The sequence below is a fragment of the Pipistrellus hanaki genome, assembly GCF_964339955.1.
Source record: "Pipistrellus hanaki genome assembly, chromosome: 4".
In the NCBI taxonomy this organism is placed as follows: Eukaryota; Metazoa; Chordata; class Mammalia; order Chiroptera; family Vespertilionidae; genus Pipistrellus; species Pipistrellus hanaki.
This window is the reverse complement of record NC_140506.1, coordinates 39,206,701-39,465,677: the sequence shown is the minus strand read 5'-3', so window position 1 is coordinate 39,465,677 and position 258,977 is coordinate 39,206,701. Positions and strand designations below refer to the sequence as shown.

Here is a 258,977-nt window from a genome sequence, read left to right as displayed (position 1 = left end):
AAAAAAAAAAAAAAAAAAAAATATATATATATATATATATATATATATATATATATATATATATATATGTTTGTGTATATATATAGCCTCACAGGAACACACACCAGTGGGAATGGGTTTTGTTATAAGGTGTCATTTACTTTACATGCCATCAGAATCTTCTAAGGGTGGTTGGGGATTAGGTTGTGAAAAGAGCATAACCACGTGCTCAATGAGAAGAGGGAGCAGGCAGGGTAGGCAGGGGACTCAGGCACAGGCATTTCACCACTCCCAATTTTGTTGTGCCCATGCAGTTTGAGTACGGTAATTTTTTTTTTAATATGCATATGTTGGAGTTAGTTTCCTGGGGGATTCATCAGTTAAGGTATCTTAGACCTTTGGCTATAGGCCATAAAATGCACTTGACCTGAGTATGATAAAAATACCTCCCACTCCACTGATGTATTGACTTGTTTTCATTTAGCTTCTCTATGTGCCACGCACATCCATATCCCAGCCTGAGTTCCCGGAGAGTAAGGACTGGCTTAGAGAAATTTTTTGAACAACAGAAGTGCCCAAAGAACAAAAGACTTCATATTTATCCCAGACCTAAAATGTAACATTAAGGCATTTAAATATTAAGCTTATCTGATCTTCAGCACACTTAACAAATAAGGAAATCTGAGCCTCAGCTAGGTTATAATGTAGTGTGGAATGTTATTTTATTTTTTATTATTATTTTTTTTTATTTAAAAAAATATATTTTAGCCGAGACCGGTTTGGCTCAATGGATAGAGCATCGGCTTGGGGACTGAAGGGACCCGGGTTTGATTCCGGTCAGGGGCATGTACCTTGGTTGCGGGCATATCCCCAGTAGGGGGTGTGCAAGAGGCAGCTGATCGATGACTCTCTCTCATCAATGTTTCTAGCTTTCTATCTCTCTCCCTTCCTCTCTGTACAAAGTCAATAAAATATATTTAAAAAAATAAAAAAAAATATATATATATATATATATATATATATATATATATATATATTATTGATTTTTTACAGAGAGGGAGAGAGAGGGATAGAGAACTAGGAACATTGATGAGAGAGAATCATAGATCAGCTGCCTCTTTGCACACCTCCTACTGCGGATGTGCCTGCAACCAAGGCACATGCCCTTGACCAAATTGAACCTGTGACCTTTTAGTCTGCAGGCCGATGCTCTATCCACTGAGCCAAACCGGTTTCAGCTATTTTTAATTATTATTGTTTTTTAAATCCTCACCTGAGGATATTTTCCCATTGACTTTTAGAGTGGAAGAGAGAGGGAAAGAGAGAGAAACATGGATATGAGAGAAGCACATTGATTGGTTGCTTCCTGCACGTGCCCTGACCAGGGCCTGGGCCAGGGAGGAGCTTGCAACCAAACCTGGGACCTTTTAGTCTGCAGGTCAATGTGCTACCCACTGAGCAAAACTAGCTAGAGCTGGAGTTTTGTTTTAAAATATATTTCCTATTGATTTCCCCATCTTGGTAAATTGGTGGTTTACTGTTGGATGGTTGGTCTCTTTGAAGTTCTAATATCATTAAGACCAAGCACTGAGACTGAGGCTGACTAGATGAAGGAAGGGAAGAGAAACATGAGTAGTCAGAGAAAGATAAATATCACATGATCTCACTATATGTGGGATATAATGATCAACATAATTTGATGAATAAGAATAGATCCATCTAGAGACAAATGGTAGGGGGGAGGGGATTAGAGAACAACCAAAGGACTTGTATGCATGCAAATTAGTATAACCAATGGACACAGACACTGGGGCAGTAGGGTTCGCCCAGGGTGGGTGTGTGTGGGGGGAGTCAATTGGGGAAAAAGGAGACATATGTAAAACTTTAGACAATAAAAAAAAAAGAGAGAGAAGAAGGAAGTAAAAGGGGAGGGGGAGAATGGTCATAAAAACTCCCAAAATAGATATTTTGAAACTGAAAGATGCTGAGTAGTGTTGAATGTACAACTTGAACCATTTTTTTTTCTACTTCTGAGTGGAAATGGAAGCTAGAAACTAACTTACCAGTATTTTTTCAAATTTCTTTGATTACTACCCACAATAAACAATGTATTTGACCTTGTGACCAGTAAACACCTGTGTGTGTGTGTGTGTGTATGCGCGCGCACATATTTCAGAAACTATTCAATACTTTCATGGAACATACTGAACCCTTACCAAAGAACTCTACTATTTTCTATTCTATTTTATTTCTTTTTAATTAATGATAGTCCAGACTATAAATTGATTTCATGATCCATGAATGATCACCAATCTTGGAAAAACACCGAGTTATAGAAAAGTTATTTCTTGCTTGATGGTGGCTCTGGGATTTTCCCCACATTTCTTGTGCTGAATGTGTATGAGTTTCAGGAGAAGTTCTACCTGCCGGTCAGAGGCACCCTAGATACAAGTCCATCTTACAAACTTCCCCAGTTCACAGGGGATACACACGTCCTCCTCCCATCTGCTTTCAGCTACAAAACGTTTCTTCCTGGACAAGTTATGGAACTACAGAGCTGCAGACAAAATCTGAAGAGCTTTAATCAGAGAGAATACAAGAAAATATTCTTCCCACTGTACGGGGAACTTCTATGTAGATGTACCTTCATTCAGGAAAGAAATATAACATACACCAAGTTCAAGGAAGATAGGATATAAAAAACAAAACAAAAACAAGAACAAAAACAACTGTCTTCCCTCTGGGCTACCTGCTCCCACACCCATCCAGTTCCCTCTCCATTAGGGTGAGGATGATGGGGAGCCAGGGGCAAAAAAGGAGGATAATCCTCTCTACTGATTTGCTTCTCTACTTCCCCACGCTCTGGACACTCATGGCAACATTTCCCCCTCCGTGTTTATCTTTCACATTGTTCTCTTGGTAGGTTTTGTGTTGGGGTGGTCTATAATGTTGAAGAAACACAAAAAACTAAAACCCTCCTCTTTGAATGAGGCAGGTGAATGATATTTTTCCTAGAGACAAAGACTGGCTGCCCAGGCATGTTCTTTGAGAAAGTTGAAGTCTTTGTCTTCAATGTCCAAACCCCTTTCCCTGTGGATTGTTTCTAGGCTGTGGTGATTCCTCCAGGAAGGCCTAGAGTAAATCCGGTCTGAAATCCTCATATTTCCGGTTGCTTGTCTATTCTGTTACCTCTCTCTGATCCCTGTTATTACTCCTGCTGCAACAGGGAAAAGGGTTGGCTGGATGAAGCTGTCAATTCCTGACCTCCCAGGCCCTCTGTTATTTTCTCACTCAGGTTTTGAGTACCAATCCCTCTGGTCTTGCAGTTTTTGGAACAAAACAACCTCTTTCCTGTATCAGAGCCTTTGCTATTCCTCTTCCTGTAAAACTCTTCCTTTGGTTCTTCACAGAGTTAGTTCCTTCTTTTCCTTTGGGGCACAGCTTAAATATCACATCCTCAGGGAAATTTTCCTCAATCATATCCTCTAAATAGGTCTCTTTTGTTCTTCCCTATCTTGGCCTTTGGTTTCTTTCATGATACCAATCACAACTTGTTAATAGTTTACTTAATTGTCTTTATGTCTGCCTCCTCCAATATAATGAAAAGGCGAAATCAATCCTTTGAAGTAGACACTGTTACCCTCTCCCACACATTAATAAAGCTCATTTGCCTTGTGATTAGGATACTGTGGGCAACCTTTAACAAAGTGAGCTCTTTGCCAGGCTCTTCTTTCTCCCCGACTAAAATTATTCATTCAGTCATTTATTCATCCACTCATCCAGTCAACAGACATTTATTGAGCACCTACTTAGTTATTTTGTTCCAGACACTGTGCTACAATGATGAACAAGGTAGTTCTTATTCATTTCATTTCACGTTGCAGTTAGCCAGAATGACGGTTCTTAAATGCATTTCTCAGCTAAAAATCTTAATCAGTTTCCAAATGCCTCTGGATGAAATCTGAGCTCTTCAGTGTGGAGAGCAAGGCAGGCCCTCTGTGACCCAGCCCCTCCTGCCTCACCAGCCACATCTTTAGGACTCCCCTCCTGCCCCAGGCTCTGCTGGGTAACTACTGAAGAAGATCCTCTGGAAGGGAGGCAGAGAGCAACAGCAAAGGTCCTTTGGGCTCTCTGGCGTTTTTTCTCTGGCTCTCTTTCTCTATCTCTTTCCCCCCTCCCCCTCTCTCTTTATCTCTCTCTCTCTCTCTCTCTCTCTCTCTCTCTCTCTCTCTCTCTCAGACACACACACACACACACACACACGTATATACACTTACGACAATGGCTTCTGGGTTGCTCATAGAAAATCTCAGCAGGCATATTTTTTCTGTTGTTTGGTCAGACAGTCTTTTGATCTTACCTGCTGGGCTGTGGGCTATTTCTAATTGAGATCTCAGTCCCAGCACAGTAGGTCAAGGGTGGAGCTGGCCCTATAACTTAAGGGCAGGCCTCCATAAAGGAACACCACTTTACCAGGTGATAGTGTGGCTGGTGGTGTCAACAATGGCCTGGACTTTGCTCATTCCAAGGATGCTAAATATCTACAGAGTGCGAAAGAAGAGGACGTCAGAAGCCACAAACCTAAGAGCTCCGTATCATGAAGCTTTTCCTCTGGATGAGGCAGTACCTTGAATCTATGCCTTAGCAGAAGGACCTGAGAGAAGGGAATTTAAGCCATGGCAATTGTAAATATTTACTTACTTTCAATTCCACACCTTTTCTGGATTGCTGTGGTAGATCTTTATAAAACTTCCCCCTTTTCATTTTGTGATACATGGGTCTTGCTTTTAATTTTTCCCCTTGGGGGAATATCATGAACAAAGAACTAAAAGGGAAGGAATTTCTTCAGCTTTTCTGGAAACTTGTAGTGACTTGATTTCTAAATGCTTTATGCTTCAGTTTCTTCATCTATAAAATGGAGAATTAGCAGAATTAATGAACCTTTGTCTTTCATAAAATGTCTTATAGGGTAGGTGCTGTGCAAGTAATATGCTACAGAATGATAGCACTTTGTTAGTGTTTATAAACATAATTTGAATTTTCCATTAATTGGAATTAATCCTGTTTATAAGGAAAGACCTTCCCAATTAAATCACTGGTGTGTGAATTTGGGTGGCTGAAGCCTTCATTTTGTTTTACTTCTTAAAATGGGTTCCTACTTTTTTTAGGTAAAGTCATAATTTGCATCTTCCTCTGACCAGTTTCAGTAAGAAGTTTCACCTCTTATGTAGTCTTCCTCTCTTTATTTGTTTTAGAACATTTTCTTTGATATTATACCTTTCCTCATTGTTGAAAATCATTTTACAGTGGAAGGTTAATAGCAATGTTTATTCAAGGTAATACTACTGTGTGCTTTAAAATTTTTAAATAAAAACAGTAATCTTTCATTAAAACACTATTTTAGTAATAATATTTTACTTTTATCCTAGATTCATCATGTTCTTTCTTTAAAAAAAAAAAAGGTTTTTTTTATGATGTTCCCTCTTTTTAATAATTAAAATTATTTTGAACATTACTGGCCCCAAATGGCAGTGAACTACAAAGCTATTCATACTTTCAGTTTTGTCATTGAAAATGTCCAACTGCTTCTAACGTTAACCTGTGTTTTTATGCTATTCCCTCCACTTACAAACCTTTTAACCTTTGTATAATCTTTTCTTTTCTTAAAAAGTAAAAGATTTTTCAGCATTTCTAGATCTAGATCTCAGTTGCTTTCAGTTAGTCATTGAAGGCAAAAGGTGTTTAGCTTTATTTCCCCTTGGGAGAGCAGGAGAGTTCTAGCACCCACATCTCCCATGCCTCAAGGGATCTCAATATCCCAGCTCCACTGGCTGCCACCCCGCTACGCTGACTAGCCATGGGAGGACAATCAGTACCAATTCTGAAACTGCAAAGTCTGGAGTGGTAACGATCAAAGCTCCTGGAAAAAAAAAAAGTATTAAGGATAAGTTGAAAAGTGGGGGATTTTTCACAACAATTCTCAGCATTCTAAGGAGAAAAGGGACTGGTAGAATAAATACTGTTATGATTGCCCCCTTACAAAGCTTTCTGTATAATACTTAGAGTCACCCTCAAGTCACTTACAGGCATTGGTGGTGTGAGATAGAATCCACTCAAACAAAAACATTAGCCAGTCGTGTAACGTTTACTGAAGTTCTTGAAAGGAAGATAAGGAAGGTTTTACGTTGCACCCTGGTCTCTCTGCCCGTCTCTGGGGCAGGCCACTGGGCCCACCATAGCAGGCCTCCTCTTCTTTTGTGCCTCTCTCCCTGCATTGTAATGGAATGCTCAGCCCGCTAAGCCTACCTTTACTCCCCCAATCTCCTCCTACTACTGTTTGATACATAAGCCACTTCACCAAACTTCTTCAGTTTCTCCAAACTTGTAGGTGCTCAACGCAAAATAACACTTCAGAGTAACCATAAGTTAATGGTTGTGTGACAGGCTGTGATGGGCTCATATCCTCTAGATCAGTGGTCGGCAAACTCATTAGTCAACAGAGCCAAATATCAACAGTACAACGATTGAAATTTCTTTTGAGAGCCAAATGTTTAAAACTTAAACTTCTTCTAATGCCATTTCTTCAAAATAGACTCGCCCAGGCCATGGTATTTTGTGGAAGAGCCACACTCAAGGGGCCAAAGAGCCATGTGTGGCTTGCGAGCCACGGTTTGCCGACCACTGCTCTAGAAAGAACCAAATGAGCCAGGTAATCCTGGCTGAATCCTGCCTCCAAGAAAGGAGGGTGGAGCCATGTGATCTATAGATGACTTCAGGTTATTGGTACTTGCACAATATAGGCTCCGTAGAGGTCTAAATTGTTAGGAAGTCCATAGAGAGATTCTCACCCAGCGAGCGTGGCTCAGTGGTTGAGTGTTTAACCTATGAACTAGGAGGTCACAGTTTCATGACCAATCAAAACACAGGCCCGGGCTCTGTCCCCAGTGTGGGTCATGCTGGAGGCAACCAATCAATAATTCTCTGTCATCATCGACGTTTCTATCTCTTTCTCCCTCTCCCTTCCTCTCGGAAACAAATAAAAATATATGTTTAGAATAATAATACATATAGAGAAACTCAGGAAGATGTATATCTTTAAAAAATATGTGTAATAACCACATGTTGATATCCCCCTTGTGTTCTTCAATCTTCACAAATCACAAAACTTTTTATACAGAAGCAATATCCAAGTCAACCTATTGGAGATTTTTAATAGGATGGATGGAGGAAACATTTCTATCACACGCCACAGAAAAACAATTTAATAAAGCCCTATTATACATTCCCCCCCAAAGGCCCTTTCTAGGCGAGCTATGAGAAGAATCTTCTTTTCTTTGACCCCTTCGTCCAGGAAGACCTTGGCCTTGCACCTGCCCATTCTCTCCTCTATGAGGCGGAATCTTTTTCACCTGCACAAAGCCGGGACCCCAGCAGGAGCTTCTATCCCACTGCAGGCTTATCAGAGTATTTATAGCAAAGCGAGCCTCTTCCTACAATTCTCAACACCAGCTGGCAAAAAGAGAGTGCTTTCTCCAATTGTTATTCATCCTTTATTGTTCGATATTTGCTGAATTTAATTACGTATACTGATCCAGCTTCATCTTTTCAACAGATAATTACTGAGGGTCTTTTATCTGCCAGGCCATGGGCTTGAAGCTGGGGCTACACGGTGAGCAAGACCCAGTACCTGCCCTCAATGAGCTTACTATTTAATAGGGAAGGACTAGAAGACACTCAGATCAACTCAGAGTGGTAAGTGTATATTGGGGGAATATATCTGCTGTGATGAGAACAGTTTCAATTGCCAAAGAAAGTGCCAATGGCAGCAGCCAGGCAGACAAACAGTGTTGGGGGAAGGGAAGGGTGGAGGCAGCATTCCAGTAAGGAAACAGGTCCTAGACCCTGAGGGCAGAAGGAACATAGCTGCACCAGGCTGCGAATACAAAGGGAGGAGGAGAGGTGGGGGGGGGGGGGGGGGATATGAAAGAGGGCAAAAAGATGAGCATAGAGAAGAAAGCATCAGAAATGGCCTGCAATGCCACGTTGAAGAGTTTGGGTTGTTTTTTTATGTAGTTGTTTTTTGTTGTTTTTTTTTGTTTATTTGTCTGAAGTTAATGGGAGAGATTTTGAGCAAATTCATTGGATGAAATAAAAGCCAACCCAAACCAAAACAAGGTATATGTGTGAAAACTTCTAGTTTTGAATAGTTTGCAAAGTGCTGCGAGAGGCTGGGTGATTCCTGAAGCTGAGATGGGCTTAGACAGGTCTTCTAGAGCAGGTGATCTGGGCAGTAAAGGGGCACTTAGGCAGAGAAAATGCCCTGGTTTTATTCTGATGCATATCCTTTAATTCCTGAGAACTTTATATACTCAAGCATCTTCTAAAGACACAGTCCCATTTGTAATTTATATGAAGCTCCTGGGGGCTTTCTTTCTTGTCATGGATATTTTGGAGCTCTGATGATAACTTCTTTGAATAAAAATATTTTAAAATTTTCAACTTTGAAGAAAACCATCAACTACAAATAATAATAGGAGCATTAATCTAATGTTGGTGTTATTTCCTGAATAATCTACAAAGTCCAAAAATTTTACAAAAATGTCAAAGAATGAGATTTGCATGATCATTAAATTTTTTTCAAGAGATAATAGCTTCTCTGATGAGAGCAATACAATAAAAATGAATCTATGTCAAATTTTAATTTGTAAATAAAGAACTATTAAAGTAGTAATTAAATAATGTTGAACACTTACTGTATAACTCCATTGTTGATTTAATAATTTGATTTTCACTTTAACCTCCATAGACTTCCTTTTGGTCAGACCACCATCATCTTTACTGAAGGCTGCAGGGTATGGCCTTAAATTTTTTATTTCTCCTAGATTTTTTTTAATTCTCACCAAATTGTGAGCCGTGATTAATTAAAAAGACTGACTACCTCTCCCAACATGGTTTTCAGTTGTTGGGAAGAGAGTTTTCTCTACAGCAGACAGAATAGTGTAATAGTGAAGAGCATCTCTGGCTTTAAGTTCTAGCTCTATCATTTCCTAGCTGGGTGTGCTTAGAGAAACAAAACTTTCCACAGTGTCAGTTTCTTCATCTGTAGATTTGATTAGTTGACATCTGCAGGGTAATACCTATCAAGCATTTGATAAGGAGTAGCTTTATTTATAGTGAAATCTGTTTTCTCTAATGCTACCACAGATTAGACTGTTGCAATAGATTTCTCAGAACTGGCATTGGTTTGTTCACAAATACTTCCTCTTCCTTACATGGCGCCATATGTACACCCTTTCTGAATAGGCGTTTGACTAAAAGGTTGGCAAGTGATTCTAGTGGTGATGGTTAGGGGGTAGGGTTCCTGGCTCAAACTGCCATCTATAAAAAATATAGATGCCCAGTTGGCTCTGTTTCATGCTCAGTACACTTTGTACTCAGTACTGAGCATGAAATGTTTTTCTAGTAAGGTGTCACTTGTTAGAATCCTGGAGTCCTTGGTCTGCTCACTCTCCTGTTTTGAGGGCTGACTGTTGGCTTAACCCTGTGCCATAGACTCAAAGGTTATATTTGCCTTCACACAACAGGAAACAGGTTGTTTCTCTGGCGCTATGCCAAGGATCTGAATGTAATATACATCTGAACTCAGAGAAATGACATATTTTGTTTGTTGGTTTATCGATTGGTTAATTTTTAGAACCTAAGACTTCTATCAGGATCAGCCAGGCCTCCTTCCCTGGAAATCTTTTTATAATAGTGAGGTTTTCATTATTATGGTATTTATTATAAGGGGATCTAAACTGTAATATAATGCAATTACAATCATAAATATAATTATGACTGTGTAAGTGCTGAGGGAATACAGTCGAGGAGATTAATTAGAGTCAGGTGGTTCTAGTACTCTTCCAAGGGTTTCTGATTGATTCAGGGGGAGATCTTAGTTTTCTTTAGACTTCTCTATGTTCCCAAGGGACTCTCTTCCAGAGAGCATAGGATGGAGAAGGTAAGGATCTTTGCATCTGCATCCAAATCAAAAGGCTCCAGCTTTTAAGTCTCACTTTATTTTTTTTATATAATTAGTATTACTAGAAGATATTTTATTATCCATTAAAGAACTAATCTTTGAGACCTCTGGTGATGGAAATTTTCCCCAATTTTGAAAAATAGCCTTTTAAAATGAAATGATATGCAAAAACCTAGGGTTATCCTTCTCCCAATTCTTTTGAGGAGAGGCATGTGTAATAATGGGCCCCATAAGTTGTGAAACATGAATGGATCCTGACATAGCCCTCATGGGGCACCAGGGTCACTCTCATCTGATTGGTCATGCATGAGGTCTTACTTTAGAGAAGGGATGTAACCACTCCACATCCATTTGTCTTCCCATACACCTACTTATTGCACAGCCTTGCATATTTGGCAAGAGACTCCTCCTAACACTGAGGAATAAGTGAACTGCTAGGTAGGAGGTTTATTTTGCACGAAGTTATTTGGGAAGGATGTAAACCTTTTGACCATCACTGACACTGAAGCTAATTTAACAATGAACTCGGGAACTACAGCTAGCCCTAGGCTTTTCTAGGTTCTCTCAGCCCTCTAAGCTTCAGGATGCTTATGCACATCAAGCAGCAATTATAACTTCCTGCATAAACTTACCTAGACTGTCCTTAGTCTTAAGGTTATTTTGATGTATAAATATGTTTTTAATCACCATCGGTAAGAAGCTGAAACAAAACTAGTCAAAGCCCAAGTGAAACCAGAAAGAAGAATACAATCAAGTGAACCATGCTGACCATCAGCTGTCTGGAATACTGAGTCCTAACTTCAACTTGGTGATGACTTACTCTACAACCCCATATATTCCACTTAAAACCTCTGCTCCTCAGTTTCCCCATGTGTACACAAAGACCTTACAGAAGACTTTTTTTAAATGACCTATTTTCAAGCATTTTAGTGGGAAATCACTGTACAGGAACAAAGACAATAAATTGTTTAAAAAAGAAAAAACAAAAAAAAAGCAAACTTTTGGCCTGGGTTGATCTTTACATCAGTACCACATTACTGGTCTGTTGCCTTATATGGTTAGAAATCAGCAGTCAGGCAAAAGTGAAGTTCCAAGAATCTGCATTATTAAAGTGCCAGCAAGTAAAAGGTAGCTTGTCATGTTTCTAAACCACTGGTAAGATGGGAACAGGCTGAAGCCGGCAGCTAAGCAGCTAAGAAAACCGTAGGCAGGATGTAACAGAGCCCCAGGGTTAAAAAAGAGAAGGTAAGGGTGAAGTGGGACCTATGGCTTCACAAAGTAATTAATTGTTATCACATGATTCAAATATGTTTATTCCTTAAACATTCACTCTAGTCTGAGGTGGACAAGCAGTCTCTTTTTAGCTACAACTGACTATTAGCAATACACAGGTAAAAGAAAGAAAAAGGATGAATGAAGGGGGGGGGGGGAAAGGACTGTGATTATTTACATTATCAAAAGTGATCAACAATAGATTCTTTAAAGCACATGTGTCAAACACAAGGCCCGCGGGCCAAATCCAGCCCGCCAGGCCTTGCAATGTGGCCCGCACCGCGCTGTCATCACTGCACTCCGCTGTCAGTTTATGACATTGTCAGTTTATGACTGTTCAGTAAACCATTCGGCCCGCGATTTAGGCTGGATTTTAGATTTTGGCCCCTTCTCTGACTGAGTTCGACACCCCTACTTTAAAGGCTGTGAGTGCAACATTTCACGATTGTTTTCCAGCCACAGCTAGCAACAGAAACTCCCTATGGAAGGCTAATAGCTACACAGACAACAGAAACTCCCTATGGAAGGCTAATAGCTACACAGACAACAGAAAAGGAAGCTGCTTGCTGCAGTTGGCACATTCAGGGGGACAGACAGCCCACAGGGCGTTTCACCCTGAAGGTGTGTGTATGTGTGATTAAACAAAACCTTCACTTGGCCATTTTTTAAGGTGTTTTTTTTAATAATGCTGATGCAAAACAAGAGTAAAATTACAGGTGCCCGTTCCCAGTGTAGAATGCTGATAAACAACTTACCACTTTGCAGTGGCTGGTCACATCTGGAGCCTTTTGGGATGCAAAAGTACTGGAAGGATTATTGCAAAACTTAAAGGCACTTTTGCTGCCATTATTTTGTTTTTAACCTAAATTAGTAAGGATTTTTTTTTTTTAGGGGCTGGAGAGAGAGCCCTTTTTTTAGAGAGACATAATGCTTATATCATAAATTTATTTAGTTAACACTAATCAAACAGCAAAATGGAAAAGAGGGTTAAGTTTAGAGCAGTTGCTTGAAAACTTTTCTAAATTGACCTCAAATAGAGAGAGGCTAGTATAAAACTATGGATCAGTGGATTATGGCCTATTAATTTTGGTATGCTATCAAATTTCCCAATTTAAGTAACCTGCTTAAACTTGACTTGTCATTGTTGATACCTTTCCTTAAAATGTTGAATTAGCATGTAGTGTGCACAGAATAAGAATACTAACATAAATAGAACTGCATTGTCCTTATTCTTTATGGAGTTATATTTTTCCATAACCACAAAAGAACAGTAACATAAGGATACAATATAGGAGAGTGTGATTGATATTTTGCTCATTTTTAATAAAGCTCATCTTTTAAAATATAAATATTTCTCTATATTTTATATCTACTTTAAAGTTATTGGCACTAGGGCTAGATATAGGTGGATGAAGAGAGTCTGGGTCTTAGCCTTTACAAAAGTATTTCTTGATTCTTACACATTTTCCATCAGGTTGCTTGAGGAATAATTATTTGTGTATATAGCTAGTAGTACATGATCCTCCTGCTCCCTTTCTTATTATATCCCTATGCTGAAAACATGCAACCCAAATCTTAGGCTTCAAACTGGTCATATCCACTGAAGTCTGGCTTTCATGAAATTATTTTCTAGATCAGTCACCAAGGAAATCAGACATTTTAATGAGCACACATGCTTTCCTATAGCGTTCCATGGACTGACAGGACTGGAGATGATTTGGTTAGACTCGCCACGGTCCTCCAAAAATTATTTCCTGTGATATCATGTTATATAATAAAGAGAGAATATGGAAATTGACCGCCACACCATAACGGTCAAGATGGCTGTACCCACAGCAGAGGCAGGGATTCTGTAACACAAGATGACTGCACCACAGTGGAGGCTGAGTTCCTGTAACAAGCCTTAACAAGCAATCAGCAGGGATCTGAGGCTGTACCCTCTGCCCAGCAGGGCTTGACAGGGGACCTCAGGCTGTACCCTCTGCCCCAGTGACGGACTGGGGGACCTCAGGCTGTGCTTCCCACCTCAGCACCAGGCCAGGTGACCTAAGGCCATGCCCAGCAGGGCTTGATGGGGGACCTCAGACTGAGGCCCCACCCCCCCCTGCCCAAGTGCTGGGCTGGGGGTCCTCAGGCCATGCCCCACCCTGGCACCAGGGCGTGCTCCAGACTCTGACAGGAGGAAGATTTTCATATACATTTTACTAATTTTCTTTCATCTCTGACACTTCTATTATAGAGAAAGGGCAAATAGCAATATTAAATTATTTCCTGTAATCAATCCCCTTTTAATGTGCAGGAATTTCGTGCACTGGGTCACTAGTATAGTATATTTGTCATAGGACTTCCGTGTCAAAGATAGTCCTCTTTTAAGCTAAATAACAAGTTATGAAGCTTAATAGATTTTATTACTGAACATTGAAGCAGTGAACCTGTTTACTATGTGAACCATTCTAGCTTTATTCATGTAAATGAGCAGATATACTTAACAGGTCAATTTTGAATTTATGGGATAAAAACAAACAACTGTACCCTATCTGTACATGTAGGCACAAGCACACACTGGCTTGGATATGTATTAGCATCAGATGTTACTGCACTAAAAAAATAATCTGTTGACCAAAATATGTGTATGTAAATGAAACGGGGCCTGTGTAGTGCTCTCTTCAATTTCAGTCCCTTCTGCCTAAAGGCTTATTTTAAGTCCTATATATTTCCTCTTTTTGTCAACAATATAAGAAGCTTTTTAGCTGACTAAGTCAAGAAGTCAGAAACAGAAACAGGTGTTTTTTCCCCCCTAGTTTCTGCTTATTAATTTGGAGTGATACTATGTGGTTTGTTATTATAAAGGAAGAAAATAGGATTCACATGGTGAGTAAGGGGAAGGAGGTGATGAACGTTTGCTGAGTACCTGATACATGCCAAGCTCTTTCCATAAATTATCTCATTTATCCTTCACAACAATCTAAAAGGAAAATATTATCCTCAATGTATAGATGAGGAAACTGAGGCTAAGAGAGGTTAAATAATTTGACCAAATCCACAGAGCTCATATTTAGAGGAGCCAGAATTTCCATCTGGGTCTACCTCTAGAATTTATGTTATTTCCATTTTACTGTGATGCTTTTTATGGATTCTGAAGCTTCGTATAGAGATGACCAGAGTGAGAGAATTCATTTGGAGGGTCACATCTCATATTGTTTGAAGTGGATTTTCAACTTAGTTAGTAAATCTATTTGTGACAAATTGGGTTTCTTGAATCTTCTGTGGTCCAGTCTGTATGCATGCATCTTATAATTGGAAAAGCATACCTGGAAGAGGTTCATCTTGGTAGCTACAAAAAAAAAAAAAAAAGATTAAAATCTTTGCTTTGGGTACAATAAAATCTACAGTGTACTTGGTAGTGACCTTTTCAATTGTGGTATTAATGTTTTAGCCAAAGCTCTATTCATTGCCAGAAAGAGGAAGCCACTCAAGGGGAGTTTATTGTGCTGTTAAAAGGGGCCAGCTTCTGGACATCCTAGGAAAAAAAATATAAATGTACACAGTGGACTGGATTAAGAACTAGACCTGGAACCAGGGTACTTCCTCTCCTCCCCTGTCACTTCATGATTTACTGTGTTTGCTTCTCTCTGCACACTTACTCCATTCTCCAGCATTCTTACTCTACTTAGCAGCATGCTCACATGGATCCCAAGTTCTCATAATCACCAGATTGCAACCTGAGGATGCTATCAAATCTCTTTAATTTCAAGAGAAGTTCTGATTCCTCATTGCCATTGGTTGTTCTTTGTCAGGTGTCCACCAGTGTCACCAGGGAGGGAGGCACAAACATAATTACTCTGTCTATATGTTTAGTAAGGGTTTACAAGTACCAACAGTTCTTACAGAAAGGGGCTCTAAGTGAAGCAGGCACTCCAAATACACCTCCGACAATAAACAAAAAAGTGTGTGAATGTGACTTTACAGTTTGTGGAGTGTTTTCATATAGTTTCCTTCGCTCTGGAAATATGTGTCCCCATTTTACATGTAAGAAAACTATGACCTATGACCGACTGGATGAATGATTTGCTGAAGGTCATTTGGAAAAGTAATGGAGCACTCAGTATTAGAGATCAAAAACTAGGTTTTCCTGCCCTATTAGACTGCCTCTTTGTCTTGGAAATGGACACAAATTATGGAAGAAAGTTGTGATAGTGATCTTAAATATACAGTTTAATTCACAATTAGCATTCATGAATGAATTTGCTAATTTCAAACAGTAGTGGGTTTTAGCTTCCCTTTATGATACCTAAAGATTAGTTCTGCACTCCATGGGAAGCTTGTCAATGCATTCTCTTATGTTGGTATAGCACAAATTTGTAGAAATTATAGATACCATGAAAAGAATAAGGTGAATAGATTGTTTGGGGCTGTAAAGTAATTGTAGTTCAATTTTGTACAGGTAATAAAATATGCCTTTAAAATGTTATGTGACAGTTTTGGGGAGCTGGAACATTTTCTTGAAGCACAGGCCCTATGAAGGTGAAGATGTCTTGAAGGAATGTTTTAAAAATGCATGGGGAATGAATCCTTAGTCAGGTCTACAACCAGGCACACTTGTGTCAGTTTTTTTTTTTAATGACTCCTCATCCTTAAACTAAAATTGAAAAAATAAGTGAATGAAAATTCAATTGAAGTTATCTTCTTTGTCCAGAGATAATGCAATTTCCCTGTGCTAAATTCTGTTAATTTTTCCAAAATGTAAAGAAATGATAACATTTTAAGGATGAGAGGAATTTATTTCTGCCCTCAAGAAAAGAACAGTGTAGTATAATGGACAAATTGAAATGCATCAAAATATAAAACATTGCTTTATTTCATTCCTAATGGACACATCTACTGGCAATGACCACCATGGCAAGAAATGGATGGTAATTTTTTATGCAAGAGCATTACAAATAAATTCCTGTAGTGCTTTAAATGCCTGGAAAAGTCTCTATAAATGGACCTTAAATGGTTACACAGCTAACATTCAGATATCAAAGAATTCAGCAAAATAGAAACTGTTTAAATATTAAACATCAAATTTTCCTTCTTTCAAAGGACTAATAACTTAGCAATAAAAATTGTCTTTGAATCTTGCCATCACAAGATCTGTTGGGCAGTGGATTTTAAGTTTAAAAAATTGCAAGCAGTTCCTATTTAAGCAAAATTAACAGCTGAGCAAAGGAGAGGGGATTAGTAGCCTGCCTCAAACTCACCTTGGCCGGACAACAGTCTGCCTCCTTTGCACCACAAGCTCCTCCTCTCTGGAGCTGCCTGCATAGCCAAAGTGCCCGGGATCGATGCTGTCAGGGAAATGCGTCCACACAGAGCAAGGCCCTCATCAGGTCTCTGCAGCTGCTGACCTTGCCCTCCACATTGAAAGATGAAACGTGCAGCCACGAAAGAGAAGCAGATGGTGGACAAGGAATTGGAGAAAAGGAAAGCAATAAAGGAGGACTCCCTAGGCTTGAAAACAATGGGGCACCCCCCAAAATAAAGATCTCTTAGCCCATATTGATGAGGAAATATTTCATTAAGAGGTTCTCAGAGACTCACCTGCGTGGAAAAAGAAGTGAAGAGTGATAGATAGAGCTGCACCCGAGGAAGAACCAGAGCCAGAGTATCAGTTCCCCAATAGTGGTCCAGTTATTGAACAAAAGATGGGAGGTAGGAACCAGTCACAAGTAGCAGAGGAATCATAACTCGGGAGGAGTGGAGAGTTGGGGAACATCAACGTATTTTTTTCTATACTTGAGACCCTCTGAGAAATACTGATTCTCTTTGGTTCTCAAGAGAACACCCATAGAGAAAAAATTAAAATATCATTGAATCTTAAATCTGACAATAACCTAAACCGTTCTAGTTCAACCATCCTATAGATCCAAAAAAAAAAAAAAAAAAAAAAAAGGAGATTCAAGAAGACCCAAGAGCTCCTTAAAGCCATATACACATCAGCGCAGAGAACTAGAGAAAACCGAAGTCAAGTTCTCTGAGATCTCAGAGCAGTGCTTTGGAGGTTCCAGTAAATTGTCTACACTTCTGAAACCCTTTTAGCTATGGGCTCCTGGCAGAACCCTTCATTTCAATAAGTAGGTTAAAAATGAAACATTATGGGATAGTTAATAGTAAAACTTTTTAAAATCAATAATTATTTCTATAGGAAATATGCCTCCTATCAATAAACCAACAAAGTACACTTTGGTTTTGCAAATGTTGGGGCAGTTGTGTCCCTGTTGGATGTCAGAGATCCTTTTCCAAATATTGTCACCAAGTGGGTTACAGCATAGATTGGCCTTTGAACTAGTACATTTCTACAGTGAAAACAAGAATTCCAAAGAATCTGAGTAGCAATGTAAGCAGTACCATTGCTTCCAAAGTACTCACTTTATTTCCCTTATTTATGGAATTAATGTATATAAAAACTGTAAGAGCCGAAACCATTTGGCTTAGTGGATAGAGCGTCAGCCTGAAGACTGAGGGCCCCGGGTTTGATTCTGGTCAAGAGCATGTACCTTGGTTGTAGGCACATCCCCAGTGGGGGGTGTGCAAGAGGCAGCTGATCAATGACTCTCTCTCATCGATGTTTCTAACTCTGTGTCTCTCTCCCTTCCTCTCTGTAAAAATTCAATTTTATATATATATATATATATATATATATATATATATATATATATATATATTTTAAAAACTGTAAGAGTTGTAAGGAATCAGGAAAGCAGTGATTTAGTTGGAGTATTTGGAGTATTTTATATACTGAAAACCTCTGCTCCTGAGGTCTTTAAACACATGCTTCAGGTTTTCATCACTAAAAGAATGAGTGGATTGTTGTCGAAGCAACCACCTCTTTTTTTTTTTTTTGACACATCAAAGATCACATTTAATTATTAATTAATTAATAAGGAAACTACTAAGATGAATTCAAAGGAGAATGTACAATATCACACATAGGTGGTCAAATAAGGTATATTAAAATGAATTTTCAAATAGGTGCAAAAACAGGAAAATTGTGCTAATATCCACAGGCAAATAATTGATTGCATTCCAACACAATTTGGGCTTTTATCCTCAAGAACTACATTTTTATCAATTTTTTTTTTTTTACAAGTAACAGAATCGTGAAGTAGCTCAAAGACAATGAAGTTCCCATAGAATCAGAAAACCTAGGATATACTGGCCATAAATTACTTGTTTTTATTGAAGACAACCTTTCGGTGCATTAAAATTCACGATTTTTCCTACAATTCACATTTTATAGCATAAAGAAACTCAGTATAGAAAAGTAATAGCTCAACCTGGATCCCTTGGTAATAGGGTGTGAATGGGAACCAAAACTTGTCTGGTTCCAGTGCACTGCATAGCTCCCAACTAGGAGTAACTGTGTGTCTCAGGAGACCTGCTGGCGATGCCTGGGACATTTTTGGTAAGTCACAGTTTGGGGCTGATCCTGGCTGCTAAGGAGTAAAAGCGAGGGATGCTGCTGAACATTATACAATGCACCGGAAATCCCTTCACAACAACAAAAAGCAACTCTTTTTGAAAAGTATCTGCTTTAAAATGTGATATTTCCTTTGGACTTATGTAGGTTATAAATTAAACAATTAGGAACCTATATGCCAAGGCCACCATGAAAAGCAAAAGGCATACTTTTGAGAGGATCATCTGCTTAAGATTCTTCTATTAGCATGTAAATCATTAAAGAATTGAAAGGGCTAAGAGCAACTGGTAAGAGTCAATTAGACTTGTGGTAATTCACGCACAGTACAAACATTGACTAATAGGATCACAGTAGTATTTACTCAACTTTCCCACAGGCATCGCTGAGGGGGTAGAGGGTCATGCCAGGGAAAGTATGTTATTGGCAACATTATTATGAAACTTACATGAATCTGGAAGTAACAGTAAATGAGAAATATATAGATGGTATCCAAAAAATGGATCCACACACTTTAAATGATTATAAAGGCAATGTTTATTAAAATACATTTCATTTTCAAAATTGAGCTAGCAGCTGTTAATATGTGTATACATTTTTTGGACACCCTGTATTTATCTCAATATTAGATGCAAAGTAAGCTAGTCTGGCAGATACTTAAATATTATTTTAATATCTGTACACTAGATGTAATGCTAGGTGCAAGGGACATATAAAGATAGAAGTTGATGAGCTAGTGGGGAAGATGAACATGCACATAAAAGATTATCATGAAGCATGATCATTCCAGGATTCTATGGGAAAGCAAGCTTAACATTGTAAAAAGGAGCAAGGAAGGCAACTTGGAGAACTCAGGCAGATCCTGGAAGAATGGACTAGAAGAATAGGAGTAGAGGGATAGAGAATTCTGGGCAGGTGGAATTACACTGTTCAGAGGCATGAGCATGAGAGAAATTCATGAACTAGGGTATAAGTAAAAAAGTGGGAAAGGTAAGGAGAATCATGCAAGATGACAATGGACAGAGAGCTAGGGGTCTGACCAGAAAGAGCCTCCTATCTGGGTTGTTTCCAGATTATTATTTTTTTTTTTGGGGGGGGGGAAGGGGTTATAATAAATAAAATAACTACTGAATATAGCACAAGTGTTTTGTGAACATATGCGTTTTAATTTCTTGTGGATAACATGGAATGGCTTTGCTGGATCAAAGAGTAGATATGTATATTTAACTTTAAAATTTTTCAGAGTGGTTGTACCATTCTATACTCTCATCAGCAATTATGAGAATTCTTGCTACTCCACATCCTTGCTAATATTGAATATTGTCGATGTTTTAAAGTTCAAGTCATTTTAGTGGATTTGTAGTAATATATCAGTGATTTTAGTTGACATTTCCCTGATGATTAATGATGAGGAGATATTTTAATGTACTTATTGGCTACTTAGAAGTCTTCCTTTGTGATGTTTCCAAGTCTCTTGTTCATTTTAAAAAGCGTATTATCATTTTATTGTTAAATTATCAATGTGCTTTGAATTTGTCTTTTGTCAAATATATATTGTGAATATTTTCTCCTTGTCTATAGATTGCCTAGTTATTTTCTTAACAATATCTTTTGATGAGTAGAGATTTTTGACTTTGATAAAGTCCAATTTATCAATATTTCCATTTTATGATTAGAGCTTTCTCTGTCCAATCTAAGAAATCTTTGCCTATGCTTCATTATAAAGATTTTCCCATGTTCTGAATGCTTTTTAGTTTTTGCTTCTGTGTTTAAGTCTATGATACATATCAAATTAATTTTATGAATATGATATGAGATAAGAATCATTTCACATTTTTGTACTTATGGGTATCTATTTATCCCAGAACCATTTACTGGACAAAACCATCTTTTCAACCTCATTGAATTTCTTTGGCATTTTGTTGTAAATCTTTTGACCCTATAAATATGCATCTATTTCTGGACTTCTCTATTGTGTTCCATTGATTTATCTATCTTTTTGTTAATACTACTTTATTTTGACTATCACAGCTTTATAATAACTCTTGAAATCAAGTAGATTAAGTCTTTCAACTCTGTTCTTTTCAAAAATTGTTTTGGCTATTCTAGGTCCTTTTCTTTTTCATATATGTTTCAGAATCAACTTATCAACTTCTACAAAAATGCCTTTGGGGATTTTGATTGGGTTTGCATTGAATTTATAAATCATTTTGGGGGAGAACTGACATCTTGACAATATTGAGTGTATCAATGAATGAACATGTTTATCTTTATTTAGGTCTCCCCCCGCCCCAATCTCTCAGCAACACTGTGTATTTTTTCTAGCATTGAAATCTTGTACTTCTTTTATTAAATTATCCCCAAATAACTAACTGGTTTGGCTCAGTGGATAGAGCATCAGCCTGCAAGACTGAAGGGTCCCAGGTTTGATTCTGGTCAAGGGCATGCACCTTGGTTGCAGGCACATCCCCAGTAGGGGGTGTGCAAGAGGCAGCTGATCGATGTTTCTCTCTCATCTATGTTTTTAACTCTCTATCCCTCTCCCTTCCTCTCTGAAAAAACTCAATAAAAAATATATTATAAATAAGTAAAAAAAATGATCCCAAATATTTACAAAGCTTTTGGATATTATTATAAATTCTATTTTTCAGTCTTACTTGTTTTTTGTTTTTTATTTTTTATTTTGAAAAGTAAAACATCTTTATTGTTTTATCAGTGTGGAAAATAAAAAATTATAGAGAACAAAGTATTAGTTATAACATTACCATCCAAAGATTATTATTAACACATTGGTACATATCCAATAGGTTTTTTTTACATGCATACCTACCTATACATATGTTTAAAATATAAATGGTAAGTCTTTCCTTTAAAAACTAAATCTAACAATACCAGAATTAGCCAAAAATCATGAAAAGGCAACCCTGGACTTACATTGGGTTACCTTTTTACTAGTAAAATCCCTATATACATTATTTTTTTGGAAATCAGGACACAATTTTCCCAAAGAAACAATAAAGCATAATATGCTAATTAGATTGGATGTCCTTCCAGAAGGCTGTGAGGGAAAACCTGGGCCCCGGCTGCCAGAGAGAAGCCCGTGTTGGCAGCCGGGGGAAGGAAGGCCTACTCTTACACAAATCCTGCGCATGGGGCCGTTAATGTTTAAATATTAGGATATTAATTCAGTTTAAAAAAAAACAAAAACCCACAAAACAAAAACCTGCTACTTAATCCATAGTGGCTTTTAGCTTTCTGACCTGAGACCATTTCTAAAACCTTCTAAAGCTTCTCTGAGCATGATCCGCATATCTTTATTCCCTATAAGTCTGAGTCTCTTAAAACCCTATAAAGAGAGAGGCACAGGATGGAGCTGGTGGGCAAGGCTGGAAAAGCCTTAGCAACAGCAGGACATTGCAGTCGCATAGGAGTCCTGTACCAACACCTACTCCGCGGTTCCTAAGTGTAACCTTCCGAAGTCAGATGGACCCCAGCAGTAGAACTAAGTGGTAGCAGCAGGTAAATGGTCAGTCATTCCCAAAGTAACTCTATTGAGGCAGAACATCGGGAGGTCCAATCTCAGGGTCATCATCATATTGTCTGAGAAACATGGCCCAGCAACTAAAAGGTAACCTCAGCGTAATGTAAATGCTTGCCTCTCTCAAACACTGTGCTGTCAACACACAGTCCACAGAACCATTTTGCTTAAACCCTTCGTCCTCCCACTGGTTTCATCCTACAGCTTTTCCAGAATTTCCTTTTCTGCATCCTGTAAACCTTTTTCCCTAGCCATGTCCATGTACCTTTTTCTTCTTCTCCCACCCCCTGTCTCCCAATTCTGCACTCCCTAAGTCCAAAGAGGCATCCTGGCAATGGCAGAGCCCTCTCCCTGTAGAAGGGGGCAAGGGAAATTCTGGAAAGGCCTCCAGGTAGCAACTTCCATGCCACCTCCCGGTGTGAGGCTCCTACGTCAGGAAGAGCTTATGTAACCAGGAAGACTTGTGCGAGGTCCTGGAGGCTAGGGAAGGGAGACGTTCATAAGAACGGATTTATATTCTTACTTATAAGGATAATGGATGCAGAGGAAGATTTTTCCAGGAACTTTTCATCCATGTCCTTTAAGCCTCCCTTATTAAACTACCCAACAAACCAGCTCAGCCCCATGCTCTCAAGGGTCGAGGTGTGGAATTTGCAGGGAGTTGCAGGTCAGCAGGGGCCCACTTGGGCGGAGCACAGCAGGGGAGCTGCCACGGGTGCTGTCCATGCTGTCTTCATCTTTTGTTCTGATACTTGTTTTTAGTTTCACTTTCTTTGCACTGTGGTCTCTCTGTATCTGACCTGAACAGCACCATCCTTCTGGTTTGTTAGTTAATTTTAATGATAACAGCATAGAACCATTAAAACGGCTTCTCGGGTCACACTATATTGCAGAGAGCAGATTGTTAATTAAATGGTAATGTTTTCTGAATATAGAAGTAATTTCTAAAGTTAATAGTTCTTAGTTACCTTGAAATGGTAAAAAAAAATAATAATAATAATAAAATAAAAATCGTCATCAGAATATAAAATCAGCACATAATTAGTAAGCTGCCCTCCACGAAGCAGGTCACATCACTCTCTGTCCAAAAGAAACAGCTTTGCTGAGGAGGCACTGACATAGTTAAGAGAAACCATGAATCACGAGGGGCCGGGAAAACGGTGCTGCCCGGCTCACATTCAGAGGCAGCATAATTTATGAAGCACTGAGGACAGCGGGAGGTAGGCTGTCAGAAATGCTAAGTTCTCTGTGGAATTATTACATTCCCTTTGAAAGATTCGGTGTCATTGAAACGAGGTAATCTGGGGAAGCTCGGAGGTTCTGTGCAATCGGGAAAAGTGCAAAGATACTTGGAAATGAAGCCAAATTTCTTCAGCCCTTTTCCCACTGGAAATCAGGCCTAAGGTCTTAGGAAAACAGACTTTCTTTTTAGGCATCAGGAGGAAATACTGCAAGGATGCCCATGTCACATGGAAACTTCCAGATCTACCAACAGCTATTATATATATATATATATATATATATATATATATATATATATAGGCTGTGCCTTTCTTTATCCCTCAGCACATTCTTTTCAATGTAGGCAATCATACATTGCCTACGGGTTCAAGGGGAAGAGAGAACGTAAAAATTAACAATACATGTTGATGACTTGAGCAAAATTATTCATAATTACCTTTATTATTCCTTTTGATAAGTAATAATTTCTAATGTTTATATTGGGTGCTTACTAAGTGCTGAAGGCAGTGTTAAGTAGTGCATTTCATGGGGTTTTTTTTTTTGTTTTTTTTTTAATACTGCCACAAATATAGGTACTACCTTCAATTTGGAGGGATAGGGAAACTGAGGCTTAGGAAGGCCAAGCAACTTTTTCAAGATCATGTAGTTTATCAAAGGTGGAGCTTTTAGTTCAGTCCTTTCTCTTTTATAAAGGCTTCAAGTTTAATCTACTAAAAAGATTAAAATGACTAAATCTACTTGACATTTTGGAATGGAATATGATTCACCTTGAAGAAGAGCACTCTGGATTTTGGCATAGCAGGCTGCCTGCTTCTTCCTGTCAAGTCATTTTTAAACAACTCCCGTCTGGCCCGTGATGACTCTGTGGCATGTACTCTCTGATTATAGATGAAATCACTGTTAATGCCTCCATGGAATATTCCCCAACAAGAGAAGAAGTTTACTCAACTTGGGAAAGTGGTATCTGCAAACTCTTTATTCCAAAACCATCTCATACATTTAGTTCCCGTCCCCCCCCCCCCCCCCCCCCCCCCCGCCTGTTCATGTACTCAGCTTGTCCATTAAGATGCGGATCATAATGAGATTTCTTTGAATGGGTTACATTCTTTTCTGTCAAGCAGCCATTTATTTCCTTATAGATCCATTGTACCCACTATCCATTTCCATGGGGGTAGTCCTATTTCTTCAGTATTTATAAGAAGTTTCACAATGGTTTCTGTGGTGACAGAGGATGACAACACTACTTGAAGGCATTTAAATGATAATTCACTAAAACAAGAGTATACAATTTTGTTTACTCCCTGGCCATTGGAAAGGTCTGGGTAACTTGGTTGGCAGTTTTAAGAAACCTTTTACTCTTCACTTCTTTGTATCAGGTAACTACCTGGACAGAAAATTGATTTCCAGAAACATGAATGGTCACAGAGCAATTTCAGCCACAGTTTTAGCTGAACCTTTGTGGTAAATGATGCCATTTCCTGGATGCAGAGTGACTGGACTTTAAAATGAACCATGGATCCCACAGCGCAAGTGGGCCTGCTTTCCAGTCTAGGAGATAAGCTCTTCTCTTCTGAATCAAATATCAGAAGTAACCCTTTCCCATTTATTATGATACCAGAACCAACAGAGGTCCCTCATAAGGGGAGCCTGTTTATTTTATTTTTTTATTTTTTATTGATTTCAGAGAAGAAGGGAAAGGAAGAGAGAGAAACATCAATGATGAGAGGGAATCATGGATTGGCTGCATGCCCCTTACTGGGGATGAGCCCACAACCTGGACATGTGCCTTGGCTGGAGTCAAACCTGGGAGCCTTCAGTCCACAGGCCTGAGCCACACCAGCTAGGGCACAAGGGAAGCCTTTTGATTCAGTTCAACAGATGGTCATGGGGAGGTAGCTTGGCATTGTGGAGAGAACAGGCTTCGGGCCCTCCTGAAGAGCTAGATTCAAATCCTAGCCTTGGTTGTGCAGCCCTGAGAGGATTATTCATGTGCTCCAAGGCTCTTTCTTCACCTAGAAATTAAACACAATAATGTCTCCATGGGCAGGTTGTCTTAAGAATTAAACATAATATGTATATAATCCAGGGCCCCCATTTTTCTATCTTGGAGAAGAAACAAAAGCTAGGAACAGTTAGAGGCAAATTATATCCTTTACTTGGGTTTCTCAGAGCACAACAAAGGAAATCCTACAACAGCACTTCTTAGACTAATGTCTCTCCATCTGTCTCCCCAAAATCCTGCCTTCATAGGGCTATCCTTTCTTTCTCTCACCCTTTCCTCCCACTTCTTTAGTTCTGTTTCTCTGGCTCCCAGTCTATCACAAATTCTGAATCTGGCAAATGTCTAATTCCCCTCAGAAGGCAGAAAAAAATAGACTCTACAGAGCAAAATCCAGAATTCTCCTTAGATCTCAGCAGTGGTGTGACAGGGCTATGAGCACACCCTCTGAAAAGGTTTGCTCTGTCATATACATATAACACTCGTCTCAGTGCCTGGAACCTAGCAGGTGCTCAATTAAAAGGCTCTAGAGATTAAGGAGCATCTACAAAGTGTCAGATACTTATCTCATGAGTGTGAAGTTACAGCACAATAATGAGTAAGATAAGATCTCTGTCAAGGAGTTCACAGTGTAGCAGTTATTCTTAAATTCAGGTGTCTGTTTTAAGCAGCTATTGTACATCATCAATAAGACAATGAACATGCACTCAGTCATTTCCATTAAGTATCCTAAGCATAATAAAACATTTACATGAGATAAACGACAAATTAATGTATAGATCATATTACAGAGCCCTAATTTCAAAATGTACAGGTACTATTTCTTAAAACAAATAAACAAACAAACAAAAACCAAAATAACCCACCAAAAGCAAGTTATTTAAGATATGCATTTACTAGTTTTATATTTAATAACAAAAGTTGTTAGTGGGTTGTACAATAATTGAAGTCAATGTATATAAATTGTGTTATTGCATTTTATCAATTATGTCACTCATTCTTAGATCACAGTGATAAACACATATATTTCATTCATTAATTTCTTGCTTCTTTCCTCTTCTGTAACTGTGACCCTATTCTAGCCCTAAATGGATGAGTTGTGGACTCTAAAAATCAGCTTACTTATTAACTATATTTTCAGTAAATTATTTAACATCTCTATGGTTCAGTTTTATCATCTGTTAAAGGGGACTAAATATAACCTCATGAGATTGTTGTAAGAATTAAATGAAATAATGTATTTCAGTGCCTAACACAGAGTCTGGCACACTATACCAATATGTAACAAATGGTCATTATTATTGCTGTTATTATTGTTATTCTTTACTAATGCTATCATACCAGTTTATTATAGGAACTGGGCTCTATGAGGTACAAATAGGAAATCACTTTATTTTTAAGTTTCGTTGCCTTCAAACATGTTATTTTATCTCCCTTTCCTGTCCCTGGATGATTCCTCAGACAGATTCTGTGTACTTTCCTGTTACTTTAGGAGACTAGACAATGGTCTTATTTTCAGGATTTAAGAAGTCTAGTCCAATCTAAGTCAAAACTTCCATTTCCCATCCAGACTGTTCTCTTTAATGATTCACTAACTTCTCTTATATAGGATGAGAGCATGACAGAATGGATGGTCAAAGATCCAGTTAGCCAATTCTGGGTGGATGAGTTTAGCAACTGTCGTTAGACTGTGGATTCCTGCTGCCTATTGTCCTCAGCCGTGGCAATTTGGCGGAAACCCCGAGACAACAGGAAAAGCCCCATCCAGCATCCTGTTACATTTTTATTATGCCTGAACTTTTACAACAGTCTCTTAATTAGTTTTCCTGCCGCCTATCACCCTCTATTTTATCCCAACCCATACCTAACTTTCTAAAAAAAACACCAAGTCTTGTCATATTTTCCCTTGTAGTCCACCACTGTAGCTTCCACAGGTTGGTGACCATTTCAACAATTCTTTCAAAAAGAAAAGAAAAAGCTGAAGGTCCCCAAACTGAATGTAATCCAAGAAGCATAAGCTGTCACAGTCGTAGAGTTTCTGGGAGTCCCAAAAGCTCCTGTGACCCTGGTTTGCTTCCAAATGCTTATTATGTCAAATAATCTCCCCAGGCTACGAGCATAAACTACACTAATTCAAGGAGGTATTTACAGTATGATCAGAGATCCCTGAGGCACTAGAAAGTATATTCAAAATGTAACCCCAACTTCAGTGTTTCATCAAACTCCTCTAAACTTTGGGAGTGACCCACTGACTGAACATTATCCAGATCACTGAGAGCTCATTTCTCCAAGAGCCACATTGACACCCAGATAGTGCAAAGACTGAATTCTGGAGAACTAGAAGTTTTGGAACTCAGAACCTCTGACTCAAATTTCCAGTTTTACAGCTTGTCAAAATGATGACTCACAGAGGTTTGTGACCTGCCCAAAGTCACCAGGTCATTTGAGGCACAACTGAATCGGTCCTCCAGGTCCTCAGATTCCTAGAGTCAGGCTGATTTCTCCATCCCAGGTGATACTGTGCCAGCTGGTTTCATTTCTCTGTAAACCGCTGTCCCATTAGTCCCTGTATCACAGAAGGTCACCCACCTGTTATGGTAAGGGGATGTTCTTTCTAAAACCTGCTCTAATAGCATGTAGGGAGAATAAAATTATTACTATTAAAAAGAATTAAAATAGATTGCAGACACAGTTTGTCTCCAAAGGTGTTGATGGGCCTTTTCAGAAATAAAAGGAAAGGCTGGGGACGTGAGCAAGATGGGAAAGACTGAACAAACCAAGTCAAACTGGTTTAAATAATAAAGTAACAGGAATGTTCCATTTCCAGTGAGGATCACGAAGAAGGTAATTTGGCAGGCCAAGGGTTTGTAGAAGAGAGAATAATGGTGAAAAAAAGGTCCCTGGGGATGGAGAGAATGGGCAAACCAGAGGGGGGAATGACTAAAAAGAAACTCCCCAGGGCTGAAAACCTTAGAAGCAGAGAAGTTTTATATTTGAATTGAAGTGCTTTTCTACACTGTGCTGTGGTCACTCTAGGTCAGTGGTTCTCAACCTTCCTAATGCCGTGACCCTTTAATACAGTTCCTCATGTTGTGGTGACCCCCAACCATAAGATTATTTTTGTTGCTACTTCATAACTGTAATTTTGCTACTGTTATGAATCGTAATGTAAATATCTGTGTTTTCCGACGGTCTTAGGCTCTATAGCAGTGGTTTTCAACCTGTGGGTCTGCCTTGAGGAATAAAGGATGAGGTCATTTGTCCATGTCTGGGGCAAAAGGGAATAGGAAAAGTGAAAAAGGCATGGATAATCCTGACCCCTAGGTTGCTGCTGCAATCAGATTAATAGCCCCCCAAAGACGTTGGAGTCCTAATTCCAGGAAAGTGTGATTGTGTTACTTACCCGGCCAAGGAGAATTAGGTTGTTAATTAATAGATAGGGAGATTCCCTTGATTTATTTCAAGTGAGAAATGGAAGGAAAAGACAGAAGAGGAGGTTAGAATGATACAGCATAAGAAGGGCTCCACCTACCATTCTGCTTTGAAGATGGAGGAGGCCATGAGCCAAGGATCTGAGTTGCCTCCAAAAGCTGAAAAGGACAAGGAAATAGACCCTCCCTTATAGCCTTTAGAGAAGAATGTAACCCTGCTGACACCTTGATTTGAGCCCTTTGAGACTTGCCTTGGACTTCCAACCTACAGAACTGATAGTAATAACTTTCTATTGTCTTATGCCACTACATTGGTGGTAATGTTTTCCAGCAGCAATAGAAAACTAATTCAGTTGTCTAATTTAGATTTGGTAAGAATCTTAGTCCTTGTACTTAACCCAAATGTTTCAGCTTTCTAGGTTCAACCATGTGAAGGTGCAGAGCTGGCCTCAACATTTCCAAAGATTTCCAAAGTGGTAAGGAACTGACATTCTTCTTGGTGGTTGTCCAGACTACTACTATACAGTCAAAATTTTTATCATTTCCTGAACTATTTATTTCTACTTGATTTATGTTGGTATTCAAATCCTTATACAAGCTTGCCCAAGCCTGAGTTTTCCACTTCATCTTCCATGATTTTTCTTCACAAACCCTATACTCTTGCCCAGTTCGACCACACTTATCCCAAACACCCTCCTCTCTACTTTTGCTGGTGCTATCTTGTCATCAGGAAAGCTCTATCTCCAGTTCTCTGCACCCCAGACTTGTCCTTCACAGCCTAGTTACCAAAATTCCAAGGCCTCTCTAGCTCTCTCCCCCTCAGAACTTCCCCAGCATGTTTTTCTTAGCTCTCTTCTTACCATCTCCAATCATATACTTGCTGCTTGGCCATTTAAGTACCTCTCCTAACCTGCTGCGTTGACTGGAGGCTCCTTGAGAGAATTAATATGTATTGCTTATCTTTACAACCTTCACAGCACCACCCAAACTGCTTTTTACACCACAGATGCTCAATACATGTTTGCTAAAGGGGGTCATGAAAACATTTTTGTCTAAACAACTTATTTAAAGTGGAATCCATTATAATTCATGTCATCTATCTATCTATCTATCTATCTATCTATCTATCTATCATCTACTTATCACCTATCTTTTCCCCCCTTTTGAATGCCAATGATCCTTAGTTACAAAAGGAACAAGCATCATTTCCAAATAACTCTTTCATAATTTTGGATATCATTTAATATTGGATAAGATCAACACATATCTTGGTGTGCCTGGAATAGTCCCTGTTTACATCTGTTGACCTCACATGATTATTAACAGTGCTCCTTTTATTCCAGAAGTGTGCCAGTATAGATGATACATTGGACGGCCACCTGGCTATTGGAGGACATAGGCTTCTATAAAGGCAGCCTCTGGCTTCCATCCTTTCCTGAGCATGACAATTGAAAAGTTGCTCCTAGCAGTGCCCTCTTTGTTTTGCTTTGATGCACCTTTCCTGTCTGTCTTTACCTTCCATGGCAGACATTAACACTTGGAACTACTGCTCCTTCTCTCAGCCTCATCCCTACTTCCTACTCATGGTTTGGTCTAGGGGAGTGTCTGTAGTAGTAGGAGTTGAGGAAGAAGAAGAAGGCAGGACAAATCTTCAAGTTAGCTGCTCCCTTGTCACTCTCACCAGTCATGTGTTCCCAGCCATGTACAATCTGCCCTCATCTCATTCCTATCTCTATTGTTCCATTCCTTATTCTTCAATATCCGACTCTACTTTAAGAGTCAATTTTAAATCCCAAGACCCAATTTTAGCCCTAGACTGATATCACAGGAACGATCACTGGTATCTGTATTACCTTCAGGGTAACCCCCAACCTCAGAACAGCAAAGATGCTCCTAACATCTCAAATTGTAACTCAATACATTTTCCTTCAGGAGCAATTTCAAAAATGTGTTCTGGGGAACTCTAGTTTTGGGTATTAATATCTGTTACTCAATAAAAGGGTTTCAAAGTCAAAGGAGGTTGATGAAAAGGGTTTCAAAGTCAAGGAGGGTTGATGAATTTCAACGGAAAAATTTAAAGCAGTTTTCTTTCCTGCAGAACTTCTTAAAGTCTTTAATATGCAAATGTACATTATGAATCTCCGAGTGGGATGTATGATATGTAGTGTTTCTCAAATTTATTTGACCTTGGGAACTTTTTTCCTTGAAATTTCCTTGAGGGAAATTCTTCTGTGAAACACATTTTGTCTTAAAGTAACATACTTAACTGTGGGTTACACATAGGTTCTGTGAACTGGCACAGGGGTATAGGCATTCTTGTTCTACAATTGCATGTTGGAACACAGCAGCTTGTGAAGTGGATAACTGCATAAATTCTAGGAAGGTGAATTATACAGGCAAACATTTTCAAGGAGGGCACTACCTTACCATATTCATATATGCATTGAGGTTTAGTGGCTACCTGGTGAAGGGGAATTTCTTTGTAGAAAACACAAATTAATGTCTAATTTAGAGACATTTAAAAAATCACCCGGTTACTTTCTCTGAGCAGAAATTGTACTTTAGATATTCCTTTTTTTTTTTTTTACTTTTATCATTTGATATGAAGAAAGTAAGATTTTATGAGTAAGCATTATTTATATAGGACTTTTTCCAAATTGTTTTACCTAAATACTACTATTTAAAAAATATATATCTATTTATTGATTTCAAAGAGAAAAAAGAAGATGGAGAGAGATAGAAACATCCATTAGCTCTCTCCTTCGTGTCCCCTACTGGGGATCAAGCCTACTAAATGGGCACATACCCTGACAGGGAATTGAACCAGTGACCTCCTGATGCATGGGATAACCAAGTGAGCTACACTGGCTGGGCAATAAATTACTATCTCTATTTGTTGTCTTTTTAGACAAAGGAACTCAAAGTATATTACACCAATTGGTTAATCTAAATACGGGGTGAACCACTTATTTGCCATTTCAGAGCTACAATTACTCTTGGTTTTATCCATAGTGAGTCATGGTTGAAAAATGCAAACAGACCCAGTACCCTTTACTTCTCTGCTTTAGATTCCACTTGGACCACTTAGCATAGGCCACCCATTTTTAGGCATTAGGTTGCATTTTTCAACAGTGAATTAATTAGCACAAATTCTTTGTGTGGTTGAGGAGGGAGAGTAAATAAAACAGAGAAACGGGATTGATAAGAATTGAGGGAAACAGGTTATTTCATCTTTCCAAGATGGAGTTCTGTGGAAGGAAAGTTCTTTGTGCTCATGAGAAACACAGGCCTCCATACATGCACGGAGGAATGGGAGCAAAAGGGATTCCAATTACTTTTTCATGAAATCTGACCCAAGGTTGAACAAAGAGAATTCTAAAGCTTTTGCATATGCCATTTTTAGGGAGGGGGGCATCAATCTCCCCCACCCCTTTCTCTGCTGTTGCTTGCAAAAAAGAACTATTGGAATTGAACTTGTTCAGGTTTTTATAAATCAAGATGTCAGCAAATATGAGCACTAGTCTAGTTACAAGAGACTGTAGTTTTCAGAATAAAATGAACCCTGTTTCTTTCTTTTTTTTTTTTTAAAGCTCTACAAAGAACACATTGTTTATGCCTGTGTAAAAACGTCATGTAAAGAAGCTCTCTGTCAGGTACTCTATTTTTATTTAGTTGTTTCATAACTCAATTATAATGTCCCCCTCTGTCTAATAATTAGCATATGCCTAGTAACAAGGCTTGAAAACTTGTCCTTTTCCCCACTGTGTGTCAGCTAAATATCTAAATTGTACTGGAGAACGTGCTGTGCCTTTTTGTATGTGACTCGTCTTTCCCTGCTGCTCTGGCAGCCAGCCCCTGTGCAGTAGCTGAGGGTCAGCTCTTGGAGAAAGGCCCAGCCAGAGGCCTGTGCTGGGACTTCCTGCAATCTGGAATAGTCTGGGGCACAAGGAAAGGTGTCAGCAAGAAGCACTCAAATGACTCCTTCTCCAGCTCTCCTGGGATGTCTAGAAATTCCCCCGGTTCCATGGCTAGAGAAATGTAAGTCTCTACCAGTAACTTGATGGACACGTTTTAAGCTTTCCATTTGGTTTGCAATTCATGCCTAGGTTTTTAAGGCCACTCACTCTCTCTTGGACATCCTTTCTGTGTTTGCGGAATTCTCCACAGTATGAACCCTGCCTCCCCAATGTACAAGCCCAAACGCACTTTCATGTTCTCTCGTAGCAACGGAGTGCCTTTGTGACCTAGGCCCAGCCAAGCCAGCCCACCTTGTTTGTAGGAGAAATGGTTTGGGAGGAGAACAATGGGAGGAAGTAGGTGCTTCACAGAATCACTTTTCTTGGAAGAGTGGCAGTGGGAATTTTGCTGACTTTGGGAAGGACAATAGTGGAGGTCCTGGCATCCCCTGTCCACGGCTAACTGTTCACTGAGGTGTAGGGGCTGGGCTACAGGGTCTTCCTGTGGCAACTGTGATAGATCAGTGTGTAAGGCCAAGATCATCTTCGCCATAAAAAAATTAAGGGCATTTAATTTGATTTGTTGGAGTTTTTTAAATGTTATTAAGATGATAACTTGTAAGTGCATTATTTCCCAGAGGTAATGAATATAACTTGTGATAAACTCCAAGACCAAAGTGTCTGAGGGGAACTGGTGGACAGAGGTCCTCTGGTATACAGCATGCCTTCAAGGCAGGAATGCAGAACCCCATTAGTTGGGTTGAGAAAAAGGGTTACAATGGAGTTTACAATAAATCTCCTAGTGTGACAGAGGAACAGCAAACTCCATCCAAATTAGTGAAAAATAATTTTTAAAAAGTAAATGCTATTGTATTATTGTCCAAATAATTTGCATAATATAAGAAAAATTATATTTGTTAAGAATAGGCCAGTTAGGCCCTAGCCAGTTTGGCTCGGATGATAGAGTGTTGTTCTCTGGACCAAAGTGTCCTGGGTCCAATTCTGGTCAAGGCCATGTACCTTGGTATCAGGCTCCTCCCCCGCCTGGGCCTTGGTCAGGGTTCATGCAGAAGGCAACCAATCGATGTGTTTCTCTCACATCAATGTTTCTCTCTTTCCCTCTCTCTTTCACTCTCCCTAAAAATCAATGGAATAATATCTTCAGGTGAGGATTAACCAAAAAGAAGAAGAAGAAGAAGAAGAAGAAGAAGAAGAAGAAGAAGGAGGAGGAGGAGGAGGAGGAGGAGGAGGAGGAGGAGGAGGAGGAGGAGGAGGAGGAGGAGGAAAAAAGAATAGGTCAGTTAGTTTAAAAAAATACGAGTCATTATTGGCCCATGGCAATGAATCATGAACATCCTTAACATTATGGAAATAATAACTGAAACCATAATCCAAAGATTGGATTATGAATATTAGAAACCCCCTTCTTTTCAGGGGAAAAGTCATTATTTTTCTCTGCCAGAATGACACTACAACTGTATTCCTGCAACATTACAAGTGTATGGGGTCTAAATCTATGAGTTTTAACCATAGAAATAAATTCTGAGGGATGAGAAGTTTATGAACTCAGTACAGGGCACGAAGTTACAGGAATCACAACTAAAGAGCTTCACTATTTTCTGCTCCTCACTCTGTCATGATGTTGAAAAAGACTGATATTCTAAATACTAACCAGCCAGTCTTTCTTTAGTCATTCTATTGGTTTTAAAAATTATCTCCTCTTCCATCCTATACCTTGTGCCATAATATTTACATGACAGCATTCCTGTTATGAGTGCTATTTAATTATTAGTTAATCAAGCAAAGAGAATTTAAGTGTCTTGGTGAAGGTCCCTCAGGTGGGGCTATAACTGAATGGATGGAGAAAAGAAACCATAGTTTTCTCCTATAGTTTAGGATTGCTCTATCACTTCTAGTTCCTTCTGGTTCTAGAAGCTATATGATTGCCTTGTATGTTTTATTAATTCTGTGATTTCCACTTTACATAAAGGAAAGTAAGAGAATAATATCCTCACATCAATGTTCTTTCTGCCTTTCTTCTTTCAGTTCCCACTGGTGTTTTATTACTAATAAATGATTTTAAACTCAATTTTGAATTCTTTTCTCAACACATCTTGATGTTTCTATAATTCTGAAAATAGTACTTCTAAAGGTAGGAGGTACAGCCACGTGGCTCAGTGATGCAGATTTTGTTCTACCTAGGCCAGGAAGATGACTTAGTTCTGTTGTTGAGCTCCGTCTAAACGGTGTGCAGGACTGGGAGACATAGAGAGCCTCTTTCAAAGGAAGGCATGCTACCCAGCCGTGGCGCGTGTTGGCATCTGCAGGGTCTGCTGCAGTGGCTAAGAACCAGTTCTCTGGAGAATAAGCTCTTCCTGAGGCAGTTCACATCCAATGAGTGAGGCTGAGGGACAAAAACTATTTTGGCCAGACATAGGACACTACGAAGATTGTCTGAAGGTTTGTCAGGTCTACAATTGGGGTTGACTTTTCCTTTTGTCCTATTCTACTTCCACCCTTATCCTTTCACCCAGTTAATCTTTAGTAAACATATTGTATTCCAAATTTATCCCAGACTCTAAGAATCTAACCTGTAATAGCAGGAAAGTTGTATAGGATCTGGAAGCTTTCCAGTTAACGTCTGAATGACCTAAGCCAGGATTTTGAATTATTCCTTTTCTTGGGGAAAAGGAATATACACACACACACACACACACGCACACACACACACACACACACACACACACATATGTACATATCTGTCTACCTACCTACATTTAAAAAATTTTTTCTTTTGTTTGGTTGTGGATTTAGTTTTTATTTTGTTTTTGTTTGATTGGAGAGTATTGTTTGTTTGTTAGAAGAAACTATGGGACGCTCTTTATACATTATGAGACTGAAGAGAGTAAAAATGCTGACTTTCCCCATCAATTTCCACTGTAATTGAAAAGATATATTCTCACTGAGAAAAATTTGGTTCTATCACATGAAATAATTTGTAGTTAAAGGACTTTTCCATGCAATATGAGTAAACTGTCTTTGCCTATGTAAAAATCTATGGGTATTTAATTAATATAAATCTTGTAAGCCGTTGCTCAAATAGGTAATTTTTGCCTACTCTTCTAAAATGGACACACGCAGTCCAGCTTTTTATTTCTCTGCATCTCCAGATCACATATGACACCTAGTTTGGGTTTCCTTCATCAGTCTTTAGTTGGATCCTTGTGATACTCTTTCAATTTCCCTGTCTCTACCTCCTCTTCTCTCTCTTCTTCACACAACTCTCAGAGTAATTTTTTTATACTCGAAGGAACCGCTGAGCTAAAGTCAGCCCAAGAGTAATTTTTTTAAATTGCAATTCTGATCAGGTCATTCCACTGCTTAAACTCCTCTAGTGGTTCCACAACTATTTAAGGATTTAAAACTGAAGATCTTTTTTCATGGTACAAATAAACCTCTCCATGAATCAGTTTTGCTTTCTTTCTAGCTACATGTTCACAACTGTCTCCCAGTCACCCTACTTAAGAAAAATTCCCTGTAGCTTCCGGAATGTGCATGGGTTTTTCCCCCCATTTGATTTTGTACATGCTGTTCTCTTTGTTGAAATGCCTTTCTCCATGTTTTTTTTTTTTTAAACAATCAAACAAACAAAAACATTTTTATTAAGTCTTATTCTTTCATCTAGGCTGTAGGTAGAAGTATTCCTCTGCACCCCCAGAGTACCCATGGTTACTAACATCATTCATAGCACTTAGAAGACTCAAACATATAAGACTGTTATACTCCCTTCTAGACTATGAGCTCCTCAAAGAAAGAAACGTTATCTGTATACTTCTGGTACTTGGGCAGTGCCCAGCTCACAATAAGTACTCAGAAAACTTTTGTATCTCCAAACTTCTTTGTGGTAGCTACTGATGCTAACAGATTTTTGCATCCCCTCCACTGCTTAGCCAAATACTGTATTACTCAATACTATGTACTGTAGGTGCTCAATGATTGTTGAGTGGACCACTATTCTGTATTGTTTTAAGTATCACCATTCTATCTCCAAAAAAAAAAAAAAAAAGAAAGAAAGAAAGAAGGAAAGAAAGAAAGAAGGAAGGAAGGAAGGAAAGAAAGAAAGAAAGAAAGAAAGAAAGAAAGAAAGAAAGAAAGAAAGAAAGAAAGAATCTCGTAAAAGATTCCAATTAGAAGGAGTTGCTTAGAAAAACATTTTAAGTGTTGATTGACCAGTAGACATCTCTGAAGAAGTTCTATTTCACTCTAGAACAGTTGCCTAAACCATGAACTACAAGCTGACAGTATTCACAGGAGAGCAACTCTGTCTGTTTGCTTAGACCGTTTGTGATATTAGCTATGCAAATAAATATTTTGATTGTTCATTTGGGAGAAGGGAATTAGTTGATGACTGTCTTGAAGTATATGTGGGCTTATTATGAGGAGGAGGATGACTAATTTTTTTCCCATCACCATTGCTGATTCAATAAGGAAAAGTACTTACACTGTGTCAATACTTAAAGATAAGGAAGAATTTCTTCACTGGAATTAAGGGGCATTGTGGAAACTTCCTGTTTGCAGATGTAATTAGATGACATAAAAACTTTTGTTTTCATCCTTGAATCTATGAAATTTGAAATAACGTCATCATAGTGACCAACTGCCATCCATAAACAGGCTGTTGAATTTGGCATTCCATTCTCCAGTTAGTGCCTTGAGATAATAATTAGAGTGTACATGCTATGAATGTAGGACCATCTTGAACTCTGCTGAAGAATCACAACATTATCCTCACAATTTTTCTCACTGGGGAGATAAGACACAGGAAAAGTTAAGTTCTTAAAAGGCAGCTTATCATTATTATTATTTAAAAATATATTTTAATTGATTTCTGAGAGGAAGGGAGAGGGAGAGATAAAAACATCAATGATGACAGAGAATCATTGGTTGGCTGCCTCCTGCATGCCCCCTACTGGGGCTAGAGGCTGCAACCTGGGTATGAGCCCTTGACTGGAATTTAACCTTGGACCCTTCAGTTCACAGGCCAACACTCTATCCACTGAACCAAACTAGCTAAGGCAAGGCAACTTATTATTATAGGTGATATCCTATATAATAAAAGCCCAATATGCTAAGTGTCTGCTCCAACTTTGGACCGCTCTAACAGTGTGATGTGCACCGACCACCAGGAGGCAGATGCTCCCAGTGGTAAGTTAGCTTGCTGCTGAGATCTGGCCTCTCAGGACTGAGCAAGATGGGCCAGACATGCCCTGGAGCCCTCCTGGCCCCAATCATGTACCGGTGGGGTCCCTTGGCCTGGCCTGTACCCTCTCACAATCTGCAACCCCTCAGGGGATGTCAGAGAGCCTCTTTCGGCCCAATCCTGCAGGCCATTCCCCGTGGAAGGGTACCAGACACAGGGCTCATGGCTGGCGAGTGCTGCTGCCGTAGCCTGAGCCTCTCCTGATCAGGACTGATTGGGCATGAGCCCACAGCAGGCACAGAGGGATCAGGATGAGTGGGAACTGCAGGTAGGAGCTGTAGGCAGCGTTGGACCGTGGGTTTTGGCCCGATTCCCATAGGCCACCCTGAGGGACCCCACCATGCACAAATTCATGCATTGGGCCTCTATGTATAAATATACAATGTACTAAAAATTATAGGTACACATGGATCAGACTGGATAAAAATCTGAGTGGAGAGAAGGCTACTCTATAAATGAGGAGGCTCCGAGGTTTTTGAAAAGGAGAATGACATGATGACTGTGTGCTACTTATGTCCTTATTGTCAGCAATAATAAGCCACTTGGAACTCCAAGCAAGTTAGATCTGTGGTGATGGAAAAGAGGAGGAGATATTTCTCTCTCATATCCTGCTCACCAGAATTTTGCTAAAGTGGTTTAGATGCTGGAATAATAAATTGAAGTAAGACAAGGCCTAAAATCTGAAAATGTGCTGATGCTTTCTGTCCAATTCCTATTGTTCCTAAGAATATAAGGAGTCGAGAGCCTGTAGGGGTAGGGTAGAGGGCTGGAAAGATGACATATTACAAACGTCTTACAGAGCAAGGATCTAAGGGTAATTCACGTATGAACAATCGGTCATTTAATGAACATTTGTTTATTGAGTGCCTGGTGCTGTTCTGGGTTTTAGGACACAGGATTTAGTATGAGAAGCACAAGACCGCTGTCCCCAGTAGGGTAACTCAGATATAAGCACTTCAGATAGTGACATATGACTATAGAGAAAACAAAACAGGGCAACGCGATGTAGAGGGACTAAAGATGGGAGGAGTAGACACTTTAAAAAGGACCCTCAGAGAAAACCTCTCTGTGGAATGACATTCCAGAAAACTTGAGTAATGAGAAAAAGCCAGCCAGGCAAAGAGCAGAGGGAAGAGCATTCCAAGCACAGGAAACAGCCAGGGCAAAAGCCCTGAGGTTGGAAGTTAGAGGAAGAGGTGGCAGGAACCTTGGGCTGTTGCCATTAGCTACACTCAGAACTCTGAAAAGTACATCTGAAATACTTCCTCTTCAAATATGATGCCAGGGAAATACTGCAACAATTAACAATCCGATGATTCTCATTATTAACTTGGTTCTTAATAACCAATTAAAATTTGCCATCTGAAAAATATGGATATTTAAAAAACAAATTTGAGTATAAATTTGAGTATAAATTTTTATCTGACAAGTGAAAAAGAAATAAAAGTCATAGATAATGAATCAAAAAATATGGGTGAAGGGTTTCATAAGCTCACCTTGCAGAGGGACGTGGGGGTGAGGGTTAGAAACGAGAGGCTGAAAATCATGTACTATTTATTAATTTAATAAATCTGTCTTGATGTCAATGTAATTGAATGTTGCCACAAAATAATGGTCTCTTGCTGCTACATAAATGTTGAGGCCAAGCTCTGATGTTTATTTTCAAGACAAGAGACATTGATCCTTCACTAATAGGATATTACAAGTTTATTCCTATTATGCTAAGTAACCAAAGTTGATTTCATTGTTTGATTTGATGGATGTTAGTGCTGTCAGAGTTCAGAATGGTCTGGGCTGGGAGGCCAAGAGAGTGAATTGTTGGTTTCCCTCCACTCCCCGCCCCACTTCCCCAAAGCCCCAATCAGGCATCCTTGGGTTGCATTCTAATATAAAATCAATACAGGAAAACTTTAGAGGTACTAGTCTATGGGATCCTTCTTCTGATGACCCAGGATTGGGACTATTTGGCACAAGATTGTTCTCCCCTGGGACCAAAAGGACTCTAGAGCCAGACAGTGAGTGAGTTGGATGGGGGCCCCACCCAATGGCAAAGGCAACAGGAAAAGTGATGAGAGGAAAAAGACAGCTACAACAATAGAAGGAAGAAGCGAAGCCAAAAAAAACCACACACACACACACACACACACACACACACACACACACACCACACCACACCAAGAGATCAAGGAAAAGTAACAAACTTCAGTAATCCACCAGAAAAGGAAAACCATACATGGAAACTGGTCCCAAACCCAGTGTATTGTAATCTGCTGATTTAGGTGCAGTGGACCAATTTTGTTGTTGTTTGGGTTTTTTGTTTTTGTCTTTTACCATTTCTAGAGGTAGGGCACTTATTTGCAGTGACCCAGTGAATGAATGGTGATGTGATCCAGGCCTCCCTTTGCCTAAGCAGAATGTGAATGAAACAAAGATCCTGCTTGGCTTTCAGGTTTCATCTGCCACCGATCACACGGCCACATAGATCTGGGAGTTGTGATGACTGAAAAAGGAATGAACAAGGTTGATGAACAATGAAAATTGAAAAGAACACAAAAAGTGACCAATTTAGTAAGAGCAAGAAAAATACTTGCCTCTTTTAATATCAAAAGAGAAATAGATCATTCCTCCTTTTAATATCTTATAGTGGGCTGAGGTATTCACTTTACAATAGTCAAAATGGGAGGACATGACGTACTTGATAAAGGACATGGTTGCACTAAAGCAGGGTGTGGCTGGCTCGGTGTTTCTGATTTTGCCTCATCATGGGGTTTTGCTGTAAGAACATAATTCTTCGCTGCTTACCATGCTGAACCCAAATCCAATAAACCCTACTGGAGTAGTCCCACTTGTATTTAATCCAACCTGAATTCACAGAGAAGCGTGCTTTTGGAGAATCATAGTATATGAAAGAGCAAAGGTTAAGGGACTGGGGTGGTTGGAAGGACCTATGTATCAGATTCCTGAGAGGACCTGAAGAGATAGACTGCCTAGGTGCAAATTACAATCCCGTTACTCACTAGTTGTACGAACCAGGAAAATTTTGCAAATAGTAACACCTACCTTAAAAGACTGTGAAAAGTATTAAGTGAGATGCTCTATGTAAAGCACCTAGACAGTGCCCAGCAGAGCACTGTTAGAACTTGATAGAGGTTAGTATTGTTACTATGTAAGAAGCCTGTGGCATGGCTTGCAAGAACTGAAATTCTTGCATGGCTGGACCATATAACATTGTCATTAGTCAACCATTTTTGACTCACAAAAATAGCAGATTCATATATTTCAATTTAATATGTTCCCACTGAATGTTCCTATCTATAATAATAAAAGTGTAATATGCTAATTAGACCGGACATCCTTCTGGACGTACTAGGGAAGCCTGGGTCCTGGGTGCCAGAGGGAAGCCGGTGCCAGCAGTAGGGGGGTGGGAGGGTGGGGAGGAGGAAGGCCTACTCTTGCACGAATTTCATGCATTGGCCTCTACTTTTTCTTATATTTTGCCATTTGTCAGTTGTTAAGGGGAATGTAAAAAAAGGGGAGGTGAAGGGCAAGACAGAGGAAGAACAGGTAAAAAAAAAAAAGTAAGGGGAAGGTGCGAGATGACATGGTAAAGCCCTTTGAAGGAACCTGCACTGACTGGAAGCTGAGGTGACGAGAGGTAATCCGTTGCTCAGCCCCCTACAACCCTTTAGAAAATTCCTGAGACATGGATGTGGCATATGTCTCCTTGTGCCACAAATGCTCCTTTAAAATAAAGAAAACACCTAAACCATAGAACAGACCTGGCATCTGCCAAGAGGACACAAAGCTGAGGCAAGAACAAAGGAAGCAGAACACAAAGCTGGGGTATAGACACCCCAGTCAGAGGGGTGGGAGAGAGTGCCCAGGCCTGGGTTCTTGCTTCACCACCCTTCTCCAAACACCACCCACATCCATCACCAGCACCAGAGTGAGCTTTTTGTCTGTCTCCCTTTCAGAAAGCAGATGAGGGCGAAAAGCTAGGGCAAATGGGTCTAGTACTCCTGTAGCCTTTAATTTCCACTTCAGCATCAAGCATATTACCAAAGAATATTCCAGATGGCAGTATCCTTGGCCAAAACCCTCCTTAACCCAGAGAGTAGCAACAACGTTAGCCCTAAGCAGTATCCACAGGGCAGTAGATGATTGAGTTTTTCCTCAAAGAATTAAAAATCCCATGAGTGTTAAAGGGAGGACAGAGTAGCAGTAGCATGTCCTACGCCAAAAATGTATCCTTTCTTTAACTTTCTTAACACTGGCCCTCCAATACCACAGACAACTTGGGTCCCAGAAGTTGAGTGAGGTTAACGGGAATTTGCTTCGTAATCGTTAATAACTTAGCACCACGTGACAGGGGGACCCTGCTAGTCTCTGCCTGAAGAATTTAAGTCTCAGGAGAAAAGACCTGATGGGTTGGGGAAGTTGATGATAAGAAGATTATACAATTTTTTATCTGATGAGGAATCTGGTTTGTGCCTTCATAATCTGATGTAGGTGGCAATTACTACCACAAGGGAATGTTCCAGAATTTACTGCAATATATAGGATGGGGCACAACGGATTTCAAATACTTAGCTTTTATTATGGATCATTTTTATTGGTATCAGTATTAGTTGTCTCCCATTTCCCCCTTTTTGCCCCCTCCACCCAGCCCCTGCCTCACCATAGGCTTTTGCCACACTCTTGTCTGTGTCCATAGGTTATGCATATATACATATATGATCTTTGATTAATCTCTTCCCAAAGGCTTTTTGAGTACTCTAAAATAAAATATTTGAAGTGCCCTCCATATCTTTGGCAAGTATACATGACCCTGTTAAGATTTTATACTTTATAGCTTACTGTTGGACATGGCTATATTCAGCACATCTTAAATTTTTAATACTGTTAAAGAGGTTAAGAACATAATACATTTTTAACCCCTTATTCATAAACTATTTTGGTAAATAAAATACAGTAGTGGGACACTTTGTCATCTTCTCTTTTTGCCACACGTGGATAAGAGGGCCCGGTTACTTTGACAAATTATGAAAAGCAAATGTAGTAGTTATTTATTTTTTTTCTTTTCTGTTTCTGTTCCTCACCGAAGGAAATGACACTGCCTGGAATGGCACACAGCTGGTCTCTTGAGACAGGAGCTTTTGTCAACTCAGAGAATGCAAAGGCATCATGTTGGCCTAACTTCGGCAGGTGAGAAACTGTGTGAAGACTTAGGAATGCACTAAAAAAACCCATAGTGATACTTTTGAATAAAGAACACTCTTTGGCACACTTCCTATTACATAACTTTCAACAATTAATGACAAAAATCCAGCCAGTGAACACTGCAACACTTGGAATTTCTTTTGCAAAATGTGCTAACATATGTGAAACTGCCATACATGGTTGCCCTGGTTTGTTTTTTTTTGTTGTTTTTTTTTCATTTTCCTTCATCTTCAGCTTATTGCCAATTCTTTGTATCAGGATTATTTTATTTTATTCCAGGACACTAAATCACAAATTCATAATAGTGCTCAAAAAGATTAGGCACTCCAGAGATGGAACTGTTGAGAACTGGTAGATCTGCACATTGTTTTTCCTAACCCGTGGGTGTTTATAAACATCCAAGTTTCGATTTTAAAAATCTAGGGCAATAGGTTAAGAAAACAGTCATTGCCTCAGATTAACTGATGTTCAACCAATAACAGTGCGTCGAATAATGTGAAATTGAGGCCCCGTTTCATTTGTTATTCTGGTATAAGAGACCACGTTGTGTAGCATTATGGTCGTAATGACTGTTCATTCAATTACTCTGGTGCATGGCATGTGAGCAGTTTGTAGATCTGAGCATGCCGGCCTGCTCTTCCTGGGAATGAAGTTTCCGATGGTAGTCTGAGTGACAAACATCTCAGAGCTTGCTCACATTCCTCTGTGGAAGAGTCACTTCTGAGAGAAAGAGGTGCGGCCTCGTGGTCTGGGAACAAAACTGTCAGCCAGGAACACGGAGTTCTCATCCTGGAACTGGTTCTGTTTTCTTTAGGGATCAGGCCATGCTGATGAATCTTTCTAGGACTCAGTTTACTCAGCTTAAAAACTGGTTAGAAAAATGTAATTAACTGGGGTATATTGAATATTAATGAGTGAGTGGATATCTGTTAAGTGATTTGCAATGAAAAGTGATATGAATGTAAGTCAGAACATTATTTTCATAAACTAAAAAGTTTTATAAACTAACTATAAAAGAACAGTTTTGTGATTTGAAAAAAATTACCCGAAAATAAGAACATTGCATTTTGCCAGGACCGGTTTGGCTCAAGTGGATAGAGCGTCGGCCTGGGGACTGAAAGGTCCTGGGTTCGATTCCGGTCAAGGGCATGTACCTTGGTTGCGGGCGCATCCCCAGTAGGGGGTGTGCAAGAGGCAGCTGATCGATGATTCTCTTCATCGATGTTTCTAACTCTCTCTCTCTCTTCCTCTCTGTGAAAAATCAATAAAATATATTTTAAAAAAAAGAACATTTCATTTTAATGTTTGAATAGTTTATTTTTTCTAAAAAAATATTTTATCCTATTTTTCTTTACGTTAACATGCTAAGTATTCTATGTGATATAAGTAATTAAGTTCATGATTAGCTTCCACTGAAACATAAAGAGTTAATCTCTTTGTTCTATATAGTAAGGGGAAATTTTTTTTCAAGTTCCATGCACTGGAAGAATATAGATATTATTAACCTTAATGTTTTAGAGGAAAAAATTAGGATCAAAGAAATATACAGTTAATCTAGAGCTTGAGTAGGGGGGGATATAATGAACTACCTGTTTTAAAATGGTAAAGACTTCCAAGAATAAGATTCAAGTTCCAGAAAGAGAAAATTGTGCATAAGTGTCTAAACTTATGGGGGTGAGGGTATAGGAGTGGGGAGACCTAATGATTATATTCTATATCTGAAAGAATAAAGTTAAAAAAAACAACAACTTCAAATGCAAAATGTCCCAGTTTGGTGTCTCAGATGGTCAGCACTCCCCTACAACAAATCCAGCCTCTCAAAATTAATCAGCTTTATGTGTGAGATTTTTAAAAAGCCCAAAACTTGTAAAAAAAATATATATATGTTGTAATTTTTTACACTAGGAAGCTTTAAATCTATCTTTCTCCCCTTTAAAAAAATATGAAAACTATAACAATAGATTTCATTTCTATGTCTGGGATCTCAAATTTGGCTCTGAATATGTGTTTGTCAAATCTCATTAATTACAGTATTGGTCCCACGAGATACAGTTGCTGATGCAAAGAACATTCTTTGTATTTAAAATAATCTGAACAAGGGCAAAGAAGCATTTTATTTACCTGTGTAAACATTAAGAAGAAAATAAAAGAGACTGTTCAGGTAGCTGCTGAGATGTTTTAATGGTAATTGATTTGATTACTATAAAGCTTTGAGGTTACCACATATAGGGATAGTCATGTTTTCACTCTGTTTATTTGCTGGATGGTAACATTCTTGTAAAGGTAATCGACATTACCTTGACAAGCTCTGAACTAAGACCTTTTAGCATTTTATTCTTTACAGACACTAAGACCAACTTGTTCTGAATTCCATAAGCCACTGTGCAGATCTACAATTTATTTTTAAAATATCAGAAAATATGCCATTACACAAAGGACTCTTCCATGTAACAAATCTGGGTGAAATACAATCAAATGAATAAATTACAGCAGCAGACAGCAAGCAGCCTGTGTTATTTTCTTTCATTTTCCTTTCCCTTTAGGAAAGAGCAAAATAAACCATGGCTATTTGTGGTCTTGTGCTATAGGAACACATGTGGTGATACATTTTCGTGCTATTAACAAATTTGTTGGCTCAATGAGTAGAAAGTAAAGTCCATTGTAAATATGGCTTAATGCCTCACATGGCATTATATGTATAGCCGCAACCTAAAAATCTTGTTTTGAGATCTGATAGAGCCCGTGGGCTGTCTTTAGGTGGATACTGAAGAGCAGAGTGAGGCAGCCCTGGTTACATACGATGTACAGATGCGTGGGCCCATCCCAGAGGTTTCTGATTTAGTTAGCCTGATTTATTCTAGTGAGGTTTCAGATCTTGTATTTATAAACAAACAAAAAATAACAACATCTTCCTAAAGCAATTCTAATGTGCCACAACTGAGAATCTTGGTTAGAGAATCCTTACATTGGTGCAATGATAATAACTAATTTGTTTTTAGATAACAGCACAAAGCCCATTGTTGTTGTTTTTTTATTGATTTTTTTTTTTTTTTTTTTTTTTTTTTTTTTTTTTTAAGAGAGAGGAAAGGAGAGGGAGAGATAGAAACATTTATGAGAGAGGAACATCATCCATTGGCTGCCTCCTGCATGCCCCCTACTGGGGAATGAGCCCAAAACCTGGGCATGTAATCTGATTGGCTGGAATCAAATGGTGACTTCTTGGTTCCTAGGTAGAAGTTCAAGCCCTGAGGCACAGGGGCTGGGCTCTTGGTTTTTAATGGAAACCTTACCAGGTGCGGGCAGGAGCATGGATCAACAGCTGCCAGGAACTCCCTCCTGGAGAGCATTCGCTGCGCATCACCTTAAGGGAATATTCTATGGGGGATGGGGCCCCGAATGATAATAATTTTCTGGGCTGAAGCCAATGGAAGCAGATAACTGAACAACAAATTACATAATGCCAACCTGAAGGCAGAGTCTGGAAACAGTGGAAGCCTTATCAACATTTGAGCATTTTAAGTGATGGTTTAAAAAGAGAGGTTTCCTGGCTCAGCATCACTCCTAGTTCTTCAGAGACTGTGAATGCCATGTCTCTACTACCAAGTCACTGTAGATCATTAGAAACAGAAAGGAGACTTTTAGTAAAAAATGGCAAATTACTTCTCTTGGAAAATTAATCAACTTAAGCTATTGGGATTTCTCCCCCCCCCTCCCCCCACCACCACTGCTTTCTTTATCTCTACTTCTATTGTCAGAATTTTTGTCCTTCAAATTTTTTTTTATTGATTTCGGAGAGGAAGGAAGTGGGGGAGAAGGAAACATGGATGAGAATCACTGAGTGATTGGTTGCCTCCTACATGCCCCACACTGGAGATGGAGCCTGCAACCTGGGCATGTACACTGACCAGGAATTGAACCATGACCTCCTGGTTCATAGGTTGACACTTCACCACAGAGCCATACCTGCTGGGATGAATTTTTGTCCTTTTAATAAAAGCATTTATATTTTTCTTTTATCTTTTTATTATAATGTTAGTCCTCTATTGTTTTGGTCATCTTCTTTTGCTATCATATTTAATAGCTTCTTCATTTAATGCTGTTTCTTTTCTTCTTTCTTATCTTTTGTGGTTTTTTTTTTTAACTGACAAAGACATCAATGTCACAAATCAGTAGCAGAGACTAAAACTCTGCAGCATACAGTTCTTCCCCACCTCCCAACTTCTTCATAGTTTTCTACTAGGGTGTGTCTTCAGATACTGAGACCTGTTAGAGCAATCAGAAATGACACTTTCTTTGGAAATTATCAAGGAAGGAAATACTTTATCTGTTCCAATTTTTTTTTTTCATTTTCCTTAATACCGTATAACAGGGTCCTTCTTCATTTCCACCACGTTTTTGATATGTTTGGTTGCCAATCCCTTTTTTGATCTCTTTTTTTTTACTAGCTGCCCTTCCTTAACCTTCTGTTGACGTTTTATTCTTATAACTTGATGTCAATGCCCACACAAGCCCATTTCTCTCCACTCCACCCATCTCATCTTCAATATGAATTTTTATGACCCTCCTACTAAAAGCTTAAGGCTGTATGTGAGGAATAGAAAGGTACATCTTTTCCCATTTGAATCTATTTTGTCTCCCCTCCCACAGCTATTTCATCTTTTTCTGATGTTTCCCTCCTGTCCCATCCCCACCTGCACCCCTCTTCCCTGTCACTCCCTGTTTGATGCCCATCTATTCTTTCTAACTCCACTTGCACTCTGATTTTACATCCAAGGAACTCCACAACATACAATTACGGAGTTCTTTGGGGAACCAGGTTGTGTTTCAGAAACTTTTGCACATTTCCTGAAGCGGGACGGGATTAGGGGCTTGGATTCAGAAATAATCCTCAGCCAGCCAGCCTTTCAGCTCCGGCACAGCTCTTGGAGCGAGACGGGGGTCCATTCTGATGGACAAGGACAGGATGGCTTTAAAGGCCCTTCCATGGCCCTTCCCACTCCAGAGATCGGGGGATGAGTAGACATCACCCATCGAGGTTGGAAAACCAGGCCAGATGGGGATGACTGGGGCCTTTTCCTGCAGCAGACCTGGCAGGGGAGCTGGTGCATGGTGCACCCCAGGGGCTCTGGGCATACAGGGGCAGGGGTACAAGAGGCCTGAGGAGCCACCTGGCCCTCTGTGGAAGCCAGGCTCACCTCTAAGGAGAGGAGGCAGGCCCGCCCGAGGCCGGGGGCTCCCTTGGGGCGTAGCAGGGCGCGGTCCCAGGAGACAGGCGACGCCACTGCAGCGGCGCCAATGACCCCGGGCGCAGTTGCTCCCCAGGAGGGTAAGCCAGCCGCTCCGGGTCGCTCCGCCAGAAGGTCGAGGGAACAGCGCGTGCATCCCTCGCCAGCTGGCCCTCGGGGAGCGGCGAGGGGGCTGCACCCCGGGGAGGAGGTGGAGGGCGGCAGAGATCAGTGCTGGGTACCGGCGCCCGGTCATCCGCGGGAGAGAGGCTGGCAAAGGGGGGGGGGGGGAGGAAGCGCCCCCAAAGGGCGGCTGGGGCCGAAGGTCTGCCGGTGTACTCGGCCGGCGCCCCGAAGTCTGGGGCCGCCGAGGCTGCAGCTCCGCCGCCGGCTCCGGCCAGAAAGTCCAGGCCGCACTTTCCCCTCCTCCCGGCGCCTTCTCTCCAGTGAGGAGCCGGGCGCGGGCGGCGCGGCGGGAGGGGCGGCGGCGGAGGGAACAGCCAGTTGTTTAAAATCCTTCTAGAGCAGTTTCTAATTCCCCGCTTGCGCCGGGGTTCGGCGGGGGGAGGGGGGGAAGGAGAGCGGGAGGAGGGAGGCGGTGGAGAGGGAAGGAGGGAGGGAGGGAGCCTGGGAGGGAGGCAGAGAGGGAGGGAGGGAGGGGAGGAGGGAGGAGACTGCCTCTCTGGCTGTAGCCGCCGCCGCGCGCCGGGGAAGGCCGGAGGGAGGAGGAGGCCTGTCAGTCTCGCGCGTTGCCCGGGCGAAGGGGGCGGGGCCCTGGCGCGGGGCGGCCAATGGCGGGGGTGGCTGCGTGGGTCGCCATGGGGACGGGGCTGTTCCCGAGGAGGCTGTGATGGGTTGACAGGTGCGTGACAGTGGGAGCTGCTCTCGGCACAAGCATGTACGGCAAAGGCAAGAGTAACAGCAGCGCCGTCCCGTCCGACAGCCAGGCCCGGGAGAAGTGAGTGTCCCCGCCGCTCGCCCACCGCCGCCGGCGCACACGCGCGCGCGCGCGCACACACCACACACACACACACACACACACACACACACACACACACGCACAGGCACACACACGCACTCTCCCGGAGACCTACCGACACCCGGACCCTCTCCGCCGCCGGGGGAGAGCCGGGGCGGGCGGGCGGCGGGAGGAGGGCGCGACCCGGGGCACGCGGCGCGGGGGGCGGCTGTCCCCCACAAGGTGCTCTCCCTCCCGGGGCGGCGGCCGCGGGGGGCTGCGGGGCGGGCTGGCGGGCGGGCGGGCGGGTGTTGTTGGGGGGCGGCGGCAGTGCCGGCGGAGAGGATGGAAACTTGTTTGGGGGATCGAGGGGGGTAAGCCGAGGGCTCCCCTCCTTCCAAAGTAACTTTAGAGCTGGGGTCCGGGGCCGCCGCCGCCGCGATCCGAAGAGCTGCCGGGGGTCGCGGGGACGGCGGGAGGGGGCGGCCGCTGGGAGCGGGGCGCGTGGCGGGGATCGCGGGGGTTCGGAGGGACGGGCTGGGGTCGGGCGGACTGAGCGAGGGGCACCGGCCGCCGCGGGGGGCGCGGGCGCCGGGGTTCGGGGCTGGGAGTGCCTGCCGGGCGGGCGGGTGAGCCGAGGGCGGCGGTGCCTGGCGGGCGGCGGGCGGAAGCCGGGCGCGGGGCGGCCGGGCAGGGCCCCGCGGGGCGCGGAGACGCTCGGGGCGCGGAGGGCGTGTGCGGTGCGGGTTGTGCGGGGGGCGTGGGGGCTCTCCCGGCCCCGGGAGGGGGCACGCCGCCGCGCCCGCAGCCGCCGCCGCACCTCCCGGAGCCGGGGCGGGGGGCCCGGGGGGCGCCGGGGGTGAAGTTTGGGAGTCGGAGGAGGACCGCGCTCCCGGGGAGGAAAAGTGTGCTGGCGAGGAGCGGGATCCGCTGGAGGAGGCTTTGCTTTGCTGCCTCTCGCAGCCCAGCCGACTCCACGGGCGGCTGCGGGCGAACTTTTTTGGGGGGAAGACTTGCAGCTTTGCAGTGATCGGGGGACCGCGGTGGCCCGGGGGGGCGCGCAGGGGGTGCCGTGTGCGCTGCTGCGGCCCCCGGCGCGCGCGGGGCTGTCCGCGGTGGGGAGGGGGCGCCGGCCCGAAAAGGGGTTTTGGGGGAGGGAGCAGAGCAGACGTGGGAAGGAGTTGTTTAGCGGGGTGGTTAGGCGGAGACACAGGTGTTAACTTCGGGGGGAGCCCGGAGGAGGCTGGCGAGAAAAGCGCCCCTTCTCTGGGGATGCCGCCGCCGGCCAGGCACACTGCAACGCGGGGCTGGCTGCCGCCGGTCCCCTGGACCGGTAACGGTGGTTTGGTTGTTGGCTACAAAATGAGAGCCAACAGTGACTGTGACCACTGAGCGAGAGAGAACCCCTGTGTGTGTGTGTGTGTGTGTGTGTGTGTGTGTGTGTGTGTGTGTGTGTGCAGCAGATCCATGGTTCCTGGTAACCGCGTCCCCTGGGAGGGTGACGCTTACCTTGTCCTGGAAGGTGCTCTCTCCCTTCCTTCCCCACGCCGGGGGGGTCCGGACCCGGGGGGAAGTCTGAGACCATCTCCCCAAAGCTACGATGTCGGTTACCTTGCGCACGGAAATAGCTGCATAAATAAAAAGCCAGCGCGCAGGTTTCCCTGTTTGCTTTAGGCAGTGAAGACAGCCTTCCTCCTGAAAGTTTTTCTCGTGCCCTAGGGATGGGAACATTTCCTAATCTCCGCGTTGGCAGCAGCACACACAATCCCCATAGGATTTAGGGGTGGCAGGCCTGGATGTAGCAAAAACAACAAAACAAAAAATTAACGCGGAGATGCTGGGTTTTTTGGTGGTGGTTGTTTGTTTTCCCCAAAGATATTTTCTGAGGAGGTACATTCAGGATCTCATGGCTGTGACAAGGAATGTGTAACCAGACAGCATCAGAGCCTGGTTTGGAAAGAAGCAGTTACTGGAATCAAAGTTTTGAAACAGCCTCATGTGTGTGCATTAATCATTGGGTTGTAATATGTCTGATACAATAAAAGCACTTTCGAGGAGGGTGTTTAAATGATCACAGAGCATATGGGATTGAAGCAATTGAACTATGTTGATGTAGAATCTTATTTATTTTGAGGGTGGTTGAATTTGAGGATAGAAGTGATTTTGAATTTTAGTTGGATTCCCGGGAATGGCTGAATTTAATCTGTATCATGATAACTTTTTAAATGGTTAGAAAAAAAATTAGTATCTGAGATACTTAATGAGGAAGTTGGACCTGGTGTGTCTGGTCCTTTGTAGTTCTCATTCTGTGATTCATTCATGAAAACAAATCTTTGCCAGTTTTGCTGTTAGAGCTACCAAACTGAATACCAACCAACATCTCTTTCTTGTAAGCAAAGTAGTGGAAGTTCTGCTAGATGGTGCTATTAGATTTAAATATATGTCTTCCATTCATTGTACAATAATTGGCATCAGGAACCTAGACTGGCTCTCCTTATGAACTAAATATAGGTGAAGAGGCCACTTTTGGAACATAGACAATGGCTGTTCTGAGTTAATTATTGCATTAATTTCTAGGTGAGTATTGTTGAATCTAAGACAACTGCCGAGGTAGATTTTATTTTACAGAATAAACTAATTTTCATTTTGGTGGGAGAGTTGATCTGATTGCTCAGTTTCCCAGTCATGTTTACTTGGGACATTAATGGCGCTATTCTGCAACAATGTACTAACTTCTGAAGATAGGAATCTTGAGTTGTCTTTGAAATGGATGCCACCAGATTTAAAACAACAACAAAAAATGTTTAAATATATTTTCTATTGATTTCAGAGAGGAAGGGAGTGGAGAGAGAGATAGAAACATCTATTGGCCCTCTCCAGCAACCTCCTACTTGGGATAGAGCCCACAACTTGGGCATGTACCCTGACTGGGACTGAACTATGACCTCCTGGTTCATAGGTCTGTGCTCAACCACTGAGCCATGCTGGCTGAGCTAGACAAACTTTCTTTAAGGTGGCAGATTTAAAAGGTACCTTAAGAGCAAAAAAAATACTCTTTTAGTAAGCAAATTAGAATCCTTCTGATCTTAAAATTCACAGAAGTAATTTGTTTTTCAGTAATAAATATGTAAATATTTATCTTGCTTTTATAAAAAACATTCTGAAAAAGGAGTCATTATGAATAGTGGTATGCACACAAACTAAATATATTAGTTTTACAATCTATTAAGAAATGTGTTTTCTAACAAGAGGTCAGATCTTGTCAGCACTTGTCGGATCTACCAAACGAAACACCAAGTAACAAGGTAGCTGACAAGTGCTTACCTGTGTTATTATGTCTTTGCTTTCTCTTTCATTAAGAAGTCACCATTAGAATATTTGAAATTAAGTTGTAGGTTTTACATATTTTTTAGTCATTTTAGTATATAGTTCTGAACATAAAAATGGCATAGGGAATATAGTCAGTAATACCATAATAACTATGTATGGTAGGTAACAGGTGATTCCTAGACTTATGGAGGGATCACTGCATAAGATATATAAATACCTAATTACTATGTTGTACACATGAAACTAATATAATATTGTAAGGCAACTATAATTAGAAAATAATCTTAAAAAATGGCCAGTCAAGTTAATTACTTATTTTATTGTTTTAAAAACCAGACAGATCAAGTCTATACAAAGGTTTGGATTAGGCTTAATTATAGAGGGAATGATTGCAAATTTTTGGAGGGAGGTGGGATGTTTGTGTAGAAATTTAAATTCTGATCTTGTTAGGTTATTTCTCCCTTTAGCAGGCTTTTTTTTTTTTTTTTTCACAGACAGAGTTATAATTAAGTAATTATATAATTGGTTTGTTTAATGTCTAGTCTCCTCTAAAATGTAAGTTTCTTGAGGGCAAATTTCTTCTCTGAGGTATCCTTGATATTTAGGGTAGTGCCTTTATACGTAATAGCACCAAATAAATAATTGAATAAATGAAGATAGTAAACTCAAAGGAATTTTTTACAATGTGGAAAAAATATTTTGACCTCCAAAATGACCTCCAAAATAAGGACTTTAAAAGTTTTAGTTTCACATTCAGTAGCTTAATTGTATTTCAAAAATAGCCAATAAAGGCAAAACAATAATTATTACTTGTTATTCTACATGACACATGTGGTCAGCATTTTATGTGTATTTTCTCCAATTCTCTCATTTAAGAAAGAAGATAGTGATTTTTTTATCCATTAAAGAAAAAGAAAAGTAACTTGCTCCTTACCTGGGTTTCTAACAAAGATTTCTTTAATTTTAGAACCTGTGGTTGAAACTGAAAGATATACTTTTTCTGTTTACCAGATTGGCTTCCTGATCTAGGGTAAGATGCTATAAATTTAGGGAACAGCATTACATAATCAGGTATAAGAGACTTTAAAGACTTGATCAGATGTGCAGACTTAACCATTCCTTAACCCTTCCTTTTGATGGGTGGCAGATGTATGTGTGGTTTGGAAAGGCACAGAATTTTTAGGAGTGAAATTGGAAGCCTAGATAGTGAAGACTTTTTGTCTATTCAGATTTTTTTCTTCTAGGATAATTTCAGAGCAAGGGAGGATATTTCCTCCAAAATGCTAAACAACTTTTATCTAACATGTCATCTTGGTTGTGAGAGTTTTTTTTTGGATTGCTCTCTTTTTTATTATTTTAGAAACATCTCCACCATCACCACCACCACCACCCTCTCCCCCCCTGGCCTCAATGAGTTTTTGAAGGAACAAACCTAAAGAAAAGAAAACGTGTAAGATGTTAAGAGTTAAATTCTAGCATTCTTTATCTGGGTACTTATATTGACTCTTAGGAAAGGGGTTAATATTGTAATCTATTTTTCATTACAAAAAAAGAAAGAAAATGAGAGGTTTATTCCCATACTTTAGCACTAGTTTGCCCTATAAAACCAATTCCGGATGAAAATAAATCATTAAATTTTAGTTGCTCTCCAGTAGTGGACCAAATGTGTCTTTTCATCTTCAGTTACTACTAGAAAATAGAATTATATTGTTTTAAAATTAAAACATACAATTTGGGGCTGGCAGTGGAATACATAGATTGCAGTTTATTAACATTTCACCCCAACAGTTTAGAGTTGAAAGTAAAATTTGGGAGAAATATACTTTGAATTTAGAATCTTCTTTCTCCCATAGAGATCATAACTGTTATGTTAATGTTGGTACATAGCATTGAGGATTAATGTACTAGATTTAAGAGAGATGATGCTGGAAATATATAATTTAAAAATATGTATTGAAGATAATTATAATTTTATTGTGGAGTACATGGATATGTTCTCTAATATTGTGCACTATTGTGTTTATTCTCTATTATTGCCTTGATAATGGGTGGAAATTATATTCGCATGATAGTTACACGTTGGTTAGTAATATGTGAGCCTTTGTAAATGTAAGCTAAAATATTACTTTTATTAGTAACTTATTGTTTCCCAAGGAAGGAGTTAAAGTAGCATTGGAGCAATGGGATAAGATATATTGGAGGATATATCTGAAGAGAATTTGGAATAAAAAAAATCAGTGGTTATATTTAGATTTTAAACTTTGCTTATCAGATTTTATATATATTTTACATATGCAACATAGATCATGTAAGATTTTGTTCACATCCTATATAATAAAAGGCTAATATGCATATCGACCAAATGGTAAACAACCAGTCGCTATGATGCGCACTGACCAGGAGGCAAACACTCAATGCAGGAGCTGCCCCCTGGTGGTCAGTGCACTCCCACAGGGGGAGCCCCCCTCAGCCTGAAGCCCTGAGCCAGGCTCATGGCTGGTGAGCACATCAGTGGTGGCGGGAGCCTCTCCAGCAGTGCTAAGGATGTCCGACTGGCGGCCACCCGGACTGCAAGAGGACGCAGCCAGGCCGAGGGACCCTCTCCCCACACGGGGAATTCCGTGCACCGGGTCTCTAGTATGTCTATAACAACATGAGTAGGACTGTGAGATTCACTTGACTATTATAGTAAAACCCATATAATCTGCAAAAAGTGATCTGAAGGGTGGTCCACTCATTTTCTAAATGTTAGAGAAATAATAGAGGCTATTATTACTTTCTTAAACTATATTCATTGTGTGAGGACATTGAAAAATGGGTGAAAAATGGTTCACTCAGGGAAGAAAAGAGTTTTTCCAGGCAACTTTTCATAGTCCTGCAGCTGCCCAAATTTACCAGTATGGTTGGTCATAATAGGAAACACAGTTTTTGTCAGAGTTGGTTAATAGTTAAAGATTTTGAAAAGTAAAGCTACCCTATTTTCCGGCGTATAAGACGACCTTTGAAACGGAAAAAAAGTCAACCGAAAATCGGGGGCAAAAGACCAAAATTGCACAAAAATTACCTGCAGATCTTGACGGCAAAGTAAGTCTTTTCTTTGAAGTGGGGGGTAGTCTTATATAGGCCTAAACCTATGTTTTAACTTTAAAATTAGGGGGTCGTCTTATACGCCGGAAAATACGGATAATAATGTTTTTGTAATATTGACAGGACAAAAATTTATCTGTATTCAGGAGACCCTGGGCAGTTCCAGTGCAATGGAGGATGTTGTTAATCCTCACCTGAGGATATTTTGTCATTGATGGAGAGAATGGAAGGAAGATGAGAGCCAGAGAGAGAAACATCCATGTGAGAGACACATTGATTAGTTCTGTTGCCTCCGCAGGCTCAGGGAGGGGCTGGAGCACATGCCCTTGACCTGAATTGAACCCAGGACCCTTCAGTCCCCAGGCTGATGCTCTAGCCATTGAGCCAAACCGGCTAGGGCCAATGGAGAATTTAATATTTGTTCCTTCTTCTTTGTCTCTCCTTTAATAATGACAGAACAATCCTTATATTGTATTTTAAGAACTTTGATTATTCTAGGTTATGTAGACCTGTAAACAGCTTTCAGACAGTAATCAACTATTATAGCATTTTAAATCACAGTTTAGCTAGAGTGAGCTTGAACCAGTGACCAGGAGGTCTCCAGTTTTGATCTTCTGTATTAATTTTTCTTCATGGACTATCAAGTAGTTTGGCATAGAAAACAATATAGAAAAAGTATGACACTTTTTTTCTGCTTTAAAATATTTTTTGTAATTGTAGGTATTAATATAGTATAGCTTTAATTACTAAAATAGTTTTCATTTTTGATTAATATAATCTAAGCCATATTTAATAGTGATGGAATATTTATGAAGGTAAGAACAGAAGGTAAGATGAAAATTTATGTATGGCTCTGTCCATGTAAGTGAAGAGAGGAGTTGATGCTAAAAACAGCATCTCCCCTGATATTCATATGGTTATTTTTTCATTAGTGATCTGATATTTGCCTTGGTTCTCTTTTTTTTTTTTTTTTTTTTTTTTTTTTTTAATCTACTTCAAATCTGAGAAAGAACCAAGAGCTACTGATAGAAGAAAGCCAGGTAAATATATATATATTTTTACATGATTTTATTTACACAGGATTAAAATGAATATTTTCTGTGAAATAACAAAATTCTCACTACTACATAAAGAGCTTGTGGAGCTTTGTCCTAGAAGGTTATTGTTTCACAGTAACAATAACAACCATGCTATCATTTGAGTATTTTGTTTATATTTGGCCTTTACTTACATTGTTTCATTTAATCCCCTTAAGAATCCACTAGCCTGTATGGTAGGTACTATTTTCTGTTAATGTTACAGAACAAACAGAGGCTTAAGAGTTTATGATGCTTTTGGCTGCTGGTATCAAATCAGGAGATAGAAAATGGCTTAATTGATCAGGTTCTAAAAATAAATCTCACATAACAGGATGCCTGGAAGAGGTAGCTTGGTAGTTGATTCAGTGAAGCAAGTACATCCCGGGTTCAGGATCAGTTTCTCTGCCGTCCTCATGGTTTCCCTCTCAACATTCCTGCAGATTCCCAGCATCGTTTTCTCATAAAGCCAAGTAGGAAGGCAGGGAGAAGGGCAAGGTTCTCCCTTCTTCATGTTTCATAATTGGCAAGGAAACCCTTTTCTTCAAGTTGCTTAGCGGATATCTTCTTATGCCTTATTGAAGAGAACTACCATTCCCTCCCCTAAACCAATTACCTGCAAAAGGTTACCATAATTGGTTTCAATCAGTCATCCTTCATCCTCTGGGCTTGGAAACATTGCTCCCTTGTCCTGAACTTCCTGAACAAAACTGGGGCTCCTTGGCAAAGAAGATGTATCTTGAGGCTATGTGGAGAGTAAAATGGGTCCCCGCTTTAATGAAACTTATTTTCAATTTTCAAGGAGAAACGTATAACGTCAAGTAAATAAATGTAGTCGGCAATTTCAGAAAGTTATAAGTACGGTAAAAGCAATGAAGTAGGGTGATGTAATTTAAGGAGTGACTGGGAGGCTAGGTAGTCAGGGGAAGGTTCTGAGAGAAGGGACCGTTTATGCAGAACCCTGAGTAATATTGAAAGAATCAGTTATGAGGAGATTTGGGACTAAAGAATTTCAGGCAGGTTTCAAGTACCACTGAGGAAACCTCTCAGCATCAGCATAATTGCTCAGGTATATATAAAATACTGTATGCATCAAGTTTGGAATGATAAGCTATATTTCCTGGGGCCTACTTTTGGTTTTTACTGAAGAATTGGGTGAGAGGTCTAGTTTACCTGGGTTTTCCTAGATAATAAGGTTGACTATCTCTTATCTCCTAACTAGGACAGTGGGACATGTGGGTTTTATAATAATGTTGGCTATAGAAATAGGTAAGATTTATTGAACACTTACAGCCTATTTGATGTACACAAAGGATGGTACAACTGCCATAAAATTTCCCAAATTGGATTAGACTCTCTTACTGTGTGCTCTCACAGCAGCCTCTACTCTTCCTTTTGTCATATCTGTCATATGTTAATGAATTATTTGTGTGATATTTTAATGTCTTATTTCCCAATTAGATTGGAAGCTCCCTGAGGACAAGAACCATAGTGTTGTTTTCTCCAGTATATTCCCACTGATTAGCATAGTGCTTGGAATTCAGATTAGGTGTCTGTGGAATAAATGAATTGAGGATTCCCTACAGGGTATCATTATATCTAGCTCATTTTATCCCCAGTATTTCTAATATTTGGTACCAGAATAAATGTATAATCTCTAAGAAGTGTTTTCTGTAATATAGGCACTTAGTCCCCTGCTGAATTTTAGGATAATAGATTACCTAGTTGTTTTACCACGAAATATGTGTATATCCTGTATAATAAAAGCCTAATATGCTAAGTGTCTGGTCGTCCATTCAATCAATCAAAGTGTAATATGCTAATGATATGCTAAGGCTGCACAATGGCTCACTATGACATGCACTAACCCGGGGAGATGCTCCAACTGTTAGGTTAGTTTGCTGCTGGGGTCTACAGTTGGGACTGAGTGAGATAAGCTGGAAATGCTTCGGAACCTTCCCATAGTCCCTCCCCAGCTGGCCAACCTTCTGCATCCTTCCCCAGCTGGTCAGTGCACCGGTGGGGTTCGTTGGCCTGGCCTGTGCCCTCTCGCAATTCAGGACCCTTTGGGAGTTGTCACAGAGCCGGTTTCAGCCTGATCCTGCAGGCCAGGTCGAGGGACTCCACTGGTGCACGAATTCATTCACTGGGCCTCTAGTTTTAATATAAATTTGTATTAGAATAATCTTTTCTTTTAACAAATTTAATAATGAAATGTTACTTTATAGTTTCAAGATTTCTTTAAATCTCACAATGATCTTGTGAGGTAGGTGAAAATTGACTACAGAGATTTATAAGTGAAATAGATTTACCCAGAGAAGGTACTAGGGATACTATGTGGCAGAGCTGAATCATATTATTTTTGGTTCTGAGGTCAGTGTTTCTTTCATTATACTACAGCTGCCTCTTTTAAAATGAGAGATTCATGCATATATATAGCTTAAGTAGGCAGAATCATGAATTCAATGGTAGTTAAAAGTTTGTACCAATACTTGGATTAAATTGAAAGTATTGCTATAGTGTGCATTAAGCACAAGTCTATACAATTACTTAACTCCAAATATGCTATATCATAAATAAAGTCTGGTTTTTGTTCGAAATCCTTGTGCTTTTGTTATATAAGTTAATTGGTTTGGGATTTGGGGTAGCTGGGATTTCAAAATTTTGATCAATGAACTATTCTCTATTTCTTACCAATTAGCTTCAATTTGGAGAGTTGGAATAAGGGTAGGGAAAGGAAAGGATTGTTTTTCCTTTTGTACCCCTTTCCAATATAGAATCTTGATATGAATTATTGATAGAGTATTCTTTTTGTTTGTTTTTGTGATGGTAAAATATATATAACATAAAATTTACTATTTAAACCATTTTTAGGTATACATTTCAGTGGCATTAAGTACATTCACATTATTGTGCAACCATCTCCATCGATCTATAGAAGTGTTTCATCTTCCCAAACTGAAACTCTTTACCTGTTAAATAATAACTCCTCCCTTTCCCTTTTCCCAAGCCCTTGGGAACCACCATTCTAGTTTCTGTCACAATAAATTTGACTATTCTAGGTACCTCGTATAAATGGAATTATACAGTTTTTGTCTTTTTGTGTTTGGCTTCTTTCCTTTCTTAATCCCTCTAGCAACTTCATATGATTCCATTGCTCCTTTAAACTATCTTGCCTCAGTGTATTTCATTGCTTATTGTGGGAGTTGTGAGGCTGGGGAGTGGGAAGGGAATGCGTGGATAGTTCCATTTTTAGTTGGGACGAGAGGCATAGAAAAGAGAGAGGTTAAAGAAAAAGGTTAAGGGAAACATTTACAGCTGCTAATAAGTTGGGCAGAATGACAGCAACCAAAAATGCTCCACAAATAGTTCCAAATTCTTCAGCTGGTATCTGAGACTTAAGAACTGGGATGTAATGTTTGTCAGATAGGAGCTCAGATGACCATTTCAGGTAGAGCTGTTTCTTCCTTCTTTCTGTACCTAGAGGCAAAGTAACTGACATACATTACTTCAGTTGGTGAATTTTAGAGTCAGAAATCAAAAGAAAAGGAATATATTGAATATAATATCTAGGGGAAAAAAACTTTCTCCTTCAATTATGAGTCTCCTATAATTATTGTCTCTTCCAACCAACATATGGCCTATTTTTTTTGTTTGTTTATTTGTTTTTTGGACTAGGGCATCTGGAAAATTCCATGTGGTCCATGAGCAATAGTATAACCATATTGAATCTATTTACATAGTCATTTCTGTAGTACTGACTATTAGAAAAAAATAGAAACAAGTCCTTAGTTTTATTTTTTTTTCATTCATTTGTTGTTTATAATTGGATTGAAATTATGTGATGATTATACTCTATCAGTGCATTTAAGCAATAGCTATTAGGAAGCTATTAAAGGTATTTCAATATGCATTTTCAAACCCTGAATTAAACAGATATTATTTTTTTATTTAGAAATATAGTAGTGGGAAAACCTGAGTGAGGTTTCTTACCATAAAATCATTATATACACATAGGTGCGCACGCACGTGCACACACACACACGCACACACACACACACACACACACATTTGTGTGTATATATTGGGAATAATTTGCAAGTAGTTTAACCTGGGAATGAGTTACTAATTCATTTTGAATTCAAATTGGTACTAGGTCAATTATGTAAGTGAGTTGGACTTAGGTATAAATTTAGGGCTAGAAAGATTAGGGTAGATACATGTTAATGTTAAAGGCTGTTGATGCTTTTCTGTGAGATGGGGATATTAACAAGATCACACTATAAGCAAGCACTGGCAACAATGCTGCGAGTTGACAAAGTGTTTCTGTGTATTAGGTCCTCAGCAAGCTAGCTTCCTTAAAAGGGGAGTTGGAGAGAGTTTAATAAAGGCATGTGCAGAATTAAAACCAACAAGGGATGGAGGAACACCGAGGAATTAGCATCAAGGGAAGAGTTACCTGCCTTAGATCTGCAGGAGAAAAGGGAGAGAGCAGTTAACCAAGATCCAGTGAGCACCGTGGTCTTTGCAGAAATGTCACCCTCCGGGGGCTGTGGCTTTATGAAGAGGACCACAGATCCTGTGAAACTCACCGTAAACAGAGGCTGGAGGCCTACCTAGCAAAGAGGGGATCTTCTCTCCTGCCTGGTCATCAGCTGAAGCCTCCTTTCTGTAGAATCCATCTGGGAGCCAGAGGGCACGGGAACCAGGATGACATACTCTGTAGCTGCAGATCAGCCTCCCAGGTCTGTGCAGGGCAAAAGTAGGGAGTAGATATGGTAGGGCCAGTGGAGAATATATAGGAAAATGTGTTTTTTTAATGTTTAAAAAAATTTAAAACCAAGTCTTCTACTTCTTTGTATTGAATGTCCTGAGAAAATAGTTTTTAAGTTGGGTTTTGTCAAAATAGCATTTAAAATTAGTTTTTAAAACCCACTTAACTATCTAGAAAAGCCAAAGTGACTGTGATGCCCAATGACCGCTGGTAGCTATGACATGCACTGACCACCAGGGGGCAGACACTCAATGCAGGAGCTGCCCCCTGGTGGTCAGTGTGCTCTTACAGCCAACCTCCCACAGTCCCTTCCCCCAGCTGATTGGGGCTGGCCAATCACCTCGGTCCCTCCCCCCTGGCCAGCAGGGCCCAATCGGCCTCCACTGGGACTGGGCAAAATGGCTCCCATCACTAGCCAGGCCAAAGGACCCCACCTGTGCATGAATTTGTGCACTGGGCCTCTGGTTTAACGATAATATAAATTTGTATGCATTTTATGAGGTGGGGAAAATATTCCTTCTGCTTTCTGCTATCTTTTCATTCCTTTATTTGTTTAAGAAATATTAACTGTCCCTCTTATGTCTGCCTCCGTTGAGCCCTCTTGAGCTGAGATATGAATAACACAGCAGTCTCTGTCCATCGGGAGCTCACCGTACAGAAGGGGCTTGCCACCAGATTATCACGCTGGCTAACAAAGCACTATAATGATATGCACCAAGTGCTACCAGAGTTGTGAAAAAGGGTGTTGAATCCAGCCTAGGGCTACGGTAGTCTCAGAAGCTATTTCTAAGAGGATATTTATTAAATAAGGAATAAGAATTAGCCAAATTAGGTGGGGGCGGGGGGGCAAGTAAAGAGTATTCTAGGAGAGAAAAATACACCAAGAGTGTATTAAGAGTACAGCATATATGGTGAACTGCAAGAAAGTTGGTACGGCTGGATGTGCTGTAAGGGATAAATCTGGCAAGTTAGATAGGAACTATTTTGAGAGTAACCTTGAGTGGCCTGGGGGACAAGTAATTTAAAGCAGATAAGAGACATCTTCTGAGGTGCAATTTAGAAAAATCATTCTGGAAATAATGTGGGGGGGGGGCGGGTAAAGGGGGAGACATATATTAGAGAGCTATTGTAATAAGTAAGCTACTGTAGTAATAATCATTTTTCTACACCACTGGCAGCCCCGTGGATGTCTCAGGATGTAGAACACATGGGACTTGGTAGCTACATGTGGACACCAGGCTTTCTAAGATGCTGTAATTGTGGGCAGAAGTTTCAGTCTTAGACTTCAATTGACTGCAGAGGAAGGACAGATAGGTGTGAGGAGGAAGATGAGTTCAGTTTGAGGTGCCACTCAGACCTAGAGATGGAGCACTCTGGGAGGAAATCGGGTATGTGGTTTTTAAGCTGGGGTGTGGAGGAAGTGTGTCTAGGCTGGAGATACAGAATTGGGAAGGAAGGGGGAAGAGAGATAATATTTGTAAGCAGAAGGTACCTGTGTGCCAGGCACCTTGTTTGTAAGTTATTTTATTCTTTTTTTTAAAATATATTTTTATTGATTTTTTTACAGAGAGGAAGGGAGAGAGGGAGAGAGATAGAGAGCTAGAAACGTCTATGAGAGAGAAACACTGACCAGCTGCCTCCTGCACACCCCCCACCGGGGATGTGCCCGCAACCAACATACATGCCCCTAACCGGAATCGAACCTGGGACCTTTCAGTCCACAGACCGACGCTCTACCACTGAGCCAAACTGGCTTTGGCACTTTATTCTTTACAGTGCTATGAAGTAGCTGTTATCATCTGCATTTTAATGATATTGGCTTCATTTTAATGATGAGAAAACAAAAGCTTTAGTAGGATAAGTAACTTGGCCAAGTAACACATGACAGACCTGGAATCTGAACTGAAGTTTAGCTCATCCTTTCTCCCTTCTAAACAAATAACTTGCCCTGGTCAGTGTGGCTCTGTTGGTTGGAGCATCGTTCATACACTGAAAGGTGGCAGGTTCTATCCCTGGTTGGAGCATGTATAGAGGCAATCAGTTGATGTTCTCTCTCATCTCTCTCTCTCTTTCTCCCTTCCTCTTTTTAAAAATCAATGAAAAACATATCTTTGAGCAAGGATTAAAAAAAAAATCAAAGAATCCTAACATAAAAAAATAACTTTATTGAAATTGAAATGTACTAGAGTATATACAAAAGTGTACATATCGTAAGTCTGTAGTCTGAATTTTCACTAACTGAACACACCAGTGTGACCAAGCACGCACATCAAGAAAAAGAACATTACCAGCACTCCAGAAGCTGCACACATGCTATGCCCTCCTGTCTTCCCAACTTTAAGCAACCTAGATCAGTTAATTTGTCTTACCCATTATGTATGGCCCACTTTTCTTTGCTTGTCTAGCATTTGAAGCCCTGAGATGGGAGTGAAGCCATCTTTATGGGAATGAATGTCAAGGGAGAAAGTATGAAGACATCAAGATGGGACTTCAAGGAATACTTAAGGGGTTGGAGGAAGAATTTGAGACTGAGACTGAAAGGGAACACTAGGGAGATATGAAGGAAACTTGTAAGGGGATTGGCATCACAGAAGTCAAGGAAGAGGATGTTTTAGACTAAGATCATTTGTGACCACAGGGAGGACAGTTTCAGTGGTTTGGACCCACGCTCACATGCAGTGCTTTCTGGAGCTGCCTATCAGGCAAGGAAGTGGAGACCTCACATGTGGACAGCCTCTACTTGGAAAAAAAGCACAGAGAGGAGACTAACTAGAAGAGGGTGTACATTTTTTACTTAGGTAATTTTGAATGAGGTGGAGCATTAGTTGGGAAACACTGGTTTTATCATTTTGTAAAGAGGTTTTATCAATTACTTTGAACCTTTTTTTTTTTTTTTTTTTTTTTTAAATTAAAGATGACAGTACTGGAATGCTCTAGGGGACATGGAAGGGAAAAAGAAGGCAGTAGGTAAAGTGGTTTTAGCTTTAGTAGATGGGCTTAGAAAGTGATTGTGAGTTTTTAAAATTATTTTTAGGGTGAGGTAAGATACTTTGGTGGGGTTACATTGCTAGCTTTTGTCAACTGTTTGTTAAAAGCTTTTATGACTCATAGGCGATTGGGATAAAGGGGACATTTGCAAATGATGATTGGGAAATGACTTTGGAATAGTTGAAAAGCTTAGTAGCTGTCTACTCTGGCTGCCAATCAGTAGCACATAACTTAAAGCAAATGTCTGGTGGGAAAGTATTTTAGAAATCTCTCCTGGTTAGCATACTGTAACTCCTTCCTATAGAGCAAACATATCAAACTCAAAGGCTAACACAGGCCAAATAAGCAAGGTTTAAGTTATGTGGGCCGCAAAAAAAACAAAAGCTTAATTTTTCATAGAAACAAAGGTTTATTTCGATAGCTGAATACAAAGGGCTAAAATAAATGAGTAATCATTAACATAAAATAACAGAACATTTTAATAAAAATTAATATTTTTCTTGAACATTAACTTACCAGACCCTGAATAACTGCACAGATTAATAAGCGTAATGCAAATCTATCTTTCTTGTTCTCCGAAAGCGAAACATTTACTGTTGTGCACACCAAACAAGTCAGTACAAGACTAACGACATGGCAATTGGCTGCTAAAATATTTATTGCTATGCTGCTAGTATTAGTGGAGAGAAATGATGCACCTGTTGGTAAGGTGCATAAGTGAAATGAATGCAACATGATTGTAGTAATCAGTCATTAGTGAACATTGTAGTTCATTATTAATAATTATGTATAATAGGATATTATAAAAAAGACATGAAATTTTTATTAAAATGTTTCTTACATACTATTATATTGGCTGGGCCACAAAAATATTCATTGTGGGCTGCATGTGGCCTGCAGGCTGAGAGTTTCACATGCTTGTTGTAGAGTATCTCTAAATTTCCTTCCTGCTTTTTAAGTTGATAGGGATAAATGAGAATGCTGAGTAAAACCCTATTAATAGTGCAGAATATTACTCTTTAAAATACTTTTTATGAAGTATATGCTGTTTGAGTCTCTTTATGTACAACTAGAGGCCCAGTGCACAAATTCATGCACATTGAAAGGAAATTAATTAGAAAAAATATTTTAGAGGCTGGGACTGCAGGAGGGCTCCAGAGTGTGTCTATCCTGTCTCACCCAGTCCCCATCAGAGCTCGGGGCCTGCCAGCCAAGGGCAACCACGGGAGGTTGGCCGGCCAGGGAGGGACTATGAGAGGTTCCAGGGCATGCATGTCTGGCCCATCTCACCCAGTTTCGATCAGCTGGATCCCAGCAGCAAGCTAACCTACAAGTTGGAGTGTCTGCCCCCTGGTGGTAGTTAGTGCGCATCATAGCCACTTGGTTGAGTGGTTGACCAAACAGTTGACCAAATAGTTGGACACTTAGCATATTAGGCTTCCATATATAAATATGGCATATATATATTCTAGAAAGTGTAAACTAATTTTTGTTAACTGAAAGCAGACCAGTGGTTGCCTCTTGGAGGCATAGTGGGAGGGGCCAGAAAGGGTTGGGAAGGAGAGATTACAAAAGCTTTGGGGGTGATGGGATTTGTTCATTATCATGATTGTGATGATTGTTTCATGGATGTATACACATTTCAAAATGTATCAAAGTACCCACTTTGCTATGTGCAATGTATGACTGCATGTAAAGCTGTTCTTAAAAATAGTTATTATTTAGGTAGTAAATATTCAAAGTAAAAAATTTAAAGTACACATAAAGTGATGAAAATAAAAATAATACAATAATATAACACTTCTGACTTTTCTATATTCATACCTGTATGTAAATTTTTTGATATTATTTACAAAGAAAAACATTAAACCACCTGACTAAAAAGGACCCTTTTAAATAAGAGGAGGGAAGGCAACAATAGATAGCATTTATGAACACTTGTCATTTTCCAAGTTCCCAGTAAACCCTTCCTTCAGACACAACTTTCAAAATAATTTGCTTATTTCACTCTGCCAGGCACTGTAGAAGCCAATGGAGATAGAGCGGTGAGCCTGACATGCCTGCTAGAGAAGTAAACGGCATGGGGAACGGTTTGTGCTTGGGAGACTCTAGAAGAGAGAGATGTCCTCCTTCCTAGAGACAGAAACTCAGAAGCGCTTTAGTTGTGTGTATGTTTGGGGAGGGATGATTTTGGAAGATGTTAGAAGCTATTTCTTTATCATTTATTAAAAAGTATATTTGAATTAAAACCTTTTAAAGTATAAGTTAGAATGAGTTCTGTGTAACATTATTAATGGCATATTTGCCCTTTACATAAATCTCATGACTGTTTTATTAGAGCTTCGAAATGTAGCCGACAGGGTCAGGGTTATTATTTACTTTTTGTCATATAGTTATAAAAGGCAATAAATTAAGTTTTGTCAGTATATATTTAATATAACTTGCAATATCCAGCATGAGGTGAATTAACTAAAGTTTGCAACTATTGCTGTTCTAAGCAAAATTTGTTAAGTACTTTCAGTTGATCATTAGTTTAATATGCTTATATTCTTTTCAAATCAACAATGAGGAGCATGTGCAGGTCAATATGATTTTTCTCTTGGGAACTTGAATAAAGTGGCATTTATTTGAAAAATCTTCCAATAAGGGCAGTGGTTTTTATTTATTTGTTTGTTCGTTTATTTTTTTACAATATACAAAATAAATCTATCACCAGACTGTAGATACAAAATAATTAGCCATTTACATGCAATAAACTTTAATATTTCAAGAAAATTTATTTTAAATGTAATAATATTACATGCAATAAACCTTGATATTTCAAGAAAGATTTTAAATATATTATTACAAAAACTGTACTAACATAGTATAATATCACAAAAGTTGTAGGAAATATTAAAAACCTGCAAGTAACAGAATTACTTCTATCTATACTAATAAAAGCCTAGGTGGTCCTCATGCCTTCACGTGACGCCCTCTCATCATCACAAGATGGCCACCACAATCTGGCCATCACAAGCTGCCACCACAAGAAGGCCACCATAAGATGGCCGGCTGGGGAGGGCAGTTGTGGGTCAAACAGGTCAGCAGGGGAGGGCAGTTGTGGGCAATCGGGCCAGCAGGAGAGAATAGTTGGGGGAAATCAGGTCTGCAAGGGAGACAGTTGGGGGTGACCAGGCTGGCAGGGGAAGGCAGTAGGGGGCAATCGGGCTGGCAGGGGAGCAGTGAGGCATCAATCAGGCCAGCAGGGGAGCGGTTAGGGGGCAATTTGGCAGGCAAGTATTGATAGAAGCGGTTAGGAGCAATCAGGCAGGCAGGCAGGCAGGCAGGCTGTTAGGAGCCAGCAGTCCCAGATTGGAGAGGGTGCAGGCTGGCCTGAGGGGGACACCACTCCCACCCCCTACCCCCACACCCCCCATGCACGAATTTCATCCACCAGGCCTCTAGTATATTATAAATCCCCCCCCCCACCCCCCGGCTCTATTTTTGGTCATCAGTTTATGTTGTTCATTGTATTCCACAAATGAGTGAGATCATGTGATATTTATTTTTCTCCAACTTGTTTATTTCGCTTAGCATAATGCTCTCTAGGTCCATCCATGCTGTTGCAAATGATAAGTTCCTTCTTTTTTACAGCAGTTTAGTATTCCATTGTGTAGATGTACCACCACTTTTTAATCTACTCATCTGCTGTGGTGGGCATTTAGGCTGTTTCCAAATCTTAGCTATTGTAAGTTGTCCTGCTATGAACACAAGGGTGCATATATCCTTTCTGATTGGTGTTTCTGATTTCTTGGGATATACTCCCGAAAGTGGGATCACTGGGTCAAATGCGAATTCCATTTTAATTTTTTGAGGAAACTCCATACTGTTTTTCACAGTGGCTGCACCAGTCTGCATTCCCTCCAGCAATGCAGCACTTGTTTGTTGATTTATTGATGATAGCTATCCTGACAGGTGTGAGATGGTACCTCATTGTTGTTTTGATTTGCATCTCTCAGATGATTAGTGACTTTGAGCAGGTTTTCATATGTCTCTTGGCCTTCTATATGTTGTCTTTAGAAAAGTGTCTATTTAGGGCCTTTGCCCATTTTTTTTTTATTGGATTGTTTATCTTCTTTTTGTTAATTTGTATGAGTTCCCTGTAAATGTTGGATATTAAACCTTTATTGGAGATAACATTGGCAAATATGTTCTCCCATGCAGTGGGCTTTCTTATTGTTTTGTTGATGGTTTCTTTTGCTATGCAGAAGCTTTTCATTTTGATGTAGTCCCCATTTGTTTATTTTTTCCTTAATTTCCATTGTCTTAATTTTTTGTTGCAATGGTAAATGGGATTTTTTTCAATTTCTTTTTTTGTGAGTTCATTATTGGGGTATAAAAAAACCATAGATTTCTGGCTGATACTGGTTTGGCTCAGTGGATAGAGCGTCGCCTGTAGACTGAAGGGTCCCAGGTTCGATTCCAGTCAAGGGCATGTACCTTGGTTGTGTGCATATTCCCAGTAAGGGGTGTGCAGGAGGCAGCTGATCGATGTTTCTCTCTGATTGATGTTTCTAACTCTCTATCCTTCTCTCTTCCTCTCTGTAAAAAATCAATAAAATATATATTTTTTATAAACCATAGATTTCAGGATGTTAATTTTGTATCCTGTTATATTGCTGACTTCATTTATTAAGTTTGGTAGTTTTTTTTAATGTAGTCTTTAGGGTTTTCTATCTACAATATCATGTCATCTGTGAATAATGACCATTTTACTTCTTCTTTTTTGATTTGGATGCCTTTTATTTCTTCTTCTTGTCTGATCTTTATGGCTGGCACTTTCAGTGCTATGTCAAACAGGAGTGGTGAAAGTAGGCATCCCTGTCTTGTTCCTGTTCTTAGGGGAAATGCTTTTAGTATTTTCCCATTGAGTATGATGTTGGCTGTAGATTTGTCACATATGGCCTTTATCATATTGAGGTATGCTTCCTCTATTCCCACTTTGCTGAGAGTTTTTTTTATCAAAAATGGGTGTTGGATTTTATCAAATGCTTTTTCTGCATCTGATCATGTGATTTTTGTCTTTCAATTTGTTTATGTGATGTATCACATTTATTGATTTGTGAATATTATACCAGCCTTACATCCCTGGAATAAATCCAACTTGATCATGGTGTATGATCTTTTTAATATATTGCTGGATGCAATTTGCTAATATTTTGTTGAGGATTTTGGCATGTATGTTCATTAGGGATATTGGCCTGTAATTCTCTTTTTTTGTAGTGTCTTTTTCTGGTTTTGGAATTAGGATATTTCTGGCTTCATAAAAAGAGTTTGGAAGTGTTCCTTCCGCTAGGATTTTCTGAAATAGTTTGAGGAATACCGGTGTTCTTTGAATGTTTGGCAAAACTCCCCTGTGAAGCCGTTTGGACCTGGGCTTTTCTTTGGTGGGAGTTTCTTGATTACTGATTCTATATCATCAGTTGTTATTGGCCTATTCAGGTTTTCTCATTCTTCCTGATCCAAATTTGGGAGTTCTTTTTTTGTCTAGGGATTTGTCTGTTTTATCCACATTGTCCAGGTTGTTGGCAATATAATTGTTCATAGTATTTTCTTACAATCCTTTGTACTTCTGTGGTGTCTGTTGTTACTTCTCCATTTTCATTTCTGATTTTATTCATTTGGGTCCTCTCTTTGTTTCTTGATGAGTCTGGCTAACAGTTTATGAATTTTGTTTATCCTTTCAAAGAACCAACTTTGGTTTTATTAATTTTTTGGTATTGTTTTTTAGTCTGCATATTATTAATTTTTGTTCTAATCTTTATTATTTCCTTCCTTCAACTTACTCTGGACTTTTCTTGTTGTTATCTTTCTACTACTTTAAGTTGTAGGGTTAAATAGTTTATTGCCCATTTTTCTTTTCTTTTCTTTTTTTTTTTTTTTTTGAGGTATGCATGTAGTGCTATGAACTTCCCTCTCGGGACTGCTTTTGCTATGTCCCAGAGATTTTGGGTTGTTGTGTTTTCATTTGCATTTGTTTCCAGGAAGTGCTTTATATCTTTCTTGATCTCATTGGTAACCCATTTATTGTTTAATGAATGCTATTTAGCCTCCATCTCTTTGAATGTTTGGGGGTGCTTTTACTATAGTTGATTTCTAATTTTATTCCACTGCTATCTGAGAAGATTTTTTATGTGATTTCAATCTTCTTGAACTTGTAGAGATTTGTTTTGTGTACTAACATATGATCTATCTTTGTCATTCTTAATAATTTTTGAATGAGGGGCTGTGTACAGGCCATGATGGGTATGTCGAGAAGGGACTGGTGAGGTTCTTACAAAGAGGAAAGTATAGGGACTATCAGAAAATGCAGCTGGAAAGGAAGGGGCCGGGTCATGACCAGGTGCAGTTCAAGTTAAGGTGAGTGGACTTCATCGTGGAGCTCATGGGCGCCAGGCAGAGTAGCAGGCTCAGAAGTGCACAAGCTGTCTTTCTGAGGCTTGTGTGCTGCTAGAGTTGCAGGTTCATCTGGAGAAGCAGTGATTGCAATGACCTAGCTTTTCCTGATTCTCTAGGCAATATCCAGCACTTAAGTTCCTTGCTTTAGGTGATCCTAAAAATATTCACTGAGAATCTACTCAGCACTGAATACTTGTCAGTGAACAAAGCAAATGTGGTCCTTGCCATCCTGAAGCCTGCAATCAGAGTAAAAAAAGACCAGCATCTCATGACCAGGCATGCCTGCACATTCTGTACACATTTTTCAAGGGCAATGGTCTTGATATCAGCTGTAAAATAACCAATTATTGATTGGAGAGGCAGTGATGGTACTGCTTAAGTATCATACCATCTTTAAATGTTTTCCATATAAATACTTCTTAAAAGCAGAAAGATCTTTCTACTTAACAAATTCATGAGGCTTAATAAGCCAGTTTTTCTTTGCTGGCCGTTGTCTTTATGGTGTGTACTGACAATTTATTTATATTATGTATATATTTCTCAATTGTTTTGCTTGTTTTCTTGGCAAGGTTAGGAGCTTTGGAATGTATATTAATTATGTATATTTTATAGTTGCCTACTGTCATTTGGCATGAAGTCAAGGGAGGGAAATATTTGTGTCAAACTGAAAACAAAAATCAGGTAAAAAATATATTATTTTAGGTTTGCAGACCTTTAAAATATTAAAGATTGCTTAGAGATTCTTTATGTTGTCTATTTTATCACATTTTTCTTAGTTATTAATATGGAAGTGATCTAACAAATTAAAGTAAACAATGACCCCTTTAAATCTATGTATTTTTAAAAATTATAAAAGGCAATGAAATAAGTATAGGTTGTTATTTCTTTTCCATATCACCCACCAACTCATTTAAGTAGCTTTAACCCAAATAAAATAAGGGTCTTAACTCTAAATTCTAATAAAAAGACATCCTTTTGTCCATTTACTTGAGGTATTGGTGATATAACATGCACATTTTCTGATGGCTCTGAAGTTATTTAATTTCCCCCCCCAAATGTCAATACTGATGATGTTTGAAAATGCTTCAGATTTCCTTTCTTTTTAGAGGGCAGAGAATAGTTTCACATCAGTTTCTTTTTATTTTTTTATTCTCGTTTAAGGATATGATATGTTTATTGGAGAGAGAGAGAAAGAGAGAGAGAGAGAGAGAGAGAGAGAGAGAGAGAGAGAGAGAGAGAGAGAGAGAGAGAGAGAGAAATATCGATGTGAGAGAGAAACAATTGGTTGTATCCTTTATGCATCGCCACCAGGGATGGAACCTGAAACCTAGATATGTGCCGTGACCAAGAATTGAACCCACAGCCTTTTGCTGACGCTCCAACCAGATGGGCCAGGGCTCTATTTAAAAAAATGTATGTTTTTTAAATTTACTGATTTGCGAGGGAGAGAAAGACATTTATTTATTGTTCCACTTATTTATGTATTCATTGGTTGATTCTTATATGTGCCCATACCAAGGATTGAAACCACAATCTTGGCATATTGGGTTGATGCTCTAACCAACTGAGCTACTTGCCAGGGCCAGTTTCAGATCTTTTATTGTTGTTGCTAATCCTCAGCCCAGGATATTTTCCCCATGGATTTTTACTGAGAGTGGAAGGGAGAAAGAGAGAGAGAAACAGATGTGGGACACATTGTCTCCAGCACGAGCCCTGGGAGACATGACCAGGGCTGGAAATTGAACCTGCAACCGAGGTATGTGCCCTTGTCTGGAGCCCTCAACCCTTCTGTGTGCGGGCCAGTGCTCTAGCCACTGAGCCATGCAGGCCAGGGCTAATTTCATATCTTTTTTAATGCATGGAAATGTAACAAGTTGAAATAAGCACTATTTAATGTTCAGGGCCCTACTTAGATAAAAATAGCCATTATGACAGGCTTATGGGAGATTTTGCAGTTTCCTAAATTACATAGCTACAGGCAAGTACTATCTAATTATGACATTTAGCCAGATCAAGGTGAGTTAATATAGGAAGAGAAAAAGGATTCAATGAAATTTAGGGTTAATAATTTCTTAGATTTCCTAACAGATATGATCTGTCAACAAGTTGGAGGACTATAATGGACAATTCTAGGGCCTGTTTGATATGAAATAATCTAATCTAGGTAGATGATAATAAATTCACATTATATGAAATACATAGTTTATCAGTGACAGTCCTTAAGTGTTAAGTCTAAAGAGTCTCTACCTGTGTGGCTATCATGAGTGTTTCTTACCCTTTTCTTCCAGCTGTTGATGTATTGATAAGGATCCCTACCACCATAAATTACTATGATATTTGAAAGTCATGCAAGCCCTCTCTCTTTCCACTATATTTGTTTATTGCTATATGACTTGTTCTTTTCTATCTGACTTTCAAATTATATTTCCATTTATTAGAATCCTGAGATTGTTGGGCCTTCCTATTTTTTTTTTTTTTCCTGTTGATGACCGACAGTATTTTAACTTGCTGATTGACATTTAAATGAGCTTAATAAGACCTGTATCTATTATTGGGAGATTCTGGGCATATTTCTTTGTTTGACAACAAAGGCTTCACTATTAACAGGTCTACTAGAGTATTTTACCAATCTAAATATTTTGAAATTATCCATGTTGGAGAGTCTTATAATTTAGAATTACTTTTCAAGACCTTCTCCCTTGCAATGATGAAAGAATTATTCAGGAGTTGAATGTGTCTTGAATGTGCTGTTTTCTAGTTCTATTAAAATGACAAGAGATCACTTATCCAGGGGGTGTCTTTTTAATGTTTTCTAGAAAGGGCATAAAATACTCCATTTTAGTATCTGCAAAAAAACTCAATTTTATTTGTGGTTAGGATTTCTCCTATAGGAACCACTCCAAAGTAACCAGGCTGTGCAGAGCTTTATGTCCCATATAAAAGCAGCATTCAGATTGCTTATTTCCCTTTTATCTATTTGCATATGTAATTTATTGTACCTATAAAAAGGGAGATTCTTATAAAAAGCAACAAAACATGGGGAAAAAAACAAATTATCATTTCTTCTGATAGATTATAATTCAGAGTTTAGTTTAAAAAATAAGTTTGATGGATCCCATTTAATCTTGCTAGAGTTTTGATGGGAAGTTGAATGTATAAAAGCAAACTATTTTATCTAAAATCTTAAAAACATTATTTACCAGATGCTAAGAATAAATTTACAGTGCTTTGGTGTTACTATTTATTGCATGTGTTGAATTCCAGGCTGCAAAATTATTACTACTTTGTTTAATAAAGTCCAGTAATTTTTAATATGTATTTATTTAAGTATTTATCCATACTGTGGGTCATGGGTTACCACTTTACTGTGAAAAATGGGACTTATAGATTTCATATTAAAAAACTTAGAAAAAAGAATTTTTAAAAAAATGGAAAAAGCAGATGATATAATATCATTTGCTATTCATTTTTGCATATTTCAGTTTATTAAATAAGTTTATATTATGATTGAGTATATTTTTCTACTTTTGATGTAGCATTTTAAGGTTTACTATTAAGATTTTCTTCCTGATAGGCGTGGCTCAGTGGTTGAAGAGTTGACCTATGACCCAGGAGCTCATGTTTTGATTCCCTGACAGGGTGGCTGGCTCAATCCCCCAGGAGGGGGCATGTAGGAGGCAGCCAATCAATGATTCTCTCTCATTATTGATGTTTCTGTCTTTCTCCCTCTCCCCTTCACTGAAATCAATAAAAACATATTTTAAAAATATTTTCTAAAAAAAAAAAAGATTTTCTAATTCACACAAGTGGATGATATCAGAGATAACCTCAATTTGACATAGACAGCAAATCAATGACTATCTTTTGAAGCCAATTGTAAGGCTTTGAAATCCGATGCTCCAATTCACTGCAGAGTTGATACAGCAACATTTTTTTTTCTCCTGACATGGTAATTGAAGATGGACCTTTTTACTTCTCCATTTAAATTAATGTTGTATTACAAGAAAATTCAATTTGAGTTTTATCTTATCACCCTCCCAAGTTACTCAGAATCAACAAGGAGAAGCAAAGTTTTGGGTACTATACCTACCAAGTTATCTACAAATAAATGGTTCATTGTTCTTAAAGGAAAGGAAAAGGATATTTTCTAACTTGGGTGATCTCTTCCATAGATGTGTTGAAACCTGGAAATTGAGAAAAAAAAAATTGAACTCTATTTTGATAAGGTAATTGACTTTCTATTTTTTAAGGTTCTTTTTTGTAATGGTTACTGGGAACACTTGAAATGGATAAGCATTTTTGCCTGAAGCTTTTTAAGGCAGCCAGGAAATCTTTCTCCTTGAGTTGGCATAAGCAAAGATACTTTTTTCCATAGGATATTGCCAAAGGTTCATTTAACTTGGTAATCACATAGACTGTTTTGTAATTACTTCTTGAGGGCAATAATTCTCCAAGAAATATTAGTCATTGCCAGTGTTCTTTAAACCTATGGTCATCTAAAAAAGATAAAGAGTTAATGTGCAATTTCTTAATAAATTGTTAACATATGTGAATGACCTAAGGAACATAGGATGTTAAATCAGTAACTTCATTCATTATCACGCAGTCCCAGTGAGGTAGATGTATTACTCTAATTTATAGACAAAGACTCAGGCAAATGCAGTTAAAAACTTAAAGTGAAATATTTCAATATTTATAGAATCCATATTTGAACCATTGAACATTTATTTTTTCATGGGTATAGGGTTTCACTTTTGCCATATAAAAAAGTTCTGGGGATTTGTTTCACAACAATGCGGACATACTTAACACTATTGAGTTGTACACTTAAAAATGGTTAAGATGCCCGGCCGGTGTGGCTCATGTCATCACGGTTCCACTCCCAGTCAGCCAGCCAATCTATGATTCTCTTTCATTATTAATGTTTCTATTTCTCCCTCTCCCTTCCTGTCTCTGAAGTCAATAAAAACATAGCATTAGAAAAATGGTTAAAATGCTAAATTTTATGTTTTTTTTGTTCCAATGAAAGGTTCTACTAGAAGTGATTTTATTTTATTTTTGTTTACTTATTAAATACATTTTAATAAAGAATAACAGGAGATAAAATCTTCATAATTGTGTAATCCAAAATGAAAATTCTGAAATTTTACCACTTAAGAAAAGCCTGAGTTTCTCCTTAGATTTGGACTGAGCTCTTTCCTTACTATGAGAAGATTGTATTTCTTTAAGAAAAATACAGTCGATGATGTAAAATCAAAGCTAAGATATAAATTATAATGATATTAACAAGGAATAAGTGGATTTCAGTTTGTCACTCTGAATGAGAATTTCACTTTTCAATAGAGTTTAAACTCAAGTAAGCCTGCAGATTTTTAGAGTTACAGATGAGTTTTTGACTATGTAATATGTCTTTTAAAAATGCAGTTATCCCCTAAAGGCTTTTCAATAATGAGTGTAAAGCATTTGTTATAAAAGTAGAGTAAAATGTGATGACTTTTCATGTACCAGGATAAAAATACAATCGTTCACTTAATTAAAAAACAACCAATCACTGGAAAAAGCGGGTGTTTTTTTCAATCTCTCTCCTATGTCTATCAAAATTTATTTTATGCAACTATGTTTTCTAAAATTATTACCATTTTATCTTTTCGATTAAGAAGTGAGATCAGGCTAATCATTTATAATTAGGTCTTTTAAATTATCTACTTCCATTCACCGTTTCTACAATCTCTTGCCCCATAGGAAATGATTTAGGTGTATTCATCTTGCTTCCTGTATATCCATCTTGCTGCATATATATATATATATATATATATATATATATATATATATATATATATTTTTTTTCTTTCTTCTAGTTCTAACTAATGCATTGAAAATTGACTCTTTTTTACTGTCTAACTGCTTCAGGTAGTATTTCTCTACATTTTAAAAAGAGAGACTCCAACCGATTTGAAAATAGGCTAGTTCAGGTGAACTATTTCAGGATAAAATAACCTAATTCAGCAATTTATAAAAAGTAAGTTTAACGTGTTGAAAGCATTAAGAAATCTAGGGGAATATATTATTTACTCTTTTAACTCATTGACTTTTTAAAAACTCAATTAGTAATTAAAAGGTAAAATTCATTTCCATTAAGCACTAAATTTAGTTATTCTTTACAGTTGGCTATTGCATTCCATAAGACCTCAAATATAGTAGGGATTCAATAAAATGTTGATTCTGTTTGATGCTACACTTACCACTTTGTAAATTGGCTTGGCCATTTGTAAATGTCAATTTATGATTGGGGGCATGAATATTTCAATATGATTTGGACGTCATTCAAGCAAACAGAATTTATTTATTACAAACCAATAAAAGATATATTTTCTAGTTTATAATGTAGTTGGTGACTATCTTCCCCCATGAATATTGTCATTTTGATTCACACTCCTATTGTGTGTGGTAAGTCTGGTATTATCTCCGTTTTAAAAGAAGAGGTTGAGAATAAAGACATTAAATGGCTTGCTCAAAGTTACTTTCCTGTGAAGTTCGAGTAAGGACTAGGACTGGAATTTTCTGATTCTTAGGCTAATGCTCTTAATCCGATACCCATATTTTCAAACTCTTCTCCAGAAAGAACTGAAGGGAGGTGACAGTATGAAATGAGAACAAACTGTAATATGAAATGAGGCTATCTTAGAGTAACTCCATTATTAATATTTTATATAATGGGTTACAAGAAATGTTTCATTTAGAAAATGCTATTCCTTTCAATAAAACTTTAAAAATCATTGCTCTTGTATCACTGTTGTTGCTGCTTTTGTTTTGAGATGAAAGCTGTAAATCAGATTAGACAAATTAACTCTAAAAAAGGAGGGGAAAAGTCTACAATTCCTGAAATACTTGGTGCACTTACATTATGTATCCTGCCATATCACCTCCTCATTACATTTAAAATAAAACTCACAATCCTTACTGTGGCCTGCAGAACACTTAACGATCTGGTCCTTGCCTAGTTCTCTATTCTAAAACACAAAGTGAAATAGCCGGGACTGGTTTGGCTCAGTGGATAGAGCATCGGCCTGCGGACTGAAAGGTCCCGGGTTCGATTTCGGGCAAGGGCATGTACCTTGGTTGCGGCACATCCCCAGTAGGAGGTGTGCAAGAGGCAGCTGATCGATGATTCTCTCTCATCGATGTTTCTAACTCTCTAATTCTCTCTTCCTCTCTGTGAAAAATCAATAAAGTATATTTTAAAAAAAATAAATAAAACACAAAGTGAAATTATTTGATGGCTAGCTGACTCTAAACTTCATGACTGCAGAGAAAGTATTTGAATTCACAATTGAATCCTTAGTTACTTTGCACATAATTGACCCTTGATATTTGCTTGTATTTAGTTTTACATGTAATGCTATCCCAATGTTAGTAATACAGTTTCCCCCCCAGTTTTATGGAGATATAATTGACACATAATGTGTTAAAGATGTATAGAAATGAATTTTGTATCTTGGTATTGTGTCTTACAAGCTTTACCGAATTGATGAATATTTATTGAATAAGTGAATGTTGAATGAGTTATCAAGAGATGATTCACTGTGTTCTGAAAATATATACTATATTTGATGAATATTTCCATAAAAATGATTTGTTTCAGTGTATAATGGTAGTTGGAATACTGTGGTAGCCATGATTTAAAGAACATTGTACCACATTCTTTGCATGTGATTTCTTTTGTACTCACAACAACTTTGTTGTAGTTAGTAGTCTGTCCTCAACGTTAGAGATGATGAAACACAGAGTTCACAACTTGTTGAAGCCACTTAGCTCATAAATGGAGGAACTGAGATTTGAGCCTAAACCTATCCATAACTAGAGTCAGCATACTGTGCTTTGCTGCTTCCTAAATTAATTTCACTCTCCGTTATTGCTTCCTAAATTAATGTTTAAGTTGTCTGGGAAATTTGTTCTGATGAACACTTTTCTTTTCTTTCCCAGTGATTAAATGAGGTGCTACTGTAACAGGTGCTAATAGAATGGCACAGTGGATAAATGAGGTGCTACTGTAACAGGTGCTAATAGAATGGCACAGTGAGTAAGTGCAAAAGAAATTAAAGAAGGAAAAAGTGTGTGCTGAAGTCATCAGGGATGCTTCTTGGAGTAGCTGTGGGACTTCAGTTAATGCTGCAGAAGTGTAGGATACTGGACCTTGCAGGATATATGGATACAAATAAGTATAGAGCAATGGTTCCCAACCTTTTTATTGGCCATGCCCTACCTAAGCATCTCTAAAATCCTGATGCCCCCTCCCCCTGTGATATATAATTCTTATTTAAAAAGTGAACTTGTGAGGAAGCCTAAAAGGCCATTAACTTGGTCTAAACAAGCCTCCAAAGAACATGGCATCCATGAAAGAGAAAAATAAAAGAATGAAAGGACAGTTTGAAGTACTGAGGAAGAAATCACTAAGAAATTATTTAAAAATAATAATGATATGAAGTGATATGAAAAAAATAGCAAATAAAGTTTCAAAACATAATAGAGAACTGAAATGCATAAATATGTCACAATATATATTTATATACTGTGTATGAGGCCCCTGGGACCATAATTAATGCAAAAAATTCACTGTTAACTCATTCTCAAATTGCCCCCTCTTAAAAATCAAATTGCCCCCCTGTGGGGAGTGTGCCCCACATTGAGAGCCACTGATATAGGGGAAGTAGAGGTATTTCAGTTTGGAAAAGGTGCTTAGAGACTTGGAGGTGTTGTAGGTACTCTGAAAGGAGGACTAGTGTGACTGGAAGAGAGAGTTTATATTGGAGAAAAGTAGGATATTTGTAGCAGAAGCAGATGAGGAATGATTGGGGGCAGTACATAATCTATACAGAATTTAATTTTTTTCTGTGGTTGCTAAGAACAGTGGCATTGTGGGATAAGGTAATATTTTAAGAAGTTCATTTTGGTGGCAGTGTGCAGGTGTTAAATTAGAAGAATGCAGCATTGGTAGCACAGTGAGTTAAGAATGGCAGTTCTGGCTCTGCATTTGAATTCTACCGTCTCTACTTGTGGGTTTATGAGCTTTGAATGTATTGCACTTACTGTCCTTTAGTGTCTCCTCTGTGAAATAGGACTTGAACAGTCATACCTTTTCCCTAGTCTCAGAGATTCTGATTCAGTGTGTCTATGGTGTGGGGCAAGGATACCCCTCCTCCCAAGTCAGACTTAGTTATCCCTGCTCTGTGAACCTAGAGCACTTTGTATGAATTCTGATTTTCCATAGGAAGCTCTCTGCATCATAGGGTATGCGTGCACAAGTATATTTGACTAACTACTTCCAGCTTACTTTCCAGTGGCTGTAACACTTTGCATTCACTGGCAGCACGTGAGAGTTCCCTTTCCTTCCATTTCCATTGACACTTGGGTATTATCTCACCTTATATTTTTGCTGGCCTGATATATGTAAAGTAGTATTTCACTACTTACACTTTTTTTTCCTCTCTAACTAGAGGCCTGGTGCATGAAATTCGTGTATGGGGGGCGGGGGGGGGGGTGTCCCCTGTCCCCTCAGCCCGGCCTGCACCCTTTTGCAATCTGGGACTGCTGGCTCCTAACTGCTCACCTGCCTGCCTGCCTGCTTGCCCCTAACCACTCTGCTGCCTGGCTGATCACCCCTAACAACCTCTGCCTCAGCCCCTGCACATGTGACACAGGCTTCCTTTCCTCTGTCTGGCCTCAGGCACCCAGGACCTGGTGTCCCTTGCTCTATCCAGCCACAGGCACCCGGGATCCCAGGTGGCTTCACCCCGGCTTTGTCGGGAAGGATGTCTGGAATGACGTCTGATCTATCTGGTCTAATTAGCATATTACCCTTTTATTGGTATAGATTATTAGTAAGGTTGGTTATCTCTTCAGTGTTATCTATTACCCTTAGCATCTCCTGTTCTTGCTGTTTCTTCTGCCTAGAAAACCCTTTTGATGTCTGCTTAAGTATCATATATTGACCATCTTATCTAAAAGAGTATTCTTCCTCACCTTCTTTGTTCTGATTTATCGTTCTTTATAGTATTCATCACATCAAAACATAATATATGAATTTTAATATTTATTTGTTTGTTTCTCCATCGAGTTTCTTGAAGGCAGAGATCTTGTCTGTGTTGTACATAATCCTAGCACTTAAAAAATCGGTACTTTAAATATTGGCTGAGTGGATAAACATGAATTTGCTATTTATATCCTTTGCCCATTTCCCCTACTATCAGGAGTTGCTTAAATATCTTGGACATTTACCCTTGTTGATATTAGACATTGTAATGTAATCTATTAATTTTGTCTGTTATTCTCCTTTGATAAGGAATTCTTAATTATCATGTGGTTAAATCATCAAATAAATCAACACATTGTAGTTTGTGTTATTGTGGTATGAAGAAATCCTTTCTATCCTGTTATCACAAATCCCCCTACATTTCCTTCTATTTGCTTTATATTATAGTTTTATATTTTACATCTGGTTCTCTAATTCCTCAGGAGTTTACCTTATGATAGGATATAAAATGTAGTGTTTTGTTTTATTTTTCTTCCTGTAAACAGATTGTACTTTTTCTGCTGATGTATAGTAACCCCTCACCATATATAAGTTCTTTCTCATATTTCATTAATCTGTTGTCTATTTCTGTCTAGTATCATGATGTTTTTATGACAGTGGCTCTTTGCGTTATGTCCTCAAGTCTGGTAGGGCAAGGCCTCCCTCTTTCTAAAAAACTAAACTTAGCAACATCCACAATAGCAACAAATACAATCAACTAATGGATCTAAAAAAGAATGCATATGACTGAATCCTAGAGGAATTTTAAAACTCTATTAAAGGGCTTAAAAGAACACATAACTAATAGGAGAGAAATTCCTGAGATGATTTAACTTTATAAGATGTCAGTTCTCCCCAAGTTGATCTATAAATATAATGCAACTGCAAATCAAAATTTTAATAAGATTTTTACAGATCTCAACACATTTATTCTAAAATTTATGTGGGAATTTTTTGCATATATGTGCCAATTATATTGTTTTTTAGTGACTAGTTTGCATTCTCATGGATGCGCAGGTGATTTGAGACAGCAGAGAAGAGGGAAGCCAGCAGGAAAGAGGAATGTTTTGATTAGCATTGCTAGAAGTTGTAGTGGAGGCAACAAGTAACACTCTCAGCAGAAAAACAGGAAAGAGAGAAGATGGAAAAAGTGAGGGATCGTTGGATAAATATATACTCCATCCTCAACTCTGGGAAATGAATGTGGTAAGAACAGAGGACAAACAGCCACCTGTAATGTTCCTCAATCCAGTGCCTTTTCTGTGCCATGCTAATGACATAAGCCATGTCTAGTTCAATAGTCTGTACAGAATACTTACCTGTCTGGGGTATAGCATTTATTGAGGCATCTCTGAGATGTAGCTCAGTAACTGAAGTTCATAAGTAATGGTGATCTTGAGGTTATGCTTAAAGTAGCAGAGAAATAAGCCTTAGAGAGTTTCAATAAAACTAGTTAAAGTAAAAATAGTAACTGCACTTGGATCAGTGCTGTTCCATTTGGAAAATAAGGGCATACAGAGCTACTCATTCCCTTAATTTTCATACAAACTCTTATTTTGTATCTGTGCACATATAATTGGGTATACTCATGGTTTGAACATAGAGTAAAACCACTCTTTTTAAAAAAATCTTTATTGTTGAGATTATTACAGATGTCCCTTTTTCCCCCCCATAGCTCCCCTCCACCCAGTTCCTACCCTGCCTCAGGCCTTGGCCACCCTATTGTCTGTCTCCATAGGTAATGCATACATGTATATAATCTTTGTCTAATCTCTTCCTACACCCCCACACCCCTTGCCTTTGAGAATCATCAGTCTGTTCCATTTCTATGCCCCTGATTGTATTCCATTCACCAGTTTATTCTGTTTATCAGTTTTTATACTTGTTTGATTTTTAGATTCAATTGTTGATAGATATGTATTTGTTGCCACTGTTGTTCATACTTTACATTTTTCTTTATCTTCTTAAAGAATACCCTTCAGCATTTCATATAATACTAGTTTGGTGGTGATGAACTCCTTTAGTTTTTTCTTGTCTGTGAAGCTCTTTACCTGACCTTCAATTCTAAATGATAGTTTTGCTGGGTATTCTGGGTTGTAGGTTCTTACTAGGCATCACTTTGAATATTTCTTGCCACTCCCTTCTTGCCTGCATAGTTTTTGTTGAGAAATCAGATGACAGTCGTATGGGCACTCCTTTGTAGGTAACTAACTGCTTTTCTCCTGCTGCTTTTAAGATTCTCTCTTTGTCTTTTGACGTTGGCATTTTAAATATGATGTGTCTTGGTGTGGTCCTCTTTGGGTTCCTCTTTTTGTTTGGGGTTCTCTGTGTTTCCTGGACTTGTAAGTCTATTTCTTTCATGAGGTAGGGGAAGTTTTCTGTCATTATTTCTTCAAATAGGTTTTCAATATCTTACTCTCTCTCTCTTCTTCTGGCAGCTCCATCATTCAGATGTTGGTATACTTGAGGTTGTCCTAGAGATTCCTTACACTATCTTCATATTTTTGGATTCTTTTTTCTTTTTGCTCTTTTGGTTGGGTGTTTTTTACTTCCTTGTTGATTTGATTCTCAGGATCCTCTAGTTTACTGTTGAATCCCTGTATATTATTCTTTATTTCAGTCTGTATATGCTTAATTTCTGACTGGTCCTTTTCCATTTTTTGGCATTCTCACTAAGATCCTTGAAAGTCTCAATAAATCCCTTGGAGGTTTCTAGAAGATTCTTGAGTAACCTTCTAACTGAGCTTTTGAATTCTGTATCCAGTAGTATGCTTTCTTCCACTTCTTTCAATTGTGACATGTTTCTTTGTCCCTGCATTTTGGCTGCTTTCCTGTGTTTGTTTCTATGTATTGGGTAGCTGCTAAGTCTCCTTGAGTTGATAGAATGGCCTTGTGTAGTAGGTGCCCTATATGGCCCAGTGGTTCAGTCTTCCCAGTCACCTGAGGTGGACACTCTAGATGTTGCTTATGGATGTGAAGAGTTGTAATCTGGTATGGTCTCACACTTACCATTGGGTACACTGGCTCTTGGATCTCCAAGGAGGTGCAAAGTCAGCCACTGCCTGGGACCACCCAGCATGAGCTACAGAGAGATCTGCAGATTCCTCCTCTTTGTATTGGGTTTGGAAGTGCCCAGAAGAGGTCCAGCTAAGAAGCAAGGCAGGCAGGTACTAGTGTGGGCCGTGGGCCTTTTATTGATAGGTTTGGAGCTCTTTGACCCAGCTGCAGCTTGTGTGACAGGTTTTTAGCCTGAGAAAAAGATAGGCCATTCACATGCAAAAGCCACTGCACCCAGCTTGGGTGGGGTTGTAAATTAGGGTCAGGGTCTTAGGGAATCACCAGGGCAGAGCAAACAGAAATGGCTTTCAGTCAGTCGGTCCTGCAACTGGGGAGGTCCCTGGCTTCACTTTGATTTTTCCCCCCACATAGTAGAGATAAAATATACAAATAATCACTGTGTTACAGAAAGATGTTGCAAAGTGTATGAAGTTTCAAAGGCGGAAGAAAGCACTTTTGCCATATACATTAGAGAAGGATTCACCTGACCTCTGTGAGCACCTTTGTCTGGAAGAAAGCTGCCCCCAAGTTCCTACTCCGATGCCAGACAGTCTGGGTCCCCCAGAGCCTCGCCTAGCACTGGAGCTCAGAGCAAGCAGGAGCTTGTAAGTTCAGTTTGTGGTGCCAGCCTTTTAAGAGGAGCAGCTGTGTCTCCAGCAGCCTGTGTGTAACTGAGCCCCAACCTGTACTGGTTTTTACAGCCCATAGTTCTCTCTGCACCTTGGGACTTCTTTTCCGAGCTTTGGGACCCTGGGCTAGGGGTCTGATGTGGGGCTGGGGACCCTTGCTCCTCTGGGTGGCCCTCTGCAGAGGTGAAAAGTGGCCCATGTGGGTGCCAGACCAGCCCTTTTGCACCTCACTCTTCCTACCAGTCTCTGTGTGCTTTCTTCTTTACTTCTCTAGTTTGTAGGACTTCCATTCAGCCAGCTTTCTGGCAGTTCTGGATGATGGTTGTTCTGTATTTTAAGTTATAATTTTGATGTGGTTGTGGGAGGCAGCAAGTATAGGCATTTTCCTACACTGCCATCTTGCTTCTCCAAAACACTCTATGTTTTAATGGTGACTGCAGGTTGAAGAACAATAGAGTTGAGGAAAATGAACCTCTATGCTCTACTACTAACAATAATCAACCACATTGATGTCATTATACCAGTATTATCTGGTTATTATGAATCTTTAATCTTTCTCTAAACCAAGAATCTTCTCAAGGGATAAATTTATATATATGCATATATTACACTGTATAACAGTTTGAGAAGGAGTTATGTGATCCCGAATAAGGAGTTAATTACTCAGTTGTAACTTGTATACAAGCTTCTATTATTTGGAGTAGCCCCTTTTTTCTAAATGGATGAGCATTAAAGCCAGATTTGTTTAAATTTATTTTTGAAAAACTTCTTTAATTAGTATTGATAGATATAAAGAAAAAAGAGTTTCTGGCTTCACTTTGATATTTTTCACATAGAAGAGATAAAATATGCATACAAATAATCAGTGTTACCAGAGAGATGTTGCAAAGTGTTATGGAGTTTCAAAGGTGGAAGAAAGCACTTTTGCCATATACATTAGAGAAGAATTCACTAGAGCTGAACATTAAAAAAAAAAAAAAGTAGAATATTGTAATTGTGCATGCACATGAGAATATGGGTGAGTCACAGTGTTTATCCATTCTATAATGTAATTTTTACGCATTCGTAAAGAAGACCTGTGTGCTTCCACCATGTAGCACACTGAGCCAGGTCCTTCATTAAAATTGGTATACTTTACACTTGTAACAGTTATATGAAATACATTTAATTAACATTATACGATGAGGAAACAGGTTTAGAGAAATACCTGCTCAGTGTGTGGTAATTAGTGCCTAGAATTGTTTTTCAGTTACTATGATCTTAGTTATCCACTTGCTAGCTGTTGTCTGAATGTTTCCAGAATAGTTAAGATGATAACTTCTTCAAGAATAATACACAGACTTGGTCTCAATACCACAACTATTATTAAGCCTCTTCTAACTTTTAATGTTTAAAAATGTTTGCCAGTAGGAAATTCCAAGGCTTCACAATCAGAAAAAATTGTGAAGCACCCCTATGTTCATAGCAGCACAGTTTACAATAGCTAAGATTTAGAAAGAGCCCAAGTGCCAGTCAGTAGATGAATGGATAAAAAAGCTATGGTATCATTTCTATTCTTGGTACATTTACATCATGGGATACTATGCAGCTGTAAAAAGAAGAATATCTTACTTGTTTGGACAGCATGGAGGGAGGGACCTGGAGACTATTATGCTAAGTGAAATAAGCCAGTCAGAGAAAGATAAATGTCACATGATCTCACTTGTTTGTGGAATCTAATGAACAAAGTAAATTGACCAACAAAATAAGACCCAAAAATGGAGGTATAGAACAGACTGACATACATCAATGTGGGATGGGGGGATGAGGAGAGAGAAAACAAAGAACTTGTATATGTATATGCATAGCCCAAGGACATGGGCAATAGGGGTGTGAAGAGGTGGGTTTCAGGGGAAGTAAGGTCTGGGTGGAGAAGAGTCAAGCGGGGGTGGGGGTGGGGAATGGGATATATCTATAACACTGTCAAGAATTTATATATATACTAGAGGACCAGTGCATGAAATTTATGCACAGGGAGCAGGGTGTCCTTTAGCCTGACCTGCACCCTCTTGCAGTCCAGGAGCCCTCAGGGGAAGTCCGACTCCCACCAATGCTGCTGCACTAGCCAACTGTGAGCCTGGCTTCTGGCTGAGTGGCACTTCCCCTGTGGGAGCACACTGACCACCAGGGGGACAGCTCCTGCATTGAGCGCCTGCCCCCTGGTGGTCAGTGCACATCATAGCAACTGGTTGTTCCGCCATTTGTCAATTTTCACATTAGCCTTTTATTATATAGGGGATATATATATATATATATATATATATATATATATATTCCATTTAATTCAAGTTGTCAAATTTGTCAGCAGGGAAATTATTCATAATCTATTATTATCTGTTTAATTTTCTAGAAAATGTTCAGTGACATCCTACTTTGTTTTTTATATAAAAATATTTGTCTTTTTTTCTTGATCAGTTTAGCTAGAGGTTTATCATTCATATAAATAATTTTAAACTAGAAGCTTATGGTTTCATTGATTTTCCTCTCTTGTTTCTTTTTCATTTCATTGATTTAAAGTTTTTATTGCTTGCTTCCTTATACTTTGGATTTAGTTTCCTTTCTTCTTAAGGTAAAAGCTAAGATAGCTGATTTTGGACATATGAAAATGTTGGAAATGTAAGTTTTTAATGCTATAAAATTCTTTCTCAGCATTGTTTTATTTGCATCTCACAAGTTTTGATATGGTGTGTTTCATTTTGAAATATTTTCTGATTACCTTTGCCATTTTTCTTTGAAAAACAGTTTATTTTGAAATGATTGTTTTTCCAGATGTTTGAGATTTTTCTGAATTTTTTTTTCTGTTTTTAATTTTAGTTTAGTTCTATTGTAATCAGAGAATCATTTGTATAATTTCTGTTCTTCGAGGTATTTTGAGTCTTGTTTGATGGCCCAGCATATGGCATATCTTAGTGGATTTTCTATATATACTTGAGAATTACCTATATTCTGTCATTGTTTGGTTACGTGTGCTATAATAAAAGTCAGTTAGATAAAGAAAAAAATAATGAAAGGGTTTGCCAACCACTGGTGCAAGCTCGTTGTCTCTGCCCCCTAGCCTCACCCTTCCTCTGCTCATTTCTCCACTGCCTCTCCTCAGTAAGGTGTGCCATCTTGTGAGAGAGTGTTGTTGTTGTCACGTAGGAAGAAGGTAGGTCTTCTCGTTCAGAAGTGAGAATTCAGTGGCAGGATTGGAATCACTTGGCCTGGATGTGGGGAGAGTGAAATCATGCCGAAGAGAGTAAGGAGATTTGACCTTTAGCTGGAAAGCCACAGTGAGCCTCTACAGTTCCCTTTGAGCTCTGGAGGGCTGTAGTGCAGTTACCTTAGCCATATTCTGACAAGCCCTTCATGCCAGGGGTATCTGCTAACGCTAGTAAGATCCTCATGATTAATAAGAATGTAAGCCAGGATATTTTATATTATTTTTTGTTCATTTCCTTTTATTTTCTATTAGCATTTGAAACTCCAGTAAATAATATTGGATTTGGCATACATTATCTGTGCAGCGAATGTTTGTTGAATGAATACTTGAATGAATAGGTCAGCAGTCCTGAGAATTGAGGGAAGGAATGGACTTTTTTTTCTTCTGTTTTCAGACCATAACTTTTAACAAGGAGTAGGATGTCCGGATGGACCAGTATAGAGGCAGAGCACAGGGACTAGATAAAAACCCTAAAGAGAAAGTGATATCCATGAGCACAGAGTCAGATTTTGTTGGACAATTGTCCATTTTTCATCAGTGAACTTAGGCAATATGTGATTTCATTTTTACTAAGGTATTTGATTTCTTACACTGATTCAGGAAACCAAAACATATCTTTATCACAATCTGTTAGAAAATGTCATTGTTTGCTATCTGAGTTGGAAGAGTTCTCCAGAAGTTGAGAGGCATTTGGGAATATTTTTAGATCCTGTGATTCTCAAGCCAATCTAAAAGATTAAGTAGCATGGGGGCTGGATCTCCATGTTCCCCTGCTGTGACTCAGCAGTGTGTAGCAGTCTTAATATATACATATTTTCCTTAATCCTCACCTGAGAATATGTTTCTAGTGATTTTGAGAGAGAGAGAGAGAGAGAGAGAGAGAGAGAGAGAGAGAGAGAGAAATACTAATGAGCCCTTTCAGTGAATGGGAAGGCACTCCAACCAGCTGAACCATGCTAGCCAGGGCTCTCACTGAATTTCAAACTTCCAGAAAATGGGAATTATTACTTCTGCTGCTTTGCAACTTCCAGATCCTAATAGTGTTAACTTATTAGTTAGGTTAGGTTAAATAGTGTTAGGTTATCCATTGAGAGATTACCTGCTTTGTGTTTTAGCCTTTGCAAATATAGCTTCAAGTTTTCATACACATAAATAAACAAGGGGAAGGGGTGATAAAGACTTTTTAAGACATTTTATTATTTGATGCTTACTTTTACACTTCTGTGTAATTTGGCTATTTGATCAAACTATTCATCATCAACCTTTAACTTAGATTTCAAATGGATCAGTTATCTCACATATTATTTTTCTTAAAAAAAGAGGCAATTTACAATAGAAGTGTTTTTCTTGTGGATTTAATTGTCTTTAAATTGACTTTTATCCCCTGCCTCTCCCAGCTATCCTCCACGTAGAGGTAAAGATTAACACAGTATACTGATCCTTCAGTATTTAAAGGACCATGCCTGCATCACTGATATTCAGCTAACTCCTTAGGACTTGGAAAATCCCTAGACACCTTTAGTTGGGGTATCCTGCCCATGCATACAAACTAGAGAAGAATGGGAATATTTTATTTTATTTTATTTTATTTTATTTTTTTTAATATATTTTATTGATTTTTATACAGAGAGAAAGGGAGAGAGATAGAGAGTTAGAAACATCGATGAGAGAGAGTCATCGATCAGCTGCCTCTTGCACACCCCCTACTGGGGATATGCCCGCAACCAAGGTACATGCCCTTGACCGGAATCGAACCTGGGACCCTTCAGTCCCCAAGCCGACGCTCTATCCATTGAGCCAAACCGGTCCTGGCAGAATGGGAATATTTTAAAAGGCTTTTCATTTAGTGTCGATACACTAATTTTTTTTGTTTTTTCTTATAAAAATAAACTAGAGGCCCAGCGTGGGTAGAGTCCCTAGGCCTAGCCTATGATCAGGGCGAGCTCACCAGTTCCACCTGTCTGATGCCCACCCTAATTCCCCATGGTTCCCTGTTTGCCATCCAGCAATGGGAGTTTGTGGGTCAGGGGGAGGGACCAAGAGGTCTGCCTTCTGCCTGTTTGCATTTCCCCAGTCCTGCCCCACCACCACCCACTCTGGTTTCCCGTGGTTCCCCATTTGCCATTCAGTGATCAGAGCCTGAGGGATGGGGGGAGGGACCGAGTGATGTTCAATGCATCTCATAGTGACTGGCCAAGTGGTCGTTCTGGTCGTTATTCTGTTATAATTTCTGGGATTTTATTATTATATAGGATATCCAGTTTGTTAGTGTAACCTATAACTCTTTTAACCTTTATAATAAAAGCCTGATGGGAAAATAAAAAATAATAATAAAAATAAAATAAAAAATAATCTAAAAGATAAGTCTGACTAGAGATGTGGAAAACATGACTTTTATTTCCATCAACTTAATGGAAGCTCCTCATCGGATCCTCACTGCTCTGTTGCCTCAGATGATATTAATTTAATGATAGTGGAAGGCATATTTGACAGAACTATACATGTGCTAGTTTTGAGAGCAATAGAGTTGTCTAATGATTAGTTTGTGGAAATACCCATATTCTTTATTTTCCTGGAATTTTCTTACGTTACCGTGCACAGTTAACTGAGAACTAAGCACTTCTCTTGGGATTCATCTCTTGAAGTAAATCTGCATGTCACGTCATGCTCCAGCTGTTCTGTGCATCTAAGTGGCCCCACTCCCCTTGAGGACTTAGGCAGATGATTGGCAAGTCTCTGAAGGAAAGTCTTGGTTAATCAGGCTATCAAGTAGCTGGTTTTTAAAAATATTATTCCATAAACCAATGGGGAGAAGACATATTAGACAGGAAGATTCAGAGGGAGACAAGGAACTCTTTGCTGTTTTTTAGATAAAATCCTGAATTACTAGAACTTGAGTAACAGACCTATTGAGTTCAATGGAATACCCCTCCATCCAAACCCCCAAACCTTGTATCATGGTTTAAAAAGAAGAAGTTTACACAAAATAAAGGCTGTTCTAGGTCAGTAGACATTTGACCAAATCACATACATATTATATGTATTATGACATGTATAATCACCGTCATCATCATCCTCAGGATGGTCTAATGATTAATATTGAAGAAAATTGTAATTCTGAGACAATGCAAAACTCTTGTTATACACAAATGTTAGTTTTTCATTTTTATTAAAACCGGAAAGTGAACAAGTATATTTTAGCATAACATCTTTCTTTTAACATGGGCTAAAGCAAAGAACACTAGATTAGATTTACACTCTTGGGTTTTCCTGTGATTCAGTTCCCAACTAATCAAATAACCTTGGGCAAGTAATTTCACCTTTCCAGGTTTCCTTTTTATCTGTAAAATGAGAGATGTGCAGATCCAGCTTTGAAACTTTATTACTCTATGACATAATTTATTTGCTTACTCCGTTGAAGGTGTAGTGCAGAATTCAAAGAAGGAAAAGAAATGTTTCTTGTCTTCAAAGGTTACAGTATATACAGAGATGGAAAGCTGTAATATGTGAAAAGTTAAGTAGTAGTATAAAGTAATAATACAATTTGTAACATAATATATGCTGTGATACAGGCTGTAATGTAAATACTGTGCATTCTGAGGTGGGGGACAAAGATATCTATCTGTTGGGTAGAATCATCTATATCAGTGTTTCCCAAACTTCTCTCATGATGAGAATCACCTGGTGGAGTTGTTAAAACACAGATTCCTGAATCCCAACTAAGAAGTGCTAAACTAGAATTTTTGGGAACATATAGGTAAAATTGCATACCTAACTTAGTGCTCTGTATATAACATCTGTCTTAGAGCACTAGTTAAGTATACAATTGCATACCTAACTTAGTGCTCTGTATATAACATCTGTCTTAGAGCACTAGTTAAGTATACAATTTTACCTATATGTTCCCAAAAGTTCTAGTTTAGCACTTCTTAGTTGGGATTCAGGAATCTGTGTTTTAACAACTCCACCAGGTGATTCTCATCATGAGAGAAGTTTGGGAAACACTGATCTATATATATAAAAGTCTAACATGCTAAGTGTCCGACTGTCCTACCATCCACTATGATATGCACTGACCACCAGGGGGCCAGGTGCTCAACACAGGAGCTGCCATGATGCACAAAGAGAAATGGCACTGTGGACCTGGCACCCACAAAGCAACACTTGACTCCCCGCAAGTAGGACACAGGCCCTGCCACCACCTTTGAGCGACAGCCCACTAAATCACAGCTGACATTGCAGAGACCCCATGGCACATAATGTGGCCCACAGCCCAGCCCAGCTGGAAACAGTTGCTGTGGGAGCCAGGTAATGAAGTCACATAGCAACACCCAGCCTCCTCTTCCTAGCAATGACTAGCCTCCTTGAAGTTTCTTCAGCCCACAAACGTGACTTGCTTTATAGCCAGGTGGAAACATTTCACACTAACCAAATGTTGTGAAGTGTTTTCCCATGCCTCATCTTATTTGATCCTCACAGAAGTCCTGGAGTAGGTTGATAGGAAACATGGTAGAATCCTATTTTCTTTTCATTAGCCAGAAAATGGAGATTTAGAAAGTTTAGAAACTTGACCTGACTAAAAAGAAGAAATGGTGGACCTTGAAAATGACTTTAGGTTTTCTCACTGCACAGAATATAGTCAAACACTGCTGCAGTTAAATATTTTATCCTTTGTTCTCCCTGTGTGATCTACAATAATAATCTGGTTCATGTTGTATTTACTGCTGAGTTGTTGATAATTACCTAAAAGGGAACTTGGGGTACTTCACTGAGCTGGAAAAGGTTTAGCTACATAAGAAAGCAGGTCTAATTAAGCAAGTTTATTCATGTCTATAAAAGGCTAAGTTGACTCGTGTATGCAAGATACATATAAAGCTCTTGCTGGCGCCAATCACACAACGTGTGTTTCAATCTGTCATTGTCGATCCTGAATTTGGTTGACTCTTCTATTATAGAGAAAGGTGGATTAATTAGAAGAAATATTAAAATATTTCTTCTAATTAATTTCCTTTCAATGTACATGAATTCGCGCACCAGGCTACTAGTCTGAAAATAACTACACAGAATGCAGCTTGAACTAATTCCAGGAAGCTGTGTTGATCAGGCATAGTTGAAGAGAAAAGAACTGGAGTATCCCAAGCAAAAGTAATTGTTCAAAACGAGTAAGTTTGTTTCTAGATTACAGTACAGACTCATTATAGTTGTATTTGCTTTCCAAAACATCCAACTTAGAATGTTTGACCATGTTTAAATTTTATGTGGTATGAGTAATTATGGTCAAATAATTTTGAGATATTTCCTATAGTTTTACAGAAAAAAAGCCAGGAATAAGATGAGGTAGCTAAAAGAAGGATTTGACTTAACAAAAACTCTGACATAAGAAGCAAAGGTTTTAAGTAATTGGTTTTGCACAATTGCTGATTAGTTTAATCTAATTAGGATAAATTTAATTGTCTTAGTGTATTTATGGTTTTTACATCCTAAAGTATAAGGTTATTTTAAGTACATTTAAACTTTTTAGACTTATGAAGATCAATTGATTATTTTTTATTTTAATTGCTTCTGGAAAATTGTGTAGAATAAATATAGTTTAAAATATATCTATGGTATTTTGTCAAGTAACTATTTCCATGGCTTACCACTTACAATTTCCTAAGGAGAGTCAGTTCTATTATGCTTTCTGTTAATAGATTCTTTAAGAATTCTAACATATTAAGTGGCTTTTAAAAAATCCAATATTTTATAGGGAGATTGATAAGAGAATGATAAAATCTGTGCTAAATATTTCCAAGTTTCTTTATCTCTCACATATATAGGCACTGTATACATGTATATGATCTTTGTTGAATGGCTAGTGGGATGGGTATGTAAATGAATGAGTGAATGAATTTATATATTCATATTTGTTTTATATACATATTTATATTTGTGTCCTAATTTATACAAATATACATATTTTAGAAAATAAAGTTATAAAATAGCATATTGTTTTGAATAGTTTGGATAAGAGTTTTCCAAGGACTGTGCTGTGAAAAACGTTTCATTAAAAGAGTCTTTGTAGTTACATATATTTGAAAATGTGACATATTATGAATTATGTTTATGTCAACAAATTCTTAATATAAATTAGCATATTAAGGGTTTTGAGTGTTTCAGGAGAAAAGAAACTAGTTCAAATTTGGCTCAGAATTTCCAAAATGGAAAAGATGGCAAACATTTAAAACATTTTAAGTCCTAAATTGTGTGTGCGTTTGTGTGTATAAAGTGTTTGTGGGTGGGTGTGTGTCTGTATGTATATACAAAATTTGGAAAATTGTGGGTTTGTATGTAATATAAGTGGTAGAACCAAACAGATGGTGGTGTGGCAGGGAAGTAGGAGGAGCTGGTGATGATCCTATATAATAAAAGGCTAATACGTACGCAAATAGACTGAACAGTGGAACAACCAAACAACCTGTCACTATGACATGTGCTGACCACCAGGGGGCATGCGCCAAGGCATTGGCATAGGCAACTATGGGATGGTGGAGCAGGTGAGCAGGGGCACCAGACTAAGGCAGGGCTCTGATTGCTGTCATCTGGGTGAGCCTCTGGTGGTTACTGAAAATTCTTTACTCCTGCATGCCGCTGTCCCACCCTGAGCTCGCACCTGCTGATAGTGCTGTGCTGTCGGCCAGATCACCCCTGAGGGCTTCTCCACTTCCCCTTACTCCTGAGGGGCTATCAGGGCAGCAGCCGCTGCTCGCACCCACTCCTCACACCAACTGCTGGTACTAGTCCCAATCTCTCCACGCCATCACGGGGTGTGAGCAGGGACAGTGCCGTCAGTGTGCGGGGGGCAGTGGCGGTGGGAGCGGGGCTGCCAGCAGACTGGACCGGGGCACAGCGGGAGGGGCTAGGCAGGGGCATGGAGGATGGGCTGAAACCTATCCTTGTGCCCATCACAGCCTTGTGGCCCAGTTTCTTTCAAGGTGCACAAACTCATGTACTGGGCCCAGTTTCTTTCAAGGTGCACAAACTCATGTACTGGGCCCCTAGTATTTCACCAGATGTGTAGGTAACTGGGAAAGCATACATAAGATTATAGTTTTTATAGGAGTTGGTGAACTAGAGATAGTGAAAGCCTGCCATACCTTTTACTATTATATTACCATGAATTGTATACCACTGTGGAAGGACTGAGAAAGGAGAACAGCAGGGCATCAGATGAGTAAGAAGGAGAATCCCCGGCCCTCCACCTCACTGCTTAGGAAGGACAAATCACAATGCTGCTCTGTGACCAGACCTCTCAACTCAGATTGCCTGGCTTTGTGCTTGGCTTGGGTTTACTCACGGCCTCCGCTCAGTTTCTGTTCACACACTGAGCAGCAGGACAGCCCATAGCCAGGCTCTGTTGGCATTTATTCATTTTAGGTAGCAAATATTTTCAGCTCTACATCAGTATATTTATTACACAGATAAATATAATAAATAAGAAAACAAAATGTAGAATTTGTCTACATTTTGGAAACAGTGTAAACAAGGAAAATCTTGGCACCAAATTCTTGATCTATGGATAAACAACAACAACAGCAAAACTAATTTAAGCCGAAAGATAATCTGAAATGAGCTGATTTTTATTAGGCTCCTTTTTCTCTTTCAATAGAAGACATTAATAAACATTAATAAATGTAGTGTTTTCTATTACTAGGAAAATAAAGACAAAGACTTAGACTTAGTACTTAACAATCAAGTGAAAGAGGAGTTAAATTTAAACAATTGAGTTTAAAAAAAATGATTCTGTCTTTTTTTCTTGGAAATGCGTATTGTGTTTTCCTCTGGGCCTCCTCAGATAGCCTGAAGTGCTTCTGCTGGCCCAGGGACTCACTTTATCAATGTCAAGTTTTTTTGTGTTCATCTGATAGGCACTGCCATTCTGGTTAGGATGCCTGCCTGAGCTTTGAGGATCCTCCTGGGTTGCTGGCACTACATGTGTATTCTGTCATTATTGGTACATATGTTTTGTCATGGCTTAATATCTGTGAAATAACTTGTGTGTCCTCAAAGCTCACTTTTAAATCTAATTTTTAAACGTCTATTCAATTATTTAAATAATTTTTTAAAAGCTCTGTAAACAATGAAGGTTTTTAGAATTTAATGGGCAAACCGATTTACTATTTAAATCCTTAATTAAATATTGGACCACTTTAATAAAGTAGCCACCACACAAAGAATACTGAATAAGATATTTGGGGATATAAAAAAAGGGGGGGGGGTTGACAAAAATCCCTCATTAAAATGACCAGCTTGTCTGTTGTAGTAAACAGCAAGACTATGTAAATAAGTGCTCTGATTCCCAGTTATTAGAGCTTGGGTATGAGGTTTAACCATAGGATGAGAAATCGAAGTTCTCTGACAAATGCCATATACTCAGCCATTAAAAAATGAATTCTTGTCATCAGCAATAATATGGATGGGCCTAGAAGTATGCTGAGTGAAATAAGTCAGACAGAAAGAAAAATGCCATATGATTTAACTTATATGTGGATATACTAAAAACAAAACAAAACAAAACAAAAAACAGTAAGCAGATCAGAAACAAACTGACAGAGAACATTTTGCCAGTTGCCAGTTGGGAAGGGGATTGAGGAGAAGGGTGAAAAAGGTGAAGGGATTAAGAAGTACAAATCAGTAGTTACAAAATAGACATGGGGAAGTAAATTAGAGCATAGGGAATAAATATGGCCAATAATATTGTGATAACTATATATAGTGTCAGATGGGTACTGGCTTTATCGGGGTGATCACTTTGTAAGTTCTATAAATGTCTAATCACTGGGTCGTACACCTGAAACTAATACAATATTGTACATCAAGTATAATTGAAAATTAAACAATTATTTTTTTTTTAAAAAAAAGCTAAAAATTTAGAGAATCTAGTTAGCTTTGCAAGTAATTCCAATAACCAGAAGAATGTTCCTTCAATCCTCTCCCCCACCCCATCCCCACCCTCGACTTCCATACTCTCTATAGGGAGTGTTCCCCTTTCCCCTCTGAGCCCTTTGGCAGTGAGAGGTTTCTTCACCTGCTGAGGAGGAGCCAATGGCCAGAGGAGGAGTATCCTCTGCGGCTATGACAGGAGGGAGTGATGGGCTTCTGGCAGTTAGGCAAATGATTGAAGTATTACCTGGACACACATGTATGGAAGATCATTCTGGAGGTGGAAAGCTTTGGCACCTAGAAAGGAAGGATGGAAGTTCAGGGGAGATGGAATAGTATTGGGATATGGTAAAGCTGGCATTAAAGAAGTGGGGTAGAGTAGGTTGGATGCGGCAGAACAAGGACCTTTAGGGAAATGTTTTACAGTAGCTGCCCAAAAAGGGAACTGGGATCTTGGCAGTCTGCCTAGTCAAGGGCTTGAATTTCTCAGATGCAGCAGATTTGCAGGATCAACATTTGCAAGTCAGGCTCTGCCTGTATAGGGTTTCCTTTTATTGACACTTCCTTTTGATTGTAATATCATTAGGAACTATTTAAATGTCCATAGATACATGGATCAGTTTTTAAAATGTTACTTTTGGCCCTGGCTAAGTTGGTTGGACACCAAAAGGTTGTGGGTTCAATTCTAGGCACATAGTTAGGTTGCTGGTTTGATTTTACAGGTGAAAGAAGAGTTGATTTTTTCAGTTTGTTCAGCTTCTTACTTGTTAGGACAGAATGAAGACATCTATATCCTTACTTGCTAGATTGGAAACCGGAACTGTGATGGTCAACTTTTTATGCTGTGAGAACTTTAATTTTAGAAACAAATCCCCTGCTGTAGCTAGAGAAAGTGGAGAATATTGAGATATTGGGGGGAAAGAGAATAGACTTGAAAGGAAGGGCATTACTAGTATACTGAGTCTAAAGTACACTTGAGAGAAAGTGGATGATTATACTTTTTACCCTACATATTAATTGCTGAGTGATCTTAAATACATTAAAACATTTTCCCAGGTCTTAATTTTTCTCATTAACTTGTTGCAAGGTTTACTCAAGTAGACTTTCCTCTTTTTTTTTTTTTCCTTTCCCTTTTCCTTTCTCTTTCCTTTTCTCCTCCTTCCTATAACATCCACCAGGTCAGAAATGCAAAGATAATTCATATTTTTTCCAAGTCTCAAATTCTAAAAGAAAAACTAGATAAAATACTCTGTCGTAATCACTTATTTACACAATTCCTACAACAGTGGTACAAAGAGAGGAGAAGGAAAATTGAGAGAAGAGGATGGAGAGAAAAGGTTTCACAATTAAGAAACATGGGGTTAGACTCTTTAGAAAAGAGAAACCATTTTCCTGGTTTAACAGAAGGGGAGAATTCTATGCAGTGGAACTATGTAAAGACTGCCAATCACAGAACTGTTCTGTTCAGTTTAGTTTCTACATGGGTATGCTACGTGGGTTTAGAGAGATGAGTTTGTAGAAAGAGGCAGTTGTCAAATCTGGGCAGGCCATATTTGCCACATTAGGATATCTGGTCTTTATCCAATAGGCCTGACCCACCAGTGAGCATAGAAACATCTTTAAAAGATTAATGTTTTTTAATGATCTTTTGACTTCACTATGGAGAGCAGTAAGGTTAGGAGAAAGGAAGAGCAGTGTTAATACTATTACAGCAATCTGGGGAAGTGATGGTGAGGACATTGCCAGAGTAGACAGAGATGAGCCATAGGTTATAGGATCTAGAATATATAGTAACTGCATATCAGGCAAGATTAAGGAACTGAGGGTGGCGATCAGGTTTTTGGTTTGGACGGCTGAATGGAGATGTGTTGTTAACTAAAAGGAGGACGGAGAGGAATGTGGTATTTAAGTTGCCTGGAGGATATTCAGCTGATTATCCTCAGTAAACAGTTGACTAAGTCAATCTGGAGCTTTTAGCAAATTCTGAGTTGGAGACTGAGGTTTGGTGGTGTAAATACGAACTATGTTCCATTGACTGGCATAGTAGGTCTGAGGAAAACATGTAGACTGAGAAGAGGACCATGAAGTAATCTTAGGGAAGGCTAACATTTTAGGGGTAGGTGGAAGAAAAAAGCTTCTCGGACAAACAAAGGAAAGATTTAAGATATGGAGGAGGATGAGTAGAGAGTGATTTGATGTTTTAAGTCTGAGGGAGTTATTACCAGAATCAAATACACTAACGAAGTAAACTTTTGACACTGCAGCAAGAGCAGTTTGCGAACAGTTACCTGGACGTCATATATGAGAATACTGTAGAATACGCCTGACTTATCAGCACCTACTAATTAGGAACTGATTAGGTTGCTCATAATTGAAAACCCTAAATAGTAATAAGATTAAATTTTATTTTTTCTTAAATGAAAGAAATCTGAAGGTTGAGGATCCCAGGCTGAAATGGCAGTTCGATGCAGTTGTCAGGGATCTATATTCCACTTTTTTTTTTCTGGTGTTTTAGTTAGCTGCGTGTGACTGCGCTAACAAAGTACCGTAGCCTAAGTGGTTTATAGAGAACAGAAATTTATTTCTCACAGGTTTGGAGGCTGGAAGTCTGAGGTCGGAGGACCCTGTTTCATCTTGTAGAGCCTCTCCCCTATATCCTCACATGGAAGAAAGAAAGCTAGTTAGCTTTCCGGCCTGTTCTTGTCAGGGCACTCATCTCATTTATGAAGATTCCACCCTCAAGACCTGCTAATCCCCCAAAGGCCCACTTCCAATGACCACTTTGGAACTAGAGTTTCAACATATGAATTTTTGGGGGTGAGGGAAGCACTGCATCTAGCTTTCCTAGAGTGGTCTCATTATCATGGCGCAAGCTGGAGGCTGGAACTGCAGCTGTCACACCCACCTTACTGACCGATAGTAGGATAAGGGAACGTGGAAGAATCTACCCCCTTTGTAAGACTTCCAACTTCAGTCTATATATCTTAATGGCCAAAGTTCAGGCAAGAAAAATACTTAGCTTCAAGAGAACTAGAAGAGTGTTATCTTTTAGTTGGGGAATATATTGATATGTCCAGCAAAAAATTTGATTTCTTACTACTCAGTTGAGAGACCTTGGAGGCAACTAACAGTCTCTGATATAGAAGAGGTTAACGTGAGTGTGGGTGTGTGTGTGTGTGTGTGTGTGTGTGTGTGTGCGCGCGCGTGTTTGGGAGAGGAGAACAGAAACTTACTAAAGCTTTTTAAATTTGACTAGTCTGTTGTTTTGAAGCTTTCATGGTATTTCTCCTGGACATTACTGTGGATAATAAAAAGAGAACTGTTAAAAGATTGAGGAATAGCCCTAGCTGGTTTGGCTCAGTGGATAGAGCGTTGGCCTGTGGACTGAAAGGTCCCATGTTTGAATCTAGTCAAGGGCACATACATGCACGGGTGGTGGGCTCAACCCCTAGTAAGGGGTGTGCAGAAGGCAGCCGATCAATGGTTCTTTCTCATCATTGATGTTTCTATCTCTATTTCCCTCTCCCTTCCTCTCTGAAATCAATAAAAATAAAAACATTAAAAAAAGATAGAAGAATAGATTGTGTACCTGACAGTGTTTTGATCTGCAAATCATTCTGCTCTCAAACACATTTAATTGTGCAAATATTTAGGGAAATCAATTAAGGAAGTCAAACCTACTAACATATTTTACTTAAATTCTATAACTTATATTTTGATATGCCAAGAAAACACTGAAATAGCATAGTAATTTGATTTAGTACTGTGAACCTATTATAACACATTTCCTATTTAGCTAGCTTTGTAGCTGTCAATATTAATGTAATTTATTTCTTTCAACTGTTTTTGAATATAAAAGTATGGTTTCTAATTATAGAGTGGGTTAGGTTAAAAGGACTAAACTAATATAGGGTATAGCAGTTCTCTGCTCTTTGAAAAGCTAGGAATTTGGAAAGAGTAAGTACATTTGGAAATTGCATATTCTTAGAGTTTTATAGTATTATATAGTGCCTCTTTCCATTTACTAATTGGAGCTCTACATGTCAGATTTTGCCCATGGAACCAACTTCCTTGGAGTCAGTTGAATAATCTTTGATTGGTAGGTCCAGATCTTCCCCAAAGGTATAGCTCCTATCTAACATTTTTGGTTTGGAAATTTTGGAACATTGGTCCACACTGGTTGCTCTGGGCCATATTTTAGTAATAATAGGGTTATTCATCTTATACTTGGGAAAGTGAAAGTGATATAGTCTAAACTTCTATTCAGTGAATAAAGCCCTTGCAGTATTCCCAGCTTCAAATTCACATTTCCCAATTGGACACTCACATTTCCCAATCCCAAAATATTTCATAACATTTTTTAATAGTTGAAATGGTTACAAAAAATATATATATTTGGCTCATGGAGTTACAATTTACCTTCTTATCACTATAACTCATTTGTCTTAGTTCCACTCTTTTTTGTCCCTCTGGAAGCTGACAACCTATTATCTGAAGCTTTTCTTTCTGCAGGATATGCATCACTGATACTTTCAACAATTGCTCATGACTTATCTTTTTTCTCCTCTCATCCTTCTATGATTATCACCTCTCCTTTTAAAGTTCTATACTGTATTAATTCATCTAAAAATAAATTAGCTCTTTCAGCAGCGCAGTCAAATACACTATTAATTTACATTAAATTTGCAGTCAACCCAAACCTGTCTTTTCAGAGGGGGCTGTTATCTATAATAATAAAAACATAATATTCTAATCAGACCAGAGTCCTTCTGGATGAAGCCAGGGCTGTGAGGGAAGCCCAGGTGCCGGAGGGAAGCTGGTGCCGGCAGCTAGGGGAAGGAAGGCACCATTGGCACCATTTTTCCAAGAGATTTTGTTCACTTCAGGTCTCTGTGTCACATTTTGGTAATTCTCACAATACTTCAAACTTTTTCATTGTTATTATATTCGTGATGGTGATTTGATGTTATTATTATAGCTGTTTAGAGTACCACGCACTTCGCCAACATATAACAGTGAATTTATTAATCAGTAAATGTGCATGTTCTGAATGTTCCACCAACTGTCCATTCCTCTGCCTTTCTTCCTTTCCTGGACCTCCCTATTCCCTGAGATACATATTGAAATTAGGGCAGTTAATAAGTGTTCATGTAAAAAGAAGACCTGCACATCTCTCCTTTTAAATCAATTCCTAGAAATGATGAAGGAGGCACATTGAAAGCCAAGACAGACCGAAAGCTGTTGTGCCAACCAGCCAGTAGTGAATACAAAAGAAATGTCCTTGAAGGAAATTAAAAGTGCTACTCCAATGAACACATGAAAGATAAAAAGTGAAACAGCCTCATTGCTAATATGGAGAAAGTTGTAGTGATCTGGATAGAAGATCAACCACGACATTCCCTTAAACCAAATGGTAATCCAGAGCAAGGCCCCACCCCTCTTCCATTCTGTGAAGGCTGCAGAGGGAAAGTTTGAAGTTAGCAGAGGTTGGTTCATGAGGGAAAGAGGCTATCTCTATAACACAGAGAATCAGTCTCCATAACATTAGAGTGCAAGGTGGAACAGCAAGTGCTGATGTAAAAGCTGAAGCAAGTTATCCAGAAGATCTAGCTAAGATAATTACGGAAGGTGGTTACTACACAACAGACTTTCAATGTAGATGAAACAGCTTTATCTATCGTAATAAAAGGGTAATATGCTAATTAGACTGGATGCCCTTCCTGGTGAAGCCTGGGCTGGCAGGAAGCAGCCCGGGACCCAGGTGCCTGCGGAAGCTAGTGCCTGCAACCCTGGGAAGGAAGGCTTACTCTTGCAAGAATTTTCGTGCTTCAGGCCTCTAGTATTGAAAGAAGAGGCCATCTAGGCCTCTAGGATTTTCATAGCTAGAGAGGAAGTCAATGCCTGGCTTCAAAGCTTCAAAAGATAGGCTGAGTCTCCTGTAAGGAGCTGGTGATGCAGCTGGTGAGTTTAAATCGAAGCCATTGCTCATTTCCATTTCCTTACATATTGTGTATTAAGGTGAGAATTTAAATCACATGACTGCTTTAATATATATTCTTTTGATTCCTAGTTATGTTTAACATTTTCCACATTTCAAAATTAGTTATGATGTTTGTTATTGTCTCTGCATATTTATCTATCAGGGCTTAGAATTTTTTTATATTAGTTATTTCTATATTTATATATACAGAATGTCTAAATGTCTCTCCCTCAACACCAAAAAAATTGAAAACCCTGACCAAAATTAAGTCCAACAACAACAAAAAAGTTTGTTGGGGAAAAGAGTTTGCAGGTAACATATCAGAGGTTTAATTCTTTTCCAGCTAAATATCTTAGATTTTTAAGTAGTGTGAGTGGCAAAGTTTAATCATTTACTGGAGACACAGAGCTACCTTTATGATTGGTAATAAGTGCTGTGATCAGAGCTGCCCCCAGGCTTCTGAAGGAGGTACACACGTTTGCCCCTTAAATTTCTTAAAGGATGCCAAAAAAGAAATGTTACTTAAAAGTATACATATTGTAGTTTAAATGTTTGTATTTGTGATATTTATCTTTAAATTTTTACTGTTCAGTAGAAATTGGATCTAAATAAAATGTTGTCTTCTCGTGTTTGGTGATCTCATGTCACTAGGTGAGGGACAATGCTATGATTTATTTACCTCATGGATGGACAAGTGTCTCCCCACTCCCTTGAAATCATTTTTGTTCAAACAGTATCTTTTATTGCAAGGCTTCCCTGCCCCCCCTGCCCCTGAACCTTCTGGAGATTCTTATTTTTGGTCCTGGTGCCTCTCTTGTTGGGAGCCAATGGGAAATATGCAGTGTCTGTATCTGAAGCTGGGCAAATACTCCTCCGCCGTTGCTGTGGCTCTCAGAGGCTCCTCAGGAGCAGGAAGTGGGAATAGAAAGGAATGACCAATGTGGGAGAGGTTGTGGCATTAGAATCCAGTCTATGATTTGGTAATATATTACTGGATGTGGGGGAATTAGCTGAAATTATAATAATAGTTGTTACTATTTATTGTGCTAGTAGTTTCAACAATACTCAAGTAATATTCTTCCCATTTTACAAATGGAGAAACAGACCCAGATTGTGTCTCATTCAAGGTGAGCACAGGTAGTGTACACAGATAAAGAAGGCAAATTTAACTATGGACACTCAATTTAAGTGAGAAATATCTTGTTAGATACTTCGAACAGTGGTTTGGAAAAGCAGGTTTGGAGCTTGGTAGAGAGAGTAGGGCTAAAGAGATTTGGAGACTCCTATGCACAGAGGCGATTGTTAAAATATTGTCAGTTTCCTGGTGATATAGTAAGGAGTCATAGTGGCAGTCGAGTTCAATTAATTGTTCACTCATGCAGACTCTCTCTTGAGCACAGGTCCTGACTGCTTGGGAAACATCAGTTTTGTTCAAGGAAGGTTGCAGAACATGGGCATATGAGGTGGCATTCTAGATGGATTTCCTCGGTCCTGTCCCACTTCTTCACCCTGTTGGTTACTATGTGCTGCTATAGATTCTAAGGGTAGGGGAACAGCTACACCCTTTGGAAGATCCTTCAGAATATCCAGTTATATAGTTTGAAACCCCCTTTTCCCAGTGATTCTGTGTCCTACCAATACATTTTTAAAATTTTTTAAAAAATTTTATTATTATTTTAAATATTTTTATTGATTTTTTACAGAGAGGAAGAGAGTAGGACAGAGAGTTAGAAACATTGATGAGAGAGAATCATTGATCAGCTGCCTCCTGCACACCCCCTACTGGGGATGTGCCCACAACCAATGTACATGCCCTTGACCGGAATTGAACCTGGGACCTTTCAGTCCACAGGCCGACGCTCTATCCACTGAGCCAAACCGGTTTCAGCCCAATACATTTTTTAGAATCACTGTCCTAGACCCATAGAGAAAAGAGTGGAGATTATTACTTTTAATTCTACTAGTAAAACAATATCCTTTCTGTTACCGAATTAACTGGGTTGGGGGGTGGGGGGGCGGTTGCGGGACACAGAAGAAACATATGAGTCAGTTTAATAGTACAAAGAAGATATTACAAGGAAGATTTGCTTACCTTTAAGGAAAGATGTGTATTGTGAGGACACAGCAACAAGTATGCTCTGGCTTTGGCTGTTTTCTTCCCAGCAGGCCCACCACGGCGCCTCCGCTTCACTCTCTGCCTCTCACTTCCAGCTTCTTCAGGCTGGGGGAGCATCCTTGTTGTTCAGACTTGGAGTGAGGCCTGGAGACCTGGTTTAGCCTCCACCACTGGTTTGGCTCTAGGTCCAAGATTTTATAAGCCACAAGGAATCACCTGAGGCTCTGTTTCTTCGTAGGTAGGCAGGAGGGTAATACTGACACTAGCAGGCAATTATGAGGCCTCACAGTTTCTATGGGGGAAAATCCCAAATAATATGCTTTTCGAGATGAAATTGGCCATCATGGTCAATGACTCATGCTATATGGTTGGGAGTGATTAATTGAGGGACAGGGTGTGTGGGATATGTGTGCTTAAGAATCACCACTAGGATGTGTTTGTTTGTTTTTTGTTTGTTTGTTTGTTTGAAACTACAGGAATATTCCAATTTTTGAATCCCATATGAAATACTCTGGGGATGAGCCACACCTCCACAGGGAGATACTGCTACCAAAAGGAGCATGGCACAGTCCTCACATGTGCTAGGGCAGAGAAAGAGTTGAGAAGCAAATTTCATAGGAAATGAAATTTAACTTGAAGTTAGGAGATGTTTCTACCAGTCAATTAGATACATATCCGCTGTCAATAACATGCTTTTCATCTAAGAGTAACTTCAACAGATGTCTACTCTCTTATGCTGCTTACTATAATTCTCATTTTGAGTGTTTGGCACTTTTGGAATGGGGAAAGAATCAATGGACAGAGCAACTAGATTTGCACAGGTTTTCTCTTTTTATGACAAATACAGGAAGTGTTTTTTATGATAATGAAGAAAATAGTCATTTCTGCATGTGCTATCAATCTTTAACAATCAAAAATTCACTTGGCACGAGAAGTGGTGTTGCTGTACAGAATTGTGGTCATTGTTACATTGTTTTGTTTACTGTAAACCTGGCTCAATATTAGTAAATATAGTGTAGCAGAAACGGAACTGTTGTGAGCTATCTGGGCACTGGTCCAAAATATCATTAGAGATACTGCCTCAGACTAATTTGGGTTTATGAATAATATTTTGTTAACAGCTCAACTGAAATTGAGCCACATGGTGTAGCTTAAAAATTCTGAATCCACAAGATAGTGAGAGTACTATATATACTGCATACTTAATATTCTGTACTTGAGTGATAAATTTATATGTAATTTTGGGATAACTTTTAAACAATAAGCACCCAAATGCTTAATATGATCTGATACCTTTAAAGTTTACTTAAAACTGTAGTTTGCTGTTCATTATAAAGTAAAGTATTACTGGCTTAAAAATCAAAACTTAAGAATAAGGAAAGGTTGCAGAACAGGTATTAAGATGGACATTCAACACCTGTTTTGGCATATGGATGTGCAAACAGCTGAAGTTTACATTACACACAACAAAAAATTGAAAGGACATAAAGTTGTTGGAAAGGTTCAATGAGTTAATTCATTTATTTTACAAATGAAAGATTATAACTATATCTTAAAATAAGTTATAATGATTATTAATGTTTGGTTATAAATTATTAATTATATAAGATATAACAAAGGGGATGAGGTTATGGTGAGATGATACAGGACACAAATTACCCAAATTTATATTTAGACATTTCTTGCCAAGAAAGGATGTATTTGTCTTTTTCTTTGTGTGCTACTTTAATTAGTTTAAGTTCTTTCTGAACATATAATGTCTAAACTCCCACTGAAAGGCTATGGGAAGATTTGTGTCACTATTAAGGGTGTAAAATATTTTGTAATATAAAGGTGTGTAATTACTTAAAGAATTAATTTTAAATATTCCTTTTTTTTAAATAAATATTTTATTCATTTTCCAGGTTAGCACTCTACGTATATGAATATCTGCTCCATGTAGGAGCTCAGAAATCGGCCCAAACATTTTTATCAGAGGTATGTTTTATGTTTTCTGCACTGTATTTTGATAACTTATGTAAACAAGTGAAAATGCACTGTAACTGTTATTTGAAAGAAATTAATCCTTATATATTATATACTGAGTATGCAGTTATCAGTATGGGTAATGTAATCTTTGTAGATTATCTGTTAACAATTTTAGTATCCCCAAATGCCATTTCAATACCAATAACCTATTCAATTGTCCAGCCATTTTCTGCCTTATAAATGGAAACTAATGTTGGCCTTGGCAAAAATAATCAAGAAAGCAAATTTGCTTTAAAAAAAAAAAAAAAAAAAAAAAAAGCAAACACCATCCTGTCTCTAGTTCTAGCAATATTTTATTCTGGCATTATTCACAATTTAAAAAATATGTTTTTTGTTTTGTTTTAATTTTGTATGGATTTCAGCTAGAAAACATTTAATAATATTATTTCAAGTTCTTGTTTCTCTTTCTATGTCTCTCCACATTTTTTTAAACATTGAATTTGAGTTTTCTTGCAATGGTTCTTTTTCTTTTCAATTTATATAATGACTAGAGGCCAATTTATATAATGACTAGAGGCACGAAATCTGTGCATGGAGGGTGGTTCCCTCAGCCCAGCCTGCATCCTCTCCAATCTGGGACCCCTTGAGGGATGTCTGACTGCTGGTTTAGGCCCGATCCACAGGCCACTGGCTCCTAATCGCTCACCTGCCTTCCTGCCTAATTGCCCCTGCCAGCCTGGTCACCCCTCATGCTCCCCCCCCTCCCTGCTGGCCTGGTTGCCCCACACAGCCTGCTGTTAAGTCATTTAGTCATTTGGTCATTTCTCATTAACCCCCCCTGCCAGCCTGTTCATAGGCAGCCCTCTTGTGAGGGCTTGATAGTCTATTTGCATATTATCTCTCTATTATATAGGATGAGGTTGAATATTTTATTTAATTTTTTATTATGTGCAAGGCACTTTAAATATATTATCTCTGATTCTTATAAGAAATTTTCAAAGTAAATTATATTATTCCTGTTTTACTAGTGAGAGCAAACAGGGTCTAAAGTGTTTATATAACTGGCTCATGGTCACACAGCGTAGTGTGTTGTGGAACTAGAATTCAAACCTAGGTCTATGTAAGTGTCAAGCCTCCAGCTTCTCCTAGTGTCTGCACTGTCTAGCATGGTAGCCACTAGCCATATATGCCTTTTTGATCTCTTGAAATAGGACTAATCCAACTAAGAAGTGCATAAGTGTGAACAAAATAAAATAAAATATCAATAATTTAAAAATTTTGATCATACACTGAAATGGTAATATTTTGGATATATAGGGTAAAATAAAAAATATTTGTTATTATAGTTTATTATACCCTTCTTTTTTAATATGGTTAGTAGAAAATTTAAAATCACATATACAGCTCCCATTTGTGGTTTATGTTTATATTTCTGTGTGACAGTGCTGCTCAAAATCATGTTGTCTCTAGTGATCTCACAGTTTGTCCACCACCAGATCAAGGACACAACAGCACCCCCTTTAGAGTGCCCCATCTGAGGTACAGTCTTCTTGAGATTCACTTGTTTTCCAAACAAACGCACAAGCAAACAAACATTCACAGCCCCACAATCTTTGATCTAATTAATTAGTAAATATGAACTATTAGGGCCTCTTTGCAATTAAGGAATTTGAGGAGTTTTCTCACAGCATATAAGTCAGTTGTTTTACCATAGATGGAATACATTCATTGTAATAAAACTTTGATTTCAAAGTTAATTCAAATCAAAACAGAAGTTTAGTATGTCTTAACTTGTTAAATTATTAATTAGAAGGCTTTGAGCCCAGCCAGAATGTCTTAGTGGTTGAGTGTCTATCTACAAAGTCGGGGCACATTCCTGGATTGTAGGGAGTGCAGGAGGCAGCTGATCGATGATTCTCTCTCATCATTGATGTTTCTATCTCTCCCTCTCCCTTCCTCTCTGAAATCAATAAAAATATATTTAAAAAAAGATAATCATAATAACAGTTTAAAAGTTGTGCTTAGGTTTAATGAGTTAGTATACGCATATAAAGTGCTTAGAAAGGCCTACCATATACTAAGTTTTCACAGTGTTATTTCTAAAGTTCTTGCCAATTCTTTTCTGTGTGTGTGTGTGTGTGTGTGTGTGTGTGTGTGTGTGTGTGTGGTCTTGTCATTTGGACAGCCCACATTCCTCCTACCTCTGAGGTTACTTCTTCTATCAACATGGCTCCAGCTCTAATCCCTACTATTATGGGTTCTCTCAATCAGGGGTCCTCAAACTTTTTAAAGTGGGGGCCAGATCACGGTCCCTCAGAGAGCTTGAGGGCCGGACTATATGAACTACTAATTCCTACTGTAACACCTCAGCTGCGCTCACTGCCCAAAAAACCTGGCGGGCCGGATCAGACTCCTCTGCGGGCCGCATGTGGCCCGCGGGCCGTAGTTTGAAGACCCCTGTCTCAAGTCCTCTCTAATGTTTTGGGGCCTTGCCAGGGGAGGGGCTTTGAGTTCTCTTGCTATAATTTCTTACTCCTACTAAGTGTTACTTCCCCATTGCTTCTCCTTCTTATGGCTGGTATCTTTTCTTTGCCTGAAGTTTTCTATTTCCTTACAGCCTCAAAGCTCCACTAACTCATTGCTCTTGTGTATAAAAGATTCTTACTGAAGGTTGGAAGAAAATTGAATATTAAGCATTGTATAGTACAGACAGCAACATTAACTAAAATATTAGACATAATTATTCTTAAGTTCTTTGGTCTCTTTGTCACTGGGACTTCCTCACTAGCTCTGGTCTGAGGGCTCTGTTTGCCTTCCATCATATTGGCTCTTCAAAACTTCTCCCATTTTCTCCTTTCCGGAATCTTCCCACACCCCCCTCCCCAACTTCTTCCTGAGAGAGAATTAGCAATCTCCTAAATTCTTGTCATTTTATTATGTAGAATATTGACTATTTATTCTCTACTTTCAAACCATTCCTAGGGAGCTTCTGCCTCTCTAGGTCAAAAAATAAAAACAAAAATTGAAAGAATTTATCGAGGAGCTTTTTCAATAAAAGATACTTCTCCTTAAGATGACTTTTACTTCCTTCTAAAGTAAAACAGCACTATTCAATAATACAAATTTATGTGGTTATGGACATGGTCTCTAATCTGTGCTGTCTAGTAAGTTTTCTACTAGCCACACGTGACTATTGAGCATTTGAAAAGTGGCTACTGCAATTGAGGAATAGTCAATTAACTTATTTTGAAATTTAAAAAGCTACATCATGGTCACTGAGGATCATTAAACATCACAGTTTTGGACTACTAGCTTCTGAGTAGAGACAGATTTTTCTTCCTGTTATATATCTATTTTAATTTTTTGAATTAAAATGCAAAAAAAAATTTTTTTTTTACACATTTAGTTTAGTGTATAGATGCACCCATACTTCTATACATGGAAGTTTTTAGAAAATTGTTGGGAACAGCAGGTTATATCTAAATTAAGTCTCAGGAATTTTGTCCAGGAACAAATGTATACATAGGTATACAAGCTCTTAACACAGGAACTAGCTTTATTCTTTTATGGTATTGATTTTTTTGTTTTCAAAAATATGAAAGGACTCAGGAATATTCTGAGAATTTGGGTCCTGTGTGTTTCAAACCCGCTGCTGTGCAGTTGGCGATGCTCTTGGAAGCGGTCTACATCACCCTAAGAGGTCCCTCACTGACAAGACCAGAACCGCCAGAAAGGTGCTGCTGACCTCCAGAAGGGCCCACCCCAGCGGCTGCTGCTGCTGCTGCTGCTGCTACAGCCAGCAACCGCTTCATCTGGGGGGCCGAGGGCAGGAAGCTTCTCTTCCTCCTGCCTTTTGATCCCCTGCAAGTGTCTCCTGATGGCAGAACCTAACAGGAAACCAGCTGGCAAGAAACCCAGGAAATGTCAGTTTCAGAATCCTAGCACCAGTGTAGAATGGAGTAGAGAAGGGTGGGTGTGGGGCTGAGAGGTAATAGGTGAGTGACTGAAAGCAAATAATGATGAAAAGTTAAGAAGATGTGTGTGTGTATGCTCATGTGAGTGTCCCTGTATGTTTATCATTTTTTTTCTTATTTTATATGAATGTTAGTTTATTTCAAACACTATTCTGTGCTTTGATTTTTGTTTCACTTGTTAGATTTCAGTCATTTTATGTTGGTTTGTGAAACTTCATAATTGTCTTTTTGTGGTTATAGGATATTATTCTATGAAATGTGCCATGATGTATTTCACCAGCCCTCTACTTATGAACATTTAAGTTATTTCCAGTTTTTTGCAATTACAGACAGTGTGTGTGTGAGTTTGTGTGCATGTATTTACACAAATGACAATATATATATAGGACAAATTACTAGAAGAAGAATTGCTATATTAGATAGTATATACATTTGTAATTTGTAATTATTATTTATAAAGCACATGGCATGTCTTTCCTCTACCCAGATGATTCAGTGTTTGGTTTTGCAGTTATATAGAAATGCTAAAAAGACTAGATCATATGATACAGACATAGCTTAATCGGCGATGAGACCTTCAAATCAAAATATAGCAGTGGGAATGGGCTTAGAGATTTACCTACAAGTTATAGGAGAATATAACTTTTAGCTGGGCAAATATGGAAGGAAGAGAAGTGAATGATTAAATAAAAAATAAAAAAAGCCCTAGAATACTTTGAGGCTGGAATTTGAGAGAAATTGATAGCTGCCACTCAAACACTTAAATAAGCCTGAAGCCCATGAAACAGTACAACAGACAGTGCCTCTTTATAAATAGCAGAATTGTTTCTAAAATGACTATTGATATTTAGAGGTATTTTCTGGCCATTTCCTCAACCCCATCCACATTAATGCATCTTAGCTAAAAAAATTGAACTATATAGATGAATATAATTTTAAGTGAAAGCCTTTTATTCTTTTCTAGAAATCATAGTTGTAAGTTTGGTGTGATTTTTTTATATATGAATGCATCCAATGTACTTATATATATATATACACACTCTTTTTTTTTAACAGAAAAAAATTTATATTAGGTATATTTTTCTCCAACCTTCCAAACTTCCAACTTGAAAACCGATATAGCATGATCCTTTTTCTATGTAGGTATATTTTATTCTTTTTAATGATTCCACACTGCTGTGTAGTATGTATCAAAATTGATTTTTATTCACTTCTGGTGAATGTTTTTCAGTTTTTTCCTAACAGTACTCAATCAATGAATGTGCCTTGGTTTTCTATAGATCAGGGTTCTGTGTTCCTATAATTTCATTCTTTCTCTAAAAAAGTAATACCTTGAGTATTACTTAGTTTAGAGACCAAAAACAAACAAACAAACAAATGAAACCCATTCACTATGGAAACATATTCCTATGTAGAATCCTCTCCTTTGGAAATACCCAAAGCATTTATTGTTTATTCCTTAACTATAAAAGGATAGCTTTTGTGTTAAATTTAATATGATGGACCAAAGTTTTGGCTGCTTCTGCCACAGCTTTGCAATTCAAAGTGAGAAAGATGAACTTCACTCATTATATAGTGAAGAATATTATGAGGATGAAAACATGATATATGTGAACCATTTTTAGTTTCTCTGAGGAATAGTAAGATGTAATACTGTTTAAAATACAAATGCGTTCCCTTTAGACTTCCTCTGATGAAAGACCGTATCAAACCTAAATCATATAGGTATTTTCCTGAGTGCTTTATGTCCCGAGGAAGCTGGTGATTGACTGTGGGCATTGTGTAAGTGCAGGAGGGAGGTGTGCTGTAGTGGGGCTCAGACTGAATCTAAGCCCACCCCCAGCACAGTGTGGCATTGGGACCTGGTCATGCCACCTTAACGCTTCCATAAGTCACTGCACGTTCTCCTTGTAACTGAGGATAGTACTGTGTACTTTAACAGTCACAATATGTAAAGTCAAGAAAAACTGAGATGAAATGTAAAGATGCTACTTTGAAAAACTTGTTGTTTAAGTGATTAGGATAATTCGAGGGATTAGGATGATTAGTGTGTTTGGGGCACATCTGTAAGAAGACACCAACTAGTGCAAAAATGGTTTCAGAAAAAAGTGAAAGATGAGATACAGGCTTTTGATTAAATTACAACTTTAGTAGTCCATCACAGTTGTGCACCTCAGAAGACTCATTAAGTACTATTTCTTATTTTTTCATGAACCAAGGAGATGTATTATGGATCATTGGAAATTATCAGATAAAAAGTAGCATAAATATAAAAATTATTGGTTACTACTTAGGAGAATGAAAGGATCTCGCTTACCATATTTTTTGAAATGGAAAAAAGTCAACCGGAAATCGAGGGTCGTCTTATACGCCGAGTATATCCCGAAAAACGTCTTGATATGCCGCTAAACGAATTTTCCAACTCGATCCCTCACCAATCACTGCAAAGCTGCTCGGACCACCTCTCTAACTCAGCCAATCCAAGCAGGCTTTTTATGCATGCAAATTATACATGTTCGGTACCCGAAGCTACACTGTGTTCTAGTAAAAAGCCTGCTCAGATTGGCCAGAATCAGAGAGGCGGTCTATTAAAAAAAGAACTGGTGTTGCCTCGGAAGTGGGGGGTAGTCTTATACAGCGAATATAGGCCTAAACCTATGTTTTAACTGTAAAATTAGGGGGTCGTCTTATACGCCGGAAAATACGGTACATTGACTATAACACATTCTGATTTATTCTTATTTAGTCTTTATAAACTCAAGTTCATGAATTCCTAGAGTTTCTCCTTTTAGCTCTATTTTTAAAATGGCTATCACATGTATACTTTTCTAATCTTTAGAAATTTTCTCTTTGTGTTTTTGAGAGGAAATTATTTGTCTATTTTAAGATTCCCATCGGTTTACATGTTGCATTCTTTAGAACTCTAATAAATGCAGCCAGTTTCAGTTATTTTATTTTATTTTATTTTTTTTATTTTATTTTATTTTTTTTTTAAATATATTTTATTGATTTTTTCACAGAGAGGAAGAGAGAGGGATAGAGAGTTAGAAACATCGATGAGAGAGAAACATCGACCAGCTGCCTCTTGCACACCCCCTACTGGGGATGTGCTCGCAACCAAGGTACATGCCCTGACCGGAATCGAACCCGGGACTTTTCAGTCCACAGGCCGACACTCTATCCACTGAGCCAAACCGGTGCCGGCGAGTTTCAGTTATTTTAATTGCTTTTAAGTTTTTCCATCTCTTCCTTAGTTTTTTTTTTCCCTTCCTCATCCCCCCCCCCCCCATTTTTCTTTCTTTCTTTTTTTTTTTTTTTTTTTTTTTTTTTTTTTTTTTTTTTTTTTTTACATTTAAGGCCCCCTTCTGAGTTCCTATTCAAAAACTTTTTTTAAAAATCCCTTTGCTATAAGAAATCTTAATATCTTCCATCGTAGGTGGTAGAAAGGAATCCTTGGCTGTATAATTATAGTTGTTTTCTTCCTAGTAATATTAAGGGCCCATGGACATATTTTGTTAATTGAGTGTTGTTAAATAATTTTTAGTTACTTAAACTAAAAAAAACTAAGGCAAATACATAAGATTGTGTTTGAGTTTGGATCAACTTTTTAAATTATAAGCCACTTCTTACTGTTTTCCTGCTCTCTTTATCCTCCCTTCACTGCTTTATTTTCTTTTGTAACATTTGTCACCTTCTACTTCTAATATAAGTAGGTACAATCTTTTTTGGGGGAGGGGTTCTTTGTTTATGGTCTGTCTTCTTAACTAAAGTGGAAACTCTGAATGGGAAGATTTTTACCATTTGTGTTTACTGATATCCAGTGCTTAGAAAAGACACTGTATAAATACTCGCCCTGCTTTCCAATTTCTAAATTTAATTTGTAAACAATATTTACGACTTTTAATTTTGGGGGGGTTAATTGCCATAGTTTAAAATTTTTTTTATAGTGGACTTAGACTCATCTGAGTATAAGCAATTGGAAGGATAATATCAGCATTTTTGTAAAAACTCTTATTTTAGGGAAGACATATGCCTTCTTATTCAAAAATTCAATCCTTAAGGCGTAATTTAGAGTGTGTACATATTAAGCCCAATCTCTTGCAAATTTCTGAGTTAGTGGTGATAACTGATTTTCATGTTGGTAATACCTTTGGTTTTGAAGTGCCTTAACATGCTGAAATACCTTCTGGAATTCTGGCACAGTGAGGAGCAAATTCAGAAAAAATAATGGTGGCATCTTCTTTCACAGACTATGCAGTCAACAAATTATTCCATAAAATTAGTACTTGTAAAACTTGAGTAAAGAATACTATGAAACTGATTGAAATCTTATATGTTACCTTAATATTTTAAATGGAAAAATCCTGCTTTGTAAAAGGTGTGGAGAGAGTGTTAGTTGAAAAGTATTTAATGTCTCTTTTATTCCTTTTAGATAAGATGGGAAAAAAACATCACGCTGGGCGAGCCACCTGGATTCTTACATTCTTGGTGGTGGTAAGTATCCTTATTTCATTTTTACCAGATTGGCCATACATTTCAGGATGCCTGCACTAGAGCTGTTTGGGATTCCAGGCTTCTCGTTTGTTCTTTCTCATTTTCTATAATTATTTCTGAAAGATAATATTTAAAAAAAAAATTAAACACCAAACTCAAAACCAGCATTAGTGTTACTTAACTTAAAGATATTACTATTGAATCAAGCTGGAATTGGGGCCAGTATGTGAAATCTCCAACTGTAAGTATGATTCTGTATTAGTCAGTTTGGGCTGCCGTAATAAAATACTATAAACTGAGTGGCTTAAACAACTGAAATTTATTTTCTCACAATTCTGGAGGCTAGACGTCCAAGACCGAGCTGCTAATAGTATGGTTTGTTTTTGGTGAGAAATCTCTTCCTGGCTTGTAGATGGCTGCCTTCTTATGTGTTCTCATGTACTCTAGACGGGGATGGGGGACACATTGGTGCTAGCTATCTAGCTATCTGGCTTCTCTTTTAATAATGGCTCTAATTCCATCATGAGGGCCCCACCCTCATGACCTCATTTAAACCTGAAGATACTGATGGTGGTGGTGGTGATGGTGAGTTTTGAGGAGAGGGAAGGATAGTAAAAAAAAAAAATTAAGATAATTCTATATAGACTTAGAGATAAAGAACTGATCAGGAACACACGAAAAGATTGTCAGGCTGTATTGAAGGCCCAGTTGATATCAGAACTTACAGATTTCATTGCAGCACCTTTCTGCAACAGCAATCAGTAGGTACTGCAGGTATTTGCATAAACCAGCTAGGCTTTTTTTTTTTTTTCCTTCCATTTTTTCTCATTTCTTCAATTAGAAGCATTTCCTGTTCAGAGTCTTATATGCTCATCTCTCGGCAGCATATTTAAAAGAAGAAACTAAAGGCCTCTTCTAGTGCTCTGCACATGGTTTCCTTGGTACGTTATTAAATGCCATCATCTTTTTCACGTCTCTCCTGAAAACATGCCTTCCTAGAAGTTCCGTAGTGAATGGAACCACACTTGGTCAGTTGTGGTTGTGGGTTTCCCTTGTTTGTCTCGTGTGTGTGTGGCAGGAACAGGTGCAGACCTTTGGTTCAGAGCTGTTCTGTATTTGGAACAACGGTTCATTGCAGTTAAGCACTATCATTGTGCTGCTTTCCTGGGTCATGAGACCAATGTCTTGTAATATATAGTATTATAAAAGTCCACTTTTCATTTTATGTAATACCTGTTCATAATTCCTAGACCTAGAATGTAAATACTTAACTGTTTGTTGAATGTAATTGAGTCTCTTCACCCTTGCCTTTTGAATGTTTCCAATTATAGGTGTACAAAGTGGCATACGAAACCAGTTAGATGTCTGTCCCTATTGGATTAGTGGGCTAACAAAGTGAGGTTTTCCATTATAGGATTAATTCTATTGTTGCATGTATTTCCCTTTTACTCCCTTTCTCATGAATTTATCCTAGTCTCACACTGTAGAGGGTTGATAGTAGCTCACTGAATCCTTTGGCTTTTTGCTTCTGTCAGACTTTAGCTTTTTTGGTCTTAGCTATCTGGAGGAGCCGCTCTGAAATACAGTCAATAGCATTGTAAGTGAGATATGTGCTGCTTATAATAGCAGTGCAGGAGGAATACCCACGTTAGCTAGGGAGAACTAGAAAAGCCTGAGTGGAGAAAGTGGATCTGAGTTGAGCTGAGAGCTGGTGAATGAAGGGTATTTTGGCAGAGGAATAGTTAGTATGAGGTCTTGAAAGGGATGACCATGCAATCAAGGAGTGACAGGTAGCTTGGACCAGTTGAATTGTAGGTGCACTACTATGAAGTGATAGAATATAAGGCTGGAGACAAAGACAGGAGCAAGATTACAAAGTCCAGGAGTACATCGAGGGTTTTGGAATAAAGCTCAAATATTTTAAACAAGGTACATAACACGATTAGATTTAGACACTCCCTTGGCATCAACATAGAGATGGATTCAAAGGATTGAGAACAAAGGTAGATTCGAGTTTTCAGGCAATGTAATTGTCCAGTTTTAAGGTGATTAGGTGATGGATCCCGGATAGTGAACACCGAGTACAATAGTTAGAGGTGAAGGAGGAGGTTCTCAGGTTCTAGATTTGGATGGGGGGATGAGCAGGGATGCCGTTGACGGAATGAGGAGTATAGAGAGAGGAATGGGGTTTAGAAAAGACCATGATTTAACTGGGAGAGGCTAAATTCCAAGGTTCCTGTGAGAAATTCTGATAGAGATGCCCTATACAACATCAGAGATCTGGGCCTGTGGCTCTGAGACAGGTCCCTCATGGCTTGAGAATGATCAGCATTGACCATACTGCAACCGCCCAGTGTAACACATAAGAGCAGGGTCTAGGGTTGGAACCCTGGGGAAAGTCAACATTTTAGTGTGGATGGATGAAGAGAATCCTCAAAGGAAAATGACTGGAGAGGAAGGAGGGTAATTGGGAGAGAGAAATGTATGGGAACCAGGAATTAGAAAGAAAGATTAAATCCTGTAGTAAGTGTAAGTAAACAGACCCAAAGCTGTTTCTGATCGGGAAGTAAGTAAACAGACCCAAAGCTGTTTCTGATCGGGTGTGGTGGTCTTGGGAGAGCGGTTTCAGTGGAATGGTGAAAGGGAAATTAAGAAGGCTGCTGCCGTGCACGTGTGGAGCTGGAGGGTTGCTGAGAGTAGCTGACGTGTATGGTGGCATGTGTAGCTGTTTCAGGATTAACAATAGAACATGACCTAACACTTTGGATTTTAAAATAGACTAGCTTTGAGCGTGTATATAGATTGCGGGAACAGGGGGAGAGGTTGAAGATGTGTAGAGAGAAATACACATGCACAAAAATGCAGACTAGAGTACAGGAGAGAGGAGAGGCAACGGCCTGAGAGAGGAGGAGGGGACAGAGTGTGTGATTTTGCTTTCTGGAACTGTTTTGTCTTGTTTCTGATGTGATTTCCATTATCACTATTTTTTCTTCTTCTCAGTTTGCTCAATGCCCATTGCTGTACTATTTCTCATGCCTCCCATGTTCATTACCATTACCTTAGTCAGATCCCCTTTGAAAACTTACGTCTTGTCTGCACACTTTAATAAAAGCTCCCAACTCTTTAATGAATTTCTGAAAAAGAAATGCCAAGGAACTTCCCCTTTCCAATTTATGTAACTTAAACAAACTTGGTATTTAAAGCCTTAATGGCTTAAATTATGTCTCATTTTTACTTAATTATAGATATAAAACACCTTTTGAAATAACGTTGGGCCAATGTATCCATATCCTGAAATTAAATATATTACATTGCAGGAAAATAAACTAATAAACTAAGATTATTATGAGAATTCAGTCTTTTTACCTGGCTCTAGGAGGTCACATCCTGCAGTATGTTAGCACTCTTAACATTATAGGATGTGATGGGTGATATCAGGAATAGCTAAGAATAACCAAATATCTATATAAAAACAACAGCATTTAAATTAGTCAACTGGCTCACTAGAATGGTATAACATTTATACTTGTCAGCTGGTTCTTACTCATCTTGTGTATCTCTGGCTTGTAATAAGTATCACATAGCTAATTATTTATCTGAATTAAGTTAAACTAAGAGCAATATAAGACAATGTAGGTGACAGCTAGGATAGAAGGGGTATAGTCATGATGAGAAGGGAATAAAGAAGTGGTAGCGAAAGTGAAAGCAAAGCGCAGAGGTGGTCAGGCTGTGGAGGAAAAGGAAAATGTGTCTGGGGAAGACGTGGAACACGGAGCAAAGCATGCTGGGGAGAAGACTAACAGAACTGATGGAATCTTCACTGAATGCAAAGGATTAAAAGTAAATTGAAGAAAAATTTACTCAATTAATAAGAAACTTTTTCTTAGCCATCCTATATAATAAAAGAGTGATGTGCAATTCAATCCAACGGCAGAATAACCGGTCGCTATGATGCACACTGACCACCAGGGGACAGACGCTCAATGCAGGAGCTGCTCCCTGGTGGTCAGTCTGCTCCCACAGGGGAGAGCCGCTCAGCCACAAGCTGGGCTGAAGGCTGGTGCGGAAGTGGTGGCGGGAGCCACTGACTGCTGCAGAGGCGGCAGCACTAAGGATGTCCAACTGCCCGCTTAAGCTGGCATCCCCTGAGGGCTCCCGGACTGCAAAAGGGCTCAGGCCAGTCTGAGGGACCCTCCCTAGACTCTGCGCCGCCCCCCCCCCCCCCCCCCGCAAGTGCACAAATGTTGTGCACTAGGTCTCTAGTACTACCTATAAAAGTACTTTTGCATATACCATTTCTTTGTGTCTATGCAAAAACCTGCAAAATGCATAACATATTTCTCTTTTCACATAAAGAAAACTAAGATACAAAACTATTTCCTCAGGGTCAGATTTAGAATTAGAACTTTAGCCAGTATTTGTCTCTGCAACAGATATTATTTCTTAAATACAGAACAGAATTTAGTGCCCACTATTAATAAGAAATTAATTACAGTTCCCCTTTGAGCATCATGAGCGACTAATTCCAGACAGTAGATATAAATGGGACTCAGGAAAGTTGTCTCTTCTAAGTCTAGTCTATATTGGGGCATCCATGGATCATTGGCAGCGACTGATAGCATGAAGGGATGGTTGCCATAGGCTACTCAGGAAATGAGTTCGAGGGCAAGGGTCGAAAGTAGGATAGCAGAGTGCTTGCTGTCTTGTCTAGGACAGGTACCTACCAGGTTTTCATGAGAACTGACACTGCGTAGACTGCCAGAGCTTTATAAACCTGCCCATAATCAGCATAAGGCATCTCAAAATAAGAACTCTTAATACCGTATTCACATGAGAGGCAAAATAATGTGAGAATTAAAAAGTTTAAACAGAGCTCTTCCATTAACTGTGAGGCTTAAGCAAGTTATTTAGCCTTACTAAGCCTCAGTTTCCTCATCCATAAAATGGGAATAACAATAGGCAGATTAAGTGCTGAATATGTAGTAGTTAGTATGTGATGCTTGAATTTAGCACACACTTATTAATACAAGCTATTTTGATACATTAAAATATGAATTTATTACTAACTCAGAAGTATTGTGAGAATTTTGTGATAGTGCGGCAAAATTTGATGCCTTCATTTAAAAAGTATTAAGTAACGCTAAGGAATCAGACAAGTCCATGTATGTGGAAGGTCTAAGGTGATGAGCAGGTACATGTATATTTTATGAAAAACCCTCCTTAATCTTAGGAATGGGTAATTTATTCATTGAGCATATAATTTGGGGCCAAAGAGAAATAACTTATTTAGTTATTAAGAGACTTGAATTTATAATAACATGGCTTGTTCCTCAGAAAAAAAATGTTTTCCCCAAAGGTTTTTCTACTTCTGTCAATGTTTATTTTCAGATAGTCCTGAACCTGGCCAGTGGCATATAGGTTATATAATTGAGTTAGCTTCCCATCTTCTGGGACATATCTGGTGTGTTTATTCACCTTGTAGACTTCCCTGACAACCATTTTGCTCCCTGTGTTCCCAGGAGATACTGATAAATAGCTAAGTCATTTCTCTCACATCCTCGGGATAGAAGGAAAACAGTTTTTGGATAAGAATTCTCAACTTGGGAATCTTGTGCTTCCTTTTGATTTGTGTGGGGAAAATTTTAATACTACAAGAACAAATATTTTTATATTTTTCAAGTTTGGTTCTCTTTTTTTCATTTGTAAAATACAGATTTTTCACTTGTTTCTACTTAAGAATATAGGGACTGTAAATCTAAAGTGTTGTTCATGATGATGAATTCACCACATTTCAAGAATAATAGTTTGGTTTCAAGCTTAATAACTGTAAGGATTTGAGGAACTGAAAATCATCTTAGCCTCCAACATCTCAGATTGTAGAGAAAAGAATTCAGTGTTTATTGATTACTATAGCTTTGTAAAATAGTTTGAAATCAGGAAGTGTGATGCCTCCAGCTTTGTTCTCCTTGCTCAAGATTGCTCTGACTACTCAGAGTCTTTTGTGGTTCCATACACATTTTAGAGTTGTTGTTGTTTCTTGTGAAAAATGCCATTAGGATTTGGATAGGATTGCATTGAATCTGTAGATTGCTTTGGGTAGTATGAAATCTTAACAACATTAATTCCTCTGATCCATGGCATGGAATATCTTTCCATTTGTATCTTCTTTGATTTCTTTTATCAGAGTCTTATAGTATTCAGTGGATAGACCTTCACTGCTGTGATTAAGTTTATTCCTAGGTATTTTATTCTTTTTGATACAATTCTATATCTTAATTTCTCTTTCTGATAATTTATTGTTATTGTATAGAAACTAAACAGTTTTACTATATTGATTTTTATATTTTTCAACTTTACTGAATTTATTTATTAGTTCTAACAGTTTTTTGGTAGATAATAATTTATTTATTAGTTCTAACAGTTCTTTAGTAATTTGAATCTTAAAAAAATTTTTTTTTTGGTTACTCCTCACCTAGGGATATTTTTCTATTGATTTTTAGAGAGCGGGAGAGGGAGAGGGAGAGACAGAGAGACAAATATCAGTGTGAGAGAGACACATCAATTGGTTGTCTCCCAAATGCACCCTGACCAGGGATCGAGCCTGCAGCCAAGGTATATGCTCTTGACTGGAATTGAACCCAGGATCCGTTAATCCACAGGCCCATGCTCTAGCCACTGAGACAAACCGGCTAGGGCAAATCTTTTATTTTTCTTAGTCCATCTAGGTAAAGGTTTGTCAAGTTTGTTGATTTTTTTCAAAGAACTAACTTTTGTTTTCAATAATTTTTTCTATTGTTTTTCTAGTCTCTATTTCATTGATCACTACTCTAATCTTTATTATATCCTTCTGTTTGCTTTTTGGTTTAATTTGTTCCTTTCTAGTTCCCTAAGTTTTAAAGTTATGTTGTTGATTTAAGATCATTCTGTTTTTAAATGTAAGTATTTATAGCTTTAATTTTTCCACTTAGCACTGCTTTTGCTGCATCCTATAAGTTTTGATATAGCATTGATATTATATGAATTAGATACTGTGCTTATGTCTTATAATTTAATTTTCTAAACAACTCCATTTTATAAAGGAGGAGATTATGTTTCCAATTTGTTTAAGCAATTTGAGCTAGTAATTAGCAGGGCTGGCTAATCGCCAGTAATACTTTTAGACATTTGCTTTCCTGATTTTGGAATTCCTTGCTCATGCTCATAGTTAATTTTATAGATGGAAGATGACCAGAGTAAGTAGTATAATTATTTTTTCCCAACCAATTTCCTCTTGCTTTTTCTCATTATTCTTGAATAGTGAGATTTTTTTTTTTAATTTTCAAAATTAATAACCTATTTTGGTAATTAATTGCAAGGGAAAACAAGAGGACATTTATATATTTTTTAAAAAAGTATTTGTTTGACCAATGTGATTTAATGGTTAGGGTATTGGCTTGTGAGTTGTAGAACAAAATTATCTTGAAAAAAATTAATGAATCACTTTATCCTTTAGTGATTAAATTAGGATTTTTTTTTACTGTTTTAATTTTTCATGGGAAAATGTGAAAATTATTATAATTGTTTCAATCATGTCTGCCATGTTTACAAACAAGAAAGACAATTTCAAATTTTCAAAAAATTATTTTATCCTTTTAGAAATATCATATTAGCATTTCTGAACAATAGCTACATTATACCCTATCACTGCATGAATATTTTTGTCTGAATTTAAGTCTTTGAAAGAAATATTTCTTCTGAACATAACACATTTATATAAAAATAATATGTCTTCTATTTTTGCATGGTTATCTCTCATTTGGTATGATTTTCTTAATGTTACCGTAATTACTTTTGTAGTGTATTTTGGGATCTCTACTGTGCAGCTCCAGAAAGACGGGAAACATGTGAACATTCAAGTGAAGCAAAAGCCTTCCACGATTATGTAAGTTCATATATAATTTTACTGATACTTCATCAGTTTTCTTTGTTACTGCTGCTCTTGAAAATGCATTGGGCCATCTATTCTTTTCTTTTGGTGCTTAAAACATTGTTGTTGCTGTATTTTTTATGAAAAATAAGCTCATAACTTACAAACTAAGTCACAAGTGGGTTTTGAGTCTTATTGAAGAAGCTCAAGGTAAGAGAGAGTCCTAACTCCACACCATTAAGGATATTTCTTATCTTAAGCATGACTGACATGTGATATAAGAATTGAGTAAGTAATTATTTATCTCACAAAGTCATAAGAATGATGTAAGTGATATTGCACATAGGATTTTAACTATATATAGAAATATTCTTCTCTTTTTTGCTAATTTTTATTACATATCATGAGAGTTTGAAGTGCCTCAAGAATATGAAAATAAGAGTAATTGCAGCCATAAGGCTAAATATCCCTGTCACTGAATTCAGTTCCACAAGTAAAATTTATGTGAATTAAAGGAAATACAAGATAAGAGAGCAAAGAATTCTGTGCAAAATGAAAATGTGATTTTTATAAAAGATTTTTAAAGAAGGGCAGTGGTCTGTCCTTTGCTGAGTGATGTACTAGTATATTAAGACATTTTTAGAAGAACTAAATCACAGATGTGCTTTTTAAAAAATATTTTTATTTTTATTGATTTTTTTTTTCAGAGAGAGAGAGAGGAAGGTAGAGGGATAGACAGATAGAAATATGGATGAGAGAGAAACCTTGATCAGGTATCTTGACCAGGAATCAAACCATTGACCCCTTGGTTCCTAGGTCGAGACTCAGCCATGAGGCACACCAGCCAGGTTGCAGATGTGATTTTAGAGAGTTAATGGTATAGGGGAGAATAATTGTTTAAAAAAAGAGAGAGAGAGATGAAGAAACAAGAAGATTTTCCCAAGGGAAAAAACGCATTTAATAGTGAAGAGACGGTATTGTAAAGGGGCTGGAAAATAACTGTGTTCATAGAACTGACTGTAAGAGGAAAGATGGAGCTGGGGACTAAGGAAACCCAGTTTCTGTGGTTTGGAGGAAATGGAGTTGGGGGCTTCAGCCTGAGGAAGTATCTGATAGTAAGTATCTAAAGCTTAGCCAGGGGAATGCTAGTTTAGTTGGTAGAAGGGAAGCATTAGTGGATAAGTTGCCTTAAAAACCAGAACCAGGGCTCAAAAGGGAAAAAGACCCTGTTCTTTCAAAGGAAATACTTCAGCATTAGAATGAAGAGTAGAAATAGCCAGCAGAATGATAACCCCAGAAATAACACAACAAAGAGCAGGCAGACCTAAGAGAAGTGAAAATCCTTGGCACCTGGCAGGGACTGTGTAATTCTTGAAACATTTACCAAACTGATTTAAGTGTGACTGCTCATGATTACCTAATCAGATATGAATTATTTTAAATAACTAAGCTTGCAATGTATTAAACCATAGTTCTCCAGGACAAGATGAATGGAATTTGCTACTGCATATAAAGAAAAAGGAGAGAAAGGCAGATACACAGGGCCCAGGATACACTATCAGAACTACCTCGTTTTCCTTTTTTTTTACTTTTGGCTGATGGGCAGGAGTAAAGCAGAGAGCCAACCAGGAGGAGTATCAGGAACCTGGCTAGAGGAGGGAACTTGGTCTCATCTCTCTCTTACACAAGGAAAGACATGCCTAGATTTGGCCTGCCTATGGTGGGAAAAGTTTTTTTAAATAACCACCAATTTTGACAACTAGATGGAATTATTTTTATTAGAGGCTGCATTTTTTTAAGTAGAAAAAAAAAAATCAGCCGGGACCGGTTTGGCTCAGTGGATAGAGCGTCGGCCTGGGGACTGAAGGGTCCTGGGTTCGATTCTGGTCAAGGGCATGTACCTTGGTTGCGGGCACATCCCCAGTGGGGGGTGTGCAAGAGGCAGCTGATCGATGATTCTCTCTCATCGATGTTTCTAACTCTCTATCCCTCTCTCTTCGTCTCTGTGAAAAATCAATAAAATATATTTTTAAAAAAAGAAAAAAAAAAAGAAAAAGAAAAGAAAAATCAAGCAAAGCACACACGCCATTCCCTGACTACCAGTGTTCTACTCTAAAGGACAAATATTTGTGGATCTATATATTTTTAAAATATATATTTCTTATTGATTGCAGAGAGGAAAGGAAAGGGAGAGAGAGATAGAAACATAATGACGAGAGATTCATTGATCAGCTGCCTCTGCAGGCCCCCTACTGGGGATTGAACCTGCAACTGAGGCATTGTGCCCTGACCTGGAATTGAGCCATAACCTCCTGGTGCATGGGATGACACTCAACCACTGAGCAACACCAGCCAGGCTGTGCATCTACATTTTAAGAAATTAGCTATCTCAGTACTCTTTCAAAATTCAATTGTATAGAAAGATGCACCCTGCTGTTCATCATGGAAATCTTACAGGGACTATAGAATTAATTTAGCATCTCTTCCTTAGAAGCATTATGTAAATCATCACTGATATTGTCATTGCCATCATCATCATTATCATAATCATTTTGCATTTTTAAGGCATTTTCAATATTTCAGAGAGTATTCATACTTATTAGCTTTAGAAACCCACTTCATTATTTCAAGTTTTTGAAATGAGCATTGACCAGAAGTAGGAATGAAATTAGAGTAGATTTTAAAGGAAGAACAACTTCTTATCACGTAATTTGGCCTAAAAATATGTAGTTTTAAAAAAGGTCAGTATTCTTTAATTTATTATTAATACTGTGTTTCCCCGAAAATAAGACATCCTCCGAAAATAAGACCTAGCGCATGAAAAGATAGGACATCCCCTGAAAATAAGACCTAGCGCAACTTTGGGAGAAAAAATTAATATAAGACACTGTCTTATTTTCAGGGAAACAGGCTATTAACACATGCTTTATCAGATTTTTATAATTTTATCTTAAATATTAATTTGAAAAGATTTAATTTATTCTTAGATAGCATTTTATTATACTTTTAAGCCAATTTATTTTCACTTGTAATACATCTCCAAAAATTTTTTTTTAGTGGAGTTTGGTAAAAAGATAGAGTTTGACTTGCATAATTTTTATTACGGTTGGATTTTTTAAAATACATTTGTCTTCTAAAGCACACTTTTATGGCAATTTTCATGAGTTGGATTTTCTGAATTCTTAATAGATAATTTCTGAAAATTATCAATATAACTCATTTTTAACATGTAGATATAGAAGTGTGAGGACTCAGGAAAGAAAAGGAGAAATAGGAACACAGTAAGATTTTGGTAAAATTCTAGAACATTATATTCCTGTATTAGAGTCCATTGGGAAACATTTCTATAATAGTAATTAGTATGTATACTGAATGAATTTCAAGGAAGTTTTCAAGGAAGCCTACTGAAAAATATTTTTTTCATTAACTGTATCTTTAAAGTAAAAAAAAAAAATACTTGCATGTATAAATTATGCTATGTTTAAAAAGTAGTCTTGTTATTTTATAGTCTTTATTTATAAGATTTAATGGATAATGAAAGATAAACTATTGTTTTTTGAAGAAATAGTGGAGGTATAATGAAATAAATAATGAATAACCCTCGTAATAAAAAGTAAGTTCAACTGTTAAAGGGATTGTCTTTTGATATTGACATTATGCATTATTTCTGTCAATATATAACCAGTATTTTTGTGTTTTTCAAATATTTATAGTTAATATTAATTTATATTCAGGAAAGTTACTTTAAAGCAGATTAAAATTTACCTTTTGTTGACTTCCAATTTCTCTTCTGAAATTAGAAAATGAAATACTTAGTAAAATGTTTTCATACCACCATGTTCTGTGTATAGTCATTCAGCATTTCTCATGAAAGACTTTTTTTTTGTATGTGCACATATTAAAAGAGATATATAAAAATTGAATATATTTATAATTTTGAGTCATTCTATAATTTAATAATCCTTTTTGGATAATTATCCCAGAAAAATTTCTGGCTGTCGGTTTTTAGAAAAAAAATTTTTTTGATTTGTTTTCTGAGCATTGCTTCTTTATAATGGATTTTTGTTACTTTATTATTTCACTAGATGCCCGATGCACAAAATTTGTGCAAAAGTAGGTCTTCCTTCCCCTAGCTACAAGCACCGGATTTCCCTCTGGCTTCCCTTGCAGCCCAGCTTCCATCCAGTCTAATTAGCATATTACCCTTTTATTATTATAGATTTGCCAAATAGTTACAGATGCAGTGTTAATATCCTTTTCCTTGAAAATCATCTTGTCTATGAGAAAAGTATAAAACATTTAAGATGGGTAAAACTTTGATCTTCTTGCATTTATATTGTAAAATATGTTCACTTAAATAGTATTTAACAAATGTATGCAGTGCTATATGTAAATTAATAGTGCATGTAGAGATGAACAGTTAATAGTGGGTAAGAATGCACTTTTGGATGACAGTGCTATAGAAAACACAAGGCAATTATTATTATACAAGTCAAGATAATGGTTGCTTGGAGGTAGGCAGAGGTTAGGAGTGGGGCTCATGGAAAGAAAGGGCTTCTGAGAAGGTTGGCAGGGCTCTATTCTTCCTGGCTGCTATGGTGGTTACTTTATAATAACCAAGTGTTTGTTTTATAGAATGTCGCAGTGCCATACATTTATTTTGTGTGGTTTTCTATATTTTTTTTAATTTTTAAAATAATGAGTTTCAGAACACAGGGAAGATGATTACCTTTAGAAGCAGAATATGCACGGTGGTTTTTAATGTGTTTCCAGGCATCCTAGTGGTTCATCCTAGAGAACTGATGGCAGGAAACTTGGATGATCTCCAAACAAATCTGTTTGTTTCTTCTCTGTTATTACAGATTCTGTACAGTATGTCTCTTACCCCCCTTTTCCAGAGGGGAGTAAAACCAGAAATCTTGGCAAAAGATTTAATAATTAGGAATTTACTTTGAAAGGGAATATAGAGACTTTATTATAGAACAATTATTTTGCCACATAGCTGGGAGCTATCTAGATTGGCCCTATTATTTTTATTCTGAGGGTAAACCAAATTCATCCGAGGTATCGATGAATAGATAACAACAATATAAACTTGTTGTTATCTATTACAGTATTATAAGTAAAAAGTAAACCATTATTTCAAGTGATTAAATATAATACCTATTAACATGTAAAGTTCGTTGTACTATCTTTTCTTCCCATTGTCGTATTTTTATTTCACTCTGAAATTGCAGTCATTGCCTTTATGTGGAATTAAATTATGTTTACTGCTACCGCTTAACATTGAGTTGTTTTATTTAACAATTTCATTTTTATTCCATTCATTTAAAAATATGTAGGAAACATATAAATATATGCTACCAAATTTTTAATGAAAAACATACAGTGATTATAATTTTAGATCTCTGATATGAATGGAAGATTCCCTAATGGTCCTAAAGCAAAGACAGAGTCAAAATATATTATTGCTCTAGTGTAATGGTAATGAAATCACATTATAATAGTGAGAAGCAGAGAATTATATTTGTTCTTCTCTGGGGTCTGTCAAATAATAGATGGTTAATAAATATTATGAGAATGCAGTAGTCAGGGAAATTGGTAATGTTTCAGATCTTTGAAATATTTAAGTAAAGTGATAGGTTTAAACCATAATTGTTGGTTACATGTGGCTAATTTTTGTATTCTTGCCAAATAGATTGTTTATAACATTTAGAAAGGATTAGGTTATAGGCTTATAGTAATGGGATAGTTTTTAAAAATGATATATAAACATGTGATAATATACACAGAAAATAATAGGAGACGAATGCTTTTATGCACCCCTCAAGAAGATTTTTTTTTTACAGATAATCATATATTTTTTAGAAAAATACTTCTCTAGAAACGATTGCAGAGACTTAGGTGCATTCTTTGCTGTGATCCTGCAACATCCTTTGTGCTCCTCCTTAATGTCCCTGTGATTAGATGTTTGTCACCAGATATTTTCTCTAATAATCTGTGAGTTTCCTCAGGGAATGGGCTTTGTCTTTTTCATTCCTGGTGCCCAACATGGTACCTGATGTGAGATGTGCCAGTCACATTGGGAGACATATTTGCATAAATGAATGATTAAATAAAACATAATCTAATAAATTGTCATTTCTTATCTTAATATAACTGAATATGTAGTTGTGGGAAGGTCATTTCATGCTACTTTTACTCACTTTGTATTTCAAAACAAATTAAGATAAGACAGCAACTCGTAAAGACAAAGCAAGTGAATCAAAGCAGGTTCACAGGCTTTATACCTCAGGAGGCATGGCACTAGGGAATGTAGCAGTGAGCAAAAGAGATAGAGTCCCTTTCCTCCGGGCTTGCCATCTATTGTAGCAAGAGAGAGCTTTCTCAAGACGGTTGAAATATCAAATAGGAACACATGTAGAGAGAGGTAGTATAGTATTATATTGCAAGAGCAGTGAAAATTTATACATATGGAAAGAGTAAGTACACATACCTTTTCATAAGTATATAGATTTTGGCATATAGTGGCCTTAGTAAGTGCTTAAATAGATGAATGGTATAAAATTGTACCATAATTCTCCTAAACAATCCATGTATACCAGAGATTTTAATAGGATAAGAACAAGTGAAGTTACACTTAAAATTCATTAAGATGATAAAAACAATTGTAGTTATATATTAATATTTATCAGTCAATATATAAGTTGTTCACCACAACAGGTACATGAGATTCATTTTTTTGCCTATTCTTTTATCTGTTATATTATTAGTATTCTTGTTTTCATTTCCAGCTAAGTTTCCTTTGCCATATATAAATCTTACAAACTTCCCAATATTCTTTCTAGGATATGGTAAGTTGTATATTTATTTTGTTTTGGGACTAGCTGTGGTTGGTTTGACAAATATTCATCACTTACTCTGCGGTGTCTGTGTGTCTCTACTCCCAGCATGCCATTGGTTTGCTAGGATTGTTTCTGGGTGGCAACTAAGTATTGCTAATGATTCTCTGCTATTTTTCCTATTTCTGTTGATCCTGAGATTTCCTGTAGGGCAATATGTTATTTCAGTCATTCCCTGGCCGACACGAATAAAGGAAGAGAATCAAGGACAGTGTAAAGCATTGTGGAAGATTTCTGCTTTACTTAAAATATTTTTAGCATAATATAAGCATTATGTAGACATTGTAAAATCATAAAACATAAATGAAAAGAGACAAAAGAAACAGAACAGGGATGACTTTAATAGTTTATTTCAATGTGAAAATATATTGTTTCAAAGTATTTATTTTAAAAGAATGTCATCCTAAGCCCCTTTACCCACACTGATGTATTCATTTTTATTAAAATAGAATTTCTGGTGATGTGAAAAGATGACTATGGAAAGACTTATTACTATTTTTTATGTTAATGTTACACTACCTATGACTATGTTGCCCATAGCATCAGAGCATTAAAAAACACACACACACACACACACACAATATGATACTTTCAAAAATAGCATGCATTTCTAATTTTTTTAGAGATGAAAATCATAAATGAAAAAGTCAAAGTAAGTTATTCTGGAGATTTTTTAAAGGAAAAAATATCTAAGTACCTTAGATTTGAAGTCATATTTCTATAGCCACTTTGTTTACTTTTTATGTATTATACAACCTCATTTAAAATGATTGCATTTTAGTGCTCAGGAGAGGGTGAATGGAGCTGGAAGAGGGTACAGGGGGGATAAATGGTGAAGGAAAAGAAAAATAAATAAATAAATAAATAAATAAATAAAAGCAAGAGCACTCATGGAATGGGAGAAAATATTTGCAAACCATGTATCCACAATTCAAGAATCAATGTAAGTAAAGAAAGAAAATTATTGTGTTTTTGGACAGCTTAAAAAAAAGTGAAAGTCTCTGTCTTGTTTTTATTTCCTTTTCCTTTGATTTGAAGTAAAGAAACTAAAAATATTGGCAAAACTTCGGTTTTACTTAACACCAATCCACATTTTAAATTATTGTTGTTTTCTGGTTTCGGTGAGCATTGGTACTGAGGTCAGGGGTCCATACCTCTTTTTAAAATAAATAAATGCCTCACAATTCTAAGTACTGTGTCTTAACAGACTATATGTTAGGAGTTTAAATGATAATTACTTGTCCTACAAATAATGGATAGGGCTCTAATGACGTGACACTCTTTTGTACTAATAAGAATCCATTCTATGTTTTCAGACTTTGTGAAATGTCTCTAAACTTCATTGCATTTATTTTGAGTATTAAGTTTGTGTGTTTTTTTCACATTAGTTGGCCTGATATTTCCCCCTGGCTTCTGGGTTTAAACCTACAAAGGACTACAACTGTAATACAAGGAATTATTCGCAGCCAGCCATAGCAGAAGTCAGATAGTGTCAGTTCTCAAAGCTCAGCTGCGAACTTCTGAGCCTTTGAACTCTCTACGAGGAAAGTCTTAGAATCTCTTGAAAAAGAAAGTACAGATAGGTTAAATGTGGATTTAAGGTTTTTATTTTCAAACTAAAACCTGACTTTTAAATGTATGTGCTCAGCCAGCATGGTTCAGTGGTTGAGCATTGACGTATGAACCAGGAGGTCACAATTCAATTCCTGGTTAGGGCACATGCTGGGGTTGTGGGCTCAATCCCCAGGGTAGGGCATGCAGGAGGTAGCCTATCCATGATTCTCTCTCATCATTGATGGTTCTATCTCTCTCTCTCCCTCCTTTCCTTTCTGAAATCAATAAAGATGTATGTTTAGAAAATGTATGTTATACTTATTTCAGAGGGAAGGGGGTGCAGGAAGAGATTAACGAAAGAATTTGTATGCATACATGCATAACCCATGAACTCAGACAATAGTGAGGTGGAAGCCTGGGGAGCAGATGGGATTGGGGTTGAAGGAGTTAATGGCGGGGGGCCAGGGGTGGCATTTGTAATACTCTCAACAATAAGTAAATTTTTAAAAAAATTTGTTTCTTCTAGATACACCAGGTTAAACCTTGTGTCTCTAAACAAGTGAATAAACGCTGTAATTTATACACATTAGAAAAAAATAAAATGTCTATGATATATTGTTAAAATATCTGGATTTTTAAAGAAAATGTTCCAACTACTAACAACTATAATTCTATGCAAGATATCATGAGGGAAGAGATTTTGGTAGCCATAATTAGGATCATTTTTATATCATTTCTTTATTAATTCTTTTTTTGAGAATCCATTTGTGTACAAGTTGATTTGATTGAAGCTATGGGAGATTTTAAAGAACTTCCTTTTCAAGGGTGGTAGGTAAAACTTTTGAATAAGCAACTGTTTTCTAAAAAATATTTGTTTTGCATATTTACAGCCTCAGAATCTAAAACAGTCCAAATATGGTAAATAAAAAGTTTTAAAACTGCTTATTTGGTCCAAATTACTTATTATACTAGACTGCTGGTAGTGGCCTGGAAATTTGTGCACAGGTAGGATCCCTAGTTCTGGCTGGTGGTCAGCGCTGATTGAGGTCTTCTGGCTGCCAGCCAGGGTCTTCCTTCGTTCCATGCCTTCCCCTGGTGGTCAGCTCATGTCATAGTGAGCTATCAAATTCCTGGTCTCCGGTTGAACTCCTGAGGGGACAATTTGCATATTAGGCTTTTATAGAGAGAGATAAGGAATTTGATGTGCAGAGAAGTAAAGAATATGCTATTGTTTAATATAACATTTTTCCTTCCTGTGCAATGTGGTAAATTATTTTGAATGATGATATACACATGTTTTCATTATCAGGTTCAAATTTTATTTGTGTAAATTGTTTGGTACAATAAGCTCTTCAGAAGTACCTTCAGACCCTTATGTATATTTCCCCCCCAAATGATAGTATAATGGAGTAGAAATATAAAATTTAACTAATAAAAAAAAAACAGTAAGGGCTCAGTTTTTTTGTTTTTAAATATGTTTTGTTGATTTATTTTACAGGGAGAGGGAAGGAGAAGGATAGAAAGATAGAAACATTGATGAGAGAGAAACATCGGTCTACTGCCTCCTGCACGTCTCCCACCAGGTACCCAAGCCTGCAACCTGGTCATGTGCCCTGCCTGGGAATCAAACTCATGACCCCTTGGTCAACCACTGAGACACACATGGTGGGCAGGGCTCAGTTTTTATTATCATAAAAGGCAAACCCAATAACAAATAGTCATATTTTTCTAGTTTTTACTTTTTTTTTTGAGAAATTATTTTAGTATTACTTTTATTGTTTGAACTATTATCACTTCAGTAGAGTTGTCATTAGTTGAAGCCTCAGCTATTTTCCTCTTGAACCTGATCAATCTTTTCATATCCACTGGGGCATTTTAATTTCCCAAAGATGGCGGCAACAATATATCCACCTGCTTTTCCACGGCGTGTCCTTGCCACTCTCCCATCAAGAGATGGAGTCCAGTTTCCTTTCCCTGGACCCTGGGCTGACCTTAATGACTTGCTTGCAGTCAATAAAAGTGACACTACTTGGTTTCTTAGGCTTGGCCAGAAGAAGCCTTGAAGTTTCTGCCTTGGTTTTTTAGAATGCTTGCTGTTCCTTCTCAGGAGGCTTCCTTTTTACACCTAGTCACCATCTAGTCCCAAAGTCAACAGTCACTCATCTTTCTAGCCATCTGAGCCCAGGCACCAGCCACACAGTAAGGAAACCTGGAGCTATTCGAGTCTTCACAGCTGAGGTCAGATATCATGGAGTCTAAAGAAAGAGCCATTTCTACTATTCAGTGGCCAAAGTTCTGGATTACAGAACCTGTAAGCATAATAAAAGGGTTGTTATTTTTTTTGCTACTAAGTTTGGGTGGTTTGTTATGTAACAACAAACAAGAAGGTGGTCAGTGTGCATTATACCTGCCTGCTGGTTGGATGGTTGGATGATTGCTTAGCCTTTTATATATATAGATAACTCATCAGAACAGAATGTAATATCTGGAAGTGGGGTATTGCTGTAACAGAAACTAAAAATACATGAGACAAGCTGGCAGGTGAAGAAGACAGTTCATGAAACCTGGAAGGCATTCATGGGTACTGTTGATGAGGGCTTAAAAAGTGATGACAATATTATTTGAGGCTGAAAATAAGATGATCTTTATTATCTAGTGAAAGAAGGTTTAGCAAAGCTATCATGCAGGGTAGTATGGGAAATAGAAAATATACTTAATGAACTGATGGGTCTGGCAAAGGAGACTTAATGAACTGATGGGTCTGGCAAAGTATAAGTGTTGTTGGCTATTTCTTTTAGCCACATCTCTGGAGATGTGGATGGAGAGAGATGAGTGGAGGGGGAAAAAGAGTATTGTTTCCAAGCAGTAATTGGAGGAAATGTAAAGGGCCCAGGACAGTTTCTTCAGCCTGCAAAGAGTTCTCAAAGTAAGAAAGGGCCTCAGAACAAAGATAAGTCCAGAGTAGAGTTAGGAAAATATGGTCTCAAAGTAAAAATGAAACGAATGCCTAACCGTAAAACCTTTTGTACGACCTTAGAAAGAGGTGAGGTGGGCTCATAGATTTTCAGACATGCAAAAAACCTTCCAAATAACTCAGGGCATGTCCCCTAATTCCTCTCTGTTAAGCATAAAGGCTTCTAAGAATCTTCAGGGATTGGCCCCACAGCAGCCTCCCAGAGAATCCAAGGCAGAGAGGGACTTACTTTAAAGAGATCTGTGGGCTTTTGCCTGAGTGACTGGTTTATAAATTGATACATGAGAAACTTTAAAGTTATAAAAAGAATTATATCAGCCTGTTACAAAATGGTCAGTACAGGGAGTGTAGTCAATAATATTGTAATATCTATGTATTTGTGACAGGTGACTACTTGAAATATTGGGGGATCACTTTGTAAATTAGTTGGTCATCCAACCACTATGCTGTACACCTGAAATGAATACAAGATAACATTGAATGTAAAAAAAAATTATTAAAAAATATTTTATCAGCCTTAACTTAAAGGGACTGAAGCAACACAAAACAAAGAGACCTTTGGATCCCTGAACTTCTGTGGTCAGAAGAAAAGTTCTCAGTTATAAACATGAGCTCTTTTATGGACAGGAGGCATGTGTCAGATGTAGAACCAAGAGGCTAAAGGGCAGAACCTAGAACACAGAGAAATATTTCCACTGAGTAGGACTGAGCTCTCACCAAGGTATTGGTTGCATGAGCCCTGCTGGATATGAGAACTGTAGACCATTACTAGACTTATCCAGGTGAGCACTTCGTAAGCTATATAAATGTCTAATCACCTGAAACTAATAAAATCTTGCATCAACTATAATTGAAAAATAAAATAAAAAGAATTATGGACCAGTGACATTTACATATCTCCTATCTGCCAATACCACCACCTCACCTTTTTGAATGAGAGTATCTTTCGTGACTGTTTGTGAAAACAGGGTATTTTGGATGCATGGTGGGCAGATGACTTGTCTTTTTAGTTCACAGGCCTTCACATTGAGGTGAATTGTACTTGAGTTGCAGTACCGAAGAACACCATTTGCATCTTGACCTGATTTGGATAATTAGATCCTGGACTTTGAACTAATGCTATAATTTGGAAGAGCCTTTGGGGGTTGTGGAGAAGGGAGTGAGTATATTTAGTGTTGGGAGGGATGTGGATTATTGTGAACATGGGTTAGATTGTGCTAAATTAAATTTTTTAATTGAACATTTTGAGATAATTATAGACTCAACTGCATTTGTAAGAAATACAGAGCAATCCCAATGACCTTTTACCTAGTTTCTCCTCATGGTGACATCTTGAAAAACCCTAGTACAATAACTAGATCTGATTATCCAGCAGAGCACATGCAACCAGTACCTGGATCATGACCCAGCCCTGCTCACTGGGAATACCTCTCTGTGTTCCAAGGTGCTGTCCTCTAGCCTCTGGGTTATAAGACCAATCCACTCATTTAAATTGGATTTCCCCAGTTTACTTCTTCTCATTTGTGTGTGTGTGTGTGTGTGTGTGTGTGTGTGTGTGTCTACTTTTGTGTGATTTTTATCTTGTGTAGGTTCACTTATCCATCACCATAGTCAAGGTACAGAACATACGGATTTCTTCTGTTGCTCTTTTATCGCCACACCTACTCCCCACTCTTCTTTATTTCCCTTTCTATTGACTATATTGGGGTGAAATTGGTTAACAAAATTATAGAGGTTTCAGATGCACAATTCTACAACATACCAACTGTACACTGTATTATGTGTTCAAGACCCCAAGTCAGGTCTTCATCCATCACCATTTATTGCCCCTATACACTCCTCCAGGTCTCCCTGCCCTGCCCCCACAATCACCATAAGTGTTTTTCTCTTTTACTCAATCCCACTCCTTCCAGGCTCCCCGCATGTTCTGCTAAATAAACAAACATTAGCATTTGTTATAAGCTATTATAATATTATGAAATAATTTTTTATCTCAAGTAATGTTTCTATTATTATGAACTTAAAAGGCTTTTGTGAGGCACCTGGAAATTTTATAACAAGTTTTCTTATATAAAACTCGATTCCAAGTTTCAAATAATGATTTACAAATAACATTTTAGAGTAAAAATCTAAATTTAGGAATTTCTTATATGCAGTGTGGGGAGAAAGAAGAAATGAGAGTACATTGGATTCACTGGGGAAGCCTTAAGGAGGTGACTGGAATTGAATTAAAGATAGGTTTTGTAAAGATAGGAGGAAGAAAGGACAGAAGATAATGTCAGAAAAACAGAATACCATAACTAAGGGAAGATAGAAGATGGGGAGGGTAGTTTGGAGGGAGAGGTAATTATACATTATTACCTTGAAGCAAATGTTAATTCAATTATTTTATTTTATTTATTTATTTATTTTTTGCATATGTGCTGTTGAGACACAGATGCCTGATTCTTATATTTATTTTATGTTTTTGTGGATTCTAGAACTATTTCTAAGAAGACCTTTTCTTTTTAAATAGTCTATATGAGTTGTAAGTATTACGCATTTCTCTCTTGTTATGTTTCCTAATCTTAGTACTTAACTCACAGGTTTGTTTTAAAGATCAAGTAAGATGATATATGTGAAAAAGCTATGGGAAAGTAGTTATGGCCATTATTTTAAAAAGTTATAACTGCCTCATCCTAATGAGTTAGATTATGCATATACTTAACAATTTTTCTGTATAGAATTTCTGCAGAGCAGTATTAGGTATCTTCCTCAGTTTGCTCTCACCTGTTTTCCTACCACCTCACTGAATATTCATACCAGATAATCCTCTTGCTGCTAAACATTTTAGCTGTCCTGTTTTACAGAGTATGCTTGTAACATTTATATACCAGTATGTGCTGGTTTTGGTTTTCCTTCCTGTCATATAGGTTCCTTGTTTGGCCTTTGTTTCCAGTGCTGTCCTCTGGCACATACTCAACTATTTGGAAAACAACTCCTTATAAGAATGAATCTTCTGTACTTTGTTCCTTTGCGATATTCTCTAAGGTTTAAACAGAATTTTAAAGGGTTGTCAAGTTCAGGATAGCAAAGCTATATAAACAAAAAGTTCTTTCTTTGTACTAACAAGCGGTAGAACATATTTCATGAGTGTCTATGACTAGCCTAAAGCTGTTTAGCACATTTTAACTATGTTAAATATTCACCTTAATGTGAAAATTGAGTATATTCTCAAACTCTTTCAAAAACAAGTTGTAAGAACTACTAGAAATTCAGCTAACTAATAATTGTATCTAATACAACAAAACTCTTAGTAAATATCTGCATGAAACATTAAAATCTTAGACCAAATATTTGAATATATAATTTATCTAAAACCACATAGCTATTAATGAATAGCTCAGTGATTGGCTAGTTTAGTGTCTTTTCTCCAGATTCATGATGTGTGTAGAAACACTCTTAAAATTTATTAAATAACACATATCAGTGTTATACTAACTATAATTTACCTGATTCAAACCAGTTTTTGAGCATATAAAGTGCTATAATATAGTTACATTAAAAATTTAAGCCCTAGCCAGTTTTGCCCAGTGGTTAGAGCATTGGTCCTCCGACTGAAGGATTGTGGGTCTGATTCCAGTCAAGGGTATGTACCTGGGTTGCAGGCTTGATCCCCGGCCCCGATCAGTGTGTACGAGGGACAACCAATCTGATGTGTCTCTCTCACTTGGATGTTTCTTTCTCTACCTTTCCCTTCCACCCTCTCTAAAAATCAATGGAAAAAGTATCCTCAGGTGAGGATTAAAAAAAAATTTCATGAATACTATGTTTAGGATCTGGTGTAATAACCCTAGTTTGATGGAAAATTGCATTTGGTGAAGATGGATTTGAAGTAAGAGCTGGAAAAGCTATGAAATTTCTCAATTATATGGATGGCTATTTGCTAAGTAATATGAACAAAAATGCCATGTTCTATTTAAAAGACAAGTAGTAGTTTTTATACCTATAACCAGTAACCTAATATATTCTGAAACTATTGATAGTTGGGCAAAGATGGGAAGCCACATTTTAGATGACAAATGCATCAAAATATCAACTTTTTAGAATGAAGGTAGCATCCATTATGTTTCTAATGCAGTTAAGCTGTAAAAATAGTTCCTTTGTTATTTATATTTTAAAATATATGTCAAAAGAGTAATCTATCTGATTATATAAATCATATATATAATAATCATAAATTTTTTCTTCACATTTAATTGTCATTTATATATCTTCTATATATGAGTAAAACATGTTAGGATGGGAATTAAACTGTAAAATAGAAGACAAAAATTGAGTGAATATTAATTAGGCTTAATATAAACTGTTTTCAGAAACATGATTGCTTTTTGTGAGTTTATGGGAATAAATATTGAACCAGTTAGCTTTTTTAAATGATTAAAATGGAAAAAATCTCATCTTCTGTACTATAAATTTTCTAAAATGTAATTTCATCAAAATAAAGAAAATAATATTCAAACTATTGTATTGACTTTATTTTTAGTATTTTTTAGTTTATAAAGGAAAATATAATAACAGCCAATAGACCTCAACCCCAAACAAAGAGGAATAGTTTTGTCATGTGAAGATAGCTTTTCTTGGATAAAGCAACAAGAGCTTTAACCTAATGCTTAAACAAACTCAGTTTATATTCCAAGGGAAAAGCTATTTACTCTGAGATGTTGATCGCACTTTTATGTGAAAAATAATGAACAAAGTAAACTGAAAAACAAAATAGAGACAGAGGCATGGATACATGAAACAGACTGACAGCTGTCAGAGGGGAGAGGAAGGGGGAAATGGCTGAAAGAAAGTGAAGGGATTAGCCAAAGAACATTTTAGGTGTAAGCCATAGACACAGACAATAGTGTGGTGATGACCAGATGGAAGAGGAGGAGGGGGCTGGGTGAAGAGGGGCAAAGGGTGGGGGGAGGGATAATGGGGACATATGTAATAGTATCAACAGCAAAATAAATAAATAAATAAATAAATAAATAAATAAATAAATAAATAAACAAATAAACAAATTAACAAAACAAAAAGCCTTTCAAAAACTGGGTGTAAACAAAAGGCCTTAGCTGAGATAGAACATGACTAGCACCCATAAGGCTGTTTCTATATTTTTAATCTAGTACACTTTAAATTTCAGAATATAAAATTTTTTGTTAGAAGTTGTAGCTAGAATAAAGTTTAAACTATTCAAGGTATTTGTTTTTGAAGCAATTATATGACCATGTTTTTTATTGCATTTTTCCAACTATATCCTTGTTCAAAAGGAAGCAGTCAAGTGTGAAATATTGAGGAGACAGGGCACAGAGATTCTATTATGAGAATAAGACTCAGGGTTGGGGGCCGGCTGGGAGAGGCCATTGGAGGAGAAAAAGGACATATGTAATATTTTCAACAATAAAGTTTATAAAGACTACCCTTCTTAGCTTTTCCTACAAAATATAAAATATACTTTACCTCCCATACTCATATAGTTTTAAAAAATTATTATATTATGCTCAATTTTAGAGAAGCAACCTTAAATGATAAATCCCCCTAGCAAAAACTTCTTCCTCTGTCTTCTATAGGGAAAAGTTACCATATTTTTTCTCTATACTGTTTTATTTTTTTAAAGCTGAAATTGAACATTTTAACTTAGCAGAGTTATTCCTGTTTTTACTGGATCTTTAGGCTATGAAGGTGCCTATTAATATGGTACAGCCTCCTCAAAATTGTCAGGAATAAATTTTAAAGTAACAGATTTTTATAGTTAAAAGTGATTTTTTGGAGCATCCAGTCAAGCACATTCATTTTACATTTAACCCAGATGTCAACTCAAACCTTCTATCCAACCCACAGCCTCTAGTATTGCTACATATCCTCAGAGTTATGTGCTCATAGTTACTTCCAGCTTCAAATTTCTGATCTGTAAGAACTCTTGATGTCACCTGTAGTGTACCTCATCCACTAATCCTTTTCTCTCTGTTTCTCATAGACCTCGGCAATAAATGCTATAATTAACTTGCAACCAGTTGGTACTTATTAGGTACCAGACCATTAATTTACCTACTAGAATCTGAGCAGGGGACTGCATATTTGAGCTTTTACTTAACTTTCTCTTGGTTTACTTGGTGCTCTAGGAAGAAAAGCAGAATATTTTGTATTAACATACAAGACTGGAAACTGTACATACTGATACTTGTTTCTCAACCAAAAAGATTTGTAGTCTGAAATTGGAACTAAATGGAAAACCAGTATGTATTTTGATTTTGCATTGCATTCCTTTTGGCTGAGTTGTCCACTTATATCTCTTATTATTATCTGCAGGCCTGGCTCAGTAGGTACTCTGTTCAAATTCATTTCATGAGCTTGAGTTGAATTTGGACCTAGCATGGCTAGTAGTCTTTTACTGCTCACCTGAGCAATGCCAAGAGTATGAGCTAATGCAGCTTCTCCACTGATTAGGATATATCACTGTGATTCTGTTTTGTCCACCTACTAATACAACCTCTCCCCCCTGCCCTCCCATACAGGTGAATCTGTCTAATGTTATACAGTTGGATGGATTTCTCTGAAAAAAATTAACAATAGTAAACCATTTGTATGATACTGCTTTAATATCTTTCATCATGGACACTGTAATTAAATAGAAACACTGGATTTTTTATTCTACAGAAAAGCCTCTGTACACAAACTCGTACCATCCCTTTCCCCACAGTTTAAAATTTCCAAGTGGAATCCAAGAGACAGTAATTTTAATTTGTTTTACAGAACCCTTTTGCAAGGCCTTTTGAAATAGTAAGCTTTCTTAATACACTAAATATTATTTATAGAACATTAAACCCATAACTGGAGGGACTAGAGAGCAGATAAACTGAAAACTGAATCGTTGAAAGTCACTGCCAATTAAGATCAGAAATTAAGATAAAACATCTCTTAAATTTAAAAGTTATATTTACTGGCAACTTCTTATGAACACATCTGTGGTGCAGAAGAGGCCTATTTGTAATGCATTCTTGTTGTGAATTTAATGACCATATGTTTTAATTAATTTGAAAACTGTTGCTGGCAGTTGGTCAGGACAGGAACTGGTACACTGTTCACCAGGTAGTATCCAGGGGCTGTTTGACAGCTTCCTCTCCTTCCTGTGAAATCCTTATCTGATTGCCTGATGTGCATACGTGTGTGCTGAGGGGCCAGCTGCTGTTTCTACTGTCAGCTGCTTGAACCTATATAGTAAAAACCGTAGCTTTTATAATCAGGAAAAAAATTTAAATTGAAATTCTTTATTTTTTAAAGAATTGCATAAGTCTCCTTTTTCCCCCATTAACCTCTCCCCAGCCACTCCCATCCCCCAGCACATGCTCTCACTCCCCTATTTGTCTGTGTCCATTGGTTATACTTATATGCATGCATACAAGTCCTTTGGTTGATCTCTTACACACACACTTACACACACACACACACACACACACACACACACACATGCATGTGCCTTTCCTCTGAGGTAAGACTGTCTATTTTATGCTTCTGTGTCCCTGTATCTTCTTTTGTTCATCACTTTTTGTTGTTCATTATATTCTACAAATGAGTGAGATCATGTGATATTTCTATAGTGGATAAGGATAGGAACAGCTAAGATTAAAATTAAAAACATAATGAAGTGACTCATCTCTAAATCATATTAACGGAGACTATATGTTTTAATGTAATGTGATCTCTTCTTTTTCCTTTATCATTTCTTTTCTTATATCTTAACATACTGAACTGCTATTATGCTAATTGTTCTCTTTTGCCCTCGTAATTTATTTTATCAGATTGATTGATTGATTCCCCAATCCCTCTCAAGCTTTAGCCTTACTTCTCCAGTAAGCCCATTGGACATTTGCAGTTGGATATCATTCTGCCACTTCTAACTCAATGTTCTAACAATAACAAATAATTAAGTCAAACCTAAACAAACAAAAAACCTACCGAGAAAAGAACTAGAATTTCATTTTCCCCTTCTAGTTTCCATAATTCTATTTTTGATACCATTTTTGTCCGATTCTTCCATGATTTGAAACTTTAATGTTTGACACTTTTCTCTCTCTGCCAGTATCCTCCAAAGTGTATTTTACCTCTTGCCACCTTCCTCGCTACCAGACTTTATCAAATAATTCCTCTACTTAAAATGTTTAATAATTTCTTAGTGCTTTCAGGAAGAAATTCAGATAATTTCCCCCTGGCACTCAGCTTCATGATTATCTGTTTTTCCCCCTCTGTATTCTTTTTTTCTACTTTCAACTACATTAGCCAAGTTTTCCTGCATATTATACTGTGTATATGCATTAACACGTTTGCCCATTTTCCTGTTGAGGTGTTTGTTTTTTCTCACTGAATTATAGGCTAATTAATTAATTATTTAGTTAATTAATGTATTTGTGTATTTATATATTTATGTATTTATTGTTAATCCTCACCTGAGGATTTTTTCCATTGGTTGTTTTTTTGTTTGTTTGTTTTTTTGTTTGTGTGTTTTTTTAGAGAGAGTGGAAGGAAGTGGGGGGAGACAGAGAGAGAAACATTGGTGTGAGAGAGGCATTCCAGATTTTAGGATAAGTGGCAATATCTATATAAGTGAATCTTAGCCTGGGAAAAGATGAGACAGAAAACTATTCTTTTTTTTATTATACTTTCATTATAACAAATATATTATTGGCAAGTAGAAAAGGGTCTTATAACTTTGCCTTTTATAAGAAATATGGATGTTTAACTTTGAAAGGAAGTATATTTTCTAATATTACATTGTAGAAGAACAATATAAGGTGATTAATTGTGTATTAAAATACATTTAAGTTAAAATACAATAAACAAATAGTTTTTAATATTTCATATAACCGTTGAAGCTCTTGAGTTTTAGTATATCTACTTAAAAATAAAAAAAATGTAAACAGAGAAACTGTGACTGAGGGAATATCATCATTAAGGATAACTCATTATTATTTTCCTGAACTACAAAATAACAAGCAGAGTGTCTGAATAGCTACCAAAGAACAGAAGTCTAGAAAAAAAGTAATGAAGAGATCTCAGGTAAGCAGATGCTTGCTAGAAAAGAATGGTCATAGACACAGATTTTTCTCTGTTTTAATTTCTCATTTTTGCTATCAATCTACTTTTTGCAATTTACCTTTACTAGTATATGTGTGAATTATTTTTGTAAATGTGTAATTTACTTTTTGTAATCTTTCTCATTCTTAAATACTCTTTTTCTATCTATCTTTTTTTTTCCACTTTTCCTTCGTTTACATTCCCCCTACTACTACTATCTTTCTTTTCCTTTTATTGCTTTCTGTTCCTTTAGTACATTTTATCTTTGGCCCTTTTTCTTTGTCCTCATTAAATTGCATACATTTAAAAACATCTAGAAGCAATGTAAAGTCAGTCATACATACAGCGATTCTTTATAAGTAAAATGTATTTTCTAATTAACGTAATAGGTCAAAGTTGCTTTATAACCAATTTGATTCTTTCTGAGCACTTAATTTATTTGGGATTTTGGGGTGGCAAGAGAGAACAATGAAAAGAGAGTACTTCATAGAATAACCCATTGTGGAATTCTTGTGCCTCTATAATTTTTGGAAAGCATCCTCTGATATTTTTTGGAAATAGTCACTAATGTAGTATCTTTGACCTATTAGTTAGTCTAGACATGTGTAATTGTTGATAAAGGAAAATTTAATTTAAATGAGTAATTAGAGACTTATGACATGTTCTTACTATATTTTTTAAAAATTTGTAAGTATGCTCTCTATCTATCTACTTGGGGTTAAATCTACCTTTTCACCACTTATAAGCTATTTCATCTTGGTGAAGTTATTTACCAGTCAATTTCTCTAAATCTTTTATCTCTCTGTTAGCTATGGCTAATAATAATATGTACCTAATAGAGATGTTAGTGGGATTAAATATGGTAATCCATAGAACGTTTATGGCACAATCTGGCATATAGTATGGATTTAACAGCATTAGCTGTTATTTCTGCTATTACCATTGTAACTAATATGTCTACAATTTTTATTACATTCTTGGATTGCATTTAAAAGTTACCATCTCAACATGAAGCGAAAGAAGTGGGAAAAGGATGTAATAATTTATGTGGAGTTATTACTAAGTTCTTTTTGCTTGACAAGTTATGTGGAAATTGTCATTTTTCTGTGGGAAAATATCAATGAGTTTCATTGGGTAAAGACAAATGACTTTGCCTTCCTTCTAATTTTGTTCTTATGCTTTTCTCATTCTATCTGCAAGCCACTACATAGTATATTTTAAGTTTATTCTTTGCAATTCTTATTTTATCTGTAACTAGTCACTGATGGCCACTGTCAGGATATGATTTCAGAGCCACCTAAAAATAAATAGAATAGCATTTTTGCTACACAAGATTATTCTTCTCTCCAAGAAATAATATTTTATTTTCTCTGTAAATAATATACAGCTTAGAAGTAATTATTAAATGTTAGGAAATTTTTCACTTGAAGGCATATGAACATATAACCAACATGATAAATATGTATTAAAAGACTCATTATAGAGAAGAAAAATAGTCTCTTTACGACCAATGCATTAATGAACATATACAATCTTAAGCAATACATGAGGGAGCTCAGATTAGTCTAGCGGAGGGTGTGACTCTGGGAAAAGGAACACCATATTGATTAACGTAGCTCCAATAGAAGAGTGATGTTTTTCTTTCTCAGCAGAGACAAGTGTTTCTCCCGCACAAACGCATGAGTCAGAGTAGACAAGAGACGAGACTTACATCAAAGACAGAAATCAGTAATACATTGCAAAGTGGACTCATATAAATGGAAAAATTGGAGGTGAGGAGTTCTTAACCTCAGTGTGCATCCAGACATCAAGTCTAGGGTGGAACCCACAATGCGTGTCTCAAGAAAGAATCATACAAGGCCACATCTATGACTTTGCCTCAGTGCCTTAAAGATTTCCTTTTTTTCAGTCTAGTATGTATAGTTCTGTGTTTAGTAGTTAAACCGCAATTTTGAGAAAGATGGTGAATAATTCTGTGCACACACCACCCTCGGAGTTCTTTTGGTTCTCTCAGTTTTAAAAGGAATTTTTTAAAACCTCCTTTAGGTGTTTAGAAACACATGAATCCAACTACTGGATTCATGGACCCAACTACTAATATTTCATGCCATTTAGTTTTGAACTCTGGTTAGTATCCTGAATGAATGACCCATAGTACATTAGGTTTGTCATCAAATGCCAAACTAAAGGGTAGTAAAGAAGAATTTTAGCCCTCTAGTCAATAAAATGATTGCATTTGGGAAACAGAAAAGTTTATATAGTTTCACCTTCCTTCAGCTAGTTTTTAAGAAAACAGGGGAATTGAAATCATGACAAAAACAAACAGAGAAACAAGGAAAACCTCCTTCATTGGAGACCAAAAGGACAAGCAAGCTTATGCATTAAATTTTTAATCAGATTATAGCTAATGTGTTAGTGTTAGGTCAAATTTATTATAAACCATATATAATCATGATGCATATGTTTTTGCTTATATGCATAGGTTATATAAGCCTTGTTTAATAAATGTGAAGAGCATATTTATATTATATATCTTTTTATAGTAATTCATGAATTACTATAAATATATTGTGAGGGAATTGAATGTTTTTTTGGTTTTTTTTTGGGGGGGGTGTCTTTTCATTTGTATTATTTTATATTTGTTTTGAAGTTAAGACCAAGAATAGGAACATATTTCCTGATTTTGGCTTTTTGTGTAAAAACACAGTCCATTCCATGATGATTCATTTTCTAGTTCTAAATTAGTAGGATTAGTGGTCAGAGACTGAAATTAAGAGACCTCTCCCAACAAGATACAGAAGTTTATTTTTTACTGGGCTGACACAGTAGCCCCACAATTATCAGAGAATCTTTTTTTGCTGCTGTGTTGGCTTCACCACACAGTTTCCACCTAGTGGTCCAGTTTCACTCACATGCCAGCCAGCTAGAGAGGAAAGAAGGGAAAGGAGAGGGCACCCACCTTCCTTTCACAGGAAGTTGTGCATATCACTAAGCTCAGATCTTGTTGGCCAGACCTTAGTTATATGCCATGGATTGTACAAGTGAGGTCAGGAAATGTAGTCTAGAGCTGCATGAACATGTGTTCAATTGAAAATGTCTGTAATTTTGTAAGACATGAAGAGATTTGAGGAGACAACCAGAAATCACTGTTAGAAATATATTGAAGCAAAAAACAAGAACTGTCTTTTTAATGGGAAAATGTCTTTGTAATGATTGCTCAGAAAAATATTGCAGAAAACGATGCCTAACTTTTTGTTTATTATTATTTTAATACATTTTTATTGATTTCACAGAGAGAAAAGGGAGAGGGAGAGAAAGACAGAAACATCAATGATGAGAGAATCATTTATTGGCTACCTCCTGAATGCCCTATACTAGGGATTGAGCCTGGAATCCAGGCATGTGCCCTGACAGGGAATTGAACCATGACCTCCTGGTTCATGGATCCACAATCAACCATTGAACCACACTGGCCATGCTCCTGTGCTTTATTAATCGTTTTTTTTTCCCTTTACTCTTACAGTAATATTAATTTAAGTTATGTTATTCAGTAGTCAGGAAACATATAATTAAACTGTCTAGAGAGGCCTAGTATTCGTTTCATTTATCTAGGGTTAAGGATATAATTACATAATAAAGCTTTACTAGCTTTTAAAAAATTAAAATCGGCTTTAGATAATATTTGGTAAATTCTTCAGTTCTGTGTGGTAGGAAGGAGATGGAGAAATGTGAAATGTCACGACCATGTGTCTTGGCACTGGGGAGTCTGTGTGCTAATATGAACTAAACTTACCTTTGCGAATTAGCTGTGTAACCTGAAACTGGGCATACTTAATCTCTCAGGAGAGATTCTAAAGGAAATCTGTTTCCTTTTCTTTTACATATAGAGCTCTAGCATCTCTAGCACCTCGGTCTACTGTTAAGGTATGTGGTATATGTATTGAATTGACAAGAATGCAAAGATGTAGAATTCTTGTACAAATTCCCTTTTCATTTATGCCTTCTCTTCCATCACTTCTATAGAACACGTCCCAGAGTTCAGCAGTTACACTTTGCTTAAAAATTTCCTTTGTCTACTATTACCCCTGCTTTCTTTTTGTTGATAGCTACACAGTATATCCTTTTTCTGTCCTTTTACTTTAGATTATCTACATCCTTACATTTAAGGCTTGTTTCCTCTATTGGCATATAGTTAGATTTTTTAAAATCTAGTCTGGCAATCTTGTGTTGAAAGATTTTTTAATGAGTTTTTAGAAAGAGAGAGTAAGGGGACGGGTGGGGAGAGGGAGAGAGAAACATCATTATGAGATCAACTCCCATTGGCTGCCTCCTGCATGCCCCCTAAGAGATCAAGCCGCAACCTGGGCATGTGCCTTGATTTGACTTCATTTCAAATGACTTCATTTGACTTCATTACCCAAGCAACTGAGCCACACCAGCCAGGGACAATATCTTTTTATTTTTAATCAGAGCATTTATTCTCTTTACATTCAATATAATATAATCTATAATAAAAAAAAAGTGTAATATGCTAATTAGACCAGACAGCCGAACAGATGTCTTTTGGACAAACTTCACGGACGAAGCCACAGCTGCAGTGGCCACGGCAAGCTGCCTGGGCTGCCAGGGCTGAGCCCCTTGCATGGATTTCAAGTTATTAGAGACTTAGGACATGTCCTCTAGTTATTGATATATTTGAGCTTAAATCTATCATTTTACTATTTTCTATTTATTCTGCCCATTTTGTTATTTGTTTGTTTCTTCTTGGTTTATTTTGGTTTGATCATTTTTTTTTTCTTATGACATCCCTCTTCCTACTTCCCACAATTAATTTGTTAAATTTAAGACTTTATTATTCTTTGATCGGTTACCCAAGAGGCAACAATATCCATCTTTGATTTATTTAAATATATTATAAAGAAGCATTATTACCACTTTCTGAGCTATGAAAGCATTTTCTTTTCACTTGAAGAATACACTTTAATAAGTGTATCATACTTTGTATAGTCCTGCAGCTGGTAAATTCTCTCAGGCTTTTTTTTTTTTTTATGTCTTTCTTTATTACACCTTTTTTGAAGGATTTTTTTGCTGGATATAGAATTCTAAGTTTACAGGTTTCTCTCAGTATGTTAAAGTTGCCATGTACTTTGACTTCCATTCATTTGAGATTTCCGCTATTAGTATACTTGCATTCTTTTTTGTTTTATTTCTGGGCCCGCTTTTAAGATATTTTGTCAATTATAATTGAAAAAGGTTTTTAAACAGAAAACTAAGAAACTATATTTTTCTCCTTTGGTTTTTGTCAGTTTTTATTGTTATGTGACCAGGCATTATTTCTTTGTACTTGGCTGGAGTTTGTAGTGCTTTTTAAATCTGGTGCTTAGTGCCTTTAATCAGTTTTGGAAAATTTTAAGCCATTGTATCTTAAAATATTGCTTCTGCCTTTTTCCTTTAATAAATATTATTATTCTGGGATTCCAAATACCTGTGTACTAGATATTTTGCCATAGCTTATGCTTCTTTCTGTATTTTCTTTTGTTTCTCTTAGTGTTCAGGTATTTTGTATTATTATCTTTTCTTATACCTGAATATTTTTTATTGTGCCCCAGAAGTTGTATATAAAAATAATAGAGACAATTTGAGTGATATTCCAAAGAGGATTATTTTTGCCTCTGGCAAACTAAAAGTGTAGAGGCTCTAGCAATTCCAGGTCATTGTAAACCAACCAAGGGAGTGAGGTGATTTAAAGTAGCCTTTATCTCCTATTAGTGATGGTCTGTTTCTGGATTCATATTCACTCCAAGATATAACCTTTGAGGCACTAACCCATAACAAACTTTATATTCTCCTTGGTGGGCTCTGAATCCTACCTTTTATGCCATAACACCATCAGTTTATTAAAACCTCTGTTCTTCTTAGCCTCTCGGTCTTCCTTTGACACTGGCAAAGCCTTGAGCTCAATATTGCCCTCAAATGCCAGGCTCACCTGTCTGAGATGACTTCCCTTCCTATTAATGACTCCAGAGTTCTTTACTTCCTCAGTAGCCTCTGGTGCCTTAATTTTTTAAAATACAATTCTATATAGGCCTGGCCATTGTGATTTAGTTGGTTGGACATGGTCCCATGTACCAAAGAGTTGCCAGTTCGATTCCTGGTCAGGGCACATGCCTGGATTGCAGGCTCAATACCTGTTAGGGGGTGTGCAGGAGACAGACAATCAATGTTTCTCTCTCCATCTCCCTTCCTCTCTTTCTAAAAAACATCAATAAAAAAAAACATTCTCATAATGAAAAAGAATTCTTTCCGTTTAAGGGATACTTAAAATGGGATTGCTCTAATGCACCTTGTTTGTTGTTCTGGAAGTAGAACTCTCCATGGAGTATATTTTAATAATCATAATTAATATAATAATGGTAACTAGTATTTACTGAACACTTATTAGTATGTGCTAGGTATAGTTTTCATCATTCCTTATGCCTAGGGACATAGGTTTGGTCTACCATCTCATAGAGGTGACAGGGATGCTCAAAGTACATATGCTGCATTCCTATACTGAAAATCCAGTTATGTGACCCAGTCTGTGGGGGTGGCATTGTCTGGTGAGGAGGAGGCACATTAAAGGAGGTAAAGTGCAGAAGTCACCTTTTCATTGGCTGTGGTCTGGACTAGTCACTTTATCTCTGTAAAAGGAAGGTTTTCCTCTATGCCTCTTACATGTTATCTAAAGATCCTTTTCACTTCCAAAATATATCGATCCCATGGTCCACTTAAAGCCGTTGTTACATCCTACACCAATCGGCTATTTCTTTATTGCTAGAATTTATTTGTAAATTTGTAAATCTAATGTAAATAAGCTGCCTTGTTAATGACCATTTAAATCTTCCCTTTGGATTTATCCATGGAGCCATAATGTTTCCTGACATGCCTTCCTGTGATGTGGTCCTTAATTGGAAAGCACATCTTATAAGAGAATTATAGTCTCCAAATGGGGTAATTCCTGTGGTTTAAAATTGCCACAAAGGAATTCATTGGCATTAGAAACCAAAACAGATTTATTCCTCAATACTTGTCCCCGAGGCTCTAAATTCAGAACATTTCTAGTTACCCAGTTTTATTTTCAGGTTCATTGATAATTCAGTATTTTCCTGGAGACTCATTGATTCATATCCTTTAGAAAGTAAGTATGTACTGGACCATCAAAATGATGTGAGAAGTAGAATGCTTTTTTTATTAAATGTTTTGTATGAGACTTGTAGCTGATTTTCTCAAATTGATGATTTCCTATTTCTTGGAACTTTTAAAATTAAAAACACTTGCTGACATTTTTTATTATGTAACTGATAAATTTCATTGAGGTAGAAGAGTTAGAAAGTACAGAAAAGTATAAAAGTTTATTTTGAATTAAATGGATTATTGTGATTAGATAAAAGCTAGTTCATTTTTTTTCCTGAGGCATTTTTTATTTATAAATAAAATTTAAGTTTCTTATAGTTTGTTGGAATTCTAATAGGAGGAATACAAAACATTCTGCCTATAGGACTTTCTGACACTTACAGCTAATTAAATACTTTATTTTAAATAGCAATCTTTGTTCTGATAACTAAAAAAGAAACTGAGTCTTTCATACACCTAATTAAACTAATGTATTTGAATTTTATAAAAATATATAATTCAACATTAGCCAGTTCCATAAATTAAGCCAAAACTATATTTAAGTTAAAAAATAAATGTATATATCAGGAGATCTGACTTGATAGCAACTCATTAGAGAAAATGTAACTGAGACTTAAAAATTATAGGTTACATATAATGCTCCAGTCATTATAAGAAGGCATGGTTCTACATTATTTTGTTTTGATTTTTTCTCCCGGACACAGCTTTTTAAGGGGAATGATGCTATTAATGGGCTACAAAACTTGTTTTGCCGTTTGCACTCCGACCCTCAAAGCCTTGCTAAAGCCATCCTCCTCCCAAAAAAATTTAAAGAAAGAAAACCAAAATTTGTTTAAAACCTGCAAACCAATGTGTCAAAGCTTGATTTGTGGCAGAAAGCAAGTAAACGCTACCATCTATCTTTGGCATAATTGGACAACTATTAGGGAGACAAAAACAGTGTCATGGAAAAGCTAAGTAGAAACTGCGTTTCTGCAAAAGAAAATTCAAGTCCCTTACCCTGTCCTACGTAGAAGTACTGGAGTAGCCACTGTCTAGAAATATGCCATTTGATGAATTAAAGATCTAAATGTTTTTGCAATGAAGAGGAGAAAAAAACAGATGTGATGTTGTCTTCAAAAATCACTCAGGGCTATCATGTATAAGAGCAATACCTGCAAAGGACACAAGTTCTAGGGAAATAAATTTAGCTGAAAACAAAGACCTTTTAACAGTGGTAATGTCTGTTCATGGAAATACTTAAGTATGGATTAGAATGGTGTGTTTCCTTAGGAGGAGTTGGAGGGTAATGACCTAAGATTAAATCTGGCTTTAAGATTCTACCTGAGCTCTTCCTCTGATAATACCGCAATGAGCTATTTAATGATGGACAGTGTACATTTTCCAGAAATTTTCTAAATATTTTACCTTTATATTGTATGTGGGTCACTGTGCAGAAAGTTGGCATTCCTAGGGAGGTGTGCTCAGCTCCAGGTCCCTTTGATTTCTCAGCCAGATACTCCTGTGCAGGAAGCAATGCGTATACCCTGTGCAACCATACACAGTGTTGCTGATGGGTGGTCAGGTAGTAGAGCAGCGATTTTCAACCATTGTGCCACAATAACTTTTAAAACATGTGAGACCTGGCCATTTAGTCAGGGGCACTGACCTCTTTTCTCTTAGATCATTAAAACAAAACAAAAAAGCCGAAACCGGTGTTGCTCAGTGGATAGAGCATCAGCCTGCGGACTGAAAGGTCCCAGGTTCTATTCCTGTCAAGGGCATGTACCTTGGTTGTGGGCACATCCCCAGTAAGGGGGTGAGCAAGAGGCAGCTGATTGATGATTCTCTCTCATCAATGTTCCTAGTTCTCTATCCCTCTCTCTTCCTCTCTGTAAAAAATCAATAAAATGTATTTAAAAAAAAAAAAAAAAAAGGAACCGACAACCATCCAGTGTGAATGAGCTTCTTTAAGATGATTATTTCCATTTCTTAGTCTGGCAATTCATTGATCTTCATTTATTTAGGGCATGTTATTGGATATTTACTTTGTTCCTTTGTTGGTGTCATATTTCCCTTATTCTTTGTGGGGGTTTTCGTAAGCTTTACATTGATGTCTGAACATTTACACTGATGTTTGAAGAAATAGTCATTTCTTTCTGTCTTTGTGGATTGACTTAGGCAGGGAAAGATCTTCACCACTCAGCCCCCCTACAAATTCTGGGAGTCTTACAAACATTTTGTATGGATGTGGGAGTTCCATTCATTTCCCTCCCTCCTGGAGGAGAATTCTCAGGTCTGTACACCTTCTCCCAATCCCACAAAGCCGTTATTGGTACTGACAACCACTTGGTCCCTTCCCCTTAGTCAGTGAGATGCCATGATGTTAGGTACAAAGTCCACTTCTGTCTCCTCTTCCTCCCTCTGAGAAAGCCTCGGGGTTAGGAGCCTTCTTCCAGGCATACAGAACCGGATGGGCTGCCCATAGCCGCTCAGGCTGCCGAGAGCCTTGCTGGCTGTGGAGATCCTCTGTGCTGAGATCAGATCTCTGGCTGGTGTGATCCTGTGCAGCTCGCTAGCTACTGAGAGTCACTTACCCCTCTTCCTTGTTGCTAGCTACCCTGAGTCATTCCAATGTGCTGCATCTTTCAGGACTTGTGAGGAGAGACTGACTGTAGCAGCTCCTCAAAGGACTGGGAACTGGGAACATTGGCTTTATGCCCCATCCCACCCCCAGCTCTCCCTTTCCCCCTGATAGAAATGACATGCAAAGGGTCTTTTCCACCCTGACCCGTGCTGACTTGGGGTGGGAGGGAGACACAGGTAGAGAGAAACTGTTTTGCACTGTTTTTGTACTGTTCTTGGATGCTGCATCCTCTTAACTGGATCCTGGGGTTCACATAAAGGTATTCTGGTCTGAATGTGGTTGTTAATTAGTGTTTCTGTGTGGGGACAAGGGCTGGGACTTCTTGTTTCTCCATCTTGCTGATGTCACTCTGTATATTATCTTTTAGCTGTTGGAATCTTGAGAAAACCATAAAGTTAGGTACCTAGCCTCTGAACAGACATGAACACCATCCCCTTCCTCTGTTAGACAAGTCATGTGTCATTTCAATGAAGAGTTTATTGTTAATGTATTGCCCATTTATGGGAAGCATTTTTAAAAAAATCAAAGTTTTAAACATTTTTAAGTCCTTCTCGTTTATCTGGAAGATTTGAAAGTAGCTGGAGTCAACAGTGATATAATTGAAATGATATGTCTGAAAACTCCAACTTGAGGTTTTCCTAGACCATTTTACACTGCCGTGATTATTTCCATAACAAGCTTTAATTTGATGTCACTTTGAATTTAGGCCATGATGTCAAACTGTGCTAAAAGAAATTCTCTAGTGACTAGATCTATTCATTAACAGCTGTTGCTCTACCTGTGAGAGAATTAAAAAAAAAAAAAACTAAAAAAAAAAAACCTGCCACCAAAAAGCAGTCTGATGTGCCTTTTTAAGTTTATTTTTTATTGTTCACATTATTACAGATGCCCCCCATTTTCCCTCCTCCACCCAGCCCCGGCCCCACCCCAGGCCTTTTACAATAAATCGTGACCGTATCAGTGGCTGCTTACACGGAGAGAGTAGTGGAATTGTTTTCAGGATACTGCTGATTTAACTCTGGAATAAAGTCAATTTGGCATGACTACAGCAGAGGCTCTCAGTATCGGAGAGTAATCAAATGTTTAGAGAAAACCAGGGGTCTGATTCTGTATTTTATTTTGCTTTGTAACATCATGGAGTCATGGAAGATTACTTCTGGAATATAAATGTAGCCCCTGTTTAATGATTTTTAAGAGTTTAACTAACAGCAGTTTCCTTCCCAGTCCTCACTCCCCAGTTCACCTTTGTAAAACTGTTTCACTAAGCAACAGATACCTGCATTTAACGGTAAAGGTTGGGATAAGACTCAGGATACATAAGGACAGCAGGCGGGAATTGGGAATTTGGGGGTGCTAAAACTGTTCTGTTTCTTGATTGTGGTGATGGTTACACTCTGCTTTTGTCAGAAGTCACAGAAATGTAAACCAAAAAAGAGGGAATTTTACTGTATATAATTTTAAAATTAAAATTAAAAAAAGAACACACAGCCGTTCTTTTTTTTTCCTAGGAAAATTCATTTGATATTATTAAGGTACTTGGTGTACCTTCTGCCTTTATTTGTAATAGACCCCGATGAGTAACATCTGACTGGACTCCTCAGACAGCCCTCTGATTCAGAGAGCTTCAGAAGGCTGACATTTGGGCAAGACATTGGAAGATCTCCTCTCTGCCCCCATTTCGTCGTTCCTTTTTCCTGCCTTTTTGAACATACCTTTGTTGATGGTATTTTCACATATATATTTGTATTTCCAACACAGACTCTCCTACAAGCTAGATCTCTTACGACCATTTACACAGGACAAATACCCAACTTCAAATATTGGCTTGTTATTTATACAGAAACATTTCATTTGTCATGGGAAAGTTTTAAATGGTTTTAAAAATATATGCACATCCTAATGGCTCACTGTTTTTAAAAACTTGCTTTATATTATTTTAATAATGGCAGTGCCATTTCTATGTAGATGGCTACATTATTTCCTTTCTTCTTCCTTTTGAATAACGGTGCCCAATTTCAGTCAACTTTCCTTGTTCTCATAAGGATTCAGTTTATAACCTGGCCCTTATATATACACTACATTAATATTATAAAAAACAAGACCCAGTTTATTTATCAAAGTGTAAATGTGTCAATAGGTTAATAAATGAAATTATGATGTATTACAGCCTATTTTTGACAAATAAATAATCCCAAATTTTACCCTCATATTATTGTTTTCAGTTGTATACATGTCTTCAGTAATTCGGGGGTTTTCCTTTATTATGGTCCTCCTTGAGTCTGATATTTTCTCTGAATTCTTACTACTAAGTGGTTGATGAATTGAAAGCATTATTCTGAGATGAGTATATTTTAAGAAAGAAAGTTGAGAAATATGAATATAAAGTCTTCCTTTTAGCCAGATCAAGAAGAAAGTTGACTATATTGGTTGGAAATGTTTTATTTCAAAAGGTGTGAAATGTTACATATTTAAGATTTAGTACCCCAACTTTGCTTAATAATTTTACTAAGATTTCCAAATGGATATTTATTTCATTCATCAAATCCTCATAATGCATCTCCTCTGAGGTAAGCACTATTATGGGTGCTGAGGACTCTAAGATGAAGTATATGGTTGGTTCTATGAAGAGACAGACTCAGACAAGTACAATGTGACTTGATATATCTATAATGGAAGAATGCTCACAGTGCCATGGGAACACAGATAAGCTTGTAATTTGGTGTAGATTCACATTACTGTATAATGGGGAACAATTATTACATTACTCAAAATGACACCTATGTTATTTACATATTTTGGTGCTTCGGAAAATGCTTGTGAGCCATTTGAAATATTACCTTTTGATCTTAAAAACTTGAGGCCAGAGGGCTTCTGTTTTAGTGAAGTGAGGAAATGAGTTTATTATAGCTTGTAAAATTATTTTTGCTATGTTTTATATATAGAATTTTTTTAAAAAAAGTAATAGCCATCACAGGATGATAACTGACAGACATTAACTTCTACTTAAGTGACTTGGTCTAAATTTTTTAAAGAGATACTAATTTCAGATATTGTGCTTCATTATTGGATTGTTTAGAAAAAGTCTCAACTTTTTAATTTAGAAATATCTTCCTAGAAGAAATGAAGAAACAAATAAGCTGATCCTACTATACGGTAAAGAATCATTAATTAAACATCACATATGAAAAGGAATGAGTACTTTACCATATTGCAAATTTTACTTTAATCGAAGTGTAGGGGTAGAAAGCCTGGGAACTGGTTCTTTTCAGGTGCCATGGTATGGCTTTTGAAATTTTAAGGAGATAAGGAACACAAAAAGTAAGGATTTGGTTCTTTGGCAGCTACTAGGAAGGTGTTTCTTGAGCTAATTTGTTTGAAATGAGTATATCGGGAAAGGTAAGTTTTGGCATTAGAAGGAGAAGGAGCAGGAAACTGGGAGAGAGTTTTTAATACCAAAGCTTTAAATGACTGGCCCATTCTTTTCTCTGCCTGTTTTTGGAGTTCTGATAACTCATGACCTCGTTTGCATGCCAAGATTGCTACCACCCTAACTCTGAATGATTTTTTCTTGAGAAATCAATCATTGTCTTTATGACTGTGGGTAACTTGGTTCATAGTCTTACAAGAATCTGACAGGGACAAGTGAATCTAAAAATCAAGTGAATTAAAAATCTGAGGAACAGAATAAACTGGTGAATATAATAGAATCAGGGGCAAAGAAAGGGAATGGATTGATAACTATCAGGGGGAAAGGAGTGTGGGGGGTGAAGGAAGAGACTGGATTAAAATCATACACCTATGGATGAGGACAATGGGGGGAAGGTAAGGGCAGAGGGTGGGGCGGGAACTGGGTGGAAGGGAGCTATGGGGGGAAAAAGGAGAAACAATTGTAATAATCTGAGCAATAAAGATTTATTTTTTTAAAAAGAATCTGACAGGGGTAAGCTGCTTTGGAACAGGTACTTCCTTTGGGCCAATCAATAATATATAGTCATTAGCTATGACAATTCTTTCTGCAAGTGTTTAAGGGTAGGTGGAATAGGCAATGAGATACTTAATATATCATTTTAAAAAATTTTTATTTATTGGTTGATTTGAGAAAGAGACACCTTTTACTTCACTTATTTATTCATCCATTAGTTGATTCTTATATGTGCTCTGACCAGGGATTGAACCCACAACCTGAGCATATCAGGATGACACTCTAACCAATGGAGCTACCTGGCCAGGGCTAATATGTGAGTAACATAACATTTAAAGAAAAAGGAATTTTATTATAAGAACTCATAAAACTACTAGGTACCAAGGCCACTCTAGGCTCCAGCTTCTTTCTCTATCTCTTATCACCCAGTCATTTCAAACAGGCGCGCGCACACACACACACACACACACACACACACACACACAGGCACAGGCACACGCACACATCACACACACACACTTACCTTTGCATGCCCACAATCACTCACACTCTACTTGTGTCTGTATAGACAGGCTCTTCTTTTGCTGCTGATTAGCCAGTTTTCTCCTATTTATATCAGATTATCCAGTCCGACTGGCCAAACAAATTATCATCACTTTTTCTAACCAAAGCTCTTCAAGCCTGCTTGCCTCACAGATCACTGATTAGCCTAGACTAGAGATTGGCCGCTCCTGAGACAGTAACTGCTCATTGATAATAATAGATCAATAGTGCATCCCCAGTTGAGTGTTGTGGGAATATAAATGAGAGGAGGAAGCTGGTAGGACTAATTCATGTGGATTTTCTTAATAAGGACACTATTCTTAAGAAAAACAGTTACCTGACGTTCTCAGACTGGCATTTTTTGAAAACCTTGGGCTTTCGGGGAGGAGGGAGAAAGAGGGTGGGAAGGCGTAGTCATAGAATATTTAGAAGCCGAGCAAGGAGCTGTTACTTCTTGTGTAATCAACCAAGGTAATTTAAGTGACATTTCTAATTTAAGTGAGTAACATAAATGGGATTTGAAGTTAGGCTTGTTTATCTGACTGTCCCCAAAGTCCATGATTTTTTCCTTAAACACACCATAATGTCTTATTACTTTGATTATACGTTGGTGATATATCTTACCTTGTATTGTTGCTTTAAGTAGGTATGTTTGCAGTACATGAGATGGCCTTGAGAATGGAGGGCACGCTTGCCTTATTTATTCTTGCATATCACCTGTGTGTACAATAATTTCCCAGTTATTTTTTATTGTTTTAAATGCTAACTCACCTACAAAATGATAGAATATTGCCTTATAATTCTACAATTTTGAATAGCAAGGACTCGTTGAAATATGAGATCATATTTTTTAACCTACATTCATAATCATAACTTACTGAATATTTTCACTGTTTGGTTATGGTGTTTTTCTACCTTTTATATTAATGCATAATTTAGATATAGTAAAATTTACTCTTTTCGGTGTTCAGTTCTACAAGTTGTGACACACAGAGTAATCTAATTACTGCCACAATGAAACAATTCACCTACAAAATTTCCCCCTAGCCCTTCGTAGTTAACCCCTCCCTGCATCCCCAGCTGCTGGTAACCACTGACCTCTTTTCTGTCCCTGTAGATTTGCCTTTCTAGATTGTCATATACTAGTAAACCATACAGCATATAGCCTCTTGAGTCTGGCTTTAATCACTTAGCATAATGTATTAGAGATTAATCCATGATGTTGCATGTATTAGTAATTTGCCCTTTTTATTGCTGAGTACATTCCATTGTATAAATATATCCATTTCTCATTTAAGAGAGACATTTGAGTTATTCCATTTTGGGGCAATTATGAATTAAGCCGAACAAGCTTTCATGTAAACATAGGAGTGTTGTGGAGGGTTATTTTTGTTGTTGTTGTTTATCCGTTTCCATCTGGCTAAAAACCTAGGAGTGGAATTGTTATGTCATATGGTGCTTATGTTTAACTTTATAAGAAACTATCCCCTGCTTTCCAAAGTATCTTTACCATTTCACATTCCCTCCACCAGTGTATGAGAGTTCTGGTTGCTCTGTAGTCTCATCAGCATTGGTTATTTATTTGTCTTAGACATTTTAATAGGTATGTAGTGGTTTCTTACTGTGGTTTTGTGCATTTCCCTATTGACTAATGATGCTGAATATTTTTTCGTGTGCTCATTTGCCATTTCTGTATCTTTGGTGAAGTATCTGTTAATGTATTTTACTCATTTTTAAAACTGGGTTGTTTGTTTCCTTATGTTTTGAGAGTTCTTTACATATTCAGGATAAAAATTTTGTTTGTCTTTTCTCCCTGCTGTCACTTGTCTTTATAATTTCTTAATAATGTCCTTCAAAGAGCAAAAGTTCTCACTTTTGATAAAGTCCAATTTGTCATTTTTTTTCATTTGGTCACATATCTAAGGAATCTGCCTAGCCCGAGGTTCCACCGGTAAATTTTTCCTGTTTCTCTTAGAAGTTATATAGTTTAAGGATTTACACTTTGCTCTATGAACCATGTTGAATTAATTTTTATATGTGGTTCAATTTTGGATTAAGATTCTTTTCAATTTCATTTTTTGGTATATCCAGTTCCAGCATTATTTGTTGAAAATACTCTCTTTTCTCCATTGACTTGCATTTGATCTTCGTCAAAATCATCATATTCTTTACCACACCATATTATCTGGACTGTTGGGCTTTATATAAACCTTAAAATCAGGTAGTGATTTTAATCTTACTCTCCATTTTCAAAATTGTTTTGGCTATTCTGGTTATTTTCCATTTCTGTATAAATTTTAGAATCAGTTTTTAATTTCTGTACAATCCTGTTGTGATATTGATTGGAATTGTGTTGAATCTGTAGTTTAAGAAGAATTGAAATGGTAACAATATTGAGTCTTTCCATTCTAGAACAGTACTCAAGGTGGGACAAACATAGGTTTATACTTGTTCATATAGAAAGTAATACAACGATTAATAAATAATAATATAAGAATAAACTGTCTTTCGTATTCTCACAACTGTAAACCTACTTTTGCTGCACCCTGTATATCTCTCCATTTGGTTGTCTTCATTCATTCCCTTTATTAATGGTTTATAGTGGGGTTTTTTTTTAGCGATTTATAGTTTTATTAGTGGTTTATAGTTTTTAGCACGCATATTTGTTAGATTTATAGCAAAATATTTTTAGGATATCTGTGATATAATAAAAGTTACTTTTAAAATTCCAATATTTAATTGTTCTTAGCTCATATATAGGATATTCATTTTCCTACCTCACTAAACTACTAAATTTTAGTTTTCATAGCTTTATTATAGTTTCTTTTGGAGTTTGTATGTACACATCGATATCTATTTAGGATAACTAAAAAGGTATACCTTTTGTTGCTTTATTCATGAGGACATGCAATGGTTGCTCTTACATGTATACTATATGATTAAATGTTTTTTATGGTTTGTTTGGCTTTTTTTCTGCTTGATTTTTAATGTCATTAATATGGCATCAGGAACCAATTTAATTACTCATTTCAGATACAATGCCATATTATTCTCTCGTTCAGATATGTGTTTGCATGAAAAATAACAGATACAGAAGTGAATGTTTCTTATAGTCCTCTCTGTTATGTGATTTGAAAGAATGTGATTTTTACTTGCTGTTGGAAACTAAGATAAATTAAGAAAATGGAAAATACTTTTTTGCTAGAATTGTACTTCTTTGTGCATGGGTTCATCATCACTGTTATCCTATATAATAAAAGCCCAGCAACTGAATGGCAGAATGACCAGTCAACCAATCACTATGATGCACAGTGGGAGAGCCATGGGATGAGCAGTGATCCCACGGTGGGCAAATCCCCACAGGCCACACCCCTCACCAGTGCGGAATCCTGTGCACTGGGCCTCTAGTATAGATATTAAAATGTTTAAGTGTTTTAGTCCTGTTCAAAACTGCCTTCATATTTTATGTGATTTTCAAAAAGGAGTTGTGACATTGCTTTAGTGAGTTCTCAGGACCTTAAAAATGAATCTTTAATTTGAGCAGATTATGATGAATGAGGGGCATTCACACTGTACAATTGCTATCTAGATGCAATTCTACTCTGTAGTGCTTTATTGATTTCTTTCCTTCTGCATTGCCAAAACTCAGGATTCCTCAGTAATATAGGGTCATTGAAAACAAAATGCAGTTGATTCTAGCTAGTTTAACCCCCCTCAATTCAATTTTTTTTTTCATTTTTAGTAGGAGAGTTTTATCTAATAATTATCTTTGTTTATTCGTGTATTTATTTATTTGACACTATTTGTTGGCATATATCCTAAGACTACTGGTTTGGACTAGAAATTATTAAGTAGAATTACTGTTTTAGAATTAGTAAATGGAAAAGCATGGATTTCTTTTTTCAGACACTGTGTTGTTATTTTGTACTCCCATGAATAAGAGGACAGGATTTTAAAAGTTATTTATATCCACATGTAATACTCATTGTTGTTTTTAAAAGAGTATTAGCAAAACTCTTGCTTCTTTTTTCTGTTCTTATCTCTTCAACTTTTATTTTCCAGTTTCATAGGGTGTTCCCATAATAAGCAGAAAGGAAATATACTTGGGGGAGGAATATCAGGGTATTATATTATATGGTATGTTATTTAACTTTAGCATTTTAAACTTTTATATATTCAAGTAAATGAGAAAATTAATTTACTTGAGATGCTTTTTGATAGGAATGAAGTCCTGGAGCCAATTTATACAGGTTCCTCAATAAGAAGAGTATTGAAGTGAGATAATACATGGGAAGACACCAGATGGTAATTGAGGCCATGGGAATGGAAGAGTTTGACTAAGGAGAGGATACAATATGAGTAGAGAAGTGATCCTGATAAGGAAGAGGAACATGAAAGTGACATTAGGAAGGATGAATCAAAGGGGTAAGGAAAAAATGTAGAAAATGTGCTATGGAGAGAAATGTTTTCAGAAATGAGAGAGGGTAATATTATCAAATGCTGCTGAGAGGTCAGTCATAACTAGCATTTATATAGAAGTTACTGTGGACCACAATTCTTTGAGCTATATTACATTCCAATTTTATAGATAAGAAGAGAGGTTCAGAGAGATGAAGTGACTTGCCCAAGAAAATGCATAGCTATTAAGTGACAGAATCAAGACTTGAACTCATGTAATTTGACAATATAATTTTAGCTCTTAACCAGCAAGCAATAAAAGTGACAGATGGATTTAACTATAAAGTTTTCACTGATAATTTTGGTCAGTTTTAGAAGACCAGTCAATGGGGGCAAACACTTGATTGGAGTAGAATGTGAAATAAATAAGAAAAGGTAAGTGTAAATGATTCTTTTTGTGAATTCTGGGTGTAAAAGGAAGAGTAGGAACAGTGGGAAAGTACTGTTTAAGATTTATGACCCTAGCTGATCTGCCTCTGTGGATAGAGCATCGGCTTGCAGACTAAAGGGTCCTAAGTTTGATTCCAGTCAAGGGCACATGCCTGGGTTGTGGGCTTGATCCTCACTGAGGGTGTGCAGGAGGCAGCCAATCAATGATTCTCTCTCATCATTGATGTCTTTTTCTCTCTCCCCTTTCCTCTCTGAATTCAATAAAAATATATTTTAAAAAAGATTTATTAAGGGGTTTTATAAGATAAGCAAGTCTTAAAATACATTTAAATGTTGATGAGATCAAGCAAGTAGTGAGAGAGGCATAGAAGAGACAAAGTGGGAAAGAAAGGAAGTAAAAAGAGAGAGCTCTTGAGCCATGATGAAAATGCAGTAGGAAATAGAATCCATAGCAAATATAAATAGAAGGTTCCTAATAGGAGAGAGACCTCTTTCATGGTCATAGTAGAGAAGGAAACTATGAATATGGATGCATATAAATTTGTAGGGTTCCAGCTATTCCAGTTCCTTCAATCTTAATTTCTCTGACTTTCAAAGATATTTTTAAAATATATTTTATTTATTTCAGAGAGAAAGGAAGAAGGAGAGAGAGATAGAAACATCAGTAATGGGAGAGACTCACTGATCGGCTGCTTTCTGCACGCCCCCCACTGTATGTGCCCTTGACGGGAATCAAACCCGGAACCCTTCTGTCACTAGGCCACCGACGCTCTATCCGCTGAGCCAAACAGACTAGGGCTATCATTCATAGATTTAAAACAGGGATGAAAATTTTCTGTCAGCAAGTTACTACCCATTTAATTCAGACTTCTGTTAGCTAAAGGGGAGAGAGAAGAGCATCCTTCTACTTTGCTGTTGAAATTCAGGTTTCTAAGATACAGACTGGGCTGGGGGAAGTCTTTCTGGTACTGTTCCAGCATGGAGGATTTCCTACCATTTTTAAAGAATCACATTTGCACCTTAGCTGATTTGGCTCAATGGATCGAGCATGGGCCTGGGGATTGAAGGATCCCAGGTTCAATTTCAGCCAAGGGCACATTCCTGGGTTGCAAGCTCAATCCCCAGCTGGGGGCATGCAGGAAGCAGCTGATTCTCTCTTATCATGGATGTATTTCTCTCTTCCTTTCCCTTCCTCTCTAAAATCAATAAAAACTTTTTTTTAAAGAATCACATTTGCAATTACCACAGGAAATGAATATACTCCTTGGTATTGATTGCTGGGTTAAATTTATATTGATAGAAAAGGTTGAGTATACAGATAATGTGTAAAATATTCTACTAGAGTTGATAATAATTATGATATACAATATTTCTTTTTATGCAGTTGTCTATGGGAATCAGCAAACTAAATCCCAGTACCTGTGTGTCTGTTTTTAAGTAAAATTTTATTTGGAACTTTATTGGGGAATAGCCATTTTTGTTGTTGTTAATCCTCACCTGAGGATTTTTTTTTCTCTTAGTGATTTTTTAAGAGAATGGAAGGGAGTGGGAGAGACAAAAGAGAGAGAAACATTAAAGTGAGAGAGACACATTGATTGGTTGCCTTCCGCATGCACCCCAGGGATGGAGCCTGCAACCAAGGTATATACCCTTAACCAGAATCATAATCAAACCTGAGACCCCTGAGTCCCCAGGCCAACACTCCAACCACTGAGAAAACCAGCTAGGGCAGGGAAGAACCGTCTTGTACATCTGCGACTGCTTTTGCACAACATCAGAGTTAAATGGTTGCAGCAGAGACTATATGGCTTGCAAAACCTAAAATATTTACTATTTTCCCCTTTTCAGAAAGAATTTGCTGTCCTCTTGTCTAGAATAATAAAGCAGTTAAAGTCTTTGAATAAATTTTTGAGAAAAAAAATAAACTAAGACACTAAAAGTGTGAATGGAATTAGAAAAGTAGAAGATATTTAGGATATATTGCTAAATAGAAATAACACTTTACACACTGATATAGATTATATTAATCTCATTTCTATTTTTAAAATTTATATTGAAAAGTTAATGGCAGTTGCTTCTGAATGGTGAGATTACACTTGATTTTTATTATCTTGTTGATTTTTATGTTTTCTGATTTCTTTTGTACAATGAACATGTTGTTACTACATTATTAATCACACCAACTAGTAGTAGACTAGTATGAGAACATAAAAGCAAATTAGAATGGGGAGAATAGTGCATTTTGCAGTGTCAGAGACATCCTGGATGATACATAAAGAAAATGCTTCTTGTTCATTTCTCAAAGAAGTTGGAGAACTTTTTTTGATGATGCCCTAGGAACATCTTCAGGTCCTTTCATTCCTTATATTTAACTAGTATCTGATATGAGAACAAAATCCCCTCCCCCCCAAAGAAAAAAGAGAGAAGATATAGTTTTTTAAATTATAAATTACTTTTAGGCTTTGTTCCTCATTTTCAAAGACATTTATAGATTTATAAAGTTTAATTTATGGGGGGAAAAAATTTTTACTTTTGTGACTCATATATAGTGCTGGATATTAGTGATTTGTTTTTTAATTCAGCTAATTAGCTATAAGTAAAACTTAAACTTGGATATATTATAGAAGTTAAGGGAGCTTTCTTTTGTAAAAAAGTCTCAAATATGCCTTTTAAAAAAGGTGAACAGCTTTTATGTGGGCAAAAATCATCAGAAATTACAGAAAGTAATCTTTTCAATGAAGTACTGTTATTAACCAGATGAGACTTGAAGTTGTTTTACTGCAATATTCTATTCCAACATCTGCACTGTGGTGCTACCAGATGCTCACTATAAAGTTCAATGGATCTTGACAAGCATTGAGTTGATTTCAGTGGCTGCACTATGCTAGGAGTCATTGAAACAGAAGAGAAACTCGTTTGTGTTTTTCTTTTATCAAATCTCATCTTATAAGTCAATATATTTTTATTTCAATTATCACTATGAGTGGTACTTACCTTTATAATGACCAAATGAGTTGTTGAGAACAATCTCAAGATGGAAGCTTAGGGTACAAACTACAGACTTGCCTGCTAAATAGTCATGCATAACAAACAAAAAAGCCAAAACAAAACAAAACAAAAAAACACCTTGTTTTATTTGCACTTTAAATATGAGTCAAATAGACTGGTAATTATTAAGCATAAAATAAAAATAAATTGTAAGAGGAATTTCAATGTGCTCTTATAAAAAAAAAAATGAGCCTCAAAGCAAGAATATATGTGGATATGCATAGCATTTTCATATAAAATGTAAAATATGAGCCCATTTGTCAAATATGTAAATAATTATGTAAAATTAAATTGTCTATAATAATAAAAGCATAGCATGCTAATTAGACCAGACGTCCTTCTGGACGTCCTTCCAGACAAAGCTGAGGCTGTGAGGGGAGCCCTGGTCCCAGGTGCCAGAGAGGAGCCAGTGGCGGCAGCTGCGGGAAGGAAGGCCGACTCTCTCATGGATTTCGTGCATTGGGCCTCTAGCATATTTATAATTAAATACACATACACAGACATATGTTGTATAGATAACATATATACATATGTATACGTATATATATTATTATATCCATGCATTCCACTGATTAGTATGACAGAATGGAATGATTTTGAATGAAAATGTTCAGTAATAATTATATTTAAAAGAAATTTTCTGTTAATGAAATCCATTATGTTATGAACTATCTTAAAGGCAATTGGCAGAAGCCACACTGCTTGTTATTTGACAATGTACTGACAAAATACACATATTTCTTGTTAGCAAACTTTATTAGCTATAGATGTGGAAACGTCCTAATAGATCTTATCCATATTGGACATTTATTATTCAAGTTGATTTTAATCATAATGCAGACCGGAATCTGTTTTTGTTGCTTGTACAAGCACCTTTTTTTTTTTTCTCTCTCTCAAATTAATGTGTTTTTCATTTATTCAGGAAGCCTCTAATGGCATTTGGGGGGAGGGAAACATTTTAGCTTCCTTCCTGGATAATGTAGTTTTTATTTCTTGTTGAAATTGTAGTCTCAGTCCAAATCCAATGTTGGGCAAAAGGAAGGAGTAAGGAAAGGAGGATGGAAAGGAAGGAGGGATGAAGAAAAGGAGATAGAAAGAAAAGAGGTAAAAACAAAAAAGGGAACACAAGGAAGTTAACTATACATTTAGTACATGTGTTTAAAAATAAATACTAAACTGTAAATGCTTTGCTAAAACAGCAACATCCTGTCATTGTTTCATTTCTACTCCCTGCTGCCCTGATGACATAATTTCATTCATGTATAAATAAATGAAGCTATATCATATATATATATATATATATATATATATATATATATATATGATGTTGCTATAGCTGAATTTCCAAGTAATTGAAACATAAAGGAGTTGTTCTTTTTACACATTTTTCTGAATTTTCATATGACTGTTAGAAAATAGCTAGCCACCTCATATAGCTTTCTAAGTTCAGTAATAATACTTATTAATTCTTTGAGTAAAAACAAAATAAATATCCTAGCCCAAACTGGAATTTGGGGAATGGCTAGTAGGGTTGTGAGTAGAAGGTGGGAGGAGGGAGTAGATAAAAATCTTGATGGGGAAAGGTGGTTTAGGGAGTTGAAAATAGATATTTGATACAACTCTTTTTTGGTTTAAAAGCTACATAGAAGATAAAATAAAAGAAAATCTTAGCTGATAGGGATATACAGAAAGTAGAGCGACAAAGTCCTGTAGGGAGATGGATTTTAAATAACTAACAAACACTACTCTGAGATAGAAAAGTGACACTTTCTAAATCATTCTTCAAGTTTTGAAAGGTAACTATTTCAGTTGGCTTTCCAAATTATTATAATGCTACAAGTACTAAGTTGCATTCCACTCTTTGTCAAAGATCAAGTTTCTAGTCCATTTTCACAACTTTGCTTTCAAGTTTTGTTCCACATGAAGTGAGGAAAAAATAAAACTATTTTAAAGTGTTTTTCCCCTCTTCTTTTTTAAAACTTAAAAAAAAAATGTTTTTATTGGTTTCAAAGAGGGAGGAAAGAAGGGGGAGAGAGAGAGAGAGGGTGGGGGGGGAGAGAACATCAATGATGAGAGAGAATCATCTATTAGCTGCCATCTATTAGCATGTTCCTACTAGGGATCGAGTTTGAAACCTGGGCATGTGCCCTGATAGGGAATCTAATGGTGACCTCCTTGTTCATGGGTGGATGCTCAATCACTGAGCTACACCAACCCCACCCTTTTTCCTTTTTTTTTTTTTTTTTTTTTAATATATTTTATTGATTTTTTACAGAGAGGAAGAGAGAGGGATAGAGAGTTAGAAACATCGATGAGAGAGAATCATCGATCAGCTGCCTCTTGCACACCCCCTACTAGGGATGTGCCCGCAAGCAACCAAGGTACATGCCCTTGACCGGAATCGAACCTGGGACCTTTCAGTCCGCAGGCCGATGCTCTATCCACTGAGCAGGCTGATGCTCTATCCACTGAGCCAAACCAGTTTCAGCCCCTTTTTCCTTCTTAAAAAAATCTTTTTTTCTGAAAGAATTTCATATTTTTAGAACTGATTTCTAGCCTTTGTGATTTATGTAAATCTACAAGTTGTCCTAGAGAAAATAAAACATTGAAAGGTAGTTTACAAGGTCTAAGGTCATGAGTAAAGGAATATATATTGCATGTGTATTTCATCAAAGCTGTATTTGAGCTTACATTTGTAAGGAATGTAAACTCAAAATTACTGTTTGTCAAATCACTGAGAGTTTAAGGGAGGCGCCCAAGGCCACCTGAAGATATGGCCTAGGGAAGGCCAGAGAGCAGAGGGAGAATTCAAGCCTCCGGTCTGGTTCTCAGCAGCACTGCCTTCTCATTATCATTTCCTGAACCCCTGCTGTGCAGGAGTCCTCCCCCTGGCAGTTCCTAACCTCCATCAGAAGCTGTGACCTATTTTTAATGTTGCCTTTTCAAGTGAAGAGATAGTATTACACACTGTGTTTTATACATTGCCGTGAAAAATGGATGAGGAAAAATTTATAAATTCTGAACCTCCTTGCCATTTTCCTGCTCTTTATAATTAGCAAAAGCCTATCACCATTTGAGTCATAAATTAACTGAAGAATTTAAACTATCCTAAACTGTATTGTGTTCTACCACCTCCTTCCACACATGCACGCCTTTACATTATTTTCCGTAAATCTTGTTTTACTTTGTTTTTACTGTGTAAATCTCTGGCTTCTTCATATAGTTTCTGATTATAATTAAACATATGACTTATTCTGCTTCTTAGATATAGATGTTTATTAAGATATATACTTGTGAAACCAAATGAGTTATGTGAATGAAACTAGTGCTCAACATATTTTATAGAGCCTTGTTGGCTTATGTTTCTCTCAATACAGCAACCAGCACAAATATTCACACATTCAAGGACTGACCTAGCTAATGTTATTAGCTTCATGCTACAAAACAAAGTGAATCTGTTTTTTTCCTAATCCCAAGTAAGTATAACTGGAAAAAAGATTCTGAGAATGATCACAAATATTTACATAGAAGGTGGTTAGTGAAATGTGAGTTAACACTCATATCTTTTAATATTAAATTGTTTTCTTAAAATAGCCTGCTCCAGGTTTTTAGAAATTCTCTGGAACATATAACTAGCATATAAAGTATAATTACTTTACAAATACTTGGTAGGTGTCAACATTTTTATTTATTTTACATTTTTAAAATTGATGTCAGCATTTTAAAAGAATTGTCTTGATGGTATTTTTAAAATATATATATGATATCAAAACAGCAATGGCATAAAAATAAGCATAAATTCTAATTTTTTCTAAATTTGATGAACTATATATTTTTAAATTTTAGAATACTTAATTTATTCAGTATTGAAATATATTTACTAAGTTCTTTCATTGCAACATTACCATAAAAAAAAAAGTAAGCAAGATTTACGTTAATACATTGACTGAAAAAACTTCAGTTACATTTATATAAAATATATTTTTTAATTAATATTAGAATATAGACATTTAGAGAGACATTTGTTGTTCAAGCTTTCCCATTGAGAAAGACTGCTTTTAGACTTCCAGAATTTTATAGGTTAACTCTGTGTAAAACCAGCATTTGCATTTCTAAAAGTTTGAAAATTATGAGTATAATAAAACTCTAGAACTGGGATGTCTACGATGCTTCACTTGAAATACCATTACTTACAAAACTTGTGCTTATACATGTGTTAAATATTTTCTGAATACAGATCATCACATCTATTGTTAAGAAGCAGATACATATATTTAAGAAAAGGTTTGTTTTCCTAATTCCTGAAACCAAATGTATTTTATAATGTAACTGGAAGCCCAGCACTTGAAATTTCGCGGTCCCGCCCACCCGCGCTGGTCTTTAGTCATTACGGCGCTAGGGCCACAGGCCTTTTATAATATAGATGAGGTAATATAGAAGGAAAAGAAATCTTAGAGGCTAGCTAATTAGCTGTTATAATAATAAAAAAAAGAAAAGTCATAGTTAATTATAATAACATGACTTTTCTTTTTCTATGCTTACTATACTTCTCCTATAATAAAATATCATGCCTATGTTTTGGAAGCTCAGAACTAGCTTGATAAGTTCTTACTATGATTCTATAGAATATGAACAAGAAGCCAAATCCTGAAATTATATTCACGTGGTTACATTAGTAGACATTTGTTGATCATTTCAAATTTATGTTGAGAATCAAATCATCCCATTCCACTCAAAGTCAACTAAGGATTATTTTAAAGTTTTAGACTATTCGTACAAATTCAAAATAAAAATTAAATAATAGATCAGTGATTATTTTTTAGCTCAGATTTTTAAAACCTTTAAACTATTGCTTTTCATTTCCTCATTAATAAAAATTATTTTGGTAAAAAATTTTGGGTAATTTAATATGATGTTTTTGTAACAATCTATTGCACACCTAGCTATTAAGTCTAAGGTGCTGGTTTCTTTAGATAAGACTTTATTGTGGTCTTCAAAGAAATTGCCATTTTAATAGAGTATCAAGACCCAAACTCATGAAAATTTAGACAAAAATACTTAGTGTTAGATAATATCAAAGATAAATATAGTATCATAAGCATAGTTATGCTTCCCAAATGTCAGAAAGTGGACTTGGAATATAAAATATAGCTAAGTACTAATTAATGTTTAAGGGCTAAAATTCATTTCCGAAGTTTAACCAGTCCATTAATAAGCGGGAGTAATTATATCAGAAGTATTCTTTTATTTCTTTGAGTCATAAAATCTGGACATGTGTATTTAAAATGAGGGATGGGAGGGAGAGTAGGGGAAGTATAACATAGAAGAGGAGAGGGGGTGTCGTCTGGAGAAAAGACTGCTCTCTAGGGGGAAAAGGGCATCAAAGGAGAGGACGGACACACCAAAACCCATTGACCTTAAGATTATGACTTCTTATGGTACTTTAACAAAATCTTAATGCCATATTAAGATTAACAGAGTCAGCGGGTTCAGTAAAATCACTGTCATAATAATAACTCTTTAATCAAAATAATTGTATAAGAATTGTTGATATATTCTTTCAATAGATACTTTTAAATCTCATTGTATAAGGAAGATATTGAGGTAGGCACTGTTCTTCTTTCCAAGGAGCTCATAGTTTTAACTTGGTGCAGCAGATGCCTATGAAAAATTAACAGGATGTTGGAAACATGTAGGAAGGTAGTAAATATAAGGCTTGGAAACCCAATTCAGATTCAGAGTATGAAGGGCCTTATTATAAGACCAGAGGCCCGGTGCACAAATCCGTCTATAATTGGGGTCCCTCAGCGTGGCTGGTGATCAAGGCCAATGGGGGGAAGAGGGGCGGCCGGCCAGAGGGAGGGACTATAGTCCAGTCAGGAGGAGGGAGTAAAGGAAGTTGACTGCCCATTTCTCCCAGCCCCCCGCCAATCAGCGCTAATGGACCAGCCAGCCAGCCAGGGGGAGGGACCACAGGAGGTTGGCCAGCCAGCTGGGGGGAGGTTCCATGGGAAGTTGGCTGTGGAAGCGCACTGACCATCAGGGGGCAGCTCCCGCATTAAGTGTCTGCCCCCTGGTAGTCAGTGCATGTCATAGCTATTGGTCAACTGGTCGTTTGGTTGCTTAAGCTTTTATATATATAGATTACCACAGCTGGCATGGCTCAATGGTTGAATGTTGACCTACGAGCTAGGAGGTCACAGTTTGATTCCTGGTCAGGGCACATGTCTGGGTTTCAGTGATTCTCTCTCATCATTGATATTTCTATCTCTCTATTCCACTCCCTTTCTGAAATCATGAAACACATTTTTTTTTTTAAAAAGTTGAAACTTTATATTATACATTTTAAAACATTTCATGGCTTTCAATAGTAAACTCAATGGAGAAAGAGACAAGGACCCATTTTAACTCATTTCTGTTTAATTCATACAAATGCTAGGAAATGCTGTTTGGGCAGAATACATATTAGTTCTAGTTAAAACATTTTTTAATAACTCTAACCCTGATGGAGTGCCATCTGAACATATGTTTCTTGATAAATTCCATTTATTTTTTTGGTCAAGATTTACCTTGTATTCTAAAAGCCCAAAGTATAAGTGATTAGTCTAGTTCAAAATTTCTACAAATCATTATTCCAATATTTTCTAAGAGCATTCTTTATAACTGGTTTTTTTGTGTGTGACTGATTTTTGAAGGAAAAAAAAATGTATGTATATATTTCAACTCTATAAAAGGTACTGTGGCATTTTAAATTTAATACAATATTTATAAGATGGCATTGAGTTAGCAGGCAAAAGAAAGTCATTTTTGAATAAATATAGTTGATCAGCTTTGGCCAATGTGGCTCAGTGGGTTGGGCATTGTCCCCTGCACCAAAAGGTTACTACCCGTGTTTCCCCAAAAATAAGACATCCTCCGAAAATAAGACCTAGCGCATGGAAAGTTAAGACATCCCCTGAAAATAAGACCTAGCGCAACTTTGGGAGGAAAAATTAATTTAAGACACTGTCTTATTTTCAGGGAAACAGGGTAGTTTGATTCCCTGTCAAGGCATGTGCCAAAGTTGAGGGCTCATTTCCCTATAGAGGGCGTACAGGAGGCAGCCGGTGGATGTTTCACTCTGGCATTAATGTTTCTCTCTCTCTTTCTCTCTCCCCCATCTCCATTCCTCTCTCTAAAAATTAATAAAAATATTAAAAACTGAAAAAACACACACACACAAATGAACAAAACAAAATAGAAATTGACTCATATAGAATAAATTGATGGTTGCCAAAAAAAGTGAAGAGGTACCAACATCCAGTTACAAAATAATTCCTGTGTATATACTAGTAGTGTACAACATAGGGAATTTAGTCAACAATATTGTAATAACTTAATATGGCTATAAATGGTTATTATACTTATCATGGTGATGACTTCTTAAGGCATAGAGATGTCAAATCATTATGTTGCACACCTGAAACTAATATATTATTGTATGTCAACTATCATTTAAAATAAAAAGTAAATGACTTACATTTTTTTGCATTTAAGTTTAATGCCATTTTCTATGAAAAACCTGTCATATTTTTAAAACTTTAATGCAAAATGCTTTTATCCTTCCCATTACTCGCTATTCATAAAAAACCCAAAAGACTCCATTAAAAAACTAATTGACTTAATAAATGAATTTGGCAATGTAGCAGGATACAAAATTAATGCCAAGAAATCTATGGCATTTCTATACACCAACAGTGAAACTATAGAAACAGAGACTAAAAAAGCAATTCCATTTACCATCAGACCAAAAAAATTAAGATACCTAGGAATAAATTTAACTAAGGAAGTAAAGGACCTATATGCGGAAAACTATACGACATTGAAAAAAGAGATAGAGGAAGATGTAAGGAGATGGAAGAACATACCATGTTCATGGATTGGTAGGATCAACATCATCAAAATGTCCATACTTCCTAAAGCAATCTATAGGTTCAATGCACTCCCCATTAAAATACCAACAGCATATTTCACTGACCTAGAAAGAACTCTCCAAAAGTTCATTTGGAACAATAAAAGACCCCGAATAGCCACAGCAATCCTGAGAAAGAAGGGTAAAGTAGGAGGGATCTCAATACCAGACTTCAAACTGTATTACAAAACCACTGTTCTCAAAAAAGCCTGGTACTGGCACAAGAACAGACAATATAGATCAATTGAATAGAATCGAGAACCCAAAAAGTAGATTTACTGTTTAAGGATAAAGATGTCTTATCTTGAGAATATCCGAGATATGTGCTACTGTGTCTGAAGGCAGAGAGTTCTAAAAGAGGAACTATCAGATGTTTTGAGGAGTGACAGCATGTTCTAGAGCCCAGTGCCCCTTTGCAGTATGAGATTCGGTATGTTTTTTTAAGAACTCTAAGCCTCATGGAGAGCTGTCTGAACATATGGTATGTTTGTTTAAAAAAGTCGCACTATCTCTTTATGTTGAAAGATGTATTCAACTATCTTTCTCTGGTGACTATCTTACAGGAATCAGTGATTACTCTAGACTAGAGCACTATAGTTGGAGGTTGATGAAGTTTGGCCAAAAGTGTCTCAACCACTGTCGAATGAAACTGGTTTTTTTAATTTTTAAAGTGAATCTCTAAGCATTACTGTCTTTATCTTTTATTTCTCTCTTCAAACAGAAAGTAATAGTTGTTAGATAAACTTCTAATTTTTTTTAGCCTAGTTATTTGTATTATTATGTATTATCCTTAGGGTCTTTGTTAAGGTGTGCTTAGATGATCTCGCCACCAACACATACACTGATATAAAAGTACACTTTATAGGTATCCCTTCATCTGTTTGTTTATATGTGCTAACATGTGGTAATGTTTTATTTTATCTTGTGGCATCAATTAAAAAGTTTCAAAGCCAGTGGCAGAATTGAACAGAATTTTCCTATATATTTATAAAAAATAATTTAGAAAACTGGTTCAGTGCCTTAACCCTATTTCCAGTTTGGAGCCAATGTAAACAAATATTTTTATTTGTTACCTTATTTTTATTTTGTGCCTCTTATAATCCATTTGTTATGCCACTTTTAAGAAAGCAGTAATTACCATCTTTTAAAATTAAATAGTAGTATTTCTGCTCAAGTTAATTTTAAGTACTCTTTTTATCCATAATAACAACTCCTTGGTGATATGAGATATTTTAAATAAAATTAATGCTGTAGTTTTAAAAATTAATTTTAGTATGGGAATAATCCTAAAATATTGTGATATAATGAAATAATTTGAAATTTCCTTTATAAACTTATTAGAATACCTACTAAGCATATTTAGCCATTTATTTTAGATAAAATTTAGGAGCTTTTGGAAATTTGTTATATTAGATACATATTGTTTTAGATTCATGCTAATAATGCTGTTTAATGAAAAAACACAATTATTGACTTTAAATTTCTTCCTATAAAAGCTGTAAATTTCAAAAGAAAAAAGATATTTCAGAGGAGATATGTCTTTTGCATAAATATTTAACTGTCTCATAAGGGATATGACTTTTTAAAAGATGGGTACCTAATGATTAACTTCATCCTGGAAAAAAACAAACAAAAATTGCAATGATTCATGCTATTGATACAGGCTGTACCTCCATGGCTTTAATCTGTTCTGTGACAAAGATTTAAAAAAAGACCTTCCTAAAATAGAGGCTCTGTGGTTGTGCAGTCAGGACACGTGGGCCTTGGATTCTAAGACAAGGCCATTTTAGGATGACAGAGTAAGCAGTTGAGAGAGGTCCTACAGTAGACAGTTGAGGAGTGAAGACAGGTTAGTAGATCAGCCTTGGAGATTTTGGAGATTTTGGAGAGGGTGTGTGCAGATGGTCATCATTAGGATGTTATAGAATGGGAATGCTCGGCAGGTGACAAATACTATGCTCCAGGGGCAGTATGGTAAGAAATGGTAAGCGGAGATCTAGGCAAGGGAACTATTGGCAACTAGGGAACCCAACATCAGATATTGAGGATTCAGCTATAGAAATGGAAGTCCAGCGGCAGAACATATCCCCCTCAGAAGTAATATGAGGAAAGAACTTAATAGAATGTTTAGCTTTGGTCTCTGAGACATCGAGATGCTCATTAGGTGGGAACTGAGGCTGGCAGCCCAGCAAATGGAAGAAAGAAATGAACCCTCTTTTGGCACAAGGATTGAGGCTGCATTCTAGTAACTTTGAATCAGTGCTCAGGGTCAGAACGGGGACCGTTAGCAAAATTTACATGGTGGTAATCTTCAAACTATGGTTTCATTTGTTTTTATATTTTCTCTATCCTAGAAATGAACTTGGCTAGGGTCTAGATGGGATTGATAGAACCTTCTGTTAATAGTTAAGGAGCGATTCCTTTATGAGTAAGAGAAAAGCAGAGTTAGAGGTCTGGCAGGCCATTTTCACTGAAGAAGAGATGCTGTATATGCCCTTCTCTCTATGCTTCCCCACTCTGCACTACTGAAGGGGGACACAAGTAAAAGCCACTGAAAGAACTGTGAGACCAGGTAAACCATAGAACCAAGCTTTGTTAAACCTAGAGATACTTTCATTTTTAACCTGATAGACACTTGATGTGATAAAATGGGAGTACTAGCAAATGCATCCTGTGCAACAGATCAAGTACAATTTCCTCTAAGGAGCCATAGAATTCCCTAGTTTCTAGATGCCCTTAAAAATATCCTTCAAAATGAAATAGTTATTTTGGGGGAGAGGTGTTTTTGTTTTGTACTGCTCACATACATTGCCACAAGGTTAGCAACTGAAAGCACTGTAAATATATTAACTCTCGGTTCTGTAGGTCATAGTCTGATATAGTAAGTGTGCTGGTTTCTCTACTCTAGATCTTGCAAGGCTGAAATCAAGGGCTGTGAGCCAGCTGGGTTCTTATCAGGAGGCTCTGGAAAGAATCCACTTTCAAGTTCATGAAGTTTGTTGGTAAAATTCAGTTCCTTGGGGTTTTAGGAGTCAGCCTGGGGCTGCTCTCTCTTCTAGAGGCTGCCGCAGTCACAGGCCCTGGGGTTTGCATGGATATCTTTGGGTGGCTGTTCTGCTTACCACAGAGGAGAAATATTTTTTTTTTCCTCAAAAGGTGACTCATCCAATTTCTCTTGTAAGGTTCCAGTCAGAGTAGTTAAAATACTTAGACTCTCAAGTAGAAGCCCAGGGACTTTTACATTGAATTAACAGTGTAGAAAAAAGACAAACTCTTCCATCTTTGAGTTAAAAAAGGAAAAACAGGGACCATAACAGTAACAGTTACAAACTTGTGAAAGAGGGTACAACATTAATATTACTAACACTTTTTCCTTGTGTTTCTCTTTACACTGTGGTTTTTGAAATATTGTTGAAGGTCACTTTATTAAATGCTTGACTAAAATGTTAGTAGATTGTGGGTGGGGGAGGGATGTTTAATGGAAAAGCTCTCACAGATTGGCCTATGGTGTAGTCATGTGGCCATAATGCAGGCTTATTGCTCTAATAACAATTTACACAACATCAAAAGTTCATATGAACCCAATAAATGCTTCTTGAGGGCTGAACTTATACTAGGTGTATCGGTTAATAATGTGGATTTTGTAATCAAAGAAAACACTATAATTTCAAGAGAAACATCAGAAGTGCTTTATTCAAAATAATGTCCATCGCTAGCTACACATTTCCCCCATCTTTCAGGTAATTTGTGGATACCGTCCCAACAGAACTTTTCTTATTTTGAGGCAAACCCGAAGACCCAGAGACCCAATTTTCCACTTCTTTGTATGTTTTGAAGTGCTGCTCAGAAAGTGCGTGTGCCATCAATCAGAACAAGTGGTAATCTGAAGGAGCAAGGTCTGGTGAATACAGCTGGTGGGTTAATACTTCCCAGGCAAGATCTTTTAATGTGTCTTTAACTGGTTTTGAAGTGTGTAATGGTGCGTCATCATGAAGCAAAATTATTTTGCTGTGTCTTCTGGAACATTCTGGTCGTCTCACGATCAAAGCGTGGTTCAAATGATTATTTGTCGGTAGCAATCAGTATTAATGGTTTCACCTGGTTTTAGAAGCTCCAAATACATCACACCTTCCTGATCCCACCAAACGCAGATCATCATCTTCCTTCCAAAGCTATTTGGCCTTGCAGTCCATGTTGATGGTTGACCTGGATCATCCCATGATTTTGTGCATTTGGGATTCTCAAAATAAATGCACTTCTCATTGCCAGTCACAATTCGATGCGAAAAAAGACTTTTTTTCATGCTATTGAAGCAACATTTTACTGATGACTTTTCTGTTTTCATTTGTCTTTCGTTCATGATGTGGCACCCATTTTCCTTCCTTTAAAATCTTTCCCATTACTTGTAAATGATCGGAAAGTATTTGCTGAGCAACGTTTAATCTTTCTGCAAGGTGTTTTTGAATTTGACATGCATCTTCATCCAATAATGCTTGTAATTGTTGGACTTCAAACTTTTTCGTTTGACCTGGATGTTCTTTGTCTTTCACATTGAAATCATCACTTTTAAAGCGTTTAAACCAGCGTTCACAAGTATCTTGAGATAGAGCATGTTCACAATAAGCTTCCCGAAGTATTCAGCGGTACTTTTCTTCAAAATAATGAATCAAAACTTCCTGCAAATGCTCTATTTTTGGCACAAAATTTGACATTTTTAAGTTTAAAAATATCTATTATGTTAACACCTTCAGAAAGTTTGACATATGAAATTTTGAAGCTTGTTGTCAATACAAAATAGCATACATATCCAATCACATATATATCAACATATATGTAACTCCATCTATTGAGAAAATTCACGTTATTAACTGGTATACCTAGTAAACACAATATATGAATGTTGATAATGGTATCATAAATATCCCCATTTCATTTCATTTTCAAACAGAAACTTTTATGTGCTATTAATACGAGTTTTCTTAATAATTTATAATCATCACTTTGGGGATTATTTACACCAAGTTCAAAATTTTGTGTCATCAAATAGCTTGGCACCTAATATTTGGGGTGCATGTACAGTTATGAAGATATCATTTAGAATGTAATGGTCTCAAAACAAATCCCTTATGTCAGACTATTTTCTTATAATCTATTATTTCTGATTAAAGCTAAATATAGAATTCAGGGAACCAGGAAATATGGCTGCTGTCCTGAAAACTAACAACCGAATCAAAGGCTGCCTCCTGAAGTATTCTTAGAAATGAAATCATCACTGCGTTTATCTGGGTCTTTTTGCATTTCTCTTATACTTAAAACATTTTTTAGCATCAGTAGCTGCTTCCCTTCTGTTTTCTGTAATTTCCCATGCTTCTTGGCTTTCATATGAAAAAGTGTTTTGTAGAAATTACCAGCTAATCACAGCACTCTTTTTTTTCTTCTGCATGGCAAACATCATCTGTAATAGTTAGATCACCAATTCTTAGCCACTTTATATGTTTCAGAGGCATGGAGTCATGGAACAGATGGACATATCTCTGGGTTGGGGGAGGAGGGTGGACAGTGAAGAGATAAAACAAAGAACCTATATACTTATATGCATAGCCCCATGGACACAGACAATAGTGTGATGAAAGCCTGAGGGAGGGGAGGGGCTGGGCAGAGTGGGACAAAGGTGGGGGAAAATGGGAGACATCTGTAATACTGTCAACAATAAAAATATGTATATTTCGCTGAAACCGGTTTGGTTCAGTGGTAGAGCGTTGGTCTGCGGACTGAAAGGTCCCGGGTTCCATTCTGGTCAGGGGGCATGTACGTTGGTTGCGGGCACATCCCCAGTAGGGGGTGTGCAAGAGGCAGCTGATTGATGATGATTCTCTCTCATAGATGTTTCTAACTCTCTATCCCTCTCCCCTCCTCTCTGTAAAAATCAATAAAATATATTTTTTTTAAATAAATAAAAATATGTATATTTCATTTTTTTAAAGCAAATAAAGGACAATGATGTTAACTGTTATATTGCACAGCTTAAAAGAGTCCTTGACAATATATTTTGATTGACTTTGTGAAATAATTTTGAAATCATGAAATTAAATTTAAAGTTATTTTAAGGATTTAGATTGCTAAAATCATCATCTGACAATTATGTCTCACTTTTAAAGAATACCTAGAAAAAAAACATAAGGAACATGTCTAATAAAGAACTCGTAAGATATATTAGCATTTTAGGTATCTTTAAACTATGTAGTCCCCCAGAAAAGTAAAGGAGCCAATGATGGCCCAGCATCTTTACTTCTTGAATTTTAGTTTAGTTGCAAACAAACATTTTTATACCTTTGGGTAGGCAAAATCTTCTTTTATATACTTTTTAGGCAACTAGAATTAAGGAAGAAATCTTATCTTCAAATTATACTAGGAAGTTGCAATAATTCACTGAATCCTGTTTTGGTATTATAAACCTGATCAACATTTAATATTTATTTCTATACATGTACTAGAGGCAAGGATTCGTGCACCAGTGGGATCCCTAGGCCTGGCCTGTGCCCTCTCACAATCTAGTACCCCTCAGGGGATGTCGGACTGCCAGGTTCAGCCCCAAATCCCCATAGGCCAGGCCGAGGGACCCCACCAGTGCACGAATCTGTGCACTGGGCCTTTATTATGCATTTAAGATCTTTGGTTAATCTCTTCCTGCCCTCTCCCCCCCCCCCCCCCACTTCCCTCTGAGATTCATCAGTCTGTTTCATGTTTCCATGCCTGTGTGTTGAGCATCTGCCCCTTGGTGGTCAGTATGCATCATAGCTACTGCTCGAATGGTTGAATGGTCAGACGGTTGCTTAGGCCTTTAGATATATAGATAGGTGAGTGTGGTTTACACATTTGTATCTTTTTATGTCTTTTGTATTGCAAACACAAGTTTCTCTTCTGCAGTTAATTAGAACAATAATGACATCCAGTGTCTAGCTTTTGATACTAAGAACAGCTTCCCTTGACTGTCAAAGGATGCAGATCAAAGCTTTCTTCCCAGATCCACCTTAATCACATACATTTACACTAAAAGAGGATACATGTTAGGTGGTAAATTTTCCTCTTACTCTAATATTCTATATTTAGTCTTTATGCAAGTTTAGTTAAAATGAAAAAAAGAAATTTGCCTTTCAGTTTTTAAAAACTATGAGTGTTGACATATGAAATGATATAGAACAATATCTAGCAAATGGTAGGTATTCAATTAATGTACCCTACATTAAATTGCATGCTTTTGCTTAAAATAGAATAATATATTAATGTTTCATCTTAATGTTTAAGAAATATTTCTTTTACAGTTACATGCTTTATCACATGTTTAGTTATATGCTTTATCAGATGTTTATCAGATGTAAGCAACAGTTTAGATAGCCACATTTACACCTAGATTTCCTCAGGAAATAATCAAACCATTGGCCTTCACTATTAATAACTGTCAGTGCTATAGAATAAACATTATTATTTTATCAGTTTACATACTGGGAGATATATGCTGCAAACATTCTGAGATATTGCATCTTCTTTTGGGATATTAGTACATGAAGGAGTAGGTGAGGGTAGTGCCACAGATCCACTAAATCCAGTGTTTCTTTTGAGCTCTTTTCATAGCAGAACAGTTGGATTTATACTAATCTGTCTTTAGCGTATTTCTGGTTTCTTCTTGACTGTTCTGTGTTTGAATTTGTCTACCCAGGTGGAGAGATGAAATCCATGGTTGTAGAACTGTTGTATATATTACTGCTCTGTGTCAGAATTAAATCTAAAACCTTGATTTGATTACAAACTCTAAAACCAAAGGTTTTTGTACTCCTATCTCATGAAGCCCTAGGATTCTATGAAATAATTTACAAGTGAAGTAGACTTAATTTTTCAACCTGTTTTCTTAATAATCTGTTTATATTAGACTATTATCTCCAAATCTAATTCCTTTCTCTTATTAAGTCTCCTAATTATTCTTTTACACTCACCATGTTATTTTTTACTATCAAATATGTCTTGGCTACTGATTGTAGTCTATCAGAGAGAGAATAAATAATGTGTTGCCAACTATAGGCAGAAACTTAATTTATTTATGACATACAGAAAAGCATAATCTAAAAAGATAGTTCTGTTTTCCAACTTCTACAACTACCATTTTCAAACTTACTGCCTACATATTTACCTATTGTTACTGATGCTGCCATTTTAGATGCCTGTGCCTTAAAGCATTTGTTTAAACCTTTATCATTTTGTTATACTATTTGTTTTTTGTTTTTATATGTCATTCAAATATAACATCTTATTACAGTTCTGTGACTTCAGAAAGTTACCAAATAAGTTAGTCATATACTAAACTAACTGTTGTATCTTCATTTACCTCTGTAGAGGGGGAAATGACCAATATTTGTTCCCGGGGAGAAAAACTTCCCCTCCTGTAGTCTATGATCATCAGTCTTTGGTTGTGTGCCTTCTCTGTAATGATATAGGTTTGTTTCTCCTTTATTCTTTGCAGAGTGCTGCAGCAGCTCCCAGTCCAGTGCTAGGAAACATTCCCCCAGGAGATGGCATGCCAGTAGGTCCTGTACCACCAGGGTTCTTTCAGGTACTCAGAGAAACTCTGCCTAGGAATGTTAAGGCATAGGAACTCCTCTTTGACTTTATTTAAAGATATGAAGGAGAATGAGACTATTTTTATTCTTAAGATAAACATAATGCTGTGCAGCCAACTCTTGATTATTCAAAGACATTAGCCCTTCCTTCCTATATTATTGTCAAAACTTTATTCATTTATTTATTTTGCTATTTCATTGTTCAAGAAGAAAAAAAAGGGATTGAAATGCAAAATAGCCCTTTAAGTGAACTGTGGTAAAGGTTTGGTAGGAGAAGAGGCTAAAGATGAAGTTCTGAAATGGTTTTTAAATATCTAAGTTATCCATGTCTCCAGAGACTAAAGGTAATCAAGATTTGGCTGTACTTTAAAAAAATATAGCTAAATCATAACCTATTTACTTATCAAGATTATAGGCTATATCAAAATATTTGAAAATCATCTTTGTGGCTTTTAAGCTGGAATTTTTATTAATATCATTACATCACATGTTAGTATTATAAAATTTTAATAAGAACTCTTATTTTAGCAATGATGATGGTGATTTAAGACTTTTTAATTTTATGACATCCACATTTTAAATTTGACAGTTTTCAAACCCAAACCAACAAAGATTTTGAAATTCATTTATTTATTTTATTACCTGGTTAATACCACCCTTAAAGGAAATTAGGAAGAATTTAGGAGTTAAAAACTAGAGTTGAAGTCATTATAGGAATTAAATGTAATATGCTATAATAACAATATCTAACACAATAACTGCTTAATGTTTGCCATACTTTGTTCTAAATATTTTATATATATAAACTCTTAATTCTTACAATAATCCTAGATGTGAAATATGTATTATTATCATTGCTATTGCACAGATGGAGAAGCCAAGGCTTGTTAGATATAGCGTTTTGTACAAGATCAGAAAGTAATGGGGCTGGGATTCAAATCACGGCTTTCTGGGCTTTTGTCATTAAATTTTCCTTTAAAGTTTTAGTTGATCATTACTCATAAAACATTTCCAGCTCATTTTTTCTCCCCTCATGCTCTTATTCTCTTGCCAAGTATACATAAAGGGGTAGATTAGGAAGGAAGCCAAATTCTTCCTAGGGTTAAACAAAGTATATAAAACTATACATTTTCATTTTTTATACTTTGTAGAATGAACTATTTTCCCTTTACCTGTCTTCTGCCTTAATCTTAATAAGAGAAGTTAAATGTGCTTTAATTACTTCAATGTGACAAGTAGTTGAGTCCTATTATGAGCCAGGCACTGTGGCAGGCATCTAAAAATGTGTATACATAACATGTATCTTCCTGAAGTTCATTGTCTAGCCAGCGAGGCATTAAAGAGAAATAACTGTAATACAGCAAGATGAGTGCTGTAGCAGGGGAAACGTACAGTTCCGTGATGACCTAGAAGAGAGCCATTAAGTGCCTGAATTGCAGCTAAGAGGGGTTGGGGAAAAGTCGTAAGTGGGAATAGTATAAGCAAAAGTGTGGAGGCATCAGAATAACCCTGTGCAGAGGTGTTCGGAGTAATAGACACAGAAAGTAGAAGGAGCATAGGCAGAAGTTCCTGGACATGATGTTGGAAAGGTACCTTCTAGCACATCGAGAGGGGCCCTGTGTGCCATGTTAAAACGGGAGTCTTTATTCAGTAGGCCTGGGAGAGCTGTCAGACATCTTTTAGAAGGACCTGAATTCAAACTATAGAGTGCAATCAGGTTTGTTAGGCACCTATGATACCATTATATACAAAGCCCTTGCCCTAAAAACAAAAACAAAAACTCGTGGTATGGTTAATGAGAAAGAGAGAGAGAGAGAGAGAGAGAGAGAGAGAGAGAGAGAGAGAGAGAGAGGGAGGGAGGGAGGGAGGGAGGGAGGGAGGGAGGGAGGGAGGGAGGGAGGGAGGGAGACAGAGAGAGAGAGAGAGAGAGAGAGAGAGAGAGAGAGAGAGAGAGAGAGAAAGAGAGAGGGAGAGAGAGGGAGAGCATGTGAGAGAGCCATATAAAATGAACAGAGTGTTCTCTCAGAGCAAATCAGAAGGCCACCAAACCCAATCTTGGGAGGGGCATTTCAGGGAAATAAATGAAATCCAAATTGGCATCTAAAGATGAGTTTGGCAAAGGAGACAGGGAGAGAGAGAAAGAATATTCCAGGAAGAGGAAAAACAATTTCAAAGATCCAGAGTGGAAAGCAGAGAGAACAAATGTAAAAGCAGAGCTTAATTAGCTAAAGGGACAGTGGCTAGTGATGAGTCTCCAGAGGAACCTTGAGGAGCCTTATAGATTAGTTAAGCATTAGTACCTTGATCTTAAGGGTGGCAGTAAGCTATTGAAGGATTTTAAACAAGAGAGAGAGCTTGTCTGTGTTTGCATTTTTAGAAAAATCACTCCAGTTGCCGTGTGTAGCCAGGTTTGCAGTGGGACAAGCCTCGGGGTAGGGAGACTGTTGAGGAGTCTGGTACAGTGATCCAGGTGAAATTTAATGATGGCCTGGACTGCTAGTGTCAGTGAGTGTGGAGAAAGATGAACAGATCTGAGTGACAAATAAATGTGAGATTATGCGTGAAAGAATTCAAGAGTAGTATCTAGTTTCTGGCTCTCACCTGGGCAGATGGAAGTTTCATTTTCTGAGACCACAAATGAGGGGTAGGATTGATGTGAACAGCTGAGGTTTCTGTGGGACCTCCAAGAGATATCTCTTAGGCTAGAGAATTTACAGGTTTGAAGCCTGAGATAATGATCTAGGCTAGAGATAAAAATTGCAGGATTATCATCATATTAAGGGCACTTGAATCCACAGTGCCTTCATTAACAGTCCAAGGGGAAAGTACAGAATGGACAGTGAGAGGGGAAACAACGGAACTCCAAAACCTCTAACACTCAAAAGATGAACAAAGGCAACAGAGCCCAATACAGCGCGGGATGCAGGGGGATCAGTTGGTTGGCTGTTACAGTAGCCCAAAGAAGACAGTTTGTGCACATCTTTAAGAGCAGTGGCATTTACGTAGTCTAGTTGCTAGACCTTTGGTTTTCTTAACTGAAACTATTGAAAGCTAATTGGAAAGGAAGCAGCAATTCATAGTGGTGTTTGCTAGGTCTCTGTTGGTTAACCAAATTAGGAGTAGAAAAGAGCTGGAGGAATCAAGAATGAATCTGAGGCTCAGCCGGCGTGGCTCAGTGGTTGAATGAAGACCTATAAACCAGGAGGTCAGAGTTTGATTCCCAGGCAGGGCACAGCCCTGGGGTTGCAGGCTTGATCCTCAGTAGGGGACGTGCAGTCTCTATTGTCATTGATGTTTCTATCTCTCTCTCCCTCTTCTTCTCTGAAATAAATTTTTAAAAAAAATTTTTTTAAAATAATGGATCTGAGTTTCCAACTTTGGGCCTCTGGAAAATTTTGATTTCTTTATCTGACTTAGGAAAGGTGGGACTTAGAAAAAGTATTAGATATGTTTGAGTTTGATTCATGTCATCCCTCTATTCAAAGAGACCATTCTAGCTAATCCTAAATACTCTTTTCCTGTTCAACGGGGTGAAATATGTCCAGTTTCCCTAGGAATGTCTTTCTGAAATATTGAATAATTCAAACTATCAATGTTTTTTTTAAAAAAAATAAGATGTATCTTTTGGTACATATGGGATCAGACTACTCAAGTATTTCCTAAATATCAGCATTGGTTTCCTGCTGTGATTGGGCCCTACTTCAGCATGATTCTGGCTATCCCCTTTGTTAGGGAATACTAGCTGCCCTCTCTGAGTAGAAATAGCAACAAACAATTATAATTCAAGTTCTAACACCGGTTTCTAGTCCAGTTACAAAAAAATATTAAACTCTGGTAGTTACCTAGAGTATGAGAATAGTTTCAAATCCCCATCCTTAGTGAAGAAGTGTAGAGCTTATTTGGGGGCAGCTGGAATGGGACTAGAGCAGGGAAGGATTGAACCTATTAGAATTTTAATGAAATAAAGAGAGAATTTGATGCTCACTTGGGCAGCACACATATTAAAATTGGAACGATACAGAGAAGATTAGCATGGCCCCTGCGCAAGGATGACCCGCAAATTTGTGAAGTGTTCCATGTTTAAAAGAAAGAAGAATTTGTAACTAGTATATAAAACTCTGAATTTAGTCGTTTGGAGCTTAACTTACTATGTGATCATATCATAAGAAGTACATTAAAATATTTCTCCTAAATAGATAAACATACTTCTTTTATCCACATTACAAAACAGGCCCCTTTTTTTCTATTTCTAACTTAAATACATTACCAAGTGGAATTATCACAAACTAAATTTGTGATTATGTAACAACTCTATTTGAATAATAGCAATTAAACTCTAAAATGAATAATTATGATTAATACCTCATACATTGAACAAGTTTATCCTGGAAGATTAGTGTCTTTCTATTTGTGACAGATATTAACATTGTTCATACTTACACTTTGATGTTTTTATTGAAATGGGAGAGCTTCTGTTGTTGAATAGGAAACCAATTAAGTAAAAATCAATGGGAATAGTTTGACATACAAAGGAGATATCAATTTAGTAAAATAAAGCCATTTAAAGTAAGTCACATATATTTATTTACTTTGAGTCTTTCATCAAAGGAATAATTTATATACAAAACCCTATAAATTCTCAAAGGAAGTGTTCTACCATGGAACTGGTGAAGGATTTTAGAGCAGCTTTCTTAAGTTGGGAAGTCTTGCTACGGGAGTCAGAGGGAAGGAGATTTTCTTAAATTTCTACCAGGCTTCAAACCTAAATGTTTGTTGGCCTGTGTGTTCATTTGTCAATATTAGTGGGAGAAAATACAGTATGGTGGTACCATGAACATATGCGTAGTGGACTCAGTGCACTCAGAACTGAGTTTGTAATCTGCCTCTCTTGTCCCTGCGCTAGAATCTTATTCAGAGGTTTCACTGTATACTAGCACATCCGAATTATGTATTAAAAGCATCAATCTGCTATTATTCATTCTCATAGCATTCTTACTAAAAGAGAGACAAAGTTTGATTCCTATAATTTTATTGCCTAGGCAGCAGTGTTCCTTTAACCAATTAGATTTTCTTCTCAGTCATGTATAATAATCAAAATAGTTTAGTAAAATGCATAAAAGAAAAAAAAGTTCTCATTCTTTTATGCTTTAAAAAATTAAGAGTATTAACTTTTTTTACCTTATGAAGTACTATAATTTTATAGATTTGAGTAACAAGAAAACTTCTCTGGTGAATTTTCTATAACTTGTGCCACATTAAAAAATAAAAAAGAACATTTCTTATTTCAACCAAAAAAAAATTGGAGGAAGGGGATGAAAATACTTTTTCCCTTACTTTCTTCTTTTTATCATAAGAAAACTTTTAAGAAAAAAACTATATCTTTTTAAAAAACTTTAAATATGTTTTTATTGATTTTAGAGAGAGGAAGGGAGATAGAAACAACTAGAAACATGCATTGGTTGCCTCCTGCATGCCCCCTACTGAAATCTAGCCCAAAACTTGGGCATATGCCCTGACCAGGAATCCAATCAGTAACCTCTTGGTCCATGGGTCAATGCTCAGCCATGGAGCCACATTTGCTGGGCCTACATGTTGTTTTTATCATTCTACTAAATAAATATATAGTATATATAAAACCTCAATATAATATTTTAATAAATACTGATGTAGATATCTTTGAGCATAGACCTACTATGGGATATACTTGTAAATATCTAATTTTGATCTTTGTATAGCCTTTTGTTCATTGTCACCATATTATGTTTTATTTTGATTTTCATCTTGATAATTTAGTGTATTCTAGTCCCTGGATCTTTAGTTTTCTTGTAACTGAAACTGTTGCAAACTAATGGTCAGTTGATGTTGGGTTGTAAATTTAAGGCTTTGACAAGAATAAGATTATAAATACTTGTTAAAGATAATGGGCACCAAGTAATTTAGTTTCATACTAAGGTGGTCATTCATGTTTTAAAATCGGAATTGATCGCAACTCTGATGAGGCAGGAAACATGTAGCGGCAGGTTTGTAAGGCATGTTTTCTTCACAGGCATGATGTGAGCAATGGTAAAGCTGCCTTGCCATCTAGTGGTGGTTTGCAGATGTCTCTACTCTGCAGGGTATGTTTTCCAAAGGTTTTATTTTTAGCAAGACTGCATTGTAGCAGGCTAACCTAACACTTTGGCATAGTAATAACGCAATAAGAACAAAAATTAGAGAGAAATGCCCCCCTTTCTCCTCAGTGGTATTATTGATTAGAAAAAGCTCAATATAAATCACAATGAAGATGAAAACAAAGCTTAGCTTAGGGTAATGGTCTTAATATGTTAAAAGAAAAGAGTTCAAATGAATAAAAAATGAGAAAAATGGTTATTTTAGATTAAATGGTTATGTTAGATTACACTTGGAACCGAAAAGGAAAAACAGAAAGAAATGTTTTTGCAAGCCCTGGTTAAATGCTTCTGGCCATCTATTTATTTACCTATTTCTGGAAATAAGCCCTGCATTTTGATGATACCTTCATAACCAAGTATTCCCACCTGCTCTGCTACTCCAAAACAGACTGAAAATGCAGCTATTTTATTATCAGTGGCACCTGTTTACTGGATTATGTGTACACACATAGTTAAATAGTCTACATGCTTTCTCAGTTCCCTTCTGTTGTTATTAATCTTCATATTGTCTTCACTCCCAATGGTTTGTTTGTCTTTCCTCTTTCCTTCCTGACCACGGCTGTTTCAGAAATCAGTCTTGGGAAATACTCTAACCTCGGGAACCGCTCCCTTTTCCTCTCCCAGAAGTTGTAGATACTATCTTTGATCTTAGATAACAAACTAAATGATTAGTTCTATCAATAATATCTTTTCTTAGTTTGAATAAATAGGATACTGAAAATCCCAAGCAAAACTGACTTATTGAACTAACACCACCAATGCATATATAGTTTTAAAATCCCAACATTTAAAACGGCATTTCTCAGAACTAAAAGCACCAGGAGTTAGAGAATGGAGGTGGGAAAGCTTACTTACTTATCAAAGTTCAAGAAATAGAAATTAAGTTTAATTTTCTTACAAAGGTAATTTTGAAACTTTAAAGGGCAGAGATTCTAAATATTAAAAATAGAATAGGTCTCTCTCTAGTATAAAGAAAAAAGTGGCATAACAGCTGCTGGCTTTGATAATGCTTTCCTGCAGTTGTGGTAATAGTTTTTTCTGGCCTCAACTATTGAAATAAATTAAAACTGCTCTGTTTGAGCACCTAAGTGAGCTTTTTAACAAATTACAGTTTCAAACAACTGAAGTCCTAGCAGCAGTGACTGGACGGACAGACAGCCGAGGAGGGAGAGTCGGGCTTAGCATCTTTACTGGGATTTCCCCATCACGATGGAATTAAATAGTTTTCTCTCAGAAATCCTTCTTTTTTGTTTATGTGTTTCTCCTTTGGAGGGAAAAGTTGGCTTGGCCATCCTAGACCAATATTGGTTTTGCTTTCACTTTCATGCTACAGGTGTCAAGACATTTAATATTAAACAATAAAATACCATATTTTAAAATTATACCTGTGGTGAGAGCTAATCTATTTTTCACATAATTTGAAATTACAGTTTCTCTTTTGAAAAATATCTAGCTGAAGATTTTCCCAGAATGCTAAAATTTTCATTAGAGCGCCAACATGCAAAAGCTATTTGTAACACAATTTTATTTTTATTTAAGGTTGGTTATAGAAATAAAAATGGTCTATTGTTTGAGAAATTAAAGATAAGGAAAAATATAAATTTCCTATGTAGGTGGGATAGATTTGTCTTAAGTATATATTAGAATGCTTTCAACTTTTTAAAAAAAATGGCTTATCATTAGGTCGTACTCAGGAATAACTTATTTTATATTCTGTATCTGGGGTCCCCAAAACGTGAAAGCCAGATTAGTGAATATTTTAAACGCACATCTCCTCAATTTTGTTGTTGTAGTGAAAAAGCAGACATAGGCCCTATGTAAACTAATAAGCATGGTTGTTCCCGTAAAACGTTCTTTACAATGACGGGGGGGGGGGAGGGGGGGGGGCAGAGCTGGCCCAGGAGCCATGATTTGCCCCCTCCTGTTCTATAGGAATATGGTCACTACTCGATAGCCTGTAGAGACCCAGCGGGCGGGGTCCGGAGCACTTTCCCCAAGTGTATCCTGTGCACTGCGGGGGTGAGAGTCCTGGGAGCCTCCCACTCCCAGTGTGTCCAAGTTCTTGGGAGTGGTGGTGTAGGACTAGAAATCCTTTTTGTTTTGTGGTTTTGCTTTTAAAAGACAAATCGTACAAACTGAAATTTGAGAACCATTGGCTAAGATTGCTGAGAGCATTCAGCAACAGATATCGCTGCGCCTCCCACCCCCACCTACTGCAGTAAACAAGGTAAATAGAAAGCCCTGCCCACACAGAACTCAGGGTCTACTAAGGGAGACAGTCAATAAACAAAATAAATATTTTAAAACATATGATATGCTGGATAATGGTTAGGGCTAGGGAGAAAAATGAAACCGAAAAGGAAAGTAGGCAACCTTGCAGAAATTTTGGGTAGAGTGACCAAAGCCATGTAAGTAAAGACTCAAAGGAAATGAAGGAATGCATTGCATTCCATATCTGGGAGGAGGGTGCTAGGCAGAGGGACAGGAAGGCATAAAGCCCCTGAGTTCAAAGCATGGCTGGCTTTTGGCAAGGACAAGAAGGTCTGGGTAGCTCAAGTGGAGTGTCAGCTGGGAAGAGTTAGATATGAAGGTCCTAGATAACAGAAATCCTTATCAGGTAGTCTTTATAGGTCATCGTAGGGATTTGGGGTTTGACTCTGATTAGATTTGAGCAGGGTTATTGTGGCTCTAAGTCCAGAGTAATCTGTAGGAAGGAAGGATGAGAACAGGGAGACCAGTGTGCAAAATTCTGGCAAGAGATTATTATGGCCTGGACTAAGAGGGTAGCAGTGGTAAGAAATGAGCCAACAGATTTTGGTGATGGTTGGGACTTGTGTTATGAGGGGAAAAGGTGATGGCAAGGGTTTTGGCCTGTTCAGCTGGAAACATGGATTTGATATTTCTCACGTAGGTAAAACTTCAAGAGGAGGTGTGAAGGGAAATAAGAAATTTAATTTTTGAACTTAAGATTAAGATAGCTATTAGATATTCACAAGAGGTTGAATAGGAAACAAGGTATCAAAATTTGGAGTTTTGCCGAAACCGGTTTGGCTCAGTGGTAAAGCGTCGGTCTGCGGACTGAAGGGTCCCGGGTTCGATTCTGGTCAAGGGCATGTACCTTGGTTGCGGGCACATCCCCGGTAGGGGGTGTGCAAGAGGCAGCTGGTCGATGTTACTCTCTCATCGACGTTTCTAGCTCTCTCTCTCTCTCTCCCTTCCTCTCTACAAAAAATCAATAAAATATATATTTTTTTAAATTTGGAGTTTTATATTTAAGGCTTGGGCTAGAGATGTAATTTGGAGAGCCATTAGCATATGGATGATAGTTAAAGCTGTGAGCCTGGATAACATCACCAAGATAGTGAGTATAGCTAGAGATGGGAGCTCTGCAAGGATCCCCCACACTCTGATGTTAAGTCAGGGAGATGAGGAGGAGCCAGCAAAGAAGAATGAGAAGGAGCAGCCCAGGAGACTGGAAGAAAACCAGGCAATGGGTTATCATGGAAGCCAAAAGAAAAAAGAAATGTTTCAGGGAGAGAAATGATCAGCTGCTGATAGTCCAAGTTGGTTGAGGACTGACAGTTGACTACTGTCTTTAACAAGGTCATTGGTGGCCTTGATAAGGCAGTTTCAATAGAGTGATGGGGATGAAACCCTCATAAAAGTGGACTCAGATAAGCTGGAAATAAACTAGAATCAACAAGTATGTCAACTCTTTCAAAGAGTTTTGCTCTAAAGGGAAAGAGAAAGGAGGCACTGGAGGGAGATCAGGGAGGTCAGAGAAATGCTGCTGGGAGTGAAGGGTCAGCTGTCATAAACTGCTCATCCCCAACGAGGGGCCGCTCTGCTGGCACCCCTGGGAAGAGAGTGTGGATAGCCATTGCCAGGTGTCATCAATCTACCAGCAATCGGGTATAACCTGGACTCCAAATTATAATTCCAGGGAATAGAGTAATCAGATGTCCTTTGTGCACAGTAGGATACTCATCAAGTAAAAATAATTGATTACTTAGAATTCTCCCAAATGTGAATATCGTCTTTTGTCCTTTTTTTTATCCTATAAATGATTTCTGACATTGCAAACACTTTTGACATCTGTAAATATTTTTTCTACTTGAATTTGTCTTATAAATTTTATTGTGTACATGTATCTACTTAAGACACACGTATTCCAAAATGTATATTTTAAATTGGAGATGGAGAAATAACTTTAGTTTGTACAAGTTGAATTCTCTCATCTTGCTAATTTTTATACTTTTTAACATTAGTCACATTAGTAAACTCTAGTTTCAAATGATTTTTTGGTGCATTAGTAATTTAGAAAGTCTTTCTGTTCTGTAGAAAGACCATTTTACATAGTTTAGACATGAGTAATTTCAAATATAGACTCTGTGTTTACAGGTAAATAACCTAGTGAATATGAGAGTATCACATTATTTCTAAAGAAAATAAAAATATACAAGGGGTGAACAAAAGTAGGTTTATAGTTGTGAGTACTACACGAAACAGAGTTTATTTTCTGTTATTTATTAATTATTATATTATTTATTTGTATTACAACTGTATACAATTTTCCCCACTCCTGTATACAATCTGCCACTTGTATCAGAACACCAACCCCATAGGATAGTTTTTTTTTAACAGATGTTATCATTTGTTAAAGTAGAAATTTTCTTAGCATATCATGATGTTCAAGGGATCAAGCAAAGTAGCATTTTTCTTTTGGTACATTTAGGTAAATGACCTCTCTCACACACTTGCACCTGGAATGAGTTTAGATCAGTGGTTCTCAACCTTCCTAATACCGTAACCCTTTAATACAGTTCCTCATGTTGTGGTGACCCCCAACCATAAAATTATTTTTGTTGCTACTTCATAACTGTAATGTTGATACTGTTTTGAATTGTAATGTAAATATCTGATATGCAGAATGTCTTAGGTGACTCCTGTGAAAGGGTCGTTGGACCCCAAAGGGGTCACGACCCACAGGTTGAGAACTGCTGGTTTAGATGGACGTCTGACTATAAAATAAAAAAAACAAAGAAGGGTGCACTTTTGCATTCTTTAATGAAAAATTAAGAGTGGCTTAAAAATTAATTGTTTTAACTTCTTTTTTGGTTGAACCAGTGATAATTTATCCTAAATTATAAATCTCAAATATTTCTTTTCATACCCATAGTGTTATTGTTTTTTAATACACCAAGGTCGATCTATTCTTTTGACTTCAGTCAGTAGTGGGAGGCAGCACAGAGCTACCGTGTTTCCCCGAAAATAAGACATCCTCCGAAAATAAGACCTACTTACAGGTTTCCTTCTGAGTGAAATATAAGACATCCCCCGAAAATAAGGCCCCCCCTAGGCTAATCATGAGAGATTTGGTCCACTGATTCTGAAAGAAATGGAGTCACAAGAAATTCACCAGGAAATTCAGGAATTGCATTATTATGATGATGTTCCAAAAAATGATGACATGATTGTCATTGAATAAATGAGTAAATTCTTGATACTGTAGGATTCACAGTTTGTCTCATTTATGTTGACAACTACCGTACTACTGTACCATATACAGGTAATAAATTTCCTTTATTTTCATTTAACAATACATGTGTACCATATTCTTCTTCATGGAAAAATAAGACATCCCCTGAAAATAAGACCTAGCGCATCTTTGGGAGGAAAAATTAATATAAGACACTGTCTTATTTTCGGGGAAACAGGGTAACTTAGTGTACTTGTCCCCCGGACACCAGAAAAATGTGTCTGTGTGTGTTTGTGAGAATAAATTAATCTAAAACAAAATATTAAAGTTTTTGTAGAATATTGTCAAACTTACATAGTTTATTAGACCAGCAGCCAGCATAATCCCCATTCACAAACCACAAGTCCATTGTCACACACCTATATCTAATATATAGTAATGAAGGCTTCAGAAATAGAATGTTTTTGAAAAGGCCCATAATGTAAATTAGCAATTTTGATGCTTAGACTAAATCCATGTCAAAAGTATAACTCAATGCTGAATTCCCAAAATAACATCTAGGAAACTGGATCTGTTAATATTTTGCAGTGACTTTATGAGTTGCTTTAATTGTGTTGATGATGATAGAATATCTAAGATGTATGAGACATAAACTACATATTTATGCTTATCAGCAGAATATGCCAGCACAAGTATGTCATTTTGTGAGCTAAATTAGTTTAATACTAGTTGGAATTAAAATGTGTTAATCAAGAGTTTCTTATTCACTGGGGTGTCAGTAATGTCTGATGGAGATTTTCATGAAAAACAGAAAAGAAATCAGACCAATTAAAATACATAAATTGTAAAGTAACTTTGACAAAATTCATTTGCTGCATAATTTAGACTTCATTACTTTTCTACAAAAAAAAAGAACTCATGAAGAAATCTCACAAAGTATCTCATGGAATTACAAATATAAAAATATGTGAATGTTCTTACTATGTATAAGATGTCTGAAATGAAATGTTAAGTCACAACATTCTATAATGATTTTTCAAAATAATATTCTCAGTAGCACATGACTTTAAGAAACAACACACTTAAGGAAAAAAAGATTGTCTCCTAAGGGAAATATAGAATAGCAAAGTAGAAAATAGAAATCTATATAGAAAATCATGCATAGCAAAAAGAACTGAGCATTAACTAAAAAAAGAAAAAAAATGGACACAGACTGAATAAAAAGTAATATTTAGTTTTTTTAAGTTTATGTTTTTGGGTAAATCTTACAGTGAATTATTTGTATTAACTTTCCAGGACTATAGGTAAATTATCAAAACCTGTTTTATTTATCATTTTCTAAAATTATGTTGGGGAGTTTTTTCCCTTGAAAGATATTAGAATAATTTTTGTCACAGAGTGTGTCTTATTCCCTTCTGTCTGCTTAAAACAGTACATCCGAAATACCAGAAGAAAGATTAAATGTGTCTAAAGCCATGACTGCCCAGGACCAAATAATCTAGATATTTGATCTTTATGTAATTAATGGAATTACTGAAGATAACCCATATTTTCTCAGGCTCTATATCACTTTGTACTTTGTGTTTCTGCCTAAAAGCTCATTAATTTTTGGCAAATAACCATTTTGGAAACAGATTTTTGGACTCAAGATGGTTATGTGCTAAAGACAATTTGATATGAAGACAGCAGAATGTTTAATGTTCTTACTCAAATCTGAGCCTTTTTTTTTTTTTTTTAATGGAAAGAAAATATATAAGCTGGGAGGAAAGGGAAAATTTTCCCTGTTCTTTTGGCTGGTCTAATCAAATTGGCATGAGACAGATTAACAAATGAGAATAACCCAGTTTACTACATATGTAATAAAGGGTTTCATAACAATACAAGACCTGAGGAAGCCAGGCAGTTGGGTCTTACATGTCATATTGAGCTAAGGCGAAGGAGGCGGGCGAGGGCGTCATGGCTTGAGGCTCCACAAGGGAGGAAGGCAATCCACAATTCCCACGGAGATGGAAAATAAATGTTTGGGCCATCTTTAACAATGGGACAAAAGGACTTTGATCAAAGGGACCTTGCTAGATTCCTCCCTATCGCATAACTACTTCTTATTAAACTTACCTCTGTGTCCCATTGTCCCTATTGAGAGCTCCCTCCTGGAGCAGATCCTCTAAGTTTCTTTTAGGCAGTTAGGGGGAAGGTCAAAGGTTCTTCCTGAGTCTCAGTTTCTTAAAAGTAACCAGCTCAAAATGATCAATACCGCAAAGAGGCATGTTTTGGAGTGGCAAACTTTGCTCCCTGTCAGCTAACACATGTTTCTGAGACCCAAGAATTACAGCTTTTTGAGAGTTTAGTCTACAAAGACTGTTTCGTGTGAAAACACAGCACTTTATGAGACAAACTGTGAGATAAGCTGTTATATGGAGTTCTTATCAGTTTTCATGGCTGGCCTATGCTTCAGAAAAAGATCATGAAGGTACCATACTTCCTTTGCCAAATCATACATAAATTAAGCTGACGTTCTTTTTTGCCAAAGAGTTGTGACTAAATATTAGTGCTCTATAAAACTGCCTAAGAATTATCATTTTAAACTCTGACACCCCAGAAATAGTAAGATAAACCTGAAAGCAGTAGAACAGAATAAAAGGCCTTATTACACATCTAAATTGTAAGTTCTCTTATATGTTGTTGCAATGTATGTTGTAATTATAACTCAGTATCTTCTTGGTCTCTCCAACACTCATTCATTGCCTACTTTTATCAGGTCCTCTGAAAGATATAACGTACCCTACTTAAGCAAGCAGAATTTCTCCCTCTCTACATATTTTATAAGCATTTCCAGGTATACTATGCCAATACTGTGGCTTACAGTTTATAATATCAATAGATACTAGCTGTTTTTAATGAGACAATAAACTGGTCAGGTGAGATTTTATACATGAGAACCAAGCTTTATTTCATCTTTTGCTGGTTTTTACAGTCTTCCATCAATGTTGCTCATTCACTGGGTCAGTGAGCCAGCTGTGGAACCAACCAAATATTTACTGAATGCTACTCTGTGTATGCTCTCCCAGAATGTGCTGCTTCCTTCCTGAGCCCCATTAGAAGTTATCACATTATAATGAACAGTTTGATTATAATGGTGATACTCCTCTAATAATACCACATTCATTTACCACCATTCCCCACCCAGTTTCTACTACTCTCTGTCGGCATTGGACTTTCAAAACACAGACTAAAGACTACATATATTATCAAAGCTCCCCCCCACCCCAAATGTTTAAGAAAAGAGAGATAAAGCGTAGTGAATGTATTTATTTCAATTGTCACATTTCTTTTCCTCCAGTAAATCCAGATCACATGCTAATGAGTGCTTTATATGCAAATTAACTCGCTTACCTGAAATACCATTGCCTCTTCAGCTTTTCGTGGTTGAGTGGTAGCCACGGTAAAGAATTCTACATTAAGGGAATGGTTGCACAGTTGCTGGGAGGCCTAGGAAGAAGCGTGAAGTCAGACAGTTTGTTTGTGGTCACTTGGTTGTAAGAATGAAGTGTGTGTACCTGCCTTTATTCTATAAATGTATTGCTGTAGCAGAATATCACAGTAAGAAAACTGAAGTGCTGGTTAAGAAATTTGGTCTGTTGTACATGAAATAAGCTTTTAAACTCTACAGAGTAAAACTTTCTATTCTACAAATGTGTCAAAAGGCATACTCAAATAAAATTATAAAATTCCAATTTTACTATAATTGTACAATAAAGAAATTGTAAAACTTCAAGGAAATTTTTATTTGTTTTGAAGTTCATATTTTTTTTTAAACTTGGTAATTGTATAGTATTTCTTTTAGTCATTTAGAAAAATGTTATTCATTATTCTTTTCAAAATTAGAAGCAAATTGCACATGAATAATTTTTGTCCTCAAAAAAGTTCAAAGTTACTTTGAATTACATAAATTGTGCATAATTATATATTTTAGAATATACCTCAGACTTCCAAATTTTCAGAAGCTTAAACTAAATGCTACATTTGTTCCCTCTAAAGAAGTTAGTGTTATTCTTCTCTTCATCATTGATATGTTCTAAATTATGCTCATAAAATAAAACATAGTATATAGAAAGTGGTTAAATGATTGGTACTTTAAAAAAAACTTTTATTTTTTAAAGACTAAATTTTTTCTTTATCCATTTGTTCTTAAACCCTAAGAGTTAAAGGGTTTCTAAAGTCATGTTGAAATATTTAAAATAAGATTTAAGGTGATTTATACATTGCTTCATCAATTTTACGGATCTAGGAAATATCAATTTTATTTTATGGATAATCTAGAGGCCCGATGCATGAGAGGGGTTCCTTCAGCCTGGCCTGCCCCCTCTCACAGTCCGGGAGCCCTCAAGGGTGGGAGGCGACCCTGTGATAAGGGGAAGGTGACGCTCCCCTCACACTTCTGCTGCTGCAACTACCAGCAACTACAAGCCTTGGCTGGCCCTGGTTGCCTCAGCCTCGGGCGGCCTTGGGTGGTTGGGGGGCTGAAGGGACTGGGCATCACCATCTTGTGGTTCTGGGTGCTCCCTATTTGAGGGAGGGGCAGTTAATTAGCATATCCCCTTCTCATTGGCTGTGGGCTCTGCCATCTTTGCGACAATTAGTATGTTCCTTCTTTATTAGATAGGATTACATTTTGCCACCTCACATTAAGATAATGACTGCCTGATACAGTTTTGTGCTCTTTCCTCTGAAGTGGGTTTTCTATATATCAAGGCACATGTCTCCTTGCAGTGTACTCTATGCCAATGGTGTGAACAGAGTGCTAAGGAAGTAGAGAGAAAGGAGCCTAGGAAGGTTCTTTAAAGAGGCAGTGACATTTAAACTGGCCCTTGGAGGATTAGTAGAAATTTACTTGGCAGAGAAAGGAGAGTACAGAGTATTCTCAAGAAAGAGAGACTATTCTGCTGTGGATAAGTCATATTTATTGGGTTTTTTAAAAGCTATTAATGTTAGAAAATGTTAACAACATTTGAGCAATGTAAGATGTCTACTTTGATCTTGTAAGGAGTTAGGGTCTAAAAATGGTCCTTATCACCTGTAATTTCAGTACTGGTAAATTATTTATGAAACCATTCCTTGGAGGGAGGTCTGGGATCTTCATAGAAGGAAAGAATTGTCTGAGAAATCTATCTCCAACTAGTGTAGAGAAAGAGAAAGACTGGTCTCTTCTGATCTAGGAATTGAGATAAAACACTAAGTTGCTTATGGAAGACCATGTAAGAGGGAGACTACTACTTCCCACTAGCAGAAAGGGCACTGAAGAAAGGAAAATGTCTCTTTAGAAAATAGAATTTAGAAAAGCAGCAGTGGCCCTAACTGGTTTGGCTCAGTGGATAGAGCGGCAGCCTGCACACTCAAGGGTCCCAAGTTCGATTCTGGTCAAGGGCATGTACCTTGGTTGTGGGCACATCCCCAGTAGAGGGTGTGAAGGATGCATCTGACTGATGTTTCTAACTCTCTCTCCCTCTCCCTTCCTCTCTGTAAAAAAATCAATGAAATATATAAAAAAAATAAAATAAGAAAAACAGAAGTGTAAAAGTCCATGTATAATTCTTAATATAATGGAAACTAATAATCTTTTAAAATTGAATGACATTTATGCTGAAATAAGTTATGATTATAAATGTTGTGTTTTCTTTAAAAGACTATTTTGAATAAGTGAGATGGACACTTGATTTGTATTTGTTTGTCTTCATCCCTTTCATTTTGTCATAAAATATTTATTGATTTTTCTGACTTTGTATATATTTTTATTTACTTTGAGTTATCCCATTCATTCTGGGAAGACAACGTAAAAATGTAGGAACAAGGATTTGTGCCTGTAAATGTAGTTTCCATATGTCACAGTGCTAACTATACTACTCTCTCATATAAAGAATCTTACTCCATGAATTTTGTCTTATTTGGGAAGCTTTTTAATAGGTCTATAAATTAGGGATGATGTAATATAACTTTTGAGGGAAGGCACCAGATTGAAATATTATTTTCTTCGAGTTTTCATCGATACTTGCCATTTGGTAAAGAGAACATTCTATTTGTTCCAGATTAGTGGACTGATAGTAGAAAACAATTTTCCCAGAAAATTATTTCTCCTATTAATTACAAGACTGTGAACCTTGAAAAATTTTAAGCAGAGGACAGTGATCTTTATCTGCTTTATTCACTGATATGTCCAACCACTAGAACAGTGCCTTTGTAGGTATTTAATAAATATTTGTTGAATGAACTAATCTCAAGCACACCTTTTAATCAATAAGTACAGCTTTTTAAATTATCCCTATTGACCTTTGCTCTGAACAAAGAGCATAATTGTTTGTTGGAGTATTTTTTTTTTCCAACTGGGTTTTCCTTTCCTCTGAAAACCATGAAAATAAGTTTTCCCAGATCCTCAATAAACGTGGTTTGTGTCTTAGGAGCATAGCTTATGATCTCACCCCTCCCCCTCTCCCCACTCCCACACACTTGAAATACTTACAGATATTATTATACAATATACTAATATTTATACTTAAAGGAAATGCTGGGAATAATCAGCACAGAATCATGGGTTTTATTTCGTTGGTTTCTCTAAGGGACTTTAGAGATCAGTCCAACTCTCTCATTTTAAGGTTGAAAAAACTAAAGTGCTGAAAGGTTATTGGCTCAGGCCTCTCTGTTATTAGTGGGAGTGCAAAAGCTAGAATCCAGAGCTTTGACTTCTAGTCAAATGTGTTTTGCACACACAGAAATAACTTTTTCAAGGGGAAGACTTTCCTAGTTAAAATGTTGATTCACCTCATGACTCCTTTATGCAAGTATTTGATGCCCAAACTATTAAAAAAGAAAATTTTGTACCAAATATAAAGAGTAAGCACATTTCATAGCCAAGGACTTTTTTTGAAGAACCTACTCTTCTGAGGTTATTAAGGTAGAGAGCATTCACATCTGTCAGTAGATGGACTTTATATTGTTACAGGAAATCTCTTAGATTAATATTTTACCATAAATGATTTAAATTTGTTTTACTATCTTAAATTATATTTGAAAATAGATTAATTTCTGAACAATGAAGTACAAATATCCGTATAGAATATTCTCAGTTGCTAGTATACAAACTCTTTTGGGTTCTGTTGCTGTGTCATTACTCAGCAAGTAAGCAGTTGAGGACGTAGGTGGTTAACAGATAACTTCATGTAAGGATCAATCTGAATATTAAGAGCTTATGTCACAACAGCACTAATTTAATATTAAAAAAATGCTTTATAGCCTAAATATGTTAGGATTTTATTTTTCAGATGCTACTTTTAAAATAGCCCTGGGAAATATATGTAGCCATGAACTTCAGACTTAATTTCTAAAAATGTTTCTAGAAAATACATTATAAGTGTGGAATTTAATTATATAAAGTACTATAAATCTGGCTCGCCCAAGCCTTTGTTAAATTGACTTATTTATATTAGTTCATTCTTAATATTTTACTTTATAATATTCAACACTTTATAGTTGATAATTTGCTTATATTCCATATAAGGAATAATCTTATATTTAAGTATTGTGATATAAGTAGACAAAATTATTTTACACAAAATATAATAAACATTGAATTTTTAACAATTTTCAGAATAACTTCAAAAATGTTGGTGCCCAAATCTGACTGATCAAAAATATTTTCCTTCCACTCAACATTGACTAATCACTAAAATGACACTTTTAGGATGTTTTTAGACAGTTCTTGGACTAACAGAGTCAACATAGCAGCTTCTGATTCATCTAACAACATAAATTGAATAGGATTTTAATATGAGACCAATTTTTGTTAAAGGTATACACTTCATAATCTGCTAAGCTCAAAATATATTTAAAAATTTTAACTTTAAACCTTAATAATAATTCACATTTAAAAAATTTTTTTTACTATACTTTACTCATTTTGGTGTTTTTTATAGTTTTCTCAGAAATTTTTCCAGATAGGCTATAGAAAAATAAAATATAGTAATCTTTTTTCAATGCATTTATTCTACTAAAAGCAATCACATATGAAACTAAATTGATTTATGCTTTGTATAATTCTAAATATTTTAAAGCAGTTTATTTTCAGGTCCGTATTTTACACTGGGCTGGTTTTTTATGTGTTTGTTTGGTTGGTTTTGTTTATTTGTTTGTTTTATTTTAATAGCCTTTTATGTCACCTCGGTACCCTGGAGGTCCAAGGCCCCCACTGAGGATACCTAACCAGGTAAGATTTATGTGCTACTTAAGTTTTTGTTTGTTTGTTTGTTTGTTTGTTTAAGAATCAATAAAGATATGGAAAATGTCACAAATATTTTTACCTATGAAAATATTAAATTATCCTTTATCCCATTTAATGCTACTAACTACTAATATATAATCTACATCAAGGGTTGGCCAACTATGATCTATAGGTTGGATGACTGTTTTGTAAATAAAGTTTCATTGGAACACAGCCACACTTAATTCATTTATGTATTGTCTGTGGCTTTAAAGGAAGATCAAGTGATCATGAGAGAGACCTGCAAAGTTTGCTGACTTTTGGAGTCTACCATGCACTTTGAACCTAATTTTTAAATATTTATAATTTTCATAAATGTCAGTTATACTCTCATTTAAAGAATGGCAATAAACTTTTCTATGAGCATATTTTGGTTTACTTTTCAAATATGTTTTCAGTATCATGGCTATAACATTTATATCAATTTTGCCCAGTTATATTGACATACCAGGCATATATGTAGCTGCTTCTAGAAGGGTTAGATCTATTCATAAATAATTAACAATGGATCTTCCAACTTTTTACCAAAAAGGAGCTCTGAGATTTTATAAACTTTTGTTCTTGGATAGTTTTTTTGTTTTTTTTAAATCAGCATCATAAATATTTATTTGCTGAAACAAAGTGTAATTTTTACTTGCAAGAAATATATAGTTTAACTTTAGGATACAGATAACACAAAAATAAATTAAATGTTTAACTGTATGGAATAGTTATGTCAAGATAATTGTTTTGTCACTTTCTCTAATGCTGTTATTTGTGTACCTCAGCATTTCCCCAGATTTAAAGTAAGCCCGTCATCACAACAAGTTCTCTTTTTCATTCTTGTGCTTTATTTTCCTTCTTGACCAACAAGATAAGAAAGTTGTGCTTCCTAATACATTTTATGGAAACAGAGTCTGCTTCTCTCTCAACTCTTACTGAAATTATGCAGAGTCCTTGAAGTGTCCTAGTTTGCTGGCTCTCTGCTTCTGGTGCATAGTCAGGAGTGCCAGCACCCCCTCTCACTCCCCGGGGACAGCATTAAGCAGAAAGCAGTGCTGGAAGTCCTCACATTAGCAGCTGGAGGAGTTTTCTCCTTCAGACTGAATTTACATTCAGAACGTGGGGCTGTGGGAACATGCATGAAATAAGAAAGAGACGTGCACAGATGCCAAGTGTTCGAACATAGGGAATTTGGTTTTCTCTGTGGGTGAACCTGTATATATTGCCAGGTCTGTGGATATAGGTGCCTGAATCTTTTACATTTCTTTTCAAAAGACAAGAAGTTGCATCTTTTATTGACGTCTTCATGGTGTTTCAGACTTCCCGTCCATCACTTTGTATGTTACATACATCTCAGAAGGTTCATGAAAATCTGAAAGAGATGTGTATGTCTTGTAGTAGTACATTTTTAGAATTTTTGACTTCCATGTATTCCATATCAATGATGAAAATCTGACAGAATCATTAAAGTTGGATCCACTTGACCTTGTTGAAATGTCGGCTATTTATAGGACACTGTGCTAGGCTCCATATCTATAGAGACTGACAGCATGAAACACTTTAGGAAGAGGAGTGGGTTGTTTGCAAGCATGTGGGGTTGTGAGAATTTTTTAAAGAACAAGTTTATAATGTGAGAATTTTTTAAAGAACAAGTTTATAATGCATTTGGATTTATAAAAGAGGCAATTAAAGAGTTAAAGGTAATAAAGAGTTATGATACAAGCTCTTTTTCCTCAAGAATTTCAAAGTCTTTACCTAAGGATATTTTAAAACAACTGTACTCTTCTGTGAGAGGCTCCTTTTTTGTCCCCCCAACAACAAATATTTAGTTAACTTTATTAATTCAAACATATAACTTGCAAATTTATAATAATTTACATTTATACTATTTTTAAAAATAATTTTCTAAGCATATTAATTCTGTTAATAGTGTAAACATACAGTTTTGGAAATGTTGAACCTATTTAGGAGCATGACCCTTTCAAGCAACAAAATAGTTCTTCAGTTTCATTATGTAGTCATTAAAGTAGATTTGGCAAAACTGTTTTTGGTGATTCATTCAAATGATGTATAAAAAAACCACACATATATTAAACTAGAGGCCCAGTGCACGAAATTCGTGCATGGGGTGGGGAGTGGGGGTCCATCAGCCCAGCCTGCACCCTCTCCACTCTGGGACTCCTTGAGGGATGTTCAGTTGCCTGTTTAGACCTGATCCCACCGGGCAGTTGGTCATCCCTCTCACAATCTAAGACTGCTAGCTTCCAACTGCTCGCCTGCCTGCCTTTCTGATTGTCCCTAACCACTTCTGCCTACCAGCCTGATCACCCCCTAACCACTCCCATACCAGCCTGATTGGTGTCTAACTGCTCCCCTGCCAGCTTGTTTGGCCCCAACTTCCCTCATCTGCCAGCCTGGTCACCCCTAAGTGTCTTCCCTTCAGGATTGATCGCCTCCAACTACCCTTCCTTGCAGGCCTGGTCCCTCTCAACTGCCTTCCCTTGCAGGCCTGGTGCCTCCCAACTTCCCTCCCCTCCTGGCCATCTTGTGGTGGCCATCTTGTGTCCACATAGGGGCAGGATCTTTGATCACATGGGGGAAGCCATCTTGTGTGTTGGAGTGATGATCAATCTGCATATTACTCTTTTATTAGATAGGCTAGAGGCCTGGTGCACAGGTGGGGGCCAGCTGGTTTGCCCTGAAGGATGTCCTAGATCAGGGTGGTGATTCATTTGGGGTGTGGGGCCATCTGGGCGAGGGGCCTGTGGTGGTTTGCAGGCCGGCCATGCCCCCTGGTGACCCAAGTGGAGGCCCTGGTATCTGGAATTTATTTACCTTCTATAATTGAAACTTTGTAGCCTGGAGCGGAGCCAAGCCTCCTGCTCCCTCCGTGGCTACCACTGTTTCTGTTTGGATTTGTTTACCTTCTATGATTGAAACTTTGTATCCTTGAGTGGAGGCCTAGGCCAGCCAGTGTGTGTGGAAAGCTTGGCTTCCTCTACTGCCAGGGAAACCCAAGCCTCTCAACTGCTCTCTGTGGCTGCAGCCATCTTGGTTGGGGTTAATTTGTATACTCATTCTGATTGGCTGGTGGGCATGGCTGGTGGATGTAGCAGAGTGATGGTTGATTTGCATATTGCTCTTATTAAGTAGGATAGTTTTTATTTGGTCTTCATTTATAGTGATCATAAACTAATGAAATTTTATTGATAGATTGTGTCTAAGAAAATAAAAAGTGAAATATTAACCTCTTTAATGGTGTTGATTATTCATTTGGAATATATTAATAGACATTCCTTTAATAAACAGATTCTTCAGAATTTTTCATGATTAGACTATAGATTTTAATAGAAGGTCTCCTGAGATAGTTTTCATGGTTCTGGGCTAAATTGACAATAGTTTATATTTATACTGTTTGTATATTCATAGAACTGAGTATTTAGAATATGGTGCAATATCACTATGCCAAAAAGTATATGAAGGAGTCTCTAAAGTGATGAAAGGAAAGTCAACTTATAAAATATACAATTTGGTAAAGAGTAAATATTCATGAGAATACAGATGAAGCACAGATGTTAAGTCCAAAAACCATTTTAACTCTACAATTTTACACTGGAATTGGTTCAGCTGTCAGAATGGGCCATTGGTGTTGAAGTGTCCACAACCTGCAGCAGAATAGGTCTTTATCCTTCTCATAGATAAAATGTCTAATCAGAAAAATTCGCAATATTCATTCAACACCATGCTGAGAAAACCAAGGAAGCCAGAAATGCACACTGTTAATGAGTGACACCAAGAATAAACTGTTGATTTATTGATCCTATAGAATTTTGAGAATTTACACTCTATTTCTGACCATTCCTAAAACTCTGTCAACAGGTATATGAATAGAAGTAACACATAATTAATGCTAATGACACCTTTATATTAAAGAGCTGATTTGGGTACATAACGTCTAACTATTTTGCTGAAACTCTCAAAGATATTAGTCCAATCTATATATATAAAAAGCCAGTGACAGGAACACCATAACAACCAGAATGACTGGTCACTATGACGCCCACTGTGGCCAGCAAACCAGCTAGATCAGGGGGTGGGGGCCTACCTCCTGCAACACGTCCCCTTGGCCAGTCCCACCCCTGATTGCCACCCCTTACCCCAATAGAGGCTGAAGCCAGACAGCCAACTGCCTGCAGCCCCTCCCCACAATCAGCCCCACCCCTGATGGGCCCCCACCACTCCGATTGGCCTTCAGCCCCTCCCCCTAGCCAGCTCCACCTTTAATTGGCTGGCCAATCACCCACAGACCCTACCTATGCATGAATTCATGCACTGTGCCTTCTAGTAATAAATAAATGGTTAAATGAATTGTGGTATATCTAAATTGTGAATAGTATGCACCTATTAAAGGGCATGCTATAGAATTAAATTTATAGATATGATATAATGTTTATGATCTATTAGTAAATGAGAAAAAGAAAGCACAAGCTGTATATAGTACATCACCTTTGTTATATTACTGTACATACTTCGCAAATTTCCTCCACTCATGTGCCTCCACCCATAAACATACATTTGTCACAAAGAGTATGAGGACCATATTCTTTATTTCTGAGTGGTAAGATTATGAGTGATTTTATTTTTATTTTTAAAGTTTGTGTTGAGCAGGTAATAATTTGTGATTAGAAAAAAATTTATTGGTTCTGGTTATTCCATGTAATATGTAATTATCCTTTATTAATATTGAATGTATAGTTTTTACAATATAAAAGGAAAAGATAATAGATGTTGAATATAGACAAATCTTAAAAAGGCTTTACTTCATCACTTTTCAGGTAGGGAAAAAATCAGCAGGCGTTTGAGCAGGGCGGGGGGGGAAATCATTGGAACATTTAGTTTTACACTGAAAGTAATTTACTATAGCCCCATATAATCAAGGTATTTTAAACAAGTTACATACTTACTCTTTTTCACATGTTCTCATATCCAGAATAAAGGCTATTTAGCATTTTCTTTACTAATAATTTTCTTTGTGAAATTTTTCATGTGTAGAATTTGTCTTTTATTTAATGACAATTTGAAAACGTAAGACAAAGACTTCAGCTGCATAAAGAGAAATAGGTTCTACATTGAGTAAATAGTGGGAGTTTTTTGTTTTTGTTTTTTTAATAGTGGGAGTTTTATAGCTAAAATTGTAAGGAGGATAACTACAGCAAATCATTAACTTTAAAATTTAAATATGTGTTGCATGTGTTTACTATAAATTAGTGGTTAATGATGAAAGCATAAAGTAACTTTCTTTGCCAGTTCAAAAATATTCCTTTTGATCAACTGGGATCTCATTATTTATTTGTTTCTTAGTGTAGTGATAATTATACTAATAATGTATTTAAGTTACTATGCAAAATCTAAGAAAGAAAAAATGTATTATTTCTTTATGAATTTGAATTATGAGTGTTTTCTTGGATATATGTATTTGCAATCAGTTTGTATCATTATAGGACAAAGGAAATTAACAAATTCGGTGTCTGACAAAAAGAAATTCATTCTCCTTCCCAAACAAAGAAAAATTTACATAATGAATGCTGTGCAGTCTTAACTTGTTACAGTTATATAGAACTTTTTTTTTTTTTTTTTTTTTTTTTTACTATTTTACTACTTTTCTCAAAACAAATCTAATTATTTTACAGCTGCTTTGTTACATCCTTTTAGGATATAAGCCAATGGGGGGGAAATTGCATTGCCGTATTTTTTTATTGGACATTTCATAGGGCTGTACAAAGTCTCATTTAGAAATATTCAATCATACAACAAATATCTGTTGAGGTTTACTATGTGTCAGGCACAATTTCCGATGTGGGGCCACATCAGTAAACAAACTAATGAAAATCTCCCTTCTTGTGGACCTGGCATTCCAATGCAGCGCAGCCTGGGAGGATGGCGGTGTTCTGAGTTGGCACTGTCATATGCAGTAGCTTTAGTGCTTTGAGCACCTGTGAGCATTTGATATGTGGCCAGAGTAACTGAGGAACAAAAATTTTAACTTTAGTCATTTTAATTATTTTAAATAGCCACATGTGGCGAAGGGCGAAGTATTAGAAGTACAGTTACAGTGACTGCAATACAGAAAAAAGAAAAATAAGTAAATATATATCAAATGATGAGTTGTGCTTTAGAGACAAATATCTTGCTACATAACATGTTTGTACTTCAATATCTTTTCTATTCATACTGCCTTTTTTATAAAACAAGACAGTGATGTTGTTGAAAGGACCTTAATTGTGTTAAGCATCGTAGGTCCAAATGTTAGCAATGCCCAGCAAGTCACTTAACCTGGGTCTTGATATTTCTTACCAGTCAAATGAGAGTGGATTCAGGTATTTCTAAAATCCCTTCTAGTTCTAAACTTTCTTGATTATATTATTCTATTTAATTTCATATAATTGAGGAGGCTCATTAAAAAAATGTGGGCACATTAAAATTGTTAACCGAATTATATCATAAAAACTTTAAAAATGAATAAATGTTTTCCCTCATCTGAACATTTAGTCTCTGTGAGTAGACTATATGGTGATATTCAAGGAAATATACACCATAATCTCAAGTTTCTAGAGGAGCTTAGCGTTGATTTCATGTTCTTTGTAAATGAATTAATCCTTGTTTGAATCAAGAAATCCCTGCCCTGGCCAGTGTGGTTCATTTGGTTGGGCATCATCCTGAGCACAAAGGGTTGCCAATTCTACCCAGGTTGCAGGCTCCATCCCCGGTTGGGGGCATGGATGAGGCAGCAGTTAGATGTTTTGTTCTCACATTGATGTTTCTCTCTTTCTCCCCCTTCCTTTCTCTCTCTAAAAATGAATAAAAAATCTTCTTAAAAAGAAATTCCTTCATTTAAGTATTTTTGTTTTAATAAATTTTGTATTATTTAATCCTTTTTAAATTCTAGAATTTAAAGTTTATCATTTAGAACTTTTGGAGTATGTTGATCTATTGAATCCCTGGCTTTGCTACTTAACAATAGTATAACTATGGACAAATAAACAGATTACTTATGTATTACAGCTCAGTTTCTCATAATAAAAAAGAATAATAGCCTTATATTATTGTTGTAAGCATTGAATGAAATAATAAATATAAAGAGCTTAACACAATTCCTGACACAAATATACCATCTCACAAGTGTCCATTGTTGTTAATAATATGCTGGTTATTATTAAACACCTCCATCATGAGTGTTATTTTGTCTGTCAGAGTGAAAATCTTTTATAGAACTAAGAATGTATGCCAAAATTTTTATTAAACAAGTCTGAATGGAGTACATTTAACATGTTAAAAATAAGAAAATTATATCAACAACAAGATTTATAAAGTTTTTTCCTTGATATTAATGGTTTAAAGAATGCAGCAATTATGCCCTGTTGATGTCCTTGTCTGTCATTCCAGGACTGATAAAAGTGTTTTAAAAGTTAAAGATTTCACTTATTCTAAAAGACAGACTTTTCAAAGACATGACATTGATCAAGATTTCTATAGGATTGTGTTATATATTTTAAAATAATGACTAGAAACAGAGACTTTTTAATTGTTCTGGTAGTCCAAGATAAACAACTGAAAGCAGAATTGGCAAGAAAATGGTTTCCTGTGATAAAACATGGCATGTCCAGTGAGATTTAGAAATTCAGAATCGAAGTTCAGAGTATAAAATTAACCATGTAGAGACTTATAAAAGCAAGAACTTCAAACTCACAATTGAAAATAATAAATGTTGACTAGTCATATATAGTCTGCCCTCCTAATTCATTTTTTTTTTGTCTAAAATGTGCCTTTTTATTAAGTGTATTGGGATGACGTCGATTAATAAAATTACATAGGTTTCAAATGTACAATTCTATAATACATTATCTGCATATCTCATTGTGTGTTCACCACCCAGAGTTGGATCTTCTTTCATCCTCATATATTTGACCCCCTTTAACCCAAAACTCCCCCCCTCTGGGAACCACCATACTGCGGTTTGCTTTTCTTGTTTGTTCGTTTGTTGTTTTCAGTTTTAAGAACCCATGTCTGGATGCCTATTCACCCTCTTCACTGGGAGGAATCAGAGCCCTTTGGAGAGAAGATTGATTCCAAAACTAGGCCAGAAAAAGTATGAGATGAACCTGGAACATCTTTTGCCAGTAAAGAAATGCTCAAAATATGATGAGCATTTATGAATATTATTATATTGTAAAATAGGCGATGATAGTAATAGATTACAATGTATTGAATATAATAGGAATCAATAAGTCTATACTAAATAAATCAATAAGAAGAAAAGGAAAACTCTTCCTTATAGTTGGAATTCCAATTTATAAGCCTAGAAAGAATCTATTTGGCAACTATCATAATGCTTAGGAGTTGTCAGTGGATGCTAAGTTGGTGGGTTGATAAACAATGAGTGGGATATTGACAACTTGGAATAGCTCTAATACTAAAAGTAATCAATTACAAAGAGGAAACATAATGATCTTATGGTGTAGAAACCTAGCAGAGACCAACACAATCAGGTGATGAAAGTCAATAGTGTGGGTCAGTGGTTGACCATTTACCTATGAGCCAGGAGTTCATGGTTTGTTTCCAGGTCAGGGCGTATGCTCCCGATGCAGGCTTGATCCCCAGTGGGGTTATGCAGGAGGCAGCTGATCAGTGATTTTCTCTCAAAAATTGATGTTTCTATCTCTCCTCTGAAATCAATTAAAATATATATTTTTAAAAGTTAATATCACTAGTAGTGGGATTAGTCAACAGCATGTGCTCTCTTAAGGTAATCACCAAGAAGAGCATCGCCCAATTTCTGTGGTGCTCCTGATTGAAAACAAACAAACAAACAAACAACAACAACAACAAAAAAACATTACCTTGGAAATCATGAAGAGACATCAGATCCTCTTGTAAAATTTTACTATTCATCCTCTTTAAAACTGTTAAGGACATGATAGAGAAAGGCTAAGGAATTATTACTGCTTAGAAGCACATGAAGAAATATGGCAACTAAATGCAACATGTGTTCATTGAGGTCCTGGTCCCAGAAAGAAAAAAACATTTTTTAGACAAATGGCAAAATTTGCATGAGGTCTGTGGCTTGGACAGTAGTATTGTATCTGTGGATTTCCTGTCTTGAGGAGTTGTGTTGTGGTTATATAGGAAAATATCCAAGTTTAGAAATTATACTCTGTAGTACTTGGATGTGATGGAGACAATATTTGTGACTTGCTCCCAATTGGTTCTGAAAAGACTTAGAATAAAAGCATAGAGAAAGAAGGAGAAAGGGCAATGGGGCAAATGCGGTGAAATGTCAACAATTGGGCAATCTGTGTCAGGGTGTATGGAAATCTTTATACCAATTGTGCAATTTTTTTGTAAGTTTGAACTGTAAAAACAATTACACATATTTTAAAGCAAATAGAAGGAAAACTTACCCCAGACTGGGTTTGTAGAAAGAATTTTATTAGGAAGTGATCTGGAATTTGGTATCTAAAATATGTTGGCAATAGGCCCTTAAGGGTCTGTGAGCGCATTGAGAGGAGAGATTGTCTAGTTTTAGTTCTTATTTTATTTTGTTTTTGATTATTGACAATTTAGATATTATTGTTGATTGAATGCATGAATTGAAAAAAAAAACGAAGGAAATTTGGTATGGATGGGAATTGGAATGTCAGTGTGGCAATGGCAAAAAATTAGGCTGGAAAGGTTAAGCAGGAATTCAATAAATACGTATTGAGTGTGCTTATAAGCAAAATAATTCAAGTAATTATAAAATGGCTTGAGAAATGGCAGCTCTCTGCTGCATCCTAAGTGATTGTTAAGAGTTCTGATCTATATATATTCATTCTTTAATATTAAATTATTTGGAAATAACTTGAAATTTTAAGTAAATGGATAAGATTTATCCTGCTTAAAGTTAAATTAACGAATCTTTATAAAATCTTGCCAATTGTCAGGATTATGTATATAAATGTATACATATGTACTTCATAAGAGCAATGGGTTTAAATCACTTACAGCTTTGTTCAACTCTAACAGCTGCTCAGACAACTATGGAAACTTGCAGTTCAGTATGTATCCTGCTTTGCACCCGTATAAATAAGCTCTGCCTGTTAATCTCCATCTTTTTCCATTCTAGTGGTCCTTTCGATGCAGCCAAATTGTGTGAACTTAATTGGAATATTATATTTATTAATAGTTTCTTAGGGAAAATGTGACTACAAAAAAAGTATTCATTAGCCCCTTGGCATTTTAGTCCTGCTGCTCTTGCAATCCCAAATGAGTAAAAGAATCTGTAGAAACAGAGCTTATATTTAAGAAGCAAAATTACTTATCTCAGTACCCTTAGTAAGTGAATTTGGAGCAAAGGCATTATACTTATTTGAAAAATGTAGGACAACTTTTGCCCAGATGTTTGTTCCCCCGAAATACTTATTTTGCTTGCCACAAAATTGGGCAAAACAGAATAATTTTAGAACTAAGAATTTCTATTAGGTTTATCGACCTATAAAATGTATAAATGAATGTGAAATAAATAACAAATCTTGTAAAATAAATGCACTCTGTAATTATGGGAATTTTAAAAGGGGATTGTTAAAGCCCTTCTTTTATAAATATTTACAGTATTGCTTTTTCATTTTGTTTTTACTAAAAATGCTAGGCACTTGGAGGTGTCCCAGGAAGTCAGCCATTGCTTCCCAGTGGAATGGACCCAACTCGACAACAAGGTGATGGTTTAAAGTAAAAGTGAAATAGATGTGCAGAATCTTAAAGGAAATCTTTTATTTTTTTAAGGAATTTTTTTTATTTGAATAAATCTTCCATAATTATACCAGTTGCATTTTTGCAGATGGCATGGCCAAGTGATTTATATTTTTAGCTATGTCTTAATTATGCATAATGATGAAGGCAGTGATAACATGAGAAACAGAATAATTAAGCACCATGCAGAGAGGAGACTCCTGCCCTCTGGTTTGGCACCATGCTCATTTCCTAGCTAATACCTTCCTACTTTTATTTTAGGACATCCAAATATGGGTGGGCCAATGCAGAGAATGACTCCTCCGAGAGGAATGGTGCCCTTAGGACCACAGGTAAAGAATCAGAAAGCAAACGCTGAGTTTTTTGCCTTTACTTTATATAAACAAACTATGTTATGTCCTGGCTTTTGTTGTATGCCTTAAAGGCTTGATATAATACAGTTGTTAGGCTCTTGAGAATAGAGTATCTGTAACGTCCATATTGATGTAGCAGCAAACCATATTTACAGGTGCTGTCACATATGCATTCAGTATTTGAGAAAATGCATTATAGTAGTTATTATAAAAAGATAATTATTATCCTTTTGTTAGTTATATTGAAGAAATATATAAAAATTTGTAGAAAATTGTTATAAAAGATAACAGCCATATAAATTAAATGTTTAAAAATATTAAAATAAGCAATATAAAGTATTTCTCTGTATTTTGGAGGATGTCATTGACTATTTTATACTACCATATTTCTTTATAAAATATGGAAATAATAGAAAATAATTTGGAAATAACCATTGGAAATTTGTCTTGCTGAACAAGCATAGTGCTATCAGTAAACATCAGATGTTAGCCTATTACTCTATCAAAATTTCCCAGAAGTATACACTGAGGTCAAATCTATCCTAGCTGTTAGTGACATTTTTTAAGTATGCTGTTCCAGGATATTATTTATTTTGGCTGAAATATCTTTTTTGTCTTCCTTATGAAAACTACATGGGGTAGAAATTAATTTTATAATGTTATATTTCAAAGAAACTAATCCAAACCCAGAAATTAAAATTTCTACCTCATGGGTCAGAGGTTAGCATGTTATAACGCTAGTTAAAATAATGAATTAATTTAATTTGTTCTTTTCAAGAACAGCTTTATTAGTGACAGTTTTAAGAATTGTCTCATGAATCTGTTTTTAAAAATTAAGATTTTGTTGTGTGGCCAAAAAAGTCAGAGATTTAGAATTTAACACCCAGATAATGTGACTTAGACCTAGGAGTTTTTAACCAAAATACAGTAATAAATGTACGAACCATATTGAACTATATATAACCTAATTTTTCAGAAATATCATATTACATGGGGGAAAATACTATGTGAGATAGTGAGATGCTCAGTCAGGAAAGAATAATTTATACCACTAGATTAAATATATGTGAGATACTCAGTCAGAATAAATAATAATTTCTTTCATTTAGGCTCAGTCTTTATATGCTTTCTTCATACCTTATAAAAATCTTATTTTGATATTTAAATTATTTTCCCTGTTACTACTCATGTTAGCAATAATAATTTGTGCCAACCATCATAAGCTATTAATAGTAATTAGAATTCATAAAGCCTATAGGATATTTCATAGATTGAATATACAGAAGTTTTTAATAAGCTAAATATTTAATGAACTAAGCCAAACAATTTGGCTATACAGAATGTACAGGCTTTTTTTTTTTTCAGAAGATTTTCATAATAGATATATTTTAAAGATACATCAAAACTGCATGTTTATAATTTAATCAGACTTAATTCAGTTCACTTATTTTTCAGGTAGCTGCTTTTTAAGCTTTTGTCATTCCTAGACCAATATTTTTAATAGTTTGAAAACTAGAGTCTAATTTAAGAGTCTGTTTTGTAGTGTTTGAAATACAAAGCATACTGGTCCGTGTTTTGGTTTATAAATAGCTCCATGTTTTGTTACAAGTAAAAAAATTCAATGTAAGATAGTATATTTATGGTGAATAATCTCTTATTAATGAGTTTTAATAAGTAGGTTTATCATATAAGTGTGAATTCTTTCTTTGCATATTCAAACCCAAAGAAAGTAGTTTATTTCTTCCATGTGGATTGGTATCCTTGCTATCTATTTCTATATAATTTGAGGGAAATAAAGTGTTTTGTGTGAGTTTACCTAAGAAGCCAGAAATACCTACACTCATTTTGTAAAACACAATATATAAAGTATAAAAGGCTAAAAAGCCAAGATCGGTTTGGCTCAATGGATAGAGCGTTGGCTTGGGGACTGAAGGGTCCCGGGTTCGATTTTGGTCAAGGGCATGTACCTTGGTTGCGGGCATATCCCCAGTAGGGGGTGTGCAAGAGGCAGCTGATCGATGACTCTCTCATCGATGTTTCTAACTCTCTATCTCTCTCCCTTCCTCTCTGTACAAAATCAATAAAATATATTTTAAAAAAATAAAAATAAAAAAAAATAAAAGGCTAAAGAAAGTATTTATATATATCATTTACTTAAATAAAAACAGGAATCATATGAATGAATAATAGATAAAAAGTGAGGTAAAGATCATTTGGAATGGGGAATTCTTGTGAGGTATTTACTCATAACACCTGGTATATAAAACATAGGCATTATAAACTGTGAAATGTGTAGTAAAGGTTAGCTGTGTTTCTTGAAAGAAAATAGGAAAACAACTTTCATAACACATTTAATCATACAGATGCCACCTAAGAGTGGAATGCACCTGCTTTTTTTGTAGTTGAATTATAGAAGCATAATGTTGTTTCTGGCTTTATGCACAAACAAAATATACATCTTGTTGCTATTATTTTTTGAGCTTTAGAGCAGTGTGGTGAGAAGGGATAATAGTTATCTATTGGAACAATTTAATTACTAGAACAAAGAATTATATATTGTCTAGTGATTCTTATACAATGCTGATTTAGGCAAAGCACACCCCTAGGACAATAGTAAACATGTAATTAATATTTATTGCATGGATGGAGAAATTAAAGTTTGCTCTAAATCCTGGCACATTTTCCCCACCTATTAATCTATTTAAATTAAAAGTTCAGTGGTAACTGGTAACACATCATTTTTAAAAATGATATCACTATCTTTTTAATAGAAAAGCAAAATTATCTATTTAATCAAGAAAAATTGCTTTCCTAATACCAAAATTTGAAGTCGTTTTTTTACTTGCTTTTGTGCTAAGAAATACTTATCTTATCTGTGTTCTATGCTCAGCAGGTGCCATGCAATTAACAGGAAAATTCACCAAGACTACCCAACTATTTCTAGTTCTTCTAGAAAGCTAAAGGCTAACTGATTTACATACAAATGAAAACATACCATGATTTCCAACTCAGATATTTGAGGTGGAGAAATGGTGAGATGGAAATATGTGATGGCTGTCACGTAAAGAGAGAGTAAATGAATTTCTGCATTTTCAAATATAAGATCGAGGTATAATTCAGTTCAGGATAAGGGAGAAATATCTAGAAATTAAACTGCCCAATCATGGAAAAACTCTGTAAACTTTTTAAGCAGCGTCTGAAGAGCCATTTTGTCAGGAACATTGCATTGGGAGTGAGATTAACCAGATGGAATTGTATAGCTGCCATAAACTTTAAAATTCAGCGATTCTAAATTAGCTCTTTCTATTCTGCCTTTGTTGATACCACTTGGAAAGCTACTTGTTATTCTTCCTTATATTCCTATTTCCTTTTTGCTTCAAATTAATCGCAAAAACTAAATATTTTATAAACCTATAAAATTATAAGTTGAAAAATTTCTTACTTCCTGTGGCACTTGAGCACTGGGTATACCAAGAAGAGTAAAACAGACACTGCCTTCAAGGAGCTCACTGTTTAGCAGGAGGAGCAGAAACATAAAGAAAAACTATTATGCAGCAGGGAAAAAAATGTAGAAAGGAAATATGCATACTCTATCAGGGAGTCGTTACATAAAGAAGCTAAGTAATTCTGTTAGGCTTGAGAGCTCAAGGGAAGCTGATGAGAACTCATTTAAAGTTGGTCCCTTATTAATGGTGACAAAAAAAAAATAGCAACTATAATTTTGGAGCACCAGCTATCATGCCTTTAATATACCAAGCACTGTCATAGCTGTTTATGATTTCATTTTATCCTCCCACAAGCTTACAAGGGAAAAGGTGTGATCACTCTATAGATAAGGAAGTTAAGGTGGAGCGGATCATTGGAAGGATCACGTGCCCAATATCACACATGTAGAAAGAGGGTCAGAGGAAATGGGGCAGGGGCAATAGAGATTCAGCCCAATGTCTTTCTGTGTCCAGAGCTCTGAGGAAGACTAATGTTTTCCTTAGTACTATAAAACACAGATCTTCTAAGACCAAAACTCAGGGGAAACTTTCCTTGTGTTGCATTTCCTTGTGTTGCATATCACTATCTAAAAATGATAGTGATATCATTTTTTAAAATGTGTTACCACTGAATTTTTAATTTAAATAGATTAATAGGGTTTAGAGCAAACTTTATTTCTCCATCCATGCAATAAATATTAATTACATGTTTACTATTGTCCCAGGGGTGTACTTTACCATTCAGATTCTTCCCCAATGACATTCTTCTTGCTAATACTATCACCGCCTCCACCGGCTTGATCCAGAGGTTAAGCAGATAGCTATCCTTTTAACCCCTGACTCAACGTGTGGATAGAAACCATTCTACTGTCCCGTAGCACACAAACTTTCCTGAAAGTAACAGAAATAAACAATGAGAATAGCATGTAAGTAAATAAATTATTTATAAACTGTGGCTTACTCTCTGGAGTTAACAGACTTTCTTCATTGAATATTTCCTTGTCATCTTAGCACCTACTACACAGAAGGCCACAGCACATGAGTTAACATGAGTACATTTGTATTGCTGGTTTCCGAACCAGGAGGTACTCAGGAGGTTGCGGGATGTATTGATAGTTGGGATGGGGGGAAGAAGGTAATTGTAGGAAATGAGGACAGGAAGTATGTGAATAATCCCACAGAGCCATGCTGAGGAGTCGAGTCTGTATTTGATAGGCAGTGCGATTATCATGGCTTTTAAATGATTTGAAGAAGACTAAGTTTTAGGACCAGAGTTTTGGAGGGAAGTAGGGAGAATAGATTGGGAGGGGGAGAGGCTGAGTCAGAGAGACCAATTTAGACAGTAAAGTAGTCTCCTTGTATCACAAATATTAGTGATACAAGGAGAGCCCTACTTCAAGAGCTATTTCACAGGTAGAATCAATAGACTGTGGTAACTCACTGGATACAGGAATTGAAAGCAAAGGAAGATACGTCAAAGCTCCTGGAGAGTCTTAGCCAGGACTGGTGTGTGGAGGACATTCCACAGAACTGAGGAGAGTAATGCAAAGGGCAGCCATGAGAGAGACTATTCAGTGTACTTTCCGTCCTGCTGAGCATGAAGTGGAAATGATTCATGTGAAGTTCAACATGAGTTACCCAGGCACTTCGGAGATCTATCCTGACAAAATAGAAAAGATTTGGGATTCCTAGTAGAAATAGTTGTTGAACTAATAGTAGCAGATAAAATTACTCATTAATGTACATTTATTGAAATAATAAGAATGATTTGGCCCTTATGGAAATTAGAGTAAGTTAATATAATATGCATGTTAAAACATTAAACATTTTTATCATTTGAATGACAGAAACCTATTGAATCATAATTTATGCATACATATTCTGAGTTTACTTTAGTTTTCATATATTTTTGTACATTGGTATTAGTGCATTTCTGTGTTGGGTATATTATTTTGTGAACAGAAGTTTGGTTCAACTTTCTTTTATTGGTTCATCTGGGAGGTATTTTTTTTCCCAGACTTTATGTAAATGTTCTGGGTCTGACAATTTCAAACATGTTGACTAAGTATTTTCTTTAAAAACCATTTTGAAACTTGTGAAATGTTTTAAAGTTCACTGTTGTACAGATATACAAATTAATAAAGATATGTTAAATATCATTGCAACTATACCTTAATCATTTAACATGCTACAATGACTTTTCATATTTACATAATTTTTAAAAGACACAAACCAAAATAATTGTTAAAATGGAAGCAAAAGTACAAGAGTGGACCCTTCAGAGAATGAATTGCACAGGCCTTACCCAGCCAGGGGTTGTGCAGGGAAGTCATTAACCTGCTCTCTCTCTTTCCCCCTCCTCTTTGGTTTTGTTTTTTTGTTTTGTGGTAGTCTGACCCTTGGTTATCATTACAGAACTATGGAGGTGCAATGAGACCCCCCCTGAATGCTTTAGGTGGCCCTGGAATGCCCGGAATGAACATGTAAGCAAACTGCTGTGTTATCCTATTCTCCGTCTTCAAAAGCCACACTGATTTGTAAGGCAGTTTGAGCTCTTCCGTCTGGGAGGTGTAAAAGTGGAGTAAGCATGAGCTGCAGTGTCTGCTTCATTTTCCGAACATATTCTCTATGGTTTTCTTCCTTCCCTTGTGCCTTTCATTTCTTTTCCATTTTCAGATGCCATAAATGCTAACTTTTAGCCTGTTTCTTTTTTTCTTTTGTATTTTATTTATTTATCATAAAACAGAGGGTTTTTTTTTAAATTAATAAGTACAGAGTCTCCATATCATCTACACAAAATATGAAGAGATCATGTCTTAACTCTACAGAAGTGAACATTTTATTAGTAACTTCATTTTAATAGGTACCTAATGATTCCTGAGAGTGGCATTTCCTGCTTTCTGTGTGTGCCTTTTGCTTCGTTGGGCCCACTCTCAACACAAGAAAGAGTTCTCTCTGGTAGTATCGTCCCTATTAAAGAACTTCCATAGTATAGGATGCATTTCCTTGTGAAAAATCAAGGTGCACTTAGATAAGGAGTAAACAGTTTGGGTTTTTTGTTTGTTTGTTTGTTTTTATGAAAAGGCCTTTTAAGCCCAAAGACAGTGGGTTGCTTTTATCAGCCAATATCATGCAATTTGTTAAGGAATTTTTAATTATCCAAGTTGCCCTCAAAGTTCCATAAACTGTAAATTAGGATTCCTGTAAACAAGATTCCTTCAAGGTGTTTGTTAGTAATGTTGATTAATTAACTAGGGGATCAGTTCCACGATGTGGCTTAAAGAAAGCTTACAGAGATGATAAAGATGTTTAATATAAGGTTGTGGGTAGTCTCCTCTATTTCCATAATCCATGTTTTGGTCACTTACATGTCAAATTAAACAACTCTGCCACCATTTAATGGCATTGAAGATATACTGTGAGATACACACAGGGATTTTGTAAAGCAATTTTGCCTAAAATAGAAAATAGGTTAATAGGTGGGTATCAGCCAGACTGAAAACTGACAGAACAAGGGGGAAAAGTAGGTCAAACTTTTCTATTACATCTTTTCACTTTTAAAGTAAAAATGGTTAGACATGAAGTCTAACTTTTCTTAGGTCCCTCAAAGGCTTAGCTTTTATTAATGGTTGCTGCAAAAAGGCGAGAGTGATATTTTGTGCTGATATCAAAGCTGAATCTCTTAACAGTAAGATTTATCTACCTGAGATTCTGACTTTAAAATGCAATAGCTTTTAAGGAATATACATTTTTAATACCATGATCAATTCAGAATTATCATTAAATATTAAGAATATATATAATATTTTAGGACTCTTTGTTATAATTAAATACACACATATAATTATGAGACCCAAATAGCTGCTTAAATTGTCTAGTTCCCTTATTACACATACATATATATATATGTACATTTAATACCCTACAGTATGAAGACTAAAAATATGGATGAAAATCCTATATAATAAAACCCTAATATGCAATCCTATATAATAAAATCCTAATAAGCCCTACAGACTCAAATGGCGGAACGACCAGTCGCTATGACACACACTGACCATCAGGGAGAAGATGCTCAACACAGGAACTGCCCCCTGGTGTTCAGTGCACTCCCACAGGGGGAGCGCCACTCAGCCAGAAGCTGGGCTCACAGCTGAGGTGGTGGAGCCTCTCCCGCCTCCAAGGCAGTGCTAAGGACCCCTCGGGGGATATCCACATGCTGGCTTAGGTGGACAGCCCCTGAGGGGTCCCAGACTGCGAGAGGGTGCCGGCCAAGCTGAAGGACCCTCCCCCCCAGGGCACAAATGTCATACCTGGGCTACTACAGTTTTAATATAATTATTTTTGTTTCTTTGAATTTGTGTTTCTCATTTAAATATACCCAGATACTTTGAAGTATTTTTGTTACATGTTACTACTTATATAATTTCTGATGTTTAAAGAACCTTTAAGCCTTACATACTCAAATTTCCATTATTTATTATTATTGACTTTTATTCACGGTCCTACATCATTTTCAGTTTTCTGTAAATTAGGATTCCTTCAAGGATGATGAAGTGTAAATATGTATGTGTTTACATTTGTATATATGTCCTTCTAACAGGGAAAGTTCTCATGTATGGAAGATCAAACCAGAGAGATTAATTTTTGTGTTGATATTGGCCCCAACAAAGTGAATTTAAAGAGACATTTAAAAAAAAAAAAAACAACACATTATCTCTACTGTACTCAATAGAGTAAACTTTATTGAAATTTACTTCATAATTTATTATCTTTTAAACAAAATAGATATTACTATGTTTTGACAAGTAAGTGTTTCTGTATTTTTTCATTTTACTTTTTTACATGTTGGGTATCTTAAAAATTAAAAGAAATGGCGTTATAACAGCGTTAGCTTAAGCTACTATTTTAATTGTCTAAGATACTTGAATGTTGGTTCAGAAGAGACCTGCCAGAGAATCATTATCTGGATGAGTTTTCTTTAGCTTATCACTTTTCTTGTTTGCAATGAAAGTTTAATGACAATGAAAAATACCAAACCCTGAAGTAATTAAATGCTGTATTTTCAATAGCAACTTTATTGAAGAAAACACCATTTAAAACAGAATTTTAATAATTTTGTTTAAAAAGTTGGTCACCTCCAAAAAATATGGTTATTCTGACATAATTTTTACATTTCATGCTCTAAACTCAGCATAAATTATTCATAGTATCACCTAAAATTAAATAATATATACTTTTATTGTTTCTATAACTAGTTATATCTTTAGAAGTAAAAACTTAATGTCAATTTCAGTAATTTAAGGTAGAATTTATAAACCAATGTAAATGTTTTCATTGCATTATAGGTTGTTTTTAAAGGAAACTATATATTTTAATTAACTGCATTTTTTACAAATTCCTAAAGAATTTAGAATTCAGCATTAAAGTTCTTCTTATGTGATGTTGAATACCTTTTGTTTATAGAAACAAAAGGAGTCTAGACCTTCTTGTTCTATTCATATCTTATAGAATCATAAAGTGTGTGTAGTTGTTATCTGGAAATAAAATGACTGAATTACAAAACAAAAGAGGAATTTTCTGCATGGTAATCATGGTTGCTTTTGTTTTATAACATCCATATACCCTTACTAAGACATATGGACTTTTTCAATTCCATTTTTCTCTTTATTTTTAAATGAAGTTTTTATTTGAAATAATGCCTATGTTATAGATTGTAGATTATTTTCTTGATGATACTGGTGGTCCTCAAAAGTACTTGGAATGACTAAGCTTAGTAATTGTCCTAATAAAAATACTCCCTACTGTAATCCCCACTTTATTTAGTATTTTTATGAAACTTAAAATGTTTTCAAATGCAATGGTAAAGTTGGGGAACTTTAGTTGATCCATATGAATACTTAACCAATTATATTAAAATATAATTTAATATGAAGCACATGAGATTAGATTATTTGTCAAATAATTGAAATGTATGAAAAGTATTAACAAATAAAATATTTTACTTTAAATATACATTATTCAGACAGTTGGTATTTGAACATAATATATAACATAATTGTATACAATTTTGCCATTATGTGGATATAGTATATTTTTATGTTGTTTTCAGATAAATATTTCTCAGTTCTTTATTGTATATTATTTAACATTGAACAAACCATATGAAAAGTAATTAAGGTAGAATTTATAAGCCACAGAATAAGAATAAGGGGACTTTTTCTTAGTAAAAATTCTCACTGTGATTAGAGGAAAAGAAGAATTTTTAATGACCCTAATTACAGGGGACTGTCAGTGGTCTACTTTCTGTCAGGCAGTATTATTCAGATATACTTAATACCAAAGTAGGAAAATAAGGAACCTTTCTGACTTAGACGTTAATTTTGTTTTAAAAATGTGATGTTCTTTTAGACTATAGAATATAAATCATTCTTCACCCTAAAATTAAGTAATATATTGACATACATTGGTATAGGTAAGCTCCTATTTTCACCTAAATTTACTCTGGCTACTGTGTTCCACTACAATTATTACAACAAGAAATGGGGTTCTCTTGTTTAATAGTAAACTAAATTGTCATTCTCACTGAAAGATAGGTTGATATATAAGTGTATAATGTAATATGTGATAATCTGATTTTTTAAAAGAGGGAAAATTTAGACACATTTGTATACATTTATTTGTAGCTTAAAAAGAACAATCATTTTTACACATTAGATATATTACAAATAATTTTATTTTTATTTTTAATGAGATACATGGGGTGCTTATATTGATGTTACAAGTTATATTTTATAGTATCTATTTCATAATTAAGACTTTTTACTTCAATAGTGTGTTTTTTTAATGATTTAAGTATATGTATACATTTACTGATATAGGTGATCACAACTTTTAGTGGTTATTACAATAACTGAACTTAATATTAAAGTTAAACTGGGCTTATTAAAAGTAGTTTGATTTGGAAAGAAAATTGTGTTGTGAAATGATAAAATTGTTTCATAATTTACAATCCCAATAGCTTTTGTTGTTCTCAGGAAAAATAAAAAATGTTCTTATCATACACACTAGGAAAAAAAAACTGTGAAAATAAGTATAGAGCAGTTTCATTGTTGAACTAGAACTTCCTGGTGGCTGTATTGTAAATGTTAATATTTTGTGGTATTATTGTGAGACATTCAAAGCATAAGTTAAAATTTTATTTATTGTATTGTCTTGTAGGGGTCCAGGTGGTGGCAGACCTTGGCCAAACCCAACAAATGCCAATTCAGTGAGTATATGTATTTTTAAATTTTCTTTGCACTTTTTAGCATTTAACAACAAAAGTCTGTTGGTTTTGAAAGCCCTGCAGTTGGCTATATTAATCTTTTTTAAAGGTAATCATTCAAAACTATACATCTTATATATATTCTTTTAAATATTAATAATTGTAATTTTTTCACTTAAGGTTTAATGTAAACAAACATTCTGTATAGATTAACAGACCTTCAAAAATAAAGTAGACAGTGTGATTTAAGTATACTATAGTAACCTATAAAATGCTGTGATTTATGTAAAATGATTTATTATAAAATGATTTGATCTTCTAAAATAACTGTATAATCATTAAGTTGCCAGAGAAGATCAGTCCCAATCAGGGTTCCGATGATTATATTTTCTGTACTAGTGGCACCTGGGCTTGCTCCGTTGCCGCCCCAGGAAGCAAGTGTGCATTGGTCTTGGGCCTGTGGTCTAAATTGCCACCCTTACACATCTATCTGTGATTTTCCGCACATGTTTGTGGCAGTGGTTTGCACAAATATTTCTCTCTCAATAATGTCACATAAAGTATGCACAGTTTGAAAATTAAATTTACAATCTTAAAATTAATATGATTTTTATTTAATGATCCTGCAGATATTTCTCCTTCTTGACTTTTAAATCATTATGTGAGCGAGGTCTGCTGTGAATGTGTGTGTAGTGTGTGCACCTCACAGAGGTGCCTGAACCAAGGGAGTTAGCAAGAGACTGAAATATGGCTTGTGAAGTCTGTGAGCATCTGCCCAGAGGGGATTCCTCTTCTAATCTACACTGAGATGCCTTCATTGGCTAACCTCAGCCTTACTGCCAAACCAACATGAGACTGGTCAATGTATAAGGTTAATTTAAACTTCAAGAAAATTTAAAGTGAGGTGTGTGTTGTATAGAAAACATCATCCTAAATCCTTTACTATTCTAAAGCATAAACCACTTTCTTCTCAAGTAATTGCCATATTTTTAGAGAGGAAAAATAATTTATGTTAGCAGCCTCTCTAAAAATTAATGGGAAAATATTCTTGGGTGATGATTAACAAAAAAATAAAAATAAATCACATAATCATTTTCCTAATAAGCTATATACTTTCATATCTTTTTCTTTTCCCTTCCTTCCTTCCTCCCTTCTTTCCTTCTTTCCTTCCTTCCATCCATCTTTCATGCTATTCTTTGTCTTCCTGATGGTCACCCACTCTCTCTAAGTCTCAGCTGCCCAGCTCAAATATATCTTCTGTACCCACATAGTACTTCTACCTATATTGTTATATTTTATTTCTTTGATGCTAGGCTGTCAGATACTGCTGGTAACTTTTAAGAATATTCAGTAGAATGCTAGGGGTAGGAGCCCAAATGCTCCTTTTGTTTTAATGAGGGTATCCAAGAATATAAAATAGAAATAGCAAGGATAAGCCAAAATCAAAGAGCTCAACAGGGTAAAAATGGAAATACATTGAACAACTAGATGAGATAAATTTTTAAGTATTTTTAAATGTTTATTATATTTAACTGTATTTGAAGGAGTCATGAAGAGGGAAAAATTAAAAATATAAAAGGAGCAAGGACTTGAGGCTAGCTTTGGAAACAAACAGAAAGATTTTTTTCTACCAGGCATAAATGGAAAAAAAAAAATTTATAAATAAGAAAGTATTGAGCAGAAGATGAAGGCATAGAAAGAATACCTTTACTGTATGGCAGAAGGTACCAACTCAGGATGGTATAATCATCATGACTATATCACCCCCCAACCCCCAACCCCCCAGGAGTTTGTAGGATTCACTGGCACACTACTGAAATGCTTCAGGGCCTCCATAAAGGCTGAGCCAAAATGCTTCCACATACTCATGAAGACAATATTGAAGCTGGATAACATGATTACATTTTGGACCTTGTCAAGATTGTTTTGTGTTTCTTTTTAGGAAATCCCTACTGTAAAACAGAAAAGGTAGCTAGAGAGTGGAAATTAACAAAGTCAGCTTTAGGTTAATAAATTTAAGATATTGGAGAAAAATAAAATGTTGATAGGGGCATAGGGAGGGGCAGAGGCAACTTATTAGTTAGCTAGTAGGAGAAAATGGACTTAGTAAAAATGGAGAAATTGTGATGGGAGGAGATTTTGATTGAAATATTATAAAGGAAGGCAGTGAAATGTAAATGCCAAAGGTTGGTGGTTAGCATGTGTTTTGAAATTGCTTAGGAAAATGGTAGGCAATAGAGAGAGGGGAAGAACATAAGCCGGTTATAGGGAGATAAAAATTGGAGCCAGTCGATAAGTTGATCCTTGAAGAGGGCGGATGCACAAGTTTAAAATACTACAAAGCAAAGGATGGACAGTAGGTCACAAACTCACAGGGGCCCAAGAGAGCAAAGTTGTCTTCACTCACCAAGGTGAGTGAATGCTTTATTGCCCAGAATCCACAGTGGAAGTCATACTCATCAGCAGTGATGCTGGGCCCTCTGGCAATGGCCATCTGCAGTGCCGAGTTACCCATAGGACCAACCACGGGCCTCAGAGACACGTGGTCTGTGCTTAAGGCAAATCAAGGACACCAGTCAATGAGGAGAGGATTTTCAAAGAACAATATTAAAAAGTTTCTCAATCAAAGACATATTCACCAATAGAAAACCATAGCTTTGTTGTACTGCCTTCTGCCTACTTATGGTCTCATATTCTTTTTATGTTTAATTATATGGAAGGTGGAGGGCTACAGGTTCAGGCACTAAATTCTGTTTGCTATGCTAAAGGTCCTTCTAGTATTCTGGCCCTGGCTGTCTGACTGCAGGAAGATAGAGATTTATTCAGAATAAGGCAAAAATGCCTCTTCTGGGTGGGCAGAATCTTGGTGTAAGTGAGCGAGTCAGCTTGTGTGAAGAAAGAAATTATTTGCCTTTAACTTATTTTTATATATGTTTTCCAGTTTTTATTTTTAAAACTATCATAGCAATGATATAGTGACATCTTTTAATCTCTAGAAAAGCACTTGGTTCGGTGCTTAATTTGAAGAGAAAGAGGGACTTTGTTACGTATGTCACAAATTAGTAGTCTTTGCAGACTTAATAGTAACAAGATATTTTGCGTTTATTATAATACTTTCTAGTGTTAATTAGAAAGGAAAGGTGGAAAGATGAGGTCTATATATTAGGTATTGCATGAATGTAGTACCCTGAAACCTGTCTTTAAGAAAAAAGAAAAAAACACACTGTATCTCAGAATACACATAAATCAGAAGTTGTATCTGTAAAAGCTACTAATTTGAAAAACTCTGCTTTCTGGTTTTTAGCTGCACAAATATATATCTTTCTAATTACCAACTGTGTCATTAGTATCAAGCAGTGAGTACAACTGGCCTGAAACCAATATAACTTAAAGCTAGCTGTAATTCTGTCTAAACTTTACTCTTTTTTGTAAATTCAAGAAACTATTGCAGTAATTGAGTTTTCTAGCACTCAGATAAAAATGCCTTTATCCTTCACTATCCTTTGTGATACATTTTAAAACTTTATATACTCTGTCGGCGTGGCTCAGTGGTTGAGTGTTGATCTATAAACCCAGGAGGTCACAGTTCGCTTCCCAGTTGGGGCATGTGCCTTGGTTATGGATTTGATCCCTAGTGTGGGTCATGCAGGAGGCAGCTAATCAATTATTCTCTCTCATCATGAATGGTTCTGTCTCTCTTTCCCTCTCCCTTCCTCTTTGAAATCAATAAAAAAAAAAAAAACTATTTAAAAATTTTAAAAAATAACAACTCGATAAAAGTTAGAAAATAGATTCATTTTAGGTCATTCTCCATACTGTCACAAAAATCAAACTTTCCTCTTTTATTTTTTTGTCCTGTTTATGTTCCAGATACCATACTCCTCAGCATCTCCTGGGAATTATGTAGTAAGTACATTTGGGTTTCTTTGCTCATAAGAATTGATGTTACGTTTTATTTGGGCAATGAATTTGTTGTCCAGATGTTAAGAAGAGCCCCTGTGTATTGGCCAAGATGTGAACAACTGATTTGTATTGAGTTGTTTCGTCTGCCAACCTCAGTACATATGTTGATGTTCATTAGTGAAACAGTTATCAATCTGGCCAAGATTGCCCTGAGTACTGTGTCTTACTTTAGCATATGTTCCTGTAAAACCTGTACAATACACTCTGTCCAATCATGAAGAACGCCTTCCCCGGTTACACAATGATATGCTTGAACTTGCAGTTCTTCAGGAGGATAATCTGCGCCCCTACTTCTCCACTTCCCACACGCAAAGACTCAGAAGGCATTTAACTCTCCCAATCACAAAGATAACCAAATAGCTAAAAAATAAAAATAAAAAATAAATGACTGGTAACGAGGAGGGATATTTTAAGTTATTATTTCATTCTTAGGAATTTAAAATACTTATTTTTCTTTTTAACTTTTAGTACTTACTACGTTTTTTAAATAACTCATATACACCTCAAATCAAATGAACAGATTATACATGAGCTCTTGAACTTGCAAATGACCTTTGAACCATCATTACAATATAATCCTTGCTGCATCTCAAGGCCATTATGACACAGGGGAGAGGGAGATAAAAGTAGGTATACAGTTGTCCATATGGAAAACAATATATTAATTAATAAATAATAACACAAGAATCAGCTCTGTGTTTCATATATTCACAACTGTAAACCTACTTTTGCCCCACCCTGTATTTAAGGGCCACTGCCTAACAGGGAAGCAAGGATAAAACTGTAAAATGGAAAATCTTTCCTGAAGAAATTTTCAGAAGTGGTGGCTAACTCGAGTAGGAAAAAGGAGTCCTTTTCCCTCCATGAAAATAGTGTGCTATGGATACAGTGAAAAGCACACGCCGCATTGTTTCTTTACATTATACAAACCAAAGAAGTCTCATACTTTGCACATTTTCTATGAAACAAAAATGAAAGTAAGAAAAATTGGATAAAACCTATTTTTTCTTAAGAATAAGCCTGATATATATATATATGAGGTGGCCCAAAAAATGTATACACACTTAATAGCTAATAGCTCAATTGATTTTTTTTAATTTTCAGATTTCACCTGTTAAAATTAATAATTATTCAAGGTGTGTATACATTTGGGGACACCTTGTAGTTTTATGAATGGAATATGTTTATTTGAATAGGAATTTAAATTGCTTATTAAATAGCAACTACATATGTCATTTGAAATAATTAATAGATTCTGTCTGCACACTCCAAATGAAGTGAAACTTGACCCATTTCCTAGTTATTTTGACTACTGTATGTCTGAAATTACTGAATAATTTTAGAATTACCTAATCTCCATTTCAGGTGGATTGTGCAGCTGTAGCCTTAGTAACCCACAGTGTTAGTCAGCATTGCCTCGCATTTCTGACTGATGTGAAAGATGAAGGCACAATGCTCCGGAAGGTTTACAATTGATACTGATAGAAGAAATAAATAGAATCAATGTATTTCTTAAACATAGAAATATCTTTTGGTTGTTAATTTCCTATAAGATCCACGAATACAAAACATGAGAAGCTTACAATAAACTAAATCACAAATACACATGAATTACTTCTCTTTTATGGATTTGTAAAACTCTGATTAAATGGCTTCTCCTTAACCTTATTATACCTGGTGTGATTAAGTCATGAATAATAAATCAGTTTACAGGCTCATTGTTTTTGGGAAACTTGTCAAAACGATCTCAACATACTTAAACTGAATTATACTTCGCAGAAGATTAAAATGACTGTACATTAAAAGAAAATAAATTTGGGGAAAATTGATTTTCTCTGATATTTTTAAATCATATTACTATTAAAATAAGTCTAACTTTTCTTCTGTGTTTATTTATATTATTCAATTAAATGCCTTATTTTTACTGAAATTTTGTATAATTATTTAGGGTCCTCCGGGAGGTGGAGGGCCACCAGGAACACCCATCATGCCTAGTCCAGCAGGTATTGTAATCAGACTGGCCACACTGGCATTTGATTATTAGAATACAATAGAGAAATTGTTCTGAAAGTGAGTAGCATTCATTGTCTCATTGATGGATAAGGCATAGAGTAGAGATAGCAAATAGGAAGAAACCATGTTCTTAAACACCCTATTGTCCAATTGCTTTAAGCATTTAGAAAATTTCTGTTATGTAGGTAACATATACTCAGGATGCAAATTGTATTGATCTGTATGAATTGTCCAATAATTATCTGACTAAAAGATTCCTTGAGACTGTACCAAATCTCAAAATTTAGAAAAATCCTGCTTAAGTTAACCCATGAAATGCATGGATTCATTAGGGTTAATACAGCAAATCTGACCCACCAATCTATTACCTTACTAAGATAGATGTACATGTACCTATAATATTAAAACAGTATAAAGTTTCCTTAAAAAAAAAAAAATTAAATGTGAAACTGCCATTTGGCCCAGTGATCCCACTTCTAGGAATATATCCTAAGAAACCTGATACATCAATCAGAAAAAATATACGAACCCCTATGTTCATAGCAGTGCAATTTTCAATAGCTAAGGCATGGAAATAGCCCAAGTGCCCATCAATAGATGAGTGGATAAAAAAAAGCTATGGTACATTTACACAATGGAATAGTAGTCAGCAGTATTAAAAAAAAATAAAAAAATAAAAAAAGGATCTCTTACCTTTGAGACAGCATAGAGGGACCTGGAGAGTTCCTTATTTCATTATGCTAAGTGAAATAAGCCAGTCAGAGCAAGACAAGTATCACATGATCTCACTCATATGTGAATCTAATGAAAAAAATAAACTGAGGAGCAAAATAGATCCAGAGACACAGAAGCATGGAACAGACTGACCAATCTCAGAGGGAAGACAGGGGTGTAAGAGTGGGTGGGGAGAGGTTAACCATTAACCAGGGAATTTATATGCATATATGCATAGCCCATGGACACAGACAATAGTGCGGTGTCCAGATTATCTTCGATTATTTCTTTGTGATGAGTTGGATATAGATTATAAAGAAAGATATTAATTAAGTAATATTTTGTTTCAGATTCAACCAACTCTGGAGACAACATGTATACTTTAATGAACGCAGTACCTCCTGGACCTAACAGGCCTAATGTAAGTATGGATTTTAAAAATTTTTGTAATGTATCGAAGACTCAAACTCTTAGTGCATTCCATTTTTTGGATACTCTTTAAGGTTTATATTTTATAATCCAGGTGCTTAATGGGTATCAAGAAAATAAAATTCTATGTTCAGAGTTGAAAAAATATAACATATAACATATAAAATATTTCATATCAATATAATTTAAATGTAAAAGTGAACCTAATTATAAAATATTGTGTATAGTCTTATTTTATCTCAAGTACTAGATAATTAATACTATTTGAAAATGACAGGTAATGTATAATTGTTACCTCATTTTAGCATTACTAATTTTTTCATTGTGATCATATATATATATATATTATCCTGAGAAACTTGACAAGAAATAAGGAAGTGGGATATTTTTATTTTTCTCTAGATTTTGAAATCTGGAGTTTAAATATGGACCTGAGGCAGTTCTGCTGAAAGAATTTGGATGTTTTTATAAAGCATATGGTTGTGATTTTTTCCCCACAAAAACTTACAAGAAAATGATATTTTATTTATCTATGATACAAGACCTACATTTTAACAAAAATATTTCTAACAGAATTTAGTTACTACACAGATATGTATAATAAATATAGGGTAGTTCAATTAAAGAAAAAGCAGAAGGCATAAAGGAATTTTCATAGGTACTGAGAATGAAATAATTTTATAATGGAGCTTCCTAGCAGTAAAAACAGAAGGGAAACTGTAAATCTGTCCAGTAGGGATGGTACTTGAAAGTGGCTAGTCTGAAAGGAGATATGCTGTCAGTATAACAGTGAAGGCTTAGTATAAAAAAATTATGAAAAAGATCTCATTAAAATTTGTATATCAACTATATGTTGAAGTGATAATAATTTTGATATAAAATATATTATTAAAATTATCCTCAGCTATTTCTTTTTACTTGTTAAACATGGCTGCCAGTAAATCTAAATTTACTTATGCAAGTTCACATTTGTGGCTTGCATATTGTTCCTGTTAAGCAGTACTGCCTCTAGTTATCACTATTCTCTTTATAGCATCAAATAAATTATTTTTCAAGAAAATAAACAATTTCCTATCAATTATGTCTAAACGTGTTTTTACAGATATTTTAAAGAATACTAAATATGATAATGAACAATGTTCATTTTAGAAATTCAGTAAAAAAAATAGAAAAAATTTTACACTGCAATTTTATATCTTAAAACTTGGTTTTTGAAAGGGAAGGAGCAAAGGAAGGAAACCCAGAGCATATGGTACTGAAGACATTTTTGAGGGCAGCTAAGGTGACATTATCCAAGTATGTTCCACTCTGGATCTCTAACTCTATCCAAAGATAAGAGATCCAAGAACAGTAGGTGAACATGTCACTTTTTCAAATGTCATTCATCTCAGCCAGAGGTAGTAAAAGAAAATTCCTGCTGAGGACTAGGCCTGGAGTTTTACGTGCTTCAAGCACATATAGTTATAGTCTATGAGGACCAGATAAAAAGACCAAAGTAAGTTCATGGACTATTGGCCTCACCAGCACCAGTTTCCAAGCCCAGAACCATGTTTTTTACAAAGGCTGAATAACAATTGTAAGTTCGAAGTTAATTTCTTTGCCTTATGAGTTAAGGCATACACATTCCAAGTTGTTTACTAAAAATCAATCCATGTGCTTTTGGGCAACAAATTTTTCGGAAACAGAATTGACATTACTTTGATAAAATGTATAACATGTGATCTGTATCGTTGTAGCTGATGGATAGCCATCTTATTTCCACACCGTTGATGGTACCCAGGTTATCTGCTGAGGGGATTGTTTTCCCCCCAAAAGCCATGTGATTAGTAGCTACCACTGCCCGATCGACACACATAAATACACATACACATGCACACATCGCATTCAATATTCTCTACCATACAACATGGAAGAAATGCTTTTGGCATGGGAAATTTTAAGAGCCAAGTGTTTTCAGTAGGTTGTCTTAACTGTAAAAAAATAAGATAATATGGATAGCTTATGTTCAAACTGGGATCTGAGTTTCCTCAAAAGTATTTCAGGGAGATGAGGGAAAGATGGAGTGGGCAGACCGTGAGCTCACCACCACCAGCTCTGCCACAGCACATCTGTTCACATCTGTTTTGTTGTTTTGTTTTGTTTTTAACCAAGCTTCTAAAGTAAGATTTCACTTGAAATAAAATAAGTTAATGCCACTGGTTTTTAAAATGTTAATTATAACTGCTGTAGAATGATTGTCATTGAACTGACATAGTTGAGACTGCCAAGAAGGATTAGCTATATTCAGCTGTCCCCAAGGAGCTGAACGTAAGGGGAGGGGCAAAAGTAGGTTTTTAGCTGTAAGTACATAAAACACAGAGTTTATTCTTGTATTAAGACTTATTAATTATTGTATTACTTTCTATACGAACAATAGTAAACCTAGTTTTGCCATGCCCTGTATTTAACCTATAAGATGAAATTACTTAGGTCCATTTGAACAAAAATAGATTGTCTGCTAAAAAAAAATATTGTTGGTATAATAATGTAGGATCGTTCTTATTAATAAGGTATTAATAATCTTAGGAACTTCATAAAAATCACCTCTTGTTCCTAATAGCACAGTTTGTCAGTAGCATAGAAGAGAATGTTTGTCATTTGCACTGACTGTATATGTTCCCTGCTTGAGGACAACTGAAGAAGAAAAATGTGGTTCTGAACAAGGAGTATTCTGAAGATCCAAACAGAGAGAGTATGAGAGGGGGGAGGTAGAGACTATAAGGTGGGAAAATAGCCAGGAAAATAATCTCTATGACTTGAAAATAAAAATAAGTTGTGGAATTATCTTAAAATATTAAAAACAGATATTTTTAACATTGATATAAACAGTTGTTTTCAATGTTTTCATTTTTTAAATAGTTTCCAATGGGCCCTGGTTCAGATGGACCCATGGGTGGATTGGGAGGAATGGAGTCACATCACATGAATGGCTCTTTAGGTAAGGATATTACAAATAAATTAAAAACAAAACCTTAATTCTACATACTGGGTATCACAGTTTGCCAAGTTCTTCTGTATACAGAAACTCATTTTGAAATGCTTCACCTTTTACTTCATCCTGATAGTTTAATCTACAGTGTATTGTTTATGATGACTATAGATGAACTGAAAATCAGAAATGTGAGATTTGTTCTAACCTAGCTCATATTCACAGGTATTTTCTTTAACCTATCAAATCTGGGTGTTTAATGATGAAAGGAACACTGCTGATTTGAACATGTCATGCATTCTTGTCTGCAGGACTACAGTATCCTCCAACAGGTGTCTCTTTTTTCTAAGGTCTATAAATACAATCTCAGAGCAACTATTTCTTTGCAAGAATCTTAACTTTTATTTGTATTTTAATGTTTGTCTCTATTTTAAAATAAAATTGGTGTACTCTGGATAATTTGAATGATTCTCTTAAGAGAGAAAACTGCCCGCATTTTTGTGTGTGTGTGTTCAGTGATAGAGCTGATTTCAAGAAGAATGATTACTGGTTGTAAACCTACTTTGTAAACAATGCCTTCTTGCCAAATATCTATAAGGTGAACACAAAGTTCCACATAGTTAGAGACAGAAACAAAAGGTACAAAATTGACTAGGTCATAGAGCCCACGAGTATAGGCAGGCCAAATGCAAAACCAAAAAAATATATATTCTATGTTTAGGTGCTTAAGTACTAAACTAATGTAAGAGTTGCTACTGGACGTGGAGGTTGGTGATCTTTTTTTATTTTTATTTTGAAAATGGGCCTTCTTTTACTTAGATGGAGAAACTCTGCCCAGGGGTAACTTAGATTGTACATAGATTTCACAACCCCACCAACGTCACTAACTGACCTCCCCTGATACTTTGAAAAGCTATATAACCTCAATAATAGAAAAATCATTTGCAACACATTGGTAGAGTTTTCTGTTTTAAAGGATCCAAACAGAGAGATCTTTTTTGCCTATATTTCAAAGTCTTAATTTTCACTGTCTAGTTATGGTAACCACTAGCCATGTGTGACTATTTAATTTTAAATTAAAAATAAATAAAATATTAGTTCAGTTCCTTAGTTGCACTGCCACATACCAGGTGCACAGAGGCACAGCTAGCTAATGGCTACCCTAACGGTCAACACAGGAAAACATTTCTGTCATCACACAAAGTCCTACCAGTCAGTACCATTCTAGAATTTTAGTTTCTGATTTCTTGCAAAATAATTTACTTTCCAGTCTTTTAATTTAGAGAGTTATCCACACAAAAAAGATGACATTTGGTCTTAAAGGGTTCTCAATTATATTATTCACTACAATAGAATTTACAGAAGAGCTTCACATATACTTCGCATGTGGCTTATCATCTTCTATAATGAACTTTATTGTACATATTTATATATGTACATAATTGCACATGTACATTCAGTGTTTAGCTAGTATACCTGCTTATTTATAAATTAATCATGTTAACAAGCCCTAACTTTATTTGTGACTGTTGACTGAATTCTGTACTATAAAACACTATAATATTTTTATGCCAGGAAGATTAATTGTTAAACTAAATCCATCTAATAAAGAGGGAATATGCTAATTGACCATCAAACCCTCACAGAGATGGTGGCATCCACAGCCAATAAGGAGGGAATATGCTAATTGACTGTCACACCCTCAAAGATAGCGGCGCCCACAGCCACAAGATGTCAGTGCCCAGTCCCCTCAGCCCCGCTGGGTCCAGCTGCTCTGTGCACCTGCCTCCGGAGTCCCCCAGTCCCCTCAGTCCCTCAGCCACTCAGGGCTGGCCGGAGGTGCAGGCAAGCCTTGGATGGTGGCTGCCCAGGCTCAGGTAACCAGGGCCAGCCGAGGCTTGCGCTGTCGGCAATGGCAGCAATAGAGTAAGGTGACCAGATGTCCCCGCTTTTGGCGGGACAGTCCCAATTTTTAACAATTTATCCCGCATCCCACGGTGTTTTAAAGTCCCGATCTTTCCAAAAATTGGGGACTTTTTTAAAAACACTGCGGGATGTGGGACAAATTGTTAAAAATCAGGACTGTCCCGCCAAAAGCGGGATGTCTGGTCACCTTACAGTAGAGGTATAATGGGGGCATCCCCTTCCCCTGATTGCTGGGCTGCCTCCAGCCCCTGAGGGCTCCCAGACTGTGAGAGGGGGCAGACTGGGCTGAGGGACCCCTCCCCCAGTGCATGAATTTTCATGCACCAGGACTCTAGTCTGTATAATAAAAGTCCAGTGACTGTTACGATGGACCTACCAGAACAACTGGCCACTATTACACGCACTGACCTCCAGGGGGCAGACGCTCAACACTGGAGCTGCCCCCTTGTGGTCAGTGTGCTCCCACAGAAGCTGGGCTCAGGGCTGGCAAGCACAGCAGCGGTGGCGGGCGCCTCTCTCACCTCCAAGGCAGCACTAAGCCAAGCAGTATGGAGCTAGCAGGTCGGAGGTTGGGAGTGAGGAGTCCCAGATCGTGAGAGGTCACAGGCCGGGCTGAGGTTCTCCCCGCACCATCCCCCACATGAACTTCGTGCACTGGGCCTTTAGTGTAAAATGAAACTAATACTGGGGCCAAGATCTGATTATTGTTTCTTTATGCCAGTAAGTATAATGTATGATTCCATTGCTTAAATAAGAAATTAGTGTTGTTTATTCATTAAAATAATATTATATTTTGAAGACATTTTACTTTTGATAGATAGCTATGAATATTGATTGCTGTTAAATATGTGATATATTTCAAATACTTTGCTTTTGGCTATTGTACTAAAAAGTGTTTCTTGTTGGGTATTATTGAAATCTTGTTGGGTATTATTAAAAATGTCCTTTTTATATTTTATCAGATTTAGAAGCATAATGTCACAAAATAGAGATTTCTCTCTTATTCTCTATTTAAATGCATACACACACACACACACACACACACACACACACACATATATATATATATAAATTTGAATTTGGTAGTATATATAAAGCTCTTCATTATTTTACTAACAGGAATTTATAATAACAATAGTTTCCTTAATTCTGCCATTACGAACAGAAAAACTCCTAAATGATTAGGAACTAGAGGTGCAACTCTTCCATGTATTTACCATCAAATAATACTGATACCATTCAGTGTAAAAAAAGGAATTTTTTAAGATTAAAAATTCAGGAGATGTACACTGGGAAATACAAAAAAAAGTTTGCATATTAAAGAAGTACTTAATTTATCAATGAAATCAGTGCCTCATAAAGACTTTTTTTATTTTATTTTATTTTTACTTTGTTTCAGGCTCGGGAGATATGGACAGTATTTCCAAGGTGGGTACTCTGTATTCTGTATTGTTTTTCGTCTGTATTTTATTTCACACAGAATTCTCAGTAAGATTATTAGAGTCACCTTATGAATTTTGTTCTTAAAGAAGAATTTGAAAGTAGAAGGTGAGATATAATTAACTGTTAGTTTAAAATATTAATGTATATAATCTGTGGGAAAGGGTAAATGTGAATCTTTCACGAATGTTCCTAACCATGCTAAGGTTCATTTACAGTATGCACTATCCCTGATAAATGGATACTACAAGTAATAGCCAATTTAATCATGTTATGTTATTATATATTTGTAAAGCAAACTGACATAATTTAGGTAATTTTTTTTAAAAAAATGTAAAGAAGTCTATAGAAACATGAGAAAAGGTAAATTTGAAAAAGTGATTGTTATATGTTATAAGGCCATTGCGTTTATACATCTCATTTGTCTTTCAAACCTTCCTTAGGAAATGCTGATGTCCCCAATCATTATTCTAGTTCCCCAAAATAGAGTATGAAAATAATTAGAGGAAAATTATAGTAATACAAGTAGGAAAGTGAGCCTTCAAAGAGCATGTGTCTGCATTTTTCTTTAAGAGTCTGAGTATCTAAAATTAATCCTTTGCTAAGATGCCTTATATTTTTTTGAAGAAGAAGAGTACCTAAATACTTTTTAGGTCATGATGAATTTAAAATAGTTCTCTGTGGATCAAAAATATATTTAGAATGGCTGATAAGAACTAATTCTTAACTACCACTAGAATGACTCTTAGAAGTCTACTTTATATAAATACAGAAATTCATTAAAGGATGACTTTAAATTTTTACTTCTGCTTCTAATTTATTTTCTTGTGAAATTCCCAATGCCAAGGAAAAGAAAATAAGATTAAGCTGCAAAACCTTTTAAATAATTCAAGCTAAAAAGAAAAATGGAATGAGAGATAGTTTAACTGGCATTCTAACATTACATCTACACATCTGGCTTAAATGTCCTATGTACACTTTGGATCTCCGTGTCTAAGATGGATCAGAAAAGCCTTTTTTCTTTTCTAAAAACAGGTAAATGTTTATAACGCCAATAGCTTACTTCTGTGATAAATAGTATTAGGTAAGCCTTCAAAAAGCTCGTTTTCAATGTCAGAGTCCCCGTGAAACTCCAGCAGGGCCTTTTCTCTGGGCAGCTCCTCCACCAGTCCCATGTCTGTGATCACATCAGCTCCCTTCGGTGCCTAACCACTGACACTAGCCGGATGGTGCTTTGTGGTCACCAGGGAAATTTCTAATGTTCGATTTCAGTAGCATGCCCTCGTATCTAACAAGGATTCTCCATTTCACAAAAGTGGGATCACCCGAACTACTGAAGGCCATCTTCTAAAACTTCCACTACAACCCATAACTTTGTTCACTAGGTAGTTGTCAGTAATTCTAAATTGTAGAGTACTTGGTAATTTTTTAAGTATTTTGAAATGTTTAAATAGTGCCATAAGGACAAATTAAATACCATCTTCTAATCTGCCCCATATCAGTTCTGTTGCTGTGCCTTCTATGCTTATTTTCCCATTCCCATTCCCATTCCCAGAGACAATTTTTTTTCTGGGGAAAAATGCTGCTGACAGCATTCTCTTGTCTAATGAGGTATTGCTTATTCTTGAACCACCCATTGTATACTTTTGTGTACTGGGTACTGCCTTGTGCACGGTGGGGAGATACGATAGACTTCTTTAAGTACAAACATAATCTTTGTCCTCAAGTGGTTTACACTTAGGCAGCAGTTCCTCCAGTCAGTAAACATCAGTGCTGCCAAGGCGTTCTTCTAGGCACTCAAAATTCAAAGATAAAAGAGGTAAGATCTCTGCCTTAAGCTCAATATAACTAAGGAGACCAAACAAAAACAATAAGGAAAAACTTTTTCAAATCAGAATTCAAATACATTTCAATTAGCATAATCACTATCTCCAGGTAATCTGTGAGCCACTTAGCAATGCACTAGAAATGACGAGTTGCATCCACCTTCAGGTGAGCTCCTAAGCAACTCCTTCCTGCACCAACCCGCCCAAGGCTGTCAGGGAGGTGGCACCATCAGAGTCTGTCATGTCTCCAGTAAACTTTTCTCTAGTCAGCAGCATCCTGGGTATTACACCCCCTACCCCAATTATTTCTATCCCCACCTCTTTCCATTCACTGCCCAGGTATTTGTCTTTTACTCTGAGCTATGCACATTGTCACCAACTCAGTCCCCCACCTTCTTCCTTCCCAACACTGTCCAACTGTCACACAAAACTCTTTTCTTCCTTTTTCCTGGGTTTGATCCCTCCCATCCTGTTCTTTTTCCTAGATTTCACAAGGATTTGCTTGTGAATCAGAAGATAATCTTGACCAGTACTGCTTAGCAGTTTGGTTCAAAAGCCCTCTTAGGTCTCCAGCTACATCTCCCCAGTTCCCCAATTAAACCTGTATTTTATCAAGCATCAATATTACATATATTTTTTAAATGTCTTATTCCATTTTTAAGTGTTGTCTTTTAGTACCATTTCAATTCTTTTTCTATTTTTAAATTTTAAATATATTCTTTTTTATGAGTTTTATATATAAGGTGGAGATTACTGAATTGAGAATCAGAAAGCCTGGTTCTTTTATACTACTTATAAGTTTTGGTGGCAACATGTTATTTGATTTCTCTTAGGCTTATCTTTCTTCGCTCTAAAATAAGAGATGGAGCTTATAGTTCATTTCTTACCTAATTCATAAAATGTTGAGAAAAATATGCTAAGGGCTATGAAACACTGTACAGATACTAAATGTTTTCCTTTTCATTATGCTACCTTTTGTGAACAAGGCTAGGAACCCACACTGTCAACTCCCCTTTGACAGCATTATTCCACTGGCGAAATGAACTCAGGGCTCCAAAGAGTTTTAACATGACTCTTGCTCAGTTGAGGATTACCTAGGAAAACTTATATGCATCTTTTTCATAATGCAGAATTCACCTTTAATTTAGAAGCCTTTTTTTAAAATATTTTTTTTTTTTATTTCAGAGAGGGAGGATAAAGGGAGAGAGAGATAGCATCAATGAGAATCATTGATTGGCTGTCTCTTGCACGCCCCTACCGGAGATTGAGCTGGCAACCTGGTCATGTACCCTTGACCAGAATCAAACCCAGGACCCTTCAGTCCACAGGCAGAGGCTCTATCCACTGAGCCAAACCAGCTAGGGCTCAAAGCCTTTTTTAATGAAAAGTAAAATTCTTGTCACCCCTTTTGCAACTGAGGAGTCATTCACTTAATCAGTGGAACCAAACTATTATGCCTTGGAGTTGTTTTAGGAGTTGGGGTTAGAGAGGCGCATATATGGATGTTTCCTCAGAAGGAATTCACCTAAATAAATTCTGCAGTTCACATTAAGATATTTAACATTTAGATTTTTTTAGTTTGAAAAAAATCAGAAGGCACAATCTGATCATGTCGTGCATTTTATTTCATTCTCACTCACCTCACCCCTTTTTTCAAACTGGAATGCTTCCCCTACTTAGGCTTTGACATCATATACAAATGCTATTTTAAATATGCATGTGCCTATCCGTGCATAAATTATCAAAGGAATCTTTCCAACCTGAAGCTTTCTAGCCTCATGAACCTTACTTCCAGTTCAATATCCCACACCATTTGCAGGGTTGCCCATTAACAACTGCAGATCTCTGCCATCATCTCAGCTGCCAGCCTGAGTTCTCGCTCACTTAACCCCCTGCGGGAACCAGGACTGGCAGTTTGTTCTTTTGGGCAAATGGCAGAGTCAAAACGACACTCTATAAACCTTGCTATCGCCTGTGAGAAATCAATTCAAAATTCACTTCCCAAGGGCTTAGAATACTGTCAATGTTATTTTCTTCCAATTATAGACAGAACCCACATTTCTATAAGTGTTCCCCTTTTAAATAGCAGTTTGAAAGTTTTGGAGCAATTTCTGGGGATAGGTGGGAGAAGGAACAATAACTAACTAATTAAGAGATGATATGGAAGAATACTTGCAAGGTAAAAATCACAGAAGAGAGAGCTAAATGAATTAAATGTGTTAGCCAGAAGAAACTGGGTGTGTGCGAGCCCACACACAGGCACATGCATACTTTAAAATAGCATTTGTATATGACGTCATAGCCTAAGTAGGGGAAGCATTCCAGTTTGAAAAAAAAAAGGGTGAGGTGAGTGAGAATGAAATAAAATCCTTTGAAAATGGCATTAATATAATTTTAACTATAGTTTTTCAAGTTAAATTCTTAGAGTATAAGTAAGGAATGAAGTACACATTAACTGAAGTAGCAAAGGCAACCTCAAAGGCCTAAGGTTGCTGAAAGTAAATGTTGCTTGTATTCTTTTGTGCTCTGTACTCCCTAATTATATGCTTAAGCAACTGGAGTGCCTTTTTGACCCACCTAAGCCCTTTTTGTGCATTATATTCTTGCCTTTATGATAAAATCTACTGCGCACTGCACACAAACATACCTACGGTTAACTGAAATATACTCCCAGCTCATTGCCGCCCTCCCTCATGACCTGCTCCAGCCGGTGTTTGGAACCATCGTGGCTGTTCCTCAGGTGCCTGTATTGAGTGGCTCAGTGACCGTGGACAGCACAATCTCCTTCGGACCCCCCCATCAGAAACTCTTGTTGTTTTTTGCAGCATTTTGTAGAGATTACTTCAGGTTTTTAAAAAAGATTTCAAGATTTTCAAACATTCCCAGCGAACTAGAAAGGAGTAGGTTTCAGAGATCTGATATTAGTTCAGTTTTGTGTGTTGAATGTGTCCTTTTAATCTTCCTCTTGGTGTTCTTATATAACCCCACACACACAAAAGTGTGCAAACAGCCAAAAACAAAAATAATAGCACTGGAAGTGTTTTCAAAACATTTCCTCTAAATATTCTTCTAAATATTTTCTAGATATTTAAATAGGAGTGCAATATTACTTTCAAATTTCAAATATTTTAAAATCAACACTTTGAGTCAGGAATCAGATTTTAAGTTAGATAAAATTGTAAATCAAAAAATGAGATGTGGCAAAAGTGCAGCCGAGTCTGAGAACACCATGACTCAATCAGATATGCTGCTCCTCGGTAGCACCTCAGGAACTACTGGGGATGTGACTGTTACACTGAAATGGAGAGGGCATATTGCATAGATTCATTTGAATAAGAAGAAGTCTTCAGCTCCCAGGTGCATCCTCGTATACCCTTAGATAGATGCTAGATTCTTTTTTATTCTAAGATTATCCATTTCTCCATATATAGGAAATGACAGAAATCTGCCTTCACCAAAAAGACCTATAATATATATGGGGTAAATCTTTAAATATTTGTATAAACTTACTTTTATTTTCTTTACCTAAGTCAGCATTATCATTCCCACTTCATGATTAGTTAGTAACTTTAATCATGAATAAGTATAGCTTTGTTAGTTGCACTTACTTAAATTTTACTCACATTTTTTGTGGGTTTTTTGGAAGTCAAGATATTCATGTTCATTTCAATATAGATATGCTTTTCAATATACTTGGAAAACTAACATTTTTAAAGAAGAATTTATTTAAAAAAAAAAAAAAAAAAAAAAAAAAAAAAAAAAAAAAAAACCAGAGAGAGAGTTCTCCTCGTTCTGCTATTAAACATGGTTCCCCAGCGGGTGTGGCCCATTGGCAAATGGAGCTCCTGTGGGCGGAGCTCCTGTTGTCAGGTGCTCCCTGTGGGGTGCACAGCAGGACCACATGCCAGGGGGACGGCACCGGTTCCTGTACCTGTGTCTGCTCTGCAGCTTAGCCTCATTTTTAAAAAAGCACATATTCTCACTCATACAGTTTTAAATTTTATGACATAACTTGTCTTGAGCTAAGTCAAATCCCCAGTGCAATTTTCTTTTAAACAGCCAAAAACAGAGTGTACAATATCAGTGGTTTAGGCGGGGGGGAAAATATTAAATCTTTCTCTCACTTGAAATAACAAATAAAAAATTTTAACTTTGAAGTTTCTTTTTACAAGTCTATAAATTGGACCTCAAGTCCCTCGGTCACAGTCATAGTCACAGAACCATGTGAGTGTGCTTTGTACGCCACTGCCATTCAGTTCACATTTCCTCTAGAGGTGGAGTAGCAGGCGACCTCCCAGGGCTAAAATTGTACGGAAATAACTAGACTAGCAAATTTAAATAGAACCTGAAGTGATGTACTGCTTAGTGTTTGATTAGACTGCTAATATCAGCCACTTTATCTTAAAGGAAAGTTTCAAAGTAAATCATCTCTTAAACTAATGGTAGAAAAAAAGGTTCTGGAGCAGGTTCCTCTCGGAGCCTTCTTTTCCTCTAAAAGTACATATTGAATTCTCAGGTCCTAAGGTATTTCTCTTGTTCTTAACGATAGTTGTTAACTCTCTTCTTTTCTTTTCCTTATGGTTCCTATAAAAACAATGGTTAAAACAGTGTTACCGTGCAAACCGTATGTGGAATGAAAGGGAAACGTTTATGAAAACGATGATCTTTTGACATTTGACTAATAAAATTACCAGGAGAAGGTGTCATTCCGTCATGCCTGATCAGTAGGTTGGCTCTTCACCGTGCCCCTGCTGGAAATGTGTTTTAAACTCTCCAGAGTTCTAGGAACTCTGCAAGCTGAGGGTGGGAAATTGAATAAATATTGATTCTGAGACTTAAGCGAAAGAGTTGTGGTGGGTTATTTCAGGTGTTCTGTGTGTTTTTTAATTTTCATTTGGGAAAGCATTAGTACTTGTCAAGGTTCAAAGAATGAACCAGAAAACATGCTCTAAGATTAGAATCACAAGTTGGCTTTGTCCGTAGAGATGCTGCTGTAGATTCCAATTTTGAAACGGTACAATGCGAGAGGGACATTAAAACCTTCAACAACGCCTTGTTTTCTAAATCTTGTTTACAGAACTCTCCCAATAACATGAGCCTGAGTAATCAGCCGGGCACTCCAAGGGATGATAGCGAAATGGGGGGAAATTTCTTAAATCCTTTTCAGAGTGAGAGTGTAAGTATTTCCTTGACTACATTATTATATCCGGATTTTATTTCTGAAGCTCTTCTATTAGAAGTAATGCATACAACCATTATTACAACTGTTTAGAGTTCAATAGGTTGATCTTTTAAAAGTCAGAATATGAAGTGAAATTTCTTTGAAAAAAAAATTAAAAATAAACCTTTTCTTTTTTACTCCCAGGTACATAATTACAAAAAAAAAAATATATATATATATATATATATATATATATATATATATATATATATATATATATATATATAATGCTAACTTTCTCATAGAGAACATCCACCATCAGGAACACACTAGAATCAGGTTGCATATTTGAAAGTTTTTGTAAATCCTTCCATTACTAAAATGTCTTGGATCGCTGCAAACCCAGGTCTCTGATGAGTGCTGTCTGTCCTTAAGGCTCTAAAAATTATCTAGATATCTGTATTCCACTAGACCTCACTCCCTGGTTTCACATTGGTAACCTGTTTTTTACGTTTAATCTAAACTGGCTACCCAGTTTCTTTATTGAGTGTGAGTATAGGGTTAAGCAAAGGCAATATCATTCATCCTCCATAGAGGTAGATAAGAACAAAAAGAGAAGCAATAGAATTCACTTGTTCGTTTAATAAACAGTTACTGGGCATGCGCAATGGGCTGTGCTAGGCACTGGTGAGACCAAAAAGACAAAGTGGTGTCTTTTTTTCAAGGTGTCATTATACAATACAAAGACTTTTAAACTAATGTTTCACATTAAAATAGAATTTGCCAGAACCCTCCCTAGACCTAGTGAATCAGAATTTCCAGGCGCGGGGCTGGGCAAACCTGAAGGTGCAGAAGCTTTGTAGGTCCGGCTGCGGCTGCTGCTGCTGCTGCTGCACATTCTCTGCTCAGAACTATGGGACTGGAACACAGAGGAAAGGATTTCAGATGAATTTCACAGTCATAGGGCTAGTGCCCCCACACATGATCACCATCTCTAAAACTGATTATGGAGGATCTACCAAACTACAGACAGATTCCGAAGGAAAACCCACCCTCATTTTAGCCTAATTCAACCTTTTGTAGAGGAGACACCCTCAGAGTTTGAAGCGGTGGCTAGTAACTTTCCCACTTTTGCACAGAACAGTGCTTTCCAAATGGAACCCAAAACTGGGTTTGACTTTTTGACCTAGCGCCTCTGCATGGGGTAAGACTGGCCCTCATTTTTTACTTGACTTCTGTTAAACTTAGAAATGCAGTTATGCTGATCTTTGGTTTGTGTGTTTTATTTCCAGGATATATAAACAAAGGTGTGAGAAAAAGCAGATTTACAGTTGTGAGTAGGCAAAAGGAGCTTATTTGTGTAGCATTATTTTTATTTACTAATTATTGTATTATTTGCCATACAAACAACTGTAAACTTGCTTTTGCCCCACTCTGTGTATATGTATGTTAGTAAGGATAAAGAAGGCATACATAAAAATTCATATTAAAAAATCAAGAATAGCCCATTCATGATGAGGAAATAGGAAATACATGAGAGACTATATAGTTTATCATAATGCTTAGGGTTATGGAAATTATTTCTTAGACCCTGGTTCTTTCATTAGTTTGTTGCAAGACTATGGACCAATTAATTAATTTTAAATAATTAGTTAATGGTTACTTGATCTAATTAGATGCATTTATTTTTATGCTAATTCTTCTAGCAACAAAATGCTGTAAATTAGTGAGGTATATGATAATTACTTCAGTTCAATTCAACATTTATTGAGCCTGTTTTATGCAAAGCACTAGGTGAAGGACAAAGTATTCTGAGATAAATATAACACATCCCTAACCTCAAAAAATATAATCAGATGGGGAGAACATACTTACAAAACTAATTAAACCATATGTCAGAGTAATAAGTACTATCATAGATATAAGCCAGGTGTTTTAAAAGCATACAGGAAATTATTTATTTTAGATTGGATAAGAAAACTTCTTTGAAAGTTTCCACATGACCTGAACTCCAGAGGCGCTGTCCCCTCTCCTTCCTCCCAGATCGGTCATTCCTGACTGCTGCCTTGTTCACAGGGAAGGGGGTGCCACCTCAGAGTTGGCACCAGATTCTCCCTATGGCTATCAAAGAATCAGATATAACAGGACTTTAAAATACATTTTATTGATTTTTTTTACAGAGAGGAATAGAGAGTTAGAAACACTGATGAAAGAGAATCATCGATCAGCTGCCTCTTGTACACCCCCCACTGGGGATGTGCCCGCAACCAAGGTACATGCCCTTGACTGGAATCAAACATGGGACCTTTCAGTCCACAGGCCAATGCTCTATCCACTGAGCCAAACTGGTTTCGGCTATAACAGGACTTTAAAAGTGTCTTTGTGCAGAATACACACCAGCCTCACCCTTTAGCCCCAACGGGAGTGTGTTCACGTAAAACAGCAGGTCCTTTTATGAATCTGTGCACAGAAAAGAGAGCAGCTGGAGCAGGGCCTCGCCCACCCTGCCCCCTGCCCTGGAGGCCTAGAGGAAGGTAGAATGCTCTGCAGGGTTAGGGAAAACAAGCCCCACCTTTTCTTCTCCCTCCCTCTCTCCTAGCCCCACCAGAAAAGTCCCCAAAGGCAAAATAATTGGATGGTGGTCTAGAAAGGGCACCCCCACCAGCAGGTAGCAGGTCCCCTTGGGACTCCATTCTCCTGCTCACCTGGGGAGGGCTCTGCCTTAAGGATGATGTCACTGTTTTCTGCGGTTTTCTCTATCACGTCACCACACATTTAGACTTTTTTTTAAAAAAAAAAAAAAAGATCAAGAAATGAGAGCAGAGAGGAAGGAAGACAAAAGAGATTCCTTGCTGACATGTGGAAGGCCTTAGGAAGAAGTAGACCAGCTGTTCTCCAATGAGATTAACGTCTACAAGGCCCCTTTCTGCGACTCCCCAGTGAGCTGACAGCAGCCCGCCGGGCTCTCCCCCATTGCTGCTTCTATCCTAAGACCTTCCCTGTTTCACTGTCCCCAGCTTTAATAAACATACTTTCAAAAGAAAAAGAAACGAACTTTCAAAAGAAAATTTTCCAATGAATAAACATTAAAAGTTGGTGGGGTTTTTTTAATGCCCATAAGTCTGAAAAGCACATATTGCTGAGCAGTCTGACTTTTGAAGATTTGTTGGTCTTTATCTTGAAGTTAAAGGACAGAAAGAGGCCTGGGAAGGAAGCAGACATCTATTGAGTGTTTATCATGTACACACACTATCCTGGTCACTTCACATGTGCTTCTTCATTTAATTCCTCTAGAAACAAAGACTCCGCACCCGAAGGCAGAAACCTTGCAATGCCAACGTGCTTTACACAGAAACATGTGAACTGGGAATGTCACTGTTCTTTAGATCCTAAACGGAGTCTCTATTCCAAGAAACAAAGATGCCCCCTAGTGTAAATTCGATGAAATGTTTGATATTGAAAATACAGAATACAAAAAGGCTTAGTTCAAAAAAAAAATAAATGCTTCATGCTTCTCAAGTAAAAAAGACACTTAACCTTATTTCTTGAATTAACTTAGCAGAATGTTTCCTCCATGGCATTAAACTATAATCAACTGAGCAAACATGATATTAAAACCATGGTATCAATTAACAATCTTAAGCAAACTGCGAGATCATCTCTTACGCCCTTACCGCCTTTGTCATTTTCTGTTCTTGCAAAGAAATCACACATAGCCAATGTTTTTTACATAGTCACATACACACACTGAATGTATCTCACTTTAGTTTTGCTCAGAGTAGCTGCAGTATACTTATCTCTCATTAAGAAAAGAAAAATGTAATTTATGTATGTAGAAATAGAAATTTAGTGAAATCTGAGGTGTTCTTGACGTGATTAAACAGGAACTTACATTGTTTGGGATTTAATGGACATCATGCACATTCCATGCGCATGAGAGGGGTGCACTAAAGGGGAAACCATAGATTCTCTAGTACATACCAAGGCATGTTCGTTTCAAAATATATTTTACATAAAAAGGTAAAACAAGCTGGCATGTGCTGAAAATTATACCTTGAGGTTTCACTCTTTTGGTGCCAAACCAAACACTAGTGCTGTCAGCAGCTCTATCAGAGCTATTTTATCATCTACGGGAGGAGAACCAGACTCAGAACAGTTTTAAAACAGGACAACCCGAGATCCCAGGACTCTGCCGCTCTCATGACAGTGTGTCTTCACATACTGAGGCGGCCACACAAGGCACACAAGGCAGTGTGGCCGAGGAGAGTACACCGTGAATATTTAATGTCTAAATCTGATACCCCATTTAGCACCAACTCTTCCTTCACTTCTGGAAAACTCTGAGCCACTTCTCCTCTGAAGAACAGTAACCAGTAGCAGAATACCCTTTTCCATGCACCTTCTGTGAGTTGTTCTAGAAATTTTGCAATGTTCCTTCGTTCTGCTTAGTTGAAGCATTTCCAGTAAAGCAGCAGCAGATGGGCAGGTGGTAGCCTTAGCCGTGCAAACACCCCTCTGTAGACACTCAGACACCCGTGCAATCTATTTCCCTGCACCAGGCACACACAGCGTCATTTCACAGCTACTCAGACTGCGCAGACACCATCCGCAGACACTCGCTGATTTTTCTGAGTTGCTTGCTTGGAGCTGCTGCTTTCTTCCTTTCTGACTGACCCTTACTTTCTCCTTTTTTTTTTTTTTTTTTTTTTTTTGCCTTGTTTTTTCACTTATTTTCCTCCCCAGACAAGCCTCGCCCTCCTAACTTCCCAGTGAATCTGTAACAGGTTTTCATTTTTCTGTGAAATGTTTGAAATATCACAGGACCAAAATCTTAACAATCGCCACTATGAAAAGATGGTAGCAACTAACAAACATGCTTGACATGCAGAGAATGTGTACATATACTTATTTACCTGCACCTATACTTTTGACAGTGTATATTAGAAAGAAGGCTATAGTATATCTATAACTGCATTCCCCAACATGACATGACATGTGTGACATGAGAATTGGCTGCAATAATCCTATGAAAAAGGATTGAAGAATTTCTAAAATCCCTATGACCCAGGGTGTGTGTTAAATGAGATGGGCTCTGCAGTTCATTATGACTTCTCCAGAAGTTTTTTATTTTTTTCAGAATCTCCTTTGAAGTTTTTTTTTTGTTTTTTTTTTTAATGCTTTAGTATCTTTTACTGTTTTTAGATTATTGGCACAATATGCCCAATAAAATATTTGCCTTGAAGTAATTTGGCTGTGTTGTTTAAATTTAAATTAATTATAATAAAATACAACTAAAATCTCACTTCCTACCCTGCACTCGCTACATTGTAAGAGTCAGTTGCCATGTGTGGCTAGTGGCTGCTGCATGGGACAGCGCAGAAAACACCCGCCATCAATCGCAGAAAGTCCTATTGGACAGCGCTGATGGGATCTTACTGTAAATAACAGTAGCTGTAGAAAGCATAGATTACATTTTTCTGTGCCCATTTTTTTTTTTTTGCCATATTCTCTAAGTTTTTCTACTTTTAATAAAACCTTTCTATCCATTTATTTTCCTGTTGTTTATTCTTACACCTGAAAGTCAAATACCAAAATATAATTCCGTCTTATCAAAAGCTGTGCATAGCTCATTGAAGCTTGCTGCCATTGTTTGCAATGGGAGATTTGCATGGTGCCTTCTGATGAAATGGGAGCACAGCCCCCTTCCAGCACTGGGTCTGGGGTGAGCTCCATTTCATCAGTCCTTGTTTCTGATCCTTGTTGTTTTGGGGTTTTGCTTTGCTTTGCTTTTTTTGCTGCCATTATCAAGGGTAACAAGGAGAAGTTTTCTATCCAACTGAAGTTTTTTATCCCCTTTCTCTTCCCTGGCAATCTTTTTTTTTTTTTTTTAATCACCCTATTCCCTGTAATACAACATACAGAGTCAGCAACATATAATTTAGCTTTCTTACCCTGAAAAGAAATTTGAGGCTGTTAAGTGACTAACCAGCAGGTTTTTCTTGATTTGGCCTGTGTTTAAAAGATGAACGCAGTCTTCCCCTATAGTCCGGTGACCTGTTTTCAGGCCTGGTCATCCACCTTTACTCAAGATCAATGAGTGTATTTTATTGGAGCCCTGGATTTACGCCTAATGACTTTCTGTCCAGACTTCTGCCAACTGGGTTGTTGTCACCTTCTGTTCTTCCTTGGGAACCTCATTTTTTCTACGTTAATAAGTCCATCCTTTTCTAAGGATACACCTTTCACCTTGTTTCCGGTTCCTCAGTACCTCAGCTCATGTGGAATTCATGTCATGCCTTCCCATCTGCTCCCTTTTGTAAAGTGTGCACTCCCTTTTCCAGGGTCATCACTGGTCCAGGTTAAGTCCCTGGGAACTGGGACCTGGGACCTGGGACCAACCCCCTTGACTTGCCCTGCCTCTGTCCATAGGCACAATCATTACTAACCCATGAAAAGGAACTCCCCCTCGCTTTTGGCCTCTTAGGTTTCTACTAAAACACATGTAGTATTTCAGGGCACACGTGTGTATTTTAATCTAGAAACGCTCTTGGGAGTGGAGGCTCTGCCCTTATGTCAGAGGCTGTGAAACTATGCTGACCAAGATGTGGGCCACGGGCTATTTGGGGATATTTAAACTTAAGTATTGTCAATGTATCATGTGCTCAGTAGCCACAGGTAGCTAGTGGTCTCTATGTTGGGCAGCACAGTCTTAAAACATGTCCATCATTAAAGAAAGTTCTGTTGGAAGGTGCTGCTCTAGAACTTTCCTATCACAGTCTGTCCCTCAAGGACAGGAGGGTAGATTGGCATAATCATCCAAATAACTCCTCTCGATTCCTCTCTCAGTCATTTTTGAGACAACTTGCAAATTTCTGAAACCCTCACCAAATCCAACCAACAAGAAACATGAGGCAACAATCCCCTACCCCCACCCAGAAAAGACTGTGGGGTGAGATTAGATTAGGGAAGATACTTATGTGCTAGGTATAGCTAGACTTTAATATTCTAAGTGCTTTAATGATAACTTCTTAGGACCACCTGGGAGTTACACTGTTAATCAAATATTTACTGAGTCTTTGCCGTGTAGTCAATCAGTACTTGGTTTTAAGGGTTATATATTTAATCTTCCCAAAACCCCCTTATAGTGGATGGTATCATTAAACCCACTGTAGAGGTGAGGAAACTGAAGTGCAGAAAACTTAGGTAACCTCCCAAGTTTGCATGGTTAGTAAATACAAGACTGTCCCTCCACCTTATTTAATTATGATTCAGCCTTGGACTGGATTTACCCAAATTCTAAAAAATGCCCAAGAATCTCCTGGAAGGAAAAAGCCGAGGAACTGGGTAATTATCATCCACCTGAGTCCAGGGAGAGAATGTGAATGGTTACTTTGCAGAGGAAATGTTAAAAATTTCAGGACTAAGTCAACTCTAGATGCAATTATTCTTTTTATAGTTTCTTATTTTTATGTTGTATGAGGTTAAAAGCTTGAGCATAAAAGATTATAAGACATGAAAATTCATAGTTACTGTTGTTTGCCACGAAGAACATTAGTGGTCTGTAAGAGAATTGTTGTTAAAACATGGATTCTTCTCTCTTTCTAGTATTCCCCTAGCATGACAATGAGTGTGTGATCCATTACCAAGTCTCCTCATGAAAACCACAGTGAGTCAGCCCTTCACAGAACTACTAGGGAAGAACATTATTCATCACAGTGTACAGTTAAACAAAGGAATCTCAGTCACACCAAACCAACCTTTTTCTTTCCTGCTCTCTCCCCTATTTTGTGAAGAAAGCGGGTCCAAACGTGATTCAAACAACTGTACGGAGCGGCATATGAGCATTGCCCTGAAACGAACTGCAAATCATTATCTGTGTATGTATATGTGTGGGAAAGAGGATGTATTGTATATGTGTATGTTATATGGACATATACACATGCATACATTGGCCCACAGGACATTGTAAAATACTATCACAATGACATCTTACGTAGAAATGAGTAGGGACTTTTATTCCATCCTTTTTTTTTTTTTTTCACGTTTACATTTTAATTATTAAAAGTTGCTCCTGCCCCTCCCTGAGCTATTTTGTGCTGTGTATATCACTGCTTTATATAAGTTATTTTTTAAGGTGAACTCAGATGTTATGGTTTTGTAAATGTCTGCAATCATGGATAGGAATAAAATCGCTTATTTGAGAGCTTTCATTAAATCGCGTCTGATGCAAGTTACCCTGTGAATCACAAAGTGTACTGTTTCCAAAAAAAAAAAAGAAGAAGAAGAAGAAGAAGAAACTGTTTTCATCTTTATGTCAAATCAAGCAATTTCTCAGTTACCGTTAGTGAAAATATTTTTGTACCATTGTTTAAAAAAAAAAAATACGTCAACAAAAGCTTACCTGGGCCCTAACAGTGTATTTCTGCAATAACTGCTTTAGGTGAAATTCTTGATTTGGGTTTGTCTTAGATTATACGGAAAATCCTTAATTAGTACCAATTGCTTAGGACACAGCAATAACGTGACGGGGCTTGTCATGTTTTTAGCAACATATTTTCTCTTTATACCACGATAAAAACCAGAGAGATCAGAAAAACCATTTGCTTGAATCTGTCACTTCTCACCAGGAATACTAGAGCTAAATTTTAAGTAACAAACTAATGTGAAATGGTATCTGATTTTCATTCTGACCTTTTGCGAACATTTCCCACACGGACGTTGCAGAGGAGAGGCATTCAGATGACTGAGGTTTTCAGCACAAGGAGGAGCCAGGTTTTCCCACACCCAGGGCCCTGGGCGCTGCCTGCCTGCCCGGCTGCGGCTTCCAGCAGCAGGAGGACCCGCTGGGCACTGTCCATGGCTGCAGAGCTCCCGCTTTCTGCCCAGGCCTCAGACCGATACTGAAATTATTTAGAGCAACTGCATTTCGTTTGGCCATTGGCTTCAGCAGGCTACATCTACATTGTGTCACTGTTCAGGGGGGAAAAAAAATGAGTAAATGCTAGAAAAAACAATTTTAACCACTTTTCTCATGAAAGCCCCTTGCCCCATGGCACTTTCCAGATCTTTGGGGATTTTTTTTGTGTGCCATCCTAGATACAGACACCAAAATCATAATAGAAAAGTGTGACAACTTTAATTGTAGACTCTGAGAGCTAAGTTGGTAATCTTTTCTGTTAGAATTGTGATATGAATAACCATTGACAAACATTCACTATGTTTTCAAACTCCAGAGACTTTGAAAAGCATTGTTTAATTTCCAGTAAGAGGACACCTTCTTTCTGTAGGCTCATGGTCTCTAACATGAAAATTTGGCGGTGTGTTTGCTAATTCCTGAGCCAGGTTATTATTTCTCTTAAAATTTGTAGTGATCTCTATTCTTTATGATAACAAAGAGCTTGCCTGTGCATGACACAGGGGTGCTGGGCAGAACTGTTGAAGGGAAAGAGAGAGGCCAGGTTAAATGTATGTTCGGATTTAAGTTCTAATCAAAGAAGTCGCCGTTTCATCGTGTGCAGAAACCGAGGACTGCGCACCAGAGAGCAGCTTCCGGTTTTCAAGGACTTTCGTGAAGAATTCGAACTGAAAGGTCTGTTTGACTCAAGCCAAGGCAGCTTCAAGATGACACTCTGTACTGGCACATAAATTTACTGAATAATCTTAACTTCCACTGTTTGTGGTAACTGTGTGAGCACCGGCAGTCCTGTGGTTAAGCTCAATCTAGAATTTTCAAATGTTTGATTGAGTCTTTTCTTCATTGTTTCTGATCTTGAATTTCTTTTATTTGCCTTCTAAGAAGGTGTTGTTTCTTATTATCACAAAGAATCATGAACCTTATTTTAGTTGGCCCTTATTTTAGGGGTAATATTGGAATATAATTAGCTATATGGGACCCCTTATTTCTAGCCTATTTGGTTAAAAAATAATAATATTTGATTTTTTTCAGGTTATTGCAATCAACTCTTCATTACTTGCTTTTCTCTTTTGGAACCCCGATTAAAAATAGTTACTTCGAATTTTTTAAATTCCAGGAATAGTTGAAATTTTATTTGTAAGGAAAAATTATACTCAAGAGAACCATAAAATAAGGATACTTAATTTTAATATCAAATACTTTTCTCATGTACCAAGTAGAGGATTTTATGTATATTAATTTTTGTTTAGGTTATGATTCATTTAAACCTTCTTCTTTTCTCTTATAAGAGGACAATGTTTTATCTTTTGTTTTCCATCTCCACGCATGTTTTTGTTTGTTTTTTATATATAATGCCTTTTCCTGAGTTATTTCTACATATTTCACCTCACAGTAATAATGTCAGCAATTCTTGCCTACATTGAACATAGAAAATACACATATGAAATGTGAAAATAAGTAATGGATGAAAGCGTTAATTCTCATTACTCTGCTTTGCATTCTGCCTAACTCACATGGTTGAAAATACATGTCAGATTCTCTCTAAGGTATGTATAATATAATCTTTACCAGCTGTCTTTCTTATAGTCAAGTTGCCATGGGAACAAAGGCTATGGAGGGCCATTGATCTGGTAACACACACGTGTTCAGTGGGTGGATATTTGTGCTCCTTTTCAATGTTCCAGTTTGGACTAAGTCAGTGATGAATACGAATTACACAGCTAGGAATCTGAGGTTAAGTTTTCTCTACTGCCAAAGATTAATATATTAATTTTGCTCTCTGACCCAAAACACCCCTTTCCTTTTAGGAATAAAATAGAGAAAACTTCCATTTCTATTTTTTATGATTCTCTAAGATGTCTGAACTCTATTGCATTTCATAGGTCATCCAGTTACCACTCTTCCTGTAGTTTAAAACGCAGCCAATGAAATAAAGGAGTTCAGTTTGGGACATAGGAAGCATACATCTGTCCATACCATTTTTTCCATCATCATTCTGGGAACACGCAGCAGCAAAGCATCCAGAACTCCCTTGGCAGAAAGTTTGCCAGTCCTTCATACTTGACCTGATGGTCTCTTTCTTTTTAAATTAATTTCTTTATTGATTAAGGTATCACATATTTGTCCTCAACCCCCCATTCCAACCCCCCACCCACCCCCACTCATGCCCCCACTGATTGCTTCTTGCATGACTTTCTCCATCCCTCCCTCCCTCCCAATCCCTGCACCTTCCAGTAGAAGTAAGATGCAGACTGAACATTTTTATCTCCTGCGCCCTTACAGTTTTCTTCTTCAAAGAGTATAGTTTTTCCAGGGGAATTCATTGCAATTTCCATTTCTTGATTATCACGGTTAATTGGAAACAGAGCCACCAAGCATAGCTTCTTCACTTTGGTAAGCATTATAGTATTTTGACACTGGTTTTCCCTCCATTTTGATGTGTTAGGTACTATCATTCTCTTTCTTGAAAACTGATAACAAGTGGTGCAGGAGTGGATAGTGAGGGAGAAGTTTGATATGGAGGGGAAACAGTTGCCCAGAATATTTCCAAAAAGTGGGTTAGTCCTTTTTTGTTTAACCCCTCGAGGTGAATAATTTTCTTATTTGCTGTGAGAAACAGGAGTCTGTGTTTGCTTAAAAGAGTAATACCCAATTGTAAGCATGTGTAAGGGGCTCCCTGGGTCTGAACCATACCTTGAGAAATGCTGGAAACATAAAAGGAAGAATGGCCAACCACTAGGAATACTTTTCCATTTTGCATACTCAGTGTGTGTGTGTGTGTGTGTGTGTGTGTGTGTGTGTACATGCACACAAGTGTGTTGGGGGTGGTAGTGTGAAGTTGGCTCACAAAACACTCCCATTATGATTTACATTATTATAGCACAACTGGTAACTGTTCAACGTGGTTCTTTCCTTTGATTGCTTTTTATTGCATTGGTAAAGTAAGTGATGGAAGTGATTTAGGATGAAAAGAGAGCAGTACAGACATAAGCAGATGGATCTCCTGTGCCCAGCTTTATACCCATGTCAGCTCATCCACGTTAGGCCCCCTTACGAAGGCACTGCATCTAAGGTAAGATCGTAAATGATCATTTCATCGTTAGTCACTTCACTTCCAGGAATCGTGCAGTAATTAAGTGTAGTTTTTTTTATGTTGACATTTGTTTACAATAAGTAAGTAGAATTGACATTCTTAATTTATTTCACCATTACCCGTGGGACTGTAATTCAGATAGAGATGACCTACAGATGAAAAACACCTGAGACCTCTCTAATTACTCTTCTAAACTATATTCTAAAAAGAAATTCTCAGTTGAATAAGTCTCCTAAACAGAGTTTCCTCTGTTAAGTTTTTCCTGTTAACTTAGTATAATTGGTCTTCTTGAATAGAAAAGCATACTTTCTGTACGTAACCTAACGTAAATATTTTTGCTGTCTACATCCTTACAAATTAAGTACAGCACTCTATAGGTATTGTACAATACATTTTAAAGTGGGACTAAATGTTTTCATGTATTAAATTAGCTTATGTCTTCCCTCTCTGTGGATTTACTATCCTCAGGATAAATTGGACTAATTTTGATGATCCCAGTAATTGAAATGCTATGATCTATTCCCAGGAATATATAGCATTTCATTTTTAAAATAAACTGCAATTAACATGACAAAGGTGAGTGTTAATATTTCTAGAAAAGTGATATAAAGGGTTTATTCCCAGTTCACATTAAAACTTTATCCCACTCTCTCTTTTGCACCAAATGACCTCAGTGCATTTCCAAAAAAGTGAAATTTGGATTCCTCACAGTGTTCTCAGAACACAATACAATACATAGTCAGCTAAATTTCTATCATGTCATGGCAAAATGACTCAGTAAAATATAATTAACCATCTATTTATTAGGAAACAATAATTCAAATAATCCGGTTTACAAACTTTAAATTTAGCAACACTCTAGGAATTTTCTTAGTATAAACTACTGATTAAAATGTGTACATGGCTTTCTATCAGATCCTATTTCAGAATGGTTTACTTTCTTTACATTTAGACAATTCAGAACTTAACAAAAACTACATGTTGGAATAAAGGACATGCTATTGTGTCAAACATGAAAAATGGAAAAATCTTTATTGTGAATTCTTTATTCATAATCGCCATCAGCTTATTGAATTGTTTGACTTACCTCGTTGTGATTTTATGAATTTATGATGTTTTCTTACTATATGTGTTAAATTGTTACCTATATTGTCTTCCTGGGGGAAAAAATAGGATTATTTGTAAGGTTTTTATAAATGTACAATGTATGTACAAATATAAATTGGAATCTGGGATGACTCTCAGTAATCTTAATTCCACCATGGCCACTAGCTGACACATTTTGTATATTTTGCATCTGTGTGCATGTGCGGGTGTACTACATGTCCATTACTGCACTTATTCTCAAGTGGAATTATCACTTCATGTTTTGCACAAGTATTTGAGCTATTCATGTAATGGGAAAAGTTGCCGTAAATATGTACATAAATATCCCTTCATTTGGCTTATGTTTTCACATTTAATTTTAAAATACAATTTTTCATTTAGTTTCTACCCTTCTTTTCATTTAGTTTTTAGCCTCTGTTTTATTACATATTTAAAAAGTAAAGGAAATTGCCAAAGCCAGTTTGGCTCAGTGGTAGAGTGTCGGTCTGCAGACTGAAAGGTCACGGGTTCAATTCCGGTCAAGGGCATGTACATTGGTTGCGGGCACATCCCCGGTGAGGGGTGTGCAGGAGGCAGCTGGTCAATGTTTCTCTCTCATCGACATTTCTAGCTCTCTATCTCTCTCCCTTCCTCTCTGTAAAAAATCAATAAAAATATATTTATAAAAAAAAAAAAGTAAAGGAAATTGTTCATATGAAGTTAGCATAAATATAGGGTGGGGCAAAAGTAGAT

The 258,977-nt window shown here is 36.9% G+C and overlaps 1 protein-coding gene across 12 annotated transcripts; it reads left to right on the top strand.

Annotated features, from left to right (window-relative positions):
* The first annotated feature begins 48,465 nt into the window (after nucleotides 1-48,465).
* SSBP2 (single stranded DNA binding protein 2) lies at nucleotides 48,466-258,371 on the top strand. Of its 12 annotated transcripts, none has more exons than XM_084881328.1 (18): nucleotides 48,497-48,703; nucleotides 107,172-107,244; nucleotides 115,642-115,703; nucleotides 123,540-123,624; nucleotides 182,765-182,854; nucleotides 202,705-202,764; nucleotides 213,485-213,551; nucleotides 213,847-213,917; nucleotides 219,839-219,906; nucleotides 224,645-224,693; nucleotides 228,561-228,596; nucleotides 230,602-230,656; nucleotides 231,731-231,801; nucleotides 234,708-234,786; nucleotides 238,103-238,131; nucleotides 245,047-245,145; nucleotides 252,736-252,796; nucleotides 252,924-258,371. In XM_084881328.1, exons 5-17 carry the CDS (start codon nucleotides 182,819-182,821, stop codon nucleotides 252,763-252,765), a joined length of 750 nt encoding a protein of 249 aa, XP_084737454.1. In that variant the 5' UTR covers nucleotides 48,497-48,703; nucleotides 107,172-107,244; nucleotides 115,642-115,703; nucleotides 123,540-123,624; nucleotides 182,765-182,818; the 3' UTR covers nucleotides 252,766-252,796; nucleotides 252,924-258,371. The 12 variants fall into 12 exon arrangements, with proteins under 12 accessions (XP_084737452.1, XP_084737454.1, XP_084737455.1 ...); XM_084881329.1 differs by lacking the exon at nucleotides 48,497-48,703 and adding an exon at nucleotides 49,404-49,560; XM_084881326.1 differs by having other exon boundaries at nucleotides 48,466-48,703; nucleotides 252,736-258,371.
* The last annotated feature ends 606 nt before the right edge of the window (nucleotides 258,372-258,977 follow it).

Excerpts from the sequence above, each read along its gene's own strand:
- SSBP2 (XM_084881325.1), top strand. The coding sequence starts at position 49,499 with ATGTACGGCAAAGGCAAGAGTAACAGCAGCGCCGTCCCGTCCGACAGC. Across the intron at positions 228,597-230,601 it reads CATCTCCTGGGAATTATGTA|GGTCCTCCGGGAGGTGGAGG; the intron begins GTAAGTACATTT and ends ATAATTATTTAG. Across the intron at positions 230,657-231,730 it reads CATCATGCCTAGTCCAGCAG|ATTCAACCAACTCTGGAGAC; the intron begins GTATTGTAATCA and ends ATTTTGTTTCAG.